The sequence below is a fragment of the Trichomycterus rosablanca genome, chromosome 5 (genome assembly GCF_030014385.1).
Source record: "Trichomycterus rosablanca isolate fTriRos1 chromosome 5, fTriRos1.hap1, whole genome shotgun sequence".
Taxonomy (NCBI): Eukaryota; Metazoa; Chordata; class Actinopteri; order Siluriformes; family Trichomycteridae; genus Trichomycterus; species Trichomycterus rosablanca.
In genome coordinates this window covers 27155645-27398520 of record NC_085992.1, presented here as the reverse complement: position 1 = coordinate 27398520, position 242876 = coordinate 27155645, and the positions used below count along the sequence as shown (strand labels likewise).

Below are 242876 nucleotides of genomic sequence, written 5' to 3'. Positions count from 1 at the left end.
AATAAAATAGTAAATAAAATAAAAACAAATAATAACAAATCAAACAGTTTTAGCTTTTAAGGAGTCTATTTTAAAATTTTAAATATGTATTTCTAAATAATACTGTCCTGCTAAGAGCTCTAAATACATATTAGTGTACTAAGTAAAGTATAAGCAAATTAAGGACCAAGTAAGTAAGAACCACAGCTCTGTTACTCAGTGGTTAGAGCACTAGTCTTGTAAACCAGGGGTCGCAAGTTTAATTCTAGGACAGTTTGGGTCTTCAATTTAAGGGTTGTGGGTTTGAATCCGAGCTCTGTCTTGCAGCTATTGTTAGGCCCTTAACCCACTCAGGTCCAGGCGTATTGTACAATGACTGACCCTGTGCTTCGGCCCCAGCTTCCAAACAAGATGGGATTGTGGGAAAAATAATTTATTTGTACTGTAAACATGTACAGTATATGTACAGTATAAATGAGAAATAAAGTCATTACATCTCTCCTAGATTATTATATATTATAACAAGACCATTGATTATGTACTTATCGGATAATCTAAGACCTGTGACATACATATGGTTTAGGATGCAGACTGGCATGAGTACTGTTGTGCACACGTACAGTACCTAGTAATTCAATAACATCCTTAGTCCTATTATGAGCATATTCTGTTAATTAAATGCTTCAGACACCAAGCCAATCTTTGGAGTCTGTGAGCATGTACTACACCTTATCCTTCTAGACTGATAAAAATGTTAAAACAAAAATGTGCAAAACCTGAAAAATTGTGTACATGTTGTTTTTATATTAGGAACTCCAATCAGACGTCCAATCAATAACTATAAAGTGTGGCCTATCTACAAGCACAAAGTTGTGAGTTACATGTTTGCGATTTGTATTTAATGAACAGAGCTAGTGTGAAGATTTTCACAACATGATTCAGTCAAGAGTGAACTTTTTTAGCTTCACAGTTGAACAGTGTGGCACATACGTCAATGCCTGGTATATTTGCACTAGCATCCAACAGCAAATATAGCAGAGACTGGATGACTCCAAAAGGATAAAAAAAACAATAGAAAATGCTCACTTATGGGCAAGCTGCGACAGTTTTTAAAGTTGTTTATACTCTTAAACATACGTACAATAAATGAGTCAGCACAAGTTGTAGTATTTCTCTGTTAAAGCATCTACAGTATGTTGTTACTTATATTAAAGGAAATAGTACTGTAACCAAACTAGAGAACAATCACTGATACATGACAGTGATCCAATATTAACATTTCATTTTAACATTTTTACAATCCTTTTTAAAATGCTTTTATTTAAAACCACTTAAAATAAAGAGAAACAATTAAGAGTTACTGCTTTACTGCAGGGTATTGCTGTGGCAGGGTTTGAACTTAACATGTCATCATCATTCTACCTATTGGGTCTAATTATTCTAATTACTAGGTCTTTGAATCATCTGCAAAACAATTAGTTTTGTTCCCTCTGCTTGTCATTTCAAAGCATTTTAACAAGGTTAAATTTGGACTTGGCCATTGCAATATACATGTTTTTTTTTTCTAAAAACCATTCTGCTGCCGATTTCAGAAGTTTCAGGACATGTGCTCCTACCTTAACACGCTTGATATTCTTTTACACTATTTTGAATTCACTATTACACTATTTTGAATTTGGTGACTCTTTGTAAGAAGTTGTTTTTCTTGTGTCCATGTGGCTTTCCATAAGATGTTCTAGATTTGCTACTCTAAATTGTGCCTAGATAAATGTGAGTGAATGTACAATTTGGGCAAGGCAGTGAAAAGCAGCTGTAGCCTAGTGGTTAAGGTACTGGACTAGTAATTAAAGGGTCACTGGTTCAAGCCCCAGCACTGCCAGGTTGCAACTGTTGGGCCCTTGAGCAAGGCCCTTAACCCTCAATTGCTTAGACAATATGTAATGTAAGTCGCTTTGGATAAAAACATCTGCTAAATGTCGAAAATGTAATTGTAATTTACTAATATTCAGCATCACATGCCTTTTCCTTGCAATAATTTACCACACTGTTCAGAGTGTATGCCTGCCTTGCATCCAGTTCTTGCATTTGTTCAGGTGGCACAAGATCCACCACTACCCTAAACAGCTTTAATCAGTTATAAAGTAAATGAATGAATATTAAATTAATTATTCTCTTGATGATTGCAGACTATTTAGGCTTTGATGAAGTAAGATAACCCCTCCACCACTGATCACAGTTCAGAGGGGATTTTGGTGCTGCTGTGCCTTTTTTAAATAGTAGTAACATGAACACAGACTTCTAAAGACTTCTGTAGGTGTTCCCTCTTTTAAGCTTTTAATTAATATCTGACTTGACCTAATTGGACTTATTCATTTTTTTAATTGCTGATATACAAACACTCGCACTTTAAGGAGGTTCTAAAGTGACTTATTTTCAAACTCCCCTCCATTATTTCTTTAAGGCCTTCACACTAATTGGTCTGTACTTGCTTAATATGGAGATAAACTGATCAGAAAAATATTTTAATTATGTATTATTGTGGCTTTGATGTATTAAAGTATGGCTTGGATAAAGAACAGAATATATTATACGAGTACCTAATGCAAAAAGCTTGGTATATCTGATTTGTAGATTAATCCACAAATGTATTAACATACTAATTTAAATGTGCCATTGCTCTCATAATTCAAAAGTTGTTTGCCTTTTGACCTAAATGAAAATGAAAGGGTATACTGTATTTTATTTAAACAGTTTGCCCTCCTGTCCCTCCTGGTAATCTATTAATTGACAGACTTTGAGTGTATTCTTTTACTCACTTTAGGCTGTAACTTAAAGCCTGGTTTTATTCTATAACAGACAGCTCTCTCATATTATCTATTTATTGTCCTTGATTGGTGGAAAAACCATTTCAATTAACAGTTAGACTTGCTCTTACAGACACTTGGGTTGTGAAAATAAACAAGCTATATTTATCTGATCTTTTTTCAGAGCTTAATCACGCAGACATCGATTCTTCGGGTGCTATTTTAAGCCACATGCAATCAGTCTGTGTTAATTAATAAGATGCTGAAAAGGAAGTGAGAGTATCTATTTTGACTGCCTATCACATTTCATTGTGAAAGCCCAAATGGTGATTCAGCTCTCTGCATTTTGATAATGTATTCATTATCTAGCTTGCACAACCCCAGATCTGATCAAGGAGAGCCAGATCACCACACCCGTCCCTCTGACATGTGTCCAATTTGCCACTTCTTCTAATCACCTGCCGGTGTTGGGTTCCCACAGAGAGCCAAGCTGGGTACGGAGAGCCAAGACCAATCCCTGAAGAAACCATGTCCATCCTTCCCTCCCTCAAACATGGCCAATTGTGTTTGTATGGATGCCTGGCTAGGTCGGTAGCTCTGCTAAGATTCACACTTGCGAGGCTAAACACTCCACAGTGATGTGCTGGCATGTTAGACTGCTGCACCAACCAAGTGCCCCTCTATGAAGTTTTTGACATTTTCTCATTTTGTCTTTGAGGGTTGCATGGGTGAACTGGCCAGATGTAAAAATATGCATAATGGTGTATGAAGCCTAGACCCATAAGCAACAGAAAAAAACAATATGGTCCAGTGAGTCAACGTATATATTTTCTAAATTGATTTGGCATATGTTTGGAGAAAACCAGTGGATGCCTTCAACCCACAATGTCTGCTTCTATTAAAATATGTGGAAATTCAAAACATAATTGGCACCGACAACCTCATGAAATCATTATGTTCAGTGAACCCTTACATGATCATATAACAGACAACAAATATTTATACCTGGTGCACCATATGGTAAAAAAAATCACATTGATGCTTCAATATGATGATGATGTTCCTTTAGGTACTACTAAAATGATTTTGATTTAGTTTGATGAACCCCAGGATAAAGGCAAGCTACTTTGGTTTTCACCAAACCTTTATGGAATGTTCTTGATGCAGACTGTTTAGTAGATCGTTATCTTCTTCATCCCTTAAAAAACTAGAAGGCCTCAATTGTTTTCAGCTTCTTTACATTAGTAGGTTTTACCAGGTTTCCATTATTATGTTACCTGATTTCACCTCACTCTCCATATTTAAAGAGCAACATGCATGCAGCCTTATAGCTTTGTTATATATTGAGCACATTACTAAACAATGAACACAAATACTACTTTATTGGTTCAAACTGAACACTGTTTTTGTGAGTAAAAGTGGTCTGTGTGCTATTGTTTGAGATATGTTTTAAATTTTAAGTCTGACAGCAATAAAGTAGACATGTGAACTTTATCTTTGGGAAATGCAGAGACAGAAAGGGATGCCTTGGAAAAATATTTCCTTAAATATTGCTTTAATAATTTCTGCTTGTATACTGCTTAAATTAGCCAGTTTGGTAATTGTGTTATTGCACAGTAATCTTCTAACCATGGAATTTTACACAGGTAGTACAAGCAAACTCCACACAGAAAGAACGTTGGCTGCCAGGTGCTTTCTGTTGGGTTTAATTATTCTTGGCATGTGTCTAAAACTCAGTTGGAGTGAACCTGTTGTAATTTTAATTGACTGGACATAATTTGGAAAATCACACACCTGGTTCTATTATCCCCCACAAACTATACTGCACTGTCATAAAAAAAAACAGTCCAAAGATCTGCACATGGGTTTCTGCAATTAAATTGTGGCAAAGCATGGATTGTGGCAAAGATATACACTGATTGGTGAATACATCCCCCAAAATAGTGCATCACAATGTCTATTCCCTAACAACTGTGCATGTCACCATCAGCGATAATGTTGGACTGACAGTAGTTACTTGTGGTAGATGAAATAAATGCAGTAGATATGAACAGACCTGAGCAATTTGATGTGAATTTAATCATTAAGGCCTGATGGCTGGGAAGAAGCATCTCCGAAATAGAGTGCTCATGTTCTGCCATGGTGAGTGGTCCAAGGAAGGACACACCACAAAACATTGTCATTAATGCCAGATGACATGAAGTCTTCAGAGTCTGGTACAAACCACCAAAAGGCAGAATTCTTGAGTTAAGTTGATTTGTAAAACGAAATAGACCAAAGTTATGTACATAAATCATGAATGCATATTACAAAAACAATCACATGACGATGCTGACGGATTACGTTTTTATTTTAAGACTGAAACTGCTGGTGCAGACCTGATATTGTAAGATAGGCTGTGGAACAGCCAATAGGAACTTGTCTGATGATTTAAGAGACCTGGAACCAAGGTGAGGGTGGAGTAAACCAGTAATATAAAAAAGTGCCAGTCAATTAAACACCCTAAACAACAAATAAAAGTACTTTAAACTGAACTTGAAACAGGAAGGCTGTGTAGAGGGGCTAACACTGGGGGTCCTTTTTTGGTGCTGGTACTAGATGTAAATGGGCCTGCAAAAACTTATTTACACCCATGTACAAAGCATTGCAATAATCCAACAGAGACAATATAAAGTAATGAATGACTTTGTATAAGTCATGAGGAGAAAGAAAAGATCTTTAATCTTTAAAATCTCTCTTCAGTTAAAAGAAACTATTTTTGAAAATTAGATGTATTTGTTTGTCAAATCTAAGGTAATCATCAAAAGTCTTAGGAGGGCTCATTTATTGTGACAATCCATGTAGATTACTTGTCAAATTATTAGTAGAGGGGGACCAAAAAAACCTTACTAACCTCTAACAGAAAAAACTAATTGCTATCCAAAGTGTAATGTCCTTAAGACAATTATTGAGCCATTTGAGAAAAGACAGATTCGTAGGCCTTAATGGTGAATGTGTCACAACACACAGAGCATCAAACCCTTCTGTGTATGGAGCGGCCAGGTGTGTGTGTATTAATTCCGTGTGGAGAAATGGCATCATCAAGCATTGTAGCATGAGCCACCTTGCACCATACATAAGCTGGGACCTTCTGGTAATGTCCTGGTACCAGATACTAGAGGACAGCTTAATTTGTCTTGTGGAGTCTATGTACTGGTGAGTCAAAGTTGTTTTAACAGAATTTTAAGTTTTAATGTTATGGCTCATTGGTGTAAAACAATATCTAAGGCTTTGAGTGATCACATTGGCCTTAAAAATTTCTAAATGGAAGCAAGTTTGTGTCATGGCAAGAAAAGCCTTGACCAGGGATGTAAATCTTAAAGAGTTCAAAAGTCTGAGCAGAGATTGGAGAACCTATAAGTCAGACAGCCATCTCTGCAGCATTTCATAAATCAGGCCATTAGCAAAGTGGTTAGATAGAAGCCACTGTTTAGTAAATGATGGGGTATAAATGGTATACATGGACAGTCCACAATGACTTTGCTAAATGACTTGTAAAATGAGAAAATAATATCTCTACCCTGATGAAAACAGGCGATGTACATCACCTGGCTAATAATCATCGCTATTGTGAAATATGGTGGTGGCAGCATCATGCGATGGGGGTGCTTCTAAGTGGCAGGGCCAGGCAGAATGGTAAGACTTGAGTGATAGATGAATGCAGACAAATACATGAGGGGCAGATGAATGCAAACAAACACAGCAATATCTTTGAATAAAGCGCCCTCCAGAGAAGCAGTTTAAATTTGAAAAACACAGTGACATATAGCATACAGCCAAAGCATGGTTAAAATGGCTTTGGGGCAGGTCCATGTATGTTCTTGAGTGGCCTACACAAAGCCAAGATTTAAATCCCATCAAATACCTGAAGATGGCAGTTCACACGTGCTCATCTGATACAGCTTGAAAGAATCATGACAAATAGGATAAACTGCCCAAAACTAGGTGTGTACAGCTTGAAGATGTACTCAAGAGGACTTACAGCTGTAATTGCTGCCAAAGGAACTTCTTCTACACAGTGGTGAATAAAGGATCTGAATACTTTTGTGAATGAGGGTTAAATTTATGATTTTCTTTGTTATGTTTTTGAAAAATTCTCTCTCACTCACTCTTTCCTTAACTGCTTATCCAATTACGGTTGCGGGTGGTTGCTGGAGCCCATCCCAGCTTTTCAATGGGCGCAAGGCACACAGTAACACGCTGGACGGGGCGCCAGTCCATCGCAGGGCAGACACACACACACCCATTCACCTATAGGGCATTTCAGTGTCTCCAGTTAACCTGACTGCATGTTTTTGGACTGTGGGATGAAACCGGAGCTCCCGGAGGAAACCCACGCAGACACGGGGAGAACATGCAAACTCCACACAGAAAGGACCCAGACCGCCCCGCCTGGGGATCGAACCCAAGACCCAGGACCTTCTTGCTGTGAGGCGACAGTACTGCCCACCGAGCCACCGTGCCACCCTTAAAAAATTCTAAAAATGTGATTTCATGTCATCATTATAGGTGATAAAGTGTCGTTTGATGTGTATATATGGCAGTTATATTAATTCTAAATAAATCTACAACACAATAACGTGTGCAAAAATGTCTCTTCTTTCCACTGTAAATGAACAGATATTTATTACAAAAATATCTCAGAAATAACAGGACTACTAATCAACATTAAGTATAAATTTATACACAGAGTTTTCTGTAAAGGAGCTGGTCATAGCATGTTGTTTATCCCATAACAACCAATATCTCCTTTATGCAAATAAAATGTGAGTGCTTCAAAATTTTGTTAGGTCTTTTTAAAAGCCAAAAATGGCAGATGTTATGACCATCCTACTAAAGAAAGTACACAATTATAAGAAGTCATAAAAGGGTGTTTTGGTTATACTGTATAAACTATAATATATTCTATTACACTTTGGCACATTGTGACATAGAGCAACTTTTCCTGAACCCAATGTGGCACAACTAACTACAAAAACTGTTATTTTGGTATTATATTAAAATGGGTTTTGTGTCATAAAGAAGACCCCAGGTGACATGTGTGGTGCATTGACAAGGTCAGTAGTTATACACCAAAATACACAAAACATGGGTAAAAATGTAAGAGAACACCAGAATAAAAAGATTTGAAGCTTGGTAATGTGTGGAATGTGTAAACAAGTCTAACTAAGAAAGTTTTTATAAGTGGACATTTAATATTCTCATTATTGTGTGATTGCACCACCAAATGTGCTAGATTATTAAACCAAAATTAAAGTCATGGCTTTAAAAAATCTCACTTGATTTTTGTAGATACGAACCTTCACTTAAAAAACTCTTGAGTCTTTTGTTTCTAATGAAAGAAAAGTAAGATGCTGTGATTGCATGGTCATGTTTCCCATTTAACATCTTAACAAAGTCCCTGCAAACACATGTACATATCTATAATGTATAACCTTGTAACATGTACATATACACTATAGCTAGTCAATAAAAATAAAAGCTTGAGACACTCACTGGTACTGCAGACGTTCCACACCTGGACTGGGTAGGATGTTTCAGAAGAGTTCAGGGGTCCTCAGGTGATGATAAAGTAAAGTGACAGGAATACATAAAGCCTTAACCCACACTTAATCATGTACATCCATACAGACTGGCACAGGAGCAGGCTGGTAGTAAGGCAGGGTTTGTTGATAGAAATGCTTGTTGGATAAACCAGGCAGTATAAAGACAGGCAGGGATCCACCTCCTTACTAAACAGCACAACCTGCCCAAGGACCAGTTCTTAAAGAGACAGACTCAGTTCCTTCACCTCTCTTCTACCACCACCTACACACAAGCACCCTTGTGTTCCTGCCCTCCAGCTATACTTCTTTCCCTCCACTGCTGGCTTCTATTTACATTTCTGCTAGACCTGTTCTTATCCTCTACAGTTATTGCCGTGCTCTGTTGCTTGTCTTTTCATAATCTAGCAAGAAATGTTGGAGATGTATCGCAGTAATAAAAGACTTTCAGTGTTTTCGTAGTAACAGATTATTTTCATGATGTTTGAAGCCATATGAACCCACACATTCCGCTAACAGCCAAAGAACAGAGAGGATCACTTTTCAGTGGATTATCTCAACAATATCCAGTCGTTCAGAGTTTAAAACAGGCATGTACATGTTCACCCCATCATCAAATTCACACCACCAACTGACGAAAGATGACGTACTTAGGCAAGCCCTCATATGTAAATGTGTACATAGAGAAATGGAGAGCAAGCAGTAAACAGCATGAAATATTGTATCTATGTCACTAGTTACTATGTGCTAAATCTCACTATTTACTCTTTGTCTCTAGGTCAAAAAAGTGTTTTTGAAAAAATGTAAAAATGTGTATAAAAATGTACATACAAAAATGTTTTATGACTTATGAATATGAAAAAAAGATTATATATTTATAAACATAAAGATACATTTAAAATGTAAATGAGCACAAAAATTCAGACACCTCAAATGAATAATATTGGAACTTTGTTGCAAAGGTGTTAAGACCTCTACAGTTATTTTCAATTTCTCAAGGTTATGAGAATTTCTGGAATAGACGTGCAACTTAAAAATCCTCCAAAATTTTTTATTAGATTCAAGGCCATGCATTCAGCATAAATGTCTTTTCTAGAAAACAGTGTTGAAAATTTTTAACTTTATGTTTGGGGTTGCTTCCTGACTGATTAGATAAAATAATTAATTAGACCAAGGGGAGGAAGTAGCTTAGCAGTTAAAAGTACTGTACATGTGATGGGAATGCCAGTAGTTCTAGCCACACTACCATACTAGGTTGCCAATGTTGCCCTTGAGCAAGGCCCCCTAATCCTCAATTGCTTCACATGTATTTGGTCACAGTTGTACGCTGCTTTGGATAACAGCATCGACTGAATGCCAAAATGTATCTGTAAATGTGTGTAAATTTGAAAGGCACATATGAACTTCTATCGTATTAACTGAAAACAAAACTATTTAAATGTCATTTGGCACAACCACAAAAATTGTTGTATTTGAAAAATTGCTACCCCACTGAAAATGAAAATGTTATAGTGTTAACACCATATATGACAGTGTTGTCTGTTAACTTGTTTGTTTGTCTTTATTTTATATGCTGTAATAATATTTATTCACTATTCCCAACTTTTTTTTTTTGCTGTATCTCTTAAAACTGAAGTAACAATGATTACTAGTAACAAAAATCTTATCTAATAATTTTAAAAAGGTCTGTGGCTTTGTCATTGCGCTATGGAGGTCACTGGAAGTCCTTCGTTAAAATACTTTAATATAATATATGTTTTGTAAATTGTACAAAAAGAGATGGCCTCATCATCTCATAATGCTGCTTAATACCAGGGTTCTGAGAAATCTGAGTTCAAACCTCTTCCTTGTTAGTGTTGAATTTAGTATGTTCTTCCCATGTCCACTTGGGTTCCCCTACCACCTTAAAAAATTGCAGAGAGTGAATTGTCTGATTTAAACTTACACCTAGCCGCTCAGGTGGTGCAGCGCACACGCTAGCGCACCAGAGCTGGGATTTCGAATACATCGTATCGAATCTCAGCTCTGCCATCCAGCTGGGCTGAGCGGCCACATGAACAACGACTGGCCTGTTGTTCATATAGGGGTGGGGATAGGGACTCCTCGTAACTGATGCACTACAACCTCTGCTGGCTGATTAATGGCGCCTGCTCTCTCTCCGTACACAAGGCTGATTCGCATATATGCACTCACCTAGTGTAGGTGACAAAATGCATATGGCTGGTGCCCACGTGTTGGAGGGGGCGTGGGTTGACTTTGTTCTCCTCAAATCAGAGGCATTAGTGGAGAGGAAGCATAACTCAATCTGGCAATTGGAAGCGCTAAAAAAGGAGAAAATGCATAAAAAAACCCCCAAAAACTTACATTGTTTGACTTATTTACATGATTAATAATAATAATTATATATTGTTATATTATGACTTTATTTACTTGAATCTAAATGGTATGGGTGGTCAGAATGGAACCCAAAAATGCCTCAGATGAATTTAATTTTATGCGCAAACAATGTGAACATAAAAAATGAAGTATAGTATAATGTTTAATGTTTTATATGCTATGTATTTATTACAAAGTGAAGTAAACAACTTAATCATAAAAATGCCTGTTCTGTAACTGAACGATACATAGTTTGTGTGTATATAGAGAGTTCTAAAATTAGTGCAATTAATTTTAGTATTAAAGTATATGTTTTCACAACACGTCTTTAGATGCTCTGTTGTATTACCTCATTAAGCACCTGTTAGTTCTACATATGTTCCACAATGCACATCATTATATCCGTGCCATCAGCTCCTCTGATTATTCAAGATCTTTATTTATGTTCTGTCATCTATATAGCTGAAGTGGCTTCCTGAGTAGTTTTTTCTTATTCTGCTTTATGGCAATTCAGCCCTTAAGTCTACGGAATGGAAAATCCCTGCATTATTAGCATTTCTATTTAGATAATAACATGTTTGTTACTAGCATGTTTTGTTTCATTTTCAAGGCAGAGCTGTTCCAACAGCATAGTGATGACTAAAGGGTCCACAGTCTATTTCAGAAACACTACAACACAAGGCATACATTACACATGGATTACACATTGCTTTTCATCACACATCTGCCCATTAAGCAAATATGTTTGATACAGTAGATTTAATTACAGTTTAAAGGGGATTAAGCTGTGTTAAATCAGACAGTGAATTAATGAATGAATAAATAACAGCATAATCAAATTACGTTATTGTGATGTTACGGTCCTTGACTTACACAGTATAATCAAGTTTAAAGTTTAAATATTATACTGTTAAATCTATATAAATTAATTCAGTTTATTAAACAACAGATCTTTTAATTCAGTGTATAAATGTACACTTTTTCTTTAAAGAACTTTAAAGAACACTAGCATACTTCTCAAACTTTGTAGGACATGTTGTCATATTATTTGTATGATTTTGTAAAATTTACATTAACAAATTGATTCAGCAATAGAAGTTTTATTTTAGGGGTCACATAGTGTCCACAATTGTTGTTATTGTGGCACTGCCCAAATTTTAGCCCTTAAGCGTTCTTGCCAGTTACACTGAGCACTAAATGTAAAAGGTACTTCACTTATGTTACTAAGATAAGGACCTTGAGCAAGGCCCTTAACCCTGTCTGCTTCAGGGGTGCCGTACAATGGCTGACCCTGCGCTCTGACCCCAGCTTCCAAACAAGCTGGGATATGTGAAGAAAGAATTTAATTGTACTGTACACTTGTATATGTATATATGACAAATAAAGGATATCTATGTTACACTTTTAGAGGATTTTGTATTCAGTCATTGGTGCTGTTTAATACTGCAACTTTTAAGTCTGATTTGATCCTGATATTAAAGCTCCAAGTATGGGTTGATGCCAGCTACAGTAACCAAGCTGACTCTACAAGCACGTTGTGCCAAACATTAAAGGCATAACAGTATGTATTAATATTCTGTGATCTGTTAGACAACATCACAAGCATGTACAAAAATTGCAATTAGTTCACGCTGGAAAATAGGTTAAATCCAGTCCAAAACTGATCTAGCTCTAAAATATTTAATTCAGTAATTAAATTCTAATTCAAGTGTGACTCATACTCTTAAAACTGTTTTTAAAAGCATGAAACCAAGAACTGCATATGGAGAAAATGGCTTGAATGCTTTGAATTCTTTCTGTTTGATATCAAATTCACCGACTCTAAACAACTCGTCTCCATCTCTTCGGTCTAGTGGATTCATATTTGCTCAAACAATGCATGTTGGTGGATACACACTGAGATAAGAGTATGCATATCAAAATAGGTTTTACAACCATTTCAGCTGTCCTGCATCCCATTTCCTAGTATCCTGCCCAGATTCGCCTACTTCTGCAGAACAATGTGTATTTCCAGCACTGTCATGCAGTCTTTAGTGTTATCACCAGGTGCTGTTATCAGCTCAATAAGAGATCTCTAGCTCTCTGTCATTCTTCACTCCCTGAAGTGTTAATGAAGTGTTAACTGGAATATTAGCAGGTATATTTTTACATGGCAATTAAGAAAGTCTACACAGCTCAACATTATAAAATAGCTCTAACTTTTAACAGTTTTTTTGTTATTCCCTGACATTGTGCTCACACTCTCAATATTCACACTAGCCCATACTTCATTATGAAAGCAACACTTTAACAGAACAGCCTAAACATGAGATGCACTGTATTTTTAGGAGAAGATTAAAACTTTAGAAATTGTGGCGCAGCGGGATATTCCACATCCACACCAGAGCCGAGATTCTGAACTCCTAATTGGCATAATTGGCAGTGCCTGCAACAGACACGTTTCTGCTAGGGCAGGATGACCAGACTATTTGGGTGGGGTCTTTAAACACTGTGTAAAGACCCTGATAGAGAGGCGCCTGTGCAGAATGCATCAATTTACCCATCACGACTGCAATCAGGGATTCCCCAGCAGCAGAAGACAAATTGATTATGCTAAATTGGTAGAAAATGCATAAATAAAATGGAAAAAAAATAACACTCATATTGAATGATGAATGATTTTAAATGAAGACCGTGTTTTGACTCCCCCCCCTGCGTCCACATAATTGGTTGGCAGTTTTCCAAACTCTGTACTCAAACTAAGTAGTGTTTTTTGCTGCTTTAGACTTCAACATATTGGACATTTTGTCTAATAGATTGTTAGTGCAACCGAGCATAATACTTCGTAATCGGTAGTGTAATCTGGAGCATAATACTTTACTGGCCTGTTCTTTTGACGTGCAGCACAGACTACAGAGAGATGATCACATGTGTAGAGAAGCACAGTTTTCTATGACCATGGAATCCCCAAAGGGACAAAATGCACTCAATACGTAAACATACACGTCAAACATTGTCAGCACACTACACCACAGAAAAGTCTGTTACACTAATTTAATTGCCGTATGATTGTTAGGACCGCCTTATATTGCATATTGCGCCTCATATGAAAAAGGTTAAATTACTAAACACAAACCTTGAATTTTTAATTTTTCAAGATGCATATTTCACGGGAAACGGCTAATTTTACAGTCTGTGGCGTGATTTTTACGGCCTTGAACTAGGTAGGGCCTTAGCTATACCCTATGTGACTCCCTCAAATGGGAAATTATATTACATTACTGTTCTGTATTATATTACATACTCAACTATACTTTCCAGACTGCATTATTACTGCTTAATCATAAATTTCTTGCTGAATGAGCAAATGATAATATAATTTTTTTATTATTATTATTAATTATTATTATTAGCAATTTTGAGTAAAATAAAATTTTGAGGGTTTTTTATTTAGCAATGGCATTACACAGCCTTTAATTACATTTACAAGAATCAAGAAAAGCTTGATTCCAGAAAAGAATGAGTAGCCCAGTTGCACCAGTTCAGTACATTTCATGCAGTATGTAGAGAACAGCCCATTTGAAAGATTTCTATGGAGGATTTCTAGCATTTACCTCTGCCTACATGCACTGATATCAGAAGATAGAGTGATAATATGAATCTCATTAACAAGTGTCAGTGCCAGTATGCTGGCAAATGATCATGTTATATTAAATTAGTTTTGTAATAAACGAAAAGATATCCACATCTGACTCACTTTATGCAAAAGGAAAATGTTTCTCAAAAATAATAAAGTAACTAAATAATGCTTTTTCAGCTGAATATGAATATTTCATATTTGGATTTGAAATAAGTATTCAAAATGTATGCTTTCAGATAATGTATATCCCCCTACATACACCCTCATATTAAATTCATATTATTCATATTAAAAAAGCACAAGAAGAATGCAGAAATGTAAGGACAATTCGTCTTGTATGGCTTGCAGGTGAACCTCACCCCCACTGTACTGCATCTATATTACACTCACATTCCAAGCACAGAATTGAATAACTTACAGTACTCTGTTATGATAAGCTCAAAGAAAGACTGGTTGTATGGTGCTGTTTCTATAGCAACAGAGGAAGGATGTTGTTTCTGGGTGGATAGGTTGCCCATATGCACTTCCTTCCCTTGACATCTCGCCATATTGCTTCAGTGTTGGGCATATGGCACATAGTAAGTCATCTGACCTTTTCAGACCATCCTGTCAACAATGTTATTTAATATATGTTGGGTTTAGTTTTTTTCTAAGTTAATATCTAATTGGTTCCTATGGATAATATAAATTATAATATAAACATCCTGATTTAACTGCAGAGCTCAGCAGACAAGATTAACAAGCAAGAGCATGTTGTAAACAAATACAGCGTCCCAAACTGCATACTAATATACTAAATACTATCCCAAATTATTATTTAGTATTGTAACTATTGGAATAATCTTTAGTATAGTGGCATGCCATTTTGAACTTTGGTCTAAGAAGAGATTGTTTGATTGTTTGACAGTTTAAATTCAATGCATCCTTATGTTGTATATTTAAGGATCGAAAACGTTGGTTACATTCATGCCAGGAACGGTAGTTACTCGTTACACAAGATTCATCAAATTTAATGTTAAACACAGTCATGGATAATTTTGTATCTCCAACTCACCTCACTTGCATGTCTTGACTGTGGGAGGAAACCGGAGCTCCCAGAGGAAACCCATGCAGACAATGGGAGAACATGCAAACTTCACACAGAAAGGACCTGGACTGCTCCACCTGGAAACTGAACCCAGGACCTTCTTGCCGTGAGGTGACAGTACTACCCACCAAGCCACTGTGCCTCCCATTTTTTCCAACTAGGTGTGAGTTGAAAGAAACAACCTAACAAAGCTTATTGCGGTAGAATCGTGATTTTCTTACTTAATTAGAACTACTACTATTTTTTAATTAAAATTATACATGACCAAATAATTTAAATGACCAAGTTTCATATTAAGTATTTTGGTCATTATAACATAAAACACAGTTTAACCAAAACTATGCATTTAGACTTATCATTAATACAAAGACTTTTAGGGTCCCTAATGCTTTTTTGTTACATAAGTAGGGTCTCCCAAACTACGTTTTGTCATGCAAGAAGTGACAAGAGGTTTAATGATACCATAATCAAAAATACACTTCAACAATATGCGAGCAATCAAAGTTGTTTGTGCGCTGATGTGCAGTGTAAAAGCAAGTAGGAAAAACAAATGAATCCGAGTGGATTGGGCAACTCGAGCAGCAGAGATCGTCTGTTCTGTAGTGAGTTGGAGGTTAATAAATATTTTTGGAATGCAACGTTGAACGCCAAGTTGGTTACGAGCTGCCACATCTAGCGGCGACCAGTCGGCGAACGAAAATCAGGGCAAAAATCGTGTAGAGTAAAACTAGGCATTAGTTTACAGACTGCTATGAAACAGCTAGATGGTGATTCGAAACTTGCCATGCAGAGCAACTTTTCAGGATGTCCACTCCTGGGAAGAGTAAATTAATTTGCTCAGTTTGTAGACTTGATGTAAAGGAAAAGTACTTACAACCTTTCTCTTTTAATTGTGCCTACGTGTTGTTGTTTGTTTGCTTCCAGTCTTGAGCCAGATATATAATGTGTCAGTGCCATGGACAGAAGGTCATGATGTCTGCAGTTTTTAGAAAGTGGTGGTATTTTACAAACTGTGTACTGCCTGCTGAACTGCCCCATGCCACAAAGAGCGTAGCAATGTGTGTACCAGGATAAATTGAGCTTGATGACTTCTCACAGATTAATAATTTAGAGCCTTAAATTAGAATACCTTCTGAGTGTCTGCAGACTCAGGTGAGTTGTTTGTTCAAAACAAATATGAACATAAAGAACATAATTTGGTTAAACAGTCACAAACGAATTGGGTAAATAATATAAAATGTTGACATATAATCTTACAGTTTGTGCTTACTTATGACTACTTCATGGGCTGTATGAAATCCCAAAGGGGTATCAAACAACAAAAAGACATCCTATTATAATTACAACTTTTTATCACAAGTAATCAATCTAAACGTGCTGAAGCCTACCCTTTGTAGTGAGCCAAGTCTTCCATTATCATCTCTCCACCCTGTATTCAATGTGCCCAATTCCTCGAAGAGTGTACATACATTGGACAGCCTCCCTCTGTGTTTAGCTACAAACAGCCAGAGGAAGGTACTACTACCCCATCCAACTATCACATTTAGTCGAGGAGGAGCATGCAACCGTTCCACTTAACACCCTCTTCATCATCTTTGATCTGCTGCTCAAGACACAAACCCAGGGGGCTACTTAAGCACTCAATAAGTTGCCGAGCACCTTGTTAGACAGCTTGTTTACAACAGAGTTAAATTAAGCCCGAACTACTCAGACAATTGTTAGGCTTTTTTTTTGTTTGTCATTCTGCTTTTTTCAGAACTTTATAGTCTTCTCAACAAGGTTGCTCTAGTAGCCCACAAATATTGATATTGGATTATTCCCAGTAGTTGCCCAGGAGATTTTCATATACATGCAAGACTGGCCAGTGGTTTGAGAGGTTACAAGGCTATGTGGATTACAGCAACCAGTCAATTTAATGGAGTCCATCCAGGTGATATGGGTATGTCCTTGTAGCCAGCAGGATGAGACTCTTGTCCTTACTAATTGATTATAAAATATACTGTTGTGTTTTCTGTTAAAGGCTTTAGACCAACCTCAACTTAAGCAATATATCATTTCACTGACTGTTCCTTTCTCTTCTTGCAGCATGTCTGAAACCAAAGAAACTATTTAAAATGCTCAAGTCCATTTAATTCACTCAATTTAATCCACATCTGCATTTGTGCTGAGATACAGACCCTTGGTAAGCTGTCACAAATTGGTTGAACATCACAGGTTGTTAACTAAAATGTAATAGGGATCAAAAGCAGTTCCACAGTGCTCAGATATTTGCCACCAGCAAAGATAAAATAATTAAAAAGGCTAGATTTAAAGAAAAGAACATACAGCCTCATGTTTATATAACAGTACAAAACCTTCATGAGGCAATTGTGCTGTGAACAATTAAGCAACAAAATGTCCTCTGGAAATATTCACTCCAGCAGTCTTTATTTAGTAAGAAGATATAACACCCTTTACTACAAGCTGGCAGCAAGAATTAGCATTCCATTGCCTGATGCACTGATGTGAACACCTACTGTAGCTCTATAGTAAATGTACTATGGCTTTCCTTCAGCGTCTACAGGTGGTGCTTTGGCACGTGGGCAGTGGCCGGGTTGCTGTAATGGATCCCTCTGGATCATTGTTACATGATTGGAGGTTGAGTAATAGAGCGTGTAGCCCATTGTTGCAAACTAAATTTGACCAAGCACAGTAGTGGCTTTGAAATAGCCGCTGAGAGGTGGCAAATTTAGATGTATGGTGCAGCTGTGAAATGCCATCTTCTCTAACTGCTAGTAATCTGCAGACAATATGGGGTGTGGGCAGTGATCTGTCAGTGGAGGGAGACCTTGATGGTCATGGGTTTGAGTGAGCACCAGATATGTGACATGTAGATGATTCCTAGACCACCTGGTCCAAAACTCTTGTCTGTTTATGTTGAAATGAAAATGGTTGGAGCGTGGACAACAAACATTCCACAGCAAAAGCGGCCTTGACCCCTAAGCAGCTGAGGCTCGGAATACGCATGAGGGCTGCTGGGCATTTAAACCATAGGATGTACTGATATTAAGATGTACTAATAGCAAATAAGCATTATATATTTAACAAGTGATAATTACAACAATAACAATAAGCAAATAATTACAACAGACTTGGTAAACCTTGCTTAAGGCTTTAAATGTATTAGGGATAGCCCTGTAACAATGATAGCTTTCCTGCGTGACAGGTGGGGTGATCAGCATTGAAAACTGAGCCTTCCCTGTCTCCAGAAGCAACACAATGGTTTTGATTTATGAGTTTGGCACACTGCATCGCCTCATACCATGAAACTCCAAATGTTTCAGAACACAAACAGTGCCATGATGCAGTGTGTGTCTGCAACAGTTGAGCTAACAGCATAGTGCTATGAAAGTATGTCTATTGTATTGTTGGTATGGAATAGCACTATAGATTCAGCTGTGCTAGCTGGAGCCAAGTAATTGTCTACACTTGTCACATGCAGTTGATTACTTTATTAAGGTCAATTTCCAAAGCCAGATGCACATATGTAGGTGCAAATTATTGATGTCATTTTTAAATGTAGGTTTGATTTAACTCCTCTTGAATGTCAGATTCTGATTGCATAGAAATGTTTTTGACTTAGGTGCTGCAACCCTGCACACTTTCTTACCACATAGCATGTACTTAGTAGTGCACTTCTAGTTGTCACTACTATTTGGACACACTACTTGGTTGGTCAAATTTGGTTTGGAAGATGCTTCTAATTACCACAAAATAAAAGAAATATTCAACCATTTTTGCAATTTAATATTCTTTCAGCACATATATTTACTTAAATGTTTGTACATACACTGAACAGCCATAACATTAAAACCACCTCCTTGTTTCTACACTCGCTGTCCATTTTATCAGCATTTTATTATTACTTTGCATGCTTTGTTAGCCCCCTTTTATGCTGTTCTTCAATGGTCAGGACTCTCCCAGGACAACTACAGAGCAGGTATTATTAGTTTTTAAACACCTCACTGTCCCTGCTGGACTGAGAATAGTCCACCAACCAAAAACATCCAGCCAACAGCGCCCCATGGGCAGCGTCCTGTGACCACTGATGAAGGTCTAGAAGATGACCAACTCAAACAGCAGCAATAGATGAGCGATCGTCTCTGACTTTACATCTACAAGGTGGACCAACTAGGTAGGAGTGTCTAACAGAGTGGACAGTGAGTGGACACGGTATTTAAAAACTCCAGCAGCGCTTCTGTGTCTGATCCACTTATACCAGCACAACACACACTAACACACCACCACCATGTCATTGTCACCGCAGTGCTGAGAATAATCCACCACCTAAATAATACCTGTTCTGTGGTTGTCCTGTGAGTAAAAGCAGGCTAAAAGTATGTAGAGAAACAGATGACTACAGTCAGTAATTGTAGAACTACAAAGTGCTTCTATATAATAAGTGGAGCTGATAAAATGGACAGTAAGTGTATAAACAAGGTGGTTTTAATGTTATGGCTGATCAGTGTATGTACAAACAAAATATGTTTTGACTTTGTTAAAAACATGATTTTATCACATTAACTAATTTTATTAATTATAAGAGAGAAAAAGTTTGTAGACTTTTGTTTTTTCTTTCTTTCTTTGCCTTTAATTAATTTTTAATTTATGTTAATGCTTGTTGTTTAGTTCATTTGTTTAGAGCTAGTTACTCAGCTAATTTGATACAACTGTCATCGAATATGCCCAAGTACATAGCTCAATTTATACATTTTTGTTGACGCAAATTCCTGGAAACTGTAGTACAGTACAGTTTGCTTAGGAGCAGCCCAGTGCCATTTTTGATACATAGTGGTAAAATAAGTAGAAATATATTATAATTGGCAGTTGTAGTCTAGCGGTCAAGGTGCTGGTTCAAGCCCCACCACTGCCAGGTTACTGCTGTTGGGCCCTTGAGCAAGGCCCTTAACCTTCAATTGCTCAGACTGTATACTGTCCCAGTACTGTAAGTTGCTTTGGATAAAGCTATCTGCTAAATGTCGAAAATGTAATGTAAATGTAATCACGGACAATGCACAAATACAAAGGATAATGGAGATCAGTACGTGACATTCTGTGTTCAATATTGTTCTCTATGTAAATCTGCCTGAATGGGAGATAGAATTGGGGGAATATGTATGTCTAGATAAGCCAGGTAGTCTGCACTAAAGTTTCTGGAAAGCTGCATATGGCATGTATTGGAAAGCAGGAAGGCAGGTTTCAGATAGCCAACAAGCTTGTTGCTAATACACATGCATTAGGTCACACATACAAACAAGTGACATTTAAGTATTTTTAACTGATTTATTTATTAGTAGACATTAAGTATTGCAGCGGATGGCTAACAGACTGGCTACAAGGCCAACTTTGCATTGTTTACAGGTAAAAAGATAATTACAGTATTACAGTATTTACAGTATTAGGTAGTTCCATTGCTACTAATAGCATTACAGTACATTTCCCAGTAACAAGGTTGTAGCATGGCTACTTTTATATTAAGTAGCTTGCAGTTTGTTATTTTATTATTCGAATAATAGAGCAGCTTTAATAAACACTTTATTGTTAAGATTTTTATTGAAAATTTCTACAGGAAGCCAGTTGGAAAGTTATTTTTGACTGATTCTGCTACAAAGAGGATAAAATAAGAATTACATAGTTGGTAGGGTACTTATTTCAAATACTTTTAAATATATTAAAAATACTATTTAGTACATAGTTCTGCTACTGGCCGCTGGGCACCTACACACAGACACAATTGGCTAATGTCTGCCTGTCTGTAGGGCCAGAATGATTCCTCATTGCTGCTGCAATTGCGGCCTCTGCTGGCTGGTCGATGGCACCTGCACATGGATGGGGAATAACGGAGATCAGTGCACGACTCTCTGTACACAAGAATGATTCCTATGCAAACCAGATTTGAGCAGGTAAAAGGAAGCGGTTGCACCTAGCATTTTAAAATGCATATTGAGATTTTGAAATAGAATTCTACTCGTATTTACTGGTGACTCACTTTTTCCAGAAAATCATGTTTTAAAAAGGCATATTTATCAATATTTATAGTTTATGGAACATTATTCATTTATTCATTTTTATTTCCTGCTTCATTTTTATTAAGATTGGGCCCTGACCCAGAAACATAGGGGAAGAATAGTCTTTGAGTGTTGACCTGTGATTGATTGGCATCATGTCCCTATAAGGCAAATTTAAAGTAGCCGTTTCATCCTCTATGTGGTTTATGTGAGACCGGGAGAAACCAAAGTACCTGGAGAAAACCTGCGTTCGCAAGATGAGAACATGCAAACATGCTTACAGATAATAACCAGAAATAAGGTTTAAACATAGGTACTTATGACCCTGATGGTGTATGACACCCAAACTACCAGCTGCATCATCATGATTCCCCATTAAAACATAATAGACTATTTATAATTCTACATACATTATTACAATGCTTTAAAATGACCTGTTCCATGGTACTTAAATGAATGGAAAGCTCATTATAGCAAAAGGTCATAAAATGATCAACCATAAAACCAAAGTACCTGGAGAAAACCTGCGTTCGCAAGATGAGAACATGCAAACATGCTTACAGATAATAACCAGAAATAAGGTTTAAACATAGGTACTTATGACCCTGATGGTGTATGACACCCAAACTACCAGCTGCATCATCATGATTCCCCATTAAAACATAATAGACTATTTATAATTCTACATACATTATTACAATGCTTTAAAATGACCTGTTCCATGGTACTTAAATGAATGGAAAGCTCATTATAGCAAAAGGTCATAAAATGATCAACCATAAAACACACTGCTATTGCAGCTGACTATCCTTTCCCCTTCTTTGCTCTGGGTTTTGTGATACTGAGGATTTAGTAAGAGGCCCTTTTAAAGTCGTCTTCACTCAATCAAATATGAATGACTGCTGCATGTCTGAAGGGCAGTTAGTGAGCGCTAGGGCTAAGATATACATGCCCTGGAACTGTATCCCTTCATTCCATCAGTTATAAGTGTTTGATATCCAATCCCACATGGTATAAATAATGGGCTGGGAGAAGAAAGGGAATCATTTATTTAGATGTCTACTTCCAGCACGATAATACAAATTATTAACAATAATAAAATAATAAAAAACTGCCTCTCAAACTGCTTCCATGTACATTGTAATGATTTTAGTATATTTTAATTGCTTCCCCAGTCACCAGATCTAAACTCAGTAAAGCATAGTTTGAATGTCATAGAACAGCATTTATTTGCAGCATGAATGTACAGTTGTCAAATCTGCAGCAATTATGTAAAGCATTCATGCCACGAAGAATTGTTTAGTTTGAGATGGCATGGTGGCACAACTGGTAAAGTGGGTGCTGCACAGCAACATGGGTCATGTGGACCTGGGTTCGTAAGTCCCCTGTAGTCACTGTCTGTAAAATGTTTTGCATGTTCTTCCTGTTTCTGCCTGAGATTCCTCTAGGTACCCCGGCTTCCTCCCATCCCATGCAATAACAGCTTAGGGTATAGGGTATACTCTAAACTACCTGAATTTATTCATTCACTATATGTTTTACAACCACTTTATTATGGTCACGGTTGTGGTGGGTTCAGTTTATTTGGTGAAAAAACTATTCTGCATCTTGGCTTTATCTGATTGTAGGGCCAGACCCTTGAACCCCACTTATCACTCTAGGCCACACTGTAATTAATAGAATTTGTGCTTAAAGTGTTTCAGGTCATAGCATTTTAATCAAGTTCACAGTTTATTTGTGTTTTTTGTGTTAAATGGTAAAGGATTCCCTTCCATTCAAGACTCTAACAGAAGCAATTTAGATTCAACTGACACACTGTGATGGCCTGCATTCAATGTTTCAGTCAATCCTCAAAATCCTTATTGGCATTAAGGTCAGGTATCTGTACAGGCCACTGGACTTCCGTCACACCAGACTCATTAAACCATGTTTTTATAGACCTTGTGTGCACAGGGGTGCAATCATGCTGGAACAGGAAAGTGCCTTCTCCAAACCGTTACCACAAAGTTGCAAGTAAATAATTTATACTTAGTTATTATATATGAAGGGTTTGCCTATTATTCAGTCGTCCATTGTACCTTTATAGGACTAATTAATGTTTAATTCTCTTCTGACTGGTTTCCACCAACCCTTTCAACTGATCAAAACCATTTTCTAGTGCACCCTACAGCAGTGGAACTGGACACTTTGACGCTTCACTTTCATCTGCCTGATCAAAGCTCCTTGCCCTCTCTCTTCTTCCTTTCAACACACAGTTCATATAGCAAATACTAGGTGCTCCATAACAGGATAGCAAGCTAGATTGTGCAAAGCAGTATAGAAGTATAGTACAAACCTTCATATGTGGTGACATGGGAAATTTAGCATATTCACTCCTGCTACAATCCCCACATTAATCTTATGATTGTATTTATGTGGAGACTGAGGGCTAAAGGGCTTAATTTCAAATATCTTACATTTTATATATGAAAAGTACTTTAAACACCATGTGGCTGGAAACCCGCAAAGCATGCTTCTCCCTTTAATATGGAAATGCTAATAAAAAGGATCACTAAAGTTAGTACTTACATAAAGGTTTGAAACGTTTGATGTAAAGAAACCTCGTTGACCCTGACAACACCCCTACAAAACACTGATGGTTACTAATAAATCCAAACTGATAAAACTTTTATAAGCAGTATTTTAGTATTTTTAGTACTTTTATAACTGTCTTTGAGTCCATACTTAGAGTTAATAGTGGATCTAAGTGGGTGTCATAAGGGCCTTATATCTTTAAAAAGATCTATGGACTATGGAAGATCTATGGATGTCTTTAGGTAGGCAAGATAACATATACAGTGCCTTGCAAAAGTATTCAGCCCCCTTGAACTTTTCAACCTTTTGCCACATTTCAGGCTTCAAACATAACGATATAAAATTGTAGTTTTTTGTGAAGAATCAACAACAAGTGGGACACAATCGTGAAGTAGAACGAAATTTATTGGATATTTTAAACTTTTTTTAGAAATAAAAAACTAAAAAGTGGGGCGTGCAATATTATTCAGCCCCTTTACTTTCAGTGCAGCAAACTCACTCCAGAAGTTCAGTGAGGATCTCTGAATGATCCAATGTTGACCTAAATGACTGATGGTGATAAATAGAATCCACCTGTGTGTAATCAAGTCTCCGTATAAATGCACCTGCTCTGTGATAGTCTCAGAGTTCTGTTTAAAGCGCAGAGAGCATCATGAAGACCAAGGAACACACCAGGCAGGTCCGAGATACTGTTGTGGAGAAGTTTAAAGCCGGATTTGGATACAAAAAGATTTCCCAAGCTTTAAACATCTCAAGGAGCACTGTGCAAGCGATCATATTGAAATGGAAGGAGTATCAGACCACTGCAAATCTACCAAGACCCGGCCGTCCCTCTAAACTTTCAGCTCAAACAAGGAGAAGACTGATCAGAGATGCAGCCAAGAGGCCCATGATCACTCTGAATGAACTGCAGAGATCTACAGCTGAGGTGGGAGACTCTGTCCATAGGACACAATCAGTCGTACACTGCACAAATCTGGCCTTTATAGAAGAGTGGCAAGAAGAAAGCCATTTCTCAAAGATATCAATAAAAAGTCACCTGGGAGACACACCAAACATGTGGAAGAAGGTGCTCTGGTCAGATGAAACCAAAATCGAACTTTTTGGCCACAATGCAAAACGTTATGTTTGGCGTAAAAGCAACACAGCTCATCACCCTGAACACACCATCCCCACTGTCAAACATGGTGGTGGCAGCATCATGGTTTGGGCCTGCTTTTCTTCAGCAGGGACAGGGAAGATGGTTAAAATTGATGGGAAGATGGATGGAGCCAAATACAGGACCATTCTGGAAGAAAACCTGTTGCAGTCTGCAAAAGACCTGAGACTGGGACGGAGATTTATCTTCCAACAAGACAATGATCCAAAACATAAAGCAAAATCTACAATGGAATGGTTCACAAATAAACGTATCCAGGTGTTAGAATGGCCAAGTCAAAGTCCAGACCTGAATCCCATCGAGAATCTGTGGAAAGAGCTGAAAACTGCTGTTCACAAACGCTCTCCATCCAACCTCACTGAGCTCGAGCTGTTTTGCAAGGAAGAATGGGCAAAAATTTCTGTCTCTCGATGTGCAAAACTGATAGAGACATACCCCAAGCGACTTGCAGCTGTAATCGCAGCAAAAGGTGGCGCTACAAAGTATTAACGCAAGGGGGCTGAATAATATTGCACGCCCCACTTTTCAGTTTTTTATTTCTAAAAAAAGTTTAAAATATCCAATAAATTTCGTTCCACTTCACGATTGTGTCCCACTTGTTGTTGATTCTTCACAAAAAAATTACAATTTCATATCGTTATGTTTGAAGCCTGAAATGTGGCAAAAGGTTGAAAAGTTCAAGGGGGCTGAATACTTTTGCAAGGCACTGTATATACAGGTTATGACCAGGTTATTAGAAACAGTTGCCCATTTATTCAGTACAATGCATTAAATCATACAATCACAGTTCAAAAGCTTTAAATAATCTTATGTAACCTAAATATGATTGTTGGTTGTTGGACTGACATAGTATAGTTTGAGTATAATCTTTTTACTTGAGATTTTTAAACATCTTAATGCAACAATTAAGAACACATTTTACAAGCAAATCAGGAAGCCACTGATGTTGGACCTTGGAAAACTCCGAAATTACCAGTTCAAGCAGCAAGACCAAGTGGAAGTTACCAACAAATTTAAAAAAGCTAGAGAGACTTGAGGAACTGCTCACACCAGGCAGACTGTGGCTGCAGATGAAGGATGTCATGCTGAAAGTTGTTAATGAAACATTACAGAAGAACTGCAGCAACATTTCCAGTGACACCTTTGAGTGGATAAAAAAGAAGTGTAAAGCAAAAACAAAAAAAGTCCCCGGATGAATACAAAAAAACATTGACATAAACTGCAGAAGATGCTCAGATGAAATAAACAAGCTGAGTTAGATTCATTATGCAGTGAGCTGGAAGAAAATGCAAAAAGAAGTGTGTTCCAGACAATGAAGATGCTCACCAAACCATTCCAGTCTCAAACCACAACCATACAGGACAAAATAAACTTGGGAAGAAACGATGGAAAAGATGGAAGGACTGCTGTAAAGAATTGTACAGCGGTGAAGAGAACACACAGATTGATTTTCAAAAGGAACCACCACTACTGAAGGAAGAAATCAAGTGTGCCATGTTAGAACTGGCTAAGCGACAGCCACCTGGTCCAGGTGACACAGCAGATCTGCTCAGGTTTGGTGGAGAGAGTCTACAAGCCAACCTGAAGGAAGAGATTGCCCAAGAACAAGCTGGATTCAGGCCAAGAGGAAGCACCAAGTATCAGATCACAAACCTCCGGATCATCATGGAGAAAGCAAGAGAAAGAAACCAGGGACTATATTTATATTTAGTTTTATGTATCTCATAAAAGGCATTTGACATGGAATAGTATGCCCAGTTATGGATAAAGATGATTGAAGAAAAAGAGGAAAGGATGGAACGTCTTGCCATGTCTTTTTAACATCCTTGGAGGACAAGTTACAAGAAAAGCACTACAGGGATTTGCTAGAGGATTAGTGAAAACACCATTAGCAATCTCAGGTATGTTGATGACATTATCTGATTACTCTAAGAACGTGATAAAGCACCTAAGCGACAACCCAAGGAGAGCAGTGTTATGACAGGAATTGTGGAAGGACTCAGAGGAGAAGGGCGACCAATAATAAGCAAGATTGACATCACATCACCATCACATGGATTTTATTATCTAGTCTGTTACAAACAACACTTCTGCAGCCAATCTCAGAGCGATTTCTAAAAAGAATTCATAAATCATATTTAATATTGTTCATTATAGTTACTAGTAAAATAATTAGCAAGCTCTTTAGTTTAATTTAACTAGATTATATGAGCTAAATGTTTTTCTTAATATTGCTGAGCATGATTTATCAAAAAAGATACCCCTTACACTTTAGCCAGAACTAATGTAAGTTGACGCTTCAATGCAATCATAAAACCACCCCTATGGAAAACTAAAGGACATGTTGAGGGTATATTTGAATGTGGATATCCATAATAAGTATAACATTTTAGTTTCAGGTTTGATAGAACTGAAACTTGGGTCACTTGTGTGTAGCTGATTAATGTTTTAATGCACACGGCACATTTAAACATCACTGGAACGTTAAATGTTTTATTGAATCATGTACCAATTAAAATAATAGTTTTTAAATTTTATTACTTTATTTAGGGGGCAGTATTTCTAGTTTTTTGTGTTTTATGTTTTACTGTTATTTGGTCAAATTTTACTTCAATATATAAATACATGACTAAATAAATACACTTATTTTTGCTGACTGATAAAAAGTAAAACAGATAAAATAAATGTTTTTCTGTAATTTTTCAGTAAAAGTACATAATATTTTCACATTCAGGTGATCATACTTGTATTTACTGCATATATTGACAGAGCTTACCTGTGCTGTGCCCAAAATACGTAGAGTAGCCAGTAGTTCCACAACTGTTAATTCTTCCAATTTCCTTTAACACTCTTTCCCTGTGGGGATGTGCTGTTTACTTCCCTTAGGTTTCAACTGTATTCACACAGTTCTCAATTGCAACTGCACTCTCCAAACCACCTGCCTGTTCGAGTGATCCTCTTCCAAGCGTCACACCGACAGTAACTGATCATGCAGATGTGAGATCACTCATATGGAAAGATCATAAAGACCAAATGGACATTTACTCAAGTGCAGTAACACTGAACATGTGAAACAGTATTTAGCAGTGTAGCTAACCCTTGTTGGCTCAGGTACAGATTAACTGTATGATGAGGGTGAATTCAGGGTGTGAATCAGTAGGTAGGTTTAATAAAGATTGATGTCTAATATAAGTTAGTAAAAACATTGGGACACATGCTCTAACACACTTTGTGGTTATTTAAAGCTGTATTACATGACTTTTAAGAGCTTAAAGGAGTCTAAGTTGGAGAAAAATTTGGAGAAGTATTGCAGGCAACTTGTGAAAGAACATTTTCTACATTTGTACTTTGCATTCCTGCTCCTACCTTAGATCTAATGATTGCATAAGGTAAGCAATCATAAATTTTATTTGTATTAAAGTATATTCTTAGCTTCTTGCATCAATAATTGCTGTATAAGTCATACATAAAAAAATCGTTTTATTAAATCAAACCTGAAAACTATATTTTTTTTCAAAGGGGGTGACATGGTTGCACAGCAGTTCAAATATTTTTTTAGTCACTTTGAGTTGCTTATTATGGTCTCTCTGTGTTCGTGTAAGTTTTCTCTGGGTTGCAAAAACATGCAGTGTAGTAAGTGAGAAAATATGCAGGTGTGTAATGGAGTGATGCCTTTTTCAGTGTTTATTCCTGTCATAGGCACTGTGTTCTCAGGTGGCACCAAACCTACCACAGCTGTATACAGGAAAAAGCAGATAATGAGGATTAATTGAAGCAGCAAAGTGACAGCATGTAAACATTACACTATGTGAACAGAGTGTATTAGGATACCTACACATTACACCTACAGAAGTTTTTATGACATCCCATTCTAAATACATAGGCATTTATTTGGAGTCGGTCCTTCCTTTGCAGCTATAACAGCTTCCACTCTTATGGAAAGGCTTTCTACAAGATTTTGGAGGCACTGATGTTGGACTGACTAACAATCTTTGATCTGTTTCATCCCAAAGGTGTTTGGGGGTTGAGGTCAGGGCTCTGTGTAGGCCAGTTAATGTCTTTCACAGCAAACGCATCCAACCTTGCCTTTATGGACCTTGCTTTGTGCACTGAAAAAATGCCTTCCCCAAATTGTTACCACAGAGTACAAGCATACAATTGTCCAAAATGTCTTGCTTTGTAAAGCATTAAAAATCCTTAACTGAAACTATTTAGTCCATTAGCAAGTACAGCCCACATACCAAAGACACCAGACGGGAAATCCAATAGTGGTAAAACAACCAGAAAGCTGCCACTGAGTCTAAATGATTTGATAAGACACAGAAAAGGCTTTGAAGTGTAGTTCAGAGAGGACTACACTTTCTATCTAAGTACACCTCCTTTTCCTGCCAGGCCAAACTGAGCATGGCTGGTGGGGGTGTTAAAGTATTCTGTGTCAGGTGCAAGTTGCGTTAGATACAAGTTGCAGGTACAGGTGCAAGTTGCTTCAGATAAATTTGGGCTGTTGTAGCCTAGAGGTTAAGGTACTGGACTAATAAGCAGAAGGTTGCTGGTTCAAACCCCACCACTGCCAGGTTGCCACTGTTGGGCCCTTGAGCAAGGCCCTTAACCCCCCATTGCTTAGACTGTATACTGTAAGTCGCTTTGGATAAAGGCTTCTGCTAAATACCGCAAATGCAAATAAATAGGTCTGTCAGTAGCCTTCAATGTAAATATACTATATATAAGGCAAGCCGTAGACTAGTGGTTAGGGTGCTGGACTAGTAATCAAAAGGTAATCAAAAGGTCGCTGGTTCATGCCTCACCACTGCCAGGTTGCTGCTGTTGGGCCCTTGAGCAAGGCCTTTAACCCTCAGTTGCTCAGATTGTATACTACAGTATAATTGTACTGTAAGTCGCTTTGGATAAAGGTGTCTACTAAATGCTGAAAATGTAAATGTGAATTGTGACAATCATTTCAAAGATTTTATCTGGAAAAAGCACTGTATCTGTAAATGACTTTGAGTATCAAAAGGAACAACTCAAGTGCAAACATGGAAATATCCCAGCAGATGTTGTCACCGGTGTCATCACCTGGACGGCTTCTATGTTTTCCTTGAAGGAACGACATACATGCGTGACCCTTGTGTGGCTGCGGCTGATCAGTAGCAAGGGTCAGGTTTGGGTGACATGGTGCTGAAATGCTGAGCTACTTTAAAACTGATACCATGGGTCTTTGAAGTCTGAACTACTAGATTATTTTTATGCCGATGCTGTCACCTGCCGACAATTACATGCTGAAACATTAGCCGTATATCTCTCAATCCTTCTTTGCTTGTAGAAAACGGTGTTAGGCGGTTTAAATTAGAAGCCGAGAAGTAGCGGAGAAGGTCAGAAGTGCACTCAACACAACTAAATGGCATACTTTCCATAGCTTGAATAATATTCATACTGTAGTGTTCTGAGTTAAGTGATTATTCCTATGACAAGCTTTTTGTGGTGGAAGGTGGCACAGGGGGTTAATTGAAATTGTATTATTATTGTTCATGACCAGCTGCACTGCAGAGCTACCTGCTGATTACAGGGTTCTGTGAGATTAGAGCTAATGTGTATCTGCCTACTCAGTAATCCCTGCTGGCATGATTAAGGGCTACTGATCTGTATTTAAGTGTAACACCAGTGGCAATCAATATAATGGGTTATAAAGGGGACAATGAATAAATAACTAATAAAAACACAGTAAAAAGGAATACAAGTGTGCTAGATTGTTTGTGTAATTATGAGTATGTATGATTTATAATATGGTACAATACATTTAAAATATTAGGGTCTGGTTAGGTAATGTCTGATGCGTTTTGTTATAGTTAGATATAAAAAAAATCTAAAATGACTGAGGTGGCCTCTGGGACTTCTGACCTTCCTCTTCTGGTTCCTTTAGGACCCTCTAGCAGAAGGTGGACTCACTGCTCCAAACTGTGCGTAGATGTGTGAGTGTGTATAAATAGATATGAGATAACCTATGATGGACAGACACCAGATCCAGGTTGTGTTTTTCTCTCACACTCTGGGCTCCAAACCACAGCAACACTGGTTAGGACAAATAATGATTTAATAAACAAGAATGAAAAAAACACGCATTGTTTTGGTGCCTTGCAGTGTACAAGTTCGTGCTTTGGGGGATCTTGACTGTCTTTGTGGATATTTGGCATGTTCTTCAGTTTACACATGAGTTTCCAACAGGTACTCAGTTTTTGTCAGCGTACCAAAAACAAGTAGGTGGATCTAAATGATCCTAAAGTGTACATTTCTGTTATTCCCTGCAAATGATGATAATGAATAAGTGCATGAATTAATGAATAAATGAATTAATGAATAATGATTACTGCTAAGTGATAATACAAAAACTAACCAACTCTACCTGCCAAGCTACCGTTTCACCTAAGGAAATGACTAGCAAGTCTAAAAAAGCTAAATTCAACATATAATTCAACAAAACATTCTTTCAACATATACTGTATACACGATCAACCATAACATTTAAACCACCTCCTTGTTTCTACACACACTGTTCATTTTATCAGCTCCACTTACCATATAGAAGCACTTTGTAGTTCTACAATTACTGACTGTAGTCCATTTGTTTCTCTGCATACTTTTTTAGCCTGCTTTTACCCTGTTCTTCAATGGTCAGGACCCCCATATGACCACTACAGAGTAGGTATTATTTGGGTGGTGAATGATTCTCAGCACTGCAGTGACACTGACATGGTGGTGGTGTGTTAGTGTGTGTTGTGCTGGTATGAGTGGATAAGACACAGCAACGCTGATGGAGTTTTTAAACACCTCACTGTCACTGCTGGCTGAGAATAGTCCACCAACCAAATATATATCCAGCCAACAGCGCCCTGTGGGTAGCGTCCTGTGACCACTGATGAAGGTCTAGAAGATGACCAACTCAAACAGCAGCAATAGATGAACGACTGTTTCTGACATTACATCTACAAGGTGGACCAACTAGGTAGAAGTGCCTAATAGAGTGGACAGTGAGTGGACACGGTATTTAAAAACGCCAGCAGCGCTCATACCAGCACAACACACACTAACACACCACCACCATGTCAGTGTCACTGCAGTGCTGAGAATCATCCACCACCTAAATAATACCTGCTCTGTAGGGGTCCTGACCATTGAAGAACAGGGTGAAAGCAGGCTAAAAAAGTATTTAGAGAAATATATGGACTACAGTCAGTAATTGTAGAACTACAAAGTGCTTCTATATGGTAAGTGGAGCTGATAAAATGGACAGTGAGTGTAGAAACAAGGAGCTGGTTTTAATGTTATATGATCGGTATATGATCGGTGTATATACCAGTAATCACAATTCTTTGCACAAATTAGGGAAAAAAATTACTCTAGGCCGGGTGGCAGTTCATTAAAAGGTGAAACAATCTAGTGACTAAAGCAACTACCCACTTACTGGCATGTTATAGGAGATGGGGAAGTGACACCCACACTTCCAGCCTTGCTCATATGTTTAAAGAGTGATGCAGCAGATGGTCAGTAGTGGTAGGTTGGAGATTAGACATCTTGTGCTATTGGTAATAAAAGCAGACTGTAAAAACTGCTTTACATACTTATTAGCTAAAGCCATAACATTTAGTATAAGAAAGAAAGTGGCATTCACTCATTTTGTTAAAACGTCAGCTCTTTAATCTTTGAACTGGTCATACTGCAGTTTCTAAAACGTGTACCACTAGTAGTCTATATTACCTTCTAATCATAGTGTCTGTATTATATGGAACCTATGCCGTACTTACTAGTAGTTATCGTCCCCTTGTGGCCTGATCTAGTATTGACATTGGCTTTAAAATAAATACCTGATGACCTGGTGAACGTATGCATCCAAATAAGCATTGAACTTTAATTCCAGACACATATTCCCAATGTAACAACAGTGTCTGTTCCTTAAGAAAATGCAAAAACTTGAAAAATTGAAAAACTTTCAATCATCTGGAATTGCTTAATTTTCTTTAAACCTTTATTTAACTGACACACTGACAAAGAAATTATTTTCACTGACCAACTTGTGATTAGTAAGTATAAACAAATTTAGAATTTGGAACAGAGGCGTGTCTACCCCTGTATTAATCACATTTCCTATTAATTACACCGGAGAGTAATTGTTTCAGTTTTGATAGTGGATTTTTTGCCCTTTCTTGCTTGCAATAAGGCATCAGCTGCTCAGCAGTCTGTGGTTGCCACTGTCTGATTCTCCTCTTCATGCTGTTTCATACATTTTCAGTAGGAGACAGCTTGTCATGCTGATATAACCATGTACTTTTAGGGGAAAGATGTCGCCTTGTTGGCAGCATATGTCTCTCTAAAATCCAAACATGGCTTTAAAATGTATAAAAATTTTGATTGATAGCTGGTGGCTACAGCCACAAGAAGTACAATGGAGATATACACCGATCAGCCACAACCACCTCCTTGTTTCTACACTCACTGTCCATTTTATCAGCTCCACTTACCATATAGAAGCACTTTGTAGTTCTACAATTACTGATTGTAGTCCATTTGTTGCTCTGCATGCTTTGTTAGCCCCCTTTCATGCTGTTCTTCAATAGTCAGGACCACCATAGAGCAGGTATTATTTGGGTGGTGGATCACTCTCAGCACTGCAGTGATACTGACATGGTGGTGGTGTGTTAGTGTGTGTTGTGCTGGTATGAGTGGATAAGACATAGCAGCGCTGATGGAGTTTTTAAACACCTCACTGTCACTGCTGGACTGAGAATAGTCCACCAACCAAAAATATCCAGCCAACAGCGCCCCATGGGCAGCATCCTGTGACCACTGATGAAGGTCTAGAAGATGACCAACTCAAACAGCAGCAACAGATGAGCAATCGTCTCTGACTTTACATCTACAAGGTGGACCAACTAGGTAGGAGTGTCTAAAAGAGTGGACAGTGAGTGGACACAATATTTAAAAACTCCAGCAGCGCTGCTGTGTCTTATCCACTCATACCAGCACAACACACACTAACACACCACCACCATGTCAGTGTCACTGCAGTGCTGAGAATAATCCAACACCCAAATAATACCTGCTCTGTGAAGTCCTGACCATTAAAGAACAGCATGAAAGAGGGCTAACAAAGCATGCAGAGAAACAGATGGACTACAATTAGTAATTGTAGAACTACAAAGTGCTTCTATATGGTAAGTGGAGCTGATAAAATGGACAGTGAGTGTAGAACAAGGTGGTTTTAATGTTATGGCTGTTCAGTGTATACAGAGCTCTGTAAAATGCAGATCATAAATCCTCTGGTAGTGCAGGTCAAAAGAGCTAGTTCGAAGTGGCTTCACGTCCCAAGATATTCAGTACAAACAATTGTCTGTAAGTATAAAAAGGACAGTAGTTTCTTTGCCAAAGCCCAATATGCTGAGAGAAAATTAGAAGCTGCTGGAACACAGGTGTTAATGTCTCAGTCAGTTGAGTTTTAGATTGCCATAGGCATAGTAGCTGCTTTAAAATTAGCTGAAGTTCTCCAATGGTCCAATGAGTTTGGGTATAATAATACATAATACTTTCACATCAATTACACATTCATTTAATTTGGGATATGAGGATACTAGTTAATGCAGGTTAATGCCTGATGTCAAGAGCCTCACTGTTGTAGTGCATGTAGAACTTTACAGAGTTCTGGCATTGTCTAGCTGAAATAACCGTGGACTTTTTTAGAAAAAGATGTTACCTTGATGGCAGCACATGTTTCGCTGAAATCCCAATAAGGCTTCTGCGTCTTGTGAGCACTTATGCACACCCATACCTTGACAGATCTTGGCCCTTTTTTTTGAAAACTGAAACATGGACTCAGTTGACCACAGCATACGTTTCCACTGTCTGTTGGTCCATCTGAGATGATCTCTGGTGTTCCTGCGTAGACTTTTTAAGAGAGTTGATGTATGACATTCTCTTTGCATAACAGAGGTTCAGGTTGTATTTTATGATGCAGCACCATGCTGTGATAAGTGACAGTGGTGACAGTACTCCTAAACCCATGTGGCACTACCGAATTTAACAGGGTAGTATGTTGCAGGCATCAAATTCCAAAACTGTTTATATTTACAACATATAATCACGTTGGTCAGTCAAAATAACTCCAAATCAGAAAAAGTTGGGACAGTATGGAAAATGCGAATAAAATAAAAATGCAGTGTTCCTGACATTTACTTTGACTTTTATTTGATTGCAGACAGTTTGAACCCAAGATATTTCATGTTTTGTCTGCTTAACTTCATTTCATTTGTTAATATACCTCCATTCCTGCATTTCAGGCCTGTAACACATTCCAAAAAAGGTTAGGACGGGGGCAATTTAGAGCTAGTAATGAGGTGAAAAAACTAAATAATCATGTGATTTCAAACAGGTGATTTTAATCATGGTTTAGTACAAAAGCAGCATCCAGTAAAGTCTTTGATGAGCGAAAATGGCCAAAGGATCTCCAGTTATTATTGAAACAATGTACCTCAAAGAAGGATTGGAAGGGATTTGCATATTTCTCCCTATACAGTGCATAATATCATTAAACGATTCAAGGAATCAGGAGGAATTTCCGTGTTTAAAGGCCAAGGGCGAAAGCTTAGGCTGAATGCCCGTGATCTTCGATCCATCCGATGGCACTGCATCAAGAACCTCCACTTTGGCAAACCTTTGTCAAGCACTACAATACAGAGTTACATGCACAAATACTACTTAAAACTTTACTGTGCAAAAAAGAAGCCTTATGTTAACCATGTCCAGAAGCAGTGTCGACTTCTCTGGGCTCTGAGGCATCTTGGATGGACCATCACACAGTGGAAACGTGTATTGTGGTCAGATGAATCAGAATTCCAGGTTTTTTTTTTGGCAAAAGCCTGGGCCTGTCATGCGGCTGTGTCAGTCCCCTTGGCGAAGGTAATTTACACTTCTGTAATGGCAGCATTAATGCAGAAAAGTACATTGAGATCTTAGAGCAACATATGCTACCTTCAAAACGTCATCTTTTCCAGGGACGTCCATGCATTTTTCAACAAGACAATGCAAAACCACATGCTGCACACATTACAGAGGCATGGCTGCAGAAGAAGAGGGTATGGGTACTGGACTGGCCTGCCTGCAGTCCTGACCTGTCCCCAATAGAGAATGTGTGGAGAATTTTGAAATGAGAAATGTGACAATGACGACCCTGTAATGTTGCACATCTTAAGACGTTTGCAGGAAGAATGTATCCTCTGTGCCAAAACCTCTATTAGGTGTGGTGAAAAGGAATGGCAACATTACAAAGTGGTAAATGCTTTACTGTCCCAACTTTTTTTGGAATGTGTTGCAGGTCTGAAATGCAGGAATGAATGTTTATTAATAAATGAAACGAAGCTGACAAGACAAAACAAGAAATATCTCAGGTTTATACTGTCTGCAATGAAATAAAAGTGAAAGTAAATGTAAGAAACTGTGTTTTTTTTATTGTTTACATTTTCCATGCTGTCTCAACTTTTTCTGATTTGGGGTTGTACTTATTACATTGTATTATTATTTAGTGCATCTTACAAATATAGAATATTTTGTATTTTGACCTAGCAGATTTCATTCTTTTTTTTAAACCTACAATATAGATCTTAAAGATTTATTTTTTACATTTACTCGGTTACATTTACTCAAAGAAAAAAATGGTTCCAGAAATGATAAAAAAAAATTGCCTTGTCTGTTTTGGAAAATCTTGTGCAAACTTGCAACTTGCTGCAGTTCTGTTTAAGCAATGTGTTTTAGTTAAGGCACAATGTGCTTCTAGTATTTTTAGAATGTGTCTTTGAGAATTTGTGGCCATTCAGTCAAACGCGCATTTGTGAGGTTAGGCAGTAATGTGGGGGAAAGGCCACTTAACATTCGGATTCATCCAAAAGGTGTTCCAAGAGGCTGAGGTCAGGGCTCTCAACTTCATCAATCCATGTCTTTCTAAACCTTGCTTTGTGCACATGAGCAGTCATGGTTGAAGGACTTTTACCAAACTGTTGCTACAATATTGGAGGCATAGAGTTTATTTCATATAATTGATTTTATAGACCTGTGGGTCTGGCTCAAACATCTAAACATAATAATTAGGTAGGGTGGCTACATATTTTGGCCATAAAGTGTACTATATAATATATAGTATAATACACATATTATAGTGCCATATATAAACTCAATGACAACCTATTAGGGGAAAATTCTGGTTGCCTTTTTCTTGAAATTTAGTTCAATAAGACAGACGTCCTTACATGTGCTTTCTTGCGTCCAGAGGAGCAGGAGGTTTCCCCTGCTGTGCTTGAAATAGGTTTTCCAACTGCCACAACCTGTTCCAAATATGAAAATCAAACATAGCCATGGGCTAAAGCTAATGAGAATTATAAAGTAAATGGTACATTAATGCCCGTGTAAAAGTTTCTCTCTCTCTCTCTCTCTCTTACACACACACACACACACACACACACACACACACACACACACACACACACACACACACACATACACACACACACACACAAACAGTAGCCTATGCATATCTTATTACAATCCACAGTGCACTACATATTGTTAAAGATTTCCAGTTGAACTGTTTGTAACAGTTGTAACAGTCCATGTTGCAATGTTGCGGGTCATGTTGCAGAAAGATGTGTTTACTGTTAAAACTGAAACAGAGATATGGCCCTCATGCAGCCCTTATCCTCTAAGTCGCTGTATGGGTACAACAGAGTTATTGTAGTGGTTGTAAGCACAGGAAACAATGTATCATATTCAGTCACTTGCTTATAATCACACAATATTGCCTCAAACTATGTGCTGGACTAAAACCTGATGCTCATAAGGAGCATGCATAAACTGTGTATAACTTATATTTAACACTGATTTTATTACCTTGTCTTCAGTATTCTGGTTAAAAGTAATTCTTTTCTAGTAGGCTAATCACATATACATGTACACATATACATGGGCCTAATTCTAAACTCTACATTAGTGTTTATTTACATTCCCTAAAAGGTTCAGAATTGTTTGAAGTGAAATAGTTTCCGTCATATTTCAGTCATACTTAAATAATGTCAGTCATAAGGATAATTCCATTTGTTTTAAAGCATGACTTTGCCAGAATATCTGGGGATACAAAATTTAAGGCTTTGAAAGATTGTCTAGCATTCACGGCTCACATTTCTGTGCATCCATAGGACACTGTACTTAATAAAAGCCTGTTAAAAGTAAAAAGAAAACACACCGTTGTTTCGAATCTCAGCTCTGCCATCCAGCAGGCTGGGTGCCTACATGAACAACGATTGGCTGTTGTTCATACAGAGTAGAAGCCGGATGGGACCTCATAACTGATGCAATTACAACCTCTGCTGGCTGGTTGATGGTGCCTGCACAGGGACGGGGAATAATGCGTTGATCAGGGTGTGGTTCTTCATACACAAAGCTAATCCACATATGAACTCGCCTTGTGCAGGTGAAAAGATGCAGCCGCGTGTTGGAGGGGGCATGTTAGTCACGGCTCTCCCCAATCCAGGGTGGAGATCAACATCAGTAGAGAGGAAGCATAATGCAATTGCGTAATTGAAAAATGCACAAACACAATAAAAAAAAGTAAAAAGAAAAAATGTGTTGATCAATTCTTTCTTTTTTTTTCAAATGACAGGCTTACTTTATATTTATATTAGTTACATTACTATCTTTATCCAAAAGTTAATCATGCAATAATTAGACCCTATTATGACTAAAATTATGACAAAAAATTTAAATCAGTAAAAACTAACTAGTCCAATATCAATGCCTAGTCTGAGCATGATCATTTAAACAGTTTTTGAACATTTACTACATTAAGGCAGGAGGAAATAGTTTGTACATCTTGCAAAATTGTGGTGGACCTCATACGATCATTAGTGATTGACTACAATTTTTTCACAGTTTAATGTCACTGGGCAAATCAGTGCACATGAGTTCAAAGATACCTGAGATTGAATCACAGTCTTATTGCATTTCCCTTCCCGAAAAAAGCAGTGCAATTTCAGAAAAGCCAATGCAAATGCATACATGTTCCTATACAGTAATAAAAAGGCAAGACCCTGAGGATACTGGGATGTGCTTGTTGAACAACATTCTTAAACCATGGGCATTCTGTTGCTGGTCCCACATTTCTGTTAAAGATCCTCTCTGGCAAGGCTCTTCACTGCATTTTGAAGCTCGACCTTATAGATTTGTTTCTATTAAACTGCAAGAACATTTCTGAGGCTGAGCACTGATACTATATGTTCTGATTTACATTCTGCACTCTATTTCATAACAAGGATGAATGAATGTGAGGTCAGAGCTTTGTGCAGCCTGGCCAAGTTTTTTTTTTACAGCAAAGTTAGTGAACCATTTCTTTACTGACCTTACTTGGTGCCCAATCATTTCAATCAAGTTGTAAGTTGATAATTTATCAAAATGTCAATGTGCATGGTAGCATTAAATATTCTTTGACTTGCACTTTGACTTGCCTGTTAAAACATTTCTTGTGTTAATGTTGCTTCCAGAGGTAACTCTGGAACTCTAGTTGTAAACGTTGCAATCATGAACAGACACTTTTATACACTTCAGCATAACTTTTGCATAAAATGGCCACTTTCTGGGAGCTTGAGTGGCTATCTCTTTGTAGCTGAGCTGTTGTCATTTTTTACTTACAGAGCAATAGAGCAACTTGATACAATACATATCACTGTTCATGTTTGCCAGTGGTGATTGCACCACACAGCTTGTTTCTTATTTCTATTCAAATTTGAAAAGTCATTCTTCTGAGAAATCAACAAGGTTATTTAATTACATGTGTTATGTCCAAAAATAGCATGTTCTATTTCGTCCTAACGTCTTTATTGCTTGAAAAAGTGTGCTGTGACATTGACAACCTCTGACACCTGCAAAGCCACATCAGTTGGTTAGTTGTTTTGTTGTGATTTTTCTGTGCACTTTTAAATGAGATGCAAATGTCTTCCCACCCGAGCAGTCTTCCTGTAACACAACCATACAGCAGGAGCTCTGAGGTCAGCATATCATGACCATTCAAGTGACATGTGTTTACTGCCGGCTGTTTTGAGGTCAGTTGTTTCCGTCTATGATAGGTCAGTACAGCATTGCAATGCCACCAACTGACAAGTACTGTCAGACGAGGGGCCTCTAACCTGGAATAATCAGCCAAGCCTTAGAGAACTTGTTTTACATTTAAAATGCACAACCAGTGTAGCAAAAAGCCTTTATCTATGTAGCTCACGTTCACTTTGTATATATATAGTGCTCTGAAAAATATTTAAATCTATCTGAATCAGAATATAGTAAACTACAACTATAACTCTTTTCTTAACTTCATTTTCAAGGTCTGTTTTTCATTTAGGTTGGAGGTGTGATAAGCATAGAAGCACAGACTAACAGTCACGGCATTGTTTTACAGTGACTTTTGGCCAAGCCAAGATAAAGGAAAAGGAAAAACAACACACTCCCAGATTGCGTAATTACACTTGCAAGCTTCACACTCCAGAAAACCTCTTTGTCAGTGTAGATCAGCAGAACCCTTGACTGCCATCTGGTGCTGGTATACTCATCATGAAGCACTGCAAACTCATCCTCTGCTTGTAAAGGCCACTGAGCTCAATATAATCCCACATACAGTAGGCCTATGTCCTACTACTCAAAGCCATGAGAATGAATATGGGTCTTTCTTATGCTTAATCCTAATAACAAATAGAAATAATTGTTTTAAGCCATTTCATTTCAATTTTCATTTTCATCAACCGCTTTATCCTGGTAAGGGTCACGGCTAATCCGGTTCTACCGGGAAACACTGGGTGAAAGGCAGGAATATCCTGGACAGTGCTCCAATCCATGAAAGGGCTTCTGCCACCACCCTGCCCCCAGACATAGCCAATCATCTCTGTGTAGACAGCCAAGCGATAGCAATGCTAGGATTCAAACCCAGATCTCAGTGGTGGTGGGCTGGTGTAATAGACTGCGGTACCACCTCAGCACCAGTTCTCTTTTTATAATTTAGAGTTTAAAGTTTAAAATTTGGCAGGTAGTGGCAGCACATATGGGTGCCACACAGGACCAGGGTTCTGGGGATCTAAGTTCACTAGCCTCCCTGGTTTCCACACTGTATTAATAAATAATTATTTTAATAATTTATTGATGACTAGTCATTAATATATGTCTGTCTATATGTCTGGTTTTGTTTAGGTATACAACTTCACATATTTGTTTTATTTTGGTTTTTTGGTTGTAATTTTGTTGTATTATACAGTATATATATATATTAACAACCTTTTTACTGCACCACAAATTGATGACTTATTTATGTCAGTATTCTGGCCTCTCCTTTCTTAAATACACATCAAAATAAAGGTCCTTCTCTTGTCAGTTTTGCCTCAAAGTACTATATTATAATGCAATGTAATACAAGTTACCTCATTTCTATAGAACTGGATTACACGTTTTGGGATCCAAATCCTACCTGGAAACATCAAATGCAAAGTGAGTAATACATTTTACACCCGAAGGCATATCACACTCATCTCTTTACTTACTCACGTATGGGGCAGTTAGAGTAGCCAGTGTACCTACTGGATACTTTAGAAGGTGGGAGGAAACTGGTGCACCTGGAGGACACTGACACAGGAAACACTACTGACAGAAAGTGACTGGAGGTGAGATTTAACCCAAGTCCCCAGAACCCTGTAACTGTGGTGCACCAACAACACATGCTGTGCCACCGTCCCGTCATCAGACAAGTTTAATAGTTTAGTTTATCCGCATTCACATTTGGATAGTTGTACCATCTGACACTTTTGGACTTGTAATGCAAAAAATATAAAAAAGAATTAAATGTAAGCACTTAATTAAGAAGTATTGTAAAAGTAATTAAATTAATTTTAAGAAATGTATTGAATGCACTCAGGGTAGGCAGTGGTAAATTATGCTAGCCCACTATTGCTGGGAAGAGTTCGAATCCCAGCGATGGTCTTGGGTGTCTACATACAGGCATTTTTGGCCTAAACCAAAATGTCTACGCCCGAGGCCCTTCATGGAATGACACCCTGTCCGGGGTGTGTTACTGCGTTGCGCCCTAATGATTATAGGGAAGCCTGGCCCACTGCGACCCTGACTAAACATGAAAATGAATTAAATTAAATGCAAATTAGACTTGGACACAGGAAAGTGCATGTGATATTACTCAGAGGTTGCGTCCCAAACTACATACTATTGTACCAGTGTCAGACCGTCCGCTGTGTAATTGGTGTACTGGCGTACTAGTTAGTAGAAAGTACGCGGATTGGGACGCAGCATTACGCGGATTGGGTCGCAACACAAACTGTTGGGTTCAGTCTCACCTGCTGGCTCGCGCGCTAGAGTGGGAAACGTCAGGGCGCAGTACGTGGGGATTCCTCAGGATTACCCGGCGTGCCCCGCGGAAAAGATGGCGCAGGGAGAGAGGAGAGGAGGATAACTTTATCTCGGCTCTTCAGCAGAGTATTTTTAGCTACGGTTTGTTGACGGCGCTTAGTTCTTTCGTTGAAGGAAGCTAAAGGAGTAAACTCGGCGTCTTTGTGGGTGCAGTCGAAGGCTTTTTTGGAAGACGGGAGCTAACGTTAACGGACTAACTGCGACTCCCGGTCATAGCAAGTGTTAGCAGCACAGCCTGAGAGGAAACAGTGCAGAAAGTTTATTACACCAACAGGACTGAAGCCTCTGTGATTTCTTCTCACACCACGGCCTGGAAACAAGACGAGGTAAGAGCTTAACCAGGATATGTGTATGCTTCTGGTTTTGAATTTCGTCTGTTTGTTTGGTTGGTTAATAGTTCAGTAACGCTGTCGAGTGTTGATAAACGCAGTAACCTGTAACGTTAGTTCTTTACAGCAGTACTGATACATGTATGTGTAAAAGAGCTCATATAATTCAGCTTTTAACGATTAATATCGAGAAATTCATGCATTACTCTGGGAAAACACCGTAAACCTTGAGCATAGGTTAGTCGTTTGTTATTAAGCCCCGAGGCTGTGAATATGAGCTAAAGGAAGGTGGATTTTCACATTGTGTCCGATTCGCTGCGCACTCCGCTGGTCAGTTTGGAAAGAGCTCCTGTCTTCGACCGTCACTGAATTCATTACAAAACAAAAACCTGTTTGTACCGAAAGCTTCAATTAACCCAAAAGTTCACCATTCAGTCCCAGTGCGGTTTAAACAGGCTTTCAATCTTCATTCAGACCGATGATTGATGACGATGGGTGCATTGATGTAGCATTAGTAGACCTATTATTTCCCAATTTAGGAAACATGACAAAGCGACAATCGTAAATCATCCTCATAGTTAACTATGAATATATGTAAATCTCTTAGTTAATATTGCTTACACAAATAATAACAAAGGGGTCGCATTTTAAAAAGATTATAGTCCTAAAAACACCAGTACATTATTTGCTAAAATATTACAACCTAGCAGCCTCAATGCCGAATGTTTGGATTGCATCTTAAATTTGTTTTTTTGAAGGAAAGGTCACATTTGGCTTAATAATTGCAATAAATCACATTAAACTGGACTGGAGTAATCATAGTGTTTATCATTTATTGTTTAACCAAGTAATGTCAGCCTAAATGTGCCAAACGTATCTTTGCACCTGTTAACTAAGCTATGACCAAACCATGTTGCTTTTTTTTTTTTAGCCATATAGACAGTTAGCTACAGACCTATACAAATAATTAGATTCTAATATGAAATGATATTAAATAAATACACCAATTTAGTAAGTTTTAAAAAATAAAAAAGCGACCTGTAGCTCTCCACATACAGAGTACCACTTGGTTTACAGTGTTGTGTATAGTGATCACCAAAAAGTGGATGTTTCTATACAGTAAAAAAAAAAAAAAAAGATATCATACCAACCTCAATTTAAAATGCTAGTCGATTGCTGAGAAAAATATGCCAGATTCAGTCCAAATTTAATCCAGTGTTTAGAGCCAGTATCCATTTTTATACTTTGTATTAGATTGGTCGTACTTGAAAAATGCTTTGTAGTAGATTTGTGATTGTGCTTGTAAATAGTCTCAATATTATGAATGGTAATGTTTTCAGCATATTTTCAATTTGTTGTGGCATGAATTCTATTTGTTTGGTTCATTTAAAGAACGGAAGGTCCTGGATTTGATCCCCAGGTGGGGCGGTCCGGGTCCTTTCTGTGTGGAGTTTGCATGTTCTCCCCATGCCCGCGTGGGTTTCCCTTCGGGTGCTCCGGTTTCCTCCCACAGTCCAAAGACATGCAAGTGAGGTGAATTGGAGATATAACCTTGAGTAGTGATGAACCTTGTGTAATGATTAACTACCGTTTTTGTCATGAATGTAACTAAAGTGTAAAACATGACGTTAAAATCCTAATAAACAAACAAACATATAAAGAACCATGTCACTGCCAGTCACTCTGACTATTTTTTTCCCCCCATTTTTATACCTAAAGCTTTTGATCTGTGTTTGTATGTACTATTCACTTTGTTGCTGCCACATGACTGGCTGATTGTATACCAACATGATGACAGTTTTCTAATGACCTGGTCAGATAATGTTTATGTATATCCTGTTCTGTCACACGTTTTAATGGCTGATTTATTAATACCAAATGTTGGATGAATAATAAAGCTGCACAGTTAATCTAAAGAGAAATTGTTATCTTGTAATAAGTTTATTGATTTGTTAAACAACACACAACCCCAATACCATGTAATGTAGTTAGTTTTTTACTACTGTTCAAAAATGCACCTTGTAGCTGCTTGTCAAAACAGAAGAGCATACTACTGTTCTTATTAGTGTTCCAATGTAATTACACTAATACAATTATGAATAGTGCTAATGGGATATGAAATGCTGTTTATTGTGCTCATTCGCACACTGATCTCATAAGCTAGGTAGTGAAGTAAATGTAATGTTTAAATAGGTTAAGATGACTATTTTTTTTAAAATAACACCTTTTGTTTTTCCTGAAGATGCAGTAGTTCTTGAGCTTGACAGAAGGAGTTTTCAATTAAAAAAAGTGAAATTAAAAGTTTAATGTTTGTGTTTAGCGATTTAATGGTTTTCATTTGTGTAGCATTCAAGTGCCTCACGTTTACTGGTTAATTTGCACCATGAGGCGGTCCCAGCAATACTACAGCAATTCAGTTAGCAATCGGTTAGTGAAAATGACCAAGATGTCAAAGTCTAAAACCGCTAAAAAACTACTCAGGTAACTGAGTTTGGAAAACTCCCAACCAATTCTGTGGATGCAGAGAGGGCTGTGTTAAAACATGGACAAATATTTTCGTATTTGAGACGAGCATGAAGCCTTTCACAGTCGCTGGATGTTTTAGGTTTACATTCAACCTTTAAAGAAGGCTATGCTGTATATTGTAGCTCTTCTATTTATTCTATTATTTAATTTATGAGTGTAATTTAATGACTGCTGTAAAATGTGGTACTTTTCTTTAATTATTTGTGAAATCTGTAATTTTTGTAGGTGCATAATGGTATGTGAACCTAGCCATTGGGCAGGAGGGGGGCATATCAGTTTTTTGTGTATGCTCTTGCTTACTTGGTTCTTTTACCTGTATTTCCAATGATGTGTAAAACATTAAACATTTGGATTGTATGTGAGGCGACAATTATGACTAAAGCTCAAACTCAAACCTTGCTTGATAGTTCAAATGCACTAATATTCCTACATTAGTGTGAAATGCTTTAGGTAAGGGGGTGGGTGTTTGAGTCTTGGCATTCTGCATTTCTCATCCCATTTTTTTGGTGGTTTCTGTTATACACTGGACTTGCACATGTGTGATGCACTGCTGGTATTTGTTAATGGAGGTTCTTTAGAGGCTTGTGAGTGGTAAGATGTGTGTTTGAGGTGCAGTGGTACGATTATGCAGTTTCCTCCCTCCTGTGGAGATTTGTCAATTAGGAAACAGCCAGTGTGAAAGGGATTTGTTTAAAGATAACTTAGTCAGGTTGTGCTGCTGGTAATAAGGGTGCATGTGTTTTCTGTGGGTGCTTAGGAGATAAGATTAAATTTAAGATTGGCTTAAACTGCTGTATTTTAATTTCACTTATTGATATATTTTCTTTAATAATGGGCATGCACCAGTCCTGTGCTGATTACTGGTGTATGGTCTAAACAATAAAATGGTATTAGGTTGAATATGATGCATTACAGTCGTAACAGGCATCATGACGGCAAGCATAATTTAGCACAAAACATAAATCTTATAACTTAAGATGTAATTGATTTACACAACACAATTCTGTGCAAAACGTATCAAATTTAAATATTTTTCATGTCCCTTTTGATTAAATAGTAGTTTCCTTTGCACTTAAGATTTTGATCGTTGTCTCTGAAAAGAAATACATATTGCATTCGCCCTAATTGGAGCTTGTAAAGCAGAACAGATCAGTAAACTGTGGCAACGAAATCTGTTCTTCTGTTTTGTGCTAATGAGGAGAGATGTACCCCGTGCTGGTGCACTTTGACATATTGTCTAATCACCTGTTTTTTTTAAGCAGCTGCTGTATTAATCTTTCAAAACATCCAAATCATTAAAAAAGGTAGACCTGGATATACAAATTGGAATGAAACTTTTAGCACTGTTTCGCGTGTTCACTATAATTTTTCGCAAAAGACAAATGCAAAGGCATTGCAAAGTGAAATCATCTGGCAATATAGATTGTTAAATATGCTAAATATTAGCAGACATCTCAAAGCTGCTCATGACATAAATATTGATATTTAGCATGAATCACACAAAATGAAATTGTAAATTGTAAAATGTACAAACTGTGGGTGCAAATGATAACATTTTCTTTTAACTGATAACCGACCTTCGTTTAGCTAAGATTAACCAATAGCCAATAAGCTTATAGCATTTCATCCAAACATAAAACACAAGCTGATGCTTGATTAAGAGAGCAGCTACAGAGCTCTACAGAGCAAGAAGACCCACCCTTAGTGTGCACGAGCTCACTCTGCTTACATGCAGTGATCTTAATCTGAACAGTAAATTTTTTAATGCATTCATATTATTATTTTTATTTCACTTATAAAAGTTGGGTTTATTAACATTAAAACCACAACTGGTGATACTATTTTGTGTCAGAAGTAGGGATCCAAATTTTGTCCATTTCTTTTAACCAATAACCAGCAAACTTATCGTCCTAATAAAATAATAAAACATAATAGTTTTCATTATTATGATCAAGTCACAAACACAGCGTAATTTTAGTGAATGTAGCAGTAATGTAGAACATCAAGACAAACAAAAGTGAGCAGAAACAGATTTTGTACAGTAGCTGGAGGCAACAGTTCATTATAAGCACTAACTATATCTGCTAATCATAATTAATAAGGATGCAGTGAGTATGTCAAAGCTTTTCCTGACATCATTGGTGTAGTTTTCTAGGATGATTAGCAGAGTTCTACCCTGTACTGGAGCATGATGCAAAATGTCCACATATATTTGTAACAAATGCAGTCAGACTTCATACTGATGCAAAACAGCTTTTTAAATCACAATAGGTCAGTTGCTAATTATTTAAATGATGTAAATGCACACACTTTTTCTGTTTGGATTACAATGGCATTAACTATTTGCTTATTTGTTAAATTGTTAGCTGGCTGCATATGCCTAGTATATAATATGCAGTTTAAGCCTGATTTTATTTCCTGGTGGGAAGGGGAGGCGGTGACTGGACTGCCACTCGATTGCTGACTTAATTTGGCGTGTCAGTCACAAGCACTAGTGTAGTGTGAGGACTTTTCCCAGTGCCTAGTTAGTCTTTGACCCTTCAACATTTTCCAGCATGTTTGAAATTGTTAGCGTTTAGTCATGTACTGTGCAATCATTAATAATTAATAACAGGCAGTAAGAACAACTAGGAATGTGTGTGAACAGTTGACTCAGAAAGTAGTCAGACTTATTTACATTTTAATGTATTGTATGTTTTGATTTTTATATATATTGTTATAGGTATATTTACCTATAAACTCAACTCATTATGAGTTGACTGAATAAAAAGTCAAAAACTGATTTTTTTTCTTCACAAAGTTTTCAGATCCTTTATTACATACTTAGTTGTAGCTCCTTTTAGCAGCAATTACAGCTTTAAGTATTCTTGAATAAGTCTCAACAAGCTTTGCACACCTGGATTTGGGTAGTTAATTCGCCCTGTAATTGCTGGTCTAGGCATCTGCACTAATGGTGGATGACGTAGCATGACTCTGTACTCGATACAGCTCTCTGTAAAACTTTACCACTGTCAGGTGAAAAGATGCAGCTGTCCAACTGTGGGGGTGTGCGACCGTTTCAGCTCTACTTGGCCAGCGCGGGGGGCAGAGCAGGGCCCTTCTTGTCTTGATACCCAACTTGGCCAACTCAACCCTAGCAAAGTTCAAGGTTGAACCAATTGTCTTCTATTTTAAAATGGCAACACTCAAAGCTGTGGACAATGTTTAGATTTTTGCCCTGATCTATGCCTTGCCAAAGACAGCTCCATGGACTTTATGGCTTTTTAACCTGGCAAAACAGTGTACATTGTGGGCTCTTATAGACCTAAGTGTATGGATTAACAATGAGTTTCCATTGCAACAGGTGGGCGTGAAATGCTCTGACAAAGGGTCTGAATAAAAAAAAAAAAGAACTCCAAAATAATTTAACTTCATGTTGTCTGGTTAAATGTACACTAATGAATAAATCTCATAATTATAACCATTCGAAATTAAATCCAGACGATCCATTAAATTAAATTTAATAATGAAATTAAATCCAGAGTAAAGTGTGCACAAAATGTCTGGGACTGAGTACTTTCTAAATCCACTGTGAAAAAGAATGAAGCATTTGAGACCAGCATCCCCGGGTATAGGATCCTAAATCTGCTGTATCAGGCTGCACACACAGCACAGCACAATATCTGCTAACTATTAAGCTAAATTCATTCTGAACCAGTGGTGATTGTGAGCAGACTGTTAAGAGAGACAGCCCATCAGCTTGTGTACAGCTCAATGCAGAGAGTTTTAAATATTATGTCCAAATATTCCTGTCTATTATTTCATTTGTTTGTTTACTTTTGCTCACGGCAGCCTTGATCATGTGCTATATTGTCGGATTCAGCCTCATGTATCTCCCCTGCCCAATATAATATTTGTATTAATATTTTAGCTGTTAAATTCAACAAAGATATAACCATATGACAGCCGATATTTTCCCTTCAAGGCCGTTCCTACAATATGCAGTTTGACAGTTGATGTGTGACTTGAGCTATTAAACTAATATCAAATATTAACACACAGGAAGGCACTATTTAATTTTTTATTATGCTTAACTTGGATCTCAGGGTCAGTGGTGCGCTTAGCCGGTTGGGCATCTACAGCGACATGATTGGTCATCTGTGTGAGGTGCACTTGTTAGTGCACTCTCAGTGCCGGTCGCAAGCCCAGATAAAAACATAAAATAAAAGTTGTACCAAATTAGGTATGCGGACCAGAACGATCCCCTGTTGCACCCCTTAAATATGGGAGCTGCTGAGAGAGAAAAAAAAACAACCAAAAACCAAAATGGTCTTACTGAGGCTGAGCCTGAATTGAAAAAGCTGTGGGGTCTATTTACATGTTACACCTGCATGACTTCTTGAAAAGCTGTTAGGTTGCTTGCTGCTACAAATGACATGAAGTGATAAGTGGGTAATCTCATTAGAATGATACAGAATCCGAATTCTTTTAGGGATTGTCTAGTTTTGAAATATTTCAATAAAAAAAATACATGTTTAGTTGGTATATGCTTTTATTTGACTATATGGTGTCAACATTGAATCCAGGTACATACACTATATTGCCAAAAGTATTCACTCGTCTGCCTTCACACGCATATGAACTTGAGTGATATCCCATTCTTAATCCATAGGGTTTAATATAATGTCGGCCCACCCTTTGCAGCTATAACAGCTTCAACTCTTCTGGGAAGACTTTCCACAAGGTTTAGGAGTGTGTTTATGGGAATTTTTGACCATTCTTCCAGAAGCGCATTTGTGAGGTCAGACACTGATGTTGGACGAGAAGGCCTGGCTCGCAGTCTCCGCAAGTGTTCTATCGGGGTGAGGTCAGGACTCTGTGCAGGCCAGTCAAGTTCTTCCACACCAAACACGCTCTCTTGCTTTGTGCACTGGTGCACAGTCATGTTGGAACAGGAAATGGCCATCCCCAAACTGTTCCCACAAAGTTGGGAGCATGAAATTGTCCAAAATCTCTTGGTATGCTGAAGCATTAAGAGTTCCTTTCACTGGAACTGAGGGACCGAGCCCAACTCCTGAAAAACAACCCCACACCATAATCCCCCTCCACCAAACTTTACACTTGGCACAATGAAGTCAGACAAGTACAGTTCACCTGGCAACCGCCAAACCCAGACTCATCCATCGGATTGCCAGACAGAGAAACGTGATTTGTCACTCCAGAGAACACGTCTCCACTGCTCTAGAGTCCAGTGGTGGCGTGCTTTACACCACTGCATTGCACTTGGTAATGTAAGGCTTGGATGCAGCTGCTTGGCCATGGAAACCCATTCCATAAAGCTCTCTACGCACTGTTCTTGAGCTAATCTATAGGCCACATAAGTTTGGAGGTCTGTAGCGATTCTGCGTGGCCTACCACTTCGTGGCTGAGTTGCTGTCATTCCCAATCGCTTCCACTTTCTTATAATACCTCTGACAGTTGACTGTGGAATATTTAGTAGCGAGGAAATTTCATGACTGGTGCACAGGTGGCATCCTATCACGGTACCACGCTGGAATTCACTGAGCTCCTGAGAGCGACCCATTCTTTCACTAATGTTTGTAGAAGCAGTCTGCATGCCTAGGTGCTTGGTTTTATACACCTGTGGCCATGGAAGTGATTGGAACACCTGAATTCAATGATTTGGATGGGTGAGTGAATACTTTTGGCAATATAGTGTAGGTAAGCAGTGAGCTTTTCATCGCTATGAATGACTTTGCTCAATGGGTTTGTGTCAACAGGAAGCTGTAGTGCTAAGGTGAGTATCTAAAGAAAGTAAAGTCAATTCATAGGCGAAGGTTACTTTGAATGCACAGCTTTGTGCAATTTCAGTTTTGTGTCACATTCCTTTGATTGGGCATTTTTTCATTTCTGTAGTAAAATTGAAAATGACGTTCAGTTATAATTAACTGTCCAGATTAGCCACATAGCATTACCACTACTTGTGTAGTTGTATTCAATGTCTGGTTTATAAAAGAACTCCTGCATAAAGGTCTTTTGTGCATGAGGGGTATTGAGTCATCAGCACTACGTTAAAGCATTCCTCCTCTCAGCCGTGCCCCCGATTTGTTACAATGCTCTTCAGTAACCACCATTCAATTATTGTGCGAATTTGCCTTTCTGCTGCCCACTTTTATTGTCAGCCTGTCAGGGTCCTTTTTTATTGGCTTGCAGCTTTAATCCAGTTATTTGTGACCTGCAGTATAACCAGTAGCATTTCTTGAAAACCTCTGAAGATTCATACCATGACCCTTCCACTGTTTACAGCCTTTCACAGTTCACATAATTTATTTTCCCCGCTTTGCCTGGGCCTCAACATCTAGCTGTGATCTACCATTGTCTAGGTCTGTCTGAGGAGTTGTTTTAGACCACATGTTTCTAAAAGATAGCTTTCTTACTAAAGTTTTTCTTGTGGATTGTGCATAGTACAAACACCATTACAGAATAGTTGGGATTTTTTGTAACATTCAGTTAAATAAAAAAATTCAGAATTTGATGCCTGCAACACACTCAAAATACTAATTGTTACAGTTTTGCAAGTGGAACTGTCTGGTCATTTGGGGTCTAATTCTCTTCTTTATGATGTGCCATACATTTTTAATAGGAGTCAGTTCCGGGCTGCAGGCACACCAGTCAAGCACGCACTGTTGTAGCACATGCAGCGTGAGGCCCGATATTGTCTTGCTGAAATAACCATGAACTTCAGTGGAAAAGATGAATGCTTATTGGCATCATTTGTCTTTCGCAAATCCCAATACATGCCTCTGTGTCAATGGTACTGTCTTATCTATGCAAGTCACCCATGCCGTGGGCATTGATGCCCTCCATGCCATGACAGATGTTGGCTATTTTACCTTTTGCTGAATTCTTGGTTGGTTCTTTTGATCTTGGTCATGGAAATCTCACTGTCTGTCAGTGAGTAACACCTGTTAGACTGTGTTAAGTGACAGCAGTTTTCCCAAGTACTTCTGAGCCCATGTGGCTCTATTTCTCACTTTAGCATGACAGTTTTTCATGCAATGCCATCTGAGGGCTTGAAGATCATTCACATCCAACAGTGGATTCTGGCCTTGCCCTGTACTGACATTTTTGAGTCCTTGAAATGATAGAACATTGAGAAATGTTCTCTTTGTACTTATTGACATTTCTCTCATAATTTGGCACAAAGCGGTGAGTCACAACCCATTTTTGCTTAGAAGGACTGAGCCTTTGGTAAATTCTCCTTTTATACCTACTATCATACTACAATCTAGGGCTAAAACGATTCCTCGAGAAACTCGATTAATTTGCTTACTAAATATCACAAATTTTTCGCATCGAGACATCGTTTAATTCATACAACTATATACAGCTCACGGTGTTTTGCACTTTTGCACAACGCGTTCACGCTGTGAGCAGGTGACGTAAAGAAGCCGAGGGCTGCATCCGAAATCTCATACTTTATGGCAGGCCGTTTTAACATAAAATTGGCTTCACCACCTTTACATTACAGATATCTGTAATTCATTTATGACTAGACATATTCCTTAATTAAGATATCTCTAATTATATTTTGACTAGGTAAAATACCAATTTGAGATATCTCTAATTACATTCTGACTAGTATAAATGACGTAAGATTTACCATTGAGTTCTATGGAGGCTCCAGTTCAAGATATCTGCTATTAATTACTGAGACAGAGTAGACAGGACAGAGAAAACCGCAGAAAGTTTGAGATCATTTTAAACTGGAAAAAACAAAAACTCAGCGCAACATCCACACCATCAGAGCGTCTTGTTGATAAGTTCACTTTTCTTCATTACAACCACCACAGGCTTTTTTGAAGGCAAACACACATGTACATGCACACAATGCCAAATCTCCCTCATCTAGAAGATACAATCCTGACAGAACCTCTTACAAATGCCACAAAGCCTCCCAACAAAAGGTTGATGTCATGCATGAGCTGTAGCTGAAACTTTTAGTTCTGAAAGTTGCACAAATTAGAGGCTTATGTTTATGTATTATTGTTTATTATTATTTATGCCTTAGATTTAGGTTGCCTGTTTACATTTTAAAACTAATTTGATTTATTTTTGATATATTTGTTTTTGCATTTCAGAAATGTTCTCTTTAAACTGGACTGTATGCAAGGAATAAAAACGTGCAGTTTGCTTTAAGAGACATGTCTTATTTAATCATATATGTATTTATTTTTGCTCTTTATTAAAGCATTAATGTATTTCTTATCCGATTACTCGATTAATTGCTGAAATTATCGGTAGAATACTCGATTACAAAAATAATCGACAGTTGCAGCCCTACTACAATCAGCTGTTACCAATCCACATGCCTATTTTAAATAGTGTTTTAAAATAGTGTAACTTGAACTGGGGTCAGCACAGGCACTCTGACTAGTCTGCAGCTATGCTGCCCCAATATGTGATGCACTGTGTGTTTTGACACAATTTGTGCTACAATAGCTCTTCTGTTTGACCAGACGAGCTCGCCTTTGCTCCTAATGCATATTAATGAGTCTTGGGCACCCATGACCCTGTCGCTGGTTCACCAGTTGTCCTTCTTTGAATCACTTTTGGTAGATACTAACCACTGCATGCCAGGAGCACAGCACAAAACCTACAATTGTGGTCTTGTTAAAGTCACTCAGATCCTTACACTTGTCAATTTTCCCCTGCATCCAACACACCACTTTAAGAAATGACTGTTCTTTTGCTGCCTTATATTTCCCACCTCTTGACAAGTGCTGTTGTAATGAGAGAATGTTTTTCACTTGTCAGTGGTTTTAAAGTTGTGGTGGATTGTTATCTGTGTGTGTGCCGATATAAATATAACAGTGATAGAACAACAGCTCATTTGTGTGTAATTGACATGCTGTACAGTAAGTGTTTCACACTTAACTCCTGCCTAGTTGTATTTGAGGCACTTTGGGGGTGGTAATGTTGGTTTCAAGAGGCACCTCAGCCGACCTACACATGGCCGGGCAGTGACTCATACAACATGACGTGCTATTTGTTCCTGTATTCTGGGCACTGACTTGCCCTGTCTTCCTTTCCCTGAGGTTGAGGAGTGCCTTATTTTAACACACCTTTTTAATTAAGATCTTGACAATTGATTTTTGGTAAATTTTTTTTTGTTGCTATTTTGCTGTTTTGTTTATGCATTTTTCACCTTTTCTCCCAATTTAGCGTAGTCAATTTGTGTTCCGCTGCTGGAGACTCCGGTTGTGTCCGAAGATGGTATTTTTGCCTGCCTCACTCTCCTGCCGACACGTCCACAGTCCACGACCCCTTCTTATTTGCCCACACGTTCGGTTATTTCGTGCATGAGGCCAGTATTCGCATGCGGAGAGCCACACACTGATCTCCATGCTCCTTCACTTCCTGTACAGGCAACTAACCAAGGTCCTTACATAGCGTTGAAGACACCACCCACTTGGCAGACTTTTACTGGCCAATTTTGTTGGCTGTAGGCACTGCCAATTATGCTCGCTAGAAGGCGTCCTGCTGAACGGTAGCAGAGCTGAAGTTCGAACTCTGGAGTTTAGAATCCCAGGGCTGGTGTGCTAGCAGATTATTCCGCTGCTCCACCTGGGTGTCCTTTGGTACATATTTTGACAGTTTTATTTTGGTCAGGGTTGTGGCGGGTCTGGTTTTACAGAAAAAAAACGGTGCAAGGCTGGATTACCCTAGAAATGGCGCCAATCCATGTTAGGGTTCTAGCCACACCCCTCCCCAGACCTGGTTGGCCGGTAGCAATGTTTTATATATAGATTGATTGATGGATGGATGGTGCTGCAAAAACTCGTATCACAGACGAGTCTTCACACAATGCTCTCCATTAACCTCCCAACACTGTTGCTGAAGTGCAACCTCTGTTGGTTGGTCGAGGTGCCTGCACTAACCTTGTCGATCTTCCTCTGTCAGTATTTGTTGGACGAGAGCTTAAGATTCCAGCAGTGGTGGGCTTGCGTATTAGACTGCTGCGCCACCAGAGCACCCTTGCACAGCTGTATTTCATATTCAATATTCATTTAACATTGCTGAGCAACGGAGGAATTCAAAGAGCCTGTCATGTCTCTTAACGCTTGATAAAGCTTTCTGTAGAAATCTGCCATCGATTTGTGAAAGAACGTCGTGGTGCCATTACTTGTAAGATGTATGGCATTTCTTTACCTGCATGGGTGTAAAGTATGGGGTGGGTTGCAGGTGTTACTTCTGCCAGGTTAATTTGGGCTAATTAGTACTGTGTTGTGACACTTTATATCACCTCTTTTATTCAAGCTATACATCTTTATAACTATCAGATTTCTATCAAATGCTGTATATTAGGGCTGTAAAAATAGTCATTTTAATGATTTAATACATGATGTCATAATTGCATAATATACTAAAGCAATAAGCCACGAGAGGCCGTGCATTACTGTGATTTTAGCACGGGGATGACGTTTTTAAAACTTCTTTCCCCGTGCTAAAATCATAACAGTAACGTACGGTCTCGAGTGGCTTATTGCTTTTATAAAACGGCAGTCAACATAAAATATTAGAGATGGGACGATCGATCGACTTTCAATCGATATCGGCCGATTTTCAATCAAAATATGCTATCGACGATCGGACGATATTTCCCAAATGTAGCCGATCCGATCACTTGATATATAAAGATCACGTTAAGTTAACAGCTCAGTGAATTGATCCAGACTTTGCGCTACAAAACACCAACCATCACATCACCATTCATCAACCATCATACAGAAACCATCATGAAAGCTCTTCACGACCTAAAATAACAGAATTAACGTTGTGCATCATACATACGATGCAATTTTGCTGACTGAAATATTTACTTTAAAAAGATAATACAACCCGGTCACATCTGAGCTTATTCTATCAGCACATTATTCAAACTCGTGTTCAGTTTGGTAAATCGTAAGTGGTTCTTGCTTTTGATGTAAATGAGAACAGAAACGTTACAGAGCCAATCAGAGGCAAAAGTTTATTCATTACCAAATTCGTTAGTTCAGGATCATCTGCTAAACTTTTAGAGTAATCAGAACTTTTAGCTCCACAGACGGAACGAGTTTGACTCGGTGACCGCTCTGTGGTAATAGCGGTTTAATTAAGCTTTTTAATGAAGCTTTTTAATGTAAGAAAGTCACACAAAATGTTCTGTAGTAGCTGGTGTTTATTTAAAACCACAGCATTTATTAATAACAGTAAAAACGGAGAGATAAACTTACGCGTCACATTCGACTCCTGAATCAGAATCATTTAAAGTGACACTGAACAAAGCGTTTTTTTAAAGAAACACACACACGCTGTTGCTTTCGGTTTATCTTTTAAGTTTTTTTCAGACTAAACTGGATAACATTAAACCTGTGTGTGTGTGTGTGTGTGTGTGTGTGTGTGTGTGTGTGTGTGTGTGTGTGTGTGTGTGTGTGTGTGTGTGTGGTCAGTTAGACTAATAAGATATGTCTCCTGTGGGTGAAAAAAATAATTGTTTGGATACTTTATTATTTACTGCTGATTTTGCGCTAAAAATTGCATGTCATCCCCCCCCCCCCCCCCCCCCCCCCCCCCCCGATCGAAATCGACTATCGGCCGATTGCCCTGAAAGGAGATCGGAGATCGCAATCGATGCCAAAAAACCCGATCGGTCCATCTCTATAAAATATAATAAATACAACAATGTTTAATTCATAAATGTATTTATTGTGTATAAACTTACAATAAAGCATTCTTCCGCAACGCAAAATAGTTCGATTAACAGTGTTGCTAGGCAACATGAGGGCGAAAATAACATTAAGTTTTCTATTCAGTGGCGTATTAATATGGAATGATGTGAGGTGGTCCTAGGTGTGCGTTTATCGGGGATTTTACAACGGCTTCGAACGCGGCTCAGCCAATCAGATTTTATGACCGGAACTATCCGTTTTATAAATGATATTTGAGAGTGTTCTGACACAATCATCTTGCTCTTTCGGCTGCTCCTTTTGAGGGCCGTTGCAGGGGATCATTTATCTCAGTCCTGCATGTTCTCCCTCACCGCTTCCATATACTTTTTTTTGGCCGCCTTCTCCTGCCTAGTGGCTCCATCTTCCGCTTCATTCTCTGATGGACAAAATTCTATAAAGACCAGATCACCTGTACTGACAATTATCCATATTTGCATAATACATGGAACAGTGGTCATTTTATCCGGAATTAAACCCAAACTTTCACCTAATGCTTGCATTTGTGTACAACAGAATTAAATATACTACCAGTTAAAATTCTGATAGTTTAGTTTCACTGAAATGTTAAATAGTAACATTTTGTTACTCATGTTGTTCATCTGTACTTCTACCTGAAGTTTTTTGTAGCAGTCATCCGGCTGCCCTAAGCTCCACTGATTCCTGGCACATTTGCAGATTGCACATTATGGCTGGTTGAGTGCTTTCTCTCTAAGGAGCATTGAATCAAATGTGAGGGGTGAAAAAGAACCACCTCAGCACTGTTCTGACCTCACTTGAGCTTCTACATTCAGGGGTCAGGAAGTACAAAAATGACAAAGTGATTTCAATTCTCTCATACTGACAAGCTGCTACGTATGAGTCTGTTATGTATGAACACATACGGTTGAACCTGCATTCTAATTTACATCAGCACCTTTCTATGCATGCAATGGACACACAGCAACAAGGGTATTTTTATTTTAAATGTGTTTGGGTTCAATTCTAGACTTTTTGCTCAGTTTTTGGCACTTGGTGGTTATGCTGATAGGAATTGCATGTATCACTGCTGCTCCTGTTTGTCTGCCAGTGGGTGCATCATCAGCTGTTGTCTGTCTCAGGATCCTTGCCAACTCTGTCATATTAATGCTACTCTCTTTTCTAATTTTTTTTGTCTATGTTGCTGTTGTCTGCAGTGCTAAGCGAGATGTATATGGCATGACATGTTAAGTGTTTGTCAATCATTAAACTATTTCAATTATTATTAACATTGAATTTTTACATACCACATGCATTTTACAATAATAATTACATAATTATTACATAACTATCAGCATTTTCATGTCAGTCAACAGTCAAGTAAATTCCACCTAATAGTTTCTGATTGGCATCAAACACTTTGGACATTGTATTTAAAAACCATGGGCATTAATATGAAATTGAAAAATATTACAGCCTCTGTATGGACATTGGTGCCTATTTAGTCAAAAGTGCTTTTGTTGGGTCAAGCAGTGATGTAAATGAACATAAACAATCATTCATTCCAAATGTGTTCATCAGGGTTGAGGTCAGGGTTGTGGGCTACTCCAATCCAAACCTGACTCCACAGTCATGCTTGACCAGGAATAAGTCATCTTTATATTGTTACTTTCCTAAAAGTTGCATTTATATCATTTTTTGTGATTTATTTTTACATCTGTTAGCATTGGGTGTGACAAACACTTTAACTCAACTACTAGTAGGGCGTCAACTCGGCGTCTCTGGGATCACTGGTTGCAATGCATTAACACAGCGGTCCCCAACCTTTTTTCAACACGGACCGGTTTCATATAAGATATAATTTTACGAACCGGTGGGGAGGGAGGATTTAAAATAGAGTGACTATAGAATGGAAAATCACTGTGAATCCTGAGCTTTTTTCGCTGCAAAGAGACGCTGCTCCAACCTAGTAGTGATAAAAGACAATAACACCTGACTTTTGGAAATTTAATTTCTCTTAAATGGTTGGGGACCACTGCATTAACACCGGATGGAAGTGTGTTACAGACAGAGCCTCAACCACCAATATCCACCCCTTCACAGTCGGAGCCAAACATGTCTGTATGTAGCAGAGTTGGAGACTCTGGATCTCAGCCATAGTGGCCTACATAATTTACTGCTGCATCACCTGTATATTTCAGTAGAGCTCAGGTGGCATGGCAGTAGATTACGCTAGTCCACTGCTGCTGGGATTCAGGGTTTGAATTACTAGTGGTTCTATCTGCAAGTTGGGCATCTACATACGGATGTGATTAAGTACAGTGAAGCCCGAAATTATTCATACCCCTGGCAAATTTTGACTTAAAGTTACTTTTATTCAACCAGCAATTTTTTTTTTGGACTGGAAATGACACAGGCGTCTCCCAGAAGATAATAAGACGATGTACAAGAGGCATCATTATGGAAAAAAAATATTTCTCAGCTTTTATTTACATTTGAACAAAAAGTGGCATGTCCAAAATTATTCATACCCTTCTCAATAATTAATAGAAAAGCCTTTATTGGCTATTACAGCAATCAAACGCTTCCTATAATTGCTGACCAGCTTTTTGCATGTCTCCACTGGTATTTTTGCCCATTCATCTTTAGCGATGAGCTCCAACTCTTTCAGGTTGAAGGGTCTCCTTGCCATCACCCTGATCTTTAGCTCCCTCCACAGATTCTCAATTGGATTCAAGTCAGGACTCTGGCTGGGCCACTGCAAAATGTTAATGTTTTTGTCCGCTAACCATTTCTTCACCACTTTTGCTGTGTGTTTTGGGTCGTTGTCGTGCTGAAATGTCCACTGGTGCCCAAGGCCAAGTTTCTCTGCAGACTGCCTGATGTTGTTGTTGAGAATCTTGATGTATTGATCTTTTTTCATGATGCCGTTTACTGTGATTAGGTTCCCTGGTCCATTGGCTGAAAAACACCCCCAAATCATTAGGTTCCCACCACCATGTTTGACAGTGGGGATGGTGTTCTTAGGGTTGAAGGCTTCTCCTTTTTTACGCCAAATGAAGGATACATCATTGTGGCCAAACAATTCAATTTTTGTTTCATCTGACCATAAAACAGAAGACCAGAAGTCTTCTTCTTTGTCCAGATGAGCATTTGCAAAGGCCAAGCGAGCTTTTGTGTGCCTTTTCTGGAGAAGTGGCGTCCTCCTTGGTCTGCGTCCGTGGAACCCAGCAGTGTGCAGTGTCCGTTGGACTGTCTGCCTTGAGACGTTGCCACCAGCAGAGCCCAGATTCACCAGGATGGCCTTGGTGGTGATCCTTGGATTCTTTTTCACCTCTCTCACTATCCTCCTGGCCAGCACAGGTGTCACTTTTGGCTTCCGACCACGTCCTCTGAGATTTTCCACAGTGCGGAATGTCTTGTATTTTTTAATAATACTTTGCACTGTAGCCACTGGAACTTGAAAACATTTAGATATGGCCTTATAGCCCTTTCCTGACTTGTGAGCTGCCACAATGCACAGCCGCAGGTCCTTAGTGAGCTCCTTTGTCTTAGCCATGACTGTCCACAAACCAACTGCAGAGAGTTGCTGTTTTTCACCTGTTGAGTTGATTAAAACAGCTGTTCCCAATGAATCAGGGTAATTAGGATGCTTTAGAACAGCTTGGACTATTTGGAATGGTATAGAACTTTGGATTTTCCCATAGACTGTGACAGTTTGCAAAGGGTATGAATAATTTTGGACATGCCACTTTTTGTTCAAATGTAAATAAAAGCTGGGAAATATTTTTTTACATAATGATGCCTCTTGTACATCGTCTTATTATCTTCTGGAAGACACCTGTGTCATTTCTGGTCAAAAAAAAAATTGCTGGTTGAATAAAAGTAACTTTAAGTCAAAATTTGCCAGGGGTATGAATAATTTCGGGCTTCACTGTATGTTGTGGTTTGGACAGGAATTATTACACGACCCACCACGACACTAACCACGGAATAAAAGAATTCCTGAACCTGCTTTACCCAAACTAAGATTTCCCACATTCCCCTTTAGCCCAGTTAACATTTTTAGATTTTTTAAGGCAGTTTATATATTCAGCAAGATACAAAAATACAATATGTTTACTGATGGCTGTCAAAGAAGGACATTTTAGATTAGGAATGACTAATACTCTCTCTTTGGTCACTGCGAGATATTTCACCTGACCAGTCAATTGATGGTTAGTTAAAAACACTGGCCCAGCTAAAGGAGTTGCAAATGTAAATCTAGCCATTTGGGGGCACATATTGGTGCATCCTGAGAGTCATTCCCAACCTAGGATAAATAGGTGTGTTGTGTCAGGAAGGGCATCCGGTGTAAAAAAATAAAACCCTCACAAGTGCAGCCATAAAAATGAGTCATTATTCCTTCACCTTTCTATACACCTATTGGAAATATGCCACCTCATGCTCACAGTAGATTTTAGAGATTGTTTTGGTCTGAATATAGAGCCAAGAATTTATTGTAATTAGGGATGCATCAATACCATTTTTTCCCAACCGAGTACAAGTACATGTATTTTTGTACTTGCCGATACCGATACCAATACCTATTTAGAATGCCGTTTTTTTTAAACAAAAACACACGTGAGCAGTGACGAGAAGTTTAATGATACCACGTCCAAAAATGCACGTCAACAAGTAGCGAGTGATCAAAGTGTTTGCGCGCTGATGTGATGAAATCAAGGAGGAAAAATAAATGAATCTGAGTGGATTTGGCAACACGAATAGCATGGATTGTTCTGTAGTGAGTTGGAGGTGAGTTGGTGTTTTGTTGTTATGTTTTGTAGAGAACAATCAGGTCAGAAATACTGTAAAACGTGTGTGTGTGCCGGTGTATTCTGATATAAACTATATTATTCCCCTGTCCCACCTGTTTACACTCCTCTCCTGCGTTTCCCCTCACCCCGTATCCTGCGTTCTCATTGGCTGTTCGACATGTCACTCATTCCCAGTCGCACATCTCAGATCAGATATCTGACGTGCTAGAAAACTCGATCCGGTCGCCGTGCGCTCGGCGAGCTGGTCGGATCGAGTTGTTGGATAGTTCACACTTAGCGATCAAGAGCCGAGTTTTCATCGCCGAGCGAACGCCGAGTTGCTCCCGAGCCGGAAAATCTAGCGCCGCCCAGTCGCTGAGCGATAATCAGGGCAAAAATCGTGTAGTGTGAACTAGGCATAACGCAGCAACGTGCACTAGGCACACGGTATCGGATGTTTAGTATCGGAGCCTCGTTTGCGAGTACGAGTACAAGTTAATGAGCGGTATCGGTATCGGTACTCATGCATCTCTAATTGTAATAGTCTTGAACATGCCAGTAAATAAAAAAAATATAAATAAGGCTTTTGGTGTGGACTGACATGACTTTATGTCAGGAGCTATTAATGAATCGAAATACACACATTTGTAGCAGGATGAATTTAAAACATCATTGCATAATTGAAGACATTTTATCGACAACAAGTTAGAAACTTAGCCAGATAGAACACAAAAGTGTTAGCTCACTAGCTGGAGCTGTTGAGTTTTTTTTAAACTTTGCTTTTTTAGGATGTTCATATTGAGGAAATGTCAGGTGTCATATTGAGCTCACGTGGCATAAAGGTAAGAGCTGGTAGTAGGGGTGTGCTATATCGTATCATTCACGATAATACCGGTATAATTTTTAAAACGATACAAAAAAGGCCATATCGTAATAATAGCGATATTCTGCGTTGTTTACGTAATGACGTCAGACAGCTACACAAATGGCATACGTTCGTTACGTGGGTCATTTGGGCACAGCAACGAGTTTGGCGGAAAGCGGCTCTGCGGTGGAGGAGCTCGTTCCAAAAACTCAAAGTCCACCATAAATTAATCTTTGGCAACCCAAACCCCAACCATCGCTTTGCCGGCAACTTTTTTGCGGAAGTATTTCTGCACGCAGGTTTACACAGGGACGCAATTCAACAGCGCACCTCCACCAGACAGTTCAGGAATACTCTAAACATTAATGTCAACCACCAACACAGAAGTAGTACTACTGCTACTTAGTACTACTACTACTGTACTTAGTAGTAATTGTGGCGCGCTACGAGTAAAGGCACCACCGGGCTCTGCGCGTTCCAGTGTTGCCAAATTGGACGTTCGTGTGGAAACGTTGGGGGAGCTTGGGGGGGAATGTTTGGGGGGAACGTTTGGGGGGAACATTCGGGGGAACGTTCGTGGGGGAACGTTGGGGGAACGTTCGTGGGGGAACGTTGGGCGAACGTTTGTGTGGAAACGTTGGGTAACGTTCGGGGGGAACATTAAGGGAACGTTCGTGAAGGAACATTGAGGGAACGTTTGTGGGGGAACGCTGGGGGAACGTTCGGGGGGGACATTGAGGGAACGTTCGTGTGGAAACGTTGGGGGAACGTTCAAAGGGGAACATTGAGGGAACGTTCGGGGGAAACGTGGGGGGAACGTTGGGGGAACGTTCGTGAAGGAACGTTGGGGGAACTTTGGGGGAATGTTCGGGGGGGAACATTGGGGGAACGTTCGTGGGGGAACGTTGGGCGAACTTTTGTGTGGAAACGTTGGGGGAACGTTCGTGAAGGAACACTGAGGGAACGTTCGTGGGGGAACGATGGGGGAACGTTCGTGTGGAAACGTTGGGGCAACGTTCGGGGGGGAACGTTTGGGGGGAACATTGGGGGAATGTTCGTGAAGGAACATTGGGGGAACGTTCGTGAGGGAACGTTGAGGGAATGTTCGTGGGGGAACGTTGGGCGAACATTCGTGTGGAAACGTTGGGGGAACGTTCGTGAAGGAACGTTGAGGGAACGTTCGTGTGGAAACGTTGGGGGAATGTTCGGTGGGGAACGTTCGGGTAATGTTCGGGGGGGAACGTTGGGGGAAGGTTCGTGAAGGAACATTGAGGGAACCACCCAACCATTCCCTCAACAATCCACCCAAACATTCCCTCAACAAGAAAACGAGTCGTTATTCGTTTCAAAAACATATTTAAATATACAAGCGCATGCACGCGCTGACATGCATGTATTTACTTCATATACAGTGTAAATCATGCAAGTGTTGAGAAAGTAATAATAACGTAACGGTGCGTCTCCTGTTGTTCTGACTTGTGTGTTTGTGTATGTGATGTGCATATATCTGTAAAAAACAAACATTATGGGGAGTGATTTCTGTACTGGATGTTGTACGTGGTCATGTTAGTTTATACTGGATGATCGCCCGATGTCATTTATTTATTTATCTTCTTTTTATAGTATTTCTTGTTGTCGGCCAATAAAAAACCAAAAATTAATAAAATTGCATGAACTAACTCTGCAGTAAACAAGGAGCAAACAGCAATTAAACAACAAATAAAGCTGTTAAATAATAATAAAGTGCATGAAGCAGAACGCTGATTAAAATGCATTAAATGTTGTAATAGTTACACAGTAACATGAACGATTAGTTATACTTGTATTACAGAACTGAGTTCTATACAGTAAAAGAAAATATAAAAATGTAATGTAATGTAAATGTTGTGGTGACGGTGATGTAAAATAATTCAAAGTCCAAACATTTGAGGGGGGTTTAACGAGAACGCTACTTTTAATACCACACAAGCTCAGTGCAAAACAACAGAAGAACATGAGCACAGCCGGAAGCGATAAATTCTGATACCTTCCCTACACACTCGCTCCTTGCGCCCTATAGTGCACTTAACATTCTTAAAGGGCCAGACAATATATTTGTAATTCACATTACACGACAGGAGATACCTTAGAAATAACTTTCTTTTTCTTAGAATAGCTCTTGTGTGAAGCTTCCCCAGCATGAATTTTAATAAAAGTGCCTGTAAAAAATTTGGAACATGTAGCTTTGTCTCAGAAGTGTCTTTTTGTTATTACCTTATGGGATAAAAAAAATATCGAGATATATATCGTATATCGCCGTTCAGCGAAAAAATATCGAGATATTATTTTTGATCCATATCGCCCAGCCCTAGCTGGTAGCCTCTGTTCTGGGGGGTTTAAATCTTGGGCTAGGCTTACAAATGCTGAGAGCATGTATCATGGCATCAGTGCACGCTTAGTTCTGGTTCCAAGCCTGGATAAATAGGAGGGTTGTGCCAGGGAGGGCACCTGGCATAAAAACTGTGCCAGATCAGTATGCAGATGAATGATCTGCTCTGGCGACCCCTAATGGGAGCAGCCAGAAAGAAGCATTTATTCATTTTTATCAGGTGTCATGCTGGGATACAATGTGGCAGCACACAGAGTTGATTATTCTTATTGAGCCGTTTATTACATACATTTATTTCAAATTGCATTTTAAGTTTTATAAGAAATTGGTTCATAGTACACAATGCCCAGTTTGAAGTAGCAAGTAAACAGGTGTTATACCAGGGCTGCTCAAATTTAGGAAACTTTATGCACTGTCTGAATGGTTTCTTAAGCACACATGTAAAAATGCACTTTGCTGTAAACTAGGTAAAGTGAAAGTGATTAAGTTTTTGCAGTGGCTGTTATCCACTCTAAATCTATTGCTTTGCATTCCTACTGAGTAGGTTACAGTAGTTATTATTAATAGCACAGATAAAAGAAGGCAGTAAGAACAACAATGAGAATTATACAGTACCAATCACAGAGCATTTTTAGCCAGGATTGTTTATTATTTTAGCCTGTAGTCAACAATAAATTCTATACAAAGCAGCTCCTCTATTATTAGGAATGAACTGAACAATGTAAATGCCTTTTTTTCACTGCACAGTACCCAGTGGTATGGTGCTTTTTTTTTTACTCTGTGATCCCAAATATAGTAGTTGTTTTCATTGCCAGTTGACCCCTGCTCAGTACATCTGCTAAATTTGCTTCCCTTCTTGACCAGGGACCAAGTGTACAGAATGTATGTCTGTATGGGTGGAGTGAGAAACAGTGGAGTACAGAATCATCACTTGAATGAGAAAATAGCAGCTCCATATTTAGAGCCCAACTGCAACAGATTTTATTACCGTGGTGTTGTGAAAACCAAAGTTAAACAGGGCTAACACCATAACAAGCGCTGCGGGACAGATCAAAAATGGTTATTTTGTTGCTACTCCTAATTTTTACAATTACCATAGCTGTCACAGTTTTACCTCCAGCAAACTCCTCCTACTTGTACAAGTACCCTTGTGCAATTGGAAATGGACAGTAGCACATTTGGTATGGTACTGTATAGAGATGGGACGATCGATCGGCTATGAATCGGTATGGGCCGATTTTTAATCAAAATATGCTATCGGCGACCGCCGATATTTCCCAAATGTAGCCGATCCGATCGTGTGATATATAAAAGATCACGTTAAGTTAACAGCTCAGTGGATTGATCCAGACTTTGAGCTACAAAGCATCAACCATCGTACAGAAACCATCGTGAAAGCTCTTCATGACCTAAAATAACATCATTAACGTTGTGCATCATACATACGATGTAATTTTGCTTAATGAAATATTTACTTTAAAAAGATAATTCAACCCGGTCACATCTGAGTCGATTCTATCAGCACGTTATATAAACTCCTGGTTCACTTTGGTAAATCGTGAGCGGTTCTTGCTTGTGATGTAAATGAGAGCAGAAAACGTTACAGAGCCAATCAGAGGCAAAAGTTTATTCATTACCAAATTCGTTAGTTCAGGATCATCTGCTGAACTTTTAGGATCATCAGAAAACTTCTAGCTCCTTAGACGGAACGAGTCTGACTCGGTTACAGATCTGTGGTAATAGCAGTTTAATTAAGCTTTTTAATGAAGCTTTTTAATGTAAGAGAGTCACACAAAATGTTCTGTAGTAGCTGGTGTTTATTTAAAAACACGACATTTAATTAATAACAGTAAACACGGAGAGATAACTGAGAAGAGAAACTTACGCTTCGTGAAAAATGAATCGACTCGTGAATCACTTTAAGCGATACAGTGAACAGATCATTTCTCTTAAAGGCACAAACACACACACACACACACACACACGCACGCTGCTCCGGTTTATCTTCACTGTGAGGCTCTTTTTAAGGTTTTTTCAGACTGAACTGGATAACATTAAACCTGCGTGTGTGTGTGTGGTCAGTTAGACTAATGAAATATGTCTCCTGTGGGTAAAAAAAATAATTGTTTGATGTACTTTATTTACAGCTAAATTTGCAACATCCCCCCCCCCCCATCGGAATCGGCTATCGGCCGATATCCGTGAAAGGAGATCGGAATCGGTGCCAAAAACCCCGATCGGTACATCTCTAGTACTGTAGGCTATTGTGCACTGGAGAAGGGGCTCTAGTGCCTATGCGTTAAGCACTTGCATGGGCAGTTGAGCCATGTTTGATGCTAAATGTTCCAGGTGGGTTCTCGCTCTGCACAGGTTGAAACCCTTGATTTAAAACATTCAGCATTGAACCACATAGTGGTAAAGTGCACTACTTTTAATGAATGGTTTAAACTGGTTTATAGATGACACAGTCTAGTACTGGGCACCATACTTGACATAGCTGTGGGAGATAGAGGTTGACTACTGAAATGTTCTAGGGTCAGTAATCTAGGAGTGATGTGGTGTTTTAATAGTACCATCCTAGTAATAGTAGTTTAGTTGTTGTTAGAGTGTCCAAGCAGTTTTCCTAACATCAGTCCAGGGTTTTAAATTTAGCTCATAAACTCAGTTAGTTGTGCTGGGAGCAAGGACTTTATGATTTCTCAGTCATAGTAGTGAAATAAATTGGCATATTAAGGTTGCATCATTATATTTAACTCAATATTAACTGTTCACACTTTGACTAATCCTACAGTGCTGTATGCAGGGCACAAGTGCTACAGTTGAATGTTTATCATGTAAGGTTTATATTAATGAGCAGATATTATGGTGGATTTCTAATGAGAAGTGTCTTGGTAAATAGTGTTGAGAGTGAAACAATAGTCTTTCTGTCTTCATTTCACTTCAAGTGGTAGCTTAGTGTTTTACGTACTAGATTAGTAATTAAAAGTTCAGTGGTTCTAGCCCCTGCACTGCCAGGTTGCCATTGTTGGGCCCTTGAGTAAGGCCCTTAAACCTAAATTGCTTGAGCTGTATGTGCTCACAGGTTGTAAATTGTTCCAGATAAAAGTGTCTGCTAAATTCCATATAACTAAACATCCATATTAATGTTTGTTTTGTCAACTAGGGATGGAAGCTCACTTGCTGCTTTTAATAAGTGGTTGAATAGGGAACTCAGTTCAGTGAGATGAAAACAGGAGAAAGGGAGCAGAGCCTCAGCTCAGTTTAAATTGGCATCAGCTGCATGCTTTACTCATCAGCCTGTCACTCACTGTTCTCTTTCTCCAGCAAACCCATCACCTTTAACATGTTCTATCTGCTGAAGCGGAACCCTAATAAAACAACGGTTTGTTTTATTCATTCTGCATTTTCTCTCTTTCCTACCACTACCCCTTCCACTCTGCCTTTTTATGTTTATTGTGCTCTTTGCAGTGTTCATTTTGTCTGTGTAAATGTTCTGTGAATTTCTTTGAGCAGGATTTTAAAATATGTAGTTTCAATACAATGCTGCTTTCCCACAGAACATAAGGGAACACTTAAATTGACAATTGGATCTTGATGAACAAAAGATGCTGAAAATCTTTACCGATATAAATTGTGTACATTTAAAAAAAAAAATCTATTTTCCCTCACTTTTTTCCCACAATTTTTCTCCCCTATTCTAGTCGTGTCCAATTACCCTGATTGCAGCCTCCATACTGATTCGACTTTTCACCGCTGACTGAGGACGCCTCTCAACTGCCTTGCGCCCCCTCCGGTACGCAATCAGTACAGCCTGCATTTTTCACCTGCACGAGTCGAGTTCATACACCAATGGACGCTGTGTACGGAGGGTCACACCCCCATCAGCATTATTCCTCAGCCCTGTGCAGACGCCATCAGTCAGCCAGCAGGGGCCGCAGTTGTACCAGTTATGAGCACCTATGATCCGACTCTCTACCCTCTAACCCTGAACAACAGTCAATCGTTGTTCATGCTGCCGCCCAACCCAGTCGGAAGGGTAGAGTCGAGATTCGATGCGATGCATTCAGAACCCCAACTCTGGTGCATTAGAGTACTTTACCGCTGCGCCACCTGAGCGGCATAAATTGTGTAATTTGTTGAGAAACCCAAATCCCCAACCTAGTGAAGCCTGGATTTCAAAATCACATCGAAAACTAAAGAAAGAAAATTAAAATCACAGGCTGATTCAGTTTGCTTGAATTTTATCACAGCAGCTCATAATGTGACTCAGTAGTGTTTGTGGCCTCCATGTGCATGTATGCACTTCAAACAATGTCTGGGCATAATGTCTTTAGGGATTTACTCCTACACCTGTACCAGGGCATCAGTGACCTCCTGGATAGTCTGTGGCACTACTTGGCGGCACTGGATGCACTGATACATAACGTCTTAGAGTTTCTCAATTAGAATTACTTCTGGGGAACTTGAGGGCCAGTCTTCGGCATCAGTACTTTTTTTTTTTCCATCTAGGAACTGCCTTCACACTCTGATCACATAAAGCTGGGCACTGTCCTGCACCAGGAGGAACCCAGAGCCCACTGCACCAGCAGAGGGTCTTAAAATGGCTCTGAGGATTTGATCCTGGCTCCTAACAGCAGCCAGTATACCACTGACTGTCATGTGGAGGTTAGTGCAACCCTCCAAAGACATGATCCCCCAGTCCATCATTGACCCACCAGCAAACTGGTCATACTGGATGATGTTACATGCAGCACAGCATTCGCCACGACATCTCCGGACTCTTTCATTTCTGTCACATGTCCTTAGTGTGAACTTGCTCTCATCTGTAAAAAATAAAAAACAGGGCGCCAATGGTGGTGTATTCTGGCAAATGCCAATTGAGCTGCATGGTTCTGGCCTGTAAGAACAGGTTTCACTAGAGGATGTGGAACCCTAGTCGGTTTCTTACAGTTTGGTCAGAAACGTGCCCTGCTGGAGATCATTTTGTAGGGCTCTGGCAGTTCTCCTTCAGTTCCTCCTTGCACAAAGGAGCAGATACTAGTCTTGCTACTGGGTTAATGCTTTTCTACAACACTGTCCAGCTCTCCTTATTTAATGAGACACAGCAAACCTTGAGGAGCTGTGCAACCTGAATAGAGACAAGGACATTAGCAAAAATGCAAAACTAGAGAGGAATCAGCCAGAAAGAATAAGGAGCGAGTAATCGTCTGTGATCACCACCTGCAAACCCATTACTTGTTTGGCGTTTGTCTTGTTATTACCTCTCCAGTACACCTGTTATGAAATCAATTCAGAATTACTTATGCTTCCTAACTGGATAAACTGATATTCCTGAAGTTTAATTGACATAGTGTTATACTGTGATTAAGTGTTCCCTTAATTTTTGAGCAGTATGTGTCATTTTCTTTAAAAAATATTCACAGACAGGACAAGGCAGAATATAATGAAGGTTGCATTTATGATAGGCGTCAATACCACTTCAATGGTGACTGTCCCGTTGTGTCCTGTGGAGTAAGCCGTGCCTCTTTCCTTGTCACCGCACCATCTTAAGCGTTGCGGAAATTGCAGATTTACCACCTGATGCTCGGTTTTAACCATTTGCTGCAGTGCTCAAAGTGTAATCTGATTGAACTTTGACCCAGTTTGTTGCCGACCTTTTCAAAGCGCTGCCAGTGAGACAAATTATTTATATTACATATACAGAAATGAAACACAGACACGCCAGTGTTTCCTCTAGAATTTTTTCTAGCAGCGGTGGCAGGCACCCTCAACCCCCCACACACCCACGACCCTCAACCCCCCACACACCCACGACCCCCATCCGGTACAGTGCAAAATTTATTAAATAAAAGTTTGTGTTAACAATGAACACATTAGCCTTGACAGCACTGTTTTAAAGCTTAGAATCTAAGCAGGCTCCATTCATTAGGCAGTATATGCATAAGCAATCAGCTTTGCATAAGCAATCGGCACAGACCGTAATGTCATCTGTGGGCGTGTCACAGTGTAGAGGCTGTGAAACCGCTTTTGCACTGTTCTTTCATATTTTAAAAGTTCATCTGATTAAATTTTGATATTTTCAAAGTGATGAACTGTGTGATATGAGGCGGTAAAAGTGCTCTAGACAGTACGAACAAAGCTTAACGTGAAAAATAAAGCTTAACGTGACTTATTGTACTAAAACAATGACCGATGAATTTGGGCAGTACAGAGCGCTTATAACAAGTACAGAGCACTTATAACCAGTAATAACGGAGAGAAATTTAGTGTCCCTGTGTGGTACTTTTAGTACTCTAAGTTACGCTTTTTTTACGTAAAGCTTTTTCGCTTCTCCCGAGAAGCCGATTTTCTAAACCCCGAGCTGCAGAACCACCACACAAGAAGTTAATCCAGCTAAACACAGGTGTATGTGGAGCTTTTGGACTGGATTTAATGGTTATTTCACACAAATGGATGTTCGTGTTGTGGAACTTTTGTGATGTTTTATCGCTTAAGCAGAGAGCTGAGCAAATCGGCTATTTAAGCCAAGGGTCGCGGTGAGAGCGAAGCGCAAAACGATTCTCACGTGATGCACTAAAGAAAACAATAACTACGACAAACAAGTCTACGCCTTCTTATCACCAATAGTTATTCGATGCTTTTGCATAAAAATGAACATCTGTAACAACAGCACAAATGCTCTCACATAATCTACACGCTCCGCATTACTCCACATCACGACTCTTTACTGTCTTTAAGTAACGCCCACCGTTGATGACGCGCGCTTGGTTCCCAAAAAACTGGTGGAAACGCGGGTTGTAAGACTGACCGCCTGTGAGGGCTTTGGGACGGGAGTAATTGCGGTTTCATGTAATTATATAAATTCTGATTGAGCGGCGACAATAATTAAGCAGCAGTGGGCCGCCACCGCAATGTACATGTAGCGGAAACACTGCACGCTGGAGAGAAACTGATTTTCACTGTTTTAGAAAAGCCCAAACTGTTGGATTTCACTTTCAATTGGAACCTGGCATTGTGGGGAAAAATACAGCATAGTGACTAGTAAGCTGTGAAACATAGAGACATGGGTTTGCATTTTAGACAGCACCCACACGTTTACTAATCCTGGAATCACTTGTAGCTTTGTAGTTCTTTAACAAGGTTTAATGCACCTTTAATTGAAGCAGTAAAGCTTCATGAACCCATTTACCTTTTTTATCTTTTTATCTCCAAAGGACAACACTGCAGAGTGTTCATGGTTTAAACTAAAATCCATTTCAAGCAAAACTGCATGTGAATAAACTGCTAATGCTGTCAGTCAGTATTGTGGCTTATTTTTAGGCTTGCAGCTCAGTGGCACAGCCAGCAGAAAGCGTTTTCAAGATGTATCATGTGAAAGGCGTAAACGTCATGGTAGGCAGCAATATGCGTAAACGTGAGAAGCAACCCACTCCTATATTTAGCTAGCCAGGGTTGCATGTTCACCCAGGCGTCATTTTCAAAGATTATGACAAAACAACAGAAGTGATTTATTAGTGAAAATGCACCCATACCTTGTTTTCTTTACTATGACTATAAAAAGCTAATGTAAACTACCACTGTTCTACAGTAAATATATACACACTGCAGGAATAACCACAAAATGTCTGTTCAGTATAAATCTTGCAAAACTGTTGTACATTGGATTACTTGCTCTTAATGAATGAGTTGCATTAGTTATTATTAATAGCACTGATATTAAAAGAGAGTACATGAACCCAATGGCAAGAACAATCAGACAAATCATTCTGCTGGTGTAAAAAAGCTGTTTTACCCCAAACCTGAAGGAGGATTTGGTTGCTTGAGTACACAGGATAATTGGATATAGCAAAAACGTTTATGTATATGTGTGTGTGCGCATATGTATGTATATCAGTAAGCTACAGCACCCACTTACTGGTGCCCAACAGGTCCGTTATCACTAAAACTCCACATTGGCAACTTCCTGTTAGTTTGTTGTTTAACCACTTTAGAACTGGGTTAGTGACCTAATCTGAGGAGCTGTGTTGGGATTTTATTACACCCGTCTACTCTCCAGTTACCTGTAGTTGGCAATCAGTTTTAGTCTCAAAATGACTGATCTCTATATGTAATATAAACGCATACTAGTATTTTATGAGTGATATTCTGTGTTAATCTCTGTTTATTGCTCGCACAGATCCTTACATGCAGTCAGACTCTATACTGACACTAAACACCTTCTGGTTGTGACTGTGTAACAGTCCAGTCATTCAGGATTGAAAAGAATTTAATCTATAAAATAGTTTTCCTTTTCGGATTGTGGGTGTGGCAGGGTGAAGGTACGTCACAAATCAGCACTACTTTGTAGAGCTTTGTTATTGGTTAACCAGTTAATCATTGCCATACTAATTACTAATGAACGCTGATGTCGCTTAGGATTCATTTCATCATGTCTTTGCACTAAGTGCCAGCCATAAAATTGCTGGATTTTCGGTTGATGAGACAAGAGACCAGGAGCTGGTTGTAGTGAGAGGAAACGAGTTTGAAATTGGGTTGAAGGCTCTTGTCTGTGCGCATCAGTAAACAAGCTCATTCACCGGTGAGTTAATGAAAGGAAAACATGGCTTCACGCCTTGGTGGGAGCCTCCATCTGTCCTCAGGCTCAACACATCCCACCGATTCACGCAGGTGTCAGCTTTCCTCTGCTGCCTCTTATAGCATTACAGCTCATCTCTTTCACTTACACACACACACACACACACACACACACACACACACACACACACACACACACACACACACTGACCTAACTCACAGAATCTCACCAGGCCGTTTCTGCACTCCTGCTGTAATTGCCCTGAAAATAAACAGGAGCTGTTAACAATGCTGTAATGCACTCCCTTTCTGTCTAACTTCCCCTATACTTGCTTTACTCAGGAGTAGGGCTGGGCGGTATGGCCAAAAATTAATATCACAGTATTTTTTAGATTTCTGATGTTTTCATGGTATGTCACGGTATTTATTTATTTATTTATTTATTCAAGAGTACATCAAATTTAATGCATTTTTATTTCATCATGTATATATAATAAAGGTTTTGAATACTATAATGTAAAAATTTTATTGTGCAAACTGCAACGTAGTGAAAACAGAACTTTGATGCCAAAAACATAAACATTTTAATATTAATGTATTAACAAATAAAACCCACGTTTGCAAACTTACAGTCACCACTAAGTTCATCGTTATACTGAGGTATGACATTATTGTCCAACATAACCACAGATTTGTTGTAGAAAAGTGGACGACTATACAGTGGTAACTCGACGCCCTTCGTGGAGAAATGTGTACACTTGATGTTTACCTTAAACTCAATGTGTTCAGCTTTTGTTTATTTAACATCGAATTAACATTAACTATCTAAAGTGCTTCCTTACTTCTCTGCCAAGTAGTTAAAAATATCAAAATGTACAAAATACCCACTCTCGGTTCTAAGTTAGAGTGGATGTCCTACTTGCAGTCAGCAGGACAGTTTAGAGAGCCACATTAAAGCCAATAAAGATTGTTATTTGTGAATAAGTTAGGTTACTACAACTTGATTGCGTCATTCTTCAGAGGCGGTCAATGATTTAGTTTAGAATTAAGCCAGGATTATGCTTGCTGTGTGACCACACATACATGTGAGCGTGCAGTGGCATGTGTTTCTTCCCTTTTTCTAATTCCCATTACTGGACTGAACAGCTCCAAATCCTCATTACTGGCAAGAAGAAAGTAAGGTTGGGCCCCGAAGACCAAATAAATCGTAGTCAGTCAAGTAAGTGCACTATTAGTAATGTGATTATCCATTAGAGGGAACATTATAAAAGTACCTTGCAGCTGGCAACATAGCACCTGTTATTATTACTTTTTATTAGTGATGCAGATCTGCTGTTCAACAGAACATAGGTTCATACAAATACAGAAAATCCCTTTGTTTCTTTTATTATGTAATATACCCTCCAAACTGGATAATTGAGCCGGGAGGATATTGATCAGGGAAGCTACCAAGACTTTTAAGAACTTACAGGTCACTACTTTAACCTCTTTCTTAACTTACTGAAGCAACAGTAATTACAGCATACACCACTATAATAAAATAACTCTTTATATCTACTCTTGTAAAGGATGATGATACACCTGCATTTCTTGTTGCTATGGTAACAAGGTGCCTTTGGTTCAGATTACATTTCATCAGCGTATAATTTGATATTTCTGTTAAATCAATGACAAAATTGCTCATATCAACAGTACAATTAAAATTTGTGATCAAAATACACAATCATATTTTATATACTGTATACAGTATGTACATCAAAATTCTAAGGGGTTTTATCAGTATCTCTAAACTAATTAATCAAAATGTCTTAAAATGAATCAAAAGAGACTTACTGTGCTTAAAAAATATTTTTCCTCTTTTGGCCTCACATTAGGGGTTGCCACAGCGGAAAATTCTGGTCCCTATGCTTTAAACCAGCTAGGGCTTTGGACCAGCTCTGAAAACGTGCTGACAAAAGCGCCCACACTCCCAGACATAGCCATTCATGACTTTGTAAATTAGCACAGCTGTCAGGTGGCGCAGCAGTAAAATACGCTAGCACACCAGAGCTGGGATTTTGAATACATTATATCGAATCTCAGCTCTGCCATCCGGCTGGGCTGGGCGGCTATATGAACAACATTTGGCTGTTGTTCATACAGCGTTAGGGAGCCGGAAAGGGACCTCATAACTGATGCAATTACGACCTCTGCTGGCTGGTGGATGGCGTCTGCACAGAGTAGAGGAATAATGTTGATCAGGGTGTGGCTCTCCGTGCACAGGACTGATTTGCATATGAACTCTGCTGGTGCAGGTGGAAAAATGCAGTCAGCTCACGTATCGGAGGGGACATGTGTCAGTTCGCTCTCCTCAATCAGGGGTGGGGGTCAGCACCAGTAGAAAGGAAGCATAACGCAATTGGGTAAAAATTGGACATAAAAAACAAACAAATGAGCACAGCTGAGATTCGAATGATGGATCTACTGTGGGCTAGTGTATTTAACCACTGCACCACCTGAGAGCTTTTTGATAGTTAAGAAAAAACTGACTACAAGGCAACATCAGCTCTTTTATGGTAAAATAACTACACCCTCAGGGGGTGGCTCAGCTAGTGCTGAGAGATTGAGCTCTCAAGTTCTCAAATCTCAGTGCCATCAGCCGTCTGGGTACCTATGCAGACACACAATTATCTGTTTGTCTATATGGGGTGGGACAATGGCTGAACAGGGTTTCCTTATAACTGTTGTTATTGCGACCTGTGCTGGCTTCACAATGACACATATAGGTAATGGAGATCAGTGTGAAACAGATCCTCATATGAACCTGCCTTGTGCAGGTGAAAAGATACTATTGGTAATGCACATGTGCCAGAGGGCCCATGCGACAGTTGCAACCCACTTTAGTTAGGAGTGGAGGCATGCTGCGGTAGAGGCAAAATATGATTGGGTAATTGGATATGACTAGATGGGAGGAAATTGGGGGAAGGGGGGGTGCATTTTCTTAAAAAGTTATCTTTTTTCTAAACATGATTATTCTTGTAGTTTCTTGTATTCTTGTAGGCTTTCATTTTTTTTTACAGTTTCCTTTGAACAGTACAAAATGAAATGAGTGTAATCATCAGTAATGTCAGTGATATTTCAGGTAAACAAGTTGCTTTAAACAACTGGCAAACACAGTTTTGTGCTTCTGAAAGCTTGTCAGTAGTTTCTGAGCAAAGAAATGTTGTCACTGATGGCTGTCTTAAGTGCAGCATCCCTAATGTACTTCTCTAAAGCTTTTTATCCTTCAGCAAATTGCCATTAATTCTTGAGCAATATTAATATGAAATGTATGACGCTTAAGATAAGCCTGAGAAGATGCTGAGATGAGTGTGCTTAGTTGCTGTCTGGCATGGTAAAGTAAAGGCAGCTGGCTTCTGTCGTAGGCACTAGGCAGGAGGAGGGGAGCAGTGACGATGCCGCTCCACATTGACATGACACCTCACAGATATTTATTCCCTTGCTTGCTTTTCTTTCTCCAGCCATCCATTCACCCCTTCAACTATTCATATATACCTAAATATACGGACCAGCTGAAAAAAAAAGAATCTGTATTTGGTATTTGCATTTTACATGAAATGTAACTTACTTGAAAACAAAGTCACAATAAAATACCTCAGTGCCTACTTTTACCCACACCCCTAACCTTGAAGCCAACGCAAGAAATTACTAAGTTGTTACAAAATGAAAATCAGTAGATATAAAGAGAATCATTTGTAATATTTAAACAAGTAGAACAATTTTATATAGCAGTTACAGAAGCCATGGAATTTCCCTCTCCCAGAAAGCATAGAAACAACTGTTGTATAGAACGTGTCACTTTTATGCTTGTGTGTGTCAGTCTCTTAATTGCTAAACATGAGGACACTTGTGCATTGGATTACATTTATATTATATGGATCTAGCTCTGCCATTGTATTTTATGGAGTTAGGCGGTGCCGCATACATTGCATTACCCTTAGCGTTGTGCAGTTTTACAGCTTTGATGCTTGGTTTTTACCGCTTGTCTCTATGCTAATTCTGATTGGATTTTTACCTAGTTTGCTGCTGAGCTTTCAGAGCATCGCCAGTAATTCAATCTTAAATCTAGCTTGGTATTGGTACCCACTTTACTCTCTTTCTATTTTTTTTTCTCACATCTCCAAATGAAGACACTGCAGAGCGTTCATGCTAAAAACCAGTTATAGAAGTTCCTGCTAAAAGCATTGTGAAACAACACAACTGAAGCATAGCATTATTTAATGTAAATGTAGCTACAGTGGGGCCAAAAAGTATTTAGTCAGCCACTGATTGTGCAGGTTCTCCTACTTAGAAAGATGAGAGAGGTCTGTAATTTTCATCATAGGTACACTTCAACTATGAGAGACAAAATGAGAAAAAAAAATCCAGGAAATCACATTGTAGGATTTTTAAAGAATTTATTTATAAATTATGGTGTTACATTGTTAACAGGGTGGGGACTTCAAAGATAAAATAGGGGCTTCAAAGCCCACACCCAATGTCATGTGACCAGAGCAGTATAAGAGATAGCAATTGCATCTGTTGGGGGTTCTTGTCCAGAGACACTGCTGGAGGAACCCACGATCGTGCCATTAAATTCTTCAAGCCAATCCAACCAACAATAATCTTTGTTTTTATTTATCATCTCACCATATTTTTCCATGACAAAAACTAGACTTAGTTAGCCATTAGTCATTCATTCATTCCAATTACTTTTGAAAAGCTCCGAGCAATATTTTAGCCTCCCAGCTGGTCAAGTGGTTATTATTGCTCATAGTTGTGGTAGTAGACCCTTACGAATTTAATTGGTTCCGAATGGCTGTTCCTAAGTCAAAATGTTTGTTAGTTAAACCTATTTTTCCCATAAGAAATAATGTAAATAGAATTAATCTGTGCCAGATTTCCCAAACCACCCCCTTACCTAACCTCTCTAATGTCTTAAATTGTCTTTTTGTTATAAATACAAGTATATTTTTCCTTAAATCTTAAATTATAGAATTATAGACATTACTGTAATAAACAATAATAAACAACAATACACAGTAGTACTCTACATAAAAACACACATTACATTTCAGTACAGTACGCGCCATAATACATTTCCTTCTTTTTATATAAAATGTATCTACCAGAAACAACAATAACTCTCATATTTCTCTATTATTTCCTTCTTTATTTTACACGAAAGAAAGAATACTTTACTAGCGATTTCCTTCTCTCTCACTCACTGTCCCCTCTGTCTGATACACAGCTACTGGCAGGAGTAATTATACAACAACAAATAGTAATAGATTTTTTCATTTTCTCACCACCATGCTTTCTCTGCACCTTCTTTGAGGGTATTTTAATATTGAATTTTACAAAACATAAAGAAAACACCTAAATAAAACACTGTCCACTGTCCGAATGTATATATATTATTTATATATATATATATATATATATATATATATATATATATATATATATAGAGAGAGAGATAGAGATAGAGAGAGAGAGAGAGAGAGAGAGAGAGAGAGAGAGAGAGAGAGAGAGAGAGATGGCCGGAGTCAACTTGTTTGTGATGTCACGTGTTTCGCGAATTTCCGTTCGTAATCCGAAATTTGTTTGTATGTTAAGTTGAAAAAGATCGCTCGTAACCCAAAATGTTTGTATGGTAAACGGTTCGTAACTCAAGGGTCTACTGTTTGACAAAAATTAAAAAAAATGTTACTGCTAAAACCACATTAAACCCCTTTAACCAATTGAATGAGTTTGAATTCAATGTATAGATGTCCTTGGTAGTGTGTGATGTTTGTCAGTTCTTTCAGCATTGCTCACACTATATAGATCGACAGATAAATGACTCAATAAATGCTAGTTCAATAAAAGTATTATGGAACCCAGCTTCTTGTACTTATTTCAATCTCTGCATTGCCTCGTAGTGTTTACCAAACATTGTGTTTATGTATTTATCACTGAAATATCCCAGCCTTAAGACACGCTCATTCAGTCTGCTGCCAGATGTTCTTGAATTCAACATTTGGTTTATTTATTCAGAATTATGCACAAGATTTGATATTTTTATTTTTTTAACCTGGGCAACCATATTTATTTTTATTCAGGCTTGTAATAGGCACCTACCAATTATTAGAGTGCCCCCCTTGTACATAGCCAGTGATGTCTATGTAGATGCCCAACCTGCCGATAGCACTACTAAAACCTCACATCTCAGCTGTAGTGTGTTAGCGTGTTTTACTGCTGTGCCACTCGAGCCCCCCTTACAGTGGAATTGTATACATTTATACACTGCCTGGCCAAAAAAAAGGTCACACACTCTAATATTTTGTTGGACCGCCTTTAGCTTTGATTACAGCACTCATTCGCTGTGGCATCGTTTCCACAAGCTTCTGCAATGTCACAACATTTATTTCTGTCCAGAGTTGCTTTAATTTTTCCCCAAGATCTTGTATTGATGATGGGAGATTTAGACCACTGCACAAAGTCTTCTCCAGCACATCCCAAAGATTCTCAATGGGGTTCAGGTCTGGACTCTGTGGTGCCAATCCACATGTGAAAATGATGTCTCGTGCTCCCTGAACCACTCTTTCACAATTTGAGCTCGATGAATCCTGGCATTGTCATCTTGGAATATGCCCGTGCCATCAGGGAAGAACAAATCCATTGATGAAATAACCTGGTCGTTCAGTATATTCAGGTAGTCAGCTGACCTCTTTCTTTGGGCACATAACGTTGCTGAACCTAGACCTGACCGACTGCAGCAACCCCAGATCATAGCACTGCCCCCACAGGCTTGTACGTAAGCACTAGGCCTGATGGGTACATCACTTCAGCCGCCTCTCTTCTTACCCTGATGCGCCCATCACTCTGGAACAGGGTAAATCTGGACTCCGATTTTTTCCGACCACATTCCCTCCTGGAAGATGATGTTTCCCCACTGTCCTTCTACTTTTTAATAATGTGTTGGACAGTTCTTAACCCGATCTTCTCCTTAGATGTTTTCTCTGCTTGATGCATGCCCATAATTGGACCCTTCTAAAACAGATTAACATCTTCTCCACGACCACAGGATGTGTCTTTCGACATGGTTGTTTAACAAATGAGAAGCTACTCACTGCATCAGTTAGGGTTAAATAACTTGTTGCCAGCTGAAACATAATCACCCATGCAGTAATTATCCAATGGGAGGCTCTTACCTATTTGCTTAGTTAAATTCAGGTGGTGACCATTTTTTTGGCCAGGCAGTGTATTTATGTATAAATATCAAAAAGCTATCTTAGATTGAGTTGATTATTGGTACCCAGTACTTGATATGGGTAGTTTCATGCTCATATGTTATTGTATTTAAAGGGAAAAGCAGTATCAGTACATCCCTACTAAGAAGTCATAGACAGCCATTAAAGTTTGGCTTGTTTATGTAGTAGATTATTCATTGTGTAATACTTATGCTAATGATGTCTTTGTTTACATAAAATATGACATTTGCAAAGAAAAGAGCACCTTACTGGAATGAAATGACTTACTCCCCTGGTGCTTATATGAACAAAATGTGAAAGTTGAAAAATAGAGTGAGGTTGTTGGTTCTATAGTGGTTAAAGTCATTTTGATATTGCTTGACATACAGTATTTGATTGGTATAAACATGGGGCGTGCTTGAATTTAGCTTTTAAAGTGACCTTGATGCCAGAATTCCTTTTATTATTTAGTGTTAAGCTGAAGTGGTATGTGGTTTTATTAAACCAATAAATGGTTTGTGATTGCACTGACACCTCCACAATGCTGCCTGTCCACATTATTTGCCTGTTATTTCCCCCCACTGCTTTACTAAATAATTAGTGGTGCTTACATTGTTCCTATCAACATCACATCAAAACAGATTCCAGTGCCCACGATTATGTTTGCACATCATCGCTTTTGAGTCATGAAGATGTCAAACGGTGCTGATTTAAACACAATTAATGAATCACTCCAGGTGCATAGGGTGCACATCCTCTTTATTTACATATTTGTGTTTGGCATGCCCCAATTCACCTCATTTACATAAAACCTGCCAGAATTCATGCAGATGGAGCTTTTGGTCACACAGGACGAAAAGAGATGCTGAAAATTACACCAGAAAAGAAGCGATAAAGCAGTACACAAGTAAAATAACGGTATTTGTTTAAAGTTTTATTGGAGAAAATGATTGGGGGCATAGCTTTGGGATTAGCTTTACACTTGTTGCTGGAGTTATTCATGTTGTGTAAGCAGGAATACATATTTAATTATATAGATCTAACAGATCACAGAAAAGATCACCCAGCTTTTTAAGCAACTGCTTGGAGAGCTTAAACCAACTCATGAAATATGCACAGCCATAAATATGAGTTCAAGCCTTTAAGCATTCTAATTTTAAGTCTGTAGAATGTACTGTGAGCGTATGTTTGATATCAAAGCCTGTATTATTTATTATTTTTACCTAATTTAGAGTAGATTGTTGTTCTGCTCTCTGTTGCCCCTAGGTGTGAGGAAGTGCATGCATTCATGCTGACAGGCAGGTGATTGATTTTTTGCTTTCTGTAGTACCATCTATTATCAGCTATAGAGAATCTGTTTTCACTGAAGGGCTTATTGGGGCTTTATCAATATCAAATAAAAACCACTGTATAAATTAATAATTTGAAGCAAATGATACAAAATGGTTGTCAGATCTGACTCATCTGAGGCTGTAATGTATAACCTTCCTTATTTTAACAGCTTAACTGTGCATATAAAGCAATACTGATACCTGGCTTATTGAGGTACAGTGGTACCTTGAAACTTGACGTCAATTGGTTCTGGGACTGGCATCGAGTTTTAAAGGTGTTGAGTTTCAAGTTATTTTTTCTCATAAGTATGTATGGGAAACCTGTTAATGCATTCCGTGGTCACGTGGAACTGCATATATTTTAAGCTAATGTAAAATAATGAGGTTGTTTTTGACACTTGTACACTGTAAATAACACAAGTATAATATAAAAGCACTCAAATACAACTGAAAAACAGTTAAAAATCAATATTAAAATACAACAAAACTTGCATGTTACCTTTACTTCTTCATTTCCTTACGCCTTTTAATTGTGGAGAAGCTTGATCTTGGAATACCGTAGTCCTTAGCGAGCTGAGTGATTCACATGAGAAGTGACAAAACTGCTTTTGCGCTGGCTGTGCCGTTATTTCCTATGGAGTGTGGCAGTGCACAAAACTTAACGTGACTTATTGAGTAAGCTTTTTTTTACGATAAGCACGGAAAAGCTGATTCTTACAATTTCTCAGAACCCTGAGCTATAACACAAGTTTAAAAGTTAAACAGAAAGAAAATCCAGCTAAACACAGATACATGTGGACGCTTTCAAGGTGGATTTGACGTTATTCCACACTAATGCAGATTCGTCTCATATGCGCACTTTGATGGCGTTTTACTCACAGCTCAAGCCGAGCGCTGAACAAAGCAGCTGTTCATTGTTAATTTGAAGTTAAATAAATCAATTTTTTTTAAAAAGCTAAACACATTGAGTTAAAGAGAAACGTTGAGTTTAGGGATACAAATGTCTCCATGAAGTGCGTTGAGTTTTAAAGAATTAGAGTTAAGGGGACGTCTAGTTACAAGGTACCACTGGTTTTTTTGGTTTGGCCCTATAATAGTTTAATTTAGAAAGCAATTTCTGTTTTAAACATCTCATCAGATCAACTAGTGCTGGACAATAATTCGATATCGATATATATCGCGATAGAAAATGTTTCAATAACGGTGATATGATTTAAAAAAAAATTCGATCGATATATATTACGTCAGTGCGCTTTGCCCGTGTTACTTTTTTGCGGAAGCATTTCTGCTCGCAGGTGTTCCTACAGGGACGCAATTCAACAGCGCACCTCAAGCGAGTAGTTCTCCATCAAAACAGTGCAGTTACACACTCAACATAAATGTCAACCACCAACACTATTACAGAAAAAGTACTACTACTGAGTACTAATACCAGTTATTAATATTACTTCTTATTAGTTGTGGCGCGCTACGAATAAAGGCACCAACGTTCCACTGTTGCCAGATTGGGCAGTTTTCCTCCTAATTGGGCGGGTTTTTTTTCAAAAACAATTTAATAGCATTTATATAACACTTATATTGAAAAGAGAATATTCAGTTTTAAGAAGCCCCAGCATTGTAGAAGGCTATTAAAAGTAAAGTCAATTTTCAATGCTGATTTGGCTTAATAGTGTTGGTCAGAATGTATCATATTCTTGAAAGAAAATTAAAATTTGTTTTCCATGCATTCACACTGGCATGTTCTGGGGTTCAGATGAGTCTCATCAGTACACACAAGTTTGCAATCAAATGATCAAGTATTGCAAAGGAATATCTTTGAAATTCTGTTAAGGTTTTAGGCTATATTGTAATTTTTCACAGGGAAAATGAGAAAAAAATAAAAAGCTTATTATGCTAGGCTTGATGTAATTCTACATGGTACTCACTGCCTGTATAGGTAAACGAGTGAGTGACCAAAACACTACTAGATCCACAGCCACTAGCCACATACAAAAATAAGGTATCAGACAGTTTCTGTGCCATCCATGTGTGAGCAATGGTCTCAGTCTGGCCACCCCTATGAAAATTGTCTGTGGATTTCACTGTCCACAGTTGAAAAAGAAGCAGACAAAATAGCTGATAAGAGAGGAAGGACTAATTCAGTGATTTATTCAGCTTGTATTTCTTGCCAGAAACCAGAAAAGAGGTTTGCAGGTACCACCATCCAATTTAGGTGTTTTTGGCAGTTTTTCTGACATTTGTGTTATTCATATCGATATCGGAATTATATCGTATCGACCGAAATTAGGAGTCATATCGTGATATAAATTTTAGCCATATCGTCCAGCCCTAAGATCAACAAAGAAAATCTCCTGTGACACTGCAAAAGATTTACAGGATGACCTGATAAAGACTGGGACAAATATTATTTAACAAGCAAGGACTTTATGGCTAGACTCTGGTATGTACACCACTTTTGACCAACAAGCACAGGAAGGGTCAACTGGAATGATTCAGAAGCAATTTAAATAGACCTGCAGAGTCTGGAACTGGAACTGTTTGGCCATATGGATCAGTTCTATGTCTGGCCCAAGAAAGGTGAGGTGCGATGAAAGGGATGATTTTCTGATGACAAAACTGAAAATCTTGAATTAAACTTTGGTGACAATTGAACTTTCAAGAAAAATATGAACAGTTGTACAGACTAAACTTTTGGTGGAGTTTGTTTATACCCAATCATGATTCCCAATTCACCTGCTTATTGAGGAATGCTGGAATGCTGGCAGTGTTTATATTCTATAAACATTATTTTGCCTCTGTACCAACTTTTTTGGAGTATGTAGCAGGCATCATATTCTAAATGTGTTTCTATTTACCAAATACAATGATCAGTGAAACACTGGTAATCTTTTCTTTCTAATTTTATCAGTTATATAAAGATTCAAAGGAATTAACAAATCACATTCTCTTGTTGTGTTATACAAAACTTTTGTATATAATCTTTTATATTTTGACAATTAATTAATTAATTATGAAGGAAACCCTAAAGCCCTGAGATTGATTGGTGCCCTGTCCTAGGTATTCTTGTCTTGCGTCTATAGTTTCCAGTGAAACCAGGCCCACCACGACCCTAACCAGAATAAAGCAGTTGATAAAACGTTTTAAATCCAAATTGATTGATTATTCCAAATATTTATTAGCCTTGAGAAAAACTTAACCCCTGATGTGAGCCAGCAGTTTATTTAATGTTTATCTTTTTTTAAGCGTATTCACCCCCAGTCATGTTTTCCAGTTTTTTGGCATCCTCGTTTTTAGCATCAGGGAAGTACTGTGTTATTCGCAGGCCTTTTTATCATCGATTAATCAAGTTGGTGTGCCACGCTGTTTCTCTTTTTAATTATGATCTAACTGCATTTATAGCCTGCAAGAGACTGAGGCAGAGAATGCAAAGCAGCTAGGCGAATGCATGTGTGAGGCCGGATGATGCCGGCCCACGAGACCTCAGTGACTGACAGCAGGTCACTTTCAGTGCCCATGTTTTTCCATCAGTATTTCTTGTGTTGCAGGTCATTGATAGCCTGGGGGTTTACATGCCAGGACGAGGAGGAGGAGAAGTGGGAGGATTGAGTTTCCCGTGTGATCAGAGAGACACATTCAAGGGTGATAACTGGAGCTTGCAGGATGCATTCTGTGGTGAGAAACAATACAGATACTGCTGGCTTTTTGGCTTTTTAAAACTCTGATGGAAACTTCTTGATTTCTTTATCTGTGTGTATTATTTCTAGTATCTTTATTTGCTCCACTTGCTTTTTCTTACTTATTTTTATCATTCTTTTAATCCATCACTGATTTTTGGCTTTGTTCTGGTTAGTTGTATTAGCAAACTCACAATGTTGTTGTGAAACTGTCACTTGGAACTCTTTAAGGCTGACGCATGACCATAAAAAATATGAATGCACAATAGGAATTGGTTAAGTTTGGAAATCTGCAGAATAATTCTTTCTACTGTATATTGGCTGTTAGCACTGTCGCCTCACAGCAAGAAGGTCCTGGGTTTGATCCCCAGTTGGGACGGTCCGGGTCCTTTCTGTGTGGAGTTTCCTCCGGGAGCTCCAGTTTCCCCCCACAGTCCAAAGACATGCAAGTGAGGTGAACTGGAGATACAAAATTCTCCATTACTGTGTTTGATATAAAATTTGTGTACTGATAAATCTTGTGTAACGAGTAACTACCTGTCCTGTCATGAATGTAAAACAGTGTGTAACACATGACGTTAATATCCTAATATATAAATAATAAACTATATTGGCTGATTAGCATTGTACCTTTTACCCTACATTTAGACTAGCAACGTTTTTTTGCCTCTCATCGCCCGAATCCCTAAACAATCTGATCACAAATTTTATAACAAATTTGATGTATTTCAGGTAAAATAAAAATCCTTGAGAGAACTTCCTCGTCTAAAATATGCATAGTGCGTCAGTTTCTCTTCCATCTCTAGTGGGAACTAATATCTATGAACCAAAAACGGAGTGCCGTTTCACTGTGGAGAAATTAATTGGCGTACCTCTCTGTACGGTGCTTAATTTCTATTGGTAATTGCCATATCACTTTGCTCCTAATTTGCATAAAGTTACCTTTTTTGAGTCACCAACTCTGTTCACAAAAATTAATTACAGTCGGTTGCTTTGTCATGTCCCATTGCTGCTGGTCAGAATGTAGGGTAAGACATAGAGAGTTTGAAACCTTGGCATGACGCAATGTTTGACCTTAAGCTAAACTGCATTTTACCTGCTTTAAAAATCATTTTATTGATCCAAGATGAGATTGGAGAGCAAATCAGGTTCTGCCCTTTTTAGTTCACCTCTCCTAGTCAGTTGTTGGCATGCTAAGCTAACTTGCGTCACCTACAAATAGTCAATACTGCCGCTCAGGTGGCGCAGCTGACATTTTAAACTTGACGGTTCGAAACTCAGCTCTGCCATCTGGCTGGGCTGGACGGCTACATGAACAACGATTGGCTGTTGTTCATAGGGTAGGATAAGCCGGATAGGGACTCTTCATAACTGAGCGAATTATGACCTCTGCTGGCTGGTTGATTGCGTCTGCACAGAGTCGAGGAATAATGCGTTGATCAGGGTGTGGCTCTCCGTGCACAAAGCTGACCCGCATATGAACTTGCCTCCTGCAGGTGAAAAGATGCAGTCGGCTACTGCACACGTGTCGGAGGGGGCGTGTGTCAGTCTAGCTCTCTTTAATTGGGGCAGGGGTCAGCTCCAGTGAAAAAGACGCATTTGGGTAAAAATTAGATCGGGAGAAAAAGGGAGAAAATGCATTAAAAAAAAGAAGTCAATACTTCACTATTCAGTTCAGCCTCCCGACAAACTGTTGATTTGTTTTCGTAAAAAACGATTTCAAGTTGTGCTGTGTGCTATTGTATTAAATCTAAAATGGTGCAATACTATAGTTATCTTTTTTTAGTTCTTAACATAACAAAGCACCTCTTTCATTGGCTGCAAACACTGCAAAGCAGTTCTGCTATTGGTTGACGGCACTTGTTTAAAATGGACAGAAATAAGAACTTTTCAACAGACTTTGAAATGTTTTTCTGTACTGTTCATGCTGTAATGACTAATTTTCCTTTTAAAATGTGCCAGTTTAAAAGTGCTAAATAGCCAACTAACAATCTGACCCATTACATAAGGTTGCTTATTGTTTGTGTTTTTGCAATTCTAATTTTGATTCAGATTTTGCTAATCCGTTTTTTATCGATTCCTTATTTTGGTTTCAAAATGGTTTAAAAAGGTAAAATGTTGATCTCGAATACATTGTATCGAATCTCAGCTCTGTCTGCCGGCTAGGCTGAGCGGCCACATGAACAACGATTGGCCTGTTGTTCAGATATGGGTGGGATTAAGCCGGATCTCTCATAACTAATGCAATTACGACCTCTGCTGGCTGATTGATGGCGCCTGCACCGAGATGAGAAAAGAGTGCTCTCAGGGTGTGTCTCTCCATTCACAGTGCTGGGCTGCACTGCACTCGTCAAAGTGTAGGTGTTAAGATGCATACGGCTTGCTGCCCACGTGTCAGGGGGGCGTGGGTTAGCGTCGATCTCCTTAATCAGAGCGGGGATCGGCACTGGTGGAGAGGAAGCATGACGCAATCGGGCAATTGGACGTGCTAAAAGGGAGAAAAAGGGGAGAAATGCATAAAGAAAATATATAAAAAAAGGTAAATATTTTTATTAGGGCTGTCAAACGATTAAAATTTTTAATCGCGATTAATCTCAGAATTTCATATAGTTAATCGCGATTAATCGCATTAAAAAAAACTGTAAATGTTATAGAAAACAAGGATTTTTAAGTGAAATGTTACAATTAAAATGGTGAACACATTTTATGCTAAATGTACTGATGTTAAAAACTGCTGGGACAAGAGAAAACTGTAAGGGAGTTTATTCACTCACATACTAGGCAGTAAATGTCAGATTGTAGGTTAGAATTTCTCCATCAGCAAACATTGTAGATCAGCGGTGCTTTAGGTGGGATAAGGCGTAGTTATTGTATCAGACTTTTCTGTGCTTGTATCGTGACAATGGTTTGATGGACGTTTCTACACGAAGTGAGTGTGTTTTGACCCTTTGGGGCTTCCATAGTTCATGAACTAACGTGCTTGACTCAGCTTTCCGGTATTCGGTACAGAAGAAGAAGTTAATTAAGTGTAATAAAGTGTTCTGCTCCCGACAACTTGTGAATATAGCGTGTATTTATTTCTTTATTAAGCAAGTACATCACTACCACGATCGGTTACATTATGTTAACAAACCGCAAATGAAAAACGGTGGCAAGTCCGACATTAAAACGTTTGTTCTACCAGTCAAGTGTCAACATGAACTAGAATCTGCGTTAACGGCACTATTATTTTTAATCGCGTTAAATTGAGGTCGCGTTAATGCGTTATTATCGCGTTAACTTCGACAGCCCTAATTTTTATTTGTTTAGGTGTTGACCAAACATTTACAAAGTAAATAGAGTACAATAAGTGTTTAAATATAATGTAAAAACTATAATAAATACTATACTGTGACATATCATATAAGTAATATCTGAGAAAACTAAGTCTATCCCAGCAGCAACGGGCAAGATGCTGAAGTGTATTCAGTGCACAACATGTAGCTGTCTGCAAACAAGTAAACAAAGCCAATACATAAAACAGACGGTGTATTAAACATGTATGCCTCTCCACAGTTCTTCTTAAGGAAAATTAGCATTATCAGCCTTTTCTCTTGGCATCTTTACTGTTTTAAATACTTTGCACGTAGTATATAGTGAGTTGTGAATTTCCCAAAGGCAATGGCAAAATAATTTCCCTCCACAAACACGTATAATGTACATCAAGGTCAATAGATTCTTTTTTTGATTCTGCACACCACTGTGAACTCTACACCATGTTAAGTTTGTGATCACTTTGTGCTGACACTTAACCCTAGGTAACAGTTTAAAAAAATCACTCATTAACGTTTAATGCTAGAAAGTCTGTGATAATTTGTTTTTAATCCAAAGGGAACATTTAGTGTAGATTGCTTTTATGCTGTATAGCTCTTAGCAATCAAATGCTTCTTTTCATATTTCACATCTAAATCAGATACATTATAGCTGTCCACAGGAATCGTAAGAACACAGGATTGAATTGGCATGTTTTTAGCTGTATCCATTTAGTATTTGGATTTAACTAAAGCCTTTGTGGCAGCAAGCATAATGACTTAGAAGTGAGATTCATTTTGGAAGCATGGATATATGAACCATAGCCTCATGTATCTTCCTGAATTATTTACTGTGGTGGATTAGAGCTTCTCACCCTGCTCAGGTGCTTGTAAATAATGAACGAATTCCTCAATTTCTTTCACATTGGCAGCATTGTATCCACATTTTAGGATGCTGCTGGGTTTCATGCTGTGAGAATGTTTTCTTGTCACACACTGGGCCCCAAATACCATTCAAGCATTGTTTAAATGCCACAGTCTAACAAAGTTGATTCTTTTTGGGCCACTGTTTACCACTCCTGTACTGGCTATTTCCAGCTGTCATAATGTCACATAGATCAAGTCATTTCAAACTGGTGAAACATGAAAATAATCCCTCTTGTCCAACCTCAGTGTCTGACCTCATAAATGCTTTTTTTTAAAATAAATGTTCACAAATTTCAAAGACACTATCCAAAATCTAGTAAAAAGCTAAGAAACTACAAATGGATTGTAATTGGACCTTCTAGCTGGACAATGATCTATAACATATCTTCAGATCAACACAAAAAATACTGAATGGAGGAGGAGAGTGCACAAGAGAGGACCTAGGACCTTGGATGATTTGGAGAGAGTCTATAAAGAGGAATGGTCTTAAATTCCCTGTATTGTATTCTCCAAGCCTGTAAGTTATTATAATAGAAGAAGTGCTGTGTTCTTGTCACAGGGAGGTTGTACAAATTATTAAATGCAGTGGTGCCAATAATTGTGGCACACAAGTTTTTGTTAAGGGATTTGAAATTAGGATGAAGACATCTGAACTGATGTAACGACTGATGACTAGACATAGTTACTTTAAATAAGTAATTTGTAATAACTTAATGGTAACAACAAACTGTCAGCGTTGCTCAGGTCTGGCTATTTACGTATTACATTACAGATAAGAACTAAATTAAAATTGTGTCCTTGCCCGTCTATTGATGCCATTTTAAAGAACAAGTAAATAAAATCAAAACGCAGCCCCAAACTACTCAACATGAATTATAACTGTGTTTGACCTGACATACACTGATCAGCTATAACATTAAAACCACCTCCTTGTTTCTGCACTCACTGTCCATTTTATCAGCTCCACTTACCATATAGAAGCACTTTGTAGTTCTACAATTACTGACTGTAGTCCATCTGTTTCTCTACATGCTTTGTTAGCCCCCTTTCATGCTGTTCTTTAATGGTCAGGACTCTCCCATGACCACTACAGAGTAGGTATTATTTGGGTGGTGGATCATTCTGGGTCACACTGACATGGTGGTGGTGTGTTGTGCTGGTATGAGTGGATAAGTTTTTAAACACCTCACTGTCACTGCTGGTCTGAGAATAGTCCACCAACCAAAAACATCCAGCCAACAGCGCCCTGTGGGCAGCGTCCTGTGACCACTGATGAAGGTCTAGAAGATGACCAACTCAAACACAAGCAAAAGATGAGCGATCGTCTCTGACGTTACATCTACAAGGTGGACCAACTAGGTAGGAGTGTCTAATAGAGTGGACAGTGAGTGGACACAGGATTTAAAAACTCCAGCAGCGCTGCTGTGTCTGATCCACTCATACCAGCACAACACACACTAACACACCACCACCATGTCAGTGTCACTGCAGGGCTGAGAATCATCCACCACCTAAATAATACCTGCTCTATGGTGGTCCTGGGGGGAGGTGGGTCCTGACCATTGAAGAACAGGGTGAAAGCAGGTTTAAAAAGTTTGCAGAGGAATACAGTCAGTAACTGTAGAACTTCAAAATGCTCCTATATGGTAAGTGGAGCTGATAAAATGAACAGTGAATGTAGACTGTGTGGCATGTACAGTACTTGTTTAATAGCTAGCTTATTGCAGGCTAACCCTTACTCAGGTTTACCAAATACTGCTGTGGCTCCTGTCTATAATGTCCCACTGATACTGACACATTGATACAAACAAACACAACTTGCTGTGTTATAGGTAGGGAGTGGTGGATGGGGTCTATTCCCACTGCCACTGCGATGTGCGATCTCCAGAACTAGTCTGGGCATCTTCTCGAGTGGAGGAAGAGTGACACATGGAGCTTAGTGTGGCTCTTTGTACTACATATAGCTCTGTGTGGAAATCCAACAGCGGCAAGTGAAAAGCCGGGTTGTGCAAGTGGCAGCAGATTGACAATTGAGAACTGGACTTGACTAGATTGGGAGATAAATGAGGAAGGAGATCCACAAAAATAGACGTGCTTTAAGCAAACAGAAAGGTCTTTAGTGTACTGATGTACACGCCACATGTTTCCTTTTAACTTGGATTAGTAATTACAGATGAACATTTTGTAGATATTTCAGCTCTTTGAGAAGTTCTCTATGCGTAGTGACCTTAAACGTGTCATTTCTAAATTGTGTGAAGAGGCAGTGTTTTGTTCATCTTTCAGAAATGACTTAAGCCTCAATAGTGTTTCACTTTGGTGGAGTTTTTTTTAACCAAGTTTTTTAATCACAAACCAGGGTAGCCACTCTTACCTACACCATACCTTCCCTTAACTTGCTCCTGCAAAAGAATTTGGAGCATACCATTTGCTTATTTTGGCTTATTCTTGCATGATTCATACAACAGACAACAAGTTGTAAAACATATTGTCACAGAGTATGTCCAAATGTGGATGAACTTGTTAAGAAGCCTCCCTGAGAACTTGCATACATCCAGGACCCCAAAGCTCTGCTTTGCTTGCTCTCAAATTTTTGTTTCTATCTATGTGTTGTAAATCTTCCAAGAGGACCCTGACAGTGAATTTGTACACACTCAATGCAGTTAGCTCGTGTAGCATACTGGTAAACGCTCTGGGGGTTTAAATCCCAGACTGGGCTCACAAATCCAGAAAGCACATGACTGTACAGGAACGTATCCATTAATAGGACACATGTCAGTGCACCCTTGGTTCCTGTCCCAAGCCCGAATAAATGGGTTGTGTCAGGAAGGGCATCTGGCGTAAAAACTGCCCAATCAAATATGCGGTCGAATGATTCACAGTGATGACCCCTAACAGTAGCAGCTGCAGTGGCGATTTCTCTAAGACTGCAAGGGAAGCTCAGCTTCCCCTAAAATGTCAAAAATTAAATGGTCAAATATTAACATTTCATTGACTACAAATGCGTTAGAACTAGGGCTGTCGAAGTTAACGCGATAATAACGCATTAACGCAATCTCAATTTAACGCGATTATAAAAATTAGTGCCGTTAACGCAAATTCTAGTTCATGTTGAGACTTGACTGGTAGAACAAACGTTTTAATGTCGGACTTGCCACCGTTTTTTATTTGCGGTTTGTTATCATAATGTAACCGAGCGTCGTAGTGTCGTAGTAATGCACTTGCATAATAAAGAAGCTGCCAGTCCTCCATTCACGTAACGCTAGGACGGACACTTCAAAATCCTCCTTTTGGAGTGAACTGGTTTCATTTTTGATCAATATTATTTACCATTGGCTCAGGTACATGTCGAAACAAATGCTTTGTATATCATTGGTTTAACAGCCTCATTTGACTCCTTATAGAGCTACCACTGGCCAATCGGAGAAGGTCCGCCCTCTAAATGCTAGTCTGTGATTGGGTGGTTGAATTTCGCCCGCCCTCTTTGTTTTGTAAACACCGCTACCTGAGTCAATCACTCAGCTCTCATGATCAGGAACGCGGTGAAAATGCCAAAAAGTAAACTTTTGAGGCTGCGATGAACGGACCTAAATATGAAAAGACACAACATTTAGTGAGTAAAACAGTCATTTGTTATATAATTCTTGCTTAAATTGGTCAAAAACTCTGTTATATGGGTTCTGGATTCATTCTGTGTGTTGCAGTAGCATGTCCCCCTGTTCCTAATATGATGTCCGGCTTTTTGGGGTGTAATGTCCTCCTTTTTGTTACTATGAATCTGGCCACCCTAGTCTAAACACACTCAGTTCGTGTAGAAACGTCCATTAAACCACTGGATAGTATTACTGCCTAGTATGTGAGTGAATAAAACAGTTTTCTCTTGTCCCAGCAGTTTTTAACATCAGTACATTTAGCATAAAATGTGTTCACCATTTTAACTGTAACATTTCACTTAAAAATCCTTGTTTTCTATAACATTTACACAGATTTTTTTTAATGTGATTAATCGCGATTAACTATATGAAATTCTGAGATTAATCGTGATTAAATTTTTTAATCGTTTGACAGCCCTAGTTAGAACACGTTCATCTCGAAGACGAGTTCGTTCAGAATCAGCTACTTATCACAAATCGATTGACTTGATTTTAACTTCTCATAAATTCCCTTAGCGTTAATGCATTTACCCGTAGAAGCTGAGCGTCTATTCACTTCAATGGGACTGCATGGAACGGTTTTTTTTCATTGCTTCAAAACTCACCGGTCACCGCTTCAGTCCCATCGCGGATTTTGCGAGTGAAGTCGAAAGACAAACTGCAACCCATTTCTTGGTATTTGCTTGGTGAAATTACTTGACCATTTCCATTGTTCATTGTGTAAATAAAACACACTCATAGTATTTGTTTCAGGACACTGGTCAAGTCCCTGGAAAAGACGCCTACTTGGTACAATAGGATCACAGGCCATTTTCTTGAAAAGGAACGGCGGGCAGAATTTATGTATAAATAAATGGACAAATTTTATGATGTAAGCCGACAATGAGCTTCCCCTCTTTGAAAGACCAGCAGCCGCCACTGAGCAGCTGAATCGTTCACAGCCACTAGAAATAATGAATACTGTCCTCTGATGTATTTGTATAACATTAAAAAGAACACACTATTACACTTTTTGATTACTATTACAGTACCAGTAATAGTAATCAAACTGAAATGACTGTTGTATTCCCTGTATTATGAGAAGAGGCTCTGTGTGTGTGATGGTGCAGTATGTGGCTCGGGTCCAGCACCCCACCAGATGACGGGCACGCATGGTCAGCAGCCGCAGACCTTCACATTTGTTATTCTGTCACATCCTGCTGCAAGACTTTCTTCAGCAAAATGCCCCCAGATGAGTGCAATAAAGCACCACTTTTAGAGAGAATAAATATTGTCCTCTTGAGCTCAACGGGGGGAAAAACGTTCCTGAAATTATACAGTATACGGAGAACTGCTAAAACGTCTACACTGAATTTGTAAGCTGCTTTATTCAGCAATAAGCTCATTTGTCTGAAGGAACACTTTAGTCGGAGCAGATTGTTGTCATTTTTTTGGAGTTGCACAGATTTACATGGTCATAAACAAGTATTCAAACCCATATTTTTATTTTTACATGGATGGATCTCAGAAGCTGTGACTTGTTTCAGTTAAGATCTTTTTTTTTCCCCATTAGAAATCGAACTCTTATATAGACAGAAAAAGGCTAGAAATTTATTCACTAAATTCATTTCACTGACCTTGTTTTTCGAAGATCACAGATGTCATGAATTTGTAAAGAAAAGTGCCACATTTCACAGCAGTCATTACATAACACACATTGAATGACAGAATCAATGGAATCTACAATACAGAGCACAGCCTACCTTCATAGTTCAAAGACAAGAGAAATAAACTGTAGACAAACTATTAGGAGCATAATGGTTTACTGGCTTGTTCTTTTGAGCACAGACTACAGAGAGATGATCACGTGTGTAGAGAAGCACACTTCCTTTGACTATGAAATCTCCAAAGGAACAAAATGCACTCAATATGTAGAACACACACATCAAACATTATCAGCACACTACACCACAGAAAAGTCTCTTACACTAACTTAATTACCGTATGATTTGCATATTGCGCCTCATGTACGCTACGCGAATGAAAAATGTAAAATCGCACATTGCATATTTCACGGAAAACGGCTCATTTCACAGTTCGTGACGCAATTTTCATGGCTAAGAATTAGGTATGGCCTTACTCATGAACAATGTTTGGTGTTTTGTCTGCTGTTATTACTAATAGTTTTTTTTTTAAGAGTTAAAATGTTTTATTGTTTGACTGGATTATTAAGCAGAATATTAAAATTTGTTTTAACTCAGGTATATTTGACATGATTTGACACTTAACTTTTTTAACCCTGTTTGTTTTTCAGAATGTCTTGGTGCTGACAACAAGTGAATGAAGATATTTCTTTTCAAACACCTCCATTTTTGGGTATGCTTGCCTTTAACTAATTAGAATATTAATATTTATAGTTTTTTGTTCATTTCTTATGTGCTTGGTAGATTGCAGGGAGTGAGTGGAATCATCCAAACATTCCTAATTGTGAAAATGTATTACTCTCAGTAGTTACAGAACAACAAGTCTAATGAGGAGAAAAACCACAGGTTAAATCAGCAGTTATTTCATGAGAAGTTATTAGTAACTACAAACAATAGTCTTCTAAAAACAAAACAAAAAAAACCCCCAAATTTTTAACCACTAACTGACAACACATTAGATTTATCATATTAACAGAGCTAGATTAGGATTTAGAACATAGTGTATATTCAGTAGCTAGCAGCCTATTGCAGAATGGGACTAAACCGGCTTTAGTTAATATTACATTATCAGCAGAGTCTGTACGTTTTTTTAATCTTAAGAAAAAAAGGTGTGCATGCAAACAACGGGCTGTATTTACTTATAAAAAATAAATTGTACATGCAATGGGCTTTATAATTTTTCTTAAGAAAAAGCAAAGCAGCCCCAAAAAAAACATTACACATCCTCCATGATGCTTAAAATTGTGGAATGAGTGATCATTTCTATAACCTCATCTTGAGTGTTTACACCGATCAGCCATAACATTAAAACCACCTCTTTGTTTCTACACTCACTGTCCATTATATCAGCTCCACTTATCATATAGGAGTACTTTGTAGTTCTACAATTACTGACTGTAGTCCATCTGTTTCTCTGCATGCTTTGTTACCCCCCTTTCATGCTGTTCTTCAATGGTCAGGACAATCCTAGGACCACTACAGAGGTAGTATTATTTGAGTGGTGGATCATTCTCAGCAGTGACAATGACATGGTGGTGGTGTGTTAGTGTGTGTTGTGCTGGTATGAGTGGATCAGACACAGCAATGCTGCTGGAGTTTTTAAACACCTCACTGTCACTGCTGGACTGAGAATAGTCCACCAACCAAAAATATCCAGCCAACAGCGCTGGCCAACACCACTGGTGAAGGTCTAGAAGATGACCAACTCAAACAGCAGCAACAGATGAGCAATCGTCTCTGACTTTACATCTACAAGGTGGACCAACTAGGTAGGAGTGTCTAATAGAGTGGACAGTGAGTGGACACGGTATTTAAAAACTCCAGCAGCGCTGCTGTATCTGATCCACTCATACTAGCACAACACGCACTAACACACCACCACCATGTCATTGTCACTGCAGTGCTGAGAATCATCCACCACCTAAATAATACCTGCTCTGTGGTGGTCCTGTGAGGGTCCTGACCATTAAAGAACAGGGTGAAAGCAGTCTAAAAAGGTATGCAGAGAAATATATGGACTACAGTCAGTAATTGTAGAACTACAAAATGCTTCTATATGGTAAGTGGAGCTGATAAAATGGACAGTGAGTGTAGAAACAAGGAGGTGGTTTTAATGTTATGGCTGATCAGTGTAAATGAAATTGAGGTTTATGATCAAATTATAAACATTATTTTATGAGAACAAGGTTCCAACCTAGTGAACTTTTGAAGCTTATTTTTGTGTTTTCCAAATATGTAGCTGGCACAGATGTGCTGTCTAATTCTAGTTTTAACTGTGATGTGTGGTTTAGTTAAAATATAGTTTTCAGGCTAGATTTCATGCATATTTTCCAGTTAAATGAAACACAAATGTTTTTAAGGTCAGTTCACACTGGACACAATTCAGATGTCTGCATTTAAATATTAAATGTCTGTGCGAATAATTAACTAAATGTACGAATCCTAGACAAAATTATTTTTCCACTCACAGCACAGTCTGCTTCTTGTTAATAAACAGGCAGACATGTCCGTGTCAAAACCCTGCTGTGTTGCAACTTGAGTTTACTTCTCTTTTTAGTGCCCATTATACAGAATTGAAACTTGATGGTAAATAAAGGGAAACTTGGGATCCAGCCAGAGACTGCAAATTTTATTTTAAATGTTCTGCGTTTCTACAGTATGATCCTAAATTTACACTGGAAACACAACTGTTCTCCCTGTCTCTGGTCAGGCTTTAAGGTGAACTGTAATTACAGCTGTGCAATACATCCTACCCGTGATAAACCTGTATAAAAGAAATCATTTTCTGTCAAATGTAATCAAGCAATTCCAATGTCAGATTCTCTTGAAATGAAAGACTCCTTTATAAGGATGTTCACTCGATTATCAGTGTCTACAGCTCCTGCAGGGGCGTGCAAGTATGCCACATGTTGCAAAAAAGTGTTTTCTACTAACGAGTCTAATCCCTAATATAATGAGCTGTGAAAAGTCCACTGATGTAACACATGTAGCCCTTTCCTCAAACACACTCAATCACGTTTCAGTTGCAACTTTGAACAGAAGGTTTGCGTCAGACATCGGAATCTAGTGATAACCTGAGCTGCAATGCGTTTGCTTTTTCACATTTGCCAGGTTTAAACGTTTAAGTTTCTAATACTCTGCAACAAGGGTTTTTAAGGCAATGGCCCCCTTGTGGCCTGCGACACATTGATGTTTGACTGGCATTTCAGACCTGGGTCTGGCATTTGTTGTTCTTTGGATCCCAGCTTTAAAAGGTTGATTGGTACCAAAACATATTGCTGACTTGCCTAGGGTGTTTCTTCACCTTGTACTCAGTGAGCTCTGGTCCAAACACAACCCTGATTAGGATGAAGCAGAGATGTTCACAAGTCACAAAATACGAGTCCGGGTCGAGTCACGAGTTTTTAGGCTAGAGTCCGAGTCAAGTCACGAGTCTTTAGGCTAGAGTCCGAGTCAAGTCACGAGTCAATATAATCTACACAAAACATATATTGCAAGTGTAGTGTAGAAATAAACAAATAATATGTAAGTTCAGATAAAAACAACAACAGATTAGTGATTGTATTTTGCCGTTTTACTTAGTGTCTTTACTTTCCTAGTTACCAGTTAAAAGCTTAAACTGACATTTTGTTTTCATTGCCAAAATCCCAAACACAGCAAAAAAATCCATAATACTGCTTACCTTAGTTTATGTTGTTCCAGATGCTATTAAATTTATAATCCGTTATTTTGTAAATGTGCTTATAATTAAAAACCTTCAAACTTTTCCTGGTTGTGAAGTAAAACACGAACCCGTTAGAAAGCCAATCAAGCGTTTCATTAACAATCATCTTTGTGATGCTGCAATACATGCAAATAATAGCATTTCTTACTAAAAATTAAAATCAGAAGGTCTGATTGGTTCAGAAAGCGGTTCTTAAAATCATTAGCGCCAATTCTGTAGGCACGTTCCATTCACATTGTGTTACTGTGAAGTGCACTATGTAGGGTATTCCACCATTTTAAGTAGGGAGCGATGCTTCATCACTTCGCCGTATGCTGGAACATTTACTCATTGTGTGCGTTGCGGGTTAAGACGTTAATAGAGAGCAGAAAATGACACGATCAGAATGATGTCGGATCATATACAGTGTATCACAAAAGTGAGTACACCCCTCACATTTCTGCAAATATTTCATTATATCTTTTCATGGGACAACACTATAGACATGAAACTTGGATAGAACTTAGAGTAGTCAGTGTACAGCTTGTATAGCAGTGTAGATTTACTGTCTTCTGAAAATAACTCAACACACAGCCATTAATGTCTAAATAGCTGGCAACATAAGTGAGTACACCCCACAGTGAACATGTCCAAATTGTGCCCAAATGTGTCGTTGTCCCTCCCTGGTGTCATGTGTCAAGGTCCCAGGTGTAAATGGGGAGCAGGGCTGTTAAATTTGGTGTTTTGGGTACAATACTGGCCACTGGATATTCAACATGGCACCTCATGGCAAAGAACTCTCTGAGGATGTGAGAAATAGAATTGTTGCTCTCCACAAAGATGGCCTGGGCTATAAGAAGATTGCTAACACCCTGAAACTGAGCTACAGCATGGTGGCCAAGGTCATACAGCGGTTTTCCAGGACAGGTTCCACTCGGAACAGGCTTCGCCAGGGTTGACCAAAGAAGTTGAGTCCACGTGTTCGGCGTCATATCCAGAGGTTGGCTTTAAAAAATAGACACATGAGTGCTGCCAGCATTGCTGCAGAGGTTGAAGACGTGGGAGGTCAGCCTGTCAGTGCTCAGACCATACGGCGCACACTGCATCAACTCGGTCTGCATGGTCGTCATCCCAGAAGGAAGCTGACGCACAAGAAAGCCCGCAAACAGTTTGCTGAAGACAAGCAGTCCAAGAACATGGATTACTGGAATGCCCTGTGGTCTGACGAGACCAAGATAAACTTGTTTGGCTCAGATGGTGTCCAGCATGTGTGGCGGCGCCCTGGTGAGAAGTACCAAGACAACTGTATCTTGCCTACAGTCAAGCATGGTGGTGGTAGCATCATGGTCTTGGGCTGCATGAGTGTTGCTGGCACTGGGGAGCTGCAGTTCATTGAGGGAAACATGAATTTCAACATGTACTGTGACATTCTGAAACAGAGCATGATCCCCTCCCTTCAAACACAACCTCCAAGATGACAACTGCCTTGCTGAGGAAGCTGAAGGTAAAGGTGATGGACTAAACCCAATTGAGCACCTGTGGCGCATCCTCAAGTGGAAGGTGGAGGAGTTCAAGGTGTCTAACATCCACCAGCTCCGTGATGTCATCATGGAGGAGTGGAAGAGGATTCCAGTAGCAACCTGTGCAGCTCTGGTGAATTCCATGCCCAGGAGGGTTAAGGCAGTGCTGGATAATAATGTTGGTCACACAAAATATTGACACTTTGGGCACAATTTGGACATGTTCACTGTGGGGTGTACTCACTTCTGTTGCCAGCTATTTAGACATTAATGGCTGTGTGTTGAGTTATTTTCAGAAGACAGTAAATCTACACTGCTATACAAGTTGTACACTGACTACTCTAAGTTATATCCAAGTTTTATTTCTATAGTGTTGTCCCATGAAAAGATATAATAAAATATTTGCAGAAATGTGAGGGGTGTACTCACTTTTGTGATACACTGTATATATATATATATATATATATATATATATATATATACAGGGGTTGGACAAAATAACTGAAACACCTGGTTTTAGACCACAATAATTTATTAGTATGGTGTAGGGCCTCCTTTTGCGGCCAATACAGCGTCAATTCGTCTTGGAAATGACATATACAAGTCCTGCACAGTGGTCAGAGGGATTTTAAGCCATTCTTCTTGCAGGATAGTGGCCAGGTCACTACGTGATGCTGGTGGAGGAAAACGTTTCCTGACTCGCTTCTCCAAAACACCCCAAAGTGGCTCAATAATATTTAGATCTGGTGACTGTGCAGGCCATGGGAGATGTTCAACTTCACTTTCATGTTCATCAAACCAATCTTTCACCAGTCTTGCTGTGTGTATTGGTGCATTGTCATCCTGATACACGGCACCGCCATTGGATGCACATGGTCCTCCAGAATGGTTCGGTAGTCCTTGGCAGTGACGCGCCCATCTAGCACAAGTATTGGGCCAAGGGAATGCCATGATATGGCAGCCCAAACCATCACTGATCCACCCCCATGCTTCACTCTGGGCATGCAACAGTCTGGGTGGTACGCTTCTTTGGGGCTTCTCCACACCGTAACTCTCCCGGATGTGGGGAAAACAGTAAAGGTGGACTCATCAGAGAACAATACATGTTTCACATTGTCCACAGCCCAAGATTTGCGCTCCTTGCACCATTGAAACCGACGTTTGGCATTGGCACGAGTGACCAAAGGTTTGGCTATAGCAGCCCGGCCGTGTATATTGACCCTGTGGAGCTCCCGACGGACAGTTCTGGTGGAAAAAGGAGAGTCGAGGTGCACATTTAATTCTGCCGTGATTTGGGCAGCCGTGGTTTTATGTTTTTTGGATACAATCCGGGTTAGCACCCGAACATCCCTTTCAGACAGCTTCCTCTTGCGTCCACAGTTAATCCTGTTGGATGTGGTTTGTCCTTCTTGGTGGTATGCTGACATTACCCTGGATACCGTGGCTCTTGATACATCACAAAGACTTGCTGTCTTGGTCACAGATGCGCCAGCAAGACGTGCACCAACTATTTGTCCTCTTTTGAACTCTGGTATGTCACCCATAATGTTGTGTGCATTGCAATATTTTGAGCAAAACTGTGCTCTTACCCTGCTAATTGAACCTTCACACTCTGCTCTTACTGGTGCAATGTGCAATTAATGAAGATTGGCCACCAGACTGGTCCAATTTAACCATGAAACCTCCCACACTAAAATGACAGGTGTTTCAGTTATTTTGTCCAACCCCTGTATATACAGTATATATACAGTGTATCACAAAAGTGAGTACACCCCTCACATTTCTGCAGATATTTAAGTATATCTTTTCATGGGACAACACTGACAAAATGACACTTTGACACAATGAAAAGTAGTCTGTGTGCAGCTTATATAACAGTGTAAATTTATTCTTCCCTCAAAATAACTCAATATACAGCCATTAATGTCTAAACCACCGGCAACAAAAGTGAGTACATCCCTTAGTGAAAGTTCCTGAAGTGTCAATATTTTGTGTGGCCACCATTACTTCCCAGAACTGCCTTAACTCTCCTGGGCATGGAGTTTACCAGAGCTTCACAGGTTGCCACTGGAATGCTTTTCCACTCCTCCATGACGACATCACGGAGCTGGCGGATATTCGAGACTTTGCGCTCCTCCACCTTCCGCTTGAGGATGCCCCAAAGATGTTCTATTGGGTTTAGGTCTGGAGACATGCTTGGCCAGTCCATCACCTTTACCCTCAGCCTCTTCAATAAAGCAGTGGTCATCTTAGAGGTGTGTTTGGGGTCATTATCATGCTGGAACACTGCCCTGCGACCCAGTTTCCGGAGGGAGGGGATCATGCTCTGCTTCAGTTTTTCACAGTACATATTGGAGTTCATGTGTCCCTCAATGAAATGTAACTCCCCAACACCTGCTGCACTCATGCAGCCCCAGACCATGGTATTCCCACCACCATGCTTGACTGTAGGCATGACACACTTATCTTTGTACTCCTCACCTGATTGCCACCACACATGCTTGAGACCATCTGAACCAAACAAATTAATCTTGGTCTCATCAGACCATAGGACATGGTTCCAGTAATCCATGTCCTTTGTTGACATGTCTTCAGCAAACTGTTTGCGGGCTTTCTTGTGTAGAGACTTCAGAAGAGGCTTCCTTCTGGGGTGACAGCCATGCAGACCAATTTGATGTAGTGTGCGGCGTATGGTCTGAGCACTGACAGGCTGACCCCCCACCTTTTCAATCTCTGCAGCAATGCTGACAGCACTCCTGCGCCTATCTTTCAAAGACAGCAGTTGGATGTGACGCTGAGCACGTGCACTCAGCTTCTTTGGACGACCAACGCGAGGTCTGTTCTGAGTGGACCCTGCTCTTTTAAAACGCTGGATGATCTTGGCCACTGTGCTGCAGCTCAGTTTCAGGGTGTTGGCATCTTCTTGTAGCCTTGGCCATCTTCATGTAGCGCAACAATTAATCTTTTAAGATCCTCAGAGAGTTCTTTGCCATGAGGTGCCATGTTGGAACTTTCAGTGACCAGTATGAGAGAGTGTGAGAGCTGTACTACTAAATTGAACACACCTGCTCCCTATGCACACCTGAGACCTAGTAACACTAACGAGTCACATGACATTTTGGAGGGAATATGACAAGCAGTGCTCAATTTGGACATTTAGGGGTGTAGTCTCTTAGGGGTGTACTCACTTTTGTTGCCGGTGGTTTAGACATTAATGGCTGTATATTGAGTTATTTTGAGGGAAGAATAAATTTACACTGTTATATAAGCTGCACACAGACTACTTTTCATTGTGTCAAAGTGTCATTTTGTCAGTGTTGTCCCATGAAAAGATATACTTAAATATCTGCAGAAATGTGAGGGGTGTACTCACTTTTGTGATACACTGTATATATACAGGGGTTGGACAAAATAACTGAAACACCTGTCATTTTAGTGTGGGAGGTTTCATGGCTAAATTGGACCAGTCTGGTGGCCAATCTTCATTAATTGCACATTGCACCAGTAAGAGCAGAGTGTGAAGGTTCAATTAGCAGGGTAAGAGCACAGTTTTGCTCAAAATCTTGCAATGCACACAACATTATGGGTGACATACCAGAGTTCAAAAGAGGACAAATTGTTGGTGCACGTCTTGCTGGCGCATCTGTGACCAAGACAGCAAGTCTTTGTGATGTATCAAGAGCCACGGTATCCAGGGTAATGTCAGCATACCACCAAGAAGGACAAACCACATCCAACAGGATTAACTGTGGACGCAAGAGGAAGCTGTCTGAAAGGGATGTTCGGGTGCTAACCCGGATTGTATCCAAAAAACATAAAACCACGGCTGCCCAAATCACGGCAGAATTAAATTTGCACCTCAACTCTCCTGTTTCCACCAGAACTGTCCGTCGGGAGCTCCACAGGGTCAATATACACGGCCGGGCTGCTATAGCCAAACCTTTGGTCACTCGTGCCAATGCCAAACGTCGGTTTCAATGGTGCAAGGAGCGCAAATCTTGGGCTGTGGACAATGTGAAACATGTATTGTTCTCTGATGAGTCCACCTTTACTGTTTTCCCCACATCCGGGAGAGTTACGGTGTGGAGAAGCCCCAAAGAAGCGTACCACCCAGACTGTTGCATGCCCAGAGTGAAGCATGGGGGTGGATCAGTGATGGTTTGGGCTGCCATATCATGGCATTCCCTTGGCCCAATACTTGTGCTAGATGGGCGCGTCACTGCCAAGGACTACCGAACCATTCTGGAGGACCATGTGCATCCAATGGCGGTGCCGTGTATCAGGATGACAATGCACCAATACACACAGCAAGACTGGTGAAAGATTGGTTTGATGAACATGAAAGTGAAGTTGAACATCTCCCATGGCCTGCACAGTCACCAGATCTAAATATTATTGAGCCACTTTGGGGTGTTTTGGAGAAGCGAGTCAGGAAACGTTTTCCTCCACCAGCATCACGTAGTGACCTGGCCACTATCCTGCAAGAAGAATGGCTTCAAATCCCTCTGACCACTGTGCAGGACTTGTATATGTCATTTCCAAGACGAATTGACGCTGTATTGGCCGCAAAAGGAGGCTCTACACCATACTAATAAATTATTGTGGTCTAAAACCAGGTGTTTCAGTTATTTTGTCCAACCCCTGTATATTCATATATACAGTGTATCACAAAAGTGAGTACACCCCTCACATTTCTGCAAATATTTCATTATATCTTTTCATGGGACAACACTATAGACATGAAACTTGGATATAACTAAGAGTAGTCAGTGTACAACTTGTATAGCAGTGTAGATTTACTGTCTTCTGAAAATAACTCAACACACAGCCATTAATGTCTAAATAGCTGCCAACATAAGTGAGTACACCCCACAGTGAACATGTCCAAATTGTGCCTAAAGTGTCAATATTTTGTGTGACCACCATTATTATCACTGCCTTAACCCTCCTGGGCATGGAATTCACCAGAGCTGCACAGGTTGCTACTGGAATCCTCTTCCACTCCTCCATGATGACATCACGGAGCTGGTGGATGTTAGACACCTTGAACTCCTCCACCTTCCACTTGAGGATGCGCCACAGGTGCTCAATTGGGTTTAGTCCATCACCTTTACCTTCAGCTTCCTCAGCAAGGCAGTTGTCATCTTGGAGGTTGTGTTTGGGGTCGTTATCCTGTTGGAAAACTGCCATGAGGCCCAGTTTTCGAAGGGAGGGGATCATGCTCTGTTTCAGAATGTCACAGTACATGTTGGAATTCATGTTTCCCTCAATGAACTGCAGCTCCCCAGTGCCAGCAACACTCATGCAGCCCAAGACCATGATGCTACCACCACCATGCTTGACTGTAGGCAAGATACAGTTGTCTTGGTACTTCTCACCAGGGCGCCGCCACACATGCTGGACACCATCTGAGCCAAACAAGTTTATCTTGGTCTCGTCAGACCACAGGGCATTCCAGTAATCCATGTTCTTGGACTGCTTGTCCTCAGCAAACTGTTTGCTGGCTTTCTTGTGCGTCAGCTTCCTTCTGGGATGACGACCATGCAGACCGAGTTGATGCAGTATGCGGTGTATGGTCTGAGCACTGACAGGCTGACCTCCCACGTCTTCAACCTCTGCAGCAATGCTGGCAGCACTCATGTGTCTATTTTTTAAAGCCAACCTCTGGATATGACGCCGAACACGTGGACTCAACTTCTTTGGTCGACCCTGGCGAAGCCTGTTCCGAGTGGAACCTGTCCTGGAAAACCGCTGTATGACCTTGGCCACCATGCTGTAGCTCAGTTTCAGGGTGTTAGCAATCTTCTTATAGCCCAGGCCATCTTTGTGGAGAGCAACAATTCTATTTCTCACATCCTCAGAGAGTTCTTTGCCATGAGGTGCCATGTTGAATATCCAGTGGCCAGTATGAGAGAATTGTACCCAAAACACCAAATTTAACAGCCCTGCTCCCCATTTACACCTGGGACCTTGACACATGACACCAGGGAGGGACAACGACACATTTGGGCACAATTTGGACATGTTCACTGTGGGGTGTACTCACTTATGTTGCCAGCTATTTAGACATTAATGGCTGTGTGTTGAGTTATTTTCAGAAGACAGTAAATCTACACTGCTATACAAGCTGTACACTGACTACTCTAAGTTATATCCAAGTTTCATGTCTATAGTGTTGTCCCATGAAAAGATATAATGAAATATTTGCAGAAATGTGAGGGGTGTACTCACTTTCGTGATACACTGTATATAATTGTCACACATAACTAATGTTGCTGACTTTTGTTGTCCTTTTTGTTGTCATTTTTTGCGAGTCACGAGTCGAGTCAGAGTAATTTGAAACGAGTTCGAAAAAACAATATGAACACCTAGTGCAATTAGCTATTTGCTGAAAATGCTTTTTATTTTGTTGCCAGGATGATGATCTAATGGTTATTTTCTACACTGATGTACACCAGTGAGAATAGACTCTGAATTCCTATTTTATTAAAACATTCTTATCTGTCATTGGTCATCCTAGAAAATCCTTATCAGACCCCCATTGACATTATTGTTTTGGTGATTTTCTGACCACCTGTGAGTTCTGATGACCCAGACACGTACAGTATATGCACTTTTAATCTTTTTTTTTGCAAAAATTTGCATCTCACAGTAGAACCCAGCTGCATTAACAAACCACTTAATTCAAAGAAACTAAAGTTTCATTCAATTTGATTTGTTGAAGTTTGTTTATTTCTTTCATGATTTGGTTTTAATCATCTCAAAATCTCTTTGAGGGAATTGGGAGGGGAAGGGGGTAGATCCGGCTTTTTTTTTTTGCATGAAAAAGCTTATTTTGTATTTTTAGCCCTTTTTTCAGAATCAGAATGGCCAAGTATGTGGATACACACATTTCCGGCTGATGGTATCTCTCTAGTATAAATACAGTAATGTATACATTAAACACAAAAATATACAAACTATAAGACTATACACAGGCAATATATAGAAAATGTATGGATGTGTGCATGTATGTACAGTGTATCACAAAAGTGAGTACACCCCTCACATTTCTGCAGATATTTAAGTATATCTTTTCATGGGACAACACTGACAAAATGACACTTTGACACAATGAAAAGTAGTCTGTGTGCAGCTTATATAACAGTGTAAATTTATTCTTCCCTCAAAATAACTCAATATACAGCCATTAATGTCTAAACCACCGGCAACAAAAGTGAGTACACCCCTAAGAGACTACACCCCTAAATGTCCAAATTGAGCACTGCTTTTCATTTTCCCTCCAAAATGTCATGCGACTTGTTAGTGTTACTAGGTCTCAGGTGTGCATATGGAGCAGGTGTGTTCAATTTAGTAGTACAGCTCTCACACTCTCTCATACTGGTCACTGAAAGTTCCAACATGGCACCTCATGGCAAAGAACTCTCTGAGGATCTTAAAAGACGAATTGCTGCGCTACATGAAGATGGCCAAGGCTACAAGAAGATTGCCAACAGCCTGAAACTGAGCTGCAGCACAGTGGCCAAGATCATCCAGCGTTTTAAAAGAGCAGGGTCCACTCAGAAGAGACCTCGCGTTGGTCGTCCAAAGAAGCTGAGTGCACGTGCTCAGCGTCACATCCAACTGCTGTCTTTGAAAGATAGGCGCAGGAGTGCTGTCAGCATTGCTGCAGAGATTGAAAAGGTGGGGGGTCAGCCTGTCAGTGCTCAGACCATACGCCGCACACTACATCAAATTGGTCTGCATGGCTGTCACCCCAGAAGGAAGCCTCTTCTGAAGTCTCTACACAAGAAAGCCCGCAAACAGTTTGCTGAAGACATGTCAACAAAGGACATGGATTACTGGAACCATGTCCTATGGTCTGATGAGACCAAGATTAATTTGTTTGGTTCAGATGGTCTTAAGCATGTGTGGCGGCAATCAGGTGAGGATTACAAAGATAAGTGTGTCATGCCTACAGTCAAGCATGGTGGTGGGAATGCCATGGTCTGGGGCTGCATGAGTGCAGCAGGTGTTGGGGAGTTACATTTCATTGAGGGACACATGAACTCCAATATGTACTGTGAAATACGGAAGCAGAGCATGATCCCCTCCCTCCGGAAACTGGGTCGCAGGGCAGTGTTCCAGCATAATAATGACCCCAAACACACCTCTAAGACGACCACTGCTTTATTGAAGAGGCTGAGGGTAAAGGTGATGGACTGGCCAAGCATGTCTCCAGACCTAAACCCAATAGAACATCTTTGGGGCATCCTCAAGCGGAAGGTGGAGGAGTGCAAAGTCTCGAATATCCGCCAGCTCCGTGATGTCATCATGGAGGAGTGGAAAAGCATTCCAGTGGCAACCTGTGAAGCTCTGGTAAACTCCATGCCCAGGAGAGTTAAGGCAGTTCTGGGAAATAATGGTGGCCACACAAAATATTGACACTTCAGGAACTTTCACTAAGGGGTGTACTCACTTTTGTTGCCGGTGGTTTAGACATTAATGGCTGTATATTGAGTTATTTTGAGGGAAGAATAAATTTACACTGTTATATAAGCTGCACACAGACTACTTTTCATTGTGTCAAAGTGTCATTTTGTCAGTGTTGTCCCATGAAAAGATATACTTAAATATCTGCAGAAATGTGAGGGGTGTACTCACTTTTGTGATACACTGTATGTACAGTATTCAGTGACCTATGTATGTACATATAAGCAGAGGTACACAATATATGGTAACATACAAATGGCAATATACAGTGATATACAGATAATGTAAGTAAGCAGAGTGTGGAATATTTACAAAAATAACAGTAAAGCGCACAGCATGTAGGATGAGTTCTACAATATTTAGTCAATTGCAGCAGGTGAATATTGTCACACTCAAGTCTGTATTGTCAGTCATTTATTTATTTATTTAAGACTAATTTTATTTTTCTTTAACAACATGCGTGTTGCTGGCTGGACAATGTTAAAGAGCTCAGCTCTGCAGTTTCTTGTTTGAGGTTATGGTCTGTCAGTGTGAGGCTTGATTAAGTTATAGAAAACTGAGTTAGTCCTGCCTTAAGTCATCATTTTCATCCACCTTTAAGCTGAGCTCTCTCACAATATTCTCCAGACTTCAATCTTGTTAGTAAAAAGAATCTGACTCTGTGAGACTAGCAAAAATTAATAATAAAAAGTAGGGCTGGCTCGATACCAAATTTTTTTGTCCGATACTGCAAATTGTATCTGCTGATACCGATACCTATCCGATACCATCATTTCTCTTCTCAAACAACTAAGCAGAAATAATACAGTAATAATACATATCTAAATAATAATGCTCAGACTGTGAAACAAATATTCTAAAGGAATAAATACAGAACCTACAACATCATACTTATGCAAAACTGCTGTTTTTATTTTAACTTTTACACACACAACATTTAGCAGCATTTTTGGCTTGTTTAAAATAAAATTTAAAGTGCAACTTTATCTGTATTTAACAAATAAATTATAATTTCAATTTACAATTCTAGAGCTGTCAACTCTGAAGTCTACACCTTGAAGAGGCGGCGAAAAAAAAAAAATAATAAAAAAATATTATTTATAAACAATAAAAATGAAATCATAAAAAATAAACAAATGTACGTATCTTGTCCCGGCTTGGAGATATCTAACATCCTCAACGAAATTTAATCCATAAGTGTTATTAAAAAAAAAAGAAACTACACCGTTTCCCGTTTAGCTACAGATGTCCTCTTCAAAATCCAGCAGGGTTTTTAATAAGCGCGCTTTGGTTTTTAATCATCTAAAAACGTGACAGAACTTTAACAGAAAATCTCAACCAAACTCTGCGTCAATTCTAATTGGTCCATCGCGTTTGATTGACATCCACATCTTCCAATTGTTGACACTTTATACGACACGCCGTAAAACAGTGTTTTTAGATGTGGCAGTAGTAGATGATTTTTTTAAACGCTAAAAGTTTCATTTAACATTTTTTTCCTTCCGATATCTGATCCAGTGATTTGGGCCAATATTGGAACGATACCGATACAGAGTATCGCATTGGTGCCAGCACTAATAAAAAGATTCAACCCTGCAATCTCCGTCTTAAATTTTACATTTAGATAGATTTTAAACAGTAAATTGTCTCTTTCCCAGTATGATGTGAAACAGATATCTTCTGTCCCATTGTGCCTGACTCCAATAATTATGATTATATGGCTTCACTTATTATTTGCAAAAAGATGAATGAGTTTCTGCATGGTAGGTGCTATCCACTTCATGCTGTTATATTGGTGCCAGTTTGTTTTATATTTATTATGTTAGATGCTTGTTAAATGTACACTGGCTCATTTTTGGGCAGTATTGTTACTGATTTGTGGATTAATGTGTAGGGCCAGTGCTTTATTGGGTCTTATGATTTATCTAAATTTGAACGGATTAGCTCAGACAATGGGCGTCTGTACTAAAACCGCACCCCTAATGTGCCCAATACAAAGCTAGCTTCTTATAGGAATAATGCAGCCAGTCAGCAGTATGGTGTTAAATGTGCTAATGTAATCGATTACTGAATTGAGGGCATGCATTCTTCTGCATTTTATTTATCTCCATCCTTTTTATTACACACATACCTTTATAAATTTCTAACTTTACACTTTTTTACGCTTCACAAATTAAGCATTGACAGATCTTTGATGGTTATTTAACGTGGCATGCCCCTCCCTCTAAACCTCAGGCTCTTCTGCTGGCAGCCCTTTTTTCTGACTGCCCAGTGCTGCATTCATCAAAGCCTATTGATTCAAACAGTTTTTTCGTAGCAGTTGCTTGTGGAGATGGATGTAGTGAACCATAGAAAAGAGGCAACAAATAAATGAACAGTGGTCTTTTTTGCACTGGACATGACTTAGGGCTGGTGCTTTTGCGATTCCTAATGCTTCTCTTTCAGCAGGATTAAAGGTGTATGGACAGAGACTGAACTCCTAGAATGACGAGTGCCGCCCCAGCTCGGAAGCCGTACCGCAAAGCGCCTCCGCAACACCGTGAGACACGCCACAATCTGCCCGTGTTCCTGGATGACCTTAGTGGAAGTCCCTCAGCGACCAGCGAACATCCTGCCCAGCCTGAATCTACCCAGGTAATTTGTCTCAGAGAGTATTGTCCCATTTTGCAGCACCCATACCCGAAATGCCAAGAAAGTCCTGAGGACCCAGGAGCTTTTTCTTCATCCTGGTCAGACAGCAAACTAAATGCCTCTAGCCTTTCTAGCTTGGACCTTGTCCTTCCTCCTCCACTAATATTCAGTAATTCCCTTGGAATAAGCCATCCTTTCAATCAAAGGAACGGTATGAACCGGTTTATGAGCCATAGCGAGGATCTACTGGTGCAGTTTAGTGATGAGGATGAGCCCACCTGGAAGGGATCCCAGCAGTTAATCTGCAGCAGCTCCTCACCCCAGTCCAGCAAAAGTGGGGAGCGCACCCTGGTTTTTAAGGAACAGGCTGAGATTCTTGTTCCCAAGGTAGATCAGCGTTTGACCTTACCGTCACAGGCTCGTCCACCCAAGGGTATCCTCAAGCAGCCGCACAAACTAGGAGTACACCCCTATGACAGTCTGCGCAAGTCGAGGTCAGCAGAGATGCTTGGACAGAGCCACAGTAACGCTCACAGCAGAAAGCCCAAGTGCAAGTCTTTGGACAGGGAGAGAGAGCAAGTTTCTCCAGGACCCTCTGACTCTGCGTCCTCTATCTTGTCAAGTTCAGTACCAGAATGGAAGGTCCGGCTTCTGGAAGAAAAACTTAAGTTTTCTAAGTTTTTGGATGAGATTACATATAGAATTCTAAGCCCTGATCATTTAAAAATGTTGGGTTGCAAGAAACCGGAAACTTCTGAAGGAAAACAGGTTCATAGACAGAATCCTTGCAAGCAAGCTGATCTTAAGGATCATCCAGAGCAGAAGCAAGAGAAGAACCAACCAAGGGACAACTGTGCCACCCAGCAAGACAGAAAGGCATCCAGAAGAAAAGAGGGCAGGCCAAAATCATGGCACACTTCATTTAAAAAGGATGACATTAAACAGCAAGAAAAATTCCTTATGGACCCCAACAGGGAACGGGCTCGACCCAAATCTGAGAGTTCTGATTATGGACGGGTAGGGGGCAGTGGGGATTCCCGACATAGCAGTGAGACAGAGTATGATTGCAGGAATAAACAAAGGACTCAAAGCAAGGCAAACCCGGCTTGTTCAAAAGACACTGGGAATAAATTAAGTTTGGCTAACGTTAGGACCCAAACAAGTCAGATGGAGAGTTTAAACTTGCCAGCATCACAAGCTTCACTTAAGGTTTTATCACAAATCAAGGTATGTGTTCCAGATTTTCTGCCCTTTCCTAAATTCCATACTGAATTCTTTTATAATATCTTAAATATATAATGTAATTGATATGCGTTATTTTATTTTATGAGCTACACTTACCATATACATGCATTTTGTACTGTTCTCTCCAAACAATGGATGTGTGCCCTATATCCAAGAAGGAAACACCAGTAAGACACAACCTTCCTTATTAATTTAAGTGTTGAGAATAGTCCACTATTTGAACCTTATTTAGTCACTAGGGGACTTTTGAGGGTTTTTATTTATGGTATAAAGGGGAATAAAAGTGTGATAGCAAATTGGCACAGTCAGTAATTGTAGCCTTTAAAATAGTCACTAAATGTACACTGATCAGCCATAACATTTAAACCACCTCCTTGTTTCTACACTAACTGTCCATTTTATCAGCTCCACTTACTGTATAGAAGCACTTTGTAGTTCTACAATTACTGACTGTAGTCCATCTGTTTCTCTGCATGCTTTGTTAGCCCCCTTTCTTGCTTTTCTTTAATGGTCAGGACTCTCCCGTGACCACCACAGAGCAGGTATTATTTGGGTGGTGGATCATTCTCAGCACTGCAGTAACACTGACATGGTGGTGGTGTGTTAGTGTGTGTTGTGCTGGTATGAGTGGATCAGACACAGCAGTGCTGATGGAGTTTTTAAACACCTCACTGTCACTGCTGGACTGAGAATACAAAAATGTCCAGCCAACAGCGCCCTGTGGGCAGCGTCCTGTGATCACTGATGAAGGTCTAGAAGATGACCAACTCAAACAGCAGCAACAGATGAGCGATCGTCTCTGACTTTAAATCTACAAGGTGAACCAACTAGGTAGGAGTGTCTAATAGAGTGGACAGTGAGTGGACACAATATTTAAAAACTCCATCAGTGCTGCTGTGTCTGATCCACTCATACCAGCACAACACACACTAACACACCACCACCATGTCATTGTCACGGCAGTGCTGAGAATGATCTACCACCTAAATAATACCTGCTCTGTGGTGGTCCTGTGGGGGTCCTGACCATTAAAGAACAGGGTGAAAGCAGGAAAAAAAGTGTGTAGAGAAATAGATGGACTACAGTCAGTAATTGTAGAACTACAAAGTGCTTCTATATGGTAAGTGGAGCTGATAAAATGGGCAGTTAATTTAGAAACAAGGAAGTGGTTTTAATGTTATGGCTGATCAGTGTATATACATAGAAGGTGAGCCTATTACCAAAAAGATTTCCAGTGTTTGACTGATCAACTCAGTTTTATTGTGCATATCACATGCAGTTGTGTAATTCTGTAAAAAAGCTTGGGCCTAGAGAACTCAGCAGCATATCTGCATAGAATTGATCTACCCTTTCTTATGTGTAATAGCATTTAGGTTTCATTTCTAGAGGCTTCTAAAGCTTAAAAATGACCTACATTAAGCATTGAATAGTACATTCAATAGTACGCCGTCTTGCCCAACACAGACTGAGATTTTCCCAGATTCTTTTCTTAAAAATAGATTTTCCTCCCAATCTAGTTGTATCCAATTACCCAATTGCATTACGCTTCCTCTCTACTGATGCTGATCTCCACTCCTGATTGAGAAGAGCGAGACTGTAACACACCCCCTCCGACACGTGCGCAGTAGCTGACTGCATCTTTTCATCTGCACAAGGCGAGTTCATATGTGGATCAGCTTTGTGTACGGAGAGTCGCACCCTGATCAACGCATTGTTCAGGCACCATCAATCAGCCAGCAGAGGTCGTAATTGCATCAGTTATGAGGTCCTGGCTCCGTCTTCCACCTTATATGAACAACAGGCAATCATTGTTCGTGTAGCCGCCCAAGCTGCCAGAAGGCAGAGCTGAGTTTCGAACCGACGAGTTCAAATGTCAGCTCGTATGTGCTAGCGTGTTTTACCGCTGCGCCACCTGAGCGGCTCTCTGTGAATCTTTTTACAATATTTTGTATGGTAGATGGTGAAAGACCCAAATGATCTGCAATCTTGCATTGAAAAAAATTACTGACAATTCTGTCATAAAGTTTGACACAAAGTGTTTTGCAGGCATCAAATTCAATCTTTGATTATATTTACCTACTTGATTGACTGACCAATCAAGTTGGTCAGCTACAATATTAAAAATCTTTTCTTTGTATATTTGATAGTTGTTTGATAGTTACATAAAGGTTCAAGAGAAAATTCTTGTTTTATTGCATTTAATGCAAGTGTCCCAACTTTTCCAGAAATGTGGTTTATAGATATGTCTTGAAAAATAATAGTCTATTATGTTTGCTGTAGGATTAATGATTATGCTGTGTTACCAATTGTATCTAAAAAAGGAGGAAAGTTTGCCTTTATTGCTTACCAGGAAATGTGGCCTGTGTACTTTAGCTACCAGATTTCCCCAGTTTCCATTCGGTCACTGTCCAATATTTTCCATCATGTCTGCAATTTGTCCTGTAGCCTGAGCTCCCCAATGAATAATTGTAAGCCCAGTGACTACAAACAGCCAATTAGATGATGATAGAAACTAAGATATACAGGGGTTGGACAATGAAACTGAAACAAAGATGCGCCAGCAAGACGTGCACCAACAATTTGTCCTCTTTTGAACTTTTGAACCCATAATGTTGTGTGCATTGCAATATTTTGAGCAAAACTGTGCTCTTACCCTGCTAATTGAACCTTCACACTCTGCTCTTACTGGTGCAATGTGCAATTAATGAAGATTGGCCACCAGACTGGTCCAATTTAGCCATGAAACCTCCCACACTAAAATGACAGGTTTTTCAGTTTCATTGTCCAACCCCTGTATATACATATACAGTGTATCACAAAAGTAAGTACACCCCTCACATTTCTGCAGATATTTAAGTATATCTTTTCATGGGACAACACTGACAAAATGACACTTTGACACAATGAAAAGTAGTCTGTGTGCAGCTTATATAACAGTGTAAATTTATTCTTCCCTCAAAATAACTCAATATACAGCCATTAATGTCTAAACCACCGGCAACAAAAGTGAGTACACCCCTAAGAGACTACACCCCTAAATGTCCAAATTGAGCACTGCTTGTCATTTTCCCTCCAAAATGTCATGTGATTTGTTAGTGTTACTAGGTCTCAGGTGTGCATAGGGAGCAGGTGTGTTCAATTTAGTAGTACAGCTCTCACACTCTCTCATACTGGTCACTGAAAGTTCCAACATGGCACCTCATGGCAAAGAACTCTCTGAGGATCTTAAAAGATGAATTGTTGCGCTACATGAAGATGGCCAAGGCTACAAGAAGATTGCCAACACCCTGAAACTGAGCTGCAGCACAGTGGCCAAGATCATCCAGCGTTTTAAAAGAGCAGGGTCCACTCAGAACAGACCTCGCGTTGGTCGTCCAAAGAAGCTGAGTGCACGTGCTCAGCGTCACATCCAACTGCTGTCTTTGAAAGATAGGCGCAGGAGTGCTGTCAGCATTGCTGCAGAGATTGAAAAGGTGGGGGGTCAGCCTGTCAGTGCTCAGACCATACGCCGCACACTACATCAAATTGGTCTGCATGGCTGTCACCCCAGAAGGAAGCCTCTTCTGAAGTCTCTACACAAGAAAGCCCGCAAACAGTTTGCTGAAGACATGTCAACAAAGGACATGGATTACTGGAACCATGTCCTATGGTCTGATGAGACCAAGATTAATTTGTTTGGTTCAGATGGTCTCAAGCATGTGTGGCGGCAATCAGGTGAGGAGTACAAAGATAAGTGTGTCATGCCTACAGTCAAGCATGGTGGTGGGAATGCCATGGTCTGGGGCTGCATGAGTGCAGCAGGTGTTGGGGAGTTACATTTCATTGAGGGACACATGAACTCCAATATGTACTGTGAAATACTGAAGCAGAGCATGATCCCCTTCCTCCGGAAACTGGGTCGCAGGGCAGTGTTCCAGCATGATAATGACCCCAAACACACCTCTAAGACGACCACTGCTTTATTGAAGAGGCTGAGGGTAAAGGTGATGGACTGGCCAAGCATGTCTCCAGATCTAAACCCAATAGAACATCTTTGGGGCATCCTCAAGCGGAAGGTGAAGGAGCGCAAAGTCTCGAATATCCGCCAGCTCCGTGATGTCGTCATGGAGGAGTGGAAAAGCATTCCAGTGGCAACCTGTGAAGCTCTGGTAAACTCCATGCCCAGGAGAGTTAAGGCAGTTCTGGGAAATAATGGTGGCCACACAAAATATTGACACTTCAGGAACTTTCACTAAGGGGTGTACTCACTTTTGTTGCCGGTGGTTTAGACATTAATGGCTGTATATTGAGTTATTTTGAGGGAAGAATAAATTTACACTGTTATATAAGCTGCACACAGACTACTTTTCATTGTGTCAAAGTGTCATTTTGTCAGTGTTGTCCCATGAAAAGATATACTTAAATATCTGCAGAAATGTGAGGGGTGTACTCACTTTTGTGATACACTGTATATGTATAAATGTTTAATAAAAAAAGCTTTTTGTTTCGACTTTCTATCCACTGAAAAAACGCAATTTAGTTTACTGAAAACAGAAGAATTTTTGAGAACTCAGAGCCTTGTTTTTATGTGAATGAGACATCACTGGTGTCAGTTCATGCCCATTGCTTTTATTGAATGCATCGACCAAAACAGGTAGATATATGTAGTGCTAATATTGCATTTAATTTCATTGTGATAACTCTTAACTGTAAAAAAGCCAGAGTGTGCTTCACTACTACTCCTGATTCCACTTAGAGTTTTATGTAGTGGGTTGTTTGTAATGCTTGTAATAGTCTTCTAGGGAATTTATGTCAAATATGTTGATGTCTTGTCACTATTAGACTATTAGAACAGTTAACAAAAATGTTTTTGGTGTAACAGTTTTTTTTTTTCAAACTAGAAGATGGTTGTAGAAACCTTATTTCCAAGGAAAATGGAAATCTGGAAAGTGTGAATCTGTGATTTGTTAATTTTCATAAATTTTTTTAATTGACAAAAGTAGAAAGAAAACATTTCTAACTTTATTGTTTTTTGTAAATAGAAACACATTTAGAATTTGTTGGGACAGAGGCAAAAGATGGGTAAAAAGTTTATAGAATATTCAAGTGACGACAGTCTACAATAAGCAGGTGCAATGGTAACAGGTGAGGGAATCATGATTGGTGAAGAATCCACCAAAGGCTCAGTCTGTGCAAGCAATGATGGTTCGTGGCTCACCACTTTGTGCCAAACTTCAGTAGAGAATTGCCATTTGGTTCAAAAAGAACCTTTGTCAATGCAAGATTGCAAATAATTCTGTCTTTCACCATCTACTGTTCATGTTATTGTGAAAAGATTCAGAAATCCATGTAGGGCAAAGCCGGAAACCACTGTTGAATGTCCGTGACCTTTGAGCTTCTAGACGGCATTACATGAGAAACTGTCATTGTACTGTGATGAATATTGTCACATTGTCTCGGGAGTACTTCAGAAACCCATAGCCACTTATAACAGTCTACCACTGCATTAAGAAATGCAATCCAAAACTCTGTTACACAGAGATGAAGCTGTACATAAATTCTATACAGACATGTTAGAGTTCTTTTTGCCCAAGCGCATCTTGGTTGGTCCAAAAACAGCAGAAATGTGTGCTGTGTTCAGATGAGTTTACAGTTTAGCTTATTTTTGGGGAAAAGGGATGTTGAGTTCTCTGTGCCAAAATGAAAAGGACCATCCAGACTGTTATCAGTTTTATCAGTGAAAAGTGCAAAAGCCAAGATCTGTCCTGGAATGGGGGTGCATCATTGCCCATGGCATGAATGACTTGCATATGTGTGAGGGTACCATTGATGTGGACGACTTGGGATTTTAAAAAGACGCTTGCAATGTCTTTTCCTGGAAAGTCCATGATTATTTCAGCAAGACGATGCCAGGTCTCATTCTGCACATGCTACAACAGTGTGGCTTTGTAGACACAGAATGCGTGTGCAGTTCAGATCTGTCTTCTGTTAAAATGCTGCAGTGCTGCATGAAGACCACAATTAGATGATAGCGACCACAGACTGTTGAGCACCTGAAGTCTCATATCAGGCAAGAGTAGAGACAAATCCCACTTGCAAAACTGTAGCAATTAGTGTCTGCAGTTTCCAAATCATAAAAAAGTCTTATTAATAAGAAAGATGATGGAGCATGGGGGTAAATACACCTCTGTTTCAACTATTCTGGAGTGTGTTGCAGACATCACATTTACAGAATACAATGAAATTGATTGGTAAAAATATTAGAAATCTTTTCTTTCTACCTTTATCAGTTAAATATTTATGAGAATTAACAAATCACTGAATTTTCTTTTTAATGCATTTTACAAAACATCCCAACTTTTCTGAAAACTAGGTTTGTAAGGAAAAAAAAAATCCTCATTTGTGTGGACAGAGCCTAAAGAAGTGTGTCTATGTATGACTACTGGGTACATGCATAAACAGCTGGTTACATGAGCTGCATTCCAAATATTGTGCTGTTGACTTAGTATTATGTTAACTTAGTACTACACCAATGGCACCCCTACTATTTTAAGCACAAGTGATGTAACGACTTTACAAATCATTATTACTACATTTTTATTTGGCAGTCACATAAACCGCTGTCAAATGTATTTTTCCTAAAAGGGATTTTGTGAGACGACACTACTTTGTGATCTCAGGATCTCTCAGCACATGATTGCATCAAATAGTTTGCATGGTGCAGAATCTCTGAGTGTTTAGAAGTCTAATAGCTTGCACTAGAATGTAACAAGTTCATCTCAGTTCTGGAGGTTTGTTTTTTAAACGTGCTTCCCCAGCCCGACCTGCGATTTGTAAGTAGTAGTTCTTGGCTCTGAATAAATTTTTTAAATTGATCAGTGTAAGCTGTTCTTTATCACTGAATTACTCTGTAGCTCCAAAAATCATTACCTTTAATTACCAGAGATAAAAGTAAAAGCTCTACAAGGGAAAGAAATTAAACTTTCTCCTGCTGCTCAGGGATGGTGGATGTATTTTGTGCCCTGACATACTTTACTAAAGTAATCCCATTTAGTGTATTTAAAGTATTTTCTTTTCTTGTTTACAGGAGTCGATTTCAGATGCTGACAAAATCAAGTAAGTATTATTAGTATTACATTGTTGTTTTTGTTGTTACTGGTCTGTCCCTTTTTTGACCACTGTTCATGAGTACTCATCACGACTGTCCACAAGCACCCCATGCTGTTGTTGAGATACTTTTGTCCAGGCCTCTAACCATAATAATTTGACTCTTATTAAAGTCATTCAGGTCTTTATGGCTGTTCATATAAACTGCATTCAACGCGTGTACTACGAGTAACTCGGCACGGTGACTAAGTGGGTAGCACTGTCGCCTCACAGCAAGAAGGTCCTGGGTTTGATTACCAGGTGGAACAGTCCGGGTCCTTTCTGTCTTGAGTTTGCATGTTCTCCCGGTGTCCGTGTGGGTTTCCTCCGGGTGCTCTGGTTTCCTCCCACAGTCCAAAGACATGCAAGTGAGGTGAATTGGAGATACTAAACTGTCCATGACTGTGTTTGATATAACCTTGTGAACTGATGAATCTTGTGTAATGAATAACTACCGTTCCTGTCATGAATGTAACCGAAGTGTAAAACATGACGTTACAATCCTAATAAATAAACAAACTACCATCCACCCTACATTTAATATATTCCTCACCGTCACATGCACAACTGGTATGAAACAGGCATCTCGTTATGTGCATTTCTGCTGGATGCACCAGACAAAAGACCATCCAAACAGGGCTGCAAAAAACAGGTGGTTAGCAGCAGGGAGAGGAATATAGAGTGGAACTGCTGGTAGTTAGAGAAATAGAAAAAGCCTAGGTGGGGGTCAGTCTGCAGAAAAGACCGATTTTTGACTCTGCCTAGCAGATCTGTCGGAATACACACATCCACCTGCGCACACACGCTTTACTTATACCTGCTGCTCTGGCTCAGTATAAGGGCTCAGTATAAAATGCTGTTGGATCACTGACGTCTCATTAGTCTCTACTACTGTGCCAGTCAGAGAAAGGGCTACATCTGCTTGAGCCATGCTTCAGTTTTTGTTCTGCTACCTAAATGACTGCCCGTTCTGACCCCCCCTTATTGCAATTTTTATCCATTTTTGACTGGTCTGAATTGCTCCTAAATACTCACACCATCACTTAACGTGCCAAAACTTTCCATCATTGGAGTGACAGTCGGTTCTTTCCTGGCATGTGTTCAGCGAGGCTAAACAAACCAGTTTCCGGTGTCCTAATGAAAGGCTTTGTGTCATGGAAACAATGGCGGCTTTATTGATTGGCCTAAATGTTCATTGTTGGGTGGAGAGAACTAAATGATTTGCAAGGCTTAACCACTAATTTAGGTAAAGTAATACACTAAACTCAGATAGGTAATGAGGCTGGTGTTTGCATTTGAGAATGTGTGTGTGTGGAGGCAGGTAAACCTGTGTGTGTATGCATGTCTACAGGCAAGTAAATAACTGTCTGTTTGTCATTGTGTTTGGCAACGGGTAAATGTGTAGAAACCTCCAGAAAAAACGCTGCTGTGTGTGTGTGTATATATATATACAATCAAACCAATTTAAATATTAGTCAAAGACAACACAAGTAAACACAAAATGCAATTTGTAAATGAAGGTGTTTATTATTAAGGGAGAAAAAAAAATCCAAACCTACATGGCCCTGTGTGAAAAAGTGATTGCCCCCTAAACCTAATAACTGGTTGGGCCACCCTTAGCAGCAACAACTGCAACCAAGCGTTTGCGATAACTTGCAATGAGTCTTTTACAGCGTTCTGGAGGAATTTTGGCCCACTCATCTTTGCAGAATTGTTGTAATTCAGTTACATTAGAGGGTTTTCGAGCATGAACGGCCTTTTTAAGGTCATACCACAGCATCTCAATAGGATTCAGGTCAGGACTTTGACTAGGCCACTCCAAAGTCTTCATTTTGTTTTTCTTCAGCCATTCAGAGGTGGACTTGCTGGTGTGTTTTGGATCATTGTCCTGCTGCAGAACCCAAGTTCGTTTCAGCTTGAGGTCACGAACAGATGGTCGGACATTCTCCTTCAGGATCTTTTGGTAGACAGCAGAATTCATAGTTCCATTTATCACAGCAAGTCTTCCAGGTCCTGACGCAGCAAAACAGCCCCAGACCATCACACTACCACCACCATATTTTACTGTTGGTATAATGTTCTTTTTCTGAAATGCAGTGTTACTTTTACGCCAGATGTAATGGGACACACACCTTCCAAAGAGTTCAACTTTTGTCTCATCGGTCCACAGAATGTTTTCCCAAAAGTCTTGGGGATCATCAAGATGTGTTTTGGAAAAATTGAGACGAGCTTTAATGTTCTTTTTGCTCAGCAGTGGTTTTCTTCTTGGAACTCTGCCATGCAGGCCATTTTTGCCCAGTCTCTTTCTGATGGTGGAGGCATGAACTCTGACCTTAACTGAGGCAAGTGAGGCCTGCAGTTCTTTGGACGTTGTTGTGGGGTCTTTTGTGATCTCTTGGATGAGTCGTCGCTGCGCTCTTGTGGTAATTTTGGGTACCACTCAGGTGTGGTACTCAGGTGTGATAAACCACAGGACAGTATGTTTTAACAAGGGGGGCTGCGCTCTTGTGGTAATTTTGGGTACCACTCAGGTGTGGTACTCAGGTGTGATAAACCACAGGACAGTATGTTTTAACAAGGGGGGCAATCACTTTTTCCACACAGGGCCATTAATAATAAACACCTTCATTTAAAAATTGCATTTTGTGTTTACTTGTGTTGTCTTTGACTAATATTTAAATTGGTTTGATGTTCCGAAACACTTAAGTGTGACAAACATGCAAAAAAACAGGAAATGAGGAAGGGGGCAAACACTTTTTCACACCACTGTATATATTTATATATATATATATATATATATATATATATATATATATATATATATACAGTGTATCACAGAAGTGAGTACACCCCTCACATTTCTGCAAATATTTCATTATATCTTTTCATGGGACAACACTATAGACATGAAACTTGGATATAACTTAGAGTAGTCAGTGTACAGCTTGTATAGCAGTGTAGATTTACTGTCTTCTGAAAATAACTCAACACACAGCCATTAATGTCTAAATGGCTGGCAACATAAGTGAGTACACCCCACAGTGAACATGTCCAAATTGTGCCCAAATGTGTCGTTGTCCCTCCCTGGTGTCATGTGTCAAGGTCCCAGGTGTAAATGGGGAGCAGGGCTGTTAAATTTGGTGTTTTGGGTACAATTCTCTCATCCTGGCCACTGGATATTCAACATGGCACCTCATGGCAAAGAACTCTCTGAGGATGTGAGAAATAGAATTGTTGCTCTCCACAAAGATGGCCTGGGCTATAAGAAGATTGCTAACACCCTGAAACTGAACTACAGCATGGTGGCCAAGGTCATACAGCGGTTTTCCAGGACAGGTTCCACTCGGAACAGGCTTCGCCAGGGTCGACCAAAGAAGTTGAGTCCACGTGTTCGGCGTCATATCCAGAGGTTGGCTTTAAAAAATAGACACATGAGTGCTGCCAGCTTTGCTGCAGAGGTTGAAGACATGGGAGGTCAGCCTGTCAGTGCTCAGACCATACGCCGCACACTGCATCAACTCGGTCTGCATGGTCGTCATCCCAGAAGGAAGCTGACGCACAAGAAAGCCCGCAAACAGTTTGCTGAAGACAAGCAGTCCAAGAACATGGATTACTGGAATGCCCTGTGGTCTGACGAGACCAAGATAAACTTGTTTGGCTCAGATGGTGTCCAGCATGTGTGGCGGCGCCCTGGTGAGAAGTACCAAGACAACTGTATCTTGCCTACAGTCAAGCAAGGTGGTGGTAGCATCATGGTCTTGGGCTGCATGAGTGTTGCTGGCACTGGGGAGCTGCAGTTCATTGAGGGAAACATGAATTCCAACATGTACTGTGACATTCTGAAACAGAGCATAATCCCCTCCCTTCGAAAACTGGGCCTCATGGCAGTTTTCCAACAGGATAACGACCCCAAACACAACCTCCAAGATGACAACTGCCTTGCTGAGGAAGCTGAAGGTAAAGGTGATGGACTAAACCCAATTGAGCACCTGTGGCGCATCCTCAAGTGGAAGGTGGAGGAGTTCAAGGTGTCTAACATCCACCAACTCCGTGATGTCATCATGGAGGAGTGGAAGAGGATTCCAGTAGCAACCTGTGCAGCTCTGGTGAATTCCATGCCCAGGAGGGTTAAGGCAGTGCTGGATAATAATGGTGGTCACACAAAATATTGACACTTTGGGCACAATTTGGACATGTTCACTGTGGGGTGTACTCACTTATGTTGCCAGCCATTTAGACATTAATGGCTGTGTGTTGAGTTATTTTCAGAAGACAGTAAATCTACACTGCTATACAAGTTGTACACTGACTACTCTAAGTTATATCCAAGTTTTATTTCTATAGTGTTGTCCCATGAAAAGATATAATGAAATATTTGCAGAAATGTGAGGGGTGTACTCACTTTTGTGATACACTGTATATATATATATTTATATATAGGGGTTGGACAATGAAACTGAAACACCTGGTTTTAGACCACAATAATTTATTAGTATGGTGTAGGGCCTCCTTTTGCGGCCAATACAGCGTCAATTCGTCTTGGAAATGACATATACAAGTCCTGCACAGTGGTCAGAGGGATTTGAAGCCATTCTTCTTGCAGGATAGTGGCCAGGTCACTACGTGATGCTGGTGGAGGAAAACGTTTCCTGACTCGCTTCTCCAAAACACCCCAAAGTGGCTCAATAATATTTAGATCTGGTGACTGTGCAGGCCATGGGAGATGTTCAACTTCACTTTCATGTTCATCAAACCAATCTTTCACCAGTCTTGCTGTGTGTATTGGTGCATTGTCATCCTGATACACGGCACCGCCTTCAGGATACAATGTTTGAACCATTGGATGCACATGGTCCTCCAGAATGGTTCGGTAGTCCTTGGCAGTGACGCGCCCATCTAGCACAAGTATTGGGCCAAGGGAATGCCATGATATGGCAGCCCAAACCATCACTGATCCATCACATGCTTCACTCTGGGCATGCAACAGTCTGGGTGGTACGCTTCTTTGGGGCTTCTCCACACCGTAACTCTCCCGGATGTGGGGAAAACAGTAAAGGTGGACTCATCAGAGAACAATACATGTTTCACATTGTCCACAGCCCAAGATTTGCGCTCCTTGCACCATTGAAACCGACGTTTGGCATTGGCACGAGTGACCAAAGGTTTGGCTATAGCAGCCCGGCCGTGTATTTTGACCCTGTGGAGCTCCCGACGGACAGTTCTGGTGGAAACAGGAGAGTTGAGGTGCACATTTAATTCTGCCGTGATTTGGGCAGCCGTGGTTTTATGTTTTTTGGATACAATCCGGGTTAGCACCCGAACATCCCTTTCAGACAGCTTCCTCTTGCGTCCACAGTTAATCCTGTTGGATGTGGTTTGTCCTTCTTGGTGGTATGCTGACATTACCCTGGATACCGTGGCTCTTGATACATCACAAAGACTTGCTGTCTTGGTCACAGATGCGCCAGCAAGACGTGCACCAACAATTTGTCCTCTTTTGAACTCTGGTATGTCACCCATAATGTTGTGTGCATTGCAATATTTTGAGCAAAACTGTGCTCTTACCCTGCTAATTGAACCTTCACACTCTGCTCTTACTGGTGCAATGTGCAATTAATGAAGATTGGCCACCAGACTGGTCCAATTTAGCCATGAAACCTCCCACACTAAAATGACAGGTGTTTCAGTTTCATTGTCCAACCCCTGTATGTATGTATATATATATATATATATATATATATATATATATATATATATATATATATATATATATATATATATATATATATATATATATATATATATATATATATATACAGCTCTGGAAAAAAATAAGTTATTTTGAAAATAAAATTATCAGTTTCTCTAGTTTTACAATTTATGGGTATGTGTTTGACCAAAATGAGCAGTGTTGTTTCATTCTATAAACTACTGGAAACATTTCTCCCAAATTTCAGATAAAAATATTGTATTTTAGAGCATCTTTTTATTTAGAAAATGACTAATGGTCAAAATAACAAAACAGTTACAGAAATTTAGGACCACAAACAATGCTCATATTCATTTTTAAACAACACAGTACTAATATTTCAACTTAGAAGGAGTCCAGAAATCAATATTTCATGAAATAACCCTGATTTTTAATCATAGCTTTCATGCGTCTTGGCATGCTTTCCACCAGTCTTTCACATTGCTGCTGGGTAACTTGACGCCACTTCTGGCGCAGACATCCCAGGAGCTTGGTTTTGTTTGATGGCTTGTGACCATCTATCTTCCTCTATCATTCCAAAGGTTTTCAATGGGGTTCAGTTCTGGAGATTGGGCTGGCCATGATAGCGTCTTGATCTGGTGGTCCCTCATCCACACCTTGATTGACCTGGCTGTGTGACATGGAGCATTGTCCTGCTGAAAAAAACAATCATAGAAGTTGGGGAACATTGTCAGAGCAGAAGGAAGCAAGTTTTCCTCCAGCACAGTTTTGTATGTGGCTTGATTCATGTGTTCTTTACAAAGATAAATCTGCCAGATTCTGGCGTTGCTGAAACACCCCCAGATCATCACCGATCCTGCACCAAATTTCACAGTGGGTGCGAGACACTCTGGCTTGTAGGCCTCTCCAGGTCTCCATCTAACTATTACACGACCTGGTGTTGGACAAATCTGAAAATGGCACTCATCAGAGAAGATGACCTTACTTCAGTCCTCCACGGTCCAATCCTTATGGTTTTTCACAAACTTCAGCCTGGCTCTTCTTTGCTTCTCATTGATGAAGGGCTTTTTTCTAGCTTTGCATGACTTCAGCCCCGCCTCCAGAAGTCTGTTTCGAACCGTCCTTGCTGTCCATTTCACCCTAGCTGCCGCTTGCCATTCTTTTTGTAGGTCACTTGATGTCATCTTACGGTTGTTAGGTGACATTCGAATGAGGTGGCGGTCAAGACGGTCAGTAGAGAGTCGTTTTCGCCCTCTGCCAATCTGTAGCTTTGTTGTCCCATGTGTTTGTTGCTTTACCTTGTTCTTATGAACCACTGTTTTTGAAATTTTCAGGATGGAAGCAACCTGACACTCACTGTATCTCTCTGCCAGTAAAGCTAAAATTTGACCCTTCTTTTCCTCACTAAGAACCTTTCTTTTGGCATGGTCTTAAGGTGCACAGGGCTGTCATGATTTTCGGTTCAAAACTCTCCACGCATTCTCTGTTGGGGACAGGTCAGGACTGCACGCAGGAGATGTTGTCTCTGGAAAAAATTTCATCTTGAAGGCAGCATATGTTGCTGTAAAATCTTAATGTACTTTTCTGCATTAATGCTGCCATCACAAGAAGTGTAAATGACCTTTGCCAAGGGCACTGACACAGCCCCATATCATGACAGACCCTGGCTATTAGATTTGTTGCTGATAACAGTCTGGATGGTCCTTTTCATCTTTGTTCTGGAGCACAAAGCACACATTTCTTCCAAAAAAAGGAAAACTGATTTGTCTGACCAAGATACATGCTTCTTCTGTGGACATGATTAACATAAGGCCTTTTTTGCTTCTTTTTTCCAATCTTTTTTAAGGAACATTGTTTTTAAACATCTTCAATATTTTTCTCTCACATTTGTTGACTGGAGATCCTCCTCCCATCTTTGCTCCTTGAAGACTCATTTCGTGGATACTGTTTTTGTACCAAATCATGATTGCAATTATGTGTTTACGATGCCTGGTTAAAACCACATCATTATTTATAATTTTTTACCACATTGCTAGCCTTAAATTGCCCCCGTATCAACTTTTTTTTTGGAATGTGTTGCAGGCCTAACCAGACAAGAAATAAAATGGCTAAAATAATAATAATGACTAAACCAAGTGACATGAAATACCACAGGAACTAAAACACTGAGCTGGGCTAGCTCGTTCACATTCATCCTATTAGTCACGCTTTGGACAGGCATCCATAGTGTGACTAATCTTTCACCCCTTTCTCATCCCACCCCATATCTGCTACTCACAATTAAAAACATGCAGAATTTTACCTCGAAATGGTCAGCATTGTATGATTCTAGATTGAGGGGGACAAACTCTGCTGCTGATAATTTCACTCTTAACTACTAGAGCCAAAAGTCTCCTCCGGCAGCCTTTAATTAGTGTAGCCTGCCCCAATTAAAAGCGGTGTAGGGATGCATCATACAGCCCCCCGAGTGTCAGATCATTTTGTGATGTGCATAATTATACAGGGCTGTCTGGTAGGCAGTTGATTTTAAAACATGAACCCTTGTATATTCCTTCTATTTAGTAAATGATATTTGAGGTTCAGCTTGTTAGCAGCAGCAGCAATACAGCATGACAAGCGACCTGGAAATTTCCTCTGGACACTTTTAACTGCATGATTTGGATTATTTCATAATTTTGTGCTCCCTTTGTCTTCACTGTCTGTATTTTCAGTAATGATTTGTCTGTTGTTATTCAGCAGGTATTATACATGATTCTTAGGTTTATATTTAAAAAAAAAAGAAACCACAATGTAAAGGCTTTGATTTTGGACATTACATTTGCATTTACATTTACTGCATTTAGTAGATGCTTTTCTCCAAAGCTACTTACAGTTGTGAACAGAGACTCCAAACAATCAAAGGTTAATGACCTTGCTCAGGGGCCCAAGAGTGGCAACATGGCCCATGTGGGACTTAAACCAGCAACTACTGCTCAACATTACACTTTGGCTGTGTCCGAAATACTTAAACAGTACGTTCTAGATTCGAGGAAGTATGCACTGCTCAGCTGGTAAAGCAGTAAGCTTTTTTAGTATGCAGCCGACTCTCTGCATTCCACCATCTATCAGCTCCAGTTGAATTATGGGATACATTAGCGGAGCGCAAGTGTGCATCCTTTGCATACTCAAAAATGGCTGCCCATGAAGTAGGTCATCCGGGTACTTTTCGTGTATTCTTTAATGTACAGTAGACCCTTAACTTACGAATTTAATTGGTTCTGAAGGGCTGTTCTTAAGTCAAAATGTTCGTTAGTTAAACCTATTTTTAGAATTCATCCATGCCAGACCTCCCAAACCACCCCCTTACCTAACCTTTCAAATGTCTCAAATGTTTTTTTTTGTTTGTTATAAATACAAGTATATTTTCCCTTAAATCTTACTTTATAGAATAGATAATACAGTAATAAACAATAATAAACAACACACAGTAGTAGTACTGTACATAAAAAACACGCACATCACATTTCAGTACAGTACGTGTGCTGTACCTTACATCATAATAAATTTCCTTCTTTTTCTTATAAAATGTATCTACCAGAAACAACAACTCTCATATTATAATAACTCTCATACTCGCCCCTGTCCTAATGTTCACTCACTGTGTATATATACTGTATATACAGTGTATCACAAAAGTGAGTACACCCCTCACATTTCTGCAAATATTTTATTATATCTTTTCATGGGACAACACTATAGAAATAAAACTTGGATATAACTTAGAGTAGTCAGTGTACAGCTTGTATAGCAGTGTAGATTTACTGTCTTCTGAAAATAACTCAACACACAGCCATTAATGTCTAAATAGCTGGCAACATAAGTGAGTACACCCCACAGTGAACATGTCCAAATTGTGCCCAAAGTGTCAATATTTTGTGTGACCACCATTATTATCCAGCACTGCCTTAACCCTCCTGGGCATGGAATTCACCAGAGCTGCACAGGTTGCTACTGGAATCCTCTTCCACTCCTCCATGATGACATCACGGAGCTGGTGGATGTTAGACACCTTGAACTCCTCCACCTTCCACTTGAGGATGCGCCACAGGTGCTCAATTGGGTTTAGTCCATCACCTTTACCTTCAGCTTCCTCAGCAAGGCAGTTGTCATCTTGGAGGTTGTGTTTGGGGTCGTTATCCTGTTGGAAAACTGCCATGAGGCCCAGTTTTCGAAGGGAGGGGATCATGCTCTGTTTCAGAATGTCACAGTACATGTTGGAATTCATGTTTCCCTCAATGAACTGCAGCTCCCCAGTGCCAGCAACACTCATGCAGCCCAAGACCATGATGCTACCACCACCATGCTGGACTGTAGGCAAGATACAGTTGTCTTGGTACTTCTCACCAGGGCGCCGCCACACATGCTGGACACCATCTGAGCCAAACAAGTTTATCTTGGTCTCGTCAGACCACAGGGCATTCCAGTAATCCATGTTCTTGGACTGCTTGTCTTCAGCAAACTGTTTGCGGGCTTTCTTGTGCGTCAGCTTCCTTCTGGGATGACGACCATGCAGACCGAGTTGATGCAGTGTGCGGCGTATGGTCTGAGCACTGACAGGCTGACCTCCCACGTCTTCAACCTCTGCAGCAATGCTGGCAGCACTCATGTGTCTATTTTTTAAAGCCAACCTCTGGATATGACGCCGAACACGTGGACTCACCTTCTTTGGTCGACCCTGGCGAAGCCTGTTCCGAGTGGAACCTGTCCTGGAAAACCGCTGTATGACCTTGGCCACCATGCTGTAGCTCAGTTTCAGGGTGTTAGCAATCTTCTTATAGCCCAGGCCATCTTTGTGGAGAGCAACAATTCTATTTCTCACATCCTCAGAGAGTTATTTGCCATGAGGTGCCATGTTAAATATCCAGTGGCCAGTATGAGAGAATTGTACCCAAAACACCAAACTTAACAGCCCTGCTCCCCATTTACACCTGGGACCTTGACACATGACACCAGGGAGGGACAACGACACATTTGGGAACAATTTGGACATGTTCACTGTAGGGTGTACTCACTTATGTTGCCAGCTATTTAGACATTAATGGCTGTGTGTTGAGTTATTTTCAGAAGACAGTAAATCTACACTGCTATACAAGTTGTACACTGACTACTCTAAGTTATATCCAAGTTTCATGTCTATAGTGTTGTCCCATGAAAAGATATAATGAAATATTTGCTGAAATGTGAGGGGTGTACTCACTTTTGTGATACACTGTACAGTGTATCACAAAAGTGAGTACACCCCTCACATTTCTGCAGATATTTAAGTATATCTTTTCATGGGACAACACTGACAAAATGACACTTTGACACAATGAAAAGTAGTCTGTGTGCAGCTTATATAACAGTGTAAATTTATTCTTCCCTCAAAATAACTCAATATACAGCCATTAATGTCTAAACCACCGGCAACAAAAGTGAGTACACCCCTAAGAGACTACACCCCTAAATGTCCAAATTGAGCACTGCTTGTCATTTTCCCTCCAAAATGTCATGTGATTTGTTAGTGTTACTAGGTCTCAGGTGTGCATAGGGAGCAGGTGTGTTCAATTTAGTAGTACAGCTCTCACACTCTCTCATACTGGTCACTGAAAGTTCCAACATGGCACCTCATGGCAAAGAACTCTCTGAGGATCTTAAAAGACGAATTGTTGCGCTACATAAAGATGGCCAAGGCTACAAGAAGATTGCCAACACCCTGAAACTAAGCTGCAGCACAGTGGCCAAGATCATCCAGCGTTTTAAAAGAGCAGGGTCCACTCAGAACAGACCTCGCGTTGGTCGTCCAAAGAAGCTGAGTGCACGTGCTCAGCGTCACATCCAACTGCTGTCTTTGAAAGATAGGCGCAGGAGTGCTGTCAGCATTGCTGCAGAGATTGAAAAGGTGGGGGGTCAGCCTGTCAGTGCTCAGACCATACGCCGCACACTACATCAAATTGGTCTGCATGGCTGTCACCCCAGAAGGAAGCCTCTTCTGAAGTCTCTACACAAGAAAGCCCACAAACAGTTTGCTGAAGACATGTCAACAAAGGACATGGATTACTGGAACCATGTCCTATGGTCTGATGAGACCAAGATTAATTTGTTTGGTTCAGATGTTCTCAAGCATGTGTGGCAGCAATCAGGTGAGGAGTACAAAGATAAGTGTGTCATGCCTACAGTCAAGCATGGTGGTGGGAATGCCATGGTCTGGGGCTGCATGAGTGCAGCAGGTGTTGGGGAGTTACATTTCATTGAGGGACGCATGAACTCCAATATGTACTGTGAAATACTGAAGCAGAGCATGATACCCTCCCTCCGGAAACTGGGTCGCAGGGCAGTGTTCCAGCATGATAATGACCCCAAACACACCTCCAAGACGACCACTGCTTTATTGAAGAGGCTGAGGGTAAAGGTGATGGACTGGCCAAGCATGTCTCCAGACCTAAACCCAATAGAACATCTTTGGGGCATCCTCAAGCGGAAGGTGGAGGAGCGCAAAGTCTCGAATATCCGCCAGCTCCGTGATGTCGTCATGGAGGAGTGGAAAAGCATTCCAGTGGCAACCTGTGAAGCTCTGGTAAACTCCATGCCCAGGAAAGTTAAGGCAGTTCTGGGAAATAATGGTGGCCACACAAAATATTGACACTTCAGGAACTTTCACTAAGGGGTGTACTCACTTTTGTTGCCGGTGGTTTAGACATTAATGGCTGTATATTGAGTTATTTTGAGGGAAGAATAAATTTACACTGTTATATAAGCTGCACACAGACTACTTTTCATTGTGTCAAAGTGTCATTTTGTCAGTGTTGTCCCATGAAAAGATATACTTAAATATCTGCAGAAATGTGAGGGGTGTACTCACTTTTGTGATACACTGTATATATAGAGAGAGACGCTTAACTTGTTCGTGACGTCATGTGTTTCGCGAATTTTGGTTTGTAATCCGAAATTTATTTGTACGTTAAGTTGAAAAAGATCATTCGTAACCCGAAATGTACGTATGGTAAACCGTTTGTAACTCAAGGGTCTACTGTATACTACGTATTCGTACATACCAACTGCTCTTGCGTAATGCTTTCACATACTGTTCAGTATGGAAGTATGCGATTTAAGATGCAGCTTTTGTGTTGCCAGATTTTAGCATGACAAACCCTAACAGAAAAAGTAGGTGCTTGACAGCATCTTCACAAAACACTTCCTTCCACTTTAAGGTTTTTGGGCGGCACAATGGCTAAGTGGGTAGCACTGACACCTCACAGCAAGAAGGTACCGGGTTCGATCCCCAGGTGGGGCGGTCCGGGTCCTTTCTGTGTGCAGTTTGCATGTTCTCCCCGTTTCTGACTGGGTTTCCTCCGGGTGCTCCGGTTTCCTCCCACAGTCCAAAGACATGCAAGTGAGGTGAACTGGAGATACAAAATTGTCCATGACTGTGTTGGATATAACCTTGTGAACTGATGAACCTTGTGTAATGAGTAACTACCGTTCCTGTCGTGGATGTAACCGAAGGGTGTAAAACATGACGTTAAAAATCCAAAAAAACAAACAAACTTAAGGGCCCATAAGTGGCAACCTGGCCCATGTGGGACTTAAACCAGCAACTACTGCCCAACATTACACTTTGTGTTGGCAGATTTCAGCCATGACAAACCCTAACAGAAAATATGTGCTTGTTGACAGCATCTTTACAAAACACTTCTGTCCACTGAGGTTTTTGGGTGGCAAAATGGCTCAGTGGGTAGCACTGTCACCTCACAGCAAGAAGGGTTTGATCCCCAGGTGGAGCAGTCCAGCAGTTTCTGTGTGGAGTTTGCATGTTCTCCCCGTTTCTGCATGGGTTTCCTCCGGGAGCTCTGGTTTCCTTCCACAGTCCATAGACAAGCAAGTGAGGTGAATAGGAGATACAATATGACTGCGTGACTGTGTTTGACATTAAACTTGTGAACTGATGAATCTTGTGTAATCAGTAACTACTGTTTCTGTCATAAATGTAACCTAAATGTAAAACATGACGGTAAAATCTCAATAAATAAATATTTAAGATCTCTTTCTCTACCCTGAACTGATCGCTCTTAGATATTCATTTTCTTAGCCTGTCCACATACCTGGTTTGATCGAGCTTTTGTTTTGTTGCATGCTTAAATTGTACATTGAGAGCTGACTGACTTAAAGTGAGGAAACTGTAGTGGTGTACTGTACACACTATTGAAAGAATCATTAATGTTCGTGTTCCTTATCACTTTGGCAGGTACACTGGTTTGCCTGCCTGACTACCTATCTGTCTGCCTGCTGTGTGAGGCTTTTTTCTAGCTTTTACTGTCCGCTCTAGCAGAGGCTACTGAGGACACAGGAAAAGGTCTGGCAGAGCGCTTGGGAAACATCGGGTTCCGATATCAATTAAAGACACAGTGTTTACAGGATGTGTGCAGCCTTTTCAATTGATCTGTAGTGCTAAAAGCTACAGCAGTAAGGAGATGTGAGCCGGAACCCTGATCCAGCACTGACAAGACTTCCTTAGTCAATAGGAAATTGACTTTGCACTGATCTCGTATTGAATCGCTGCGTTCTCTTCTCAATTAATAATTGGAAAAGCGAAAAGAATGGGTGGATCTAATGTGTAAAAAAAAAAAAAGTAGTGTGTCCACAGAGCTAGTTCTCTCCTGAGCGTGTATAAAGCTCATGCATTGTGTCTTCTGACAGTTACCTTTGTGCTTTCAGCACACCAGCTGCTTCCAGCTCATAATACCCTCAGACCATCACATATGCACAGACACACACACACCTTTTTACTTTTGTATGCCTCTCTGCATTAAACATCATTCTAAATCTCTATCAAGTTATTCGACTGATGACTGACTGATGTCCACTAGTGATTTTTTTTAAGGCAGAAATTTTAGTTTTTTTTTAAATTAGAATTAAAAGTATTATTTTCAACACCGTTTTCTTCATTTGTGGACAGTGGCTTACACTGGGGTTCGCTGAAGTCCCAGAGCCATAACAATGTCTTTGTATCCCTTTCCAGACTGGTAGATTTAAATGTCTTTGTTTCACATCTGTATTTGAAACTTTTTACAATGTGGCATCATGTGCTTTATCCTCAGCTCCTGTCTTAAAGCCTAGTTATTAGAGGAAAACATGCTGTGTCCATACGTACAAAAAATGTGTGAGATTGTGCTGAGCTTGCATAATTATACACTGCTCCTTTGAGACTGCATCGTTTTATAAATATATATTTAATTAGAGACAAAAAATCTTCAAGAAATGATTATTTTAAACAAAACCAAAACTATTGGCGACCCTTGTGACATTTTTTCCCCACTCTTTCAGCATACTTAATAGTTATTTGAGTTTTTATGTTTGCTTGTTTAGTTTTTGTGCTGATCATTTAATCAGTACCTCATTAATTAGAATTTGTTGCAACTGTGTTGGAATTCAACCCGACACTGGAATGAAGTGACTGCCATACATGTAGGGTTGCTGATTTAGAAAAAAATTTAATGGTCTAAATTTCTTTTTCAGAATTAGTTTCTTCAGTTTTTTTAGTCCAATTAGGTGCCGGACTAGTCCTGGTGATCACATATTGCAGCGGCAGCAGGACGAGACCTCATCAGACTTTACCTATCTCAAACATTACCAGTTGTGTTTGTTTGGACGTCTGGTCAGGTTGGTGGCTCTGCTGATATTCAAGCTCAGAAGTTTGAACACCTCAGAAGGGTGTGCAAGTTAGACAACTGCGCCGCCACCCAAGTGCATCAGTTTTTTCAGGCGTTCATAATTCGTGGACATTCATTCATTCATTCATTTTCTTATCCACTCATTCAATTAGAGTCGCGGGATGCTGGAGCCTATCCCAGCTTTTTCAATGGGCGCAAGGCACACAGTAACACCCTGGACGGAACTCCAGTCCATCGCAGGGCAGACACACACACGCATACACACACCCATTCATTTCTAGGGCAATTCAGTGTCTCCAATGAACCTGACTGCATGTTTTTGGACTGTGGGAGGAAACCGGAGCTTCTGGAGGAAACCCACGCAGACACGGGGAGATCATGCAAACTCCACACAGAAAGGACCCGGACTGCCCCGTCTGGGGATCGAACCCAGGACCTTCTTGCTGTGAGGTGTCAGTGCTACCCACTAAGCCACCGTGCCGCCCCAATTCGTGGACATGCTGAATTTAAAGTTTGTTTAATTTAAATTGTTTAACGCTTCAATTATGAACAATTTATTAGCATTAAAAAGCCTTTCACAAATATGAAAACAGTGCAATTAGCTGCATGCTCAGTCTGTGTCTTCTTTATTTAAGTCTTCTTTATTTAAGACCCCTTTTTTTTAACAGACAGTGCAGGTTAAATGTCATGATCAACGTGCAGTTACATCGTTTTATAAGCAGAATATTATTAGTGACATATCATGTGACTTGGAAGATTGACATCTGGTGGTGAAGTGGTGTAATTGCCTGTACATGGCAGTTCTGCAAAATATCTTTACTTTCACTTTCAGGCACTTGGCAGTAAAGCATGATACATTACAGACAATGAAGGTTAAGGTCTTGCTTAGGGGCCCTACAGTGACAACCTTTCTTTTATGATTGAACCCAGATCACATGGATAAAATCACATGTTTTTTTATTGCACGGTACTCTACGGTATGGTACATTTTTAAATTTGTGATCCTGATTTAGTGGTGGTTTCCAATGCCAAGTGACTGTACCTAAGTACCCAAAATTCTGTTGCCTTTCTGACCAGGGACCAAGCCTAGGCTATTGATTGGTCGAACAGAATCATCACTGACGTGAAACAATACTAGCTTCTTATTTAGAACCCAACTAGAGTTGTATTGTTAAAGCGATGTCATGATGTTTTACCAACTTTTACCAGGGCTGCAGCACATTAAACAAGAGGACAATCTTTGCATGTTGTGGTGTTTTCAGTTACTGTGACATATTCAACTGAGGGTCTGGTGGAAATGCTTTCACATCTTCACCTTTACCTTCATGGCTACCTTTGTGCAATCGGAAAGAGACAGCAGCACTTCAGGTAGTGTACAGATAGTTTAGGATTTGGATGGGAGCCGTATCATGCTCCCTGGGTCATGACCCTTGGGTGGTCAATAACAATAATTAAACAAACTAATTTTAACAGGCACATTAGCATGAAATTTGTTTGTTTATTTGGGTTTTTAGCGTCATGTTTTACACTTTGGTTACATTCATGACAGACATGGTAGTTGCTCGTTACTCAAGATTTATCAAGTCACAAGGTTAAATCGAACACAGTCATGGACAATTTTCTATCTCCAATTCACCTCACTTGCATGTCTTTGGACTGTGGGAGGAAACCGGAGCTCCCGGAGGAAACCCACACAGGCACGGGGAGAACATGCAAACTCCACACAGAAAGGACCCGGACCGCCCCACCTGGGGATCGAACCCAGGACCTTCTTGCTGTGAGGCGGCAGTGCTACCCACTAAGCCATTGTGTCACCCACTTGTGGAGACTTTATGCTACATCTTGTAAACGACAGTGGGACCAGATTGTACAGAGCAAAGCAAAAGGAGTAAGATGTATAGTTTGTGTTGCCTGGGTTGCATAAAAAGTCATGGACAAATGTGAGAAAGTTAGAAAAACCCTGCTGTAGTATTTTAGTGATAGTGTATTAGTCTCACTTTTCTGATGCATTTTTTTCAGAATCCTGCAACAGCAAAATGAAGAGCTACGATGCCACCTTACACATACTACCCACAAAATGGAGGTGATGGAGACGGAGTTTGAAAGTCGTCACCACTTCATGCAGACAGAAATGAGCAGGACAAGAGACGATCTGGAGAAGATGAAGGACAAGTTTCGAAGGTTAGACCCACCATCTGTTTGTTTTTGCCCGACACTTTCTCTCTTTGTCTCTCTCTGCTCTCCTCTTTATGTATTTGTGTTCTTGGGGTTTATTTAGGATTCTCTCTGTATAGGTTTTCAGTATTTTTGCTGCACACATGAGCGCATCATTCAAAATCACTCTGCTCTGGTTGATAGTTGGCTTTTATCTCTAGTTTCTATTTGAGACATTTTCTCTTTAGTTAGTCTGTTTTTATGAATGCATTTAGAACTGCTTAATGATGCTTAATTATAATAATGCTAGTAATTATAATAATCATTATGCTCAGTAATCAATTCACTTTTACATTGTATTAACTGATTTAGTAGATTTGATGAAAAATATTGTAAAGATTGTGATTGAGACCGTAGTTAAAATTTGTTCATAATATTGTTCATCAGTTGAAAAGAGTCGTCATTATTAAGTCAAGTCAAAGTTTTTTGTATAGCGCTTTATACAATAGACATTGAGTCCATCACTGAAAACCAAAATGCCCCCTGTTAAGCAACTGAGGAGAATTAGGAGGTAACACAGCACTATTACATGCGCTAACATAAATGCTTACTAATACTTGTATTGCTAGTTTGTGTATAGTAGACTCTTTTTTAAAGATATTTAGATACATTGACTCATTTTTAGTTAGTAAGTTAATGTATAAATATCATAATTAAATAATACAGTGTGCACCAACATACACCGACTAGGCATAATATTATGACCACTGACAGGTGAAGTGAATAACACTGATTATCTCTTCATCACGGCACCTGTTAGTGGGTGGGATATATTAGGCAGCAAGTGAACATTTTATCCTCGAAGTTGATGTGTTAGAAGCAGGAAAAATGGATTTAAGGATTTGAGCAAGTTTGACAAGGGCCAAATTGTGATGGCTAGATGACTGGGTCAGGGCATCTCAAAAACTGCAGCTCTTGTGGGGTGTTCCTGGTCTGCAGTGGTCAGTATCTATCAAAAGTGGTCCAAGGAAGGAACAGGGGTACACCGGCAACAGGATCATGAGTGGCTAAGGCTCATTGATGGACGTGAGGAACGAAGGCTGGCCCGTGTGGTCCGATCCAACAGACGAGCTACTGTAGCTCAGATTGCTGAAGACGTTAATGCTGGTTCTGATAGAAAGGTGTCAGAATACACAGTGAATCACAGTTTGTTGTGTATGGGGCTGCATAGCCGCAGACCAGTCAGGGTGCCCATGCTGACCACTGTCCACCGCCGAAAGCGCCAACAATGGGCAAAAAGCATCCGAACTGGACCATGGAGCAATGCAGGAAGGTGGCCTGGTCTGATGAATCACATTTTCTTTTACATCATGTTGATGACCGGGTGCGTGTGAGTCGCTCACAATATTAGGAAGGTGGTTATAATGTTATGCCTGACATAATCGTTGTACACTGATGAACCAAAACATCAGGACCATCCACCAAAAATGTGCATGGTAATTCCTCTTTTGAAACTGAAAAAAAATGAAAAGGCATTAGTACGCAAGACGTCCGTTTTTAAAGCTACTCCAAGCCAGGAGACGACTGATGATCTTGGACTTTTGTTATAGTCAGAATACCTGCAGGAAATCATTTTGTATGAATATTTTAGATATTTTTGAATGCAGGGAATTTTGGCTTAAGGGCACTCCTGTCCTCACCTGTCCCTTATAGTTACAGTCAAGCCTTGGTGGGCTACAGAACTGAGACCATTTGTCTCCTGGTATTTCTTTGAGGAATCTTGACTTTCAGTTAAAGTAAGTGATGTTAGTAATGTTAAGAAGCAAACAGTTACTGAATCCGTTTAAAACTCTTAAATCTTTATTTAAAAGAAAGTAAGACATAGTATTTAATTTTTGCTCTTTCCTGACAAGTTCATTAGGTAGTTAGGTGTAAAATTTCTGAATTTAAATATTTAGGTGTCTGACCTTGACATCTAAGCAGTGCCTTTTAATTTTAACATCTAATTATCAGAAATTTGAGATGTTAACCGCAAGTTGTTTGGTCCATACATGATTCTTTAGTCACCTGCAGAGAGCATCTAATAAATATACAGTATTCTATACAAGTACTTTTTACCTACAGAAAGGCAAGATGTGGGGACTTCTTACACATAATGTAAGAGTATACACTGATCAGCCATAACATTAAAACCACCTCCTTGTTTCTGCACTTATTGTCAATTTTATCAGCTCCACTTACCATATGGAAGCACTTTGTAGTTCTACAATTACTGGCTGTAGTCCTTCTGTTTCTCTGCATGATTAGCCCCCTGTCATGCTGTTCTTCAATGGTCAGAACTCTCCCAGGACCACTACAGAGCAGGTATTATTTGTGTGTTGGATTATTCTCAGCACTGCAGTGACACTGACATGGTGGTGGTGTGTTAGTGTGTGTTGTCCTGGTATGAGTGGATCAGACACAGCAATGCTGATGAAGTTTTTAAACATCTCACTGTCACTGCTGGACTGAGAATAGTCCACCAACCAAAAATATATCCAGTCAACAGCGTCCCATAGGCAGCGCCCTGTGACCACTGATGAAGGTCTAGAAGATGACCAACTCAAACAGCAGCAATAGATGAGCAATCGTCTCTGACTTTACATGTGCTCAGGTGAGGTGAGTTGAAGATACAAAATTGTCCATGACTGTGTTTGACATTAAACTTGTGAACTGATGAATCTTGTGTATCGAGTAACTACCGTTTCTGTCATGAATGTAACCAAAGTGTAAAACATGACGTCAAAATCCTAATAAAACAAACAAACAAGGTGGACCAACTATGTAGGAGTGAACAGTGAGTGGACACGGTATTTAAAAACTCCAGCAGCGCTGCTGTGTCTGATCCACTCATACCAGCACAACACACACTAACACACCACCACCATGTCAGTGTTACTGCAGTGCTGAGAATGATCCACCCAAATAATACCTGCTCTGTGGGGGTCCTGACCATTGAAGAACAGGGTAAAAGCAGGCTTTAAAAGTATGTAGAGAAACAGATGGACTACAGTCAGTAATTGTAGAACTACAAAGTGCTTTTATATGGTAAGTGGAGCTGATAAAATGGACAGTGAATGTAGAAACAAGGAGGTGGTTTTAATGTTATGGCTGATCAGTGTACAGTCTGTTAACATGGTGCATGCTACACTTATGAATACTGAGATATCACAGAATCACATTAAAGCACACACAGAGCAGTAGAGGGATAGCCTAGACTGGGCTGTATTTCAAATACATTCTACTTACTAAACTGTAATTTAAAAGTAATAATGCCACCATTAGTTTAGTACTAATTTAACATTTTGTGCTGTCAAGTCGATTCGGACTCTTGCGACCATATGTAAGGTGTTTCTCTCAGAATATCCTGTCTTCTGTTTGGATCTCCAGACTTCTTAATGGCTCTTAGAGTGTTTCTCTAATTGTGTCCATCCATCTTCTTGCTGGCTGTGTGTTTGTTTACGTTCAACTTTTCCTAGAATAATAGTCTTTTCTAACGAATAGGTTCTTCTCATAATGTGTCCAAAATAAGAGCTTTAGTTTGGATATCTGTCCTTCAAGTGAGAGGTTAGATTTGATTTGGTTCAGTATCCATCATTTGTCCTCTCTGTCGTTCAAGGTACTCTCAGATGTCTTTTAAAGTTTAAAGTCCTTGCTATTCTTTGTGCTATTTTTGTTTATTGTCCAGCTTTCACATCCATAAAAAAGACCACTGTCTGGAAAATTCTGATCTTTGTTTGAAGAGACAAATCTAGTGCCAGTCTGTGACCTATCTTCTGACTGCTGGATTCTTTGCTTTTAATAATTGATCCAAGCAGGAACAAGATGCCTACCATTTCTACATCATCAATTTACTGGTCTTTCCTGTTGTCATGACTTCTGTTTTGTTCTGAAGTCCCATTTTTTCATTTTCTTCTTTAACTTTCCTTCTAAGAGCTTTTAGGTCTTTATGATTTTCTGCTAAAAGTGTTGTCAAACACATATTGAATGTTATATACACCGATCAGCCATAACATTAAAACCACCTCCTTGTTTTTACACACATTGTCTAGTTTATCGGCTTCACATACCATTTAGGAGCACTTTGTAGTTCTACAATTACTGACTGTAGTCCATCTGTTACTCTGCATGCTTTGTTAGCCCCCTTTTATGCTGTTCTTCAATAATCAGGACCCCCACAGGACCACTACAGAGCAGGTATTATTTGGGTGGTGGATTATTCTCAGCACTGCAGTGACACTGACATGGTGGTGGTGTGTTAGTGTGTGTTGTGCTGGTATGAGTGGATAAGACACAGCAGCGCTGATTGAGTTTTTAAACACCTCACTGTCCCTGCTGGACTGAGAATAGTCCACCAACCAAAAATATATCCAGTCAACAGCGCCCCGTGGGCAGCGTCCTGTGACCACTGATGAAGGTCTAGAAGATGACCAACTCAAACAGCAGCAATAGATGAACGATCGTCTCTGACTTTACATCTACAAGGTGGACCAACTAGGTAGGAGTGTCTAATAGAGTGGACAGTGAGTGGACACTCCAGCAGCGCTGCTGTGTCTTATCCACTCATAGCAGCACAACACACACTAACAGACACACTGCAGTGCTGAGAATGATCCACTATCTAAATAATAACTGCTCTGTGGGGGTTCTGACCATTGAAGAACAGGGTGAAAGCAGGCTAAAAAAGTATGTAGAGAAACAGATGGGCTACAGTCAGTAATTGTAGAACTAGTGCTTCTATGTGGTAAGTGGAGCTGATAAAATGGACAGTGAGTGTAGAAACAAGGAGGTTGTTTTAATGTTATGGCTGATCGGTGTATGTTTCTCTTACCAATCTTTATTATGCTAACATCGTTCACCAGTCCTGGTTGAGCAGGAATGGTGACAGAATGCAGCCTGGTCTAACTTCTTTGACAATTTGTCTATTTTCTGTCATGACTGTGGCTTGTTGATCAGTATAGAGATTTTACATTAGACTGATGAGATGCTCTGATATTCACATCTTCCTTAAGAAATGTAATGATTTTGTGTGGTCATCAGTCAAAAGCTTTGCTTTAATCAATGAAGCACATTTTGACTTCCTTTTTGAATTCTTTGGCTCTTTCTTTAATTTAATGTACATGTTGCAAAATTGCAACAATTAGTGTCCTCAGTTCCCAAATGACCACAAAGTATAATTAATAAGAATACAATAGGTAACACAGTGGAAAACATGCCTCTGTTCCAGACACACAAAGAATTAAGAGTGTCACAGCTGTACCTTTCTGCTTGCATCAATGTGATATCTCTTATTCCTCTGCCTTCTGAATCCTACTGGAACATCTGGCAGTTCTCCAATGGTAACCCCTAGTCTGTGCTGAATAATCTTCAGCATAATTTCACTGGTGTGTCCATACACATCCCTTAGCATACCAACTCCAGGTTAAAATTATTCCTGATCCCATCTATCTTTTAGGAAACGATTATTTTTTACTACTTTTATTCTATCTTTACAGATGATGATGATGTACAGCGTGTCCCAAAATGCATTTTTTATTTGAACATTAATAATGTTTTTGCTTTATTTGAAAGTAAAGACATGAAGGTTATGTATGAAACAAAACATCTGACAAATGACCCCCTTGACCGTGGCAGCACATGTTCACTCTTTTGATGAATTTTTCCATGACACGTTGATATAATTACTGAGAAATTTCAGCAATGTTGTGTCGAATTTCTTCTTTGAGGTCATCAATGGATTGTGGTTTGTTGGTGTACACTTTATCCTCAAGATAACCCCAAAGAAAGAAGTCTAACGGCGTCAAGTCACATGATCTTGGCGGCCAATTCACATCACCATTTTTTATGTGAATTTTTACAATTTCTACGCCTCCCACAGTCCAAAGACATGCAAGTGAGGTGAATTGGAGATACAAAATTGTCTGTGACTGTGTTTGATATTAAACTTGTGAACTGATAAATCTTGTGTAACCAATAACTACATGTTCTGTCATGAATGTAACCAAAGTGTGTAAAAACATGACGTTAAAATACTAATAAATAAATAATAAATAAATTCTAATATGGTATGATATTTGAGACACAGCCGCGCTTTGGTAGCAGCAGCACTTTTCGTATGTACCATGTGCTCCTCAGTGTGATACAGAAATTATGAGAGTTGGAGGATTAAAATAGATTTAATTTTCACTGGCGCTTTAGACAAATACTGAAAAGCGGTTTGTTCCTTTTTTTAAACTTTTATTCCTTATTTTGTATGTTTTCACAAGCTTTATTGAATACATTTTACTATTCTGTACTATTTATTAAATATTCTATTTATTAAATATTCTGGATATTTCTAATCAAACACCACATTTTAAAGGGAAATCAAAGAAATAAAGATCCAGATGCAAAGTCATGCCTTGTAAATAGATTCTAACATGTCGTTAAAAACAAATAAACAAAAAATGAAAGGGAAATCACTTTAATGATTAAGATATACACAATAAGGCCGCTCAGGTGGCGCAGCGGTAAAAACACACGAGCTGGATCTCGAATACATCGTATCAAATCTCAGCTCTGCCTGCCGGCCACATGAACAACGATTGGCCTGTTGTTCAGATGGGCGGGACTAAGCCGGATGGGGTCTCTCTTTCTCATGACTGGTGCAATTACGACCTCTGCTGGCTGATTGATGGCGCCTGCACAGAGACGAGAAAAGAGTGCTGTCAGGGTGTGTCTCTCCGTACACAACGCTGATCCGCACTGCACTCGTCAAAGTGTGGGTGATAAGATGCATACGGCATGCTGCCCACGCGTTAGAGGGGGCGTGGGTTAGCTTCGTTCTCCTCGATCAGAGCAGGGATCAGCATTGGTGGAGAGGAAGCATGACGCAATCGGGCAGTTGGACTCGCTAAAAAAGGGAGAAAAAAGGGGAGAAAATGCATAAAGAAAAAAAATAATAATAAAAAAAAATATATATATATATATACAGTATATAAAGATATATAAAGATATATACAGTATTTTGGCTTCTGCTGGTCAGTCGTGTTTCATATTGCTGTTCTTCCCCCCTTGTCAAACATTGTTTCACTACACGCACACACGTTGCCTTTATGACTGAGGTTACACACAGACTAGGAGTATATGAAACATGCTGCGGTGCTCTTATACAGTAGCAATGTTAGTAGCAAGTGTAATCCTGGCCTTAGTCTATTTTGTGAGGATTGTCTTTTTATTTTGCACCAATTTGCCTGCAACACTCCTAATCAGTCACTCTGCTTTTGCGTCAAGACCTGCTGGTATTATAAGATTTCTGTAGTAATGCAGGGCTCCCGCTCACCCCACGCAAGGCTTATTCAGGGTTCATTGTTAACTTTTTTCCCCAATTTGCACAGTCGGCAAACAACCTGAACTTCACTATTCAGAAACAAATTTCTACTGCGCTTAGCAAATCTTTGTATTTTGAAGTGTTGTGCAAATATAAATAGGCACACATAAGCTAATATGTTTTTAAGGTTATGTATTCTTAAATTCATATTCTTAAAATATGCTTTCACTTTTTTTCTTATTGCTGTAAGCAAGGGTTTAATAACAAACATACTTAACCTTACATGACTGTACATTTTAAATCTAATGTAAGGTAAAATGAATAAATGAACATTTGGTAACAGTAAATAATTAACTTCCTTGTTTCCACACTCACTGTCCATTTTATCAGCTCCACTTACCATATAGAAGCATTTTGTAGATCTACAATTACTGACTGTAGTCCATCTGTTTCTCTGCATGCTTTGTTAGCCTCCTTTCATGCTGTTCTTCAATGGTCAGGACTCTCCCAGGACCACTACAGAGTAGATATTATTTGGGTGGTGGGTCATTCTCAGCACCGCAGTGACACTGACATGGTGGTGGTGTGTTAGTGTGTGTTGTGCTGGTATGAGTGGATAAGACACAGCAGCGCTAATGGAATTTTAGTCCACCAATGAGAATAGTCCACTAACCAAAAATATATCCAGCCAACAGCGTCCCATGGGTAGCGTCCTGTGACCACTGATGAAGGTCTAGAAGATGACCAACTCAAACAGCAGCAATAGATGAGCGATCGTCTCTGACTTTACATCTACAAGGTGGACCAACAGGTAGGAGTGTCTAATAGAGTGGACAGTGAGTGGACATGGTATTTAAGAACTCCAGCAGCGCTGCTGTGTCTGATCCACTCATACCAGCACAACACACACTAACACACCACCACTATGTCAGTGTCACTGCAGTGATGAGAATGATCCACCACCTAAATAATACCTGCTCTGTGGTGGTCCTGTGGGGGTCCTGACCGTTGTAGAACAAAGTAAAAGAAGGTTAAAAAAGTATGTAGAGAAATAGATGGACTACAGTCAGTAATTGTAGAACTACAAAGTGCTTTTATATGGTAAGTGGAGCTGATAAAATTGACTGAGTGTAGAAACAAGGAGGAGGTTTTAATGTTATGTCTGATCAGTGTATGTTATTGCAACTTTGTATTGCACCTATGAGGGAGGAAGGTGACAGAATAGAAACTGTTTTTGAGAGTATATAGTCTGATAATTGGTCATTGGTTATAGAGTCTGGTTGTTATTGTAAGCCCTGATAGCTGCTGGAATGAAGGATCGCGGAAGAGTCTGGTGCTGAAGGAGCTTGTTAGAACCCCTACAGACTCATGCAGTGGATGTAAGCTGTTGTGCGTGATGGATGACAGCTTTGGCTATCATCCTCCTTTCTCCCACCTCCTCCACAGATTCGAGAGGATAGTTCAAGACAGAGCTCGCTCTCTTGACCAGCTTGTTTAGTCTTTTCCTTTCTCTCTCCGAGATTGCACACCACTGCATAGAAGATGGATGACACAGAGACCGCGAACTCCAAAGAACCTCAGTGTCCTCAGTAGATGGAAACAACCTTGGCCCTTTCTCTGTAAGACAGAGTGACTACCAAGTTACAGTCCATTTTTAATTTAAAGGTCAATTTTATGGGGATAGTTGGTGTGACTAACTTGGTCAACTTGGAATCAGCTTTACTATACATTTGCCGGACACACATGCTGCTATACACCTGGGTGCCTGTTTTTTTTTTTAGAAGTTGTAGTTCAGACATAAAGAACCAGTTTTATCTGCCTTGTTAGGATATTGTCTTCAAACTTTGCAGGTACTGAAGGGTCAAATTTGACCCATGAAAACCGATAGTGTTTTCTATGAGGAAATTAATCTGTGATCTTTCTTTGCTTTGAATTTGTGCTTCACCAACATTTTCCTGCATCTTTCACTCTGACATTGTTTGTCAACAAGTAACACCATTGGTTTGTTTTGACTGGGTGCGTTAATAGAAATTTTTTTTTTTGCATGGCAAGGGGTTAAATATTAAAGAGGCCTCTCAGGTGTCGCAGCGGTAAAAACACACTCTGACACCAGAGCTGGGATCTCGAATACATCATATCGAGTCTCAGCTCTGCTTGCCGGCTGGGCCGAGCAGCCACATGAACAACAATTGGCCTGTTGTTCAGATAGGGGTGGGATATTAAAAAACCAGATAGGGTCTCTCTCATAACTAATGCAATTATGACCTCTGCTGGCTGATTGATGGCATCTGCACAGAGACGGGAAAAGAGTGCTGTCTGGATGTGTATCTCCATACACAGTGCTGATCCACACTGCACTCATTAAAGTATAGGTGACAAAATGCATATGGCTGCTGCCCACGTGTCGGAGGGGGCGAGGGTTAGCTTCGTTCTCCTCAATCAGAGCGGGGATCGGCATTGGTGGAGAGGAAGCATGACGCAATTGGGCAATTGGACGCATTAAAAGAGAGAAAAAGGGGAGAAAATGCATTAACAAAATATATATATATGAAATATATATATATATATAAAAAAAGTTTAAGTGAATGAAGTTTTGCCCCAGTTGCGTTGTGTTGTTCTTTACCGTGCAGGTGATTTTTCATGCTGCTGTTTGGACATTGCTTTTTACTTCCCCAGGCATTTGGCAGTCGTTATTGTTTAACCTTCATTATGACAGGCACATAAGTTATTTATTAAGAAAAAAATTCTAGATGTTCCGGAATATCGACTAAACATTGCATTGTGTGCATAGGCTCAAAGTAAATTTTTCATTTGGAGTGACCTTCAGGGATGTTAATGTGAGCCTGGGGCATCATTAGACCCAATTAACTGGGCCATATGTCCCGGTAAAATGTTGCTGTGCCCACTTATCTCACTGCAGTTAAAAGTCAATAAGAAAACAATAAAGATTTGCGTTTTATACTAAAGTGTTTTATACTAAAGCCATAAAGATTTCCAAATGCTCAGCCGAACTGCAGGAGACGGCACACTTCACACCAGAGATGGGGACTTGAGTCTGACTATATATATATATATATATATATATATATATATATATATATATATATATATATATATATATATATATGAATGATCCGACATCATTCTGATCGTGTCATTTACTGCTCTCTAATAACGCTTCGGCCGTCTTAACCCGCAACGCACGCAACGGGTAAATGTTCCAGTTTCCGGCAAAGTGATGAAGCGTCGCTCCCTACTTAAAATGGTGGAATACCCTACGTAGTGCTCTTCACAGTAACACATAATGTGAATGGAACGCTCCTACATAATTGCTGCTAATGATTGTAAGAACCGCTTTCTGAACCAATCAGACCTTCTGATTTTAATTTTTTGTAAGAAATACTATTATTTGCATTTATTCAGTTTGCGTCACACAGATGATTGTCAATGAAATGCTTGATTGGCTTTCTAACGAGTTCGTGTTTTACGAAGGTTTTTAATTATATGCACGTTTACAAATTAATGGATTATATTTCTAATTGGACAACACAAGGTTATAAATTTAATAGCATCTGGAACAAGGTAAGGTAAGCAGTATTATGGATTTTTTTGCTGTGTTTGGGATTTTGGCCGCTGTGCCGTAATTTGCAATGAAAACAAAACATCAGTTTAAGCTTTTAACTGGTACCAAGGAAAGTAAAGACATTAAGTAAAACGACAAAATACAGTCGCTAATCTGTTGTTGTTTTTATCTGAACTTACATATTATTTGTTTATTTCTACGCTACATTTCCACTATATGTTTTGTGTAGATTATATTGACTTGTGAATTGACTCAGACTCTAGCCTAAAGACTCACGACTCGACTCAAGACTCGTATTTTGTGACTTGTGAACATCTCTGCCTCACACCAGACAATTTTTCCTATAATAACTCAACATATTTTTAAAGCCACTTTCTTTTTGTTTTTCACTTAAAGTAATGGACATATTTAAATATTTAAAAGAAAGTCAGCAACCCAGCAGGCAAGGTAATAATAGCTCATAGCTATCATGTTTTCATACTTCATACATTGTCAGTATACCCCATGTGTATGTTAGTGGAAAAAAGTGGTGGTGCAAAACGATTTTTGTTTGTTTAAGAAAGTGCACATAAACAAAATGAATGGAAAGAAACACCTCTTCAGTGTTAAACCGCTTCATCTATTTAGTCTTTTACGGGTTTTTTACCAGATGCAAGCAGAGAGGTACAGCTGTAACCCTCTTAATTCTTTGTGTGTCTGGAGGCATGTTTTCCACTGTGTTACTTATTGTATCTTATTAATTACACTTTGTGGTCATTTGGGAATTGAGGACACTAATTGTTGCAGTATTGCAAGTGAAATTTCCATTTTTGCTTGATACAAGACTTCAGCTGCTTAACAGTATAAGGTTGCTGTTGTTTGATTCTCCTCCTCATGTTGTGCCATACATTTTCAGTAAGAGACAGATCTGGACTGCTGTCAGGCCGGTCATGCACACATGCACTGTGTCTACAAAACCATACTGTTGTAGCAAATACAGAGTGAAACCTGGCATATGCATCACTTTGCTAAAATAGTTATGGGCTTCCTGGGAGGAGACACTGCCTTAATGGCAGTATGTGTCTCTTTAAAAATCCCAATATACGCATGTGCCTTAATGGTACCTTTACACCTTCATTCCATTTCTGCATTTCTGCAACCCATTCCAAAAATAGCAGTAAAACACGCTAGCACACCAGAGCTGACATCTCAAACTCATCGGTTCGAATCGGTTCCTGCCACCCGGCAGGCTGGGCACCTACACAAACAATGATCGGCTTGTTGTTCCAGGGAATGGTGCCGGTGGGGATTCCTCATAACTGATGCAGTTACGACCTCTGCTGGCTGATTGATGGCGCCTGCACAAAGACGAGGGATAATGGAGATCAGGGTGTGTCTATCCATACACAATATGACTCGCTTTGTGCAGGTGAAAAGATGCAGTTGGCTACCGCACATGGAGGGGGTGTGTGTTAGTCACGGCTCTTCTTAGTCAGAGTGGAGGTCAGCATCAGTACAGAGGAAGTGTTATGCAATCGGGTAATTGGATACGACTCGGTTGGTAGGAAAATTGGGGGAAAATGCAAAAAAAAAAAAGATGTTTTGCCTCTGAGGATACCAAGCGATTAAGTGTTTCAGGTGTCCTTGTCGCAGCAGTATGGAGTTGCATATGTTGCTCTATTATCTAGAGATGGGAGGATCAATCTGCTATGTATCGAAATCGGCCAATTTTTAATCAAAATATGCGATCGGTCGATATTTCCTAAATTCAGCAGATCCGATCGCGTGATAACAGCTCAGTGGATTGATCCAGACTTTGAGCTACAAAGCGCCAACCATCGCATCACCATTCGTCAACCATCGCATTTCACAACCTAAAATAACATCATTAACGTTGTGCATCATACATACGATGCAATTTTGCTGATTGAAATATTTACTTTAAAAAGATAATACAACCCGATCCCATCTGAGTCGATTCTATCAGCACGTTATATAAGTTCGTGGTTCACTTTGGTAAATCGTAAGTGGTTCTTGCTTTTGATGTAGATGAGAACAGAAAATGTTACAGAGCCAATCAGAGGCAAAAGTTTATTCATTACTAAATTCGTTAGTTCAGGATCATCTGCTCTCAACTCAAAAGAAGCTTTATTGGCATGACAAATAAGGACATTCGTATTGCCAAAGCAAGTTACAGAGAAAAAAATAAAAATAAGAAAGAACAAATTTATACAAAAGTTACATGTGCAAACAAATATAAAATAGAATAAAATATTAATAAAAACGGTGCAAAATAATAACAATAAAAATTATAATATTTACATTAATGAGGTAATAACGATCAGTTTGTGTGTGTGTATCTCTGTGTGTGTGCACGTCTCTCTCTCTTGTGCGTGTGTGTGTGTGTGTGTGCACGTCTCTCTCTCTCTGTGTTTGTGTGTGTGTGTGCGTGTCTCTCTCTCTTTTGTGCGTGTGTGTGTGTGTGCGTGCGTGTCTCTCTCTTTTGTGTGTTTGTGTGTGTCGTTCGCTCTGTGTGTCTTTATATATTAATAATTTAAATATTAAATTATTAATATATTATTCTATTTTATATTTTTTGCACATGTAACTGTTTTGTATAGTTTTGTTCTTTCTTATTTTTATTATTTCTCTGTAATTTGCTTTGGCAATACGAATGTCCTCATTTGTCATGCCAATAAAGCTTCTTTTGAGTTTGAGTGTTTCTCTCTCGCGCGCTCTGTGTGTGTGTGTGTGTGTACCTGTGTGTTCTCACTGTAGATGTAGTAGAGGATCTTGGTGTGGGTGTGGGTGTGGGTGTGGGTTTGGGTGTGTGTCTCGCTCGCTCCCCGCTCTCCGTTTTCAGATTTGAATTTCGACAATAAACAGCTCTTATTATGACTGATTGATTCCCTCTACTGATGGAAGTGGAATGGGTGGATTACAGCCGAACTGCGCTGAAACAAAAAAATATATAGCGGCTCCCAGAGGCGCGACTCGGTTCCTTTTGTTCATTTTAAAGAGCCGTTTAATAGAATCGGATCGTTCGCGAACGACTCATCAGTATCAGAATATTTTTGACGGCACCCCTGACGAAGCCAGACGGCACCCCGGTTGAGAAAGGCTGAGTTAGACTAATGAAATATGTCTCCTGTGGGTGAAAAAATGTATTGCTTTAGTTTTAGAAGTAAAAAAAAATCTTGCAATGCCGCAATTCCACTGTGTGATGGTCCATCCCAGATGCCTTAGAGCACAGAGAAATTGATGCTGCATCTGGACATGGTTAACATTCAGTTTCTTTATCGTACAGTAAAGTTGTTAGTGGAGTCTGTGAATGTAACTCTGTATTGTAGTGCTTGACAAAGGTTTGCCAAAGTAATCCCTTGCCCATGTGGTTCAATCATCTACTGATGAATACTGTTTTTGATGCAGTGTCGTCTGAGGGATCAGAGATCACGGGTGTTTAGCTTAGGCTTGCAGCCTTGCTCTTTACGCCCTGAAGATTTCTACCTCTTGAATCGTTTGACAATAATATGCACTCAGGCCGTGGTTTAAAACTGTTCTAAGGAGCTGTAGAGCTACTTGTGGTAAACAAATAACCACCAAAGTAGCTATTTAAACTCTTCTTCTTATTCTATTCTAATGTGTATGCTGATGATTCAGCCTGATTTGCTCTCAGTTAGTGCTGATGTATCACTGACTTTCTCTTGGCCTGTCTCCCTGATTGAGTCAGTGTCTAATTCATTTGCAATCATACCAGTCTTCAATTCCAATCAGGCAACCCCCCCACCCCCACCCCACGCTCCTGAAAGGCAACCGGATTTAATTAGCATTCCTTCCATCAAATGAGGCTGCAGCTCAGCTTCTGCTTGATTTACTCTCCTGTACATCCCAAACCTCAATGCCGTCTCATATAATAGCCTAATTGGATAACAATTGTGCAATGATTGCGTGCCACTGAGAACGCGGTGTGTAATTACACTATGCCAGACTTGTATGAATTTAGGCTGTGAGATTTTTAACATCAGTAAATGGGTGAGCTGGAGAAGCAGTGGCTGAATGAATGGTAATTATGACCACTGTGTTGATGTATTTATTTCTCATTTGTGTACTTTTCCTGATTTATTCACAACTATTACCACTCTGGCCTTGGCTGTTTAAATGGCTGATTCAGTTAGCTTCTGCCTTGATTTAGTCCAGGTTGATGTGTCTGTGCATTGCAGAACAAACAGGGTAATGGTAATTATTGAACATGTGCAGTCTGTGTGTGCAGGAAGCAGTGAAGTCTGATTTATATTATGCAGTGGGTGTTTATGGCTGTGCTCAGTGATAAGCTCTGGGGCTTGCTAATCGAATTTTATTCCATTTTATTTTTTACTAGGTGAGAAAACCCCTTATGATATTTTCTATTGTGAATCTGAGAGTAAAAAGGGAGAAAAGTCTGTTAAGAGCGAAATGGACTTGTTCAATTCCAATAGTCTTTGTAGGCATAAATGTGTATTAATATTATTAGTTTTTTAGAACTTCCTAATCCAAAAACTCCTTGATGTGTATTTGCCATATATATATATATATATACGTATATACAGCGGGGAAAATAAGTATTGAACACATCAACATTTTTCTCAGTAAATATATTTCTGATGGGACTATTGACATGAAATTTTCACCAGATGTTGGTAACAACCCAAGTAATCCACACATATAAAGCAGTAAAAACAAATAAGTCCAAAAATTAAGTTATGTGTAATAAAGTGAAATAACACAGGGAAAAAATATTGAACACGCTTACTGAAATTTATTAAATATTTAGTAGAAAAGCCTTTGTTGGTAATGACAGCTTCAAGACGCCTTCTGTATGGAGAAACTAGTCGCATGCATTGTTCAGGTGTGATTTTCTTCCACACAAACTGTCTTCAGATCATGAAGGTTTCGGGTGATCGACTTGGCCATTCTAGCAGCTTTATTTTCTTTCTCTTACTTACACTTTTCTTTGAAACAACTGCACCTGCTAATTCCAGGTCTTTCTGAAGCTCTCCGTGAGTGGTCCTTGGCTCTTGGACAACTCTTCTGATTATTCTTTTGACTCCTCTGTCAGAAATCTTGCAAGGAGCACCTGGCCGTGGCCGGTTTATGGTGAAATGATGTTCTTTCCACTTCCGGATAATGGCCCCAACGGTGCTCACTGGAACATTCAGAAGTTTAGAAATACGTCTGTAACCAATACCATCAGTATGTTTTGCAACTATAAGGTTGCGAAGGTCTTGAGAGAGCTCTTTGCTTTTACCCATCACGAGATGCTTTTTGTGTGACACCTTGGTAATAAGAAACCTTTTTGTAGGCCATCAATTAGGACTAAACCAGCTGATATTAATTTGCACTGATAGGGGCAGGATTGCTTTCTAAATACTGACAGATTTCAGCTGGTGTTTTTGCTTTACATGCCTTTTTGCACCTCCTTTTTTTCATGTGTTCAATGCTTTTTCCCTTGTCATTTCACTTTATTACACATAACTTAATTTTTGGACTTATTTGTTTTGACTGCTTTATATGTGTGGATTACTTGGGTTGTTATATATATATACAGTGCCTTGCAAAAGTATTCAGCCCCCTTGAACTTTTCAACCATTTGCCACATTTCAGGCTTCAAACATAATGATATGAAATTGTAATTTTTTGTGAAGAATCAACAACAAGTGGGACACAATCGTGAAGTAGAACAAAATGTATTGGATATTTTAAACTTTTTTTAGAAATAAAAAACTAAAAAGTGGGGCGTGCAATATTATTCAGCCCCTTTACTTTCAGTGCAGCAAACTCACTCCAGAAGTTCAGTGAGGATCTCTGAATGATCCAATGTTGACCTAAATGACTGATGGTGATAAATAGAATCCACCTGTGTGTAATCAAGTCTCCGTATAAATGCACCTGCTCTGTGACAGTCTCAGAGTTCTGTTTAAAGCGCAGAGAGCATCATGAAGACCAAGGAACACACCAGGCAGGTCCGAGATACTGTTGTGGAGAAGTTTAAAGCCGGATTTGGATACAAAAAGATTTCCCAAGCTTTAAACATCTCAAGGAGCACTGTGCAAGCGATCATATTGAAATGGAAGGAGTATCAGACCACTGCAAATCTACCAAGACCCGGCCATCCCTCTAAACTTTCAGCTCAAACAAGGAGAAGACTGATCAGAGATGCAGCCAAGAGGCCCATGATCACTCTGAATGAACTGCAGAGATCTACAGCTGAGGTGGGAGAATCTGTCCATAGGACACAATCAGTCGTACACTGCACAAATCTGGCCTTAATGGAAGAGTGGCAAGAAGAAAGCCATTTCTCAAAGATATCTATAAAAAGTCACCTGGGAGACACACCAAACATGTGGAAGAAGGTGCTCTGGTCAGATGAAACCAAAATCGAACTTTTTGGCCACAATGCAAAACGTTATGTTTGGCGTAAAAGCAACACAGCTCATCACCCTGAACACACCATCCCCACTGTCAAACATGGTGGTGGCAGCATCATGGTTTGGGCCTGTTTTTCTTCAGCAGGGACAGGGAAGATGGTTAAAATTGATGGGAAGATGGATGGAGCCAAATACAGGACCATTCTGGAAGAAAACCTGTTGCAGTCTGCAAAAGACCTGAGACTGGGACGGAGATTTATCTTCCAACAAGACAATGATCCAAAACATAAAGCAAAATCTACAATGGAATGGTTCACAAATAAACGTATCCAGGTGTTAGAATGGCCAAGTCAAAGTCCAGACCTGAATCCCATCGAGAATCTGTGGAAAGAGCTGAAAACTGCTGTTCACAAACGCTCTCCATCCAACCTCACTGAGCTCGAGCTGTTTTGCAAGGAAGAATGGGCAAAAATTTCAGTCTCTCGATGTGCAAAACTGATAGAGACATACCCCAAGCGACTTGCAGCTGTAATCGCAGCAAAAGGTGGCGCTACAAAGTATTAACGCAAGGGGGCTGAATAATATTGCACGCCCCACTTTTCAGTTTTTTATTTCTAAAAAAAGTTTAAAATATCCAATAAATTTCGTTCCACTTCACGATTGTGTCCCACTTGTTGTTGATTCTTCACAAAAAATTACAATTTCATATCGTTATGTTTGAAGCCTGAAATGTGGCGAAAGGTTGAAAAGTTCAAGGGGGCTGAATACTTTTGCAAGGCACTGTACATATTATAGCAAGCCAAACAGGAAATATATAGCAAACGCTTATGTATATGGAATAAAACTGATATATATGGAATGAAAACTGATATATATGGAATGAAAACTGATATATATAAAATGAAACTCAATATATTTGGAATAAAACTGATATATATGGAATAAAAACTGATATATATAAAATGAAACTCGATATATATGGAATGAAACCAGGACCGGTGCTAGGGTTTAATTTGATATATTTTGAGTTTAATTTTATATACATCAGTTTATAAAACCATCACATCACCATTCATCAACCATCGTACAGAAACCATCGTGAAAGCTCTTCATGACCTAAAATAACATAATTAACGTTGTGCATCATACATAGTTCAGGATCATCTGCTCTGACTGACAGAAAACTTTTAGCTCCTTAGACGGAACGAGTCTGACTCGGTTACAGATCTGTGGTAATAGCAGTTTAATTAAGCTTTTTAATTAAGCTTTTTAATGTGAGTCACACAAAATGTTCTGTAGTAGTTGGTGTTTATTTAAAACCACGACATTAATTAATAACAGTAAACACGGAGAGATAACTGAGAAGAGAAACTTACGCTTCGCATAAAATGAATCGACTCATGAATCACTTATATCGATACTGTGAACAGAGCGTCTCTCTTAAAGGCACACACACGTCAATGCTTCTGTCAGCGGTTTATCTTCACTGTTCGTCCTATTTTTAAGGTTTTTTCAGACTGAACTGTATAACATCTAACCTGCGTGTGTGGGTGGTCAGTTAGACCAGACAGTTAGAGTTCATACTAGGGCTGGGCGGTATATTGCAAATATTGATATATTCAATATTACTTTTTACACAATGTTGAAAATGACCATATTCAATATATCGAGGGAAACTGAATCACTAAGTCAACGATTTTTTTCAAACAAATTATTCATTGAAATCGATTTAGGGAACTGTGCTCTTATCTATGGTAAAGATTCATTCATTTTGCTCACTCTCTTTCAGTTCATTTGTTAAAGAGATTCAGATGTATAAACCAATCAGAGTCTGGTGTATCATTGTCCTGTTTTAGTTTGCTGGTCTCAGCATTTATAATTGTTCAATGATTTTTCTAGGCATAACTGAACAACTCTTTTTTTTTTTAATATACATTAAAGCTCCTTTGCATTGTCAAAAAAGTAATGTTTGCCCATTACCTGTAATTTTCTGGGAATGTTGATTATAGAAACTGATTGCTTACATGAATAACAATCAATAGCAATACCTAGGACTATGAGAGACATTTTTAACCAAGCCAAAATAAAAACAATCCTCATTTTTTAGAGAGAAAATGGTCTAAAAGAATGCATCTAAAAAAACAATAGGCCTCGACAAGGGCTGACAATATAAAAATTACCTACCCTTCCTGCTGTGTATATAACCATTGTTATAACCATTGCATAAAACGTCTAAATAAGCTACAGAGAAAAAAATAAAAATAAGAAAGAACAAATTTATACAAAAGTTACATGTGCAAACAAATATAAAATAGAATAAAATATTAATAAAAACGGTGCAAAATAATAACAATAAAAATTATAATATTTACATTAATGAGGTAATAACGATCAGTTTGTGTGTGTGTATCTCTGTGTGTGTGCACGTCTCTCTCTCTTGTGCGTGTGTGTGTGTGTGTGTGCACGTCTCTCTCTCTCTGTGTTTGTGTGTGTGTGTGCGTGTCTCTCTCTCTTTTGTGCGTGTGTGTGTGTGTGCGTGCGTGTCTCTCTCTTTTGTGTGTTTGTGTGTGTCGTTCGCTCTGTGTGTCTTTATATATTAATAATTTAAATATTAAATTATTAATATATTATTCTATTTTATATTTTTTGCACATGTAACTGTTTTGTATAGTTTTGTTCTTTCTTATTTTTATTATTTCTCTGTAATTTGCTTTGGCAATACGAATGTCCTCATTTGTCATGCCAATAAAGCTTCTTTTGAGTTTGAGTGTTTCTCTCTCGCGCGCTCTGTGTGTGTGTGTGTGTGTACCTGTGTGTTCTCACTGTAGATGTAGTAGAGGATCTTGGTGTGGGTGTGGGTGTGGGTGTGGGTTTGGGTGTGTGTCTCGCTCGCTCCCCGCTCTCCGTTTTCAGATTTGAATTTCGACAATAAACAGCTCTTATTATGACTGATTGATTCCCTCTACTGATGGAAGTGGAATGGGTGGATTACAGCCGAACTGCGCTGAAACAAAAAAATATATAGCGGCTCCCAGAGGCGCGACTCGGTTCCTTTTGTTCATTTTAAAGAGCCGTTTAATAGAATCGGATCGTTCGCGAACGACTCATCAGTATCAGAATATTTTTGACGGCACCCCTGACGAAGCCAGACGGCACCCCGGTTGAGAAAGGCTGAGTTAGACTAATGAAATATGTCTCCTGTGGGTGAAAAAATGTATTGCTTTAGTTTTAGAAGTAAAAAAAAATCTTGCAATGCCGCAATTCCACTGTGTGATGGTCCATCCCAGATGCCTTAGAGCACAGAGAAATTGATGCTGCATCTGGACATGGTTAACATTCAGTTTCTTTATCGTACAGTAAAGTTGTTAGTGGAGTCTGTGAATGTAACTCTGTATTGTAGTGCTTGACAAAGGTTTGCCAAAGTAATCCCTTGCCCATGTGGTTCAATCATCTACTGATGAATACTGTTTTTGATGCAGTGTCGTCTGAGGGATCAGAGATCACGGGTGTTTAGCTTAGGCTTGCAGCCTTGCTCTTTACGCCCTGAAGATTTCTACCTCTTGAATCGTTTGACAATAATATGCACTCAGGCCGTGGTTTAAAACTGTTCTAAGGAGCTGTAGAGCTACTTGTGGTAAACAAATAACCACCAAAGTAGCTATTTAAACTCTTCTTCTTATTCTATTCTAATGTGTATGCTGATGATTCAGCCTGATTTGCTCTCAGTTAGTGCTGATGTATCACTGACTTTCTCTTGGCCTGTCTCCCTGATTGAGTCAGTGTCTAATTCATTTGCAATCATACCAGTCTTCAATTCCAATCAGGCAACCCCCCCACCCCCACCCCACGCTCCTGAAAGGCAACCGGATTTAATTAGCATTCCTTCCATCAAATGAGGCTGCAGCTCAGCTTCTGCTTGATTTACTCTCCTGTACATCCCAAACCTCAATGCCGTCTCATATAATAGCCTAATTGGATAACAATTGTGCAATGATTGCGTGCCACTGAGAACGCGGTGTGTAATTACACTATGCCAGACTTGTATGAATTTAGGCTGTGAGATTTTTAACATCAGTAAATGGGTGAGCTGGAGAAGCAGTGGCTGAATGAATGGTAATTATGACCACTGTGTTGATGTATTTATTTCTCATTTGTGTACTTTTCCTGATTTATTCACAACTATTACCACTCTGGCCTTGGCTGTTTAAATGGCTGATTCAGTTAGCTTCTGCCTTGATTTAGTCCAGGTTGATGTGTCTGTGCATTGCAGAACAAACAGGGTAATGGTAATTATTGAACATGTGCAGTCTGTGTGTGCAGGAAGCAGTGAAGTCTGATTTATATTATGCAGTGGGTGTTTATGGCTGTGCTCAGTGATAAGCTCTGGGGCTTGCTAATCGAATTTTATTCCATTTTATTTTTTACTAGGTGAGAAAACCCCTTATGATATTTTCTATTGTGAATCTGAGAGTAAAAAGGGAGAAAAGTCTGTTAAGAGCGAAATGGACTTGTTCAATTCCAATAGTCTTTGTAGGCATAAATGTGTATTAATATTATTAGTTTTTTAGAACTTCCTAATCCAAAAACTCCTTGATGTGTATTTGCCATATATATATATATATATACGTATATACAGCGGGGAAAATAAGTATTGAACACATCAACATTTTTCTCAGTAAATATATTTCTGATGGGACTATTGACATGAAATTTTCACCAGATGTTGGTAACAACCCAAGTAATCCACACATATAAAGCAGTAAAAACAAATAAGTCCAAAAATTAAGTTATGTGTAATAAAGTGAAATAACACAGGGAAAAAATATTGAACACGCTTACTGAAATTTATTAAATATTTAGTAGAAAAGCCTTTGTTGGTAATGACAGCTTCAAGACGCCTTCTGTATGGAGAAACTAGTCGCATGCATTGTTCAGGTGTGATTTTCTTCCACACAAACTGTCTTCAGATCATGAAGGTTTCGGGTGATCGACTTGGCCATTCTAGCAGCTTTATTTTCTTTCTCTTACTTACACTTTTCTTTGAAACAACTGCACCTGCTAATTCCAGGTCTTTCTGAAGCTCTCCGTGAGTGGTCCTTGGCTCTTGGACAACTCTTCTGATTATTCTTTTGACTCCTCTGTCAGAAATCTTGCAAGGAGCACCTGGCCGTGGCCGGTTTATGGTGAAATGATGTTCTTTCCACTTCCGGATAATGGCCCCAACGGTGCTCACTGGAACATTCAGAAGTTTAGAAATACGTCTGTAACCAATACCATCAGTATGTTTTGCAACTATAAGGTTGCGAAGGTCTTGAGAGAGCTCTTTGCTTTTACCCATCACGAGATGCTTTTTGTGTGACACCTTGGTAATAAGAAACCTTTTTGTAGGCCATCAATTAGGACTAAACCAGCTGATATTAATTTGCACTGATAGGGGCAGGATTGCTTTCTAAATACTGACAGATTTCAGCTGGTGTTTTTGCTTTACATGCCTTTTTGCACCTCCTTTTTTTCATGTGTTCAATGCTTTTTCCCTTGTCATTTCACTTTATTACACATAACTTAATTTTTGGACTTATTTGTTTTGACTGCTTTATATGTGTGGATTACTTGGGTTGTTATATATATATACAGTGCCTTGCAAAAGTATTCAGCCCCCTTGAACTTTTCAACCATTTGCCACATTTCAGGCTTCAAACATAATGATATGAAATTGTAATTTTTTGTGAAGAATCAACAACAAGTGGGACACAATCGTGAAGTAGAACAAAATGTATTGGATATTTTAAACTTTTTTTAGAAATAAAAAACTAAAAAGTGGGGCGTGCAATATTATTCAGCCCCTTTACTTTCAGTGCAGCAAACTCACTCCAGAAGTTCAGTGAGGATCTCTGAATGATCCAATGTTGACCTAAATGACTGATGGTGATAAATAGAATCCACCTGTGTGTAATCAAGTCTCCGTATAAATGCACCTGCTCTGTGACAGTCTCAGAGTTCTGTTTAAAGCGCAGAGAGCATCATGAAGACCAAGGAACACACCAGGCAGGTCCGAGATACTGTTGTGGAGAAGTTTAAAGCCGGATTTGGATACAAAAAGATTTCCCAAGCTTTAAACATCTCAAGGAGCACTGTGCAAGCGATCATATTGAAATGGAAGGAGTATCAGACCACTGCAAATCTACCAAGACCCGGCCGTCCCTCTAAACTTTCAGCTCAAACAAGGAGAAGACTGATCAGAGATGCAGCCAAGAGGCCCATGATCACTCTGAATGAACTGCAGAGATCTACAGCTGAGGTGGGAGAATCTGTCCATAGGACACAATCAGTCGTACACTGCACAAATCTGGCCTTAATGGAAGAGTGGCAAGAAGAAAGCCATTTCTCAAAGATATCTATAAAAAGTCACCTGGGAGACACACCAAACATGTGGAAGAAGGTGCTCTGGTCAGATGAAACCAAAATCGAACTTTTTGGCCACAATGCAAAACGTTATGTTTGGCGTAAAAGCAACACAGCTCATCACCCTGAACACACCATCCCCACTGTCAAACATGGTGGTGGCAGCATCATGGTTTGGGCCTGTTTTTCTTCAGCAGGGACAGGGAAGATGGTTAAAATTGATGGGAAGATGGATGGAGCCAAATACAGGACCATTCTGGAAGAAAACCTGTTGCAGTCTGCAAAAGACCTGAGACTGGGACGGAGATTTATCTTCCAACAAGACAATGATCCAAAACATAAAGCAAAATCTACAATGGAATGGTTCACAAATAAACGTATCCAGGTGTTAGAATGGCCAAGTCAAAGTCCAGACCTGAATCCCATCGAGAATCTGTGGAAAGAGCTGAAAACTGCTGTTCACAAACGCTCTCCATCCAACCTCACTGAGCTCGAGCTGTTTTGCAAGGAAGAATGGGCAAAAATTTCAGTCTCTCGATGTGCAAAACTGATAGAGACATACCCCAAGCGACTTGCAGCTGTAATCGCAGCAAAAGGTGGCGCTACAAAGTATTAACGCAAGGGGGCTGAATAATATTGCACGCCCCACTTTTCAGTTTTTTATTTCTAAAAAAAGTTTAAAATATCCAATAAATTTCGTTCCACTTCACGATTGTGTCCCACTTGTTGTTGATTCTTCACAAAAAATTACAATTTCATATCGTTATGTTTGAAGCCTGAAATGTGGCGAAAGGTTGAAAAGTTCAAGGGGGCTGAATACTTTTGCAAGGCACTGTACATATTATAGCAAGCCAAACAGGAAATATATAGCAAACGCTTATGTATATGGAATAAAACTGATATATATGGAATGAAAACTGATATATATGGAATGAAAACTGATATATATAAAATGAAACTCAATATATTTGGAATAAAACTGATATATATGGAATAAAAACTGATATATATAAAATGAAACTCGATATATATGGAATGAAACCAGGACCGGTGCTAGGGTTTAATTTGATATATTTTGAGTTTAATTTTATATACATCAGTTTATAAAACCATCACATCACCATTCATCAACCATCGTACAGAAACCATCGTGAAAGCTCTTCATGACCTAAAATAACATAATTAACGTTGTGCATCATACATAGTTCAGGATCATCTGCTCTGACTGACAGAAAACTTTTAGCTCCTTAGACGGAACGAGTCTGACTCGGTTACAGATCTGTGGTAATAGCAGTTTAATTAAGCTTTTTAATTAAGCTTTTTAATGTGAGTCACACAAAATGTTCTGTAGTAGTTGGTGTTTATTTAAAACCACGACATTAATTAATAACAGTAAACACGGAGAGATAACTGAGAAGAGAAACTTACGCTTCGCATAAAATGAATCGACTCATGAATCACTTATATCGATACTGTGAACAGAGCGTCTCTCTTAAAGGCACACACACGTCAATGCTTCTGTCAGCGGTTTATCTTCACTGTTCGTCCTATTTTTAAGGTTTTTTCAGACTGAACTGTATAACATCTAACCTGCGTGTGTGGGTGGTCAGTTAGACCAGACAGTTAGAGTTCATACTAGGGCTGGGCGGTATATTGCAAATATTGATATATTCAATATTACTTTTTACACAATGTTGAAAATGACCATATTCAATATATCGAGGGAAACTGAATCACTAAGTCAACGATTTTTTTCAAACAAATTATTCATTGAAATCGATTTAGGGAACTGTGCTCTTATCTATGGTAAAGATTCATTCATTTTGCTCACTCTCTTTCAGTTCATTTGTTAAAGAGATTCAGATGTATAAACCAATCAGAGTCTGGTGTATCATTGTCCTGTTTTAGTTTGCTGGTCTCAGCATTTATAATTGTTCAATGATTTTTCTAGGCATAACTGAACAACTCTTTTTTTTTTTAATATACATTAAAGCTCCTTTGCATTGTCAAAAAAGTAATGTTTGCCCATTACCTGTAATTTTCTGGGAATGTTGATTATAGAAACTGATTGCTTACATGAATAACAATCAATAGCAATACCTAGGACTATGAGAGACATTTTTAACCAAGCCAAAATAAAAACAATCCTCATTTTTTAGAGAGAAAATGGTCTAAAAGAATGCATCTAAAAAAACAATAGGCCTCGACAAGGGCTGACAATATAAAAATTACCTACCCTTCCTGCTGTGTATATAACCATTGTTATAACCATTGCATAAAACGTCTAAATAAGCTATAAAAAAAAGGAACAAGCAAAAAGAACTAGCACTACTAGAACAGTATCTGAAATACGATGGAATATGATAAAACATGCTACTAAAATGTTGTTGTTTTCTGTTTCTGTGGGGTTGTTGTGACCTGTTCTGGATTAATGCCCTGGTCTTTACCTGTATAAACACTACATCACCTGAGTCTATGCAAAATCATTTATATGCTCTTAATCACATGTTTGCTCCCTGTTTGCTGAAAACATTATGGGTTTCTTTTTCCTCACAGACTCCAGAACAGCTACACAGCCTCACAGAGAGCCAACCAGGACCTGGAGGAGAAGCTGCATGCCCTGGTAACCTTTCACTTTTTAACCTTTGCCAGCATTTTCCATTTGTTTTCTTAACTAATGTATTTCATTAATGATGTGTTAGATGCCCTAATAAAATGAGTTTGCCAGGGGTAGTGTTAGCCTTTGTTTTACCTCATGGCCCAAGGATTTGATTAGTCTGTAACTCTGATGAATTTTTCCAATCAGTTGTCACATGGTGTTTCTAGTGTTGTGTGTAAGACACACTGACTGGGTATAATTGTGCAAATCGAAATGCTGTTATTTACATGACCTTTATCATGTCATTTTCTTTGATGTGCTAACACTACAGCCAGGCAGGTTTGCTGCTGCACCATAAGTTTAAAACTTCCAGACAGCACTCCCAATGGTGTATGTAGGAATGTTTATTGCCTTAATAATAACTCATTGTCCTTTTGGTGCCATGAAATTATTTCCTTATCAAAGGGTTCATCTAAAAGTGGGCTAGGACTCTCCATCACAAGCCATTTCAAACCAGTTATTTTGGGCTGAAGTTATGAATCACAAAATACAACATCCCCAAATTAAATAGGAAAGAATCAAACAGTGAACACGTTTAAATGCTGTGTTTATTCCACTTTCTGACACAATCAGTACTTTTACTTTTTAATCAGTACATGGGTGGCACAGTGGCTCAGTGGGTAGCACTGTCGCCTCACAGCAAGAAGGTCCTGGGTTTGATTCCCAGATGGGGCGGTCCGGGTCCTTTCTGTGTGGAGTTTGCATGTTCTCTCCGTGTCTGCGTGGGTTTCCTCCAGGAGCTCTGATTTCCTCCAACAGTCCAAACACATGCAAGTGAGGTGAATTGGAGATACAAAATTGTCCTCGACTGTGTTTGACAAACTTGTGTACTGATTAACCTTGTGTAACCAGTAATTACCCGTCATGTCACGTCATGGCGAGTGGTAGCTCAGCAGTTAAGCTACTGGAAAAGTGTTTAGGAGTTCACATCTGCCAGATTGTCACTGTTGGGCTCTTGAGCAAGGCTCTTAACCCAGATTACTTGGACTGTATATGTCAATTGTAAGTCACTTTGTATAAAAAAACATCTGCTAAAGCCTTAAATGTAAAAATGTACATTATGTAACGTGACATTAGTTTTCCTAACATGGAAGAATCCCAGAGCTGCTCAATGCTGTCAGAGGTGCTTTAATATATTAATAGAAAATGTAATCTTTGAAAACAGGTCAGGTTTTTATAGCATCCTTCCCTTAATAAAAATAAATAAATGAAAGTAGAAAATCAGTAGCTGGCTGTGCTCATAATCATAAAATTTTTATTTTTTATTTATTTTTTTTATACCACTTTCCTTTCACCTTTCTCTCATCATGCTGCCTTGGCCTGGTGACTTGTGTATCATCAATACCGCAACCATCATCATCAGGCTGCTGTCACTCAAACCTGGGTCCATGCAGTTGCGTGATCTCTCATTCTCTTGTTTCTCCTTGCATTTTACAGTTTAGTAGTGTAGAAGTCATTCTTCAGCATTCACTGCTACCCCCACCTCTTTTACCTCTGCATGTTGCTAGGATGGAAGCACTTTGACGTCAGCACCAGCACTTAAGGCTCCAAATGTACTGCTCAGTGGTTGAAATGCACTAACTGGTGTAGTTGCTGTATAATGCAGGATTTAGTATATAATATCATTTGTTACTATTATGGTTTCTTATTCATCTTTTGAGCTGACAGACAGTGAGGGGAAACAGATTGCTTCAAAGATCTGATTAATTACAGTGTTTATATTTTGTATTATTACAAGGCTGTATTTGTATTAATATTGACAATATATTAAACAAACCAGCAGAATCTCACAATCACATTTCTGCTCCGTTTTACTTCAAATAAGTGAGCATCAAAAAATCCTGAAAACGTTTAATATTTGATCATGATTTGCTATCGCTGCAAAATGAAAGCGTGTCTGTCAATTATACAACAACCAATGAAGAGAGAGATTCCGCCCAAAGTCTAAATTCGTAGCTCTGATTGGTTTATACTAGGGCTGTCGAAGTTAACGCGATAATAACGCATTAACGCAATCTCAATTTAACGCGATTATAAAAAATAGTGCCGTTAACGCAAATTCTAGTTCATGTTGAGACTTGACTGGTAGAACAAACGTTTTAATGTCGGACTTGCCACCGTTTTTTATTTGCGGTTTGTTAACATAATGTTACCGAGCGTGGTAGTGTCGTAGTAATGCACTTGCATAATAAAGAAGCTGCCAGTCCTCCATTCACGTAACGCTAGGACGGACACTTCAAAATCCTCCTTTTGGAGTGAACTGGTTTCATTTTTGATCAATATTATTTACCATTGGCTCAGGTACATGTCGAAACAAATGCTTTGTATTTCATTGGTTTAACAGCCTCATTTGACTCCTTATAGAGCTACCACTGGCCAATCGGAGAAGGTCCGCCCTCTAAATGCTAGTCTGTGATTGGGTGGTTGAATTTCGCCCGCCCTCTCTGTTTTGTAAACACCGCGCTACCTGAGTCAATCACTCAGCTCTCATGATCAGGAACGCGGTGAAAATGCCAAAAAGTAAACTTTTGAGGCAGCGATGAACGGACCTAAATATGAAAAGACACAACATTTAGTGAGTAAAACAGTCATTTGTTATATAATTCTTGCTTAAATTGGTCAAAAACTGTTATATGGGTTCTGGATTCTGGATTCATTCTGTGTGTTGCAGTAGCATGTCCCCCTGTTCCTAATAAGATGTCCGGCTTTTTGGGGTGTAATGTCCTCCTTTTTGTTACTATGAATCTGGCCACCCTAGTCTAAACACACTCAGTTCGTGTAGAAACGTCCATTAAACCACTGGATAGTATTACTGCCTAGTATGTGAGTGAATAAAACTCCCTTACAGTTTTCTCTTGTCCCAGCAGTTTTTAACATTAGTACATTTAGCATAAAATGTGTTCACCATTGTAATTGTAACATTTCACTTAAAAATCCTTGTTTTCTATAACATTTACACAGATTTTTTTTAATGCGATTAATCGCGATTAACTATATGAAATTCTGAGATTAATCGCGATTAAAAATTTTAATCGTTTGACAGCCCTAGTTTATACATCTGAATCTCTGGAACCGGAGTTGTTTTGCCCACAGAGTCAGTCAAACGAATGAATCTTTACCATAGATAAGAGCACAGTTTTCTGATTCGATTCCAATGAACGATTCGTCTGAAGAGAGTCGTTTCTGACTCATTGACTCAGTGGTTCAGTTTCCATACTCATATGTGAAGGAAAGCGTTCCGCTTAGCGCTTTTGTGTTGTAAACGTTCTCAGATGGTAACCTGTGTGGTAACCTGTGTGTTCTGTTCGTTCACTGACAGTTTTTGGCCTCACATCATTCTCGGACTCACGTAGCGACTGACACTCCTCGTACTCACGCCTTTTTGTCGTCACAGTATTTTGGTAAATTACAGTCGTTTGTTTGGACTCTGACCTTCGGTATCCGAAAACCTTCCACACTAGTGATGTAGCTCCCCTTTTAGGGAGTAGTTCGACCTCAGTGCTAACTCCGGTACTACTCTCTGCATTGGTCGCCATTATTTCACTGTTACGCGCTTGAGAGCCAGTGGCGCACGTTTGCTAACAATATCGCGATATGGCAAAAATCATATCGAGTTTACAACTACAACGGTATTATCGTGAACGATATTATATCGCCCACCCCTACTGCTCACACTATATGTGTTTATCTGAATAAAATGTGATGCTATGTTAAGAGTCCCAGCAGGACCCCACTGCTGGCGCAGAGCCATAAAGCCAGACTGGAGTTTGCCAGATAAGACTAAAACAGACCTTTTTGGTAAAGCATGTTATTGTATGAAATTAAGTCTTTAAAGTAAAAAACTCAGTACCTACAATAAACATGGTGGAGCCTCACAGATGTTTTGGGGTTGCTTGGCTGCTTCTGGCTCTGGATGCCTTGACTGTGTGCATGGTATCGTAAAATCTAAAGACTACCAAAAAATTGGAGCTGAATGTAGAGCCCAGTATCAGAAAGCTGAGCTCTACCCTAATTGGATAAGCGGTTAAGAAAGTGAGTGAGTATACAAAGTCAGTGACATAATGTGTATAAATCTAAAGAGGATAAATGTATTGGATGAATATTAAATAGCAAACAAAAGTGGTTAAATAATCCCTTACTGGATATTCAAATGGAAATTAAAATTTCATCTATTACATTAATTTGTACTGATTTACTTAATAACAGCAATGCTTATCTTATTATCTAAAACTAAGTTTTCTCTTGTGGGTTGCTTGTCTGCAGATTTTTGGCAGCTTCAAAGCCCAAAAATTACAAATGACCGTTTTTAATGTGTGTTTAGAGGGCATTTTTTTATAAAGGTTGTGTCAGCATTTCAACCACTGCATTACAGATTTGGATGCTGCTCATAAAGCTCTTTGTGAATTACTGGTAAACTCTCTCACCCTGTTAGTATTTTCCTCCCTTTCTCCTTGTTGTTGAAGTGTCTAATTTTAGAAGGGCTGAATGTCTGCTACAATGACTACTATTACCATAGGTGTGTACATGAATAAAGATATTTGGTAGGCCCGCATGTAATAGGAAAGATTTATCAAATTTCATAATCAAAATGGTTTTGCAATGAAATTAATTAAAGGCAGTTGGTCTATTGCCTAGTTTATGTGAAACAAGTATAGAAGGTAGTTTATGTTTAATCCATTACTAGACATGGACGGCAAGACTCTTATCAGATCTAAATTTTACTTTAATTAATGGCTGTACAATATAGGCATCATCCAAAACCAAAGAGGATAAAATATGTTGTTTAAAACACAAGGACAGTATCACAAACTTATCATAAATTAGTGGGTGACACTGTGGCTCACAGCAAGAAGGTCCTGGGTTTGATCCCCAGGTGGGACGGTCCGGGTCCTTTCTGTGTGGAGTTTGCATGTTCTCCCTGTGTCAGGGTGGGTTTCCTCCGGGAGTTCTGGTGTCCTCCCACAGTCCAAAGACATGCAAGTGAGGTAAATGGGAGATACAAAATTGTCCATGACTGTGTTTGACATTAAACTTGTGAACTGGTGAATCTTGTGTAAATCATAATGTTAAAATCCTAATAAATAAATAATAAATAAAATAAACAAATATCGATAAATTGGTAATATATATTTTTTTCAAATGCATTTTCTCCCCATATTCTCCCTCTTTAGCACGTCCAGTTGCCCAATTGCATCATGCTTCCTCTCTGCCTGTGCCAATCCCTGCTCTGACCGAGGAGATCGAAGCTAAACCACGCCCCCTCCGACACGTGGGCAGCAAGCCGTATGCATCTTATCACCCACACATTGACGAGTGTTGTGCCACCTAGCGTTGTGTACGGAGAGACACACCCTAAGAGCACTCTTTCCTCATCTCTGTGTAGGCACCTCTAATCAGCCAGCAGAGGTCGTAATTGCACCAGTCTGACAGAGAGAGAGCCCTATCCGGCTTAGTCCCGCCCACCTGAACAACCGGCCGATTATTGTTCATTTAGCCACTCAGCCTCAGCCGGCACGGCAGAGCTGAGATTCGATACGATGTATTCGAGATCCCAGCTCTGGTTGCAGCGTGTGTTTTTACCGCTGCGCCACCTGAGCGGCGTAAATTGGTAATATTTTAGATTATTTTATTATTATTGGGATCCAGGGTTCCAATTTCAAGCGATGCTATTGGCTGGACAGGCATCTACACAGATATAAGTGCCTTTTTCGACCCCTAAATATAAAAGCAGCTCAAAGGAACATATATAAACAAACAATTTGTGCTATGCTGCATCCGCCAGATCCGCATGTTACAAGACTGTTGTTTCATGGTATGAGCTGTGCAAAGGTCACATTTTAAGGCGGTTAGTGCATTCCTTATTTCCCTTCACTCAAGCTTCATGAAGGAAAGTCACAACTCAACCTAAACAAACAGCATAGATACATCACCCACCTCTCTTTTTTCCAGATACTGCAAAAAGTAGGGTGCGTAGACACGGGGGTCGGGTGCACTAATTTCCTGTAAGTTTCTTGAGTGCACATAAATACAGTCATGGCCTTAATTTATAAAGAAAACAACACTGTTGTAGTTGTTGTTGTGCAGGACCTAAAGCTAGTACATTATATATTCTTAAAATGAAACAAAACCAAAATGTAACATGCAGTCATTGGCTCACACATCCGTTAAGTAAATGACTATGCAGCACAGAATTAATTAGCTCTTTATTTTTGCTCTTAATTGAATTAGACACACCAGCTGTGTCAGCTTTCACAACACATACAGTGTAGCTATAATAGGGACACTGATTTTGTATACAACCAAAATACTATTAATATGCAGTTGGCGGAGAGCTGTTCAACAATTATCCCTGATTATGCAGGTGTGTTGCTGGTGCCTTTAGCACACAAATATACAAAGAGAGGCTGGATCTGTACTGTACCACTAATTGATATGCGGATCATCCAGCCTAGAGGTTTGGAGAATACTTGTGCTGGTAATTTATTAGAATGAATAAATGCATTCTTTGTTTTGGGCTAAAGGCTGGTGCATTTATTTTAGCTTTTAAAATGTGCTTTAATGCCTTGTAGCACATGGAACTGGGAGATAGTAAAAGTGAGACTCAATCATTTTACTGCAGCTGTTGCATAATTTCCTATTTAACATAAAATAGCTCTGTTATGGAAAAGCAGGTTTTTATGTTTTATGCCTGTTTTTGTCCTGATCTATTATGTGTTAATAGTCATGGTTTACTGAGATTACATTCTCTCATTTTTCTGTACTGGATTATCTATACTTTAGACATTAAATATGTTACTTGGGCTCTTTATTTAGACTATTTAAATGTAATTTAAGTCAACTATGGAATTTCACAGAAAGTCCTGCACCATTAGTTTCAGGTCTGCCTGTAGGCAGAGAAGTGCTTATAGCGCAGGAAGTCGTTTTTTGCTCATTCTGTGTCTTTTCCAGCTTCGGAAAGTGGAGAGAGACAAGAAGACAATGGATCAGGAGATTGTGGAGCTCACCAACAAGCTTGTAGATGCCAAGAACACTATTGACAAGCTAGAAGAACTAAATGTATGTACTGTGTGTTTGTGTGTATACCACAGTTTTCATGGGGTTGTGTTCCACACGTTGCTTGATTCTATACGGTGGCAACATACACTGATCAGCCATAACATTAAAACCACCTCCTTGTTTCTACACTCACTGTCCATTTGATCAGCTCCACCTACCATATAGAAGCACTTTGTAGTTCTACAAGTACTGACTGTAGTCCATCTGTTTCTCTACATACTTTTTTAGCCTGCTTTTACCCTGTTCTTCAATGGTGGGGACCACCACAGAGCAGGTATTATTTCGATGGTGGATCATTCTCAGCACTGCAGTGACACTGACATGGAGGTGGTGTGTTAGTGTGTGTTGTGCTGGTATGAGTGGATCAGACACAGCAGGGCTGCTGGAGTTTTTAAATACCATGTCCACTCACTGTCCACTCTATTAGACACTCCTACTTAGTTGGTCCACCTTGTAGATGTAAAGTCAGAGACGATCGCTCATCTATTGCTGCTGTTTGAGTTGGTCAACTTCTTGACCTTCATCAGTGGTCACAGGACGCTGCCCATGGGGTGCTGTTGGCTGGATATTTTAGGTTGGTGGATTATGCTCAGTCCAGCAGTGACAGTGAGATGTTTAAAAACTCCATCAGTATTGCTGTGTCTGATCCACTCATACCAGCACAACACACACTAACACACCACCACCATGTCAGTGTCACTGCAGTGCTGAGAATGATCCACCACCTAAATAATACCTGCTCTGTGGTGGTCCTGTGGGGGTCCTGACCATTGAAGAGCAGGGTGAAAGCAGGCTAAAAAGGTATGTAGAGAAACAGATGGACTACAGTCAGTAATTGTAGAACTACAAAGTGCTTCTATATGGTAAGTAAGCTGATAAAATGGACAGTGAGAGTAGAAACAAGGAGGTGGTTTAAATGTTATGGCTGATCAGTGTATAAACTAATGCTGTGGCAAAACAAGATGACATCTAGGTTTTTCTTTCATTCTGATGTTTGCCTTCTCATAAAATCACTTTAAAAACATTTCTAATATTAATGTTATTAGAATAGTCTTACCCATGATTTAGTGAGCTTAGAAATGACATCATACATCATATCTTGACCAACTGCAAAGACAAAACAGGCTCAAAACAAGAACAGGAGCATTGTGAGAATATTGTAATTATTATTATTAGTATTGCTTAATTTGTTCAGTAATTGATTATAGTCTAAAATACACATTGTGTGAAATACAAGATTTATTGTCCAACATATTCATTTATACTGTTTGGTCAAGATAGATGGGTGTGTGATACACATATGGTTTAAAAAGTCATATTCAACAGTTTTTTTCTTAATAATCAATAATATTGTGTATGGTCCAGACTGTCTGCTGTACCATGCCCTATAGCAGAAGAAGCACCTTATATGTTAAATCATGATTTAACTATGATTTACCTGTTCTGAAAATAATGCAATGCTATTACAGTTAGACAAAAAAAAACTGGTGGGAAAAACTTTTCTTATTTGTTTGGTCTTTGTAGACAGGGCTTACTTGCAAAGTCTATACTTATCTTGAGGTCTTGGTGCTGCACATTTGATCTGCTGATAGTCTTGACCATAGCCACAAATAATATCTCCCTGGAGCCTGACCAGCACAAGCAATGCCCTTTGTTGTTCGTTTATACCATAAGAAAAATTTTATTCAGCATTCATCTGAGAACTTGACACTTTACTAATATTAGCTGTTCTATATGTTGTTCTTGTTGCCCTTTAGTGTCCAGATAACTCGAACAACAAAAATAGCCAGTAAATTAAATACTGACATTTTTCCTAGGCTGTAATTCTAACAATAACCATTTGTAGAACAGAAGATGGGATTTGCTGTGAAATATAGAGCAGGGGTAGCTCAGTCGTTAAGGTACTGTAATAGTAATCAAAAGGTTGCCAGTTCAAGCCTTGCTACCGCTACCCTAAATTGCTTATACTGCACTGATTAGCCATAACATTATGACCGCCTCCTTGTTTCTACCCTCACTGTCCATTTTATCAGCTCCCCTTACCATATAAAAGCACTTTGTAGTTCTACAATTACTGACTGTAGTCCATCTGTTTCTCTGCATGCTTTGTTAGCCCCCTTTCATGCTTGGGGCCATGCAATGGTCAGGACTCTCCCAGGACCACCACAGAGTAGGTATTATTTAGGTGGTGGATCATTCTCAGCACTTCAGTGACACTGACATGGTGGTGGTATGTTAGTGTGTGTTGTGCTGGTATGAGTGGATAAGACACAGCAGCGCTGATGGAGTTTTTAAACACCTCACTGTCACTGCTGGACTGAGAATAGTCCACCAACCAAAAATCTCCAGCCAACAGCACCCTGTGGGCAGTGTCCTGTGACCACTGATGAAGGTCTAGAAGGTGAACAACTCAAACAGCAGCAATAGATGAGCGATCGTCTCTGACTTTACATCTACAAGGTGGACCAACTAAGTAGGAGTGTCTAATAGAGTGGACAGTGAGTGGACATGGTATTTAAGAACTCCAGCAACGCTGCTGTGTCTGATTCACTCATACCAGCACAACACACTAACACACCACCACCATGTCATTGTCACTGCAGTGCTGAGAATGATCCACCACCCAAATAATACCTACTACTCTGTGGTGGTCCTCTGGGGGTCCTGACCATTGAAGAACAGGGTGAAAGCAGTCTAAAAAAGTTTGTAGAGAAACAGATGGACTACAGTCAGTAACTGTAGAACTACAAAGAGCTTCTATATGGTAAGTGGAGCTGATAAAATGCACAATGTGTGTAGACACAAGGAGGTGTTATGGCTGATCGGTGTATATACATATATACGTATATACTGTATATATACAAATTTTTTAAAGACAATTTCTATACAAATTTAAAACTATAACTTGTTTTAAGATAAGATGATTAAGGCTTATTAATACATTTCTGCTGCTTTGTAATGATGCACTGATAATTATACCCAAACCAGTCATGTTTTTTTTTCAGTAGGTGATACGTAAATCTTATTTGTTGAGCACTCAAAAATAGTCTAAATGCCACCTGGTTGAGTAAGTGTTTGTGGCTGTATTGTGAGATACACGGAACAGCTAGTCATCTTTCACAGAACTTAATAGTAGTGCTTCATCTTCATGGCAGATCAGCAGCACATCAGTCATCTTCAATTGAAATGGTCCCTATAGAGGAATTTCTAAGAGAGAAATGCTGCCTTCAAGAGCACTGGTTTCCCTTTCAGAAGTTTGAGTTGTAATGAATTATATGCCATGTGAACCTTAAAAACGTTTGTAATTTGCATTTATGTCACCTGTTTTTTCTCTCTGCTTTTTAGTATTCGCCCATGTGTGTCTGCTTACATCTGTCTTTTCTTTCAGGAGCGATACAGACAGGACTGCAATTTAGCTGTGCAGCTTTTGAAGTGCAACAAGTCCCATTTTAGGAACCACAAGTTTGCAGAAGTAAGTGTTGGTTGTAGCCATCCTTTTTAATTAGTTAGATTTTTAAAAGATATAAAGATTTATAAAGGTATAACTTATCAACACTTGGTCATTGATTGCTGATATTACATAATCTCACAGAAAATAAATAAATTAAATAAATAAACTGAAAACATGCACACTGTCTACTGAACACGATAACTACAATGCACACATGAATTTGTGTAGGCAGTTGATCCCATTCTTCATGGTAGATCATTTTAAGCTCCATCAGATTGGATAGTGAGCATATATGAGCACCTATTCTCAGGTATCTCCACAGATGTTCAGTGGGTTTAAGGGATGTATTCAGAGACTCGCCTTAAAGCAACCCTAGTCTTGTTTTAACTGTTGAAAGATGAACTGTTGCCCTAGTCTAAATTTGAATGTAAACTGGAGGAGGTTTTCGTAAAAATGTTCCTGTCCCTGACATTAAGAAGCACCACATAGCATGATGTTGCCACCACCATGTTGCATTCTAATAATGGTATTAGCCAGGTGACAGTACAAGTACAGTGTCTTTGCTTGTTGTTCTGCCCAAAGAGGTTTGAACCCTGGCTCTCAGTGGTAGTGAGCTATCATACTTTACTGCTGAGCCACACTAAGCAGTGGAAAGAAAAGATTTCCAATGCTTTTAGTGATCAATATTTTTTGTATTTCATAAATTTGGTGCTTGCAACACACTATTCATGATGCAATGCAATATTAAACAGATCTGGACTGCAGACAGGCCAGTCAAGCAAATGCACTCTGTGTTTACAAAGTGCTATTATAGTACATAAATAATCGTGCAGCCTTGATGGCAGTATGTGTCTCTCTAAAATCACAATATACTCCTCCACATCAATGGAACTTTCATACATATGCAAATCACCCATGCCGTGGCCACTGATATACCCCCATACCATGACAGAAAGGGTGGTCTTTTTCATCTTTGGCACAGAGAACCTCCTTTTCTCCTGAGGACAGAAAATGTGGACTTATCTGACCCCAGCATGTTTCCGCTGTCTTTCGGTTCATCTGAAATGAGCTCGGCCCAGAGAACTCAGCAGTGTTTATGTATAAAATTAATGTGCAACTCTTTTCTAGGTGGTATAGAATTTCAGGTTGCATTTCTTAATGCAGCAGTGTACTGTGTGGGATAGACCATCACAAAGTGAAAATGTGTTTAATGGTCAGACAAATCAGTATTTCAGATCAGGATCTAAAACAAAAAGGACCATCTAGACTGTTTTTATTAACAGGTCCAAAAGCAAGGGTCCAAAAAAAAAAAAAAAACAGGTCCAAAAGCAAGGGTCTACCATGGTATAGGGTATGGGGCTGAACAATAATGTCAGTACCCTTGGCAAAGGCTATTTACACTTCTGTGATGGCATTTATGCAGAAAAGTGCACTGAGATCTTAGAGCAACATAGGCTGCCTTCAAAACAGCAGATTTTCCAGGGACGTCCATGCTTTCTAAAACAAGACAACGTAAAATCACATGCTTCACAGGTTAGAATGGGACAGAATAACACATGAAACACTTCACTTGGTATCTTCAGTACCAAAACATCTTTTACTAGTTGTAGGAAGGAATGGCAACATTACAATGTGGTAAATGATTTACTCTCCCAACTTATTTTGGAATGTGCTGCAGGCCTGGAATGCAAGAATGTACAGTATATTAACAAATAAAATGAAATTGACAAAACATAAAATATTTTGGGTTCATACTGTTGGCAACAAATTAAGTCAGTGTAAGAAACCCTGCCTTTTTAATTTGCATTTTCCATACTGTCCAAGCTTTTTCTGATTCAAAATTGTAGGAGGATTATTGCTACAGTAAGTATCTACCAGTGGTTTTAAACTAAGTTCAACACTGTGAGGGCACATGTTGGCTGCTGCATGTGACATATGGTTGACATGGAGCCTGTGGCCTTTAACCGTATCAGAAAATAAAGCACGTTTCATCATGAACATCCCAGACCTAAGGTTGTGCAGGGGTTATGTTTAGAAGTGTTGTATGGAAAGCATTGATCCTTTGTGCCCTGGATCCAGAAAAAAAATTTGTGGTTTTGCAGGCAACTTGCTGCCCCCACATGATTGTTAAGGCGCCAGCTGAGTTGCACTGTGTGCTTACAGATTTTCCCTGCCTGGTTTCCATGAATCGATATCCCCTGTTGGCTTTATTCAATCAAGACGAGCAGCATTAAATAAATGCTCTAGTTGCCTTTTACCTCCATTCTTTGCTTTTTCCACTTCAATCACACACCAATGATTTTTGCAAGCCTTTTATTTTATGGATCCTTTTTCTTTAATGAAAGTACCCAGTTTCTTCTATTGGGAAAAATAGCTTTCTTGGTTAACTGTAGTAAATGGTGCTCTATTTGTAGCAAAATGCAGGATATGGAAGCCTTCCGATGACTCTGCTAATCCTATAGTCATGTGTAATCCAAGTACAGTACTTGGCCATAAATTAATTAACATGGACATGACTGCATTAAAATATGTAAAATAATCTTACATAAATTGTTTTGTCTATTTATGCATTTTGTAATTGTGTAACATTTAGGTATGCATAACATTCAAAGGTACAATTAGTTTCCAGAGTAGGCATACACCAATTTATCAAAACATTTTGATACCTTCCTGGCATGCTATCAGAACAGCCTTGACTCGCCCATACATGGACTACACAATACACCTCAATGTGTCCTATAGTATCTTGTATTAGAACATTACCAACACGTCCTTCAGCTTCTGTATGTTGGGGTGGATCATCCTACACGGCATCCTTGTGCCATCTCTTCCATGGGTAAAGAATGCACAGATTGGCCTACCTTTTCTTTCTTTTCTGACAACCAGTTTCAGTACCTGTAGTTATGTGGCCATTTTACTGGACTGTGACTATGCAGCTCAATTTTTGATAATTCAATGCACTGTTTGTTGTAATACATTCACCTCACATTTGCTGTTTTGTTCTGTACCAGATGCCATAGTTTTTATGTCCTCTGGCATCATTGAGTGTTTGCTGCCCCAGAACTTGGCTTGTCCCCTCTTTGATTTATTCACCACTGCTGCCTGTGAGAACCTTTTGCTGTTTTGGAGATACTTTAACCCAGTCTCTGGCCATAATGATTCATTAAATGGTTAGCTAAAGTCACTCTGGTATCCCCAGGTGGGGCAGTGTGGGTCCTTTCTGTGTGGAGTTTGCATGTTCTCACAGAGTCTGCATGGGTTTCCTCCAGGAGCTCCGGTTTCCCCCACAGTCCAAAGACATGCAAGTGAGGTGAATTGGAGATACAAAATTGTCCACGACTGTGATTGACATTTAACTTGTGAACTGATGAATCTTGTGTAACGAGTAACTACCTGTTCTGTCATAAAATATAACTGAAATGTGTGTAAAACATGATGTTAAAATCCTAATAAATAAATAAAGTCACTCAGGTGTTTATGCTGATCATATCTGCTGCACTACGAGTAACTACCTTCAACACTACATTTAATTTATCCCTACCTGCAGCAGTTCTTAGGAAATAGGGGTTGCCATGCACAGGTTGGGGTATATGTTTGATGGGGGAGATCATAAAGACTAATCATTTTCTAAGTATATACATCCTTTTAATATTCAATGTTTTAATATTCTATTAAACAACTTGCTTTCCTAAATTGTCTAATAGCAGTGTTTTAGTTTGTGATTGTTTTTTTTGTTTCTTTTCCAGTTACCATATGAACTGCAGGAGATGGTGAATAAGCACATGAAGAGCAGTCTGCCTGAGAAGACCCAGAGCCCACAAGGGACCCATGGGCAAGACCCAGATACCCTAAGCCTGACGCCTGCTGATGTGGTGCCTACCTCAGTCATTGCCCGGGTGCTTGAGAAACCAGAACCACTGGTCCTCAACTCGGCTCAGTCTAGCAGCAGTGGGCGACCTGTGGCTGAGGATGTGTTTGTCCATGTTGATATGACCGGATCCCAGAACAAGAGCAGTGGCCAGAAAAGTAGGGGTCCTGGGCACACAAGGCAGAGCTCTAGTGCTGAATCTCATCAGCTGCATCTTAACGGTATGTGCCAGAGTCCTGATGGCCTGCCGGCTGACAGTGTAGCATCGCCATCCTTTGAGAAGCTTAACCCCTACCCGACCCCTCCTCCACCGAATCCCCTGTACCCTGGCCGGAAAGTGATTGAGTTCTCCTCTGACGATAAGGTGAAAATCCCCAAGAACAGCCCACTTCCTAACTGCACCTATGCTACAAGACAGGCCATCTCTCTCAGCCTGGTGCAGAATGAAGATGAAGCTGGAGAAAGGCAGCGTACTGTACCCAACAGCCCTGCGGTGTCTGATGGAGGTTGGCGCTCTGGTACCTCCTCTTCTTCTGGTGGAGGGAATGCATCGCACCCACGAACCCCTCAGCAGAGTGATTTCACTGACCCTTTGTCTAGCCATTCCAGTCCTTTTAGCAGCCCACCACAGCCGCCGAGTGCCTTTGCTAGCTCAGGTAGCTCAGAGGAGGACTTGCTTACCAACTGGCAGCGAATGTTTGTAGAGAAGATTGCACCATCCTCAAAAAACACCCTAGTTAACCGCACCTCATTTAGCAGTGAGACCGTGAAAGAGCTTCAAAGGAGTTGCAGTAGCAAGTCAGGCAAAGCAAATTCAGACCGAGGGTTGCTGCGGGGGGCCTACTCCGACGGAGAAGAGGGCTCTGTTCAAAGCTGGACCGCCAGCAGGGAGTCCAGCTTGGACACGGACACCAGCAGCACTGCGGATACGCGAACCAAACATAGACAGTATGATGCAGACTTTTTGCAGGAGGAAAGTGAATGCTTGCTAATGGCTCTTGAAAACCATGAGGGTGCTAGTTGTGACACAGTGGTCCCAGTGCTGACCAGCCCAGCATCTACCAATCAGCAGGATTTTGCTGAAGATGCCGATTCAGCAGGCAGCTCGGCTGAAGAACGAGACATCTTACCACAAGATTTTCCTGTTATCAGTCCTAGGGTCCTTTCGGGTTTGGATGATTGCACAGAGCAGCATCCTCCTGGCCCCCAGAGTGGCTTACACCGGCCTCAGAAGAGCCCCAAAAGGATGGGGGTCCACCATCTGCACCGGAAAGACAGCCTTACCAGAGCGCAAGAGCAAGGAACCCTGTTGGACTGAAGTTTAACTGAGGTTTACTCATTGCTCCTCACATCACCTACAGTGCTCTTCTGCTCACTAGTGACTATAAGTCACAGCAGGCCGCAAAGGGTAGCAGGAATTGCATCGACGATTGATTGACCCAAGCTGCTTTCTTTTCTGGGTGTTACTGTAAGACTCCAGCCACTTGTTAGAAGCAAGTTCACCAAGAACAGTCAATGTGCTTCAAGTATCCTTTATGAATGTCTCAAAGTCAAAGACCTAGATCTTTAAAACTGTGGTGTACATTTTGAAGACTACAGGATATAGCCATACAAAAAGACATCTTTATTTGGCCAGTGTATCGTAATGGGGAACAATAAAGGAAAAGCCCTAAAACTTGGAACTCTCACCATTACAGAAGAGCACGGTGCTCCGGATTAAGACCCCAACCCAATATTCCAGGGTGGAAATGACCCGGGTTTAATAGAGTTGAATGGATTTTCAGATTTCAGTGCCTAACCATAATGAATGAGGGGTTTCCCCCAAGTACCCTTTAAAAAGAAGTATTACTCCTCAAGATTGTATAGTTCTCGACTTTACTGCACAATCTTCAGTAAACACATCTCCCTTAATAGAGCTATCACTGTAATTCTATCATTTCTGACTCAAGTGAAAAAATCACTTTTAAGGAGTATGTTGGACATTTTATCTGAGATTGTTTTATTCCGATGTGTAGCTAACACCCACATAATTTCAAGTTCAATCCCACTTCACAAAGAGCACTTGTATAAGGTCTGGTATGTTTGGATTTCTGAAGCGTCGTCTTCATTTTAAAACATCCATCTACAATGAAAAACCAATAGCCCGCTAAGAGATTGTATTTTTTAAAAGATTTAGATAGGAAAATTAGACCCAAATTCGATTAGCATTGACCAGCTTTTTACCACTTAAAGAATGTATGGATTTATTTAGTTTAACCCTTTGTTTCCAGTCATTTTTAAGAATTCAGTGTTGATGAGAACTGTAAACTGCCTTTCAGTCCAGTGTACATCTGCATTGTTATTGCTGTCTGTTTACTTGGTACAAGAATTTAATTAGTTTTCCTTTATCTGCAATTAACAGCATCAGATAGAGGCCATGTGCATTCTTAATTTCATTCTCATGGTAAAGTGCAAGCATCGAGGGCATGTTCACACTGAACACTATGCAAAACAAAAAGGAGAAATTTTTGCATGTCACTTTTATCACATCACAGATAAACATATACAGTCTCGCATTAGCATTCACCTTTTTGAACCTTCCTTGTTGTGTAGTGTTACAACCTGGAAATGAAATGAGATTGATTCCAAATTAAGGTCATGTATCTCATTTACATTTCAGCATTTAGCAGATGCTTTTATCCAGAGCGACTTACAATTATCATGGAATACAATCAGAGCAATTGAGGGTTGAGAGCCTTGCCCAACAGTGGTGACTTGGTGGTAGTGGGGCTTGAACCGGCAACCTTCTGATTACTAGTAAAGTACCTTAACCGCTAAGCTACCACTACCCATGTATCTGTTTAAATTAGCCATAAAACCAGCATGCGGTGGTCGATAAAGTCTTTGCAATATTTACAAATTAAAAAAATACGTTTTAATGCAAAGGTGCAAAAAAATTTTAATGATTCCTTTTGGCTGCTCCCGATAGGTCGCCACAGCCGATCATTTAATCGTATTTTTGATTTGGCTACTATTTATCCTATTCATCCTATTAATCCAGGCTTTGCAAAAAGGGGTGCACTGATATGCCTTCCCCCCACCCCCATTTAGTAAGCCCAGCCCAGGATTCAAACTGGAAATCAGGCACTACTGTTACCATAAAACTCCTAAATCAGTTGCCATGGAGAGCAACATTTAGTTGGATGTGGTCCATCCATGTGCAATTCAAATGTCAAGTGTTGTCTCAATATAACTATACCAGGTCCTGGAAGGTCCACTTACCATATAGAAGCACTTTGTAGTTCTACAATGACTGTAGTCCATCTGTTACTCTGCATGCTTTGTTAGCCCCCTATCATGTTGTTCTTCAATGTTCAGGACTCTCCCAGGACCACTACAGAGCAGGTATTATTTGGATGGTGGGTCATTCTCAGCACTGCAGTGACACTGACATGGTGGTGGTGTGTTAGTGTGTATTGTGCTTGTATGAGTGGATCAGACACAGCAGCGCTGATGGAGTTTTTAAACACCTCACTGTCACTGCTGGACTGAGAATAGTCCACCAACCAAAATATATCCAGCCAACAGCGCCCCGTGGGCAGCATCCTGTGACCACTCATGAAGGTCTAGAAGATGACCAACTCAAACAGCAGCAATAGATGAGCGATCGTCTCTGACTTTACATTTACAAGGTGGACCAACTAGGTAGGAGTGTCTAATAGAGTGGACAGTGAGTGGACATGGTACTTAAAAACTCCAGCAGCGCTGCTATGTCTGATCCACTCATACCAGCACAACACACACTAACACACCACCACCATGTCATTGTCACTGCAGTGCTGAGAATGATCCGCCACCTAAATAATACCTGCTCTGTAGTGGTCCTGGGAGAGTTCTGACCATTGAAGAACAGCAGGAAAGGAGGCTAACAAAGCATGCAGAGAAACATATGGACTACAGTCAGTAAATGTAGAACTACACAGTGCTCCTATATGGTAAGTGTAGCTGATAAAATGGACAGTGAGTGTAGAAACAAGGAGGTGGTTTAAATGTTATGACTGATGGGTGTAAATTTGAAGTTGTAAAAGTACAAAATGTGGATCGCTTGAAGGAGGATAAATTATGCGGGACATTGTATAGATCCAGGTTCAGACTAAATTGGCTACAAACACTGTAACACACTTTGTAGAGCGATTCACTCCTTTCACGCTGGTTTTTCAAGTGCATGAGTCCCAGTTTGAATCAGGCCCCACTAGCAGCTGTTGTGATTCTGTTAATGCTCCCAGCTTGGCTGTTGCTGTACGCTGAAGTTAATCCAGCCAGCTTTGCAGTACTTTTAATGAGTTTCAATTTTGTTTGGATTTAAAGGTGTCAAACATGCTGTACAGGATCTGTTAAGATTGTTTTAAGGATTTCCTTTTTTTTGAACTGGTGTGTGTCAACATGTTGTTAAAACAGCTTTTTGCTTTTAAAAAAAATGAATCACACATTTAATGCTTTTTAATCATGTTTTTAGATGCTCAAACAGTGCTTCTTTATATTTCACCTTCACATTTCACGCAGTGTTAAACATTCACACCTGAACAGTACGGATGGGACACTAAAGGATTTTTTTCTACTGTATTAGTTATCAGAATAATAATTTAGCAGTATTATGTTGGTAATGTTCGACTCAAGACGTGGTAAAATTATTTTAAATTATTTATCCATCAAAAACATCTGCCTATCATCAGTATTTGAGGAGTCTGTGCATGGATTGAAGTAATACCAACAAAAGCTTTTCTGAAGATGTTATCTCCTGTAATTATGTTACAGCTAATTCAATGCTTGGTGTTTCTTCCTCCCAGTTTTTGCAAACTAGTTATCATTTCCAGTTGTCTTTTGCAGGCTAGTGCTGGCTGAGGAGGACCGCAGACTAGCACCCACCCAACCTATTCAAAACTTGAAATCCCCAACACTTAAGCAGGCGAGTCAGTCAGACAGCAGAAGTCACATTTTGTATCATCAGTGAGAAGCTTCTTTTTATTTTGCTTTTATTAGCAGGTCGTATATGAAATTGGCTCTTGTGAGTGCTGATATGCTTGTGTAATTCCTGAATGAACATATTACTTGCATTTGTTTCAAAAGAGTGGTGGTGATGTTTGCTCCTGGATAAATATTTAGTTCATCCTCCAGTTTGGACTGAACGACTTTGGTGCGATGTCTTATATCTCACACCATCGTCTTCTAGCTGCTGTGACAGGTGTGTCGAGTCCTGATGATTGATGTGCGATAAGACTGTAGCAGTAGGCTGTTTACTTCCACTGTAGCTTTTTAAAAAAGCTGGTTAGTATTTGGAAGGTTTAGATTACCATTAAGTTAAATACACATAAGAACACTTGACCATGAGCTTGTTGGACATCCCTGTCCAAATCCATACACAATAGAGCATTTTTAAGGTCAAGCACTGATGTTTGATATGAAGACGTGATTCCAAATTGATGTTCCAATCCCAAATGTGTTCAGTAAGGTTAAGATTCAAACTTGTCAAACCAATGTGTACCTCGCTTTGTGCACAGGAGCACAAGTCTTGCTGGAACATAAAAGAAGCTTTCCCAAACTGTTGCCACAAACTTTAATGCATATTTTGTAGAATTAATTTTTTTACACGTTAGAAATGGATATGGCTAAAACACCTAAACTTAATCATTAGAATCAGTGTCCATATGCTTTTGTACTTTGACATTTCATTAAAACCTTACCTGTCCCATCTTTAAACATACTAAACATATGCAGTATTTATGGTTGGTTAGTTGTTAGTAACTGTAAGTTGCATATGTACCATTGTAATTACCTAACATTTATACCAAAAGACTAGTTAAACCACTTTCATCACTCTTACTTGCTGTATTTTACAGATGAGCCAAGACATTAGGACCACCCCCAAAATGTCCATGGCAGTGCCTAATTTATAACACAGGTGCATGTGACGATCTAGGATAAATTAAATGTTGTGCTGATGGTCCTGGGTGACGTTAATAAGGGCCAAATCGTTATAGCCAGACAACTAAGTGAAGTATCTCAGAACCTGCAAGGGGTTCTCACATGTGAGTATTCATGGTGAATACCCAGCAAAAGTGGTCAGAGGAAGAAGCAAGTTATGTCAAGTTATGAACTCACTGATGCCAGAGGATATGAAGGCTATGATGTCTGGTACAAAACAGAAGAGTGTTTCTACTGTGGCTCAGACTGCAGATCATTTTAGTTCTGGTGATGAGGTGAATGTGTCACATGACACGGTACATCAAACAGTTGTGTGTATGGAACTGTGTAGTGACAGGCCAGTCAAGATGGCCATGATAACTTCTCTTCTCGGTTGTAAGCATCAGAGCCAGACATCAGAAAATGAAGACGGTTGACTGGTTCGACGATCTGTCGACTGGTCCGTTTTTTCCCCCAAGAAAGATCTGGATGGCCAGGCACATGTGCATTGTTTACCTGCAGAAGAGATGGCTCCAGTAGAAGATCCACCTCACAACATACAGAATTTGAAGGACGTGTTGGTGATGTCCTGGTACCAGATACCACAGTACACCTTCAGATGTCTTGTGGAGTCCATGAGTGTGTTAGAAAACCTAGGAAGTATCAAAAACGGTTAAACTGTCCCTGACAAGCCCAAACTTGCAAAAAAAAAAAAAAAACCCACTAGTATAAGTTTATACAAATTAAAAATCAATAATAATTTATTTACATTTGAACATAACTCAGTTCTGTTCTCCGCACCGTCTGCCATGTTTTTTATTTTTCTGTGAGAAAAGTTGAAACGTTGAAATTTTAAGATACCTTAGTAGACAACATATTAAGGCATCTAGGATTTCGAACAGCCTCCTTCTCGGGAGTGTGCATAGGATGACATAAAATGCTGTATATGTAGAGAGCGCACTAGGTTTTCGAACACACTCGTTATTTGACATGCGTTGTGCCACCTCATCCCATTGGTTTGAATGGCATGATGCTAACTGTGTTAGCTTAGTAACTGAAACCCGATGTTATCGCTGTCTAAGTAGTGCGTTCGAATAACCTGACTTATGAGTCGATGACTTATTAGAATCCTCTAATCCTCCCTAGGTTTTCGAACACACCCTATGTCTCATATTAGGCAGGTGGTCCTAAAGTTTTGGCTCATTCACCTTCTGATTGGTTAACATACAGTGTTTAACAATTGAACCCCACACCACATGACTTCAGCTCATTCTGTGTTGCTGAGCTAGATCACTCATTTTATTTGATATGTAATTGTAAAGACCTGTAATGAGCAGAACTATAACCAGCCTCTGTAATAAATATTTAACGTTTATCATGCTCAAAAATAGCTTGGTGGTGCGTAAAGACGAGGGAGAGGCGGAGAACAGTCTGTCAGATTCTCTCACATGGAAATGGACATTCATAAATATTTCAGCACCTCATCAGATCTGAGGCAGATGAGATGTAGAGTTCCTGCAAACACAGTGGAAAGGGAACGCAAAGTGGAAATGAAGACTCACTGTGGATCAAAAAGCTTTAATATCTGATGATGTCAAATTGAAACGACTCTCCATCATGACCGTAATTGAGTGCGTTATTGAGTGACAGGTTCTTGCTTTGAATCAAGGTGACCTGGGTGCTACTCACAAGGGAAGCAAAATGTTGGCAGAAATTTGAGCAAAGAAAAAAATGAAATGTCAGGACTGAGGTGGGTTTTTTTTCTTTTATTTTAATCAGCGAGATGACTGCAAATTCTATATTTAACTCATTTATCTCTGCTATAATCTTCAACATAGTCTAGCCTTTTACACACTCATCAGTAAATATTTTTATTTTCAGATTTACTCTATTTTTATATTTTTACTGTTTCAGCTGAAACTGTTTCAATTCTTTTTTTTATTTTATTTTTTTATGCATTTTCTACCTTTTTATCCTTTTTCTTTTAGCGTGTCCAATTTTTACCCAATTGCGAAATGCTTCCTCTCTACTGGTGCTGACCTCCACCCCTGATTAAGGAGAGCAAACTGACACACGTCCCCTCCGACACGTGAGCAGTAGCCGACTGCATTTTTTCACCTGCACCATCCAAGTTCATATGAGAATCAGCCCTGTGCACGGAGAGCCACACCCTGATCACATTATTCCTCTACTCTGTGCAGATGCCATCAACCAGCCAGCAGAGGTCGTAATTGCATCAGTTATGAGGTCACTATACGGCTCCCTAACACTGTATGAACAACAGCCAAATGTTGTTCATATAGCCGCCCAGCCGGATGGCTGAGCTGAGATTCGATATGATGTATTCGAAATCCCCGCTGCGCCACCTGAACGGCAATTTTATTCATATTTTAAGCAATCTGTTTAATAATCATCAAATAAAAACGTAATAAATCCAAATGAATTAGTTGCATGTGTGCTTTAAAAATGGCTTGAGTGTGTTATATAACCTAGCACTGGATTTAATATGGACGTAGTATGTACTGTAGTATGACACATGATCCCATTCCAAAACCATGGGCATTAATATATAGTGTGTCTGTGGGAATTTGTGCCCATTCCTTCAAAAAAGCATTTGCAAGGTCTGACATTTAACAACGTTCTAAATTCCCATCCCTGAACTGTTACCACACAGTTGGAAGGATTTCTTTTATTTTGAATTATATAAAACAAACTCCAGTGTTGTTTATTGTTTTTGCATTCGTAAACCAGTGCTCTTGGTTGTGTAGCTAACAGGCAGATGTCTTTAATTAATAAGCTAAGTGCATATTTAACATGAAGCTCAGTTATTTTTCTGCTGGCCTTTATGGTCTCAGACAGCAGAGATTCAGACGTTTTTTCACGCATCATCACTGGAGTGAAGATTGCAAGTTGCTTATTTTATTTAAAGTGTTTCATTTTGCTTTGATTTTATTTTATTATAGATGGTGTGACTTTGTTTTTTTTTTTTTTAGCTCTGGCCTGATTTGAATTCTGATATGAAACTGTGCTCTGTATATTCATAGATAATTCAGATACCAAAGGGTGTCTCTTATTTAACAGTTCAGAATACTGGATCATCTCTGTTCACTGACTCAGGCACATGCTCAGTATATTTTGAGTTTCCTTTTATTGTTTGTTGCGTTTCTTCTTTTAATGTGTATGAGTTGTACATATTCTGAATTTGGTTTTAATTCCACTGTAGCAATTTGGTGCTTTGTCCTTGAATTTGACTTATTTTAAACATTTAGTTCCTTATGTTAGCTTTTTGTGTGCTGTCTTCTTTATTTACATCTCAATCGAAGTGGTAAAGCTTTTACGGTCAAGTAGCGACACCTTATGATTTTCCACTTTTCCTGTAAAAATCACACTAAAAGAAAAATCTACAAAAAAGACTGTTAAACTCGACTAAATTCTATCTTCTCAATTTGTAAACTCATGGATATTTTAAAACAAATAAACCTATTTTAAACTTAGATTTTGTTTTTCTACATTGTGTTCATAACTATTTTTTCTTTCTTTCCGCACTGCAGTGTTGTGTTTATTTACATTAAGTAAATGTGATAGTTTAGTAGTGATTAAGTGACTGAGGAAGTGCATTAAGACGCTGTGCTATGATAAAGGTGAGAGAGGCTGTGTTGGAAATCACCTACTACATAGTGTATACTGCATACTGATCCCCATAGTAGTATGCAGTATAGTATTAAGTATGCAACAAAAGAAAACCATACTACTGAACATACGAACGTAGGTTCTGAAGGTTCTGCCCACTTTGTTTAATGGCATGTTCAAACTGGCCGCATTGCATGATGGGATGCAGTACAGCATGAAGATAGCTCTGGTGGTGTTCTGAAAATATTGGCCAGAATAGTATACTGGAAATATAAATTTGAGTGCATACTGTAAAATGCATACTGATTTGGGGCCCCGTCAGTGAGTAGAATGTAGTAGGCTATTTAGAACACAGTGAGTGCTAGTACTATAACTGCTTGAATTGATCTGATACAACGTGATTTATCTTGATCCTCCGTTTAGATTTTTTATTTACACCCAGCAAGCATTTTATTAGGTACACCTAACATACATTCATTCATTATTTTATTATCTTATTATTATCTACTACACCGATCAGCCATAACATTAAAACCACCTCCTTGTTTCTACACTCACTGTCCATTTTATCAGCTCCACTTACCATATAGAAGCACTTTGTAGTTCTACAATTACTAACTGTAGTCCATCTGTTTCTCTACATACCTTTTTAGCCTGCTTTCACCCTGTTCTTCAATGGTCAGGACCCCCACAGAACCACTACAGAGCAGGTATTATTTAGGTGGTGGATCATTCTCAGCACTGCAGTGACACTGACATGGTGGTGGTGTGTTAGTGTGTGTTGTGCTGGTATGAGTGGATCAGACACAGCAGCGCTGATGGAGTTTTTAAACACCTCACTGTCACTGCTGGACTGAGAATAGTCTACCAACCAAAAATTTCCAGCCAACAGCGGCCTGTGGGCAGCGTCCTGTGGCCAATGATGAAGGTCTAGAAGATGACCAACTCAAACAGCAGCAATAGATGAGTGATCGTCTCTGACTTTACATCTACAAGGTGGACCAACTAGGTAGGAGTGTCTAATAGAGTGGACAGTGAGTGGACACGGTATTTAAAAACTCCAGCAGCACTGCTGTGTCTTATCCACTCATACCAGCACAACACACACTAACACACCACCACCATGTCAGTGTCACTGCAGTGCTGAGAATGATCCACCACCCAAATAATACCTGCTCTGTGGTGGCCCCTGTGGGGGTCCTGACCATTGAGCAGGGTGAAAGCAGGCTAAAAAAAAGCATGCAGAGAAACAGATGGACTACAGTCAGTAATTGTACAACTTAAAGTGCTTCTATATGGTAAGTGGAGTTGATAAAATGGACAGTGTAGAAACAAGGAGATGGTTTTAATGTTATGGCTGATCGGTGTATACATGTAAACTTTGTTGGTGTGCACCTACTAACTGTAGCCTGTAGTATCTGTTACCCCGTATGCTTTGTCGGCCGGTCTTATTTGGGTGGTGGATTATTCTCAGAACATTAATGATAATGAAAAAATCCCAACAACACTACTGCACCTAATGCACTCAGAATCAGTGTTCTCATTGGAGCTGAGAATGCTCCACCACCCAAACAAATCTAGCCAGTGGAGGTCTTATGGAGGCCCCTTACATTTGATAAATGGGGTACAGGGAGGGGGAATGGGACAATGTACAGAGCAACAAATGGACTACAGTCAGTAATTGTATATTCACAAAATTCATTTTTGTAGTAATTTTTAATACCTTTTACACACTGCTCATGTGTAGCGAGCATCAGTGGGTGCAAAAATAATTGTATGGTATACTATACTAGTGGTTCTCAACCTTTTTTTCCGGGACCCCCCTTGACACAGGTTATGACTTTATTCTTACATTTCTAGCAAAGATGACAAAACGTATCGTCTTTCTGCTCTTGATGCATCTATGAAAAAGGTATATGTTTTGGTATTTATTTAGGTTGATGTATTTATTAACCATTTTAATATTATTACTATTGTTATTGCTATTATTAATAAAATAATACTATCTTTTTAGCCTATTTTCATCTTTTGGCTGCTCCCATCTTTAGGGGTCGCCACAGGAGATGATTCTGGTCTGCATACCTTATTTGGCAGTTTTTATACCGAATGCCCGTCCTGACACAGCCCTCCTTATTTTATCTATAAGGAGGTTGCGTCCTCCTAATCGTGCTTGTGTAGACCTGATGAGCCAATAGCACCGATGACATTGGAACCCCTAATCTCAACAGTACTGGGCTATTATGTTTCACTGCTGTGCCACCCAAGAGCCCTTACCTCTAAGCTAATTTAGGTTTTAAGCCTGGGTCTAGGAGGCTAACTGGCACTTGATCATTTAGGTTCGTTAAAGATTGTCATCCTGTCAGAGGAAGATTAGTTTCTAGAGGATTAATTGGCCTCCGTATGTCTCTGTCACTTAGCTGCTTAGGAGATTGATCAGGGTACTTTCATTAATGACAGAACACGCGCTTCTCTACCGTGATCAGGCTTCGCTGGCAGCTGCTCGACTAAAATGCCAGAGTACCAGCAGGAGGTGTGGTGGTAGTGGTGGGTTGTTTCAACCAAAGTGGTAAGTGCTTTCATCTTTGATTCTTGTCCTCAGGGAAACTTTATAATTCAAGTGCACTACAGGAACATAAGAGCTGCTGTACTTTTATTAGGGAGACATATTAAATGATTGGATGATTAAAATCCAATGCTGCCTCCTGATCTGCTGCTAAATATCATTATAATTTCCCTACTTACCCATTTGGACCTCTTTGTGTTGCTGCCTCACAGCTTTAGCTGTTAGTCCCCACCACATACTGCTTTTGTGAAGTTTCTTCTCATGGTGTCACAGTTTAACTCTTACATTGAAAAGACATGTCAGTGGGTAGAGAGGGAGTGTGTGTTAAACCTGCCTCTTGTACAGACTTTTCTGAAACAGCTTTGGATCCACCAAAGCCCTGACTAGTATGAACGAGCCAAGTGTGATTGTGTGAATTAATCTGATAATACACTAGACCCTTGACTTACAAATGTAATTGTTTCCAAAGGGCTGCTATTAAATCAAAATGTTCATAAGTTAAACCTATTTTCCCATAATAATAATGTAAATAGAATTAATCCGTTCCAGACCTCCCAAACCACCCCTTTACCTAACCTTTCTAATGTCTTAAATGCTCTTTGTTATAAATACAAGTATATTTTCCCTTAAATCTTAAATTATAGAATAGACATTCCTGTAATAAACAACAATACACAGTAGTACTGTACTGTACATAAAAAACACAGTACAGTACAAGTGCTGTACCATACACCATAATACATTTCCTACTTTTTTTCAATAGTAATAGATTTGTTCATTTTCTCACCACTACACTTTCTCTGCACCTTCTTTGGGGCCATTTTGTTATTGAATCTTACAAAATGTAAAGAAAACACCGGAAAAACACAGTCCGCTGTCCGAATGTTCGCTCACTGTATATATACAGTGTATCACAAAAGTGAGTACACCCCTCACATTTCTGCAAATATTTTATTATATCTTTTCATGGGACAACACTATAGAACTAAAACTTGGATATAACTTAGAGTAGTCAGTGTACAACTTGTATAGCAGTGTAGATTTACTGTCTTCTGAAAATAACTCAACACACAGCCATTAATGTCTAAATGGCTGGCAACATAAGTGAGTACACCCCACAGTGAACATGTCCAAATTGTGCCCAAAGTGTCAATATTTTGTGTGACCACCATTATTATCCAGCACTGCCTTAACCCTCCTGGGCATGGAATTCACCAGAGCTGCACAGGTTGCTACTGGAATCCTCTTCCACTCCTGCATGATGACATCACGGAGTTGGTGGATGTTAGACACCTTGAACTCCTCCACCTTCCACTTGAGGATGCGCCACAGGTGCTCAATTGGGTTTAGTCCATCACCTTTACCTTCAGCTTCCTCAGCAAGGCAGTTGTCATCTTGGAGGTTGTGTTTGGGGTCGTTATCCTGTTGGAAAACTGCCATGAGGCCAGTTTTCGAAGGGAGGGGATCATGTTCTGTTTCAGAATGTCACAGTACATGTTGGAATTCATGTTTCCCTCAATGAACTGCAGCTCCCCAGTGCCAGCAACACTCATGCAGCCCAAGACCATGATGCTACCACCACCATGCTTGACTGTAGGCAATATACAGTTGTCTTGGTACTTCTCACCAGGGCGCCGTTACACATGCTGGACACCATCTGAGCCAAACAAGTTTATCTTGGTCTCGTCAGACCACAGGGCATTCCAGTAATCCATGTTCTTGGACTACTTGTCTTCAGCAAACTGTTTGCTGGCTTTCTTGTGCGTCAGCTTCCTTCTGGGATGACGACCATGCAGACCGAGTTGATGCAGTGTGCGGCGTATGGTCTGAGCACTGACAGGCTGACCTCCCACGTCTTCAACCTCTGCAGCAATGCTGGCAGCACTCATGTGTCTATTTTTTAAAGCCAACCTCTGGATATGACGCCGAACACGTGGACTCAACTTCTTTGGTCGACCCTGGCGAAGCCTGTTCCGAGTGGAACCTGTCCTGGAAAACCGCTGTATGACCTTGGCCACCATGCTGTAGCTCAGTTTCAGGGTGTTAGCAATCTTCTTATAGCCCAGGCCATCTTTGTGGAGAGCAACAATTCTATTTCTCACATCCTCAGAGAGTTCTTTGCCATGAGGTGCCATGTTGAATATCCAGTGGCCAGTATGAGAGAATTGTACCCAAAACACCAAATTTAACAGCCCTGCTCCCCATTTACACCTGGGACCTTGACACATGACACCAGGGAGGGACAACGACACATTTGGGCACAATTTGGACATGTTCACTGTGGGGTGTACTCACTTATGTTGCCAGCTATTTAGACATTAATGGCTGTGTGTTGAGTTATTTTCAGAAGACAGTAAATCTACACTGCTATACAAGCTGTACACTGACTACTCTAAGTTATATCCAAGTTTCATGTCTATAGTGTTGTCCCATGAAAAGATATAATGAAATATTTGCAGAAATGTGAGGGGTGTACTCACTTTTGTGATACACTGTATATATACAGTATATATACACACACACACAGAAAGAGAGAGACCGTCGGAGTCGACCTATTCGTGACGTCACGTGTTTCATTCGCATGCGAATTTTGGTTCGTAATCCGAAATTTCTTCGTACATTACGTTGAAAAAAATTGCTCGTAACCCGAAATGTAACTCAAGGGTCTACTATAATTGGCTATTGTTTTGATGTTGATTAAATAGATTTGGTAAGTAGTTGGTGTAAAGGCCAAATATTAAGCTGGTACTTTAATCTTCAGGCATAGAGTGAGAAAAGGAGGGTGAGTGGTGAATCAAGTGTTTACAGTTGCTAAAACGTAAAAAGTGGCAAATGTGGGAGCTGAAATCTGCATAGTTAAAGCTAAAAACAAAAAATAAGTGTACACTGGGATCCAGCAGTTCGAATAACCAGCTGTGCTTTTGACCAGTCGGGCATCTACATACAGACATGACTGGCTATGCCTAAGGTGGGCGTGGCCGAAACCGAAGCCCTGCGAAGGCAATGCATCCAGTGATTCCAGAGAAGCTGGACTCATCACGACCATGAACAGGTAAAACTAAATTAATGGAAAAATATGTACATACACCGATCAGCCATAACATTAAAACCACCTCCTTGTTTCTACACTCACTGTCCATTTTATCAGCTCCACTTACCATATAGAAGCACTTTATAGCTCTACAATTACTGACTGTAGTCCATCTGTTTCTCTGCATGCTTTGTTAGCCCCCTTTCATGCTTAAAATCTCCAGCAGTGCCGCTGGGTCTGATCCACTCATACCAGCACCATGTCAGTGTCACTGCAGTGCTGAGAATGATCCACCACCCAAGTTATACCTACTCTGTAGTGGTCCTGTGAGGGTTCTGACCATTGAAGAAGAGCATGAAAGGGGGTTAACAAAGCATACAGAGAAACAGATGGACTACAGTCAGTAATTGTAGAACTACAAAGTGCTTCTATATGGTAAGTGGAGCTGATAAAATGGACAGTGAGTGTAGAAACAAGGAGGTGGTTTTAATGTTATGGTTGATCGGTGTATCTTCAGTTTTGTTGAATCTTGAATGATTATTTCCTGAAATGCTACATTTCTGGAGGGTATCAGAGAGCAAATCATCCCCTCTTTACCATTTCAATATTTGTGAACAGGATTGAAATGCATGATGCACAAAAGCTTTAATCGGATCACAGTCGTCCTAAAGGGTATAAACAGCAGGATCAGCTCTGCACCGGAGCTGTAGAAACAGCACTTTTTATGTCAACATCCCTACTGTCGGGGATGAAATCCTTTTAGATGCTTTTAAAATGGATGGGTTTGGTATGATGAAGGAGGACAGGATTAGAATGTTTGGCTCCTTAAAAAGAAATGAACAGAAGCCCACTAAGGTTAGACAATAAAAATACTTAGAAGAAGTGTGTTATCTTGATGTTCACTATAAACTATTAAGTAGACATTGGACGTGGTAATGAACGGGACACAGCACTTAGAAAAATGTAAATAGATTTATTCAGGCCATCACAACAACCCTACTTAGCTGATCTAAGCAAGAGCATACTGTTGCTTTAATAGTTGTTATAAATAAACTGTACATCAGGCAAATAAATAATTTACTATCAAGAATCATAAGTCACTTAGTGGTTGAGGTTTTTTTTTTTTCTCTCTCCGTGTGCCAGTTTTGAAAAGTCTATCACTAAGTGCTACAGATCATGCATTATGAGTGGCTGCACGTCATTACGTGGTCTGACGGTAGTGCCGTGCAGTGCAAACCTATAACCAAAGGCAGTTCCAGTTATCACAATTCAGTCTCTGCCAAATAGCTCTCACCCTGTCCTGATGTCATCAGGACCATCTGGGAGTTGAGGTCTGGAAGGGTCAGAGACATGGAGGAAACGTTTATAACTGAACATTTGAACCAGACAGGAAAAAAAAAGGCTACTTCAGTCTCTAGTGCTGTGATTTTTTTTTTACAGTGAGTACACAGAGTATAATGCTACGTTTATCCACATACTGACTCACAAGCTATTCAGGGGTGTTAAATTCAGGTGCTGGAGGACCACAGCTCTGCAGATCCTAGAGTATTAGCCTGGTTTAATACTGAATTTCACTTATTCGACGTAATTCAACAGCTGATAATGTAATCGATGTACCGCAAACACTCGTGTATGATATTCACATGTATTCTAACACGCAACAGTCCAGTTATTATAAAGGGTTCCAGGGTTGGTTTTATACTGGTGCATTAATACAGGTAAGGAAATGCTTGTTCTTGAAATACACTGACCAGCCATAACATTAAAACCACCTCCTTGTTCTACACTCACTGTCCATTTTATCAGCTCCACTTACCATATAGAAGCTCTTTGTAGTTCTACAGTTACTGACACTAGTCCATCTGTTTCTCTGCATGCTTTGTTAGCCCCCTTTCATGCTGTTCTTCAATGGTCAGGACTCTCTCAGGACCACTACAGAGCAGGTATTATTTGGGTGGTGGATCATTCTCAGTACTGCAGTGACACTGACATGGTGGTGGTGTGTTAGAGCCCTGTGGGCAGCATCTTGTGACCAATGATGAAGGTCTAGAAGATGACCAACTCGAACAGCAACAACAGATAAGCGATCGTCTCTGACTTTACATCTACAAGGTGGACCAACTAGGTAGGAGTGTCTAATAGAGTGGACAGTGAGTGGACAAGGTATTTAAAAACTCCATCAGCGCTGCTGTGTCTGATCCACTCATACCAGCACAACACACACTAACACACCACCACCATGTCAATGTCACTGCAGTGCTGAGAATGATCCACCACCTAAATTATACTTGCTCTGTGGTGGTCCTGACCAAGAACAGGGTAAAAGCAGGCTAAAAAAGTATGTAGAGAAACAGATGGACTACAGTCAGTAATTGTAGAACTACAAAGTGCTTCTATATGGTAAGTGGAGCTGATAAAATAGACAGTCAGTGTAGAAACAAGGAGGTGGTTTTAATGTTATGGCTGATCGGTGTATATACACAGTGCTACATGATAAGAGCACAGAAAAATCTAGTGCTGTCATTTGCTGTTAAAGAGTAAGTACTCCTAATAATTAGCAATTTTTTTTTTTTACACACACACACAGCCCTAGAACCCAGCTCAGCTCACACAGCTACCAAGTTAATGCTGGCAAGTTCTCTGTAAAGTGACAGTGTTAGCTCAGTAGCATGTCATTTTGTTTAGCAAAGACTTCTCGTAAGACTTCTGCAATGTTGTGCTTTATCCTAAATTACATGTCACAGTACTGAAGATAATTAGAGACTTGAATTAGAGATTTGTGTAGAGAAATGTTCTTTCAGGTGGCGCAGCGGGATATTCCGCTAGCACACCAGCGCTGAGATCCTGAACACTCCGGTTCGAATCACCTTCCAATGGCTATCCAACAACCCCCCTCCCCTTTGCAGAAATTAGCTAATTAAATCGGTGGAGATGCCTGACTAATATTCGAAACCCTCATATCCCTGGATCTCAGCGCTAGTACTTTACTGCTGTGGCATCTTTCTGTTTTATTCGTCCCACTCCCTTTTCTTTCCACAAGTGTTCATTGGCACTTACCAGGCTGCCATTGTAAATAAGAACCTGATTCTATAGTCTTGCCTGGTTAAATAAAAGTAAAATGAATAAATAAACAAATAGTGCCAGACGGTCAGGCATCTACATACAGACATGATTGGGGTAATGCATTGCACCCGGTAATTCCACACCCACCACAACCCTGACCAGGATAAGGCATAAAACTGAATGAAAATACTATAATATTCACTGTTTATACTGGTTTAAAGATTACCATAGTGTTCTGAATCTTTCTTTCTTTCCTCTTGCTATAGCACATGTGAACAATCTTATTATGATTTTCCAGTTCTATGATTATTTTACATTACAATTAAATTTATAAGCATTAGTCAAAAAAAAGTATTTCCTGTTTGTTCTGTAATGTCAGTTACTATTAGCATATGTGACTGCGTAATGTTTTTCAAGCTCATACAACTCTGCCCCTGTCACATTCATCATTCTGCTGTGAAAGGTCACTTTACAGTTTAAAACTGACTAAATTATTACACTCGTTTGAACAGTAAGGGGACAGAAATGTGTAATACGACCTTTAGCTTTGACACCTAGTTTTCACTGGAATCTAATTGGTGTCATTTTTGTGATCTGACCTCAAGTCTGACCAAATGTGATAAACCTGCAGTATACTTATTACTTTAGACTACAGTACACAATTAATAAGCACACTTGATTTTTATTTTAGCGATAAAACTGACAAGTGCTATATGGCCAAAAGTATTTGGACACCCCACCTAATTACTGAGTATAAGTGTTTAGGCCTCACCCATTGCTAAGTGGTGTATAACATCAGTTCTATAAGACAAAGCTTATGCTTTCACCTTTGTGTAAACATTTCCTGTTCCAGTGCCTGTGCCCCTGTAAACAAAACAAGGTCCAACCACCTCCTTGTTTCTATACTCACTGTCCATTTTATCAGCTCCACTTACCATATACGAGCATGTTGTAGTTCTACAATTACTGACTGTAGTCCATCTATTTCTCTGCATGCTTTGTTAGCCCCCTTTCATGTTGTCATTCAATGGTCAGGACCCTCCCAGGACCACTACAGAGCAGGTATTATTTGGTTGGTGGATCATTATCAGCACTGCAGTGACACTGAAATGGTGGCGGTGTGTTAGTGTGTGTTGTGCTGGTATGTGTGGATCAGCAGTGCTGATGGAGTTTTCAAACACCTCACTGTCACTGCTGGACTGAGAATAGTACACTAACCAAAAATATCCAGCCAACAGCGCCTCGTGGGCAGCGTCCTGTGACCACTGATGAAGGATTAGAAAATGACCAACTCAAACAGCAGCAATAGATGAGCGATCGTCTCTGACTTTACATCTACAAGGTGAACCAACTAGGTAGGAGTGTCTAATAGATTGGACAGTGAGTGGACATGGTATTTAAAAAAAACTGCATCAGCGCTGCTGTGTCTGATCCACTCATACCAGCACAACACACACTAACACACCACCACCATGTCATTGTCACTGCAGTGCTGAGAATGATCCACCACCTAAATAATACCTGCTCTGTGGTGGTTCTGTGGGGGTCCTGACCATTGAAGAACAGGGTGAAAGCAGGCTAAAAAAGTATGTAGAGAAATAGATGGACTACAGTCAATAGTTGTAGAACTACAAAGTGCTTCTATATGGTAAGTGGAGCTGATAAAATGAACAGTGAGTGTAGAAACCGTTCCTGTCATGAATGTAACCAAAGTGTAAAACATGACGTTAAAATCCTAATAAACAAACAAACATTTGGAATGCTGATTAGAAGGCAGCCTTTGACAGACACACCCCAAAGGTGAGGGCTGAGTGGAGCTGTAAATGGGAAGCAGCTCTGTTATACTGCCCATGGTTTACAATGGAATGTCCAATAAGCTCATGGAAAGGTGTCCACACACTTTTGGCTGTATAGCATTTGGAAGCCTATGTACTATGTTATGAGACTGCTAAGCTGTATTAACACTCAACCTTGTCTTGGTAGAGCAGATTCTGTGCATTTTGCTCAGGTCACTTCAATAAGAACTTCAACTGGACATGAATTCCTAGGGTTTGGGACAGAGTGTTAAGTGAGGTACAACCAACTACTGCAGTGCTGTGGTGCTCCAGAATCCCCCTGCTATCTAATAAAAACCTTAGCGCTTATATTGCACATAAAAAGGCTACAGATACCCCTGTATTACTCTAAACACCAACTCTTCAGTTCTTCAGAGTCACCCACTGACTCACTCTTCCTCAAATACGGAAAAAAAGAAGGAAATGAGAGAGTTTCACTCAGTCTAAAGCAGAAGGAGCAGGAGAGAGTTATCAGCCCTTACTGCTGTGAGGAATCCAGGCATGTTTCTCTCGCATGCTGATCGAGCAGCTGTGGGCCTCTGTCTCTCTGTCCTCATCCTCCTCGCCCTCAGACAGGAGGTCAGAGATCTGCTGCTGCAGCTCAGGGCTGATGGCGTTCTCGGCTAGCACCAGTACACGTAGGCAAGTTGGGTAGTTCTCCACCATGTCAAGGAAGACCTGATGCAATAATAAGAGAGAACTGAACATAGTTTATGCAAACCCTGCTTCTTGGATCTCCTTAAATTAAATTTTGGTCTTTTATTAAATAACATACATGTATTTTTAACTACTATGACCACTGTTTGATTGATAGCTAAAAGCTTACTAATATCATGATCAACAAACCTTTGCTTTACTTCATTTTTGTTTCAGCTGCACTCATACACACTTCTGTGGAAGCACAACTCTGACTTAATGTCATCTATTTCTTTAATCACCAAGTCACTGGGCGTTGTGCTGGTCAGCTAGCTCAGCAGGAGGTAACACACTAAAGTTTTCTTCCTTATTCTCACCCACTCAGCAAATGAGAAGAGACAAGCAAGCCTGTCAGTGTTGATGTGGTGCACTTTGATCATGTGTGGGCGTTCCTCCTGCTATGAGTTGTCTTTAGTAGTACTGGTTTTGCCCACAAGCTCTTCCTAGACTAAACCCACATGAAAAGCAAGAAAAAATAAAAGGACCATCTCCACACTTTATGTCGGTTTTCAGAGGAGGTGTCAAATGTGAAACAGGCTTATTAAAAAAGAGAAATTTTAGATACTAATTACAATTATAACTAAGATTTTAAAAGGCTGTACACGTTGACGTTCGGCTTCACATAAATGTATATTATGCAAATATATATAAATAATGTAAGTGTAGATAAAGAAGCTAAACTATCATTCAAAAGTACAAAACTCATACACATACAGTGTATCACAAAAGTGAGTACACCCCTCACATTTCTGCAGATATTTAAGTATATCTTTTCATGGGACAACACTGACAAAATGACACTTTGACACAATGAAAAGTAGTCTGTGTGCAGCTTATATAACAGTGTAAATTTATTCTTCCCTCAAAACAACTCAATATACAGCCATTAATGTCTAAACCACCGGCAACAAAAGTGAGTACACCCCTAAGAGACTACACCCCTAAATGTCCAAATTGAGCACTGCTTGTCATTTTCCCTCCAAAATGTCATGTGACTCGTTAGTGTTACTAGGTCTCAGGTGTGCATAGGCAGCAGGTGTGTTCAATTTAGTAGTACAGCTCTCACACTCTCTCATACTGGTCACTGAAAGTTCCAACATGGCACCTCATGGCAAAGAACTCTCTGAGGATCTTAAAAGACGAATCGTTGCGCTACATGAAGATGGCCAAGGCTACAAGAAGATTGCCAACACCCTGAAACTGAGCTGCAGCACAGTGGCCAAGATCATCCAGCGTTTTAAAAGAGCAGGGTCCACTCAGAACAGACCTCGCGTTGGTCGTCCAAAGAAGCTGAGTGCACGTGCTCAGCGTCACATCCAACTGCTGTCTTTGAAAGATAGACTCAGGAGTGCTGTCAGCATTGCTGCAGAGATTGAAAAGGTGGGGGGTCAGCCTGTCAGTGCTCAGACCATACGCCGCACACTACATCAAATTGGTCTGCATGGCTGTCACCCCAGAAGGAAGCCTCTTCTGAAGTCTCTACACAAGAAAGCCCGCAAACAGTTTGCTGAAGACATGTCAACAAAGGACATGGATTACTGGAACCATGTCCTATGGTCTGATGAGACCAAGATTAATTTGTTTGGTTCAGATGGTCTCAAGCATGTGTGGCGGCAATCAGGTGAGGAGTACAAAGATAAGTGTGTCATGCCTACAGTCAAGCATGGTGGTGGGAATGCCATGGTCTGGGGCTGCATGAGTGCAGCAGGTGTTGGGGAGTTACATTTCATTGAGGGACACATGAACTCCAATATGTACTGTGAAATACTGAAGCAGAGCATGATCCCCTCCCTCCGGAAACTGGGTCGCAGGGCAGTGTTCCAGCATGATAATGACCCCAAACACATCTCTAAGACGACCACTGCTTTATTGAAGAGGCTGAGGGTAAAGGTGATGGACTGGCCAAGCATGTCTCCAGACCTAAACCCAATAGAACATCTTTGGGGCGGATGAGGAGGTGGAGGAGCGCAAAGTCTCGAATCTCCGCCAGCTCCGTGATGTCGTCATGGAGGAGTGGAAAAGCATTCCAGTGGCAACCTATGAAGATTTGGTAAACTCCATGCCCAGGAGAGTTAAGGCAGTTCTGGGAAATAATGGTGGCCACACAAAATATTGACACTTCAGGAACTTTCACTAAGGGGTGTACTCACTTTTGTTGGCGGTGGTTTAGACATTAATGGCTGTATATGAAGCTATTTTGAGGGAAGAATAAATTTACACTGTTATATAAGCTGCACACAGACTACTTTTCATTGTGTCAAAGTGTCATTTTGTCAGTGTTGTCCCATGAAAAGATATACTTAAATATCTGCAGAAATGTGAGGGGTGTACTCACTTTTGTGATACACTGTATACCGTCATGCTGAAACTGCTTTCTTTAAATCCTACCAGATTCTCTGGTCTGATGAAACCGAAATTGAACTGAGGAAACCAGGCACCACTCATCACCTGGCTAATGCCATCCCTACGGTGAAGCATGGCGGTGGCAGCATTATGATGTGGGGATGTTTTTCAGCAGCAGGACCAGGGTGACTAGTTCTGATAGAGAGAAAGATAAATGCAGCTAAGTACACAGAGATCCTTAAAGAAAACCTGCTCCAGAGCGCTCTGGACCTCAGACTGGAGCGCAAAGGTTTACCTTCCAACATGACAACGACCCGAAGCACACAGCCAAGAGAACAAAGGAGTGGCTTTAGAGAAAGTCTGTAAATGTCCTTGAGTGGCCCAGCCAGAGCCCAGACTTGAATCCAATCAAACATCTTTGAAAGGAGCTGAAAATAGCTGTGTACCGAGACTCCCCATCCAACCTGAAGGAGCTTGCAAGGATGTGCCAAGAGGAATAAGCAAAAATGTCCAGAAACAAGTGTGCCAAGCTCATAGCTTCTTTCCCAAGATGCCTTGAAGCTGTAATTGCTGCCAAAGGTGCATCAACCAAGTATTAGGCTAAAGGTGTGTACAGATATGTAACCCCTAAATAAACGATTTTTGTCAGTAAAATCAAATCGCATATTTTCTAAACCCTGTTTTCACCTTGTAATTATTGGTGATTGTGTGTAGATGTTTGAGGCAAAAAAGAACTCAGTATATAATAGAATGAGTCTGTAATGTAATAAAACGTGGAGAAGGTGAAAGGGCTGTACAGACTTTCTGGTTTGACTGTAGGTCTTGTGCAGTAACACAAGCTTTGTTGTCCTAATAATAGTGCTCAGACCGCTGGATGAAAATTTGGTTTTACTCTCCCACGGGCAGGCTAGTCTGATGATGTGCCATAAGTTTGGAACTTCCAGACAGTACACATAATAAAAACTGGTCTGCAGAAGTGACAAAGTTTATGCTGCAAACTTGTTTAGCAGGTAATAAACTAATAGCAGAATATACAGCATAAAGCATGCAATAATGAGTTGTTCATGTATTTCTGAATGTTGCAGGACATGACATCTTACATTCGCTCCTTCTTTAATGAAGCTGAATTCTATTCCACAGGGTCCCTACACGTGTCCTTGTATTTCTTACACACTAATCTTGTGAAATTGGCTAAGAGAACTTCAGTTGGTTAAATTACTTCATTCAAAATGCCCTGCAACATCATCATGTAAATAGGCATCACATTGACTGCAATCTTATTCACGGTTTGAATGCTTTCACTTCCTATGGTTTACAATTTTACTTAAATTCTCTGAGTAGTTCACAAGGATCTACAGGGGTGACTGGAATGCACCTTAAGTGTATCTGAAGTACATTTTCCTGAGTCCATAATTTAAAACAATTTAGAAAATAAACACACTAACTAAACCACTCAGGTAACATACTGATGCTTATCTTACTCTGACTGGACGGGATGCTTGTTGTCATAGTAACATGTACTCCAAGTGGTACTCTACAAGTGCTTCATTTTAGATCGGATTACTTGTAATGCATGTAAACAGATTTTTTATGAGATTGTTGAGTAGAATGTACATATAAACACCTCGGCCTTAATCTATAATCGGTATATATTTAATCAGATTGAAGAAAATCTTTACATTAAACATAGCCACTTTGAGAGGTTTAAATACATGACAGGGCCACTGCCCATTCATAAACTGGATTGAGTGAGCATTGCCCCCTGGTGGAGTTTGTACAGAACACCCTTTATTTTGGATTTCTATAGTAAGTGCTTAGAAACGTGTTGTGATCCTCATGCTTAGTAATTGATAAACACATTTGCCCTCTGTAATGACAAACAATTTTGAATTAATTTAAACATTCATAATGGGGCTCTACATTGTACGTTAACACCTGGGCTACTGATGCTCTATAAAACAGTTTGGTACTATATAACAATGTGTTCAAACCTTGACCCATTTCCTTTTCTTCACAATGTGTTCAGATTTGTTAGTCACTGTTGTATTTTCGGTTACATGCCAATATGTCCTTTATTATTATCCTGTCCTTATTTAGCACAGCTGCTGCTCCAGATCTTACATTACAGCAGAGAACAGAAGTTGTATCTGGAAAAAAAACAGACCAACACTAAAAATATCCACGTGATCATTGCACAGTAAAGAGGTTTCTGCAGAATATCAAAGATGGTCAGAGGAAATGTGCGGAAGTTAGGGAAACTTAAATCTTGGGATCTCAGAAAAATTTAAAGACAAGGTGCAAAAACACCTATGTCAACTAGCAAGAAAATATTTGAAGCCTGCGAATTGGAAGAAAAAGAAAATAACTTAAAATTAAAGTATAAACAGAGAACTAAGGATAAAATGGGCTACCAATACATTAAATAGAGGCAATATTTCCTGAAGAGTGCCAAGCAACATTAAATAGACCAGATAAATGGTCTAGTGGTTGTGTCATGAACAGCCATTGTGCTCCAAAGCGACCCCAGCATCAACAAGGCAGTGGTGGTGTCATGTTCTCAGCCAGATGAATGACGAACTTAACTAGCCCTTTTAATGTGCAAGATGGAGTAAAACTGAACTGAAAGGTACTGCACCTACTTGGAGTAACGATTATTGCCATGGTAGAAGGGCCATAAAGCAAAAGTAAGGAAAAACACTTATGTTCATGCAAAACAATCAATGCACCACCTCTTGCTTCACACTTTACTAATTAATGCTTCAAGAAAAGGTAGTTTGCTCATAACCAGATGTTTGAGTGGCCTGCTTATTCACACACTTTAAACCCTATTAATAATTTATGGGCAATTCTGAAGCAGCAAGTATACTTAGATGGATGTCAGAAGCAGTTAAAAGTGGCTCTCATTATGGCAATCAGTAATGCTGCAAACAGCATCAGCAAAGATAAAAAAACCTCACTAGTTCTGTGATAGTGAAATAAAAAGATGCATAGGCAAAGAGGCTGTTATATTTACCATTATATATTGTATTCAAGAAACATTATTTTATCTTGTAAAAAAACTCTTATTTTTATGTCATTTGCATAACTAAATTCAAATCTTAATAAATTTCATGTGTATTCTGAACACAGCGTATTATGCAGTTTATGTTATGCCTACTAAAGCAGGTCTACCAGTTATTGTGTTATTAGGGTTCACATACTTTTTCCAGACAGGACTGTCAATGATCAATCAAAGTGTTTAATAAAGACATAAAAAGTAGAATTGCTATATTATTAGGCTAGGTTGTGTTTGTCCATTACTGTGACTTGTATAAGATCATGAATGTAGAAGTCTCCGTCATTACAAAAGGTCCACAAGCCTTTTAAGGTTAATGTCAAATTGCAACAATAGCATTAGAGCTGTAGCTTTAAGTGCCACATGCTTGTGACATTTAAAGTACCCATTTAGGATGATGTATTAATTGATTTTATTCTACTTTTATTCTACTGCTTAAATACAGTGTTCAAATTCCCAGTTTTGGATGAAATGACAAGGCCCCATGATGAATTGACGTCCTTTCCGGGTGGTGTTACTGCATTGTGCCCAGTGAATTTGAAACTACCCCAAGCCTGACCAGCATAAAGAAGTGGTAAAACGTGAAAGTGAATGAATGAATAATTATCCTAAAATTAATTGAAATACTGCACTAATTTATGCAAAGATGCTGAATATCATTGGATGCGTTTAGATTGCATGAGCTAATTATGAGCCTATTCTCTCCTACAGTCATTAAAATCTAAATAAATGTGGGACGGGTTGAAAAATAATTCTGTCCTCAAAAGAAGCAGTATTCTTAAACATGCAAGTACATTTAAATGTCATCCGTTAGTGCTTTTTTTATGCAGGGAAGCAAATCGACATGAAACTAACATATATTACAAAGTCACTGTTTAGTTTTTCTGAATTTTTGACCCTAATACAGACTTGGCTAAATTTATTTAATATATTTTTACTGGTGCACCTAATACAACAAACACATTACCATGTCATTACCATGATAGTGTCACTGAAGCGCTGAGAATGGTCCACCACCCAAATAACATCTGATAAATGGGGGTCCATGGTTTCCATTCAGTTGATTATTGGGTACAGCAGTTGATAAGCGAGTACAGAGCACCAGATGAACTACAGTAAGTGCAGTGAGTAATTTTTAGGTGCTGCTTATAAAATAACAATGCATGTACATACTATAAGGGTGTACCTAATAAATAATTGTGTGTGTGTATATGTACATATATGTACTTAAAGGCAACAAATATTTGCACATTTTACTGTTTGTTTGCTAAAATATGGCAAATGCACTAATTTACACCAATGAGCGCTGTATAGTAATCCTGTTTAAAAGGATAAACATATATTAGAAATAAAAATTAATATGAATTCTTATGAGGCTTTTTTGTTTTGGTGTTGATTTTCCATAGTGCTTAATTTTGAATAATAAAAGATCAAGTATTTATTATTATTGTTATTATTATTATGTAGCTTTTTTTATAATGTACTAATTACCTGTGCTGACTGATTTGTGAGCCCTGTTCCCTCCAAGTCTAAAACCTCCAGAGTCCGACTGGAAGCCACAGCAACTGCCAGCATTCCAGCAATCTGGTCCCCTAGAGATAAAATGGTACAAAAGTAGAAAGTGAGACAGAGGTCATGCTTTGGCATGCTGAAACAGCATACTAGCTACAGTAAGTAAAGCCAAATATATTGTATTAATGCCGCAAAGCAACCTAGGTTCTGGTATCCATGTGGGTTTCCTTCAGGTACTCTTCTTTCGTGCCACTTTTTAAAAACAAGCAGTTAGCTATTCTAACTTGTCCCCAAGTGAGCGAATGTATGAGTGTAGGTTGTGGATTGGGGCCTTATCTAATATGTGTTCTTGCCCTGCACCCAGTGTTTCGGTGAGGCACCACACCCCCCACAGCCCTGACCAGTAAAAAAAAGAAACAGTGAAATGGAATAAACAATGATAGTTTGTCATTATCACTCCTAATATGAAGCCCACTGTGAAATATTAGCTGATGTAGTAGTATCTATCCACAGTGTTATATGTATGTGTACCTAATGGATTGTAGTCCAGATTGAGAACCCTTAGTTGGGAGCTATGTGCCACTGCGATAGCCAGTCGAGCCCAGCCTTTGGTGGTTACTGCTGGGTTTGCACTTAGTGTTAGCTCTCTGAGACCTGAATATCAAAAATATAAACCAAATCAACAAATCAGAATTTAAGTGTACACATCAACTGTTAAATTATGCACAAAATGTTATTATTTGCAAATAAATATTTGTAATACTTGTAATCTGCTCTTTAATACTTCTTCATGTTAAACTCATGGCAAGACTTAATTATACCAGTATTTATTATTTACCAGATTTGGCCCCGTCTGGTGGTAGCATGCCGCAGATCAGCTGGATTGCCTCATCTCCGAGCATACAGTCTCCCAGGTCCAAGGACACCAGCGATGGGTGAGTTGTCAGCGCTGTGTTCAGAGTGACCAAGCCTGCATCTAAAAGAGGGCTTCCATGTAAACTGAAATAAGCACAGAGACAGATAGAGGGCATTTTATGCAAATGAATATCCCAGTCCAGTCCTGACATTTCATTTCAAGTTTTATTGAAAACACAGTGTTTTAAGAGGCGCTGGGGTGACGCCACTGTCTATTATGCTAGCCCACCACATCGGCCAGCTGGGTGTCTACACAGGCATGATTACAGGGCTTTGGCCATCCCCCACAGACACAGCCGAAGATTTGGTGCTTTGTCCAGAATAATCCTGCTTTGCACCTAGTGAAACCGGACCTGCTGCCACACTAACCAGGATAATGAATTAAACAATAGTTAAAACAGTGTTGCCTCACAGCAAAAAGTTCCTGGGTTTGATTCCCCGGTGGAGCAGTCCGGGTCCTTTCTGTATGGAGTATGCATGTTCTCCCCATGTCTGTGTGGGTTTCCTCTGGGAGTATTAGTTTCCTCCCACAGTCCAAACACATGGGTAAGTGGGGTGAATTGGGGTGAATTGGAAATACAAAATTGTCCAAAACTGTTTGACATTAAACTTGTGAACTGATGAATCTTGTATAACAAGTAGCTACTGTTTCTGTCATAAATGTAACCAAAATGTGTAAAACATGACGTTACAATCCTAATAAACAAACAAACAATTAGGAAGAAATGAATTACTGTTACTGCAGGAATTCTTGGAAAATAAGTGATATAATGTACTAGTAATCTCTTTAGCAATAATTTAGCCAATCATGTTTTGAGAAAGTGCCTTTGTATATTCGCCTCACAGTAAAATATGAAGGTTGGAGCATCATTATATGGGGCTGCTTCTCCACAAACACTACTGGGACATTAAACTTATCCATGTGGAAAGTGAAAAACCAGGATATATTAAAGTACAATTTAATCTTACCGTCCAGGGAACTAAATGGATGTTTAACCAGGACAGCAACTTAAAGCCAATAGTGCTGTGTTTAAAAAGAAGATGCTTGCACAACAAATCTAATAGAACATTTATGAAAATGTTTATAAAAAGTTTGAAGGTGACCTTGGAGAATAACAGAAAATTTGCCAAGAGATATGGCTTGAAATTAAACTACTGTACAATGCTTCTGAATTATTTTCTACCAAGAATGAGAGTATTTTGTTGTCTAAATAATTTCCCCAATCTTTGCTTATAAACAGATATGTTTTGTTACATTCTCTAATTACAAATGTGTGTTTGTCCATTGTGTAAGTTTGTTTGTTTGTTTATTAGGATTTTAACGTCATGTTTTACACTTTGGTTACATTCATGACAGAAACGGTAGTTACTCATTACACAAGATTCATCATTTCACAAAGTTATATCGAACACAGTCATGGACAATTTTGTATCTCCAATTCACCTCACTGGCATGTCTTTGGACTGTGGGAGAAAACCCACGCAGACACGGGGAGAACATGCAAACTCCACACAGAAAGGACCCGGACCGCCCCAGTACCTTCTTGCTGTGAGGCGACAGTGCTACCCACCGAGCCACCGTGCCGCCAGTACATTGTGTAAGTAAATTTAAAAAGAATACATGCACTGGAAGCACAATGGAACATGAGTTAAGTAGTCACACTTGTAACATTCATCATCTGGCATTTTACATCAAATATAAAGATGTATCCTTGACACTTCTTGAGCTGCATGCTCTTAACATTTAAATTAAGAGATAATTTCATGTGAATTGAGATATTTTTCCGCATTATATGGATTTATTAATACCATTAACACCCGGGATTACACACTGGACTGTTATTATTATTATTAATTATTATTATTATTATTTATCATTTGCACCTGCACTTTACCAACACCCGGGATTACACACTGGACTATTATTATTATTATTTATCATTGCACCTGCACCTTACCAACACCCCAGATTACACACTGGACTGTTATAATTATTTATCATTTGCAACTGCACTTTACACAACTGTCATACATACATATGTATAGTTATACTTATTTTTCACCATCCTTATGTAGTTATAGTTACAGTCATATAGTTATTATTTACACATCTTTTATTATTATTATTACTGTTATTACTTTAATATATACCTAACTAATCTTTATTATTATTAGTTATTATTATAATATATACCTAACTAATCTTTATTATTATTACTGTTATTACTATAATATATACCTAACTAATCTTTATTATTATTACTGTTATTATAATAATGTATACCTAACTAATCTTTATTATTATTACTGTTATTACTTTAATATATACCTAACTAATCTTTATTATTATTACTGTTATTATAATAATGTATACCTAACTAATCTTTATTATTATTACTGTTATTACTTTAATATATACCTAACTAATCTTTATTATTATTACTGTTATTATAATAATGTATACCTAACTAATCTTTATTATTATTACTGTTATTACTTTAATATATACCTAAATAATCTTTATTATTATTAGTTATTACTATAATATATATCTAACTAATCTTTATTATTATTACTGTTATTACTTTAATATATACCTAACTAATCTTTATTATTATTACTGTTATTATAATAATGTATACCTAACTAATCTTTATTATTATTACTGTTATTACTTTAATATATACCTAACTAATCTTTATTATTATTACTGTTATTATAATAATGTATACCTAACTAATCTTTATTATTATTACTGTTATTACTTTAATATATACCTAAATAATCTTTATTATTATTAGTTATTACTATAATATATACCTAACTAATCTTTATTATTATTACTGTTATTACTTTAATATATACCTAAATAATCTTTATTATTATTAGTTATTACTATAATATATACCTAACTAATCTTTATTATTATTACTGTTATTACTATAATATATACCTAACTAATCTTTATTATTATTACTGTTATTATTATAATGTATACCTAACTAATCTTTATTATTATTACTATTATTATTATAATACATACCCATTTTTATTCATATGCTTATTGTTATTATTGCTATTATGTATATACAGTAGTACTATGTATATAGATATAATTTCCATATATGTAAATAGCTATAGTTATAACTTTGTATTCAAATTAATCATAGATATATGCTTACTGATATTCTCTGTTCTTCTTTGCACAATGCTACTATTTGCACTTCTGGTAGATGCTACATACATTTCGTTGCCTGGTACCTGTACTAAGCAATGACAATTTATCCATCCATCCATCCATCCATCTATCTATCTATCCATCTGTCTGTCTGTCTGTCTATCTATTTGGGCTACATCATGCACCTTCAGGTTTATGCCACCACTAACCATTAGGAGTTGAGGTACCCCCTGCATACGTGATGTCATTAGTCTAGACTTTTCTTCTTATGCTACTATTTGCACTTCTTGTAGATGCTACATACATTTCGTTGCCTTGTACCTGTACTGATCAATGACAATAAAGTTGTATCTGTCTGTCTGTCTGTCTGTCTGTCTGTCTGTCTGTCTGGGCTACATCATGCACCTTCAGGTTTATGCCACCACTAACCATTAGGAGTTGAGGTACCCCCTGCATATGTGATGTCATTGGTCTAGACTTTTCTGCTCAAGATCCATTTTGGAAATGTTAAAGCTCTGTAACTAAACAGCTTTTTAAAATTCCAAATGTTACACCAGTTTGGCTGAATGTACACTTGCCAGTGCTATGGTACACCTGCCTTGTAGGTATGAACTCACTGGCCATTAAATATGGTACAACTACAGCATTTTATGTATATTTGTTTATGTATATATGTATATACAAAATGTGGGTAAACGGTGTAGCTATTAACCTGGTCACTAAATGTTATGTGAACACACTTACAATAGAGCCTGGATGGATCTGTTGGCTCGGAGCGCCTCAGCTAGCTGTTTAGCGCGGCTGCCACTCGACACCACACCCAGGTTCAAATTCAGCTGTGCCAGCGACCGGGACTCGGATACCCCGCGGCATACCCGGCCAAAGTCCCGGTCGGAAAACTGACATCCCCGCACTGACAGCAACCTCACATTGTTCTCTTTCAGGCTGTCACATATATCTCTGATTTCAGCTCCGGACAGCGCTTCTCCTGTGATCTGAATAGAGCCGGGCAGCATAGTGCTGAAGCTGGAAGTCACGAGTGATTAACTGGGTGAGTTGACAGCATCCTTGCTTCAGGTAAAATGAAGTAAGGTAGGTCACTTCAGCATAAAAAAGGAAGAACACGATAAAACAACCCCTAACCATACAAAAAAACACAATAGCGTCAAGAAAAAGGAGCTAAACCTAACGCATTGTGTTCTTGTCTTGCCGTCGAACAATCCAGAACTCCGCTGTGCAGCGTTCAAGACTTCCTTTAACGACTCTACAGACACGGTTTACAAATGACAACTTCTGTCTTTTGTTTTGTGATATGACGCCTTTCTCCATCCAGACAATGCTAATCCTTCCAGATGTCGGTTCTCACCAAGGTTCTGTTGAAAAAAAGAAGAAGAAGGAACCCACTTGCCAGTAAAATAAAGCACTGGTGCTCTGTATTAGCGTGTGTTGCGCTGTGGATTATCCGCTGGTGTGGGTTTACAGTGAGGAATTTGTGCTAAGCGCCTCAGTGTAGGTCACCACTGACCATGTTTAAAAGAAGGAAAAATGAGCCCAGAGCTACTGATGTAATTACACACCACTGTATACTACTGTGCTGTGGAGGGGATGCGATTAGTTGGGTCTAGTTTCAAGATAGTGATGGCACAGGGAAATTTATCCAAAAAACAATGAATATATATATATATACAGGGGTTGGACAATGAAACTGAAACACCTGGTTTTAGACCACAATAATTTATTAGTATGGTGTAGGGCCTCCTTTTGCGGCCAATACAGCGTCAATTCGTCTTGGAAATGACATATACAAGTCCTGCACAGTGGTCAGAGGGATTTTAAGCCATTCTTCTTGCAGGATAGTGGCCAGGTCACTACGTGATGCTGGTGGAGGAAAACGTTTCCTGACTCGCTTCTCCAAAACACCCCAAAGTGGCTCAATAATATTTAGATCTGGTGACTGTGCAGGCCATGGGAGATGTTCAACTTCACTTTCATGTTCATCAAACCAATCTTTCACCAGTCTTGCTGTGTGTATTGGTGCATTGTCATCCTGATACACGGCACCGCCTTCAGGATACAATGTTTGAACCATTGGATGCACATGGTCCTCCAGAATGGTTCGGTAGTCCTTGGCAGTGACGCGCCCATCTAGCACAAGTATTGGGCCAAGGGAATGCCATGATATGGCAGCCCAAACCATCACTGATCCACCCCCATGCTTCACTCTGGGCATGCAACAGTCTGGGTGGTACGCTTCTTTGGGGCTTCTCCACACCGTAACTCTCCCGGATGTGGGGAAAACAGTAAAGGTGGACTCATCAGAGAACAATACATGTTTCACATTGTCCACAGCCCAAGATTTGCGCTCCTTGCACCATTGAAACCGACGTTTGGCATTGGCACGAGTGACCAAAGGTTTGGCTATAGCAGCCCGGCCGTGTATATTGACCCTGTGGAGCTCCCGACGGACAGTTCTGGTGGAAACAGGAGAGTTGAGGTGCACATTTAATTCTGCCGTGATTTGGGCAGCCGTGGTTTTATGTTTTTTGGATACAATCCGGGTTAGCACCCGAACATCCCTTTCAGACAGCTTCCTCTTGCGTCCACAGTTAATCCTGTCGGATGTGGTTTGTCCTTCTTGGTGGTATGCTGACATTACCCTGGATACCATGGCTCTTGATACATCACAAAGACTTGCTGTCTTGGTCACAGATGCGCCAGCAAGACGTGCACCAACAATTTGTCCTCTTTTGAACTCTGGTATGTCACCCATAATGTTGTGTGCATTGCAATATTTTGAGCAAAACTGTGCTCTTACCCTGCTAATTGAACCTTCACACTCTGCTCTTACTGGTGCAATGTCCAATTAATGAAGATTGGCCACCAGACTGGTCCAATTTAGCTATGAAACCTCCCACACTAAAATGACAGTTTAATTGTCCAACCCCTGTATATATATATATATATATATATATATATATATATATATATATATATATATATATATATATATAATACATATTTAATCAGAGACATTATGTTGTGGCAGTCTTGAGATCTCAGTGCAGATCTCTCATGCAGCTCCTTATTATCTGTGACCAAAAAAATGCAATATATCAGAAGCTTCTGGAACATGTGACTGTCCAAGAAGCTTTACTTTGGCATGGCTTAAAGGCAAGGGTGGCTCGTTCCTTAGGGCGATCGGGCGACGCACCACCAAAGGGAAGAAATGTTTTTATCACAGCTGTGACTGTTCTGGACAGTCTGTCTTGCCTGAGAATATCTTAGTCCAATCAGCGTCCAGTTGTGTTTTGTACAGTACCGCCCCTTTTGTTGATTTTGTACAGTACCGCCCCTTTTGATTTCAGTCATACTGAAATCGCCCCAAAAGGCTGATGTTAAGGCTCCTTTTTTCGAACTGTAGGCGCTGCAATACAATCTGAATGGGGTCCGGGAGGGCTCACACTTATGTGCTTGTATCACACGTAACCTGGTGTAGCGATCTCGTCAGCATGACTACCATCACCTCAGTTCGGAGCAACTCCATCGTGTCATTAAAGGAAATGGCATTCGGTCGTAGTAGTAATCAGGATAAATTAGCAATTAAAGAATTTAAACATTTAAACAAGCAAGTATCTACAAAGGGGGGGGGGGTGTCATATAAGTTACAAGTAAATTACAAGTAAGTAATGTAATTTTTAAATTGTGAATTGTGATTGCACTTATTGTATCTCCCCAATTGTTTAATTGTACTTCTTTATTCATTGCACATCAGCCCCGATGCCAATCTTTATTCTGGATCTGCTGCACCTAAAATAAAATGCTATCTGATGAAGTTAAATTGATAAATTGTTAGTGTGAATGCTTTACTTAATTTTATGATTAATGGTAAAGCTGGTCTCTCTCCATGTTCAAAGTTATTTGTGAGGGCAAACTGACAGATGACTTAAGATGTTAATTATTTAAGCTTTAATTTACCCATTCAATGGGTCACCTTGGCCATCATCGCAACAATTGCCCCCCTTCCTGAGAGATTTGGCAGGAGCTGCCACTGCTTAAAGGATGAAAGGCAAGAAAAATCCTGTTTTTATTTTCTGTCTATGTGATGAGCAACAAAAGCCTGCTATGGACAGGGTCAAGTCAAGTCAAATTTATCTGTATAGCGCTTTTTACAATGGACATTGTCTCAAAGCATCTTTACAGAATCCAGGACCAACAGACCACAAACCCCTGTTGAGCAAGCCAAGGGCGACAGTGGCAAGAAAAAAAGGAAGAAACAGGAACATCTGTGTTCCAGTAGCTTTTAATTTATGGCAGGCCTGTTTTTACTTAAACCTAAATTTCCTTAGTTTATATTTACGTTCAGCATAATGTTCTTGTAATAAATATTGTAAAACAAGCTTTATACAGTGTATCACAAAAGTGAGTACACCCCTCACATTTCTGCAAATATTTTATTATATCTTTTCATTGAAAAGACTCTTATAGATTTCAACACTATAGAAATAAAACTTGGATATAACTTAGAGTAGTCAGTGTACAACTTGTATAGCAGTGTAGATTTACTGTCTTCTGAAAATAACTCAACACACAGCCATTAATGTCTAAATAGCTGGCAACATAAGTGAGTACACCCCACAGTGAACATGTCCAAATTGTGCCCAAAGTGTCAATATTTTGTGTGACCACCATTATTATCCAGCACTGCCTTAACCCTCCTGGGCATGGAGTTCACCAGAGCTGCACAGGTTGCTACTGGAATCCTCTTCCACTCCTCCATGATGACATCACGGAGCTGGTGGATGTTAGTCACCTTGAACTCCTCCACCTTCCACTTGAGGATGCGCCACAGGTGCTCAATTGGGTTTAGTCCATCACCTTTACCTTCAGCTTCCTCAGCAAGGCAGTTGTCATCTTGGAGGTTGTGTTTGGGGTCGTTATCCTGTTGGAAAACGAAGGGAAGGGATCATGCTCTGTTTCAGAATGTCACAGTACATGTTGGAATTCATGTTTCCCTCAATGAACTGCAGCTCCCCAGTGCCAGCAACACTCATGCAGCCCAAGACCATGATGCTACCACCACCATGCTTGACTGTAGGCAAGATACAGTTGTCTTGGTACTTCTCACCAGGGTGCCACCACACATGCTGGACACCATCTGAGCCAAACAAGTTTATCTTGGTCTCGTCAGACCACAGGGCATTCCAGTAATCCATGTTCTTGGACTGCTTGTCTTCAGCAAACTGTTTGCTGGCTTTCTTGTGCGTCAGCTTCCTTCTGGGATGACGACCATGCAGACCGAGTTGATGCAGTGTGCGGCGTATGGTCTGAGCACTGACAGGCTGACCTCCCACGTCTTCAACCTCTGCAGCAATGCTGGCAGCACTCATGTGTCTATTTTTTAAAGCCAACCTCTGGATATGACGCCGAACACGTGGACTCAACTGTGGACTCAACTTCTTTGGTCGACCCTGGCGAAGCCTGTTCCGAGTGGAACCTGTCCTGGAAAACCGCTGTATGACCTTGGTCACCATGCTGTAGCTCAGTTTCAGGGTGTTAGCAATCTTCTTATAGCCCAGGCCATCTTTGTGGAGAGCAACAATTCTATTTCTCACATCCTCAGAGTGTTCTTTGCCATGAGGTGCCATGTTGAATATCCAGTGGCCAGTATGAGAGAATTGTACCCAAAACACCAAATTTAACAGCCCTGCTCCCCATTTACACCTGGGACCTTGACACATGACACCAGGGAGGGACAACGACACATTTGGGCACAATTTGGACATGTTCACTGTGGGGTGTACTCACTTATGTTGCCAGCTATTTAGACATTAATGGCTGTGTGTTGAGTTATTTTCAGAAGACAGTAAATCTACACTGCTATACAAGCTGTACACTGACTACTCTAAGTTATATCCAAGTTTCATGTCTATAGTGTTGTCCCATGAAAAGATATAATGAAATATTTGCAGAAATGTGAGGGGTGTACTCACTTTTGTGATACACTGTATATGTTGGCATATTAAATTAAAGTTAAATATCATTATAACACTTTATAATCCAAGTTGATGTATGTACATTTTTGATCCAGCAGATTGTTTACATACTTTTAAACCATAAACATATGGTTTCATCATTTAGGCCATGCTGAAATTCCAGCAGCTTCTGATATATTGCATTTTTTGAGGAGCTGCATAAGAGATTTGAATTGAGATCTCAAGACTGCCACAACATAATGTGATAAAAAATATATATTCATTGTTTTTTGGAGAAATATCCCTTTGCCATCACTATCTTGAAGTTTTTTATTTTACAAGGAATTGTGTTCCAATTATTCAGTCTAAAAAAAGAACACCTAAAAAAACAATCCAAAGACTGCCATGATGTACGTCTCCTACAAGTGTATGTAAATCTTTGACTCAAACTGTATTAGACTCACTGTACCATCTATCTATGGAAATCAATTTCCAAAAGACCACATTAATTTATATATTCATTCATTTATCCTCATTAACTTCTTATCCTGGTCGGATGCTGTGGGTCTTGAGTCTATTCTAGAAAAAATTGCTTTCCATTCAGATGTTGATTTGGTGGTGTTTTTGGGATCATTGTTTAGATGCATGACTCAATTCCATCTCATCATGCTGGGACAGATGGCTCTAACATTTGTTTTAATAATACTCTGGTATAAATTAAAGATCATCTGCAATTTTCACAGGTCCACTAAGATGTCTAAAAAACCCGGCACCAGCTCCAACACACCAAGTCACACGTCTACAAAGTATTACAGTTTTATGCTTAGAATGATCAGTTACTTACATAATATTTGGTCAGACTTAAAATAAGTTTCAGTGAGTAATTATTATGGGAGATAGAATATCCACCTGTAACTTAAAGCAGATCGTGTTGCAAGGATAGATTCCCATGTGGAACCTTGTGTAATGTGAGCCATATACTTGTAGAACACAAACACAGCTGGTATATGGCAAATTGTTCTTTGTGTTCAGTACAGCAATATAAATGATTTATCTCAGGCCAGCCATAATAACCTAGCCCTCCACACCACAACTCCCTTTAACGACTTAGAAGACATTGTATTATGTTTTTTATGTTACTATTTTGTCTTATTTTGCCATCTTAAAGACTTTACACATGAAACCGAGGCATGCTTACTTCGACCAGTGTTAAGCTGTGCTTTTTTTTTTTCATTCTGCGAGCTGCCTATCATCACGCAAACTGTTTACTTTGAGAAATGTTTCTTCTGATGATGTTGTGCCTTTGGGTTGACCAGATCTATCCATTTTCCAAGTGTCTTTTAATAGTGGTAAAAACTCCACTCACTGAAAACTTGGCTTTGTAGTTTCTCTCTATGAAAGACCTACACATATAAGGGCTTTTTAACACTACCGCTCTTTTTTTGTCATTTGCATTTTTTACCATTAAGTAGCAATGTACAATATCCTACTGTGCAATATTATCTGACCTAGTAGGTGTAGTAACACTGTTCCAGTGCTGCTTTTATACAGAGTTTGTAAGTACAGTAGACCCTTGAGTTACAAACGTTTTACCATACGTACATTTTGGGTTACGAACGATCGTTTTCAACTTAACGTACGAACAAATTTCGGATTATACGTGACGTCACAAACAAGTTGATTCCAACTGTCTCTCTCTATATATATACAGTCAGCAAACATTAGTTTTCTTTATATTTTGTAAAATTCAGTATTTAAATGTCCCCAAAGAATGTGCAGAGGAAGTGCAGTGGTGAGAAAATGAAAAAATGACAACAAAAATATTTGTTGTGTTGTATAATTACTCCTGCCAGTAGCTGTCACTGTGTATCAGACAGAGGGGACAGTGAGTGAGAGAGAAGAAGGAATTCAGCTCAGTAAAGTATTCTTTCTTTCGTGCAATTACACCTACAAAATACAAAACTATTAAAATAAAGAAGGAAATAATAGATAAATATGAGTTGTTATTGTTTCTAGTAGATACATTTTATATAAAAAAGGAAATTTATTATAGTGTAAGGTACAGCACACATACCTTACACGTAAAGGTACTGAAATGTAATGTGTTTTATGTACAGTACTACTGTGTATTGTTGTTTATTATTGTTTATTACAGGAATGTCTATTCTATAATTTAAGATTAAGGGAAAATATACTTGTATTTATAACAAAAAAGACAATTTAAGACATTAGAAAGGTTAGGTAAGGAGGTGGTTTGGGAGGTCTGGCACAGATTAATTCTATTTACATTATTTCTTATGGGAAAAATAGGTTTAACTAATGAACATTTTGACTTAAGAACAGCCCTTCGGAACCAATTAAATTCATAAGTCAAGGGTCTACTGAACATGTTTTACCACTCGGTGGTAACAAGTGTCATCTTCCACGCTGTAGTATGCTGGGGCAGCAAAATGAAGGCAGACAATGTTATAGACCTAACAACTCATCATGAAAGTGTGTTCTGTCCTGGGAGTGGAACTAGAGTCTAGTGGTGAAGGGGTAAAGAGAAGAATGCTCTCAGAAGAGAAGGATGCATTCTCTCCATGCCACAATGGAGTCATATAAAAGCACCTTAGACCTTAGCCATAGACCAAGACCACCAGAATGCACTACAGTGCACCAGTAACTATCAACCTGTATAACTCATGCTCCTTCTGTAGGGAGGACAGCCAAACATTTACAAAGCTTAATTTACTTCTATTGGTGCAGAACAGCTGTAAAAATAATAGTGATCTTGCTTAAAATGTTGAAAATAGTATTGAAGTATTTAAGCCTTTTGGAGATCATTTTCTACTTAGATTAATGTAATTTCAAAATTGTTTACAATTTGAATAATAAACAAACATAAAAGCAGGCATTACAAATGTAATCATGTAAGTCAAGTAAACGATGTTTAATACAATATTTTATATATGACATTTTCTTTGTACAGTAATCCTATAAATAGAAAGTTCACATAAAAAGGACAAAATAGTGAGCAAGCATATCCAACCAATGACCCATAATAGGTAAAACAAAGCTTTTTAAACATTATAAAAAATGTTCATTAACAACAGATAATTACATTTCTGAATGAATGCATTGCTCAACTATTTGAGACCAAAAGTACTATTAATTAGAAACATAGCTTTTGCTTTATATAAGAAACAACTAAAACAAAATGTAGGCCAATCTGTGCTACTAGCCCCTGGATTTTATATTTTCAATGTATTTAAGATTTTTATTTGGGACACAAATAAGAACAGTTTCAAATACAGATCCACAAATTATTCATGTATTACTGTAGTCTGGTTTGGTCTGAATGGACCATTAAACCATTTAGCTGATGCCCATTTCCATTTCAAGGGGATGGTCAGGTCCTTTACTGTCTTTGGACATTTGAAGTAGGAAACAAATCTTCAAATTCTAGTATAAACGTTAATAATTTCCAAATTGCCACCCAAAATTTTGGCATGTCTGAATGACCGCATCTTTGTAGTGTACAGGTAAAACCCTCAAACTGATTTCATGAACTACACAAATCTTTAGGATGTTCAGACAGAATGACTAGGAGATGCAGTTACAAGTGCAAGCATGTAAATGCACTGTATGGCTAAACATGTGGATATCTGACCATTACAAAACCATGGGCATTAATATGTAAATGCCCCTGTTCAAGACGTGGGAGTCGTGAGGTCAGCCTTATGTTGAATTAGAAGGCCAGCCTCCCAGTTGATGTTTGAGTTGATCCCAAAGGTGTTCAACGGGCTGAAGTTCCTACAAACCAAACTCATCAAACCATGTCTTTATAGACGTCTTTATAGGGGTGCCTTCAAATTATAATTTTAACTACGAGTAAATGTTTACGTACTACAGGCCATATAGAGTCAAACGTAAGCCTGGTACATTTTAATATAAATGTGCATATTTGTGAGAGTAGCTTTTAACTTGCATATTTTAGCACTCCAAGCATATTCTGCACAATATTAGCAATATATCCCCACCACCAGACATGAGATTGTATTTTCTATCCAAATAAACTTAAATAAGAATAAAACGCCTTTGCAATAAAGCCCTTCACGAGCTCTGCATGTGTGGTGCTACATTATTAGAACAGCAGATGAAAACCTTGGAGCACTTTATCGGGTTATGTGTTTAGTGGAGGCATACCGTATTAATAACTAATGGCCAATGTCAGTGACGGTAACTTGGAGAAATCTGCCTGCTGCTGGCTGGATTTGCAAAAACAGATAAGCTTAAGAAAAAAAGTTAGGTTAAGACACGTGTAGTGATGAGAGTGGTTTGGTGAAACTGCTTTATGTCCCAAACAAACAAGGTGAAATCACAATTATGCCACTACGACAGAATTTCTTTCCCTTACCATAGGAGACATACAGCATTGGACTAATGAGTGGCTGGGGTGCCAAATGTTAACCTCATTTGTTAATCCTCTTTTCCTCAGTGCACCCCCAAAAAAGCCCCCCAAACCAAAGTAGCGTATCAGTACTAGACATGTGATCACTGTGAGTATACAAGTGCAGCCACAGATTTTACAGTGGCATTTACAACAGCAGCAGCCACATTAGGAACATCTCTTGCCACTCTCTGCATTGGAGGAATGTTGGGTCCTTCCAGGGTATCCAGGATACCTTTAGATAAAGAAATAAAACAATGCAGTATTACAATTCAGTAACTCAGAAGTTACAATCCAAGACCTGTCCAGTCTTCAGTTAAATCTTCGTGCTTGTCACCAGAGCAGACTAGAATCTACTCTCCAAACACAAAATTGATTTAACTTTTAGAAAGTGCTTCTGTTAGGAACCTGTTGCTATGTGCCACCCACAGTAGCTTCTGTGCCAGTGTGCCAACCTGATAAATGGATGTACCATTTGTTATTTTGAATATTTCAAAGAACAATTTATAAATTTCCCCCCTTTTTCCCAATCTAGTCATATCCAGTTAGCCATGTGTATCATTCCTCTACTGCTGCAGACCCTTACCCTGACAAGGAGGGCTGAGTCTCACAAAGAGTCCCACACTGATCTTCAGTATTCCCCACCTCTGTGCAGGCACCACTGACCAGCCAGCAGAGGCTGCAACTTAAGCGGCAATCAGGAATCTCTTCAGCCCGCTCACCCACAGACAAAGCAAATCATGTCTGTGCAGGTGCCTGGCAGGCCGATAGCAGCTGAGCTCAAGAGCTTGAGATCTCAGCAGCACCACCAGAATGTCTTTTTCCATGGTATTTCTTTACCACTGTCAATACTGGTGGGATAAAATGCATGGTCATAAATTCTGTCCCACACACTCCTCTGGCATTTACACATATGGGTGATTTAAACACATTAATATATGTTTGTTTGTTGTTTGTTTATTAGGATTTTAACGTCATGTTTTACACTTTTGGTTACATTTATGACAGAAACGGTATTCATTCAAGGTTCATTAGTCCACAAGGTTCATACAGTCTTGGACAATTTTGTATTTCCAATTCACCTCACTTGAATGTCTTTGGACTGTGGGAGGAAACCGGAGCACCTGGAGGAAACCCACACGGAGAGAACATGCAAACTCCACACAGAATGGACCCAGACCGCCCCACCTGGGGATCGAACCCAGGACCTTCTTGCTGTGAGGCGACAGTGCTACCCACTTAGCCACTGTGCCGCCCCTTAACCCTCCTATTACCTTCAAATTTACTAACACCTTTTATCTTTGGGGTCCACTGACCACTTAAATAGCCTTTCAAAAAAAAAAAAAAAAAAAAAAAAAAAAAAAAACCCACACCCACCCCCCTTATACATTCAGAATACCTGTTAACGCAACTATGGAGAAATATGCAGATCACCATAAAATCTCATTGATTGACCTAAAATTGGTAGAGATCTTTTTGGTGTTTTAATGGCTTTATATAATTTCTAAGTACATATTTTTGTTATCTATAACATTAGGAATGAAAAACCATTTCTGTTATCAAAAATTGTAACGTATTATGTTTGGGGTCAATCTGACACACACAATTTCAAAAATTTTGAAGGATTTTATTTGTAAAACAGATCATCATCATCGGCATGCATTGTCTGAAGGGACAGAGCCCACAAAATGCAAGCAGACGTTCATCCACAGTCACGTGGGGGCCTGGATTGTAAAGAAAGGGTAATCGCTGAACCCACTTGTCCCATACATCCCATATTGCTGCAAGTTTGTCACGCTCTCGTCGGCCCTGCCTTGTTTCTCTGACATCAAAGCGTATGACAAGGGAGAAAACATGGAATGTGTTTAGAGACATGGTGGCTGGAAATATTGCCCTTCCAGTGTCAGCAGCCCCAAGGCTTGATGTTGCTTCGCCTTTTGGCTTGTACACTCCTGCCAAAATGAGCGACCCAATGTAGACTTGCAAGTGGGTCACATCCAAGTCTTTCCAACTGTCCCCATACACGCACCTCCCCTCTAAATTTGTCATCTCAAGTATATCCTTTTCTATTGATGGTGTTATGAAGAGCTCAAATGCTGATTTTATGTCTTGGACATGGCTGACAGCATATCTGGTGGGGCCTGGAACCATTTTGATGACATTAGCAGCACTAAGTCTACCCTGTTGTTCAAGTGGGTAGACAGACCATAATAACTTTTCATTTTTGGAAGGTAGTGTGTTTGCTGGTGATTGAGAGACAAAAGAAGGGTCAACACTGAGGGTCTCATTCTCATCAGAGGAGGATGCTTCATAATCAGGGTCCTCCTCAACATCATCCTCTGTCTCTATTCGCAGGAACCATATTTTCCTGTCCCCACAGCATGGGAAATATCAAAAATCATCTGAGGATGATGTTTTCCCCTCCCCCATGTTGTGTGAACTATCAGTGGTTCTGGCATTACTACAGTTATGGTTATGTTAGGTTAGGGCCTTAAAGTTTTTTGAAAATTAAAAAACTGCATGTCAAAGTGACCTCAATATCATCCTTAACAACCAATACAAATGTGTGTAAAATGTTGATATTTCTTATATGTTTTATACAGCTAAAACAACCTGGGGTCAAATTGACCCCAAAGAACACTGATGCGTACAACATGTGTACAGGACACTGAAAACATCATGTTAATTTTATGTTTACCTAGTTGTCCCCATTAAATTAGGAAAAGTCATCGAATATGAAGCAAAAAAAATGATGTCAAGCATTTATTTAAAGACGTTAAACATTGAATGGGGTCAAACTGACCCCAAAGGTAATAGGAGGGTTAATATATGTTCTTAAGTTCTTAGTAAATGGTCTTGGCATGTGTCACATCAAACGTTAAGCATCCTAAACACGAAAATAACATCATGACAATTTTCAACTGTGCTAGAATAGCATTACACTACACCAACACTTAGCATTGCAGATATTGAAGTACCTTTAGTTAAATGATTAATATATACAACAATACAGTAACCTAGTCTTTAAACCTAGTCTAGCCTGTTTCAGATAGTAATACTGGTGCTTTGGATCCAAGACCACATAATTGGTTCCAAAATTAGACTTAAAATAGACAAAAACTCTATTCTTACTGTTTCAATAACCTCTTAATATTCACAAGAGACCTTAATTAAATTTTTTGCTCAAAGGGACTAGTGTGCCTCTTTCCTCAAAGATGCCTAAAATCTCATCCTGTTACATCATACATTTCATAGGGTAGATTTTACACGTCTTACCTTCTACAATCTTGTGATAGGCAAAGTGAAGGTAGAGCAGGAAAAGCATGTGAAGTGCAACCAGTGTACCACACAAAATGAGACGGGGAGTTTTACCCACTGTACGCGAAAGTAACACAGCCACCTTAGAAAGAGGGGGAAGAAAAACACAAATTATATAGCTTACAAATTATTCCACTGCACTTAAAGTGGCGTCCAAAGATTTTACTCTAGACTCACACTAAAGCAGCAGCATTTTTTCTTTGTTACTCAGATTGCTGTTTACTCATTGCTGTGGGCATTACTGAACTCACTGCTGATTGTCTATTTTTAAAAGCACTGCCAGATTTCAGCCGTAGAAAACCATACATGATGAATGCAGGTGCCCTGACCAAAGATCGCATAGCAGCAGCAGCGGTAAAAGACCCTGTGCTGTGCTACACAAGTGCCCTGTGTTTAGACCAATCTTCATTAAGAAAGATCTACAAACTAATTAAAATTTGCAACTTGTATGCCTTACTAGTGCACTTCATTCCTGACATCTTTTTGTGCTTATAGATTTCAAACATACATTTATGTAGGTATATTTTCTCCTACATATAAATAAATATCTGATATTCTTTCAGAAATGGAATTACTGAAGTGGCACTTAAGTCAATACAGATTTTAATGCTTCTTATTCTGTTGCAACTAAAGGGAGGTTATGTGGGAGAAATGAAGTAAGCCAATGCCATGCTCAAATTCTACTGGTTTTCAGCAAATTGCTTTGATCCGTCGCTCTGCCTTCCATCATCTGCACTGCCAACTCTTACATCACATTGATATCAGTTTGAACACTGGGTTGCCAACTATGGGTTGTTTTTTATATTTCACAAATGATATAAGAAAAAAGCAGCTGATTTTCTCAACATGACTGAAAAATTAAATGAAAAGGAACACTAGCACAGCTGAACAGACAATATAAGGTTGACTCAAAAGTACTTATTTATGCTCATTTACATTTACGGCATTTAACAGACGCTCTTATCCAGAACGACTTACAGAAGTGCCATAGTAGACATGACCTTACTCTAGTTTAAGTAAACAACAGTCCAAGGATATAAATCTATTGAAACCCTAACCCTGTTAGAACCAAAGTGTTTTTTTTTTTTTTGCACAATAAATAAGAGTGTTAGTAAGTAAGTACATGTCAGCTTAAGTGCTTAGTAAAGAGGTGCGTTTTTAATCATCTTTTGAAGACAGAAGGAGACTCAGATGTTCATACAGACAAGGGAAGCTCGTTCCACGCAAGTACAGAAAAGAGTCTTGATGCATGTGTTCCTCGAGTTCTGGGTGGAGGATCAAGTCGAGCAAGACTAGTGGCTCGGAGTTTGCGTGGTACAGAGTGGGGTTTTATTAGATCTCGAAGGTAGCTTGGGGCTGGTCCATTTTTGGCTTTGTAAGTGAGCATCAGTGTTTTAAACTGAATGCGTGCATCTACAGGAAGCCAGTGAAGAGAACGCAGCAGTGGGGTGATGTGGCAATGTTTAGGTTGCTCATAATTCATATTAACTTGGGATGGTAAAAGCAGTCAAAAGCCAGCACATTAGGCCTTCCCAAAATTATGGCATACATGTGCTAATTTCAACTTAATAGTAGTATTTTTTTGTGTTAGGACAGTCACAGACACACTCAATGTCCGGGGAGAAATGGCCAAAGCCCTGAGATCAATTGGTGTCCCACTCAGGGCATTCCTGCTTTGTGTAAGGTGTTTTACAGTAGAACTAGTCTTGCAGCAACCAGGATAAAGTGGTTGATTAAAATAAAAAAAGAAGTAGTGTTAAAATCATGCAATAATTTAAAAGTCTTATTTGGTGTCTTGTCTGAAAGTTTACCATTCGAAGTGTAGAAAGTCCTCCAATCACCAGCCACAAAATGTAGAATAGGGAGTGGAAGTGGACATTGTAGGTAATCAAAAGGACCACACAGTGGCCAAAGAGACCATAGCCCTGCAAACACATTTAAATGAAAGGTTTCAAATCATACAAAATGTAATATGAGACAAGAAAAACAAGAGTAACCAAAAAGCCCATTTTTGCCCCAACCCTAAAAACTGTTTGTGCTCCCTTGAGGATTTTACTTATATCAATGTAGAGGAATTCCGGCCTACTTTGCTTTGCATAGTTGCTTTAATATAGCCAAATTAAAGGGCATTTGTGTGTAAACAACCTTTTAAGTCTTGCCACAGCATTTAAACAGGGTTCAAGTCAGGATGTTGACAAGGCTACTCCAAAACCTTAGATTGTAGACTGTAGATTGACCACCATTTTTAAAAATGTTGTCTCTTACTGTGGTTCAACTGAGCCTCTGAATAATGGAAATAGATTTGTAACACTTTTTTAGATTGATTTATATTATTACGTTTTGTACTCAGCTTTTACATATACTTATTTGGAAGTGCTTGTTGAGATTATTTAGCCTACTTGCTGCAAAGGTTTTTATTTCTGTGATTTTTTGGTTTAACAAAGCTGGCAGCAATCAAGCCTGGGTGTGTCTAGTCTATTTAAATCCAATTGTCAATTAAATGAACTAAGCAAATTTTATTGTTACACAGAACCAGTTGGTGTTGGAAAACCTTTTCCCTTTAAATAATAAAATCATTAAAATCCTATGCTTTTGACTCTTTAGGTTGTCTTTGCTTTATATGAATTTTTAAACACCTAATGCATTAAAATAAACAAAAGTCGCACTGGTGGGGGGTTGTGGCAATTCTGTTTTCCAACACTGTACATATCACATTAAAAATCAGGCACAAGTGATGCATACGTTTAAAAACTGAACATTTAAATACTTACTAATAAAGAGAGCATCTGGAGCATGGTGATTTGAGAATTGCAAAGGTAAGCCAAGAAGTAGATAAAGGAGGACGATCCCAGCCAGTAGCCGAAGCATGTTCCAATGGCAGTGCCCATCAGTGTGCCCTCTCTCTGTTTCAGTAAATAGCATTACTCATTGCAGAATATGTCATCTTTTAATACAAGTATATTATTCGCAGTATTGAGGTGCTAAACCAAGTGAGGTGTTTTTCATGAGCCAGACAGATTCACTGACAGAGTTGTGCAGAGTAGGGATAACTGCTACCTTATTTGGGTGGGCACTATATAAACCAATATACGTATGTAATCCATTAGGTTCTGAATTTCAGATGGCAGTGTTCACTCAGTGTTCTTGCAGCCTTCAAGGAACTTAGCTGGTAAATATTTTTGAGTCATTGTGTGATTAATTTATTGCTGATGTACTAAAAGTAAAAGTTTTCTTATCATTAAGCGGAACTTGAAGCAGTTATATTATTATAACAAATGAATGATTCCTTTCGGCTGCAGATCAACTGTCCACATGTTTGATTTGGCAGAGTTTTTACACCAAATGTTCATCAAAATGCAACCCTTATATTTATCTGGGACTGGGACCAAGGGTGCACTGATGTGTCCCCCAATGGCTAGGTTTACTTACTGCCATGTGCCTTTTGTATTATGATAATACTGGTGTAATAAAACAAAACATAAACACTAAGTACATATATCAACCAATTGAAAATATTACAAGTTAAAGACATTCCTTCAAAGCTAATCAACTAAACATCACAAATAGTTTAAAGTCTTTCACCATCAGTACTGATTAACATAAAGCACAGTTATTTGCACATGAAGTCTTTAATAATGAACCTTGCTTTAAGCTTGTGAACCAAACAATTATTGTAAGTATCCCACTCACAATTATTTAAAATTAAGTGCTAATGTAATAATTGTGACAGTACTATGTCTGGGTAAAACACTACCCATAGTGTGGTATTTTTAATCCTGACCTGGTTAAGTTTTTACACCCGTAACCATCTGGTGAAATATGATCAAACTGATTCATGTGTGCATGTAAACACGCTCACTGATTTACCAACATATGTAGAGTTACATTAGGGCTTACAATAACAGTTCCAGAAGTCTTCATGCCATGCAGCAGGATGGCAACCATGGTGAACACCAACATCATTGGTCCATACAGCTCCCCAGCGATTTTCTATTGTTAAAAAAAAACACACTTTTTAGGGATGCTTTCCAAAGTATTTTTATTCCCATTACAAAAAATCTGAAAAAGGCCGCTAAAACACAAACACTTCATTCTAATACAGACAGAGCTTAAGAGCAGTAGAAAAATGCCTACCTGTGGAAAATTGATAATTCGAAGTGGAATCATGGATTCAATTAATCTGCATAAAAATTTTTATTATTGTTAGTGGATATACTTAAAACCCTTCATCAAAACATAATTAATTATGCTTACAAGGTTCTCTGCAGATCTTACCTGTTTCTTACTTGAATAGGCTCAACGTCAAAGTATGGTCGGAGGATATCAATATTAGCATAGAGATTAAACGCCTTTGAGGCCTGTCGCTTGCCTGCTTTCCAAACCTGTATGAATACAAATTAAAATCTATTGAAAAACATATTTTCAAATGTTACTCTTCTATGGAACAATGCCGTAAAATAAAAAAAGTACTTGCTCTATTCTGATTTACTTACGCAATTGTTTTAGGTCCTTGAGATATTAAAAACAAAGTTTCTCATATAAGACACATAAAACTTCAGTTGATTTTATACATGGGAGAGTTGCATGGCAAAAAACTACTGCTAACCCAGAGGAACACATAAGCTTGATATACATTCGCCAAAACACACATACAGTGGGGCCAAAAAGTATTTAGTCAGCCACTGATTGTGCAGGTTCTCCTACTTAGAAAGATGAGAGAGGTCTGTAATTTTCATCATAGGTTCACTTCAACTATGAGAGACAAAATGAGAAAAAAAAATCCAGGAAATCACATTGTAGGATTTTTAAAGAATTTATTTGTAAATTATGGTGGAAAATAAGTATTTGGTCAATAACAAAAGTTCAACTCAATACTTTGTAACATAACCTTTGTTGGCAATGACAGAGGTCAAACGTTTCCTGTAAGTCTTCACCAGGTTTGCACACACTGTAGCTGGTATTTTGGCCCATTCCTCCATGCAGATCTCCTCTAGAGCAGTGATGTTTTGGGGCTGTCGCTGGGCAACAAGGACTCCACAAATTTTCTGTGGGGTTGAGGTCTGGAGACTGGCTAGGCCACTCCAGGACCTTGAAATGCTTTTTACGGAGCCACTCCTTCGTTGCCCGAGCGGTGTGTTTGGGATCATTGTCATGCTGGAAGACCCAGCCACGTTCCATCTTCAATGCTCTCACTGATGGAAAGAGGTTTTGGCTTAAAATCTCACGATACATGGCCCCGTTCATTCTTCCCTTAACACGGATCAGTCGTCCTGTCCCCTTTGTAGAAAAACAGCCCCAAAGCATGATGTTTCCACCCCCATGCTTCACAGTAGGTATGGTGTTCTTGGGTTTTTCTTCTTCCTCCAAACACGACGAGTTGAGTTTTTACCATTTTGGTTTCATCTGACCACATGATATTCTCCCAATCCTCTTCTGGATCATCCATATGCTCTCTGGCAAACTTCAGACGGGCCTGGACATGTACTGGCTTAAGCAGGGGGACACGCCTGGCACTGCAGGATTTGAGTCCCTCTCTGCGTAGTGTGTTACTGATGGTAGCCTTTGTTACTTTGGTCCCAGCTCTCTGCAGGTCATTCATCAGGTCCCTCCGTGTAGTTCTGGGATTTTTGCTCACCGTTCTCATGATCATTTTGACCCCACGGGATGAGATCTTGACCCCAAGGGAGATTATCAATGGTCTTGTATGTTTTCCATTTTCTTACAATTGTTCCCACAGTTGATTTATTCACACCAACCTGCTTGCCTATTGTACGTAGATTCACTCTTCCCAGCCTGGTGCAGGTCTACAATTTTCTTCCTGGTGTCCTTCGACAGCTCTTTGGTCTAGGCCATGGTTGAGTTTGGAGTCTGACTGTTTGAGGCTGTGGACAGGTGTCTTTTATACAGATAACGAGGTCAAACAGGTGCCATTAATACAGGTAACCAGTGGAGGACAGAAGAGCTTCTTAAAGAAGAAGTTACAGGTCTGTGAGAGCCAGAAATCTTGCTTGTTTGGTCTTTATTGACCAAATACTTATTTTCCACCATAATTTACGAATAAATTCTTTAAAAATCCTACAATGTGATTTCCTGGATTTTTTTTTCTCATTTTGTCTCTCATAGTTGAAGTGTACCTATAATGAAAATTACAGACCTCTCTCATCTTTCTAAGTAGGAGAACCTCCACAATCAGTGGCTGACTAAATACTTTTTGGCCCCACTGTATCTTGATGCTCTCCCAGCCTTATGAAATAATGTTCTGTGGATTGATAAGTCAAAAGTTTAGGGCATTCCAATGCAAACAAAATAATAACATAAAAATAGGATAAATAAACATATGAATCTTAAAGCATTTGTAATTGCATTAGTGCTTTTTCTAAAAGCAGTGCAGGACTGCCATCATTTTTGGCCATGACTGTAAGTAAGCACGTTGCCCTGTGATAGTTTGGTGCCCTGTCCAGGGTGTATTAATCCCTTGCACACAGTTCTTTGGCCCAGAACCAACAAAAACACTAGCATGTGTGATACTATAAAAATATTTCTGCTGAGCCCTGAATGAACCATAAACATAGCAAATAGAGACTTGCAAACAACAACATGTATATTTGTATGATGTATTTGGGTCATTCCTGGGATTGGGTGCCTTTTGGACCTTAAGACGTTTTGAAAATGCAACACTGTTTTTATCTGTTTTTCATGTTTTATTATAAAATGGACATGTTATACTTTTCCAAACTAATATTGGTCAAGCTAAATTACACATGCACCTCATACACACTGTGACATCCACCATGTTACGTATTAGGTTGTAACAGGGTGGACATTCTGACGTAAAATTAGCCATTAGCTAGCGAGTGAGCAAAACCATGCTAGCATAAAAATGAAATCAGACAAATAATTCTCTGCTTTTTAGTATGATTATTTTTAAAATGATCAAATCGTATTGCTTTTTCTCATATATCCCATAACAGGGTGGACATGTTATGGTTAACCATATAAGACTTTTAGGATGAAATGTGGAAAAAACAACAATAAAATGAGGAGTTAGCCACTCATCTTCCACCGTTGTTTTCACTCCAAAAAGATCATGTGAGCTCCAGGAAATGATGTCAGTATGTAAAACAGCTCTTCATTTTAAGAGACAGTAGTAAGAAATAACAGGGTGGACAGCAACTTGAGGGACGTGTGAAAAACCCTTCTAATCAGCAAAAAATTAAACTTATGAAGAAACAAAATCCAGGGTTTAGAGGGACTTAAGCAAACCTTTTAACCAGTATTAAAAGACTGAGATATTTTCATGATTAAACCTCATGTATCCATCACTAAATCAGAATGTACAGCACTGGGGACATGGGAAAATAATAATAATAAGTACTTAATAAATACAATGATCAGTACTGGGGACACAAAAGGCACCGAATTGTAGGAATGACCCATATAGTCTTGATGCTAAGATACACTGTAGCTGACCTCATCAGCAACCTGTCTTCCCAACTGTCCTTTGAGGCCCTTCATGCCAAGAAACTCTCCATCTTCCCCAGTTTCATCCTCAGTAGCTGCGGCCTCCTCTGTCACCTCCTCTTCTTCTTTCATACGTTGGTGCATCTCCCCCATGTCCTCAAAGCTGGAGCCAGAGGTGTCATCCATGTTCTCCATGTCTATAACTGCTGAGCCACTGCCCTGAAAATGCAACAAAAATAAACATAAGGGGTTGTTTAAACTTGCCTTACCCTTGGTGACTACGTACTAGGGGTATTATGTAGTCCACAATACAAAAAGTTAAGCCTGGTTATTTGGTCAGTAAATAGAAAAAAATGTTCAAGCCTCTTAGTAATTGGAAGGCTCAGTGAGCAAGGCCAGTGACATGATTTCATGTCCAACAATTATTTGCAACAGCCAGTAAAAGCACAGGCAAAAACTCTCATAAAAGACAACAATTCTGTATCTATTTTTGTAGCTGTCATTTATTTTTTTGTTTTATGCATTTTCTCCCCTTTTTAGCACGTCCAACTGCCCAGTTGCATCGTGCTTCCTCTCCATCAATGCCGATCCCTGCTCTTATTGAGGAGAACCAAGCTAACCTACGCCACCTCAACACATGGGCAGCATGCCGTATGCATCTCATCACCTACACTTTGACGAGTGCAGTGCAGCTCAGCTTGTGTACGGAGAGACACACCCTGAGAGCACTCTTTTCTCATCTCTGTGCAGGCACCATCAATTAGCCAGCAGAGTAACTGCATTAGTTATGAGAGAGAGACCCTATCCGGCTTAATCCCACCCATATCTGAACAACAGGCCAATCGTTGTTCATGTGGCTGCTCAGCCTAGCCGGCAGGCAGAGCTGAGATTCGATACGATGTAATCGAGATAGCAGCTCTGGTTCCAGCGTGTGTTTTTACCGCTGCGCCACCTGAGCGGCCCTACATTTATTATTTTTTTGATAAAAAATATCTACAGTGTGATTTTAAGATGGAAATCTCTGGGTCAGTAATTGATAAACATTGTAGTCTGGGAGGCTTATGTGCAATCAGTTAATGTGTTCATCCCCTGTGATCACAGAAAGAATGATCTGTCCTGTAGATTGTGCGGTTCAACCCAGAGTACCGTACGCTGCCAAGGGGACAGAAGGGGAACCTATCAGTCGGTTCATAACTCATTCCGGCCTAGCTGGTACTAGTAACCAGAGGGTTGGGGGTTCAAATACTAAAAATACCAGAAAGTCAATATTGGGACCTTTACCAAGGCTGTTAACTATTCAGCTCTGAGTGCACTAGATTTACTAATAAATCACTTTTGATTGGTTTATTTGATATCAGACCAAAATATGATATTAAAAATTAATTAATAGTTTAATACGACTGGCTGCCAAACTAAACACCAAATAATACATTAGCTTCATGTATAGTCTTTTAATTCTAGACTTCTTTGCTGTTCTGATTAAGTTTGTTGTCTTCAAAACATTATTAACACAAACAATAAAATCTTAGCCATTAGACTATACAACCAGGTATCTATCTACGTAGCCATTTTACAGGCTGTATACCAAATCTATTGCCATTACATAAAAAGTGCACTAAATATGGTGGGCAGGCTATGTTTCAATACATTTTTAAGTGCACCTACGTAGTGAGCAAGGACACAATTTGACACACTCAAATTATAGTAAAATGACAACAGACTTCACTGTAGCTGTTACAACCATATACCTTAATTTATCCTTACGATTCGAATAACAGATAATTAAAACGTTTGTAATTTTGTAGAGCTAATCAATAAGCTAAAAAGATTACCTGAATCATAAGGTTGTCATCAAAACCTCCCCATGGTTCCGTATTCGTGTTTTTGGTTCCTTCCGATGCCGACATTTTAGCCCGTGATATGACCACACTACTATGGAAGTTAAACAGCTATGCGACGTGACTGTATAACGACACAGATGGTCATAATATTTTCAACGACAATTACACAGTTTGAAGCAATTATTCCTGCATAACCCAAGTACTGACATTCCTCATTAAAGACCGGAACGACCAAGCAACAAGGGACCTCTGATGATGAATCGACTCCCCGACTGATCCGAACGCGGTAGAAAGAGTCACGTGACCAAGAGTCGCAGTTGGAATGTAGCGGTGTGCGATACTGAAAAATTTGGTATCGATCCAATACCAAGTAAATACAGGGCCAGTATCGCAGATACCAATACTTTTTAATAATTAAGGTAGATGCATCATCAAATTGCTAAATCTAAATGAATTTTCATGACCTTCAAGTGTATTATTGTAATACATACATTTTTGTAAGTAGCTGCTCTCAGTAGGGTGCTCTGGTTTCCTCCCACACTCCAAAGACATGCAAGCGAGGTGAATTGGAGATACTACATTGTCCATGACTGTTTAATATAACTTTGAGAAGTGATGAACCTTGTGCAATGAGTGGCTACCTTTTCCTTTCATGACTATAACCAAAGGTGTGAAGCATGACGTTAAAATCCAAACAAACCATCATGGAGTATCACCACCAAGCAGCTAACTCAAACCACATAGTTGTGTTTGCTGGGTAAATACATTTGTACATTTTTAATAGTGACTGAATACATCTGTCCTTGTTAATTTAAAATAAAAAAAATCAATGCTATTCTGTTTACATTTATAAGCACAAAGTCAAAAGAAAAGAGCTCTCATTCACCAAAACACAAGAAGCGTGTGCACGTTAATATACTTGAGAGATTTTTTTATTTGGAATGTTGTTAGTTAACACAGGGCTTTACTTGAAGGCTATGAGTAAAAGACCTTTTGTTTTACAAGATCCAATACCAGGGTCCTGACTGAGTTTAGTTTGGACACAAAGTGCTTTTTTGATCCAATGCTGGACCGTTCCTCCTGTGTTGTTGTGTTTCCTCTTAAAAATTCAACAATCAGTCTGTACTGATACAAAATGCAGCTGTGTGTAAAACTAAGACAAACATGAATTTTGGCACCAAAGTTTAGAACTTTATTTGATATAAAGTACATAGAATAAAGCCGCTGATTACTGGCTGAAAACCCCAGTGAGAAGACGAAGTCTACAGTTGCCATCCTCTTCTGGCTGACGGTATTGGAGAAGAAACACAGCTGGTACAACTGAGCACTTGGTCATGTGGCTTGAGGATTGAAGCATAATAACACCCCTAGCTAGATCATCACTGTGGACAGAACTTGGTGAGCTGTTCAGAGAAGCAGAAACAATGTTCTTGATGTTCATCAGAGGAAACTATCTTCGTACCATAGTCACCATGGAATCCTGCAACCAAAGGTACTCAGAAAGACTCACCACATATGCTGGTACGATGAGTAGCACCAAGCCAAGATGGAACAAAGTAAGACTGGAACAGCAGAAGTACCATAACCATGTGGTACCAAAAAGACTGCTAAGCAGAAAGAGTACCGAACCTATGACACCAAACAAAACTCTGGTACAGTAGAGCTCTCAATAACGGAGCTCTTTACAGAGAACCAAGGTAGAGTAAGGAACAAGATTGACCACTGTTATTACTCAAAAGTGACCAATACGAGGGAGATCACAGTAGTCCCAGGTAAAGTTGGTTGGAAGCAAAGGAAGGAAGCCTCTTACTGAGAAAAGTCCAAGAACAATGAAGACTTGATGGTGAAAAGTGGTTCCTCAAGTTTCTCTGAGAGTCAAAGCAAGACATGTCCCTGATAATGATCTAGCTAAGGAGTGTATAATCTCGCTCAGTTGTGGGTGATGTTAAAATAAATGGTGGAAAATCAGATTGGGGATATCTTGTTCGATCGCCTGGTGAATGTCCGTTTCAATGCTTTCCAGGCCCTTCTGAAGAACTGGCCAATTGCTTTTTTCGTCTTCTTCTGTTTGGTGCCTTTGGATGAGAGAAAATAGGAATAAATGTTTAAAATAATACTGCATGAACTTTGACAATTATTCTAACATAGAACATTATGTCAAACATTTACTCACCAGTTGGGTTTTCAGGAGTGTGGTAGCAGCATCTGCAGCACCTAGAGCATCAGAATCTATTCCACTTGTCTTAGGGACTTGTGTAGTGCTGGTGTTTTTTAGGGACTTGTAACAATTACATCCAACAGAGCTCATGTATTTTTAAATAACTAGAAATATTAATGGAAAATATCTTACCAGTTTGTGAAAGAGAGCGAATCTTCATGACCTCTTCTGCAATTAAAGCATGTAGCCATAAATCTAGACGAGTTTCAGTCAGCAATTCCAGCCAGTTCTGGTCAGCAGGAAGATCTTCAGTAAAGCATGACTCAGGTATGTAGAACTTATCTAGAAACCAAGAACTAATAGTATCTCCAGCCACATCTGTAAGTTCACTGACTGAGCTCTCAGCATCCATAATCTCCGAACCAGACTGAGCATCTGAAAATGACCTGAAGGTGCTTTCTGAGGAGCGAAATGCTCAGTCAAATCAGCCCCCACGTTGTTTCTAAGGATGTGCGTATACTAAACATTACGGTAATAGCGTCTGATAAAACTGATAAAAAAAAGTCACTGACGACATGAACGTGACTTCATCAGTTATAAATATAGAAATATATCAGTTAAAATATATATAAATGTATCAGTTAAAATATATAAATATATCAGTTAAAAATATAGAAATATATCAGTTAAAATATATAAATGTATCAGTTAAAAAATATAGAAAACAGTTAAAAATATATAGATATATCAGTGAAAATATATAAATATATCAGTTAAAATATATAAATATATCAGTTAAAAATATATAAATGTATCAGTTAAAAATATATACATTTATCAATTAAAACATATATACATATATCAGTTAAAAATGTAAAAATAAATAAAACCATTTCTTCCTGCAAACTGTATTAGGGATACAATTTCAAGCTTTGAAAAAAAGAGTTGGTAATAACCTGCCAGCAATTCTCATGTGTAATTTCTAAATAAAGGCCTTTTATATTGTCAAATTTCCATTATATTCAATATAGACTGTTATTAAAAGGAATTCTCTAGTTTCCACACAACAATTCCACTTCATAATGATAGAACACCATCTGTAGATGTCACTCAGTTAATATCAAGCATTTCTGATGTGTAATTTTTAAATAAAGGACTTTATATTGTTATTTTTCTACAACCCCCCAATGAAGTTGGGACATTGTGTAAAACTTGAATAAAAACAGAATACGATGATTTGCAAATCCTTTTCAACCCATATTCAATTGAATACACTACAAAGACAAGATATTTAATGTTCAAACGGATAAACTTTATTGTTTTTTGCAAATATTCACTCATTTTGAATTTGCAACACATTCCAAAGAAGTTGGGACAGGGGCATGTTTACCACTGTGTTACATCACCTTTCCTTTTAACAACACTCAATGAGCATTTGGGAACTGAGGACACTAATTGTTGAAGCCTTGTATGTGGAATTCTTTCCCATTCTTGCTTGATGTACAACTTCAGTTGCTCAACAGTCCGGGGTCTCCGTTGTTGTATTTTGCGCTTCATAATGCGCCATACATCTTCAATGGGAGACAGGTCTGGACTGCAGGCAGGCCAGTCTAGTACCCGCACTCTTTTACTACGAAGCCACGCTGCTGTAACACGTGCAGAAGGTGTCTTGGCATTATCTTGCTGAAAAAAGACGTTGCTTGGATGGCAGCACATGTTGCTCCAAAACCTGTATGTACCTTTCAGCATTAATGGTGCCTTCACAGATGTGCAAGTTACCCATGCCATGGGCACTAACACACCCCCATACCATCAGAGATTCTGGCTTTTGAACTTTGCGCTGATAACAATCCGGACAGTCCTTTTTCTCTTTGGTCCGGAGGACACGACGTCCATGATTTCCAAAAACAATTTGAAATGTGGACTCGTCAGACCACAGGACACTTTTCCACTTTGCGTCAGTCCATCTCAGATGAGCTCGGGCCCAGAGAAGCCGGCGGCGTTTCTGGGTGTTGTTGATATATGGCTTTCACTTTGCATGGTAGAGTTTTAACTTGCACTTGTAGATGGAGCGATGAACTGTGTTCACTGACAATGGTTTTCTGAAGTGTTCCTGAGCCCATTTGGTAATTTCCATTACAGAATGATGTCGGTTTTTAATGCAGTGCCGCCTGAGGGATCGAAGGTCACGGGCATTCAATGTTGATTTTCGGCCTTGCCGCTTACTTGCACAGATTTCACCAGATTCTCTGAATCTTTTGATGATATTATGGACTGTAGATGATAAAATCCCTAAATTCCTTGCAATTGCATGATGAGAAACGTTTTTCTTAAACTGTTGGACTATTTGCTCGCGCAGTTCTTCACAAAGTGGTGAACCTTGCTTGTGAACGACTGAGCCTTTCGGGGATGCTCCCTTTATACCCAGTCATGACATTTACCTGTTTCTAATTAAACTGTTCACCTGTTTTTTGAGTATTCCTCAACTTATTTGGAATGTGTTGCAGGCATCAAATAAAAAATTAGTGAATATTTGCAAAAAAACAATTAAGTTTATCTGTTTGAACATTAAAGATCTTGTCTTTGTAGTGTATTCAATTAAATATGGGTTGAAAAGGATTTGCAAATTATTGTATTCTGTTTTTATTCATGTTTTACACAATGTCCCAACTTCATTGGAATTGGGGTTGTAGAAAAATAAGTCCTTTATTTAAAAATAACAAATCAGAAATGCTTGATATAAACTGAGTGACATCTAGAGATGGTGTACTATCATTATGAAGTGGAAATATTCTGTGGAAACTAGAGAATTCCTTTTTATAACAATCTAGAGTGAAATTTATAGAAATGTGACAATATACAGGCCTTAATTTAGAAATGACACATCAGAAATGATTGATATTAACTGAGTGACATCTACGGATTATGTACTATCATTATGAAGTGGAATTGTTCTGTGGAAACTAGAGAATTCTTTTTAATAACAGTCTAGGTTTAAAAAAAAAAAAGAAATATAACAATATAAAAACCTTTATTTAGAAATAATACATCAAAAATGCTTGTTATTAACTGAGTGTAATCTACAGATGGTGTACTATCATTATGAAGTGGAATTGTTGTGTGGAAACTAGAGAATTTTTTTAATAACGATCTAGAGTTAAAAGAATAAAATGTGGCAATATGAAGGTCTTTATTTAGAAATAATACATCAGAAATGCTTGATATTAACTGAGTGACATCTACAGATGGTGTACTATCATTATGAAGTGGAATTATTTTGTGGAAACAAGAGAATTCCTTTTTATTACAATCTAGAGTGAAATTAATAGAAATGTGACAATATAAAGACCTTTATTTAGAAATTACACATCAGAATTGCTTGATATTAACTGAGTGTAAACTACAGATGGTGTACTATCATTATGAAGTGGAATTATTCTGTGGAAACTAGAGATTTCCTTTTAATATTAGTCTAGAGTTAAAATAATGAAAAAATTACAATATAAAAATCTTTATTGAGAAATGACACATCAGAAATGCTTGATATTAACTGGGTGACATCTACAGATGGTGAACTATCATTATGAAGTGGAATTGTTGTGTGAAAACTAGAGAATTTTTTTAATAACAGTCTAGAGTTAAAAGAATAAAATGTGGCAATATAAAGGTCTTTATTTAGAAATAATACATCAGAAATGATTGATATTAACTGAGTGACATCTACAGATGGTGTACCATCATTATAAAGTGGAATTATTCTGTGGAAACTAGAGAATTCTTTTTAATAACAGTCTAGATTGAAAATAATAGAAAAAAAACAATATAAAAGCTTTTATTTAAAAATGATACATCAGAAATGCTTGATATTAACTGAGTGACATCTACAGATGGTGTACTATCATTATGAAGGGGAATTGTTGTGTGGAAACTGGATAATTTTTTTAATAACAGTCTAGAAATAAAATGATAGAAATGTGGCAATATAAAGGTCTTTATTTAAAAATAATACATCAGAAATGTTTGATATTAACTGAGTGACATCTACAGATGGTGTACAATCATTATGAAGTGGAATTATTCTGTGGAAACTAGAGAATTCTTTTTTTTTACAACGATCTAGAGTGAAAATAATAGAAATGTGACAATATAAAGGCCTTTATTTGAAAATGACACATCAGAATTGCTTGATATTATCTGGGTAACATCTACAGATGGTGTACTATAATTTTAAAGTATAACTATTCTGTGGAAACTAGAGAATTCTTTTTAATAACAGTCTAGAGTCAAAATAATGAAAAAAATAAAAATATAAAAGCCTGTGTTTGTTTGTTTTTGTACTTCAGCGCTTAAACACCTTTGTTTTGTGGGGAGTTAAAACCGTTTTCTGTCTGTAGAAACCGCGTTCTGTTATTTGTTTTGTACACCAGCGCATAAACACCGTTTTCCTTTAGAATTACAGCCGTTTTATCCGAACGAAGCGCGTTTGTGTTGTTTGGTTGTTGGTTTTTATATTCCAGCTCATCATCGCCTGTTTCGTCCGGAATTAAAGCCGTTTTTCTGTGACTACCAGCAGAAGCGCCGGTGAAACCAACATAAACATCAACTTCATCTCATCTTCTAAAGCTAAGTACATTTCTTTGTAATAATGGCCCCTGCAGGAGCTTTATATCCCTGTTCTGAGTGCAACATGTTCAGTTATTCCTTCTCCGTGTTTAGTGATAATTTTATATGTGATAAGTGTAGATTAGTTGTTAGTCTGACGGAGAAGATCTCAGTGTTAGAAGGGCGCATTTGGGCGTTAGAACAGACTACTAGTAGTGAAGGCTTAGATTTAGCTGTAGCAGTCCCGAATGCCAGCAGTTCAGTTATAGAACCCCAGACTCCGGCATTAGAGTCCTCACAGCGGGGCGACTGGGTGACATCTCGGCGACATAGTCGTAGGGCAAAGCACCGACCATCTCAGTTGCACGTGTCCAACAGGTTTTCCCCACTCAGTGACCCACCCGTTGAGAAGCCTGTTAATGTAAGTGCTCTGGTTATAGGAGATTCTCAGCTCCGACACGTGCGCATTGCGACCCCCATAGAGACACCAGCAACCATAGTCACTTGTATTCCGGGGGCCAGGGCGCCTGACATCAGAGCAAATCTGTGCTGGCTAATGCTAATCGTAGATTTTCGAAGATTGTTATCCACGTCGGCACTAATGATGTTCGTTTACGGCAGTCTGAAGTTACTAAGAATAATGTTAAAGAGGTGTGTGAGTTAGCTAGGTCGATGTCTGAGGCAGTAGTGTGCTCTGGCCCCTTACCGATTCGACCCAGTGGCGAAACCTACAGCAGATTGTTGTCGCTGAACCGCTGGATGTCTAAATGGTGCTCAGAAAACTGCATTGATTTTGTAGATAACTGGCCCACCTTTGAGGGAAGGCCTGGTCTTTTGAAGCGGGATGGTGTCCACCCCACGTGGGAGGGTGCTGCTCGCATTTCTTGCAGCATAGGTGACAGGCTTTACCACCGCGTTAGTGTAGCGGCAGATAGTGCTAAATGACTATCCAGAGCCAAGACCAGGCAGCAGACAAACAGGCCTAACCGACTGTCTGCGAGTCGCCATCGGACGTCACCCGGAATCCTTAGGTCACAAACCATTGAGACTGTGTCTGTTTACCGTGGCAGGTGTAAGCCAAAACAAAATCAAAAAGTATGTCATAATAACTTAATTAAAATTAATCTAAATGAGCATCATGAAAACCATAGTAGGGCTTAACTAAAGTTAGGACTTCTAAACATCAGGTCACTTGCATGTAAAACAGTAATTGTAAATGAAATAATTACAGATAATAGTCTCCTCCGGGTTACAGTTATGAACATAAGCCACGTCTTAGCGGTCGTGGTGGAGGAATAGCCACAATTTATGATAAAGACATAGGTCTTACTGTAAAATCATCTCCCCTAACAAACTCGTTTGAGGTTCTTATCTCTGACATAACCAATAAATGTTCATCTGATAAAACTAGTATGTTTAAACTGGTTACTGTTTATCGACCCCCTGGTCCTTACTCAGAATTTCTTAACGAATTTGCCGATTTTCTTTCTAAATTAGTCTTATCAACTAAAAAAGCTTTAATTGTTGGTGACTTTAATATTCATTATGAGGATAAGTGTAATCCACTCAAAATTGCGTTTGATTCTATTTTAGAATCTCTAGGCTTTACCCAAAATGTAACAGGACCCACTCACCGCTGTAAACATACCTTAGATTTAATACTTACTTATGGTATAAACATAGACAACTTGGAAATTGTACCACAGAATGACTTAATTTCTGATCACTCCCTACTAATTTATGAAGTGTCCCTGTCCAATAATATACAGCAACCACATCGTTTTAAATGTAAGCGTACTATTACATCTGCAACTGCAGCAGCGTTCATAAACTGCCTACCAGAATTACCAAATATATCAGCATCAGAACCTAAAGAACTAGATCAGGCAACTCAAAACCTAGAAACCGTACTGCGCACAACCTTAGATAACGTAGCCCCACTCAAAACTAAACTGATTAGGGAGAAAAAACTTGCTCCTTGGTACAATGACCACACATGCGCACTTAAACAAGCAGCACGGAAATTAGAACGCAAGTGGCGTCACACTACACTGGAGGTGTATAAGATTGCTTGGAAAGATGCTCTAACTGAGTATAAACATGCACTTATAAAAGCTAAATCTTTATATTATTCGTCCCTAATAGAGAAAAATAAAAACAATCCTAGATTCCTTTTCGAGACAGTGTCCAAATTAACTAAAAACGTCAATGAAACTGAATCTCATATACCACCTGACTGTATCAGCGATGATTTTTAAAAATTCTTTAATGACAAGATAAAAAAAATACGACTTCAGAGTCAAAGTGTGTCACTTGCCAATGTTAAGTATGAACTCACTCTGAGCAGCATTGGTGATAATAGTAACGAGTTAATCCAACTAAATTCCTTTAATCCAATCTCCCAAAATGAACTAACTGTGTTGATTAAATCATCTAAGTCATCATCGTGTATACTCGATCCTGTTCCAACTCGTTTACTTAAAGATTTACTCCCAGCTATTGTAGAGCCCCTGCTTACATTAATCAATGCATCCCTTAGCCTTGGGTATGTACCTAAATTGTTTAAAAGTGCCATTATTAAACCCCGATTAAAAAACCTAATCTTGATCCACATGTTTTATCTAATTATAGGCCAATTTCAAACCTTCCTTTTG

At 39.3% G+C, this 242876-nt stretch overlaps 3 protein-coding genes and 1 long non-coding RNA gene across 6 annotated transcripts; 2 read left to right on the top strand and 2 right to left on the bottom strand.

Moving 5' to 3' along the window:
* The first annotated feature begins 42715 nt into the window (after positions 1–42715).
* Positions 42716–181234, top strand: tjap1 (tight junction associated protein 1 (peripheral)). 3 transcript variants are annotated; one of them, XR_010012448.1, is made up of 11 exons: positions 42716–43034; positions 86001–86127; positions 96290–96351; positions 111822–112007; positions 120316–120344; positions 137793–137954; positions 164200–164266; positions 171251–171358; positions 174747–174830; positions 178556–180203; positions 181079–181234. XR_010012448.1 is itself a non-coding variant. In XM_062995923.1 (10 exons), the coding sequence occupies exons 4-10, from the start codon at positions 111858–111860 to the stop codon at positions 179993–179995; spliced, it is 2040 nt and encodes a 679-aa protein (XP_062851993.1). In that variant the 5' UTR covers positions 42716–43034; positions 86001–86127; positions 96290–96351; positions 111822–111857; the 3' UTR covers positions 179996–180593. The 3 variants fall into 3 exon arrangements, 2 of the variants coding, with proteins under 2 accessions (XP_062851993.1, XP_062851994.1); XM_062995923.1 differs by lacking the exon at positions 181079–181234 and having other exon boundaries at positions 178556–180593; XM_062995924.1 differs by lacking the exon at positions 181079–181234 and having other exon boundaries at positions 111819–112007; positions 178556–180593.
* A 3705-nt stretch (positions 181235–184939) lies between these two features.
* On the top strand, positions 184940–188111 carry LOC134314421 (uncharacterized). The gene is made up of 2 exons (XR_010012381.1): positions 184940–186706; positions 186819–188111. It is a non-coding gene; the product is annotated as an uncharacterized LOC134314421 (long non-coding RNA).
* A 6688-nt stretch (positions 188112–194799) lies between these two features.
* On the bottom strand, positions 194800–211539 carry lrrc73 (leucine rich repeat containing 73). Its single transcript, XM_062995925.1, has 6 exons — positions 211183–211539; positions 207184–207344; positions 206877–206999; positions 206325–206425; positions 199222–199417; positions 194800–195174 (listed from the first exon to the last, which is right to left on the bottom strand). The coding sequence occupies exons 1-6, from the start codon at positions 211452–211454 to the stop codon at positions 195104–195106; spliced, it is 924 nt and encodes a 307-aa protein (XP_062851995.1). The 5' UTR covers positions 211455–211539; the 3' UTR covers positions 194800–195103.
* A 7782-nt stretch (positions 211540–219321) lies between these two features.
* On the bottom strand, positions 219322–233680 carry yipf3 (Yip1 domain family, member 3). Its single transcript, XM_062995014.1, has 9 exons — positions 233454–233680; positions 231631–231840; positions 228436–228542; positions 228295–228340; positions 228058–228150; positions 226932–227063; positions 225972–226085; positions 224119–224242; positions 219322–221077 (listed from the first exon to the last, which is right to left on the bottom strand). The coding sequence occupies exons 1-9, from the start codon at positions 233526–233528 to the stop codon at positions 220947–220949; spliced, it is 1032 nt and encodes a 343-aa protein (XP_062851084.1). The 5' UTR covers positions 233529–233680; the 3' UTR covers positions 219322–220946.
* Positions 233681–242876: the final 9196 nt, after the last annotated feature.

Excerpts from the sequence above, each read along its gene's own strand:
- tjap1 (XM_062995923.1), top strand. The coding sequence starts at position 111,858 with ATGACGAGTGCCGCCCCAGCTCGGAAGCCGTACCGCAAAGCGCCTCCG. Across the intron at positions 112,008-120,315 it reads CCCAGCCTGAATCTACCCAG|GAGTCGATTTCAGATGCTGA; the intron begins GTAATTTGTCTC and ends TCTTGTTTACAG. Across the intron at positions 174,831-178,555 it reads GGAACCACAAGTTTGCAGAA|TTACCATATGAACTGCAGGA; the intron begins GTAAGTGTTGGT and ends TTTCTTTTCCAG.
- lrrc73 (XM_062995925.1), bottom strand. The coding sequence starts at position 211,454 with ATGCTGCCCGGCTCTATTCAGATCACAGGAGAAGCGCTGTCCGGAGCT. Across the intron at positions 206,426-206,876 it reads TCTGGACTACAATCCATTAG|GGGACCAGATTGCTGGAATG; the intron begins GTACACATACAT and ends TTTTATCTCTAG. Across the intron at positions 195,175-199,221 it reads TGCCTGGATTCCTCACAGCA|ACCTCAACTCCCAGATGGTC; the intron begins GTAAGGGCTGAT and ends TGACCCTTCCAG.
- yipf3 (XM_062995014.1), bottom strand. The coding sequence starts at position 233,528 with ATGTCGGCATCGGAAGGAACCAAAAACACGAATACGGAACCATGGGGA. Across the intron at positions 231,841-233,453 it reads ATGACAACCTTATGATTCAG|GGCAGTGGCTCAGCAGTTAT; the intron begins GTAATCTTTTTA and ends TTGCATTTTCAG. Across the intron at positions 227,064-228,057 it reads AGACTTCTGGAACTGTTATT|AGAGAGGGCACACTGATGGG; the intron begins GTAAGCCCTAAT and ends TTACTGAAACAG.